This window comes from Camelus dromedarius, chromosome 12 (genome assembly GCF_036321535.1).
Source record: "Camelus dromedarius isolate mCamDro1 chromosome 12, mCamDro1.pat, whole genome shotgun sequence".
In the NCBI taxonomy this organism is placed as follows: domain Eukaryota; kingdom Metazoa; phylum Chordata; class Mammalia; order Artiodactyla; family Camelidae; genus Camelus; species Camelus dromedarius.
Window position 1 is genome coordinate 43,605,634 of NC_087447.1, and position 202,896 is coordinate 43,808,529.

General features: G+C 47.6%; 3 protein-coding genes, 1 long non-coding RNA gene, 2 other non-coding genes and 1 pseudogene across 13 annotated transcripts; 3 read left to right on the top strand and 4 right to left on the bottom strand.

Annotated features, from left to right (window-relative positions):
• Positions 1–2,299: 2,299 nt before the first annotated feature.
• LOC105094000 (ER membrane protein complex subunit 3-like) lies at positions 2,300–2,969 on the bottom strand (annotated as a pseudogene).
• Positions 2,970–17,449: 14,480 nt separating this feature from the next.
• On the top strand, positions 17,450–29,870 carry LOC105093970 (NADH-cytochrome b5 reductase 2). Its single transcript, XM_031460125.2, has 9 exons — positions 17,450–17,574; positions 22,915–23,058; positions 23,309–23,381; positions 25,627–25,733; positions 25,998–26,127; positions 26,730–26,813; positions 27,561–27,646; positions 28,721–28,820; positions 29,698–29,870. Exons 1-9 carry the CDS (start codon positions 17,554–17,556, stop codon positions 29,868–29,870), a joined length of 918 nt encoding a protein of 305 aa, XP_031315985.1. The 5' UTR covers positions 17,450–17,553.
• Positions 23,370–168,050, bottom strand: PPFIBP2 (PPFIA binding protein 2). 8 transcript variants are annotated; one of them, XM_064492609.1, is made up of 26 exons: positions 167,882–168,049; positions 134,495–134,593; positions 121,987–122,201; positions 92,581–92,673; positions 88,561–88,674; positions 78,403–78,534; positions 65,639–65,731; positions 61,371–61,482; positions 59,255–59,316; positions 58,038–58,113; positions 56,562–56,665; positions 54,647–54,714; positions 53,036–53,093; positions 51,957–51,998; positions 48,223–48,361; positions 46,449–46,590; positions 45,663–45,791; positions 38,476–38,626; positions 38,099–38,210; positions 37,788–37,876; positions 37,345–37,467; positions 36,030–36,155; positions 35,015–35,203; positions 33,746–33,922; positions 31,553–31,618; positions 23,370–24,286 (listed from the first exon to the last, which is right to left on the bottom strand). In XM_064492609.1, the coding sequence occupies exons 2-26, from the start codon at positions 134,556–134,558 to the stop codon at positions 24,266–24,268; spliced, it is 2,697 nt and encodes an 898-aa protein (XP_064348679.1). In that variant the 5' UTR covers positions 134,559–134,593; positions 167,882–168,049; the 3' UTR covers positions 23,370–24,265. The 8 variants fall into 8 exon arrangements, with proteins under 8 accessions (XP_064348679.1, XP_031315982.1, XP_064348676.1 ...); XM_031460122.2 differs by lacking the exon at positions 23,370–24,286 and adding an exon at positions 27,959–30,477; XM_064492606.1 differs by lacking the exon at positions 23,370–24,286 and having other exon boundaries at positions 27,959–31,618; positions 134,495–134,590; positions 167,882–168,050.
• Positions 96,584–96,657, bottom strand: TRNAT-GGU (transfer RNA threonine (anticodon GGU)). The gene has a single exon. It is a non-coding gene; the product is annotated as a tRNA-Thr (tRNA).
• Positions 147,037–147,108, top strand: TRNAT-GGU (transfer RNA threonine (anticodon GGU)). Its single transcript has one exon. It is a non-coding gene; the product is annotated as a tRNA-Thr (tRNA).
• A 1,488-nt stretch (positions 168,051–169,538) lies between the features above and the next one.
• OLFML1 (olfactomedin like 1) lies at positions 169,539–187,016 on the bottom strand. The gene is made up of 3 exons (XM_010985896.3): positions 186,389–187,016; positions 183,833–184,121; positions 169,539–173,075 (listed from the first exon to the last, which is right to left on the bottom strand). The coding sequence occupies exons 1-3, from the start codon at positions 186,512–186,514 to the stop codon at positions 172,285–172,287; spliced, it is 1,206 nt and encodes a 401-aa protein (XP_010984198.1). The 5' UTR covers positions 186,515–187,016; the 3' UTR covers positions 169,539–172,284.
• On the top strand, positions 186,510–194,960 carry LOC116155379 (uncharacterized). The gene is made up of 3 exons (XR_010383404.1): positions 186,510–186,650; positions 187,337–188,156; positions 188,251–194,960. It is a non-coding gene; the product is annotated as an uncharacterized LOC116155379 (long non-coding RNA).
• Positions 194,961–202,896: the final 7,936 nt, after the last annotated feature.

The window sequence follows — 202,896 nt, forward strand, 5'->3', positions numbered from 1 at the left end:
CATTTTATAGAGATTTTATTTTTATCTTAGAAAACAGTTAGGTTGTTGGAATGACCCTATTTCCTCTGACTGCACCCTGTCGAGTCTCTTCAGCTGACCTGGACAGACAGGCTGAACAGAGGCTGGGGACCGTGGCTCTGAGAAATTTCTTGCAGATGACAGACAGGCACGGCTATAGTCCATGCTGACGTTAGAATGAAGCTGCAAGGCTTGATTATGTTCCCATTAGAGCTCTTAACAACTTGAGTGACGTCGGACAGACTGCTTCATGCTTCTGAGCCCTAGGGTCTTCTGTGTACATAGAAGACAGAACGTTCCCTAGAGCCTTGCTGAGTCGCTGGCTGCTGCCTTCACTGCAATGGTCAAGATGGTGACCTTGCCTTCCTCTGATTCCTGGGCTCCTTAGAGAACTACTCCTAACCCCATATTTTTTAATGAGGCCATATCTGAGTTTCTTTTTCTTCTCACTTTTAGCTGCCTGGGTGATGAATGCAAGCATCCATGATTTGGCCAAAGGCTCCCCTTGGGTCAGAAGCATCAGAGCCTCCCTTCTCTCCAGCCAGCCTGGCCGCCAGCATCTCACTATGACGACCACAGCTCCACTAGTTGTGTGGTTCCCACGATGTTGGCCAATACAAGATTTAGACTGAATTTTTTTTCCCTTTATAAGGAGAGAGATAGGGAGGATCTAAATTCTAATTCGATGTTTGTAATTATGTCTAGCTTCACAATGACCTCGTCTTCTCCTGGCCAGATTTTCCTTCTTTCCAGCCCAACGAGACTGTAGAATGAATGAGTCATGTAAGAAACTCTCCCTAAGGCCCACGTCCACCCGGCCCCATGCAGTGTACTAACAACACAAGGGTGAGTCAGACACCATCCCTGGTGGTGACCAGGCAGCCGTCCTTCAAGTTGTTTCCTCTTTGGGGGGAATTCAAGTACCTAAGCTCCATGTGCCTCCTTTCTTCGGTGGGTCTGTTTAGCACTCCTTTTGTCTTACTGGTCCACATAAGCCACCCTGCCTCCTGTAGGTCCGCTATGGACCATGACTTGGCATCTTTGCAACTGGTGAACCCGCTTAACTTGAATAGGCACCTCCATCCAGCCTGTGGCCTAAGAGGGGCCCTGGGCAGCTGCTTCCAGACTGTGTGCAGTCACAGGATGGAGGTCCTTACCCAGGTCTGGGATCAGCCCTGGCATGAGGGTCCTGGGAACCTTCCATGTCTGCAGGACGTCAGACCCCTTAGTTACACACCTTCGCTCAGGCTTCTCACACTGCCTGTGTGCTGTGAAAAGGTGAAGACACTTGCCCAATGTTTACAGAAAGAAAAGAAACCGAGGCTCATAGAGCTGAGGGACAGCCACCCCACTGCGGAGGTGGAGCCTGCACTGGGCTCAGTTTAAGCACAGTCATCTTTCACTGCCCCGACATGGCGGCTAATTCCACACCCCTCTGGTGCTCTGCCACCCTTCCTGTCCTACCACGAGCACACAAGACTGACCCCCTGTTTCATTCATTCTTTCCCATGCTCATGTGCAAGGCTTCACTGAGCACCATCTTCTTGCCAGACCCTCAGTTAGGTTCTGGGGATGTAAAAGCAAATAAAACCCAATCCATGGTTTCTAGCGTAGGATTTAAGAACTGTGTGTAACTGTCCCAAAGCACACAGTGATCAACACTGTAACAGATGGGAGCGCTGTGTTCAGAGATAACACAGAGAAGGGAGTGACTTCCTCGGACTATCAGAGAAGGCGTAACTAATGATGAGACACTTACCCTGGGTCTTAAAAGAATCAGAAGTTTTCCAGGTCAATAGAGAAGGGAAAGCATTTCATTCAGAGCAGCTGGCATGAACTAAGGATCAGAAAGACTAAGCAGAGGAACATTAAGGGCAAAGAGGGCAGTTCTGTGTGCCTGGTGCTTTGATGGGGGGAGTTGAGGGGAGGTTATTTAAAATTACAGCCTGAGTCCCAGTTGTGAAGGGTCTTATTTTGGTGCTAAGAAGGTCAGACTCTATCTCATAGTCAAGTGATAGGAACTACTGCCGTTCAAGTGCAGAAGAGGGGAAAAAAAAAAGACCTGTACTAAAGAGAAATTAATCCGCAGAAGTCAAGAGGTTAGAGGGAAAGAGCAGAGGCAGGAAACAGTTGAGGAAATGCATGGGAAATGCATTTGTTTTTGTTTTTGTGTTTTGGCTGGTGCATCCTCCATTTTATTCCGAGAGGCTCCAGCTGAAACAAAAATTACAAGGTTAAGCGCTACTCTGAGTTCCTGACACAGCTAATCCCTACTTGGTCTTCAAAAAATAGAGGTCTGTAATTCTTTTCTGAAAGTGCCTTCAAAGTGGAGGTCTTTGGCCATGAGCTCCTCTTCGACATTATCTAGTGCCCACTGGTGATCCAGCTCCCAAGCTTCCCACTCTGTCTTAAAAGCTTTGTTGGTGTCTGTAGGCACGGCCATGGCTGCTCCAGTTATCTGCTCCTGCATCATCCATAACTGGTCAGCATCTTGGCCCCAAATCAGAATAAATGCTCTGAAGCCCAAAGACACTGAGGAAGTACCAGGATGCAGAATTCACCTAGGATGCATTTAAGGTGAATGGTTCTATTCCTTGCTGTAGCATAGGCTTAAAACAGAGGGTCCGTGGAAATGAGATGTTGGTTGTGACAAAGCCTGAGAATGTGATGTTGATCCATCCACCAATAAGAATCATAGGGAGGACACTGTTGCATTGCCTCCCATCGTGTCTGTGAGCAAAGGGGCTCAGTCGTAGGAGAAGGTGGCACAACCTTCCTTTTAGTTTTTTGAAAAATCCATCCTCTGGGTTGTTGAAGTAATATTTTTGTGTCATGTATTTTCCATTTCCCCTGAGGACTCTGCTTCAGATTAGGATTTGACTGTCAGAGGCTTGTTCCTGGGTGAGTTTCTTGTCACTCTGAAGCCAGATGGACACGTAGTGGTGGATCATGTCCACGGAGGAGGTGATGGTAACATGTCCTAGCTGTATTATGACTCTGCAGTGAAAACATTTAGCCCAGGTAAAATACAGTGAGGACTACAAGAGTGACAAGGAGGAAAAAGCAGTTTCAAGAAACATTGTTTTCACAGAATCAACAAGACTTGATGACCAATTATGTTTAGAATGGAGGAAAGAAAGTACCTAACTCAAGTGATTGCGTAGATAAAAGCTAACCACAATAATAGCTGGCATTTATTATTTTTTGATGGTGTAATATTTATTTTAAATACAACCAATAGGAACTGGGAGGGGGGCATCCCCATTAAAGGGACAGCTCTGCAAAGAGAACCCATTAAAATGAATGTAAATCACAGTAGCTTCAGGAACAGTTTAAAGCCAATCTGACTTTTAAAAAAAATAATACTTTGCATTTATTATTTACTCTGGGCCAAACCCTTTATGTGCATTATCTGATACTGTCCTTTCAGAAAACCTGGGAAATTGGTCCTGTTATTAACCCTAGTTTTATAGATGAAGAAATTGAAGCTCAGTGATCAAGTTCTTTGCCCAAATAAAGTGGCCTAACAGGGATTCAGACCCAAGACTGTCTGACGTCAGAACTCGATGCCCTTAACCGCTATGCTATACTGCCTCTGCCTTTCCTCTTGACCAAAAAAAAAGGAGTATCTTAGCAGGTGTAGGGAGGGTGTGAGACAGTGAAGATGAATTCAGTCTGTATCTAGTAATTTTGCAGGTACCAGTGGGATATCTAGCTACATGTGTCCAGGGATTAAGAATGCAGGCGGGGATAATGGGATTTGAGAGGTAGCAGGTACGGTGAGGGTGGCAGCCTGGAGGAAGGCTATCTTCAGAGGGAAAGGAGCAAAGGGAGAGAGGAGGACCTGAGCAAAGAGGCTGAAAGGAGCAAGCACAAGAGGAGGAGGAGAAGCAGGACAGAGCATGGGAGCTGGAGAGAGAGTTTGAGTTTTAAGAAGAATGTGGTCAATAGTGCAAAATGCTGGACAGAATCTAATCATATAAGAATGGGAAGAGAGGCCTTTTGATTTGGCCATTGGCAGATTGTGGGTAATCTCAGTAAGCCAGGATTCCGTGGTCTGACTGCTCGAGTAGGAGAATAAACAGGAAGTGACAGAGCGGCAGCAATAGAGACGGATTTCACTTTCAGAGACACCCCCCCCCCCCCCCCCCGCCAAGTACAGTTCTAGTCTCCGGGCTCTGTTGCAGATGCTCCTGGGCTTCAGGAGTCCTGGATGCCGGCACTGACACACCAGGATGATCTCAGTGACAATTTATTTCTTAGCCTTAGACTTCCAAGGAACTTTATTTTCTCACAATATGTAGTAGGCTCCTCTTTCTTATTCCCACAGCTGTCACTTCGTATAAATGTTTGGGGTAATATAATTTCCTTTGACAGCTTGCAGAGAAATATCACCTACCTTTTAATCCATGTGATAGAATCCTTTTTCCTTTTGTCTTTATGGATAACATTCCCAAATATCCCCTGAAAATACATTCTGCTTTTTTTTCTAGACCTTAACTGACTTTAACAAAAGAGATTACTTGCCTTCAAGATGGGGAGAAGGCCACCAAGCTCCTGCAGCTTACCATTCCCATCCCTGCCTCTGAAACCTGCCGGGTGTGTTCTGTGCCCCTCTCTCCACTGATGCTCTGGAGAACACTGGGTGCTGGCTTCCCTTCTGAGTGGGAGAAGGATTCCTGCTGGGTAAGCTCTCCACCCACTCCCCTTCTCCTCTCACAGTGCCCGTGGAGGATGGGGAAACTGTCAGCCTGTGGGGAAGATTCTGTTCGTCAGCTGGTGGCTTGACAGGAGAGAGCCCCTGGTGGAGCCGCTGTGACAGTGGCAGAGATTAGAATCTTCAGGATCCTCTGGGACCCACTGTAGAGAATTTTAAGAACCTTCTTTTAAGATGTGAATAGTCCTTTCTAAAAAAGCTTCCTTTGGATTTCCCAAACTGTTCTACTCCAGTTAGGAAGTACAGAAAAGGATCCTCCTTCTATATTTTCAGAGTTTGGGTTTCCTTTCTCTTTGCTTCCAGAACTGAATCACTCCGGCTTGCAGCAGGGGCTGGGGCAGGCAACTCTGGCTTCTAAAGATCTATTTCATCCTGTTTGGGAATGTTGACAGTAGTTAATAAATCATACATTCTTTATTCTTCCTCAGTTCTCATCAGACTGATTATTAACATGTGTTAAAGAAATTAAATTAGCAGACAAAATATATCACAAGGTGAAATCTACAGTTTGCATATCAAGACTGATGGCCCACTAACCCCTAACTCTGATCAGGGGTTGTTATCAGTTTACAGGGAGTAGGCTCTGCCATAATCAGCTGTTCTAAGAGCCCAGCACCCCTGGATCCCAGCAGGAATATCCTCCTGTCCTTTCTTTTCTGGATCGTCACCATCCAGTCCTGTTTTTTCTCCCTTCACCCTCAGTGGACTAGCCCAAACATCTGAGGAAAGCTTGTACATTTTACTGTGGTAAGAACTGACCCAGGCCTTTCATAGTCTTCTAGGATGGCTCCAGGAGCCCCATGCTCTGCCCTCTGGAAGATCTGGGCACGACTCCATCACTGGGACAGACAGCTGGGGCCTGGGCTGTGGACTGACTCACCTGGAGTGTTCATGACCGTCAGTGCTTTCATGTGCTTGATTGGCCTGCACTTCCATGACTGGGACTTTATAAGAGTAAGTTTTCTAAGCTGATGAAACTCCTTCCCCATAGCGTTATCTGCAAAGGCAGCGCTGGCCCGTCTTCCCAGACAGGTCTCAGAGGAAGCCTCGAAGACATCCTCCTCAAAGGACGCTGCACAGACCTTCTCTTTCTTTATGTTAGTAAGAATGTGCAGTACTTTGCAGACTGGGTTCATGTTCAGTGTGGACAAATTCATTTGTGGGAAAGAGAGTGGTGCTTTTCCTTTGCCATTTTGACCATTTTATTTATTTTTATTTATTTATTTTTTAAATTGACATACAGTCAGTTACAATGTCTCCGTTTCTGGTGTACAGTACAATGTCCCAGTCATGCATATACATACATTCATTTTCATATTCTTTTTCATTAAAGGTTATTACAAGATAATGCATATAGTTCCCTGTGCTATTGAGAAGAAACTTGTAATTTTTAAATCTATTTTTATATATAGTGGCTAACATTTGCAAATCTCAAACTCCCAAATTTATCTCTTCCCACCCCCTTTCCTCCAGTAACCGTAAGATTGTTTACTATGTCTGTGGGTCTGTTTCTGCTTTGTAGATGAGTTCATTAGTGTCCTCCTTTTTTCCTTCTTCTTTTTTTTAGATTCCACATATGAGTGATACCATATGGTATTTTTCTTTCTCTTTCTGGCTTACTTCACTTCGAATGACAATCTCTATGTCCATCCATGTTGCTGCAAATGGCATTATTTTAGTCTTTTTATGGCTGAGTAGTATTCCATTGTATAAATATACCACAACTTCTTTATCCAGTGTTTTGACCATTTTTAAAATCTATTTTGTTATTTGCTTGTTTATTGTGAGGGAATGGAAACTAACCTACATTAAGTGGCAGTAGTTCTTATGGGTACATTTTTGCATCAAAATTTCTGTAAGGATACTAACAGCTAATACTAATCTATAACTTATTATATGTTAGGCTCGATGGCTCTATTCTAAACATTTTACATAAACTATCTCATATAATCATCATATAATCCTGTGAGGTAAGCATCAGTACCACCATTACTGTCATCATCATCCCCATTTAAAGATGGAGAAACCAAGGTGTGGAAATAATTCAGAAATCACCCCAGTCAGATCATTTGTAAACTGGTAGAATGTGGATTTGAACCCCAGCAGTCTTATACTAGAGTCTGGCACAGTGTATGCTGCCTTTCAGGTGGGTGTATTTGCTGTAAGTATCCCCTATATATAGATGATGGATCTGAGTATCAGAATGGTTAGGCCACACAATGAGAATTCCTCTCAGCAAGCAGGTCCCACATTCAGTTCAGTTCAACAGAATTATTTTTTAAAATAGGATCTGGTCTTTGGGTCAAGCTCCTTCTCCAAGAACCTTGGAATCCACTGAGACATCTTAGAGTTTCCTTCTACCTCTACACTGAAGTATTATCAGAAAGCTAGTTCTAGAAAGTAAGAAAGCCACCAGCAAGCATTTCTAAACATCTGTGATGTGCCCAGCTAAGGGCCTCCAGTCTTGTTGGAGGCACGGTGTGAATGTACCCTGCAGTTATCAGAAGATAATACAAGATAGAGTATCGTCATGGGCACGAGCTGTGTCTGGACATCTGGTGGGAGCTGTTCTAAAGCAGGTGGAAGCAGTGGATTGGAGTTATCTGAGAGTGTGGCATGGAGAGGGAGGGACTGGGTCTGGTGGACAACCTAAGAAAATTTTTCTGAAAATGTTTGGTTCATGTACTTGTTAATATTTGAGAAACTTGTTATGCAAGGTGAAAACTTTTTGCAGGTGTAGAAGGTAACTTGAGTTCCTCCAGACCTCATCAGTCTATAAGTAGAAACAGAACCACCCTAATAACACTCCAAGTCCCACTTATTCCTGCTCCCATCTGTCATGAAGGATCTCAGCCCTTGCCAAATGCCCTTTAAAGCTCCTGCAGCACTAAACGGTGTGTCACATGGTTAGGAACAGGTCTGCTCCCATCAGGCAGTGTGGTTCTTCCACCTCCCACCCTACATCTACTAGGAATTGCATTTCCTTTCTCAGCTTCCAGCCTTCCTCAGGGCCACTGCCACCACACTCCTCTGGGTGTCCCCACTCTTCTCCCAGCTCCTCCACTGAGCTACTGGAACCCTAATGGTGTCAAAACTATCATATTCCTTGGTGAAATGAGGAAGAGTTTCTCTCTGCTTTGTGCTGCCCTCCATGAGTACTGCTTGAGTCCTGCTGTTTAATAGGGACTTCAGTGAAACACTTCTTTCAGTTTTGATTTAAGGAGTTCACTTTTGCTTTCTTTGGGCTCAGTCTAGCAAGGCAATAGTGGGAGACAATGAAGAGATATTTGTACACCCACATTCATAGCAGCATTGTTTTATAATAGCTAAAACATAAAAGGGATCCAGGTATCCATTGATAGGTGAATGGATAAGCAAGATGTGGTATATACATACAGTGGAATATTATTCATTCTTTAAAAGGAAAAAAATTCTGGCATATGCTACAATATGGTAGAAATTTTAGAACGTTATACCAAATGAAATAAGCCAGTCACAAAAAGATAATTATTGTATGATACCACTTACTATAGATATTTAGAATAGTCAAAATCATACAGGCAGAGCGTAGAATGGGGCTTGCTGGGGCTGAGAGGGAGGACAGAATGGAGAGGTATTGTTTAATAAGTATAGAGTTTCAGCTTTTCAAGATGACAAAAGTTATAGAGATGGATGGTGGTGATGGTTGCACAATATTACAAATGTATGTAATACCACTGAACTGTACTTTTAAAGTGGTTAGATGGTAAGTTTTATATTATGTGTATTTTGCTACTTTATTTAAACTGGGAAAAAAAAGACTGGAAGACACATGCAAGAGACAGACACCATATTGTTCTCCAGTTGGCCCCTTGAAATGAAGGTTTCATTATCTCACCACACTTTTGAACCTGGATCATTCTTCCCTCAATATAAATTTTTCCTCAGGAATCTCTTTAGCTCTAAGCAAACAGACTTTTGCTAATTCCATCCCACCAGTTCAGATATCACTGGAAAAGTCTGAAACCCACTTAGATGTAAGCTGAAGCCCACTCCTACAAAAGAAAATTAACTATGTTTTACAAATAGTCCATACCTAATGTTTGTTGAGATTAATCTCTGTGTAACACTTAACATTCTGGGCACAAAATCAAAAAGTAAGAAGCAAGAAATAAGCTCTTAAACAAAAATAATTTATTTTGCGGTGGGGAGAGGTGATTAGCTTTGTTTGTATGTTTGTTCGTTTAAATGAAGGTACTGGGGATTGAACCCAAGACCTCATGCATGCTAAGCATGCACTCTACCACTAAGCTATACCTTCCCCCTGAAATAAGTTCTTAATACAAGTTGAAGCTTGGTTTGAGAGCCAACAAAAATGTTTCTGTTTCAGGGAGGGAATCTGGCTCCTCAGGCAGAGTCCTGGAGATGACTTAAGAGTCCAGGTCCTCAGCTTTGTCAGCCCAGAAACTCAACTGTGTTGACATACTTGCCATGAAGAGGCTCAAGGAAATGAGTCCCAGACTCAAGAGGAGGATATATAAACACGAAGGTAGGTGTATTAATGCAGGACAGGGGCAATTCATTTCTAGCGAATGGAATATGTGACATGGGATATATACATCCACCCCTCCCAACTTCTGCTGCCAAGCTTTTCTGATGGGTAACAAAGTCCAGGCTCATCCTCAGGAGCATCTCATGCAGGTATGGGAGAGACTTTCCAAAGCATTCCCCCATCACCGTCCAGTAAGCAGGATGCTCATGACGCTGGGCAGGGTAGCAGACACCAGCATTGAGTCCTGCTTTCTGATTTCCCTTCTTTCAGGCTCCCTGAATACCTATCACATGTTAACACTGTCTATCTTCAGGATAGATTATAATGCAGTGGCTCAGACCATAGATTTCTTAACCACAGACACATATACCTACAAATTCAGGTGTTCTCTGATATCCTCAATCATCTATTTATAAAGAATATCCTGGGTTATAATAAGGCTAAGCTAGTGCCTGCACATGATAGACATTCAGTGGTTGTTAGCAAGGTGGTAACCTGTTACAGAAAGCTAGTCTCACTCATCATGCTTCCATTCTAGGTCATCCTGAGGCGTTGTAGGGCAACATGAATTTGCCCCTATATACAGTCAATACACATAGTAGGCATTCTAGTTTTCTTAATAATGTATTCATTTTGAACAAGATACATTAACAAAAGTAGAATAGAGAAAATTTGAACTATTGATATACAACTATATTGATCTCAGGTATTCTCACTCTGAAATCCATTCCAACAAGACTGCTTCCAAATTGATTTGACTGAAAACAGATTGACTTGAAATACAACTGTGAACATAACAATTTAGTGGAAATGATAAATTTGGTCAAACATGAGTATTTCCACCCATTGCCTTTTATTGATAATTTTAATACCTTCCAGAACATTTTACGTCTGTTTTTGCATCTTGAAAAGGTTTTGGTCTATTTTTCCTAATTTAAAGGGCAGGGGAGGCTGACTTCTTTTATGCCACTCATTTCTGTCCAACTCAGAATATAAATATCCAGAATAAGAACTCTAGAACGATGCATTCCAAGGGACTAGTAGAGATTTTCTTTGGATTGATGGGATATGGGTCTTCTTTAGGTTCTTAGACTTATTTCTTCATTTATTCAACAAGCATTTGTAAGTAGCTCTGTCTGCATCAGGTAATTAGGCACAAGGGATAATTCAGTGAGCAAAATGGACAAAAATCTATGGGGGTTAGGAAGGCAGATAATAAACAAAGTAAAAATACAGCAATTGGTAGTAAGTGATACTGAGCAAAATAAGTCAGGGATGAGGGATAGTAAATGCTATCCCAGAAGGGTATTTGTGATTTTAAAAATCTATGATCAGTGGCTGGGACGTTATGCTTTACACCAGAAACTGACACAATGTAACTGACTATACTTCAATTAAAAAAAAAATCTGTGGTCAGGGAGGAACTGATAAGGAGACATCTGAGAAAAGACCTGAGGGTGATGGGGGTGAAGGCCAGGCAGATAACTGGGGATTAGTGCATTCTAGGCACAGAGAATGGCGAGTGCCAAAGACGTGAGGTGGGAGCATGCCTGAGAAGTCCACAAACCAGCTGGAAGGTCAGAATGCTGGGCGAGATCAGAGAAGTTAGGTGGGGAGGGCAGCTTGTACAGGACCTTATGGGCTAATGTGAAGACATTGGTTTTACTCCAAGTGGAATAAGAGGACATCAAATGACATCACAGGACCTAAACCCATTTTAACAAGGTCACTCTTGCTACTGTGTTGAAACTACAATGCTGGGAGAGGGCTGGGGAGAAAGCAGGGAGATCAGCTGGGAGACTGCTGCAATAACCAGGGCAAGAAACTGACATCTGAATGGTAGCAGTGGACTTGGTAAGAAATACGGTCTGGATATACATTCAAGTAACAGCCAACAGGATTTCCAAATAGACTGGATCTGAGGTGTGAAAAATGACCCTAGTGGTTTTGGCATGAACAACTGGAAGTATGATGTTGCCATGTCCTGAAATGAAAAATTTAGAACAGTAGACAGTAACTAATGTGGCACAGGAACATTTTGAACTATTTATATATGACTTTATGTATTTATTTATTTAAATTGAAGTATAGTTGATTTACAATGTTGTGTCAGTTTCTGGTGTACAGTATAATGATTCAGTTATATATATATATATATATATATATATATATATATATATATATATATATATATATATATATATATATGTATAAAATGTTCTTTTTCATTATAGGTAATTAAAGGATACTGAATGTAGTTCCCTGTGCTATACATTATGATCTTGTTGTTTATCTATTTTATATAGAGTAGTTTGTATCTGCTGATCCCAACCTTCTAATTTACCCCTCCCCCTTCCCTTCCTCTCTGGTAACCATAGGTTTGTTTTCTGTCTGTGAGTCTACTTCTGTTTTGTAAATAAGTTCATTTGTATCATTTTTTTTAAGATTCCACATAGAAGTGATATCATATGATATTTGTCTTTCTCTGACTTACTTCACTTGGTATGATAATGTCTAGGTCCATCCATGTTGCTGCAGTTGGCATTATTTCATTCTTTTTTATGGCTGAGTAGTTTTCATACATGTATACATATACACACACACACACACACACACACACACACACACACACACACATAGAGACATATATACCACATCTTCTTTATCCATTCATCTGTCAATGGACACTTAGGTTACTTCCATGTTTTGGCTATTGTAAATAGTGCGGCTGTGAAAATTGGGGTGCACGTGTCTTTTTGAATTAGAGTTTTCTCTGGATGTATGCCCAGGAGTGAGATTGCTGGATCATATGGTAACTCTATTTTCAGTTTTTTAAGGAATCTCCATACTGCATCAGCATACTGTTGACATTTAAATTTGTGACATAGGACGAGATTACTAGTGAAGCTGAGATTTGAGTAGTGGGGCACTACAACATTTACAGATGGTGGAGTTGACTGAGAACTGACTATTACATTTAGCAATGTGAAGGTACTGAAATCTCAACAGGGGTAGATTTAAAAGAGTGCTGAGAGTGAAGCTTTTTTTGAAGTAGACTTGAGAGAATTTGATGGGAAGAATTCAAAATGGCAAGTCTAGGCAACTCTTCCAAGAAATTTTGTTGTAACCGGGAACACAGAAATGGAAAAGCACCTAAACATGGATATGTAACTCAAGAGAAGGTTTTATGACTTTTTTAATATGAGAAAAATTAGAGAACACATATACACTGCCAGGAATTATCAAGTAGAGAAGAGGAACTGATCATGAAAGAGAAAGATGGAAGAATTGCTGGGGCAATGTTCCTTAGCAGATAAGAGAGGAAGAGAACTTTGATGGGAACACAGCAGGTAATACACAGTAACAGGAGGAAAGACAGAGAAAAGAGGTGCCTTTTCTACATTTCTATACTTTCTGAAATCTCTTCCACCATGGAAGAAACTTACACTTGCTCTTAAATAAACTGCAAAAGGCTGAAATCTCAATACAAATGATCCAATCACAGCCCTTTCTCCAAAAGCATCATTTGACATCTCTGGGCCTTAGCTTTGGCAGCTGACAAATGGAGCATTTCTTGAAATTGGAAGTCAGGGATTGAGTTTAAGTTTGCATGGCACCACGAACATTATGCGTTGACTGTACCACAGGTTGCTGTGGTCTAGGGGAAGGACATCAGGCTGAACTCAGAAACATGGGCTTTTGTCCCAGCTTTGCTCTCTTCAGGCTATGTGATCTTGGACAAGGCTTGGAATCCTTCGGAGGTTCTTTCTCCAAACTAAAGTGGTCATAAAGGATCACAGTAATTTCAGAGGAGACATGTTCCACTATGGGAAATGCTTTGTAAACCCTATGGTTCAATGACAAAAGAAGGTTTTATAATGACTCTGAATGGAGGCCTTAGCCCAATTTGTTATATCTTCACTTATTCCTGCTTTTTTTAAAAAATAGAAATTGCCCCTACAAACAAAACTCTTTTCAGAAAATCTCCTGCTTTTGTCCCTGTAAGGGACAAGGAAGTAGAGACTGGGACAAATTAGTTAACAGCCAACGTCCTGGTTGTGTTCAAGTAGGAGATAGGAATGCCTTCTTTCATTTCTTTCTTTTGGACATTTTCCCCTTCCGCCTTCCTGGAGGCCAGCCTTTCTCTTAACACAGATCTGAGGCTTCCCGTCCCAGGTTGGCAGCCTCACCCATCTGTGCAGGTGGGACTCTCCCCCAGAAGCTGCATTGGCTGTCCTATTTACTCCCTGTTGTTTCCATAGCCCAAGCTGTGAACTCACAATTACATACTACCTTCTGGAGCTCTAACCCAGCCCCTGGCACAACAGATGCTGTTTGGGAAGAAATGAAGCAACTGCTGTAAACACTGGTGAGGGAACTTAGTTCGCATTGTTGGCATAGCTCTGCAGACAGAGATGCTCAGGGAGGATTCCTCTGGGTGTGGGAGGGATGGCGGGAATAGGACTCTGCAAGCTGTTCTTTTGAGTCCTCCCAAACACAATGTTTCTGGCAAATTCTGGCCATTCCTAGTGTCTCGAGCCTCTTGTCTACATAGTCTTATCCCGTCAGGCTTAAGTCAGCCCCAGATTGCCAAGAACATGCAAAGTTTTCCCTGCCACATTCCTGTTGTACAAGCCAAGTTTGAGATATTCCAAAAAGCAAAGTGTTACCTTTGCTTTATGTCCATCTGCAGTGCTCAGTGGGGAGTTCTGATCAGGTGGCATCAGGATACTACAGTTTAAAATCCTTAAAGAGGAAAATCTAGGAAACTTCAGTTCAAGTAATAGTCTGCCTAGGTCATGGTTGGTTGCTTGGAGTTCGATGCTCCATCTGCGTTCTCTCCTAAAATTCACCCCAGTCAACTAGATTTGTTTGCTGAGGTCCTTTGTTGAGGATGACATTTTTGCACAATGAACAGAGGACAGGCCGGAGCCAGGGTGCGGAGGAAGGGGTGGGGTGGGTGGACCTCTCAAGTGGCCTGGCAGACACAGCAAGCTCAAGATGTGGCCAGGCAGCAGGAGGTGTTGAGGGAGGTTATTCATGAAAGAAAAGAAACCCATCATTAGAGCAATGGGAGAGGGGAGGGTACCTCCTGCCTTCTCTGATCCAAATCACAGGGAATATATTTTTGGAATAAATCCAAATATTAATAAGCCCTAAGAATCAAAAACAAGAGTTCATTTAGCGTATTAGTTTCCCATTGCTTCTGTAACAAACTACCACAAATCAACTGGCACTAAACAGCACACATTTATTCTCTTACAGTTCTGGGAGCCAGAATTATAAAATCAATTTCACTGGGCTAAAGTCAAGGTGTCAGCAGGGCTGGTTCCTTCCAAAGGCTCTAAGGAAAAAATCTTTTCCCTTGCCCTTTTCAGCTTCTAGAGGCGCCTACATTCCTTGGTTTCTGGTCGCTTCCTCCATCTTCAGAGTTTGCCACTCCATTTGCTGCTTCTGTCATCACATCACCTTATTCTCTGTCCCCTGCCACAGTGTCCTTCTTATAAAGAATATTGTGATCATGTGGGACCCACGAGACAATCCAGGATAGTCTCCCCAACTCAAGATCTTTAATTTCATCACAGCCAAAAAGTCCCTTTTACCATATAAGACAGCATTCACAGGTTCAAGGATTTAGGATGTGGTATGTTTGGGGGGCTGTATTTGAGCCTACCATAACTGAAGCTTCAAATGGCCAGAGGTGCTTCTTTGGTCAGAGGAGAAAATCAAAACAAATCATCATCAAAGTTAAAAGCTAATGAAAGGCCCACAACAGCCTGGAAATGGAAGGAGCATACATTATGAGCATCACTGGTCAGGGCACCAGTTTCCTCCAGGGTGTCTCAGCAGTGACAGAGGTTCGATGCTGTCATATGTGCTCAAACAGTGACAACAAGCATCTGTTCTTTCTTTTTTCAGCAAACACTTGCCGGGGGACTGTTCTTTGCCAGGCTCTATTACTGAGCTGGGGATAAAGGGAGTAAGACATAGGCTCATGGTCTACTTAAGATTAGGAGATGAGCCAAAATCTGGGCAGCACTCGAGCACATGAGGGACACACATAAAGTGTGTGGGAGTGCTGGGGAAATAAGGAAATCATTGCCCCCTCAAAATTACGGGGAGCCCAGGGAAATGGCTGCCTTCGTCCTGCTCCAAGATTAACAAAGCACGATGTGCCATCTGCCCCTCTAACAACACAGAGGGACCGTACAGGGAACGTGAGAAGGATGGAGGCAAAGTACTAAGAAAGCCATAGAAAAACAGTGAGGCACCTTTAGATTCCAAAGCAAAACATACTTTGATTGAATTAAAGGAAGACCATGAAGTTTCTAAGTATTTACTAGGCATCTACCAGGTGCTAGGCACTGTTCCAGTCCTGGGATCCAGCAGGAGTTAAAACAGACAAAGCAATCCCTGTCCTCGTGGAGCTTATGTTCTGGTGGGAAGGGAAAGACAAGCAAGTAGGTAAGCGATGAAGTACTGCATCTGGTAATCTGTCCTACAGAGACAAATGAAGCAAGGAAGGTGCAGAGTACTGATGGAAAGGGTAGTTCCTTTCTTTAGTATTTATGGAGCATCGATGATGAATAGTATTTATGAGCACCTGCTCTTGCCAGGTAGTGTGCTAAATACTGCAGGGCTGAGATGAATTCAAACCAAAGAAACAGCTAAATTGGGGGATCAGAACAGTCATCTCTAAGAAAGTAACATTTGAATTGAGACCCAAATAAGAGGGAAAGATATAAACGGTTGTTATTAACTACTGTAATTAGAGAAGTATGGTATTGTCAGAGGGGCTGGGCAACTAGATCAATGTAAGGGAACAGGGAGGCCAGAACCAGACTCACACATATACGAAAACTGATACACAACTGGGGTGGCATTGCGGGTTAGTGACCAGGTATGAGCAATTCAATAAATGTCACCAAGACAACGCATTATCCATATAGAAAAAAGTAAACTGGATCCCTGCTTCACATCATACATAGAAATCAATTCCAGGTGGTTGAGAGACATAAAAGTAAATGGGAAAATACTTCGTCTTGTCAGAGAAAACACGGAGTATCTTGAACTTGGGTAGGAATAGACAAGTCACAAAAAGCACTAACTATAAAAGCGAAAGATTGAAGATTGATGCACTTGACTACATTACAATTACATACTTCTGTTCATCCTAAGACAGAGAGAAGGAAGGGAAGAGTAAACTGCTTACCAGGAGAAAACACTTGTATCTGATAAAATTAGCAAAGAATTGCTATAGAATATATATAAAAGAATCCTAAAAATCTGTAAGAAAAAAGCCAACTCAGTACACAAATGGGCAAAATTCATAAGCTGGCATTTTTTTTTCAAAGAAATTCCAAGGGGAAATAAACCCATGAAATGTGTTCAACCTCCTTAGCAATTAGGTAATGAAATTATTTCCCAAGCCTTCATTTTACACTTTTAGAGTGCCAGAAATGAAGGTATCTGGCAATAACATCCTGGCACCTGCAGGTGTTGGGGATGTTGGGGGGGGGGGGTGTCCATTATGCCTGTGCCTGTGGGTGGGTGTTCGATTCTTGGCTTCTCTGTCTCGCTTAGGCCTGGAGGCAGGGATTCACCTTTGCCACTGGCGGTGGGAGAAGTGATAGGGAAGGGAGTTACTAAGGTTCTGAAATGTGCTGTGAGGAACCCCCATAACCGTCTATGCCTCTCATTCTGCCTCTTCTTTGGACATGCGTTAGGTACCTGTTATCTCTCTCTCCCAGTAGAGAGCGAAAGAAGGAATGAGCGCTTTGAAAGAACGTCTCCTTTAACTGGGTCACACACCCATCTCCACAAACACCTGACCCGAGGACCAGGCTCAGTAGGAACTCATTAGTGTCGACTGCGTATATTTCTGTGCTCTTTGACTTGGCCTGAATTCCCATGTCTTTGACCAGCATCCCCTTCCTCCAGCCTTGCCACAACTTAAGCGGAGTTCTCCGGCTGCTCAGAGTGTGCGCCAGGAGGACCAGGATGGAGAGCGAGCCACGTAATAAACAAGGGATGCAAAACAAGGAGTGAGGAAGCCCGCAGCTCCCCGTGGGGCCTGGGTCCCGCAGTGGAAGGCTCTGGATTCGGCGGCCCCGGGGGCAGGGCCCGAGCAGAGCCCGAGTCCCGCGAGACTCTCCAGACCCCGGCCCTCGAGGTAGGTGCCGCCACGCGCGCCACGCGCCTGCGCCCGTGCTGGGCGCGGATTCCGGCCTAGCGCGTCCGCGGCGTCGGCCCAGCCCGGCCTAGCAGCCAGCGCCACTTCGACGACATGTTCGGCGTCTCGTTCCGGGTGAGTTCGCGGCGGCGGGACGACCCGGCGGGAAGAGCCCAGAGATGCGGGGACAGGCAGGAGCCGGGCGGAAGCTTCCCGGGCGCCAGGGCGGGATGGGACCGGGGAGAAGGCCCGGCGACGATGGCGGCCGCGCGGCGGGCCCGTGAGGGGCTGGGAGCGGGGCGGGCGCTGGGCCGCCGGGGCGGAGCCGGAGGAGGCGTGGTGCGGGGCGGGGTCGGCGCCCCGGCGTGAGAAGAGGGCGGGCGGACCCCACCTCTCCCAAATTCGGCCGGAGCGGGGCCGGCCGGGCTCGACTGCGGGGTGGAGGGGTTGGGGGTTGGATGGGGGAGGCCAGCCCAGCCGCTGGTAGGTGAGGGCCCAGGCCTTGTTCGTCAGCCTCGGAGAGTGTTGGTGTGTCCTGAGCGCTAAGGTAATGGAGTACCTCGGAGTCAGTGGTGTACGAATTAAGCCCTATGGACCCTGCAGAAGCTCTAGGCCAGCTCTCTGCCTGGACGGGGTGGGGGGTGGGTTGGGGAGGGAGGCGGGGGAGGGTCCTTTTTCTCTCTAGTTGGAGTAGGCTAGTAACCCAACTCCAGCTGAGATCAATACAGGATGAGCTTTATTCACTAGCCAAAGAATGGAGAAGCAGGAACTAAGTTCCCAGATCAACCTCTCACCCACCTGGCGAGAGGGATTTTATTTTACAGAGTAAAGACAAAGGGAGGAGTGAGGCTAATGATGGTGAGGCATGTGCATTTGTCTAGTGGGGACAGACAGGTTTTTTTAAGAGAGTGGGGTGCCAGCCCTTTATCCTTATTTGGTTTTTAATGTCTGGTCCTGGCTGATGGTAAGTATATCATTGAATACGTTAATGGAGTAAAGTTAATACATGAGACTGAAGGTCTGTTGGAGGGCCAGCTGGTTCCGTTTAGTTTTATCCTTTTTTTGTTTTTAGCTTCCTTTCTTATTTCCAGACCCTTTAACTTAAAGATTTATGTTCAGTCCTGCTAAAGGTGGGGGTGGAGTTTGGCAGATTTTGAGCAAGAACGCTCCTGCTACTGGTGGGGTTTGATGGGTTTTGAGCAAAGACGTGGAGCAGCTCTGGCAACAAAATCCCCCCTTTCCTTGTTACTGCTCCTCCTTCTTGAGAGGCGCTGAAGAGTGAAGGTCTCACCTCTGAAGCTGCTTCCTGCTGAACACAGGAAAGTTTTTCCCTGGATTAGAGGAGCAGAAGTCTTCCCTCATTACCCTAAAAGAAGTCTGATTGTTGCCAGGCTGCAGTCCCAATTGCTTGTACCCTTGTGTTAGTAACATCTGAGGTTTGATGGCTTCAAGCTGTTTACTAACAAAGTTAAGCAAGGCCCGAAGATAAGCAGGAGGATAATAGCAATTAGTGAGCTGAGAAATGGGGGGAGGGGAATATTAGGCATATTCCAGATGGAGCTTGGACTGTTGTGTTATGTCTGTGTAACCATTGAGCTTACTCACATATCTTTTTTATGTTTGCCTCAATCTGACCAGAGTTAGTGACATACGTGCCGCAGGTTTTATTAATAACTGTGCATACTCTGCCCCCCTTGCTCAGCCAGGGGATAGTCAAGGGCCAGCCTGTTGTCGGGAACATTTGCTAGTGGGTCCAGAGAAGTACGGAGGCCTTGTAAGGCATCCCCCATATATTTAGACAAGTCCTCAAGGACCCTTGTGAGATTTTTGTAAAGTGGGGCCTCTAGTCTGAAAGCAACCCCGACTTCTGCCAGAATGAGTCCTCTTGCGCTTTTATCTTGGGCTGGGTGACATTACGAATGGTATACCTAGGTTCCCAGAACTTAGCAGGCCTAGCGGCGTGCATTGTCAACCAACTCGGGCATTATCTAAACAAGGATAGGCTAGAGCCCATCCCAGAGAAGGGAAGGAGGAGCTTGGGTTGTTCTGATGGGGCAATTGGTTTATTCTGAGCCACAAAGGAACAGGTACCCAGGGAGCGTGCATGCCTGGTGCACTTCTGGGGAGGTAAACCTCCTCTGTAGGTGGCTGGCCCAAGAGGGGATGCCCTTGCAGTGTGGGGAGAGAGGCCCATCTGCATAGCAGAGGTCCCTGGGGGATTCTGGACTAGTGGCTATTTCCCTGGCCTTAGGAAGGCCATATACTAAACACCAGACGACCAGTGTTCTCTCTCCTCAGTGTGTACGTCTCCCCTCTAGTCCTTGTGTGTACTCATTGAATCGTTCCTGAGGGCACCAATGGGTGAGATATCCCTAGGAGTCAATCCCGAAGCACTGAAATTGTGGAGTAATAGAAGGAGCATTGATTGCAGTCCAGGGCAGCCCCAAGGTGTTATTGCAAGTTCTTCCCTTTGGTAAGGGCATTTGATAGGGGCAGTGGCAGCAAGATGGGTTAGAGTGATGGCACTGGTTTAAAGTGAGTGCTTTGTATTTGTTAGAAATGTTAATGCCAGGGTGAGGTCCAAGCAGGGAAGCTGCACTAGGGATGGGAAGGTAACTTTAAAAGGGATAGGTTTAGCAGAACCGTTAGCCAAGGTAAGAGTGAGGTTGTCCTTCTCAGGGATAAAATGTAATATCTTTCATCCATAGGTGTCACTTTGAGGGTAGAGGTGACAGATCCAGCACTGGGAAAGATTTTGTCCGTGGGCTGTAATTCTTTTTGGGGGGTGGACAGGGCTATGATTCTTGAGAGATTTACTACTGCATTGCATTCCCATTCTGCGTGGACAGTTTATAAGAGACAGGACAGAGTTAAGAAGAATAAACAACAGCTAGTCATCCTGCTTTCAATATTAATATCCCCTATAGACAGAAGAGATGTTTGCCTGAGAGAGGGGGGCCAGGCAAAATAGTAGAAGCCGAGTAAGGCAATACCAAAGCCAAGGCCAACTACGAAGACTGCCTGCCACATTACTTAATTATTGGTAAGTTTGTCCTCATGAAAAGTAACTTAAGAGCTGTGACAGGTTCACAGGTGTATTGAGTGAGTGGCTCAGTAACTTATTCCTCAGGTGTAGGTGCTGTCTTCACTCTGATGTGGTGTATGATACGATATTTTTGTCTCTGAGATAAATTGTAGTTCCCAATTTATATAGTAATTCTCTTCCTGTTAGAAGAATTGGGCATTCTGGAACATATGAGAGTGAGATACCATTTTCCCTTTGAAATCACACTCAAGGGGCTCTATGAAATTGCACTCCTGTGACTTCCCTTCCACTCGCACGGTCTTACCTTTATCTTGGTTATTTTGCTTTGTTGGGTGTTCAAACCAAGTACAAACCAAGGTGTTCAAACCCCTGTGTCAACGAAAAAGTCAACGTTTTTACCCACTATGGTCAGGGTCAGCCATGGCTCCTTGGGGGTGATTTCCAGGGTGCTCTGAGGAGCCCCTGGGCCCCTACAATCTTCTTTTTCTTCTTTTATGTGTGCAGCCAGTGAGACTAGGCCAGGATATGGTGGTCCACTTAGTTTCCTTCTAAGACATTTGGGGCATTCCCCTTCCAATGACCCTCCTCCATGCAGTGTGCACAATGATTGATTTTAAGACCTCTCCACTGTGGGCATGGTCTTTGAAACCCAAGGCAATCAGTTCATCCCTTTGCGGGTTGGGGGTTGGGGTCATTCCTGGGAGGTCGGGGTCGATTGACCCTGAATCGCTAAAGCCAGAATACTGGCAGTTCATTCCACTCCTTTATCTTCCTTTGCATCCACCTCTGTGTCTCTGTTGTTGAACACCCAAAATACTGATTCCACCAGCCGGGAAGTGGGCATGGTGGGTCCTATCTTCAACTTTTGTTAATTTCTCCTAATGTCTAGGGCACTCTGGGAAATAAAATGGCTCTTAAGAATGGCCTGCCCGTCCACTGACTCTGGGTTTACATATTTTGTAAACTTTTTTTTTTTTGGTAAACTTTTTGTTTTTGTGTTTTTGTGAACTCCGGGTTTGTTTTTTGCACCCGTGTCAAACATCCCCTGGACACTACCTCAAACAGCAACACGCGTCTTTGTTGTAGGTATGCTTGGGGGTGGGCGTTGTCTTTACTGGGGAGCAGTCCACTGGATCCTTGGCTGCTTTTCCATCTCAAGTGTAAGTTGGTAGCCCTCACTGGCCCAGAGGTTGAGAACTGGGGGCAGACTGCCCAGTTATTTAGCCAGCTTTGTCAGCTCTGGGTCAGTGAGTAAACTTTGAGTTACTGGAAAGAATGGGCCCCCGCTGGGCACCAAAATTTGTGACTGAATTAAGTCATATGGACCCTGCTCAGGCCCCACCCCGGCCGAGGCTCTCTGTCTTGGCTAGGAGGGTTCCTTTTCTGTTCAGGTTCCAATAGGCGAATACTGAAATTGAGGCTGAGATCAGTAAAGCACAAGCTTTATTCAGTGACCAAAGAATGGAGAAGTAGGGACTAAGTTCACAGGTCAACTTCTCACCCACCTGGTGAGAAGAATTTAAAGAGTAAAGACAAAGGGAGGAGGAGTGAGGCTAATGATGGAGCTAATGCATGTATTAGTCCCCTGGGGAGGGGGCAGGGCTTTTTCAGGGAGTCAAGTGCTACCCCCCCTTTTTTTTTTATCCTTTTTGTGTCCTTCATGTCTGATCCTGTCATTTATTATGCTAATATAGTAAAATGAGCATGTAATAAGACTCAGAATCTGTTGGAGGTCAGGTTTGTCCCATCTTGGTCCCAGCTGGTTGCATCTGTCTTTTTCTTTTTTGTGTGAGTAGCTTTGTGTCTTATCTCTGGACCGTTTAACTTCAAGATTTATGTTTACTCCTGCTAAAGGTGGCGAGGTGGGATTTGGCAGGTTTTGAGCAAGGACACTCCTGCTAAAGGTGGGGGGTGATGGGTTTTCAGCAAAGACCTGGAGCAGCTCTGGTAACAGATGTACTCACCCCACCCCTACACCTGCTCTAGCCAGACCTGGAAGGGGGAGTGGGGGAGGCGAGCCCCAGCCCTCTCAGCTCTCAGCAGCTCATCTCCGGTCACCTTCATTCCAAATCAGAAGCAGCATCCTCACCCGCTCCGCCTCAAGGAGGGAGCTCCCAGGGCTTGCACCTTGGCTGTAGCCGGGATGGAGGCAGATGGGCAGGAAAGGCCCGGTGACGTTAGGACTGCTGGGCCGTCTGCCTGGGGGTTTGAAACATCCTGCCTTGTCTGATCTGCAGCTGACCCCTCCCCACCCTCCACCACAGGTTCAGCCTGTCTTCTGTTGTAGTACCTTTACCTCTGCCTAGTTTCTTTCAGGCACAGCCCTGCTTCATACATGCCTTTGGTGGGGAGGGTGCCGCTGCCCCTGAGAGCAATCCTGCCCGGAACAAGCAGGACCTGAGGTGCCCTGCTCACATTGTGTCTGGTAGGACCCGTCCCTGCTCCTCGCCATTACTGTTATTGGGGTCACTGTGCTCCTGTTGGCCCTGAAGAACATGAACTTCAAGAGGAGACATCCCATCACCTTACAGGACCCTGAAACCAAGTACCCTCTGCCCTTGATTGAGAAAGAGGTGATGGTTCATCCCTCTGTTGTCGGGGGTGGGATGGGTGATGCTAGAGGAAGACGAGAGGAAGACGAAGTGGTGGGGAATGTGATGGCTGGGGAGGCAGGGCAGTTGGACACGCATTTCGTGGCCTCTAGTTTGCTCCCCACTGCCACTGCCTGTTGTGTGTATCTGCTGGGAGCTCTTTCCCATCTGAGCTGCCCAACAGGGCTTCCAGAAAGCTGACAGAGCTTGCCTCTGTTTTCTGTTTTATTAGCAAATCAGTCACAACACCCGGAGGTTCCGCTTTGGACTGCCATCACCAGACCATGCCTTAGGGCTTCCTGTAGGTGAGTGGGGTTTGGTGTCATCACTGGGACCTGGGCCTTGCAGGCACTCTGCTCCTGCCAGAAACTCAGCTGGGGTTTAAAGGTTGCCCTGCTACCTTTCCTGAGCCATATGAGCTCAGAGAGGTAGAGAGAGGGGGTTGGGGACAGTCCATTTGCTTTTTCATTGTTCCATTTGGGCTGACACAAAAGTGATACCTTAATGAGCATTGAAAAGAAGTGAGTCTAGAGTCAGAAGGTCTAAGATCTTGTTGCCTGCTCCTTGCTGGGCAACTTTAGGCAAGTCCCTCAACCTCTCTGAGCCTCAGTCTATGAAATGGGGTTTCCCAAGGCCTGTCTGCCACTTCTGTCGTGAGGATTAAGTGATTGATGGATGTGAAAAATCAGGAATTGTAAAGTGCTGTGCCCATGGGAGGGATGGGAAGAACTGACATTCTCACACAGTCAGGAGAAAGGCCCAGAATGTCTGGAGAGGCAGGAGGGAGTCAGATGTTCCCCACCACACACAGTATGTGGTTTCTCAGCAGGGGCCTCAGACCCACTCAAGGAGGGGTCCATTGTGGATACCAGCCCTAGCAGTCCTAGAGTTCTGAGTTACCTGGTTTCTAATCTCTCCTGCCACCAGATGGCTGTCAGTCTTAGTGCTCTGCTAGGCCTACTTCCTGGAACTTTGCACAGAATGCTAGTGCTGCTTGCCTGCCTGATGGATATCTTCCACAGCCTACTTGGCTTGTGTGCACGGGACAGAACCTTGATGTCACCTCTTAAGGCAATGAAATTACCCACGAAGCAGCCAGCCTGGCCCCCCAGCCTCCATGCTGCTGCTTCTCTCCGTCTTCAGCCATAAGAACTCAGCATCAGCCTGCCTTCCAGCTCGGCCTGTGCGGTCAGTCCTGTTGGCGAGAAGGCTAAAGAATGGAAACCTCTGAGAAATAGAATGTCTTAGAAACTGTCATGACCCACTCTGTCAGCACCGGCGCAGGCAGCGCACAGTTTAGGGGGACCAGGTAATTGAGAGGCATCTGGGAGAGCCTCTGGAGACTGCTCATGCTTCCCAGCTCCGCTGAAGCAAAGCTGGCTGGAGATGAGGCTGTTTTCTCTGGGGTGGCTGCCAGGCCAGGGTCAGGTTGGTGGAATCTGCAAGAGCCTTTCTAAGGTTTCCAGTATCAGATTAGTTCTCAGCAGGAAGCTGCCTCAGGTGATTATTCCTGGGTAGCCCAGGTGCCCAGCCGCGCCACAGCCAGGGTCTTGTTGAGCCTGTCCTTTCTGAGCCCAGAGTGTTTGAGCCTCAGGCTTCAGGGCCCCTCAAAGGCTCTGTCTCATTCCCCTCTTGTGTCCCCTCCCTCCTTGTCCCCCTTTCTTCCTCTTCTCTGTCTTTCCCTAGGTCTTGCTTCTGGCTGCACATCTGCTCCCTCTGTCTGGTGCAGGCACAGCCTCTCTTCCCTCAGATACTGACACAGAACTTTCCCTTGCCTCTGTCTCTCAGAATCTCTCGATTGCAGCTTCTGCTTCACCACTAATTGCTTTAGTCACTGGTCTCCCATGTTCCAACAGAAATGTGAGTGGCCCAGTTCATCGCGTCATGCTGGGATGTAGTCATGACTTGTAGGTCTCTGGCCACACCTGGTCCATTCATTTCCACCCTGGACGGGCAGAATTACATGGTTCAGAACTTCACCACTGCCCTTCAGCAGAACCATGGTGCCACAGTGGTCCTGCTGGAACACCTGGTCCATGGGTGTCTGAATCCTGGGGTCCTGCATGCCTGTGAGCCCAGGCTGCTCTGTGCCAGGCAGCGGGGTACAGATGAGGGGCTGTGACTCTTCCAGTGCTACATCCAGTTTAGGAAGAAATGACTTTGGGAAGGCAGCATATTTGGCTTTAAAAGGGAAACACCTTTCTGTAATTTTTAATATTCAGCCTCCAGCTTTAATTAGCTCTTCCTGCTCCACAGAGCACTTTGACACAGTGAGCACACCCTGATGGTAGGTTTCCTGTATGTGATGCCCACCACTACACTGTCATGGAACCAGGGCAGGTACATAGGGGTGAAGTGACTTACCCAGGGTTGCACATGGAGTGATGAGGGCAGGCCTAGGAACTGGGCATCCTGGACTTGGGCCCCTCCCTCATGCATCCTGCTGCGCTGTGCACCCTGCCCCTCTCCCAGGCTCAGTCCTTTAGAGCAATCCTGGGTCCTGTTTAGGCTGGCCCTGCTTGGTCGTAACATTTAGTGCTTTCTCTGTAGGTAACTATGTTCATCTCTTGGCCAAAATTGATGATGTTTTGGTGATCAGGGCTTATACGCCTGTGTCCAGTGATGATGATCTTGGCTTTGTGGACTTAATCATAAAGGTAAGTGATGCCTACCACGTCCAGCCGCATCACCCCCACAAGCCTGTTCAGGGTGGTGGGGGAAGGAACATGTGCCCAGGACAGGGCTTCCCAGCAGTGTCACATAACAGTGAAGCTGCTGACCTGCGGAAGTCTTCAGGGGCTGCTTAGAGCGAGTGCAGAGGATTTTCTCCGCGTGGTTTCTGGTGGCAGACAGATTTTTGAGTTGTGTGTGGCCATGGCCTCGGGTCTAAGGTATGAAAACTATGCTGCCTTATTTTTCAGATCTACTTCAAAAATGTACACCCTAATCATCCAGAAGGGGGGAAGATGACTCAGTACTTGGAGAACATGAAAATTGGGGACACCATCCTTTTTCGAGGGCCATCTGGGCGCCTTTTCTATCAGGGGTCAGGTACTGGGGGGTTCACAGTGGGCCTCTAGCTGGGAGGGGGAAGATCCCTAAGGCTGTTACATGGTTCTAGAAAACTACTCAGATTTGAGTCACGTGGACTTTTCCCTCAAGTCTTCCTACGTTCATTCACACTGGAGGAGATTATCAGCGTCATGAAGGTACAGGGGTGATTTGGTGTTTCCTCATCACTATATCTCCAGCACGATGCCTGAGACACGAAAGGCACTTGCTAATGCTGAAAGATGGATGGTGGGTGGGTGGAGTGCACTCATCCTTTTACACACACGCTCATCATTTACACTCATTCACACTGGGTAAGAGTACTGTGTGAGGCTCCATGTTAGCTTCAGCATGTCTCCCTCCTTCCTCAGAAGAAAAGGCCCAGTTATTCCCCGAGGATACCCCGGCTCTACTGCCACCTTGGGCAGCAGTGAACCTGGGCTGGCCAAAGAGGGCACCCTGGCTTGCTCCTCTGGCAAAAAATGGTGCATCCACTCCCTTGGGTGGACTTGCTTCCTGGGAATCCCAAGGAAAACGTCTGTGAGGTTCTGCAGGCTCTCAGTCAAGAGCTTCAGGCATCAGAAGTATCCTCTGTGTTTCAGGGAAGTTTGCCATCAAGCCGTACAAAATGAGTGAGCCTGAAAATAAACTGGTCCATCACCTGGGAATGATTGCTGGGGGCACAGGTAAGAGGCTACTGGGGGCCTGAACCACAGGGTCAGCTCTGACACCTTTCTGGCTTCGGAGTCATTTGGTCTTACAAGGGGTGATGGGAGAGATTCCTTCTGTTTTAGATGGGAGCGCAGCGACAATGACATATCTTGACACTGACCCTGTGCACCCCGCTCCCCTTAGTCAACATGGGGGCTTCCCCAGGAGCCCCTGGAACCTCTCAGGTCAGGCTGGGAACAGGGCAGAGGCTGGGGGCCAGCCTGGGCAAGTCCACACGTGGTCTGCCAAGGGCTCTTAGATCCTGTTCAAGGCTGCTGCTCCCCATCCCTTGAAAATGAATGCCTGGAAGATGAGAGCAAATGTGACAAGAACTACAACATGCCAGGCACCAAAACGGGCACTTATAAAACTATCACATTTACTCGCTATTAATTCTGTTTTAGAAATGGGGACACTAAAGAGCTCAGATGTGCCTGACTCACCTTAGTCGGACAGTTAGTGAGGGAGCTGGGTGTGAAATGCAGCCCGATTCCAAAGCCAGTGCTCCCTCCGTCTTGCTGTGTAAACATGATGGGCTTTTGCTTTATTGTTGCATCAGAAGGGAAAACCAAAATGAAGGGTGGGTACCCACCTGGAGTTCTGGGGACAGAAGTGAGAAAAGTAAAATCGGGGCCAGGGAAACTCACGAAGCTGCTGCCGCCTGGGGACTGTGGGCACCAGATGGGGAGGGACAGCCGGCCTGCCCACTGACTGTGTTCCAGGGATCACGCCCATGCTGCAGCTCATCCGCTGCATCACCAAGAAGCCCAGTGACAGGACCAGGATGTCCCTCATCTTTGCCAACCAGGTCAGTCTGCGGAGTCAGCCCTGAGTCAGCAGGGGTGGGATGCAGTGTTCATCTGTTCACTGGCCAGGCCTCTGCATCCGCTCTCCACGCTCATGGAGCTCATGCTGCTCAGGTGCCTGTGGTCACGGGAGGGCTCGCGGCCAGAGACGCTGAGTCCAGGCCTGTTTCCATTTGTTTGGGTTTTTTTTAACTCTCGTCTTCCCAACTGACCACAAGCACTAAACTTTCCTTCCTTATTTGGTACATAATTCTGTTTATAAAATCATAGATGCCTTTAGTGGAAATTTCAGAAAATACAGAAGCAAACAAATGTTTTACTTTTTTAAAATCTTTTCTGTATATGGTATATATTTACAATTACACATACAGTTTTTCATTTTTGGGGTTTTTTCACTCATCATTGCCACACAGGCCTTTTCCTCTCGTTAAAACTCTATAAATACTTTCATTTGAGTCTATACCAAGTTGTACCGTCCTTTACTAAATCTTCCACATTCAGGTTGTTTTCAGTTTTCACAGTTACAAACAATACAGCACTGAATAATTGTGTTGAGGCTTTATCACGCTTAGATGGTTTTCTTAAACAGAATCACATAAGTGGAATCACTGGGACAAGGATCGGGATGAGTTTTAAGATCCGGGTCTTGTGGGCAGCATCTCTGAGGCTTTGGCTCACTTTCCCCAGCAGAGGTTCCAGCCTCTGCCTCTCTCCTGTAGCTCTCCAGTGCTGCAGACTATGTACACTGTCATAGATCACTGCCCTGGCCCCTCGCAGTCCCTGCAGATCCCAGGACAGTACGGATTTGCCTTGCCTGGCGCTCAGAGTGGATGCTGGTGGTGGGGCTGGTACCCCTAGGGCTCAGCCACATCCTCTGGCTTGAGGGCCGTCACCCAGCGCCTCCCCCCTACAAGAGGGGGTTTGTGTGCAGCTGTGGCAGAATTTGCCACAGAGCTGGCAGTGAGTACCCAAGCTAGAGCTGGGTGACTGGGGCGGGTGTGCCCTGACCCGTGTGCTGGGTCTGGGAACAGGTGGGATACCCTGGAAGGATGTGGCTCATGTTGCTTCTCTTCTAGACAGAGGAGGATATCTTGATGAGAAAAGAGCTTGAAGAAGTTGCCAGAACCCATCCAAAGCAGTTCAAACTGTGGTACACCCTGGACAGGCCTCCTGTTGGTATGGCCCCCATTGTCCCTGCTGTGGGTCCCCTTGACTCAGTCAATGACTAGTCCCTGGGTGGGTTGGTTGGTTAGATCTGGGCTTGGTGGCTGAGGCCTTGGGCCATGTCGCCACAGGGGAAATTCAGGAAATTGAGGAAGAGAGGATTTGGGATGACCTGCTTGTAAGGGCAGCCTAGGGCAGGCGTCCAGTATCAGCAGCACGCTGCACACTACACTGAACATCGGGAACACAGAGGCCCCAGGCCACCCTGAACACCCCCTCCACACGGCATCCCACAGAGCCATCACTCACACTACATCTGATACGGCCACTGACCCTTCTGACTCTGCACCACTCACCTTGCTGAGGATAGCAGTCCTCACAAGCTGAGTCCCATACAGCTGCTGCAGCCCCAGTCAGCTCCCAGCCACAACACAACACCCCACAGGCCCTCACGGTCCAGAGCTGTGCCTGCCTTGTCATACAGCTCGCTGCCCAGCAGAGGGCACCACCCAACCGATTGAGCAGCCCCCAAATGCCACAGGGCACACTGCCCAGAACAGCTCTCCTCCACCAGACTGCTTTGAGTCACACCACACCTGGGTGCCTTTATCTCACTCTCACCAGTGCTTACAGCAGGCAGACACCAGCGCCAGGGCGTCAGAGTCCCAGCAGTGAGACTGAGATCTGAGATACTGAAGAGGGCTGCCTGGGTCCCCCATGTCCTCTACTCCCAGCTCTCTGCAGAGAACAGTAGTGCAGGTGTCTAGGCCTTGGCGAGCAGGCTTGTCTCCCTCTTTCTCGCTTGAGCGAGGGAGGGCAGGTGGTCGAGAGGCCAGGGGTCAGTGAAACTATCTGGCCTCCCCAACAGCTTTCTTCTGCTTGATCTCAGGCTGGAAGTACAGCTCAGGCTTCATTACCGAGGATATGATCAAAGAGCACCTCCCGCCTCCTGGGAGGTCCACATTCATCCTGGTATGTGGCCCACTAGCCCTGATCCAGACAGCTGCACACCCAAACCTGGAGAAACTGGGTTACACCAAGGATATGATTTTCACCTACTAACACCTCCCTTGCTCTGACCAAACTTGTCTGGTCGCCTTCATCTTTCTAAGTGAGCTCAGCTTCACCATGTTAAACAGGGAAGTGACTTGTAATGCACCTTGGGTACCTGGTGCTCCTCCGGTGTGGGGTGAACAACAATGGTTCCGGTTTCCTTGCTTGGGGGAGGCCTGAGGAATTTCATTTCAGTATCCCCCTCCCCATAGTTAGTTTATTGAAATAAAGTTAAGTGCAGGAGATATGGGATGAGTGTGGTTCTGTTTGGGAGGGGGAGAGGAGAGAATGGAGGGAGGAAAGGAAGGACAGACGGACAGACTGGACTCATTACACGCGTAACGTGGCCTGCCTCTTCAGGCATCTGACTTCTGTATTACCCAGTCCTGCCACTAGGGGCGTGGTGTAGTGAACATGCCCGACTTCGTCCTGTCGGCTGTCGGAGATGCCCTGCTGCCAGGCCTGGGCTCTGCAGGTGGCTGTGGGCCACCCCCCCCATTGCAGACTCGGGCCCTACACATGCCTGACCGGGCCCTCAGCCAGTAAGCGTCATCTCCAGTCAGTTGGGAGCGGCCAGGTGGGAGTCAGTCAGCAGCTGGTCTTGGGTCAGCATGGTCTGAAAGGACATGGCCACAGGTGGGGTTCAACAGCGTTCTGGTCAAGGCTGTCCTGTGGCCACTACAGGTGAAGCAGTGGGGCACTGGGTGTGCCCCATCTGACACCTGTGTCCTCTAAGCTCATGGGGGGGGGGTCTCAGGGACCCCACGTGTTGGGTTAGAATAGACAACACTATCAAGAATAAATTGCTTGTACCTTGGAGGTCAGGTTGCTATTTCAAGGCCGCCAGAGGCCTATCAGAGGTGATAAGGGCAAGGCTGGGTGGATTCATTTCAGTGTGAGAGCCAAGAAAACACAAGTTGAAAAAAAGTGAGTGCTGTTCAGATTCATGGAGATGCTCCCCAACCTCGTCTTCTTAACCTGCCTCAGTAAGTCAGGAAAACAGCAACAAGGACTCAGCAGGGACACTTTCTGTGGCCTGTGGGCTCGGTGCTGGGGCAGTCCTTCTGGGACCGGCCTTGCACCGCCAGCTCCAGTCTGCCTACCCGCCTTGCAAGGAGGCCATTATTCTGCTTTACAGATAAGGAAGGCAGGGCTCAGAGAGAGTGATTTGCCCAAGGTCTCAGACAGGGACCAGGTCAGCCTCCCTCCAGAGTGGCTCGTCTTCCCCGGGACTAAGCTGCTTCCCCACTGGATACACTGTGATACGCTCACAGGCCTGTGATGTCCGTGCAGTCAAAGGTGCAGTAGGAAATACGTGTGTCTCATGGACAGAGAGGGCAGAACGGTGTCCACCAGGCTGGGCATGAGGCCTGGGATTTGGGCTGACTAGGCAGGTGATCCAGAGCTGCTGAGCACCTTGGTTTCCTCACCGTCTCAGCCTGGTAAGAGGGTCTGAGACCTGGCACCTTTAAGAAGGCTGGTGGCAGGCTAACAGAGGCCTCTGGGCTGCCTTCTGCCTCAGGGCTGACTCCGGCACCCAGCCCCACCTGCTGCTCCTCCCCCAGCAGAGATGCTGATGACACAGGTTCAGATAGGCACGGGGGCTGCCCCAGGCCTTGTGCACCACCACACCAAACTCCCAGGGCCTCCCCGGTACCTGTCCTACTGTGGAGAGAGGGCCAGAGTCCTACCGTGAGGCGGTGAATGTCTTGGGAGAGGAGCCCTATCTGCGTCACGGTGCCTTCCGAAGGTGCCATCTGTAAAACGGGCAGCAGCCTGATCAGCACACTTGGGCCGAGCTTGTGAGTCGCAGAGGTGGCATGCATGCCCTAGCCTGCTCAGGCATGCTCCTGGGGCAAGAGGCAAGGAGTTGGCCAGGTCCTGGGGAGTGACAGATGGCTGGGGCACATGCTGCCTTTGTCCTTGGGAAAGGGAGAGCTTCCTGTGTCCCCCAGTCATGCACACACACTCCTGCATCCCCACCCTGGCACCAGAACTAAGGGTACACAGGAGCAGGGCACAGACAGGGCAGCTGGAGCAGCCCTGTCGCACATGCTCAGTGTTCCAGCTCTCTCCAGGGGCAGAGCAACAGGGATGAAGGCCTTCAGGGTGCTGAGCACATCATTTCTGGCACCAGCAGGACCCCAGACACTGACAGGTGTAGCCGGGCATCCTCACTCCCAGGAGCCTCCTTCCCCTCCTCAGGTAATGCTGGCCTGCCCCATCTTCTTTAAACCTATTTGGGCAGTTTAGATTTGGAAGCATCCTCTGAGGGCATTGAGTATAACCCCTCATTTTGCTGGTGGGAGAACTGAGGCCCACAAAGTCATACAGGCCTTGCTTAAGGCTGCACAGAGGATTAGTGGCATAACTATCCTATTCAGGGTTTGACAGCAGCACATGCAGAGATTCTCCCACCAGGACACAATAAAAGATAAGGGACAAAGCCTGCCCCTGACTGTGGCTCTAAACTGCAGTGCTCAGGTGTCAGACTCAGGGAGCACCTGTCCTTCAGTGGTCCCAGCCCTGGGATCAAACAGCAGTCGTGCCAGCTGGCGAGCCTGTACCCCAATCTCCTGCAGGCGAGACTGCACGGGGAGTCCGAGGCCATGGCCTGAGGCTGCCGGTAGTTTAAAAAGCAAATCTTCACATCACCCTCATCTGAGACAGAATCAGTGTTCAAACCGGGGTCACCAGGCCCCTCCCGGCCACCAGCCAGTTAAAATGCTTCTGTCATGCTTCTGCAGATGAGGCCCAGGGGACCCAGTGGAGCCAAGAGCTGCACTGGGGCAAACCGGAATCTCACAATCAGGAGCCCAGTCGGGCAGGTGTGTCCCTCCCCCAGTCCTCAGCCAGGCGGGGCCCGTCCAGAAGACAATTAGTTGGCCTCTGCATCAGGACAGGTCTGTTCCAGACCAACTCCCACAGGGTTCTGGGCCCAGCTAGGTCAGTAACTGCGGAGCAGACACAGCACGTGCAAGAACAGAGGGCTTTTCCAGCAAGGCCGCCCGGTCTCTCACGCCCCCTTCACCAGGTGACCCAGGCCACTGAAACGGAAACAACTTTGGGGTCTGCATGACAGACGTGCCCTCCAGTCACAATGTGTGTGAGATGCAAAGTGCCCCTGGGCTGCACGCGGGGCGGTGGAGCCTGAAGCAAGGCCAGAGACCTTTAAAGGATGGGGATCCCTCCTGGCTCCATCTCCCTCACCCAGGACACCCGCAGATCCTAACCCAGCTCAGGGGCAACGGCTCTCGAGCTGCGTGACAGACGAGCAGGACTCCGTGTCCAGAGGTGCGGAGCTTGCCTCCCGACAAGATGGAAGGTGTGCTGCGCACTTTGCATTCTACATAAATATGGTTATTATTACCAGAAAAAAGCGACCACCTCAGAAGGACGGCAGGGCAATTATATTGTCAATGTGGCAGAAGTCCCTGCTGCTGTCCCTTCGGTCTCAGCTGAGACTGGCCACAGGCCTAAGGCACTTGGGATTGCCCTCAAGTGGGGCACAGCCAAGGGGCCGAGAGCTGAGCCTCTCGGGACTGTCCATGGTCTCTGGACCATGTCTAGGCTTGTGTGTTGCCACTGGAGCTGAAGGTGGACAATCAGACTTAACTGAAAATGTACAAGCATCTTTAAGTGTCTTTCCTCCTGAGTCCCCAGAGCCTGGCCCCTTAGCAAAGTTGCAGCTTCGTACCCTGGCCACCCTCAGGGTTCAGACAGAGACTGGCCCAGGGGTACATAGTGGCTGGAATGTTCTCTGCTAGTCATGCACACACACAGGGGGTGAGGTGCAGTTACAGAAGGACACACCCGGTGTAACCGTGAGCTCGCAGGATGCACAGACAGTACAGGTGACAAAGGCATCAGCTAATCTGTCCCACCTGGTCCAGCCCGTCCATTTCAGGGCCATCGAGGGGGCTGAGGCCCCGGTAGCCACTGTAGGCCCTCTGACTGTCACCGACACTGTCACTGGGCTCCATCGGGCAAATGTAGTCTGTCGATTCATCAAACTTCTTTTTCCTTATGTTTCCAAAATGTGAAAATCCCAGTTTCCGTGGCTAAAACACAGCAGAGGCAAGATTATGAGAAAGTGATTATCAAACTGGTATGCAGCTACCCCTGGCAATACATTTCAGAGCAGGCCCGTGAGGAAAGGAGCAAGGCAAGCTGCTTCTAGAAAAACTCTTAACAAAACAGAGCTACTGCAAGCAACTTCTGTGCTGGGGAAAGGCCCACAGATAAATCTTCGCGAGCAAGGAGAGCTGCTCCTCCAGGACTCTGGGCCCAAAATTCTGGCCCGGCTGTCCCACTAGTGATGTTCATGTTCCCTGGGGGGACTGGGGATTCCCAGAGGATGCTGCTGTCTGCACAGAGGCTGAGCTTAGAGGAGGACTTGAAACCCCATGGGGAGCAGTCCCCTCCTTCTGCTCCCAGCACCTCAGGAAGTCACAGGGACGGCCCTAGCTTCCTCCCAGCTCCAGCTTCCCCCAGCACTGTTCTGCTTGTCTCCCCCAGACACGTTTCCTGTCCTGCTCCCTTGGGGAAGGAGGTCTGTGCATGGACTGCAGCTAGACCTAAGGCATCACCATGCTGCTGGGGACAGGGACTGCCTGGACTCCAGAAATCCAGGCGGTGGGCCTACGGTCCAGGGGGACAAGGTCTGAGGATGCTGTGGCTCAGGCAGGAGGAAAGGGGCTTTGTGAGATTCAGAGAGCCCCAGTGAGTGGCGCTGGCGCTTGATGACCTCGGGACCTCTGGACGGACGGCTGTGTGCTGGCCACCTGCACAGTACCAGGTGACGGGCCAGCTCCTCACACAGCACTCCGGGAGTGGCGTGCAGGTGGGCCTGACCAAAGGGAACCCACACTTGGGAATTTGTCTGCTTTTTGCAAAATGAGTGAAGGCAGCACTAGGAGGGAAGACCAGCTCCTATCCACCTGAGGCTAGATTCTTCCTGCAAGTCATTTCTGTATAAAGAGACCTGCACTCCCTTAGACTCAAAGGTGGCCTAACAAAGACTAGTGGACAAGGAAACCAAAACCGCAGGGCAGAAGCCAGGAGCGCCTCCTGGTCCAGGCAGCCCACCCTGGTTTGGCTCCAGGCACTAGTCAGCTGCTGCACAACACGGGCCAGAGGGCCGGGCTACTCACCCGGACTTTGGCTGTGGTGGTCAGTGGTGTGTAAGCCGGTGAGGTCATTTTCTCTCGCTTCTCCTGCTCAGCCTCAGGACCAATCAAGGCATTGAATTTGGTGGTCAAGTGGCGTCTGAGGAGCGTCTTCTGTGGGGGGATATTGAGAAGCATGGCCAGGGTGTCCCCAGTGAAGCGTGGCTCCAGGATCTAGGAAGAAACCACAGACAAGGCAGTGGTGACCACCAGTGGCGCCAGGTGACAACACTGAAAAACAGGCCCCCATGGGCCAGGCTTCCTCCAGGGCAGGAGCTGAAGCTCCTCCTCTTGTCCTGTGTCCCACTCCCCATGCTCTCCCCTGCCCAGGGCCCAGCTCTGTGACTGGCCAGCAGAGCGCTGTGGCCTCGTAGACGAGGCTGTTCCCCGGGGTCTGCTCTAGACAACACTGAGCCACCCCTTCCTGGTGTCCCTGCTGGCTCTGCCAATTGACAGATCTGAGCGATGGTACAGACTGTATAGTGACAAGCAGGACGTTACATTTTGGTGGCCTCCCCCTCACTCTTCAGCCCGTGTTCCTCCAGCAGCAAAGTGGAGCTGCCTGGTTAACGGTTGATGCTCATGCAACCCCCTTGTCCTGGGATCCTCCAGGTCTGTGGCTGGGGAGGTCTCTCCAGAAGCCACCTTGTTTCCATGAAATCTACTGCTGTCCTCTCCCCCACCACCCATGGTCAGTTCTTTTTTAATTTTTTTATTTGGGGGGGGTAATTAGGTTTATTTATTTATACATTTAATCGAGGCACTGGGGATTGAACCTACCACCTCATACATGCTAGGCATGTGCTCTACCGCTGAACTATGCCCTCCCCTCTCCATGACATCTATTAACAAATGATCCGATTATACCTTCTTCAGTTTACACAAAGGGTTCAGATCACGTATCATTTCTTACTTGGATATAGTCTAGCCCTTAAGAAAGCAGTTTCTGAATACCCCAGGTGGCACCAAGGCAGGTGGGCCAGCCCAAAAAGCCACTCACAATGAGACCTCCATGGACACCACTCCCACGAAGGTTGGGTGCATATTCCGCCAGGTCCACGGACCGCAACCACTCCATCACCCTGTGGTTGGACCACTGCACCACTTCTGAAGGAGAAAGGTTACTCTGTGAGAGGGAGAAGGAGAGTGAAGAAGTCAGGCTTAAAGTCTTCCATGCTTCTCTGTGGAGCCAGCCCTTGTGAGGAAGCCAGGCTCCGATGCCTTGCCAAAGACAACCCTCACACCCAGGGACCCAGGCCTCCCGGCCAGCTTCCCGGGAGCCTTCCCAGGTTCCAGGAAATAAAGCTCTCACTGAACCTGCAGGATCTTCTACACTGGGATGTCTGATTCTGGAATCCTGTTACTCCCCAAATCTCTGGTCATTCTGGGGCTAATCCATGAAGGCATACAGTCATTCATTCTGTAATTCAACAGAACTCTGCGGAGGTCTATGAATTATGAGCTGACTATTTCACAGACAGAAGAGCTCCCTGGCGTGGCCAAATGTTTCAGGAGAACACACCTTAAAATACTTACACCCAAGTGTCTGCAAGTGGCATCTGGGTCTTCAAAATGCCCAGCACTGTGCCTGACATACAGTAGGTGTTTAAAACATGTTCGTTGAATAAGGAGAAAAGAGGAGCGAGGGGTAAAGGCAGGAATTTTTAATCCCCTGGAAGCTGCGTGACTCTCACAGCAGGGTTAGACTGGAACTTAGGAGACGGGATGTAACTGACAACCCCGTAGCTTCAGGGCCCACCAAGAACCCCGGGGTTCATGGAAAATTATCAGAATTTTCCAGGATCTGAGTTGCTGTGTTTACCTACACTATTTTTTCTCTAGCAAAACCAGCTCACGGATCCCCTGCGCACCTGGGGCTGGAGGTCAGTTAATTTTTTATCTCGAGTAGGGAGATCTACTCTGGCATGTCTGGTTCCCTACTGGCTCCTCCGCCCCCACTCCTCTGCCTGCTTTGACACCCAACCTTCCACTTTGTCTTTTCCGTCCCTCATCTTTGCTCCATTTCCTCATCTCCTTTTGCCATTATGATGCTTTGAAAGACTACTCCTGCCCTCCAGCCCCTAGTATGTGTCTCCCCAGAGGAGGTGGGAGTTGGAGGGCTAGTGGCTGATGTGGGACATGGGTACAGGCCACAGGGGTGTTGGGGCACCAGGAAGCCCCAGCAAAGGAACGAATCCACAGCGCCGTGGTCTGAAATGCAGCCATTTTGCGGTGATTCGCTCTGGTCTCCTCACACCTGATCTGACAGATGTCCTGGCTCGGGGCTCCCTATGTAGGTGCTGGCCTGCCCTCACCTCATCAGCTGGCCGCCGGTGCAGGCAGTGGGGGTTGAACTTGTTGACGTGCAGCACGTGAATGGCACATTTGATGCTGAGATGATGTAGTTGGCTGGTGACTTTTAGGAAGAGTAGATCATTCTGGAAGAGAAAAGCTGTGGTTGATGAACCAGAGTTTCCAAAGTGACAAACGCGACCTCTGAGGCTCCTTCCCAGACTAAGCATAGACAGGTCGTCTACCACGTGTCGGGAAGGTGCACGTGGACACAGCAACAGCTCTCCTTGGCACGACGGTTCGTGCTCTGGTACTCGGGACCCCTTAGGCGACAAACAACACTGTTTTAAGACCTTAAGAATATGGGGGGATGGTGGACTCAAGTTTAAAATAACCACCATAGGGACACCAGAGTGGAGCTGGGTGCTCACAGGGAGAACTGAGACGCCGGAGGAGGGACCCTCACCACAGTCAGGTACTGCAGCATGCGCCCGTCCACTCTGGACTCATGAAACTGGTCTTTGTACTGCGGTAAGCCAATGTCATCGAGCCAACCTGCAGAAAGAGGGAGTTGAAATTCATGAAAATGGGAGAAATTTGATGCCAAAAAAAAAAAGCAACAAATGACCACTTTGGAGTTCCAGTTGTATCCCTCCCTAAAGTTCAGTCATTGTCTGCCTGTCCCACGGAGACAGCTGCCTTTGAGGCACACATTCTCCGGAGACTGTCGACTCTTAGGAGCTGCCAGAAACGTAGCACACACAGGCCTGCCCTTACGTGTCACCCAAATGTGGTCCAGCAGGGCCGACTTCTCCTCCTGCTTGGTGTTGATGGCCTTCACTGCTAAAACCAGCTTTTTCCTGTGAAGAGGGTGCTTAATTCCCAGCTCCTGAAATTGAGAGATGAAGACAGAGATGAGATCTTGGCGGACAGCCTGGCTCTCACCAGATGCTGCATCTGGGTGGAGATGCTCCCCACCAGGGGGAGTGGGGCAGCAGACCGCTGCCCAGCGCCCTGGAATCAACCCGCAGCAACAGAGAGCACCTCGGCGCCCTCTGTCCAGCCTCCTGTGGGGGGAGTGGGGGGGCCCTCACCTCCCCATGCATTGATTCGGGGAGAAATGGGAGCCTCCTCGCCCAGGGCTCAGCCCTTACCTTTTCCATGTCCTGAGGGGTAGCTGTCAGTAAAGTGTGGCCAGAAGTCACCCACTGCCTGGCAAAGATCACGTACTGAGCCAAGCCGAAGTCCTCCAGCCAGGCACACACACGCTCCGTGCTCCACTGGGCGAAGGGGGCGTTGGCATCACTGGGAAGCAGGAAACAGCAGGACCCTGTTAGTGGGAGAGCCTGGGGCGCATCTGAACATAACAGCACCTCGCAAAAAAGGGAAACTTTGTTTTAACAAACAACTCCCACCGTGGGGTCTAGTTGAACAGAACTCCACTACAACGCACTCATTTGAGGCGGACTCCAGAGTTTCCCAGGATAACACCTGGTCTGAATCTCAACCCTGCAGCTGCTGAGAGCTCGGGGCCACCGCACGCCCCCCGGAGGCTGTGTTCACGTGTGCCGTCAGTCCATGCACACGGGCACACGTGCCAAAGCCTAGAGTTGCGGTCCCCTTAGGATGAAGATTCACAACTGAATCATGTTTTAAACAGGGTTCAACACTGTTTCTTAGGAAAACACTTAGAAAACTAGGAAAAAGGGGTCAGTTCTCTAACATTACAAACAAAACAAAACAAAAGCCCTCCTCCAGTCAACAACAGGTAATGTCTTATTTACTATGGAACACTAGGGGCATTTGTAGTAAAGTCAATAAAAAGACAGTCTTTTTTTATCAGTACTGGTAACACTGGTCTCACTGTTGCAGCTAGAATAAGAACAGATAAAATTAAACGTATAGCTATTAGAAAGGCAGGAGTGAAAGAAAGCCATTCTTTTCAGGTGATATAACTGCCCACCCAGAAAGCCCAAGAGAACTCAGCAGGGTACGCTAGCTTAACGCTACACAGACGTACACTTGTATTTCTATGACATGCACAAATCAGTAATTTTCTATATACCATCAATGCACAGACACTAACATTTTTTGTTCTAATAATTTAAAAATCCCACATATAGCAACCAGTTATAAAATGGCTAGGAGTTGCCTGTACAAGGAACACATGGGTCCTGAGTAACTGTGTGTGGGGACAGGGGGAGGTGGTAACTACAACACTCAACTGAGCAACATGAAAAAACACATGAATAAATGAAGAGCTGGATCATGTTCCTAGACAAAGCCTGGGCATGACAAAGCCACCAGTTCTTAAAGACATCAATTTTTCATTTATAGTGTGCATGTAACGGCACCTTCAAAATCCCAGTTGAGTCTGGAGGGGGTGGGGAGATTGACAAAGCAACTCTATATTCATTTTTAAAAATAAAGGAGGATTCATGGAATACAGAAGACAAGCTATTCCAAAAGATTCCTTCCAAGAGAGTATTCCTAAAATGCCGGTTAAAAAAAATTTTTTTTTAATGCCTGGCTGAGCTGTTCTTCAAGTGAGGAAATTCCTTAAAGGGCCAGAATGACCTGAAAACACCATTTTATGGCCATAATCAAAAAGTCTACAAATATAAATTTGGAAAGGATGTGGAGAAAAGGGAACCATCCTAGACTGTTGTGGAAATGTAAATTGGTGCAGCCACTGTGGAGAACAGTATGGAGGTTCCTTAAAAAACTAGGGTTACCATAGAATCCAGCAATTCCACTCCTGGGCATATATCCAGAAAAGGCGAAAGCTCTAATTCAAAAAGATACATGCACCTCAACGTTCATAGCAGCACTATTTACAACAGCCAAAACATGGAAAAAACCTAAGTGTCCATCAACAGATGATTGGATAAAGAAGATGTGAGATATATACAAACATATGTATACACACACACAACAGAACTTCTTTACAAAACAGAAACAGACTCACAGACACAGAAAACACACTTACGGTTCCCAAAGGAGAAGGGGGGTGAGGGATAAATTGCAAGTATGGGATTAACAGATACAGACTACCAAACATAAAAACAAGGCTTTACTGTATAGCACAGAGAACTATAATCAATATCTTGTAACCAACTACAATGGAAAAGACTTTTTAAAAAGAATATAGATAAATACATATATTTGTATAACTGAATCACTTTGCTGTACACCTGAAACTAACACAATATTGTAAATCAACTATACTTCAACAAGAAAAACAGACTAAAAAAATGTTCAGTGTATTACCATTATTTTAAAAAATAAAAAGTATTTGCATATTAAAAAAAGCGCACCATTCTAGAAGTGAGGAAGATGATAGTTACTCAGCCTGGAGCCTGAATTTTAATAAATCATAAAGAGGTGCAGATCCAGGTTTAGTGAGTCCAGGAATTTGTAAAATTTGGGGTGACTTCTTTAAGAAAAGCACACGATTTGAATATGGCATTAGGAACAGAGTATCTAGAGTAAGAAAGAAAACCACAAAAAATTACAAATCTATTTCAACTGAAAAAACATGAAATCCAAATTAATATTTCTATTAATTAACTCCTGGGTATACCTCTATAGTACTTTATATTTAGGGTGCATATTTTTTGATTACTTCTTCGTATGTCCACAACTCTGTAACATAGCTATCCTTCTGTATCTGCCAGGGATTGCCAGGATCCCTGTAGATACCAAAATCCAGGGGTGCTCAGATCCCTTATATAAAATGGCATAGTTCACTCAGCCCTCCATATTCCCGGGTTCCGCATCCGCGGATTCAACCAATGGAAATTTGATCTGCGGTGGTTTGAATCCGTGGATGGGGCGAGGCTGTATTTTTATGAGAAGGCTGATCCCTCTTCTAGCATGATTACTCAATTTTTTATCTTTATAGTTTTTTTTTTTAAAGTTTCAGTTTCACAATTTGTAACTGGTATTGGCGAATGCATTTTTAGAATCGTCAAATTTAGGAAAACCTCTATCCTTTTAGATGCGAGCTGTAAAATTACACATTGTTCAAGTTTTCTAGTGCTCATCTTAAATATTCTTTGAATTGGCAACATTTATTTGATGTCTGTGTGGCTATTGCATATTATGAGTTTTATGTCCTCTCTGCCCATGTCAGTGTATCATGTAAAATCAGCAAGAAATTTTCATCTTTTGCTAATGTGTTCATATGATTCACCTTATATGAACAACAATCTAGGAACCAATTCACTATTTTTGTTTGGAGTTTATCTGTTGCTCTTAGTGAATTATTGCTTTTGGTTTGATCTGGGATTTTTTTGTTCATATATTTTTTCTTAATATCAGAATGCTTTCTCAATTTCAATGCTCGTTTTATCACTTTAATTTTATGTTCCATTAGTTTCTAATTTTGTTTATTTTCTGGTTTCTGGAAATTGGGAAGAAACAAATTTTCTATATATCTGAAGGATATTTCAGTTCCAAGGGGAAATAAGTGTTTTTGAGATTATAATTTGAAAGCCTCTGTCCTGTAGACCTTTTAAAAACATCTTGGAGCTCTGATGCTCCTCCGCCCTCGGTAGTCTTCCCATTTTCTGCTTTGTGAATGGTCTCTGCCCGCCTAAGCCTGTGCTGTTCCCACAGTAGCAGACCCTGCTTCCCCACCTCCTCGGGTCCTCTGAGCGCTGGGTCTCCCACACTCTGATCCAGGGCCATGGCTGAATATGCTAGTAAGTAATATAGAGATAATAGAGAAAGTGCCTTTCATATAGCGCCAAACCACTTGTTTTATTGACATGTTCCAAAACACCCTTCCAAACTGCAGTTAAAATTATGTAAGTGAGATTTATCCAAATCTGCCACTCGCATGGTAGAGAACACAAGGTGCATTTATAATTGTATATATTTCATTATTAAGTGCATTTCTGAAAAGAGAGAACTTCTGTTTTGAGTGAGCATCCAAGAGAATCAATTCTCTTGCTTAGGATTTTGCAAATCTGATGACTGGAAAGATTTTCCACAGACTAGCTTCTGGTTTTGTGTATTTCAAATGCTCTTTTTCCACTACCCCATACTTCTGAAACCAAATGCCAGAGGACAAATTTATTCTGGTACATGATCTCTGGCTCTGAATCTCTGTATCAGAGTGCTGGGCACACTGGAAAACTGGAAGCACTTTTATAGTAGGACAGTTGATTAACTAGATCTAACTAAACTAAACATGAAGTGACTGTAAACCATATACACATAATCCCACTAAACCCAAACTAAATGGATCTCCTGACTTCCCCATAGTCAGACCCCCCCACCAAAAAGCCCACGGCTACTCCAGCATCACATGACATTAGGCAAAGTGTAGACCAAGGGAAAATTGGAGTGGAGACAGCAGTCTTAAAACTATTTGTAGTTTTCTCTTGGAAAAAAAATCCCCTTCACCACAACCAAAATAAATCGCCAAATAGATGATTCTTAAGGTTTTTAAAAATCACTTTTTTTAAACTCACCATATAAAACCAGTTTCTAAAAAAAAAAAAATGAAAAAATTTAAAACAAACTAAAGAAATCACAAAGGGAAAGTTGCTGAACCTCATTATACATAAACTTAAAAATTTCATATATCAAGGTAAAATTAGGCAACAAACCTAAAAAAGTCAGAATTTTTAGACATAGTTTAATATCTTCATATATACAGAACAGAGAGGAATCTATGAGACATTAAGTAACTGATTAAAAGCTATTAGCAACTAAATAAAAATGGGCAAATATGCACACAGTTCACAAAAGAAGAAATCAAATGACAAACATATAAACTAAATTAACAATGAAAATCTAACTTTTTGGAGGTCTGTAAAGCTAGAGAACTTTAAAGAAACGCTGCAAACACTTCATGCTGACAAGGTTGCAGGTGTAGTAGGCACTCATTGCACAGCAGTGCCGACTGGAATGTCAATCAGCAAGACGGAAAAACGATCATAACATTTATTCTTCTGTAACCTGAGAGAGTTCTTATGAAGTGTCATTACCAAATATTATATTTAAAAAAACCAATTTCATTGGAAAAAGGGGATTGGGCCTGGAGACTTTCAGTGACAAAGAACTTTTCCTATAGGATTATTGGTGACAACATTTTTTGACAACATTTTTTAAGGCTATACCTAAATATCTATAAACTATCAATACCAGAGGACATTAGCATATAATTAGATTGCATTTCTGCTTAAGAGTAAGAAAGGCCTTTCTTTCCCACCAGCAAACTCACTTTTGTTACCACAAGCAGAGTCATGATCAATTACATGCTCATCGGGACTTTATCCCCGCTCTCCTTGTCATCCATGGTGAGGTGAGGCGTTAACAAAGCACAAAGACACCCAAACAAAGCACCCCTGTGGCTGGAACTGCCGCTCTGCCTCAGGCAGAGAAAGTTCCTGACCTTGGATGCCCCATACCAGTGACCGGCAGACTGTCAATGGGCTCCCTAACCCTGCAGTCCTCCTCTAAGGAAAAATGCCTAAGGGTCTCAGAAAAGATCTTACGCCCGAGCAGCAATCCCCCTTACAAAAAGGAATACACACATGTACCTGTATGACTGAAATATTATGCTGTACACGAGAAATTGACACCACATTGTAAACTAACAATACTTACATTAAAAAAAAATCAATCCTTAAGAAAAGCCGGAAGTGGAACAAAGATTAATCATTCTAGCTTATGGTGGCTTTATTTTTTCATCTCAGAACAATCCGAAACATTGGCGCCTAGGCTGGGACAGTTGCTAAGTAAATGACAGTACTCTGTGGCATAGGTAAGTCTCCTCTGGCTCACTTTCTAATGGCTCTGAATTGGTCTCTGCCTTCTCACCACATTCTTAGATTCTCTAGCCTCTAAAAGCTACTGTTTACTGAGCATTTACACTTGTGATTAGAAGGGCCACCACCACTCCGTGATTCTTGGGGAGCAGGTGCAGGGGCTACACATCCTTAGGTTTCTCTGCAAGGCGCCCTGAGGATGGGTCTGGGGATGCCCAGCAAAGGTCCTGAGTGTGTACATGGGCGTGCCAGGCAAAACCTAGAAACCCGAGCAGGGCAGGGCGGGGAAGTGGGGTGTGCTTCCCTTCCACGGGGGTGCAGGTCTATGAATAATGTGCCGCATCAGGGAAACATTCTTCTCTCTTCACTGGGATCTAGGCTGTACTATTTCTAGAACTAATCTGTGAGTTGTGCACATCTTCCTTGGAAATTACCTGCACATGGCACTGATGAACAGCAATCTCAGGGGGAGGAAATTTCAGAGTTAAACCTTACTTTTTGTCATTTGGTTAGATGTGCAATGTTACAGTCGAATCCTAAGGAAGGCCCCTGGAAGCCTCATCTTGGCTAAGTAACTCAGACTTCAGGAGCTATTCCGCTGGAGACAATCTATTGTAGGGATTGTATGATGGGAGCGGAGGATATGGAAAAGGGTTTCCCTAAGACACAGGAGTAAAGATTTGCCTGAGCAGGTCGGAAGGAAGACAGTCTTCTCAGAGCAGGAGATCTGAGAAAGGAGGGGTAAAGCTGGGGACCAGAGGGTGTCCACCAGGGTGGTCTCTGGAAAAGTTTCAGTTTTTAAAAGCTTTTTCATCAGGGCATGATGAATGTTTGATCCCTTTACAACCCCCTCCAGGTAACACTTTCAGGAAAGTTTGGCACAGTGCATTATGAGGGATAAGGGCAGATGCACCCCGCTCCACCAACATCCTTCTGCAGAGGTCTGTGTGGAAGGAGGAGGCTAACCCAGAGGCAGGTGAAGCCCTCTTTCCCAAATCTCCTGGGGGAAGGTGACCTTTCAATGGCGGACAGCTGACGCTAGGGTTAGATGTGCAGTAGCTTAGAGAGTCCTCGTAAGAACTTAAACCAACACTTCTCTTGACACCACTTCCCCCCCATCCCACTTCACAAATGAGGAAACTGAGCTATAGAGAAAGTTTAGGGCTCATCGCTAGGAAGTGGTTGAGCAGAGATTCCAACCCAGGTCTCTGATTCCAGAATCTGTGCTCCTAGTGGCTGTGGCAGAGCTTCTCAACCTAGCATGGCAAGGCCCTGCTGGGACTGGACTACAGACGCACAGAGCTGCTGAGGTCCTGGGGGAGGACAGGGTGCCCACTTCCCACCCCAGCACCTCTGGCTGTAGGGAGCCTCTTGCCTTTACCTGAGTGCACCTGTAAATAAGCACGAGCAAGCAAGGTCTACTCGTGACCAACGGGAAAGGCTGAGAAGCTCTGCCCCAGGGGCTCCTGCCTTCCATCTCTGCATCCAGCTCCAGTCCCCACTCTGCCCTGGCCAAGATTTTACACAGTTCTTTGTGGATGGACTCCAGGGAGCCTTACCTTTTCTGACCCTTGGGGTCTCTGGGCCTGGAGAGTCTTGGCCCTGCAGTTGCCCGGAGCCCGCCCCGTCGAAACTCGGCCACCCCTGGAGCATCAGTGTTGAAATTTCCTGATTGAGTTCTTCGGATTCTGTGTGGAGAGGAATCCACAGAGACCCTGAGAGGGTAGGCTGAAAGCATGTAGTCAGTGCATCCCTCCTCCAGGGGCACAGACGGCCCTCCTTCCCAGGGCCTCCCCGGAGGTCAAGGATCAGGACCTGGGACAGCTCCTCAACCAGCCACCCCACCTCCACTCTAATCCAGCCTCTGGGATTGGGCCACTCCCTGTGGGGGGTCAATGTGAAGGCTGCTACCCAGTAGGAGGCCCCTGTTGCTGCCTCAGTTTGCAGACTGTGTCAGATGAGCCAGCAAGTCCTCAGTTCTCAGTCTTTAAAAATTTCTTAAGACACAGACTGACTCCTGAGAAGGAAGAAATTGGACTCATCCATATGCTTCTCCAAAGCACACGTGGTGTGAGCTGCAGAGAATGTACTCAGGGTGTGTGGGATGGATCAATGCCTAAAATGAGTGACATGTAAGGCGGCTGGCTGTATTTTATGGATCCCTTTCACAGTGCTCCTCCTCTGGGCCCTGAAAAAGAACCCAAAGTCTTCTCTCTACACATGACCACCCTGTGTTTACTGCTGTTCCAACATCTAATGGAACAGAGGGTTATGCAGACGCTCTGCCCAGCCAAGAAGAATATTCATTCGAAGCAATACAGTTACGATCATCACCACCAACTTACTTCCCCCAGAATTTCTTGATGCCTTTGGGGCTCCGTTTACCATCTGGTGTCAGGGGAGACTGGGGGCTGGAGTCAGTGCCCGATGACGTGGATGAGAGGTCGTTGGCCGTGGCGGTGTCATCCCAACCACTTTCTGTGTCTCCTGAGATTGAAAGAATGAAACGACATGTGAATGAGAGGAAGGAACATGACTTTTGCAAATCACCTCCCCAAGCCAGGGCCGTCCTTTCAGTGGGATTGGGGAAGAGTCTGCCCAGCTCTGCCTGCAGGGCAGGACTTGACACCGAGATCTCAGAAGACCAGGAGGTGGCTCAGGCACACTCCAGGTTTTCTGAGTCAGTGAGCTTAAGGTTTCAAATCTGGGTGAGCCACTGTCTTCAAATTCTGAATTTAGGGTCCCAGTACTTGCAGGATAAATCCAACAAGGAGCCTCCTCTCTCTTCCCTAGGGGAGACGCGGGAATGCAGGCAGGAGGGGGACCTGGCTGGACGTTCGGGAATGGGAGTGTGTCAGGGGAGGGAAACAAAGGCACCTCACTCTCCACCTCACCTGGAAGGGTACAGTACCTAATGCGGGGGCACTGACACTCCGGCCACGATCTCCAGCCAACCAAGAAGCAGAGAAGCCACAGGGAGAAGCAAGAGAGGCCAAAGTCCAGCCCAACAGAGTTATAGGGAAGCAAAGAAATAAACAAGAGTCATCGAGCAAGAGGGAGAAACTCAAACAGAAAGAAAAACAATCCCATGAGGAAGGATGGGGGTGAATGGTGACCGAGCACAACCCACAGGGTCACTGCAGTGAGGGGCAGCCCCGTGTGAGGGGATCAAATGCTCCTGGTGTCACTTGCTGGCAGGTGAGGCATCCGGTCACAGAGCAGCGGGGCTGAACACGCCCAGCCATCCACAGCTCTAGTGCGGGGGCCAGGGCTCACTTAGATCAGACTAGAATGATCTGAAGCTGCAGCAAGTCCACAGTGTGAGTGTCACAAGAATGTTCTCATTCAAGGGCTTATGTGGCGTTCCTGCAGCCAATGGCAGAACTGGCCAAGGGCAGATGCCAACACACAGGCTGGCCTTGGGAAGAGCCAAGGATGAGGCGTCAGGGGTGGGGAGAGCTGTCAGGACCAGGATGTTCCCTTCTGGGCCGCACTGATATGCTGCTGCTCTTGGGGAAATACAGCCTATTGTGCATGAAAAGCAACAAAGACCTCTGTGGTTTCAGATCCTGAGCACCAAGAGGACACCTGTGGACTGACATCCTTGCCACTGGCCACTGATTCCATTTCTCTAAGGGAACGCTCTCCCTTGGAAGAGCGCACAACAGCATCCTACTGATAATGGGGAGGCTGCAGAGAGGAAGGCGGAGACAGGGAAGAGAAGGGCAGGAGGACAGAGGAGGAAGGGTGAGGTCCACGGAGGTGGAGTCAGGTGTCTAAGAGGGAGGGAAAGAGGACTGACGGGACAGTCAGGAAGGGGTCAAGAGAGGAGGAATAGAAGAGGGAAATGGGGGTGGGGTAATTGCAACTGGAAAGAAGGTGGGTACACACTGGTTTTCTGGGGGCTCTGTAGCGTTTCTGAAAGGAAACAGCGTGTCCAGACAGAGAGCCATCGTCTCTGCATATGGGACCACCCTGAGGTACGAGCGGTCCCATCCACCCATCCCCACTGTCCTCTAATTGTGGGCTGTGGTGGCAGGGAGCAGAGGACCTTGTATCACAATGGAAGTGCCAAGGCCACGGCTCCAGAGGCCGCCAGCCTGGGGCCTGGACACTCACTCAGCCTCAGGAGGCTGCTCCCTGCGGGGTCAGGCGAGGAGGCGGTGGGAGCAGCTTTGGCAGCCTCTCCGTTGGGCGTGGCTCCTGAAAGCTTCCCGGGTAACGTAGGGTATTTGTGATCTGCCAGGAAAGGGCCACCCTATTGGAAAGAGAGAGAGAGATGTTGAATCAGCCATCAGTCTCAGCCTCAAACACAATCAGGAAATCTTTGGATGCAGGAACCACTCCCTGTTCTCCAAGAGCCATTTGTCACTTAGGCTGACTCCAAGACCCCTCAAAGATCATTTAGTCCAAGACAGGAAATGGGACCAGCGTGCCAAGAAAGAAAGAAACTGGCCCAGAGCCACACACACAGTGAGATGAGAGACAGAGTCAAACCCAAATCCAGGGCTGACTTCAACTGAGTCCAAGCAGGAAGGGGAGCTTTTGCTATTTGGCTTCGTGCTCAGAGGCTCAAGCAATTAACAGCCATGAATTACTCTGACCACGATTCCAATAAAAGCTACACCTACTGCTTTACATATATAAGAAGCTACACCTAGTCTATGTACCTATGTGATACACATGATAAATACATAGATGGATATATTTATGGACTATAAATATAATGGAATCCTAATTACATTGATGCATTATGGTAATAGTTATTTTGAAAAATATCAGGTTAAAGCGAAGCAAGACAGTAAGCACACAGGCAGGGGAGGTGTCAACAGACAACGGGCCAGAGGGCCACACGCCTACACGGAGTTCCCTCGGATCCAAGTCCGGATGAGGTTCAGCCCCAGTGCCATGGGCCCTGTGTTCGGACCTGGCCATAGAAAGGGTCCTCAAGAAACAAGCTGATTTAAAGGGGAAGAAGAATTGTACTTATTTATTAGGAAGGATATAATGGGCCCTAAATCCACAAACCTGAGGGGGAAACAGTGGAATGCATTTCAGTGAAAATAAAAATGAAATGAAAGCAACATTACCAAGGGAATCAACTGTGAATCAGTTGGTTGGACCCAGAAGAAAAGTAGAAAAGAAGAAAGATAAAGTGGATTTCAAAACTGGCAAGGCAGGAAAGTAATGGGAGACTTCAGGGACTGAGACATTTTTTGAAGTTTCGTTTAGTTAAAAGCCACATGCCCAATACATTTCAGAATTCAGTCTGCTTATCAAGACATGTCCTAGAAATGGTTTGAAATCGAATTTGGTTACTGAACACTGAGTACTAATCCTCCATAAATCAGCTCAGGAAGGAGAGAGATGCGAATAGCAGGCTAAATTTTCAAAGGATTCAGAAAGAACTGGTTGATGAATCACTGGAACCTTCAGAGATGGACAGTACACGATTTTTAAGTTCAAGGTGACCCATGAAGTACAGATTGGACCTGATCAGACACGCAGTCATGACTAACAGTTTCCAAACGCTCACTCATGTACGGGCTTCAACACCACCTGGGACATCTGTAAACGTAAATCCCCAGGTCTCACCAGCTTGCATGAATCAGCCCGTCTGGGACAGCACCCCGGGAGTCTGTGTTTTTAACAAGCATCTCGGACTGCTCCAATGCAGGGTCAGACCCAAGAACCACTGACTCTGGGGAAGACAGCATTCAAAGCATGACAGCAACCTAAATGTCCATCAAGTGATGACTGGATAAAGATGATGTGGTACCTATATACAATGGAATACTACTCAGCCTTTAAAAAGAATAAAATAATGCCATTTGCAGCAACATTGGTGAACCTGGAGATTATCATTCTAAGTGAAGTAAGGCAGAAAGAGAAAGAAAAATACCATGTGATATCACTTATATGTAGAATCTAAAAAAAAAAAAAGGCATAAATGAACTTATTTACAAAACAGAGACTCACAGACAGAAAACAAACTTATGATTACTGGGCAGGGGAGAAGAAGGTAGAAAGGAATAAATTGGGATTTCGAGATTTGCAGATACTAACTACTACATATAAAATAGATAAACAGCAACTTTATTCCGTATAGCATAGGGAACCATATTCAGTATCTTGTAGTAACCTACAATGAAAAAGAATATGAAAAGGAATATATGTATGTGTATGTATGACCGAAGCATTGTGCTGTACAGCAGAAATTGATATAACATTGTAAACTGACTATACTCCAATAAAAAAGAAATAATAAAGTATATGAGAGGATGTATATATGCAAACACTGTGTCATTTTATATAAGGACTTAGCATCCACAGATTTTGGTATCTGCTGGGTGCTGGGGGAGATCCCTGCAAATGTTGAGGGATAATTATATATACATAAAAAAAAAAAACAAAACTGAGAACGGAAGGACATGACTCCAAGTTCCATATCACAGAGGAGACATGAGGGTGGGGAAGGGCTTGCAAAACAGATTTCCACTGGTGTCATCACACATGTCCCCCAAGACAGGGCAGAAGCAAACCCAGGCCTCGGATGAGGGCTGCCCTGGGAGCTCGCCGAGGAGCTGAGATGTAAAGAGGGCAGAATCCAACACAACGACGGGCATCAAGGGCGGCCCAGACCTGTGAGGAAGACAAGAGGAACCGAGTGCAACAGAAAAGGCTCTCAGCTCTGGTTCAGCCAAGAAGCGAAGCTGGGAGGGAAGGACCCGCGGCGGGAGAAGGTGGTGCCCCGTCAGGACCTGACACAGGAAACAGAAACACCGGCAGCCCGGCCTGCGTCTGCCGTCCCTGAGAAGGACACTCACGGCCACGGGGACGAGAGCCCGCAGGAGCCGCAGCCGTCCCGCGTGCGCGCACAGGCAGCCGTCCCGAGCGCAAAGAGCCCCGGCTCTGAATCGCACCGACTCAGGCAAAGCCCTTTCTCTTCAGCCCCTTGGAACCTCTGTTTTATTGTTTCTGAACAGACAACAGCGATCCTGGCTCAGGCCCGAGGACAGCACAGGAGGCACAGAAAGTACCACATGCCCAAGGCTGGAGCGATAGCAGGTGACCACCAGCTCAGGGCCGGGGTCGAGGAGGTGGGGGCAGACCCCACCTGGAGTATCACGCTCTAGGGAGGCCCAGGGCTTGGTGCAGAGGACACACCGAGGACCCGGTGCTCATCCTAAGGAGACTGGGAACTTGAAAGGTTTGGGGGCCTGTGCACACGAGAAGGGGGAGGGCCAGAGGGACGTAAGTTCTAGAGCCGTCAGGAGCGGGGGAGACTGAGTTACTCCACGGGCTCCACAGGGAGAGTGGGGATCAGCGGGTGCACTTTCTAGGGAAGCCCAGGGGTGCACCTCACAGAGCTGGGAAACAACGCAGGTGGTGTCGTACAGCGTCATGAGCTCTCAGTCACTGAAAGCAGGGCCAGACGCCGATGTCGGGGGATGCTGCAGAAAGATCCCTGCACCCGCCGCTGAGTTTTCTAACCATGACTTATCAGCACTGAAAAGATAAGACATCACACTCCTCTATGTGTGCGCTGGGATTACATCATACCCCTTGCCAGCGATCAGATCTGCACTGTCTTGTTAAAGATGAATTTCTCAGAGCCTACAGGATGGAGGAGATAGTAAGAAATCCTATCTCACAGCTACTGGAGATGAAAGCATAGGGTTCAGCTGGGCGCACATGAAGACAGCGGGAGAGAGGTTTGGTCTTTCCTCCCGTCCTCCTCCCCCTTATAGCTGACATACTTTAAGGTTACCAAAGCTGTAACCTGCACAATGGAAAGACTCCGGCACACAGTGTGACCTCACAGAGACAAGAGGGACATGCAGTTAATGTACCTTGGGTTCTACCACGGGGGAGAGTTGGTTCCCATCGACACACTACGGGATGGCAGGGAGGATTTCAGTTATGTGGAGAAAAAGAGACCTGTGTTAGTCACGACAACAACTCAGGACCACCTGCCTGCTTCAACCTGCAAGGCTCACCCCTCCCTACCCATCTTATTGTCATGTCATCACCCTCCATGGAGGAAACACAGGTCACTGTCCAACCCCAGGGGCACACATCCTTAGCAGCTGCAGCAGTATGGCTCTGGGGCACACGACCATGGGATCAAAGACGCCACCGGCTCCAGCCTCTCTGGTTTTCCACTGTGTCACCAGGGAGGCTGGCGCACTGCCGGACACCATGGGATCTATGCAGCAAGGTCAGTGAGGGTGCTGTGTCAGGACAGGACCCCAGAGTCCCCAGAGACCTCACCACTCAAGAGCCTGCCACCCTCCCCTCCAGCAGCACAGGGGTCACCCACCTGAGCAAGGACTACCTTCACACAAGAGGCCACAAGGCCCTTCCCATGTCCTCATGTCTTTCTAGACTCTTTCCTTTTTTTTAATAGAGGCACTGGGGATTGAACCCAGGACCTTGTACATGCTAAGCACGCACTCTACTACTGAGCTATTACCCACCCCCACCACCCAGGCCTCTAGATTCTTTAAAAAGTTTCCTCTCCGATCTACTTTATCTTATAACCCATCCCAGGGTCATCACCTTTATCCACATTACATCCTCATTCAAAATCTCTGCACACTCCCTGAAGAAACAGGGCCAGGATTCAAGATCTTCTCCGGCTCCATCCGACTCATGGCTCTGACCTTACCTCCTCCTGCTCCCCACCGTTTCCCAAAACCCACCTGTGCCCATCTCAACATCTTCCCTCATCAACTCTAGGCAGTGCGTCCTGACTCACCCTGCCTCTCACCTGACTGGTTTTCTCAAGATGTTCACGTAATTCTAAGCCTCCCAGCAACTTGATAAAAGCCTCCATGAGCTGGGACCAGCTCCTGCCTGTGTAGCCCAGCACGGTGCCGGGTGCAAAGAAGGAACTCAGTAAACATTACGGATAGACTGATGGGCTGACCTTATCCACAGATCCACTTCTCAAGTCTTCCAGACTACAGGAGAGTTTTTTCTGAGCCCTGGAATAATACAAAAGAACGTCAATGAGGAAACAGTTACTGGAAAAGAGGCACCTGGTACCATTCATGCAGAGGATGTTTCAAACGTTTAACTGATAGTCTGTCCTGGGCTTAGGGTCAAGGTCAGGGGAAAAAAAGACCCTCTCATCATAACCATTACACGTAAGATGAGACTGGCCCACCTTGGGGATGGCCTGGTCTGGCAACATGCTAATGAGGGTACAAGAGCATCACTTAAATCCAAATCAGAAGTCCTTGGTGTTCCTTGAAAAGCTAGAATACACTCAGTTCTCCTACATCAATGCAAACTAGCTATGGTATGGTCAGAAGACAGCCAGTGTCTGTGAGGACAATACTGCCTTGTCTGTGAGTCTGCGAGTAATCCATGGAGGGAGGTGGTGTCACTTTGGAGTGGGGACAAGCACCCCCTGCTGGGGCCCTCCAACCCTCTGCTCTGTACGCCCTGACCAGTCTGCTCAAAGGAATCTGCTTTCTCAGGGGCTATTTTGCAGAGAAGGGCACCAATTAGTTAGAGAAGAGGCAATACCACCAGTGGTCCTAAGGGTTACTCTGTGACAAGTCTCCCTGGCAGTGACATTTCTCAATTCATATGGATAAATCATCATCTGTGAGTACATTAGTCTCTTGTGAGTCTGGTCAGTGTGAGTCACTTGGTGTTGACCTCCTCCTGAGTGAACTCATAAACCAGCTTTCTTATTCTGCCAAATCAAGGGCTGGCCAATTGCCCTCCTCGACACTGCTGTTTTTCTCTGGGGCTGAAGGCTCAGGGAACAATGGCTTCTGGAAAATGGGGTTCTGAGAGCATAAGTTCCAGAACTCTGGAGATTCAGCACCTTCCGGGGCACTTCCATCCTGCTCGTGGCCATCTTCCCCAGACATCCTGGCCGAAAGACAGCCTGCTCTTGGCGGTGAAGCTCCAGATCCCCATTACTTGGAAGTATGTTCTAAAGAGCTGACGCACGGAACTAGAAATAGGTTCATATTCGACGGAACCAGTCAGATGGCCGCTGACCCCGCAGGCCAGCCCACTGCAAGCTCACTGCTATGTGAAGCTTCCTCAAAGCAGCTGGACCGATTTCCCTGTGTGGAGAAATGGCCCTACTGGGAGAACGTGGATTGTCACAGGGCTAGACTCCCTCTAGAAGGGCTGACAGAAAAGACAGGCACACATCACAGGATGCTCTCAGCTCCGTGGGGACACTGGAGGACACAGATGAGGTGCGGCCACCTCTTCTCTGAGGCCCCAACCCCTGGCCAGGGCTTTTCTCAGAGACAATGACCTAGACCCTCAGCCTGCAGGAAGGGAAGCCCCTCTGGGGCCCGGGCAGGTAGGCATGGCTCATGACTGCTCCACCACGTTGGCCCCACCGTGGCCACTGCTGGGGCCTGCAGTGCTGCCCGGACAGTGGCAGGCCAGGTGTGGCCAGGACACGGCGGCTGTGCTCCCCGTGCACGGCCAGCCACTGCCATGTCAGGAGCCCTGAGCGGGTCTGAGGGCAAAGCGGTTCCACAGAAATGCTTGGGTCCCCTACCTGGTTTCAAGTGATTTCTGTGGTAGTGGAGGTGGCCCCATGGCTGGAGAGCTACATCTTGGAGACATCTGCATGGGGAACAGGAGAGTCACTGAGGAGCACGGTTACTGTTCAGAGACCACCCACCATCCTTTCCCCCTCTTGGGACGAGTCCTCTTGGGGAGGTACATTTCCACCCCCAGGGTGCAGCCCTGGTAGCTCTGTCAATTTTGGTGCCTGGTGTTTTTAAGATGCCAAAGACGAAGATACATTGAACAACCTGGGCCAACCTGCCTCGCCTTCCAAGGCTTAGGTTCACCTCCTAGTATTAGAGTCCTGCCAAGTCAGTCCTGAGACCTGAATCCCTGGGGCTTTTGCCACCCCTGCCCTTTCTGAGCTGGCTCCTTCAGCTTTTCCTTTCAGTGAGCCACCATGTACCCTTTCAAAAAATCCCTTTTTGGTGTAAGTTAGCTGGAATTGATTTCTGTTGCTTACAGTGAGCAACGCTGCAATTCATACAGTTGTTCAACAAACATGAGCAACACATACTGGCTGCCAGGCCCTGTGCTGGGTGTGGGGCAAGCACTCCCCACATAAGGAAGGTAGATGAGTTAATTAAAGTAAAAGATCAATGCAATATTGTCCTTCTGGGACCAATACCTATAACATAACATGGGGATGGGGGGAGGGGATCCTTCTTGTTGGTGGACAGGTTAGGAAGGCTTCAGAGGGGAGAACACTTAAGCTGAATCTTAAGAAATGAGAATGAGCTAGCTGAGCGAGCAAGTAAGAGGCAAGAGTTTCACAGGTGGAACGAGTTAATGGTGGTGGATAAGGACGCGGTCTGATGTCTTCACTGACTACAAGGACTGCCTCTCTTCTCTAGAGCCCAGGATCTTTTTGGTTTATTATAGCCCGAAACCTGGCATTATAGTATGTATGGTTGTTAAAAACTTGGGCTCTTGAGTTCAAATCCAAGTTCCTCCATCTACTTGCTGTGTGACATAGAGCAGATTACTTACCCTCTCTGAGCCTCAGCTTCATCACAATAAAAGAAGAATCCCAATGGGGTGTCATGAGGAGTAAATGAGGTGAGTCACGTACAGTGCTCATCACAAAGACCACCCAGAGGTACTGAGCATTTATTATTTTATTATCTTATTTTTGCCAGCAATCTGGAATGCCTGCTGACCACATAACTGGGTCACTGGATGACACTTTTGCTCCTCTCTTAATTGAAAAGTTGAGCTGGACTGCTACGATCCTTTTTAGTGTGACTGTTCTGGAGTTTCCAGTGAGACTGTTTAAATCCTGGGCTGAAGCCCCTTCTACATCTGAAATCTATGTCTACAAGTTTATTTGCTTATTATTTATTGAGCCTAAATCCAGAGAGATTCACAGAACTGGACCAGATTTTAAAGAAGAGAAAAGGAAATCTGTATGCAAGTTAGAGGGGCAGGAGGTTGTCTATGAAATAGGAGTACATCATTTCAAAAGTTGTAGCCGTCCCTCTAAACGAGCAGGATGCATTCATTTATTGAACAAGTGTTTGTGGAATTCTACTGGGTATCATGCATTCTTGCAGATCCTAGAGAGACGGTGGTAAATAAAACAAAGGACACCTTTGGTCTATGCTTATATTCCCGAGAGGAAAGGCAAGAATAAATGAGGAACCAATTAAAAAAAAGCAAATTCCTATCCTTGGAAGTCCAGTAGCCACTATGCCATTCCTCCCAACCAGAACACAGCCCTGTGCCCTGGCCCCTTCCCTCCCTCAGGGCTCTCCCCCCATATCCTCTGGGGTTGCTCCACTGAGTTAACTTTTTTACCTGTCGAGATTTACACCTGGCAAGTTCCTGACTAGACCTTCCCTCAAGCCCAGGGTAAGCTGTTGGGGCCTGCTGACACCCCACATCATGGATGTAAACACACTTACCTCTGGTTTAAATAGTTCCTCGGGGCCCTTATTTGCAGTGTTCCACTTTCTGAAACTTCCCTCCAGTTCCTCCTCATTGATTGAGAGAGTTCTTTCTGAAGGGCCTGGAAACATTAATGCAGAAGAGATGATTACCATTATGTGATTTGTTCCGAAACCTCTAATTGTATCACAAAATCCCAACGTTATTTCTCCATTATTAAGAAGGATAAAGAGGGGGGAAGAGTACAGCTCAGTGGTAGAGCACGTGCTTAGCACGCACAAGATCCTGGGTTCAATGCCCAGTGCCTCCATTAAATCAATCGATCAAATTACCTCCCCCTATCAAAAAATATATATCCATTACAAAAAAGAACAAAAAAAAAAAACAAATAAAGGTATGCTAACAGTGTGGTTCAGAATATTCTTCAGGGCATCTGAGCCAAGGGTTGCCATGAGGGTCACCTCAATGTCAAAGCTCCTGCATGGAACAGAAAGAAGCACCCCCTCATCATTCCTCTCCAACCTTCTCAATTCCTTGGACACAGGCAATCAGGCCCTGACCTAACCCAGGATCTCAAAGGACTAGAGAAAACAGGGCTGTGACATGTGTGTGGGGGTGGCAGGGGCCCTGGGTGGCAACTAGTCAGCCACAACTTGGGCTTGGCTTCTTCCCAAGATGAGGCAGCAGCTCAGCCGGAACGAGGCCCCTGAACACCCTCCAGCAGCCCTCTCCCTGAATAGCTGTTTCCTTGGGTCTGTGATGGGAGCCCAGGCCCACGGCGAGAACAAGGCAGGCAGCCTGGCATACGCTCCACAGTGCCCAGAGAACAGTGATGCGGCCTGAGCGGTGCTTTCCGTCTAGGCAGCAGATATGAAACACAATCAGCTCTCACTCTCCCTGCCCTGTGACCTCCTGGGGGAACCCAGGGGCCCAGAAAATCAAAGAAGGCTCTCCAAGTGTCCCAGAGTCTGCTGGGGAAGCTTTTAGATTCTCTGGGAGGTGGAAAAGCTCTAATCCCCAGTGAGGGTACTAAACTGACTTCTGATCCAGGTTTGACCACACTCACTGCTGCTAAGAGAGATCCTAGGAAGATGCATAGATCTTCCACGAGTGAAGATTCCCAGTGGTTCAAGCTGAAGGCTTTCTTTTCTTGGTGACCTGGATAGTCCCCGGAAGTTCTGAACTGCCTGCCATTTAGCAAAATTTCTGCAAATCAACAGCTGCCAATTGCCCACTATCCAAGACCATCTAACCAGCTCTGTTCTTCAGCAGGGCATTTTCCCAAATAAAGATGAAAAATCTGGGGGAGGGTATAGCTCAGTGGTAGAGCACGTGCTTAGCATGCACAAGGTCCTGGGTTCACTTCTCAGTACTCCCATTAAAAAAAATAAATAAATAAAGATGAAGAATCTTCTGTCAGGATGGTCCCTGGATTTAACCCAGTGTAGACGGAATATCTCAGGGAGACAATGTAGGCTCCCCTTTGCCCTTACCTTGAGTTGCCATCACGATCTCCTTCACCCTTCGGTACTGGTTTAACAGCCCAGTAAGCTCCTCTATCCGGCGGTCCTGTCACAGGGTGAGATAGATATCTATATAAACAACACTGGTGGCACCGGTGGTGACTTCATTTGGGGCCCCAGGCTACGTTCTGGGCACACTAAGAAGAAATGCTATGTGGAACCCACAGGACATTCCAAAGGGAAACACAGTGTCCAGCCCCTTCCCAGAACCTGGGTTCTCACTGGTCTGCCTCCTAGGCCACTGCAAGCACTCCTGCCTATAGCTGAAGGCTGCGAGCCCGATCTCTAGTCATAAAGCAATCCCTGTTTGGCGTAGCCTTCGAGGAGCTTAAACATTTCCAGGAGCAGGAAACTCACTGTCTCCCTGCCCTCCTAAGGTAGCAACTGAAATCTGCCTCCTGATACCAATGGTGTCCTCTGGAGCCACATGCCACATGCCACATGCCACACACACACACACACACACACACACACACACACACGACTAAAATAAAGCCGTCATCTTTATCCCAATATTCTTACCCCCTCCTTAGGAGTCTGAGATTCCTTACACAAAAGAGGAAATTCCCAGAGGGATCATTTCTTTCAGCAAAGGCTAGGGACTCGGGAGGCCACACAGACTTAGAGTTAAGGTTGGGTATGACCCTCGCTCTGGCTATCTACTGTGACCTGAACTTGAGCAAAACCACTTAAGCACTTTGAGTCTCAGTTTCCTCATCTGTAAAATACAGAGTTGTGATCCTCTGGAGCTGATGTTTGTGCCAGGTAGGTGTTCCAACATTATAGAGGTGGCTGTCTTATAATTATGCAGGAATTCAATGTGAGGGACATAAGAAGACAGGGTCAGCTGACAGGTCTATCAGGAGTGTCATGGTGGGTCTGCCCGTGAGGGGTCTATCACCAGACTGTGCACACGGGAGACTGGCGGCCTGTTCTCAAGCTCTGCTAGCCATGAACAGGCATTGCCTTAATCTGTCTTTGGGGGATTCCATTTAGGCACAATTCCCAGGCATCAAAACAGGTGGCTGAGCTGAGTCTCCAGGAGGCAGAGGCGGTTCTCCTGACACTTCCCTGAGTCACTGGCCTGATGGGCACAGCCCCATCCAAAACAGCAGCAACCAGCAGGGACCAAACAGAACCAGAGATGTCAGCAGAGAAAGGACAGGGCCGTCCAATGGCCATCTTACCTTATCTTCGTTGGCAACAAGCAAAGTTTCCATCCCCATTTTCAGACGTTGAATTTCTTGGTCTAAAGAATTCAGGTGTAGGAAGAATTATTTATGTAAATGCAGGCAGCTCTTCCCACACATTAAGATGCTAAGACTTTCCGTGTGAACAAACTGCACGTGGGCTTCTTTATGTCCTTCAAGAGCCCACGATGGTACTGGCATAGAGTCAGTTTCATTAAATATTTGCTAGACTATTAAACAAGTGAACCCAGTATTTGTCTTCCTTATAGACACTTGTGGGGGCAAAAAAACCAAATGCCATTAACCCAAAGGTGACACAGAGGAACCTCAAATCTTTCACAAGCAACATCCCACAAGGAAACAGACATTTATCCTTTATAACTTGAGCAGGCATGTCCCTGGGCTGCTAATGAGTTTTACAGAGAATCATACAATCAGTCCCACGGATTGTAGCAAAGGAAAATTTAAAATAAGAAGAAACAACATCTACAGCTGAATGAACTGAATGCCATGGGAAAAGAAGTGACTATGTAAAAAGTTAATTGCAAAGGGAACAGTCAGAGGTGACTAACAACGTTTAGATGCATCTGTAACTACATTAAGATAAACCCTAAGGTTAAAGAAAACAATGCTACTTCATCACAAACCTACAGAATTGCCCTGTGGGCCAAGCCATCTGCCTCAGTCTATGATGGACAACACGGGGCCACCTCTCATTTTGGACCCAAGAGGGACTCTTAAATTCTTCCCCAATGTGTCTGGAGAGCCAGGTCAAAGGCCAAAGCCTAAAGGAGCTGGGGGGGGGGGTGGTATTCTGCCAAAGTACTGAGGGCTAGGAATTGGCACTGAGTTAAATTTTCCAAATAAGCCCTGCACCCATCCGCAAACTGGGAACTGCAAAGAGAATAGGGACGTCTGTGTAAGAACAGAACAGGAGACAAGGGCACAGAAGTACCTACAGGCACCCCATCTCCTTCCAACAAGAACCGGAAGAGTGGATTTACGGACTTGGTGTATATAGTCGTAGGGATTAATTCTCAGAGGAAAGTACAGAGTGCTGCTCATTATCTTGGGCTCTTGGCAGCTGAAGATTAACTTTGCAGCCCAGTTTGTGGTGGGAGAGGGCAGTAAGCTTGAGATGAAGATGGGCAAACCTTGATGCTGAGCAGCAAATGACCCAAGGACCAGCTCCAGGAGGTACCTGATGGTGGAACAGGGTAGGGCCTGGAAGGCTTGGGCTGCGGGGAAACATGGGGTGTGGGGGGAAGCCTGCCTGGCCTGGAAGTCATGGCCTGGGGAGCTCTCCATCCAAGTTTAGCATCACAGATAGTCTAGAGTATCTTAGAAGTAGCCTCATGTTAGGCCTTGGCAGACAGGTGACACACTCAATGGCTTGGGAAGACACTGAGAAAGGCTGGCGGAAGGATGAACATACTGGTTACTAATTTCCTTCTCCAGCCTAAGCCACTGTGTCCGGCTGCATGGCTTCCCCACCTCAGCCAGGGACCCAGGCTGAGCAGGGCTGGGGCCAAGATGAGGCTCGGTAGTAGGGCCAATCCACAGGGCTACGTGACCTCCTCCAGCATCATTTTGGAGAAGCTGGAAAGTGTGCGATCATTTTGTATACAAGGCAACAGTTGTAAATATTAAATACATATTAATAAGAATATTTGAAGATTTATCCTGTACCTTATTTCTTAATAAACTTTGTATTTTAGGGCAGCTTTACGTTTGCACTAAAATTGAGGGGACTTACAGAGAGTTCCCATACACCCGCTACCCCTACACAAGTGCCACCTCCCACACTATCAACATTTAGTACCTAATGGTATATTTGTTTCAAATGATGAACCAACATTAGGGTTCACTCTTGGTTTTGTACATTCCGTGGATTTGAACAAATGTATAATGATATGAATCCACTATTAAAGTGCCTTATCCCTTTGTGTGTGTTTCACCACAATTAAAATGTACCGCACACATCCATTCACACGGACTTGTTCGTACACGCATGCTGCACACAGCCGTACACACACTCACCCAGAGACACACATGCCCTCTTACAAGAGAGGGCCCAGGGGCAACTGCATTCGGTCGCAGTCGAGCCAGTTACCTTTCTCTGCATGGTCACTGTGGAGAGCTGTGGTCCGGGACAGCTGGCTGTGCAGACGCTCGATTTCTGCATCCTTCAATGCCACCTGCTCTTGCAGCTGGGCTACCTCAGCCTGGAAGAGCAACAGAGGCGCTGGATCAGCTCAGAGGGACAACCAGACCACGACAAAGTACCTCAAGTCGGAGCCCAGGGCCAGTGGGCCCCAGGACATGCTAGGAAGTTAGGAGCAAAGGTGCCAGAAGTGAGGTGAGCCGTTAGAGGTCTCACTGCCGTCCCCACAAAGCAGAGCTCTGTCCAATGAACGCACTCTTCCTGGCCATTCTGGCCATGCCCAAGGCTCTGGCCATCCACCTGCTCTCTCTCCTGCCTCCTCCTACTTGACCAGGTGCGTTCCGTCCTCTGCCTTCTGTAGCCCAAACACCACTGAAGCCTGAGGAAGTGGGATTATGTGCAATGGGAGGGCTGCCCTTGGTCCAAAGATGGATATTCACTTTCTGGACAGGCTCTTCCTTCCCCCAAAATAGTCCAGCAACAGCATGTCCATGCAGCACTGTCACAAGAACACACAGCTTTCATTTTTCCACCTCATCCAGGAAACACAGCAGAAGTCAAATCACTACTAGGAGACAAAGAGTGAGCCCAGAGTTCCCTCCCTCAAACTCTCCCACCCTGAATGCACAGCCACTGCCTCTGCCCAGCCTCAGACACCTATGCTCCTTTACCCCAATGTAATTACAGATGTGCATTCAGGTGTGCAGAGTGTACATACTTTAACAAATCAGGCACGTAAGCACAACACAGTTGCATAAACACATTCACAGGGGCAGCTGCGGTGTGTGGTTCCCAAGTCTCTACTAAGTCTAGCAGAATAAATCTTACACTTAACAGTAGCTGTGGCTGCCCATGCCTTCCCATACTCAGCACTGAGGACGTCACATCCCAAGAGGCACACTCACACTGGCTTTGGAGTCCAACAAACTTGGATTCTCTCATTTCCTAGTTAGGTGACTTTGAGGAGGTGAGTTAAATGGAGTCTTGGCTCATCTATAGAACCAGGAAAATAGCATTTACCCCATGGGGCTGGAGTGAGGATTAAACATGATAATGGTTACGGACAACTTAGCCTAATGCTCAGCAGATAGACAGTTCTCAATAAATTTTATTTACTATTTACTATTGTTGCTCTCCCCCTGTTCCCTCCCTACAGATAACTAGCCAGGTCTTTGAGCATCAAATCAGACTAAGCAAGGGAGGTGAGAATGGACTCCCAGCCAATCAACAGAACACACAGAAGCTTCTACTCTGGGCACCATCTCCCCATGTGGTAGCCCAATCACGTCCCACCTTTATTCCTCAAGGTTATGGTACGGGCTGGTCCTTTCCCAAGATAATCTTGGAACAGCTCGAGTAACCAAATGAGCACTGGTTCTGTTGTTGACTCTACCAGCAAACAGGCCTGTGTACAGTTTCAGGACACATGGACTGAGCACCTACTCTGAGGCCTGCCTCTGGGTGAGGTCATTTATTCAAAACTCTGCAGATCAAGTAACTGGGCCCAACTTCCTGAATGCAATTTCCACAGTGTAGGCCAGAAACGGCAGGTGCTCTGTTAGGCTTATAGAGGCATCTGCCCCAAGCCGGGAAGTCTAAGTCGACAATAGCCCAGAGGGAACCCAGGGCAAAGCATGCTATTGCCATGGCCACTGAAGCTCCAGCCACGTGGCAAGAGGTCTGGGACAAAGATGAGATAGGCACTCAGCCCCACTACAAGTGCTGGGCTTTCTTAAGCCCGGGAGCATGCCCTACTGCCGCTGCCCTGAAAGGTGAGTCACATTTAGGGACTGAGAAGCTTTACACAGGAAACTGAAGAACTTTCAAAACAGGGCAGGTTTTTACTGCAGGGAATTAGGACGAAGAGGGGAAAGAGCATGAGTTTTGGAATGACATAGATCCAGATCCGAACCTCACCTTGCCTACTCTGAGCCTCAGTTTCCTTACCAGTCAAATGAAGATAATCAACCGACAGGCCTCCCTGGGTTATTGTATGGACTGAATGAGAACCTTTGGGCAAAGGGCTTGATCCGTTCCGGCACACACGAGGGGCTCCAGACCTGGTCATTACTGCATAACCTGTCGAGTCTCAAAGGTCTACAAGCCAAGGCCAAGTACTTAGGTGATTTAAAAGAGTTGTTCGGTTTTGTAAGAGAAGGTGGTGTGAACAACTTCAAAGGAGTCGCTTGAGGGGATCACAGTGATGCAAGGTCCTGAGCTATTTGAGAGTCAGTCATCCTAGACCTGGGGACTGTGAAACAATCCACAAGGGCACCCTTATGCTAGAGCAGGCAGGTAGCTAGGTATGAGCAGAGAAAGGGGGACACAGGCCAAATGGCAGGAACTGGGCAAAAAAGGAGGGACACGGGCCAAATACAGGAAACCATACATGATATAAACAACAGGGGTCCTTGGGCAGATAGAAGAAAGCAGGAACTTTTGGACTGGTAAGAAATCACACATTTTGGGGTGATAAGTGACCTGGAGGCAGATGAAGAAAAGTGGAAAAAGGCAGAAATCCCCAGTGTCCAAATGTAACCTTTTGCTCATTATGCCCTCATTTCAACAGAATTAGCCTTGCAGATCAGAAGTACCCATCATGCACCGACGCCATGACCCTTCCGATCCAGACTAAATAAGGACAAAAATCCCTCCTCCCCTTGGGTAGGGGTGTTGGGATGAACATCAGGGAATATGACCCCAAACCCTTCCCTCCCCAGTGAATATTCCACCCATTCATTTTTACAGCCTATGTAAGCATCTTGCCAAAGAAACTCAGGGCAGCTGCTCACCTGAGCCTGTCTGCTCTCCCCTTGAGAGCGAACTATCACTTAATAAATCCTCCCTTTACTTTCTTGACCTTTGTGTCTTGTCTCTGAATTCTTTCTGGGAGGAGTCAAGTACCTAATTGCCAGCAACACTTAGATAAAAGCAGAGCTACAGATGAACAAGCAGATTGCCTAGGGCTGGTGCTGACTAGCTGTAAAATCTTGGGAAAGTTATCTAACTACTCTATGCCTCAGTTTCCTCATCTGTATAATGGTTAAGAAAATTATTTTACATTTATACAACACGTTCAGAGTTTCCTTTTACTAGCATGGTATAAAATTGTGTATAAATTATCAACACTAAAAATTAAGAGAGAGAGAGATAGACCCAAAGAGAGAAATGCCTGGAAGGTAATATTAATAGTGGTAGCTCCTGGGTAGTGTGTAAGTGATTTTTATTTCTTTAATTTTTTGTGGTTTAAAATGATCTATAATAAGTATTATTGTTTTTATCATTATTAAAAGTTACAGAGAAAATAAAACTGAAAGTACAAACTAGAGGTTGAGAAAACTGTAAGATGAAATGCCCACCGCTGAGGCCATCCAGTAACCCACGGGGGGCGCTGCAGAACCCTTAGTGGAAAGGCAGGTGTGCACCCATCCAAGGCAGCCCAGGCCAGCTCCTCAGGCAGGAAAGCTGCCTCAGGGTTTTAGAACTTCCCTTCCCCAACCCTAGCACACCCCACCCCCATCCCCAGAGAACTCTAATTCTGTATTTTAATGTGAAACTTCCTCATGCTTAAGTGACAGCTTATTTGACATTTTTTTAATACAATGTTCTGGCCAAAACAACAAATGTATAGGCTGAATCCATCCATCTCAACTACTACAGGAAATGAAGGAAGAAACAAAGGAGGGAAAGAAAAAATTTACTTCACAGAAGAATCTATCGTTGGTGTCCTTTAAATAGCAAGCTCCCCAGTTCGACAGAAACATGATTTGGTTTTTTTAAAACCAAAAGTATATATCATCTTTTTAGGAATTGCTAAAAATAATGCATGTCTCTTTTTAGAACTTGATGATTAGAGGGACTGCAGAATTTAAAATGATGCAGCCAAGATAATGTTGGCATTCAACTGCCCCAGGACTCATCACTCCCTCACAGAGCCCCTGCTCCGCCCAGCACCAGCCTGGGGCGCTTTGGGACACAGAGAGAGGAAGGAAACTCAAGTGATTTCAGCAGCTCACAACCTCATGGGCTTTCCCTGTGAGAAGAGCCCTGCTGGATCAAATCTGTCTGCTTGCACAACCTGGGCACTGTTGCGTGTGCCCACAGTGGGGTCAGCTCTCATTTCTCAAGCCTCGGCTACTGCAAAGCCCGAGCTTGGACACGGACCCTCCCCACTGGGCCCCCGTGCCTCTCCATTAAACATCAGAACCGCCTTTTACCTTGGTGGCTTTCAGTTTCCACTCATACTGATTCCGTTCATTTTCCAGCTCTTCCACCTTGACTTTGAGGTGCCGGAGCTCTTGCAGCAACTCCTAGAGGGGTGAGGAAGAAAGACAAAGCTCTGATGATTACAGAGCAGGCTGTTCCCTGGCTCTAACCCTGGTCAAGCTCATGCACAGAGGACGCCAAGGCAGGAGCAACTGCGTCATGCCCACACTGCAGCTCCCATCTTTAAACACGGTCTTTGTTTCAGGAAAAGCTGTATGGCCATTAAAAAACAAAGACCAGGGAGTTCCAGACAGAACACAGAGAAAACTTTCTTCTTCTCAGAACCCATTCTGCTCACCCCTTTCTGACATCAGCGTTCCCTGCAGGGTGTGCCCAAATCACCCCCGTGTGGGTGGGTAGGGGGCAGGGCAGGCAGGATTTGGGAGCAAGAGAAACAGATGCAGAAACGAGGCAGCTTCTTCCAAACAAGGTAGGGAGAAGCAGGCGAACTGGGGGCATCTCTCTTGCTGGGGGCGGAGGAACCCAGAGGAGGGGTTGGTGATCCTGAAAGGCTTCACAGAGGAAGTGACAGCCAGGAGGATTGATACAAAACACCAAAAGGACAAACGCTGAGTGTGAGATGTCAAGGCCGGTTGGGGTGTTCCAGTTCAGAGGAGGGGGCTGACTTGAAGAAAGGAGGGAGGGAGGAGGTGTCTAGGAACAAGGCAAAGACAGCAGGCACAAAGGGAGATAGCCTGCTGGGCAAGAGCAGATGATGGGCAGCATTTTGTGGGAAATGAGGCCTGGAGAGTAAGGAGGGACCCATGGTAAAGGCTTTGGGATAAGAATATGATGAGTTTTGATACCATTCTCTAGGCAGTAGGGAGCCACGTGAAGGTTGCTGAGTAAGGAAGGCACATTCCAACAACTTGCCCATGGGGGACCTGGAAAATCAGGCCTTATCTTCTGACCCCAGGACCCCTGCTTTTTAAAGTAACCCCTCAGTAAAGATGACACCACTCGGCACCTTTGTCCCAAATCTAGGTTCCCTTAATGGACAAACAGTCCTGCTGACTGGTTTCTAACAGAAAAATTAGTATAAATGTGATTACTTTCATAGGCTTTCTGAACTCCAGACTCACAGGACAAACTTCCCACTTAGCATCTCTACATGGACGGCACGTAGGCATCTTACAACTGTCATGGCCCAAGTGGAACTCTCAGCGCCTGCTCTGAGACACCCCTGTCTCACCGAAGGGCATCTCCACCCACGTAGGCAGCTGCGCCAGGAACCTGGGCTCCGGCCCATTCATCTCCTCCTCCTCTGCCACCCCTACATATGAAAGTTAACCCCAAGCCTTGTTCATTCCACCGCCAAGGAAATCACTTCAGTCTCTCATTTCTTTCCAACTCAACCAGCACTCGTCCGATCGAGCAGTTCGTGTTAACAGCCTGGACAGTCTTTCCACTGGTTGGTCCTCTGCTGTCTTGCTCTTCTTGAATCCACTGACCCCCATGGCATCCAGGGAAACAATACGACTAAAACACAAATCTGACGCTGGCCCCTCCCTTGCTCCTCAAAGCTCATAAACTTTAACCCATGACCAACACAGGCTGGCCTGGCCCAGCACCCTGCCTGCCTCTTTATGACTGTTTCTCCCCAGTTAGGCCCCAGCCAAACCACATACTTTTTGGTTCCTCTTTCTGACTTGGACTTTCACACACGCTGCTCGCTCTCTCTGGGATCCCTGCCCATCCTTCAGGCCTCCCGGAGCTGTTATCCCAACCCCCGCACCTCATCCCTGTCATCCTCTCTTGTGACATCCTGCATTATCTCCTACATCATTTGCAATTAAACATTTATTGGCATGACTGCTAAGGGCTACTTCTCCTCTACTGTGAACTCTGAGTCTTGCTAACCTCTGGCACATAGTAGGTATGCATTATCTCCTGCTAAATGAAAGCATGAAATTCAAGCCATCATTTCACTCGCCTGGAACTTTTTGCATTCTGAGACAATCCACAAGAAAGTTACATCGTTTACACTTGAATTTTGTAGGGATATTTACTAAGATTTTCTTAGAGCTAAAGTGAACATTTGTTGACGCCTTTTTTAAAAAAAAAAAAAAGTCTTCTGAGCTAAGATTATTGCCTCCGTGACCTGCAACATTAGACTTTAAGGCCTATCGTGACTTACAGCAGACCTAGGATCATTTTCTGAGAACACTTCTGGCCCTGCCTGAGGGGACACCGGGCCTGCTGATGGCAGAACCTAAAGTGTGCAGGTTACTGTGGAGAAGCTGCCACTGTGGGGACACAGACAGAGCACGATGATCTCCAGGCGCCTATAACCCCTTGGGCGTATCCTCTGCCTTCTGAACTATCTGCTGCCCACTGTGGGCTATAAACACAGGAGCACACTGTAACTTTTTACGAGTCTCTCTGGGGTGACCCACTCGCCGTGGGGCACGCCCAGCACCCTCTCAGAGCTTCCCTTTCCAAATCTACACCTACATCCTGACTCATGTTTCCCACCCATCGAGCCTCTCCCCTCATGCCCAAGTCTGGATAGAGATTTTCAGCATGCTCCCCAGTCCAGTATAGATCATGGCAACTTCCTATGGACATGAGTACTGTGACCTTGACCTTCCCTCAGGCTTCAATAGTGGGCCTTGGAGACACAGGCTCATCGCTGTGCAGCCGCCACCATGTAGGACCTGGTGACACCAGTGCGAGGGGCCCTGAGGTGTGAAATCCCTCACAATGGTGTCCCCAGGTCCTGCGTGATGGCAGCTATGTGACGATGTGGGAGAACTTTTCCGGGAAATCCAGATTATGACAATTGTCACAATATATGGAAACTTGTGTTCTATTTTCTCACTGGGGATAAATCTCTTTAAAAATGAGCTTGAAATGATTCTTTCATGTTGCTGTTCTTTTCCTTAATTAAAAAAATTTTTATGTATTTATTTATTCTTTAAAATCACATGGAATGAAACTTCATTTAATCTCCCAGCCCAGGAGAAAGAAAGGGTCTGGGTCGTACCTGGGAAGGGGAATCCTGAAGCTTCCTTTCGCCCCAGTGCCCCAACACTCAGGCACCTGACACACCTCATTCCCAGCCCTGAGGGAGGGGAGTGCTGCCACCCGCCAGAGGGTTGGCCTCACCGGCTCAGATCCTGCTCTGGTGAGGGTCACAGAGGTCAGCTCACATCTGGTGGAGAGTGAGTCCCGAGCTCTGCCCAGGGGGAACCACAGCCCCGTGTTAAGCCACCGCACACTGTCCTGGTTAGGAGAAAGCCCAGCCCCTCTGCCAGTGAATCGCCCCACACACGCATGCGCTGATATACTTAAGCGTGCTTCCTACAGGCGACCCCTCCCAACAGGCACAGTCCTGGCTGCGGGCCTGGGGCGGGGCTGCGGCCTCCTCCTCGGGGCGGTCCCTACTGAGGGAGAGGCGCTCTTGAATCTGCCTGTGGATGTCCAGCTGCAGCCTACACATCTGCTCCTGCAGCTCACTGATCACATTCAGAACCGACTGTAGGGAGGGAGAGAAAGGAGAAAAAAGCACTCAGGGTCAGTCAGCTCTCAGGCACAGCACTCCTCAGGAGGGCAGCACGGACAGAAGGACGGACGCGTGCAGAGGGGCAGCGGGCGAGGAGTGGGCAGCACCCAGCAGTTGCTGTCTGTGACCACCTGCTTTCTTCACAGGAACCAAAAGACGTGGCATCTTTCCCGAGTTCTGCCCCATCTGTGGGCCTGTCTTGCAGTTTGAACAGCCCCCTGGCTGCTCCTTCGTGCCATACTGGGGGCCATCCTTGCACATCAATATCTGAAGCTCAGAGTCTCTCAACAGCGGAGACAGGTTTAAACGGTTCACACGGACACTTCCCTTCTACCCAAGCCCATGCTACACTTGCCAACTCTGTCCCCAAACACGCCACTCTGCTGTGCACAGGGGACAGACGGCGCACAACACACTCATGCATGCTTATATGTCCCCAACCCTAAGCTCTTCCTCGTACCCGATGCCAAATCTTACTCCTTCGCTTCCCACTCCAAAACTGACTCCTTCGCAGCCTCAAGAACATTTTGGTCTTTCAGGGCAACTTTGGAAAATCCGCAACCCTTGGAATCCATACCTACTCGATTCTGACCCTTGCACTAGCAGCCCTATTGGGCTTTCCTTTAACTACTCTGCAGACATTGAGCGTCAATTCTGCAGGGACCCAAGGCCACAGGAAGCAATGGCGCTCACAGGTGAGTGGGGAGAGAGACACAAATAACAGTCACAAAGAGCTGTAAGTGCTCTGCTGAGAGGACCACAGGGCTTTCAGGGAGTAGCGAGTGAATGCTTCTGCCTAGGTCAAGAGGAAGGGATGAGACGCGCCTAAGCGATGTCAAGTAGGCATGTTCTAGCCCCTTTGCCTGGGTGTGGGAATAGAGGAGACGAGGAGTGACGGGCATGGGGAACAGGGTGGATGACGATGCCACTCATGGCAGCAACAAGCCCAAGAGGTGGGGAGGACTGTGAGCATCCTATGGGGAAGGTATACAGAGTTAAGGAGACAGTTGGCCATAGAGCCAAACAGAGCCCAGGGTGGGTGGGGTGGCAGCCAATTCAAGCGTTTAGCCCCTCCCTGCCCCCCTTTACTGGTATTCTGAACACCCGTATCTGGTACTGAGAACCATGCTAGAAAGAGGTTTTCCATCCACGAGAGAAACAGTGTTTCCTAAAAAAAGAAGAGCTCCTCCCCCATCATCTTGTTGTCCTGGGTGGCAGGCGGACCTGAGGGTCTGGGTGGCAGCTTGGGGCTGAGAGGGGCCTGGGCTGAGGCCCCGAGGCCAGCCTGCTCTACTCCCCAGGGATGCCACTTGAGAGCACAGTGAGTGCAGCCATCGCTGTCATAAGGGGGCCCGGCCCCTAGCCTCCCAGCAGCCCTCCCAGCTTAGCCTAGAGGCACTTCCTTACCAGGACTGCAGGATCGGGTTGGGAAATCAAGGTGACCCTTGCGGGCCTGAGTAAGTGCGCTGGACCCCAGGCCTCTACCCAGCTCCGCTGTTGCTGGTCCCTGAACCCTGGTGGGACACTTACCAATGGGCTGGGACCACACCCGCGCTCTGACTTCTCACCTGCAGACACTGGGCTGTCACTTGCCCTTTGCTTCATGTGCCCCGGGGCTGTGAACCCCTTGCTGCCTGAGCTCAGATGCCTAACAAGGGCAGAGGATTCCTGCCTGACTGGCCTCAGCCACTAGGAGTCACAGTCTCGCCCTGTCTCTGCTGCCCATGAACTTGGCCATGACGGGGAGACCGCCTACGTTCATTCTGTTCCTGATTTTTCTCCTAAGAAGTCTCAGTCTTTTGGTGCTTTGATCGTTCAGCAGGTAGAGCCACAGGATTACCTATGAGGACTGAGAAAGTGGAGAGGGAGGCATTAAAGAGGGAGGAGAGGAGCTGGAATTGGCAGTCCCAGGTGGAGGGATTAGCTAAGCACAAAGGGAAAGCAAGGTGGGGGTCCAGGTAGGTTTCCAGATAAGAAACAGGACATCGAGGGAGATCCTCCCCGATGGTCTTGTTCTTCTCTGTAAAGGAGGCAGCCAGGTTGCCTGCTAAAAAGGACACAGCAGTGAAGCAAAAGGGGGTCCAAATTTACAACAGTCTCTATGAGGCATGGGAAGAAAAAAGTTAGCTGTGGATAAAAGCAATGCTGGAAATTAACCAGCATTGAGGTGGTTTTTTTTTTAAACATCTAACCATCTAATCAAGAACACTGGGGCAGAAGGAAGAATGAAGGTTTATTAAGGATGGAGTCAAAAGCAATCCCTCAAGGTAACGATCAGCCTTCATCTTCTCAAAGAGGAAGACTCAGCCTCTGACCAGTGTCGAAGCTCTGACGAGTCACAGTGGGATGCGGTGAAACGTGAACAGGCTTCGAACCCCTGCAGACCTGGCTTTCATCCAGTCTGCCACTGTCTTCACTGAATTGACTGAGACTTAGTAAGTACCTGGCATGGGACCTGGCACACTGAGGCCCTTGATAAATGTGAGTTCACTTTCCCCTACTGCTTTGCCTGTCGCAACCAAGCATTTGATTCACAAGAAATGAACGAGAAACTGGGAGAGCAACAGAAAATACCTCAAGGTCATAGGGCACAGTTAAGGCCCACGTGACACTGATCGATGACAATGAAAGCCCAGTGACTCCACATCCCCCAGGGTGCTCACCTCACTGGCCGCTCTCCTCCAGAATCTTTGGTCTCTCCTGGCCCATGGCCCTTCCAGTCTTCAGACTTGCTCTTCTCTCTCTTATGTAAGTTTCAAGAACTCCACTGCCCTCTCCCTTGTCTTGGTCCCTGTCATTACATCTCTCAAATGAGGAGTCTAGACCCACTGACCCTGATTTTCACCACCTCATTCCCGCCCTCAGTCTCCAGGGAGCTCTAGCCCCCACCACACAAGGGGCACCACCTCTTCCTCAGCGGCCCCCTCCTGGTCACATCCACATGCGTGTTCTCTGCCCTCGAGCTGCGTGGCTCCCTTCTGACGTGTTTAGCTCCTCACCTTCAGCAATTCTGCACTACTGAGGTTCTTCTGGCCCCTCTTGGACTCTCTTTCTGCCACCTTATCTATCGCTCCAGTCTGCGTAGGTAGGTCTTTAAGAATCCCAACGTCAAGTGCTCCATTTAGTTTGTCCTTGGCTTCCTGTCATCACAACTTCAAGTCCTTCTATATCAGCCTCCAAATGGTGGACTGAAAATGCTCATCAGACAGGAGGGCTATGGGCAGATGATGTGACCCTCTACAAAATACCTTCCTAGAGGTAGTCTTAAGGTACTATTCATTATCATTTGGGTAGCATATGCCTATTTTAGCTCTCGCCCTATATTCCTCTGCCTTATCCACACAAGACTATCCCAAGCAGTGGTTTTGCAATGCCTTGCTGAAGTGCGAGTTTACCAGGTCGACCACCACAAGATGCATTCCCAGTTAAACCAATGAGGTCGATAGGATGTAACTCACTCTTAATGGACACAGACCTCTCTCTATTTTGTCTTCTAGCTCCTCATTAGCCATCGTTGGGTTGACCTCGAACTCAAAAGACCAAACTTTATAAAACCTTTTTAACTTTCTGTGTGAAGAGTAAGAGGAAGGAGGAGGAAGGGAAGGAGAAAGGAGAAGAGAAAGGGGAGGAGAACGAAGATGAAGAAGAAAACAGTTACTTCCAGTTTTTCAAACTTGCTTGATTCCCTGATTCCTTAAATTTCACTTACAGCGAGCAGTTTAGGGACGGCTGTCCTGAGTTCTATGCCCTTGTCAGAGGCATCAGTGGAACCAAGCCCATTCTTTCTTTGAGCTTCTTGAGAGCATAACTTTCCATTGTCCTCAGCATTGTCCTTCTGTGTGGGGCTTGCCCTTCCTGGTGCTGCCCATGAAGGTGCACTTTGATCTGTCCTTTCTATCTTGTACAAGCCCCTTCGAAAACTAGCTGGTGCCTCTAAGCTTTTCCTTTTTATTGGTATTACTTGTGAGATTACATGGCCAGAATTCTATTTGTAAGTAGTTCAGTATTCTTGAGGCATCTCTTCTATTCTACTTCTGACCTTTCAAAGTATGATTTACTGAAGTCTAGGGGGCATGTCTGACTATGCTGAGTTTTCCCCTCCCTTGCTGTCATAAGCTCTCAAAACAACAATGGCCACTCTCTCTCTGGGTACCCATCACTTTTTCTTCATCGACTAGTTACCCCCTTGCTTCAGCATCAGAGCTAGAGTAGCAGTTTTCCTGCTTTTCTTTCTCTACATTCAGGGCCAAAACTACCAACAAGGTGGGGAGAAACAGAAACCAACCTTTCTTAATACAATATTGGAAACTGACTAGACCTCATAAAAACTTTAAAAAATAAAAATAAAAAACCAACCTTCCCCATACTTAGGTGTTTAGCTGGAGGAAGTTTTTAGCAGCTATCCAAATTGCTGCTCCCTTCCCATTACTGGCCCTTGTCTGCCTCCATCAGTCTGGGGATCTGTATCAGAAGTGCATCTACCTTCCTCCTCTGCTCTGTGTGACCATGTGGGCCCCCACCCCCAGCACCTCTGCACATTCTCCTTGAATTCTCCCCATCCACGGGGAGGTGTCATTTTCCAACACAACTACCCTCAGGCTTGGCACTTCAACTTGCTTTCAGAACTTTTTACCTCCAGGGCCTCCACCTCCTCTCTTAACAGGTCTGTTTCTCTCCCATAAGGGCAGAGCCTTTTGGCACCTGTGTTCCACTGCTGGGACTCACATCATCAAGTCTGGGTGATATTTATGAAGTTCTTATCACTGTTCTGTAATCTCAGCTTCCTTTGTTTATTACTCCTGCTGCGCTAACCATCAAAGTGCTTTTTTTATGGTTCTTTCCTATGTGAAAACTACCGGGCACCTCCCATCATCCCAGGCTTTCCCAGCCCATCCTACGTGCTAAACTGGTTCACAATTTTACTTCGTGGCTTCCCTCACTCCTCCTTCATGCTCAGTTTAATAGTTTCTGGTGCTCTGACACATTGCTGGTGGACATACAACCTCTGTATCTGTCAGAATTTCCAGTGCATGTACCCTTTGACCCTTCAATTCCACTTCAATATCCTCACATGTCCAGGAGTATTCACAGTAGCATTATTTGCAATAGTAGACACTTCGGAACAACTTAAATGTCCACAAAGGAGAACTGGTTAAGAAAGAGACTCAAAGGACACAGAAAATAAACTGTGGTTACCAGGCGGGAAAGGTGAGAGGAAGGATACATTAGGAGTTTGGGATTACTAGATACACACTAATATAAAAAAAACAGATAAACAATAAGGACCTACTGTACAGCACAGGGAACTGTATTCAATTTCTTGTAATGGAAAAGAATCTAAATAATACATATGTATGTATATGTTTAAAAAAGAACTGATTAAATAAACGAGGGCATAGTCAGATGTGAAATAATATGCAAACATAAATATGAACAAGGAAGTTTCTTTCAATGTACTTGATCTGAAGTGAACTCTACTTGACTGCTAAATTTAAAAAAAAAAAAGGTCCAGAATAATGTGCACTTGTGCAAAAATGAGGGAAAGAATTTAACCACATAAATCCGCTTGTCCAGGCATACGATAACTCTGAAGGACGCTAAACAAACTGACAACATTGGTGCCTGACTGATGGCTGGGGGACAGGCATGGAAGGAGAGGTTCTGCTACACATACCTTTTCGAACTCTTAAATTTTTCATTGTCAGAGTAGGTTTCCTATACTAATATAAACGGATAAGTAAAATAAAAACAAGAATAATAAAACTCTCCTAGTTAGGCCAGCTGTTCTCTGAGCAAACACAATCTTCCCCACCTTTGTTCTGTACTCCACGTTCATCCTTCCAATTGCCCCGGTTCAGACATCAGAATCCCTCCCTTCCAGAGTCCCACTAGTAGGAAGAAAGTCTGACAATCCCATCTGTGCAATAAGACACTCCATTTTTTGCCAGCAAATCCTAAAGATTTTGTGCGGCTCTCTTCATGCTTGTGTGTATCATGCACCAACTGGGCTGACTCTGTTCCCCTGCTCCCCTCTGTAGAGGCTGCTCTAGTACTACACGCAGGACCCTTTGGATCTCCCTGCATCCCCAGTGCTTAGGAAAGCCAGATGCCCTTCTCCAAGGAAGATCCCTCCAAGGGACACGCCTTCTACAGATGTGCCACCCAGAGGTCTTCCTTTGCCTCTGGATCTCTTTCTTTCCTGTTCCATCCTCCTAATTGTCATATTTACTTTCCATGTCCGTCACTTTTCCTGCAGTCCTGCTTCTCAGGAGTAAACCTAACTGGTCCAATCTTGGGTCCCCTGAAACCACCCAGAACCACTGCAAGAGGCTCAGGAGAAAAGGTGAAGTAGACAGGAAGTCTAGTATTCACCCATATCGTATTAGAGCCACCACTGACTGACCCCCGAGCAAGGATGGCTGGCAGATTGTCTCCAATTAACAAGAAACCTGCACCTCAAAGTCCTCAGGGTTATAGACAAACATCTGTAATCACTTCCACAACTGACTACAGGGAAACAGGATACTGGTTTAGGATAAAACCTGAGCTACACGGAGAAAGTTTGTTTCAGATCTGGCTACCTTAAAAAAAAAAAAAAAGTCCTACTTTTTTTAAACCCGCAAGCAATCAGGCCTCAGGCTAAGCACATTCATTGGGAAAAACAGCAGCAGAGTAGGATGGGAAGCAACATTCCCTTTATTCATGCAACTCCAACCTCAGCTGACCTGAGCTAGCCAAATATCTCATTCAAAATAAACATCTCCATGCATATGACAATAGTGCAGCTTAAGTAGCCCTCGGTGGTTTTAAGCTTCGGGTGCCCCAAATAGACAGAAATAGTGGTGGAGGTTCTGAGCATACCAACCAAGATTATGTTCAATTACAAGCACAAGAAATTTGTTTCAGGTCATGTGGCTGTTTGCTGATTATCACAAGTTTGAACAGCCTGAAAAATTCCTCCACGTGGAAACCAAAATGTTTGTACTAGCAAGGAAGGGCTGTTATCTGGTAGGGCTGAGGCCAAGCAGCTCAGCGTCTATGCTGCCTCATGTATGAACAGCCTAATGGAAAACAAAAACAAAAATTCAGATTGAGAAAGAATCCGTCAGAAAAAAAAAAAAAAGAAAGAAAAGAAAGCCAGCAGGAAAATGACTGCCGAGTTGTACTCGGCTTAGAAATGGGATCTCCCCTTCCTTCCTGTCTTCCCTAGAAAGGATCTGAGCTGCCCCAGCTCGGGACTAACTCAGCACTCGTCCACAGATGGACTGGCTCTCACACTCACAAACATACACCCCAAACGTGGGTCCATGCTCCTTGAAGTAACTGGCTCAGAACCAGGCACATGACCCAAACTGACCCAATGAGATGCAATCCTGAGGCTTTTGCTGGACCGTTTGAGAAACAGAACCTCCCTCTCTGCAGGGGTTGCCAGGCTAGAAGGACCTAGAGCTGCTGATGGCCATCTCTGTCACCACAGGGGTAGACCCTTCCTGAGAATAAGGCTAAAACAGAACCAAATGCTCCACACTAAGCCTGATTTCTAATGACATGGTGACACCGTCTGGATCCAGTGAGAGCAGCTTTCTAAACCCTAGACTTTCAGTTGTATGACCTAATAACCCTCCCTCTCTTTCTTTTCCTTCTTTTTTTCTCTCTTTCCTTCTTTCCTTCCTTCAGTGGTTTTGAGCTGTCCCTACTTGAAGCCTTCTTACAAAGTTGTTGAATTCTGCCTGCAAGCCTGAATGTATATCCACACGTGATCACACATCTTGAAACATTGGTAAAATGACTCTAAACTTGGAGAAAATTCAAATGGCTCCTCCCTGGTTTCAGAAGCAGAGTCTATTCAACTAACACTTCACACAGATAACCTTTCAGTCCGCGTGAGCTTTGCAGTAAGCAAATAAGGTATCTAGGTCTCCATTTCCATTTCCAGCATGCTTAACAACAACACAACCAATGAGAAATTGAGCCTGTGCTCAAAAGCAATGTAAGGAATATGCCTCACACACTAGAAGCATCTCAATCACTAGTGTTTACCCAATAAACACAGAAATATGCCAGGTTTCAGTGCAGGATAACGCTGGCACGTAATAGAAAGGAATAACATTCATCTTTAGATTTTGGAGATGCCTAAATAGTAGAAGAGAATGAGGGTAAACCAAGTACCTACAAAATGCCAGATCCTATGATAGAGACTTTGGTGGGGTTTTTTGCTCAACTTTATCAGTTACCCATTTTACAGATGAAAAAAACTGAAGCTCAGAGAATTTAAGTAGTTAACTTGTTGACGTTCAAAGAGCTATTAAGCAGTTAGGTCAGTAATTAAGCCAAGGTGTTTCTAAACCCAAAGGCCATCTTCTTTCCACATCTCACAATCCCAGGTACAAATATATGGGCCTATAGGTAGAGGCACATAGAAGACAGTTATCTAAGGTTAAATAAAATACGCTGTTCTTTCTCAAATAAAGGACCTCTAAGCCTAAAATTTATCCAAAACATTTATCCAAAAAAAAGAGTCTGGCATGCTCTAGTCAATGGTGTATGGAGCCTGAAAAAACAAAAACAAAACACAGGCAGGGGGAGGGATACAGTTCAGTAGCAGAGTGCATGCTCAGCATGCACGAGGTTCTGGGTTCAATCCCAGTATCTCCATTAAAAAAAAACCCCAAAACATAGGTAAATATTCTCTAAGAGAAGGCCTGCACAGGCTCATCCATATGCACCATCAGGAGAAAAGAAACACATCACCTAAGGGTTCCATCCAGGTTGGTGAAATGCACATCAAAGAGTATCTCCAGACTCCGCGGATAGTGATGCTGGCCTGTTGGGCAGCTGACTTCGTCCCAGGACATGGACATTACCTTGGCTCTCACAGAAGACATCTTGTGTCCCTCTGCGTATTCTCTGATCCTTCCCCCACTACTGCTTCCCTTTCCATCCTTGTCAGCAGCTTGAAGGAGGATAAAGCCTTAGAGCCAAAACTGGGTGGTTTGGGCATTGCTGAAATCTGCAGCCACTGCAAAACCTGATAACTTGGTATTAACAGATCATTGTGTATCTAGTGCATAGATGTTTCTGGCGCCCAGCAGCTGCCAGGCTTGGGGTTGACCAGATGTTCTGAAGCCGCATTAGGATAGCTTCTCCTGATTTGTACTTAGGGCAGTGCCCCCATCCCCCACCCCCCAGAACGCGGTGTATCACACTCACCTCTGCTTTTCTCTGTTTCTCCTCCTGCTCTCTCTGCTCCTTCTCCATGCCCACCAGCTTGAGCTTCAGCTCAGAAACTTCAGTCAGCAAATCGAGCTTCTGACTCTCAAGAGATGTACGACTTAGCAGCTCCTGCAAGCAAAAACAGATCTCAAACCCATAAACCTCCATGGCAACAAGAATGACTCCAGCTCCATCCATAGCACATAAGGCAATCTCTACACTGTACGCTGAAACTGCTACACATGAGCCACACTCCCAGCAGGGACAGGCTGGGCTGACGACGGGCCACTCAGGGACAGCACAGCCCCTGACACCACCCACTGTGCTCCAAGAGGCAGTGTGAGCTACATTTCTCAAAAAACACATTTGCCCATAGAAACCATTATTCATTATTTCCCGGTAGAGAAAAATGGATGGGTCTGCTCAAAGAATAAAATTTCCCCGTATCTATTTTGAAGGCAAAGCAACAGCAGACCCTATCCACCAAAACAAAGTGCATTTTTTTTTTAGTTTTTTTTCTGGGGAGGTAATTAGGTTTATTTATTTATTCATTTTAATGGAGGTACTGAGGATTAAACCCAGAATCTTATGCATGCAAAGCATATACTCTACCACTGCTATACCCTCCCCACAGACAAGTTTATGTTAACAATGTATTTTTCGAAACCAAAGTTTCTATATCACTTCCCAGGCTCAGTCAATACTCAGCCCAGTCTGCAACACAACTCCCTAGGCCAAAGGCCGTCAGTACCTCAGAAAGCCAGGCGACAAACTGTCCATCTGCCAGCCTGAGGGAATGAGTATCTAGAAGCCAAAGAATTCAGCACAATGAGCCTACTACTGGGCTGAGGAACCCAGCTCTTCCTGGACCAGCCAGACCTGAAGCTGGCTTCTAGGGCAAAGGCGGCAGCACTGCCGGGCCAGAACTGTGGGCTACGTGGTCGTGAGGAGTTAGCCAGATAAGTGTGTCCAGTGTTGGGGGTGAGTGGGCATAGATTCACTGAGTGTCACCTCTGTGCCAGACACTGTCGTATATTTTACATACATCCCCTTATTAAACCCTCCCAGTGACTTGGCAGTAAATATTATTATCCTGATGTTACAGATGAAGAAACAGGCCCAGAGACTGGCCTGCCTTGGCCAAGGGCACAGGATGATCAACATGAGAGTTAGGTTTCAAACCAAAGTCTGTTTGGCTCCAAAACTCATTTTTGTCTAACGTGTCACATTGTTTCCCAAACAGAGGAAGAAGTCCAAGAATTTCAAGGGAAATAAAAAAATACTTGCTGAAAAAAGCCAATCAACAAATATTCACTGAGGCCAGGAACCAGCCACTCAACTGATCAAGATTTGGCTCAGGACCTACCATCCAGGGCTTGGTGCTAGGCCTCTGCAGGCCATAAAAGTCCCTGAAGGGTTCTTCCCTGGGAGAAGAAGATGGGATCTCTTGGTCTTGCGCATCTTAAGATGTAATCCTCCCCAACACTGCTGACTCACCCCCATCTCCTTCTCCCTCGTCCCCACCCTCCTCTCTGCCTCCACCACCCCATTCTTTGTCTCCCTCTCCATCCTTTCATCTACCTGCTTTGTTTCAAAAATGATTTCATGCAGTTTGCAAAACAGACAATTCAAATTTTAAAAATACACTGTAAAAATTAAAGCAGGTAAGAAAAGAAGTTGAAGCCAGAGTAATCGTTGGTATAAAATTCATATCCTCAAGTTCCATTCGTAGCTAGAGATGGATTTACAATGCATATGTGAGTTTCCCAGCCACCCCTTGATTCAAGCATTCAAGAAACTACCTTGGCGGGATTCAAAAAAAGTCTCAAAATGCATCTCTCTTGAAAGCTGAGAGTCTACTCTACTTCCGTTATCACCAAAATCCCTCTGGCTGTTTCGGCTGCCCGGTTGTAACTGGTCACACCACAGTTCCAGTTGATGAGGATAATATTCTAATTGGTTGTATTCCACTGATCACGCCAGGGTTCCAATTGGTCACACTAACATTCCAAGTGGACATTTCAACTGGACACACCCAAGCCTTAATTAGAAACCTGGGGCTGCTTTATTTCACACAGTCCACTGATAACAAAACTTGCACTTACTCTCCCCTCACCTGTATCTATCAGCATGTGCTTCCATCTTACACGATCATCACCCCTGCTCCTTGTCTCCCTGAACTCAAAGTCAGCCTTTGACAGCCTTACCCAGTCCAGCTCCCCTTCCCCATCTCCAGGCCCGGCATGGCCTCCAGCCACTGTGACATACAGTGACCTCTATCATAGCTGTTCTAAGACGATTTAAAATACTCTACATTCTCAACTGCTCTTTCTGCTTCCAGCTTGAACTGAATCCTGACTTTTGCATGAAATGACACGTTCTTCCCAGGCGTCACGAGAGATCATTCTGCTCCAATGACCCAACTTACAGAACACTTTTCTCCCTGTTACAAGACTGCTTCCAGATCACCTCCGTCTGCCCTCCCTCCTCTAAGGCAGCGCCATTCAGTTATGTCATATTCTCTCCAAATATACAACCTCGAGACAGTCTCCCATTTCCCTAGAGGCGTCTGACTTTTGATCAACAGTTTCTCTGCCTGCTTTGGGCATGTTCCACCTCCTCAGTAGCTTCAACATCCTTGTTAATCAGCCTTCCATTCAATACTCACTCTGGCTTCACATTTCTTGACCTTGACACCAACAGGCTTTGCTGCCACTTCATTTCAGCTCCTCAGCTGGATGGGCACAGCCTGGCCCTCATCTTGATCCAGAATGTATCTGCTCTGCTTCTCAAATCTTCAACTCCGGAATTCTCTCCTCTGGCCACAATCTTCTGACCTTTCAACCGGCCCATTTACTCACGCAAATAATCTTTCATTTCTTCTGTGGCTACTAGTTACTTAATAACTCCCTATGTTCCTATTTTATCAACTTCCTTTAAGCAATATTTGCTTCCTCATCTGTCTATACCTTGAGGTGCATCATTTCAATTGTATCATTTCTGCACCAGAAAAATTCTGCTAATCATCCCTGCTCCTAGCTCTGCAGTGTGTTTGCCTTACCAGAGCCCCATCCATGCCCCAAACTTCAAAGTCTTCTGTCTATGCTTCCACTCCCCATGGCCTTAAGAATTGCTGGTAAAAGTCACTCAATGATGCCAACGGGTTTCCAAACAAATTTACGCCATCTAATTACAGCTGATCTTCCAAACTTGTATTTATCTCTGGCTGGTTCCTTTCAGAGATTGTTCCAAACCTCTTCCATTCTCCTCAAGCCCTAAACCCCACCCTATCCCCCACTCTTCTCCTCAAATAACCTCTCCTCATGTTTACTGAAAAGATTTTAAAGATCATCTGGCCATTCACTGAACTTACATCCTTTCTATTACAAAGGTTCCCGGCATCGTCTCTCATTTCTCTCTTGAGCCCGTGTCTTAGAGAAAGCAAGCCCACACCTCCTTCCGAGGTTAGTCAGACACCACTGCGCACAGCCCACGTCTCTGCCAGGTTCCTCTACCTTTAAGACTGTCCCCTAGCCCAGTAAGTTTCCAGGTTACGTGCAAAAAGCACATGTTAAAGGACACAAAGATTCCAGACTTTGCTCCTGAAGTGCCCCATCTGACCCACCTTCCTGTCGCTGCCCAGTTCTCCAAGCCATCCTCACAGCGCTCGAACGGAGATTCAGGTGACCTCCCTGGTTAACCAGTCGTGTTTGGCTTTGTGCTCTGAGTTCTGCTGCTGTTTCTCCCTCTAGCTGGTGACGCAGGACGCCTACTCACAGGGACCTGGGCTCTCCCTCACCCCTGTCCCGCCTTTGAGGAAGTTCCCACCAAGGCTGCGGGGCTCTAGGGTAGGGCCATTAATCATCCACTCTGACAGGCATTTAATCTCGCCCTCACCATCAGCTGCTGCTCCTCGGGCTATAAACACGATCAGATTTCTGACTTTTGAAAGAACCTTCCCTCCTGACCTTCCTTCCCCTCGAGGGACCACCACCATCAGCTCTCACGGGCTGTACTAGGACAATGCACCCACGTGCAGCCTGCGTGGGAACGCTGTCTCTCTTCCCCTCCCCGTCACAGCCAAGCTTTGAAAGGAATAATCTACTCCTGCTGCCTCTTCTTTCTCATCTTCCCATCACTTCTCAAGAAAACACCTGCCACCCAGCTTCTGAATTCTCCAGGCAGAACACAGAAACAGTTCTGGTTCTGGGGACTGATGTCCAAACTTTTAGCTGCAACTGACACTTCTCAGCTCCCAACTAACTCACCCTTCATCTCTCATCAGGAGAAGCCACTCCTTACCACCTCCATCCTTTCTTTTCGATTTCCTGACCTTTCTTTTTAGTTTTCCATCTCCTTTGCTGGCTACTTTTATCCTGATTACCCCTTAAGAAAGACATTCTTGGCCCCTTAGCTCTGTTCCCCGAGACTGGCATCATCTCTGCATCCAGCCTAATTGTCTACAGCATGAAGGCAAGGAAGGCTTGGCGGCTGTGCAGACCCGCAAGGTGGCATCCTGCTGGGATCTCTTGGAATCACACAGCTACTATCCTGGGGGGTGGGTGTGAGGTGTGGGGAGGCACGGGGCTGGAGATTAGGGGCAAAGGTTTCATAAATTGCAGTAGCGTCTGCTCACCTGATTGTCTCAAGGTTGCCCGTGTAAATGAGAGAGGGCAGGGGACAAGGAGGGGGTGCTGTGGGAGGCAGGTTTGTTTTTCTTACTATGAAAGACCATGAAACTGGCTAAGGAGAGTTTAGGGGGAAAAAAACCCATGAACAAAATAATCGCTCACTTCACCACTACCCGTAATCTCTTCCAGAACGACAACCACATCTCCTTTCTTAGAGACTGAAAAAAAGCTTACATGTCAGAGCAAACCATCATTTCCTTTTTCTAAAGCTCAGTCTCTGGTGGGAGCTGATAAAAAGAGACTGACTTTTAACTGTGCTCTCCTTAAAGGACCACATCTTGAAGCAATTACCTCCATCTTTAAGTGTGGAACCTGACCCCGGGAGTTACTGACCAATGACGGAGGACTGGAGCTAGGCTGGCAACCTGAAACCAGAATGAACGAGCGGGCCACAGAAACACTTAAAAGGAAAAATGTGTCCCTTTGCCCTTTGAAGAAAGAAGCCTAGACCTCGCCGGGAAGCCTTTCATGAAGAGCACTGTGCAGAGAGAGGGGCTTGTAGTCAACCTGGGTTTGGGTCCAGACTCAGTCCCCACTAACTAAATCATCTCTCTGAACCTCCGTCCCCTTATCTGTGAAAAGGGGTAAGGCACCTACTTCACACTGTGGTCCGGAGGTTGAACATCAGGTGAGATGGACTGGCGGAAAGCAGTTCTCTCTGCTTCATAAAGCTCCCGGGGGAGTGTCAGGGAGTAACTGGCATAAATCAGTTTTTTCACTCATGACTCAAGCATCCTGTCCCCTCAGACAGATCTGTGCTTCCACAGGCTCACGTCTGTGCATAGTCCCGCTCAATATTCTTTTTGAGGTAGAAATGCCTCCTGACAAGTGCTCTTGGGGTATGTGGGAGCTGGGTGCCGACGACGCTTGGCTGAGGTCACACACCTGGACGCACCATTCCTCCACTCAACTCAAGGGCAGGAACTGGGCCCTGAACCGCCCTGGCCATTGTAAGGTTGTCCAGTTTTAACAGAACTGGAAGAGCGGAGCTACAACTCTAAGAGGTGGGCAATGCAGAGTCCACACTGTCATTCCTGTTCTCTGTAAATAAGAACACAGGTTCACTGACTTTCCCAGATCAACAGCACATGGCGAACCTGCAGAAAGTTGTGTCCACGGACTCCGAATCCTCTAGATCCGTCACTCTCCACACCTCACCTCAAAGGCAGTCAAAACAACGTGGCTGCCTGACACCTGGAGCTAGGGTCAGGTCGGAGGACTGAGGTGGAGCCCGGTGTTCCTCCTCAAGGTGCCCAAAGCCGGGCTGTGTCCTCACAAGGGGCTTTGAACCCTTTCTTCCTCTCACCTCGGCTTCCCCAGTCCATCTTCTTTTTGGCTCTCAACACTGTTTCTGTTCCTCACATTGACTGCATCTGTAAAAGGCCAGTCTCTGCGAAGAGCTCCTTGTGGCTGCCAGCTCTGTGTAAAACCTCTTATCCACTGAACAGCATCAGCTTCATCCCTGAAGTCATCACCCTCTGGAGAAGTGTCAGTGGTCGGAGGCAGAGCAGTTTGTGTGTAGGAACTTACCAGGCCCCAGAGAACCCACAGAGGCCACCTTAGGAAAAAGGCAGCAGGGACATCAAATGCATCAGCAGACCATGGGGAACCCCTCCATGAAAAAGATCTTGTCACCAAGATGGTCTGCACTGGCCACAGTGAGGAGGGCGCTGGTCCAGCCCTGTATTCCTGGGCTGCTCTTCTGGGCCCTGGGCTCGGACAGCCCACTGCGCAGCTTTCAAAGATGCAGCTGGTACACCAGAAATTGACATAACATTGTAAACTGACTATACTTCAACTAAAAATCAATTAATTATTTTAAAAAGATGAAGCCAGGGAATGCCTTGACCTGCTTAAGGATCAGGGGACAAGGCTAAGTAAGTCCTGTGAGCTCTATACCCAGACCAGTGGTTCAGACCACTCCAGACCAGTAAAAAATGGACTTGGGCTGTGGCCCGATAGGGAAGGTTCCCTGGGGAATCCAGACACACTCAGTGAGTCAGAGACCATATCTGAGTAGGTGTTTCCACAGGCAGTCCCAAGAGATGCTCGTAGCTGGCCCATTCCCACCCTGCGTCCTGCAAAGGGCTGCAGACGAGAAATATTTTGCCCTCAAATGTGTCCATAATCTGTCTGCGGCTCACGTGGCCCTGCCTCTGTGCTCATTCTGTTTGGTCCTGGTTTGCCTGTCTAACCACATGGGTCTTCACGCTCTCACTTTCTGGAGACCAGACAGGTTAATACGTAGAAGAAAACAGATGAGAGCCGAGACATCAGCACTTCGTGGGGGACCGGGCCACAGCAGGCCCAGGGGTCTGTGGCTCATGAGCCAGGTGGGGAGCTAACTCCCTCCCTCTTGTGCTTCTGGAGGTGTGCTCGGTGTGTAGGGCTGGCGGGGGCCGCTGCCCAAGGGAAGCAGTGTCAACAGGCAGGCAGTGAGTCTGTTTCTGTTTTGTAAATTAGTGTCATTTTTTTTAGATGATTTGTAAGTGATATCATATGATATTAGTCTTTCTCTGACTTAATTCACTTACTATGGTCATCTCTAGGTCCATCCATGTTGTTGCAAACGGCATTATTTCATTCTTTCAAGCTTATGGTTACCAAAGGGGAAAAGGGAGCGGGGCTGGGATAAATTAGGAGTTTGGGATTAGCAGATACAAACTACTCTGTACAACACAGATAAACAGCAAGGTCCCACTGTACAGCATAGGGAACTATAACTTAATTCAATAGCTTGTAATAACCTATAATGAAAAAGGATATGAAAAAGAATATATAAATGTGTAATTGAATTACTATGCTGTATACCCAAAACTAATACAAATCAACTATACTTCAATTAACAAAATAAAAAGGCAATCAGAAAGCCCCACGCTGTGACAGTGAAAGGATCTCCTTCAGAGCTCCTCAGGCTCAGGGCAGGAATGGTCTGGCAGAAAGAGGCAACTGTTTGCCTCCATTCTCTGCCTCAAGGCTGTGAGTCATGCCTGTTCCTACCACCAAAGCCAAGCGCCCCGGGGCCCAGGACATCACAGTCAAATCAGGCAAGTCTCTTCCTGCCCCTGCTTCAGAGGACACTTACATATGTACTCCAAGCTACAGATGGCATCCCACCAGCACTGTGGTGCAAGAACTAAGCATCTTTCCAAACAGCATCAAGCAGATTTCAGGAAAGCATTAGCACGTGACACAGAGCAGAACATCTGGCGTAGGATTCAGAGCTAGCCACCCAAAGAGTTCCAGCTCGGGGGTCCCCGAGCCCAGCAAACATATGAGTGGGAGAGGAGGCACAAATGCCTCCTGTGACTTGACCTAAAACCCCCCAAGAAAGGGGTACTGCACACTCCATAATTTTACCCTTGAAAGGCTGAGAGAACGCAGTAAGAGGTATGAGTATAAAAATAACTTGGTTAAGCTCGGGAAGATCTTTAAATCCCAGCGGTAGCAAGTAAGAGCTACTATATTCCAAAATCTACCAAGCCAAGACCACCATTCCAAGTGGTACCTGCAAATCGCATGACTGCTACCTCACTCACAGCATATGAGAAGGAAGATTTAGAATAAACAGGATATAAGGGGTAACTGAGCTTAAGACTTCTTTGAAAGTCTAAAAGCCAGTCTATGAGGTATTGCTTAGAAGGACAAGACAGTGTCCCCCAGGTGGGGCTGGGAACCGACATCAGACTTCTCCGTGCAGAGACTCTTGACAAGGGAGCAGAAACACTGCCACAGAGAGGGGCGTGGAGCAGTCCTAGAAGAGTAGCCAGGCGGCGGTCAGAGAACTCAGGCATCACAACGGGCCATTTTCTGACCTCCAATCATGTGGTAACTCACAGGCACTGCCTTCCTGAAACATCAACCTCTGATATTTTTTGACACATTCCCTTCCATGTGCAAATCTTCTTGGTCTCTGTCTAGGTTTTGTTTTTTGGGTTTTTTTTGTTTTTTCACACCGCACTCCATCATCTTCCTCCCTGGTCCCCACTCCTAAACCACACCTTATGCCATCCTGAAAAAACAGTCTCGTGGGTTGTCCTATGTACTCTTCATGAAAATGTTTTTCTGCTACTTGAGATTTTTTCCATCAGGCTATTTTCTTTACTGAGTCTTCAAAAGAAAGACAACTTTTAAGAGCAAATAATTAAAAAGACAGACTCAACTCCTATCACTACTCAGATTTCCAGGGAATACGACGAGCAGGAGAAATGGCACACAGTTTAAGTAGAAAACCAAACGGAGCTGAGAAGATGGTAACATTAATCAGCAATGAGAGGATAAACTAATAATAGCTTCCAAGCTGGCAGAAAGTTTTTACAAAGATATTTGCATAAAATATTGACTTCTTAACTAGATTCTTTTTTTTTCTTAAAGTATAGTTGATGTGCAATATTATGTAAGTTACAGGTGCACAATATGATTCACAATTTTTAAAGGCTATACTCCATTTGTAATTATTATAAAATACTGGCTCTATTCCCTGTGTTGTTCAATATATCCTTGTAGCTTATTTGATAGTTAGTCCTCCATCCCCATAATGCCCCTCCCCCTTCCCTCTCCCCACCAGTAACCACCAGCTTGTTCTCTATATCCGTGAGTCTGTTTCTTTTTCGTTGTATTCACTAGCTTGTTGTATTTTTTAGATTCCACTTGTGATACCAACACTGACTTTTTAAGTTCTTCAAATGCGCTCAAAAGAAACTATTTACAATAGGCTCAGACTGTTCAAGAGTGGAAGAGTTAATTATGATACTTTTACTCAAAGACAAAAATCTATAAATGATAGTAAAGACAGTGATACAGCAGAATTTAAAAGTGGAAAAAACTCACTCTGATGTTAAGCACACAAAATCGGAGGACTAAATTTATATCTCTAGTGAGAATAGTTTTGTAAACGACATGTACATGTAACAAAAAGGACCAAAGAGAAACAAAGATAAGACACTGAAGAGACTTTTTTGAATGGTAAAAGAGCAGCTAATTTTTTTTCACTTTGATATGTATTTAATTATATTAAAATATTACTTATGTAATATGTAATTAGTTTAATCAAAGAACGCTGCACAAAGTAACAGGTGGGAGAGTGAGAATGGGACAGAGGCACAAAATAAGCTAATTGACTTTCAAAAACCCCAAATGCCACCAGCAGGCAAACTGTGGTCCCTGTGATAAGGTGAGGGTGACACTGCCAGCAGAGCCCTCCTGCACCGAACCAGGCCTGGAGAAAGTGCCCTGGGAATCTGTCTAACCAGCCCAACAAGTTATTCCTCTTGGCCCAGCCCCTCCCCACCCTCCCTCCTCTGCCACTCTCAACGTTGAGGCTGGTTTCACCTGCTGTATAAACACTGCACCCTGAGCAGCCAACCCTCCCTGCAGGCAGGAGGGGAAAGTTAGCAGCTGTAACCTGGACCTCACCTGACAGGTGAGCAGTTGCAGACCCCAAGGGTCCCCCACCCGCCCTTACCTGTTGAAGCATCTCTTCGGCAGCATTGAGTTTCACCTGGTGTCCTTCCAGACACACTTCCAGGTCCCGAATCTTCTCTCCTTGGGCTTCCACCTGGTCTGTGAGGACGCTCACCTGTCCCAGGAAACAGAGCAGTGGTGAAGGAGCAGGGCTGGCTCCCAGCTGCAGCTGAGCCGTGAAGCCACACCACTGATTCTCTAGTGAGAGGAACGGCTTTCTTTCGGGCAGGTGGCAGGTGAGGGGATGCGTCCTGGATGAAGGAAAGCCTGGTTGTTTTCTTACCTGGCTGGGAAGTGTCAGCCACACCTGGAAAATGTTGGTCCCATTTCCTGCTCTCGATACTCAGGAGAAAAACACACAGCAACCATGGGAGCTGCCTCTGGGGGACTCCTGCCCCACTTCCTCTCACAGAGCTCCCTCGGGCAGCCCCGACCTCAGGGCAGCCCTCAGCTGGCTTGCCAGGGCTCCTGCCACCTCATGTGGAAGTGCGATCCCCACTTCTGCGGAAACCAACCAATGACCCTGCCCCTCTCATCGGGGTGTAAGGGCTGCTCACCTATCAGGCGAGGGTTCTGAAGCAACGAAGGAATGTGGGACAGAAAGGGCATGTATTAGCACTGACAAAACTTGGCTTCAGGAAGGTTTCTGTGCTTCACAGGTCAAAACATGACTCTCAGCCATAAACACGCACAAGCCACACTGCATAAACAGTGGCAGGAAAAAAGTTGTCTTTCTGAAGAACACTGAGGTTATCTGTTGGAATTGTTAATTCACAAAAACCCATGGACAGTAAGTCATTTCAATGATGCCCTCCATACAGGCTGGGAGGAGTCTCACTGCCTTCTCTACCGGCAGGCTGCCCCCAGCATCCTTTTCCTTACTCGTTATTGTAAGGTGCCTCGGAACAGGAAGATGAAGAAAGCATCTTGAGTGACTTCCCCCAAAAAGAAGGAAATCAAGGACTGGTAAACTGAGATCTTTTAAAGCCTTTTGGTTTTTAACCAATGGTTGACTCATCGCCATTTACGGACAGATTATTGTAAATTATCTCAGTCTGTAAAGGAATAATAGCTGGAGCGTGAAGGAGTTCATGTTTAGATTGTGCGTGTTTAAATCAACTTTATGAATTATAAAGCTCCCTTTTACAGAGGAGCTCACCTTAATTAATATGGCTGCTTTAACCATTCCACTTTTATGTTCCCAAGTGGCTAATGCATTAGTGAAATATATTCCTGGAGTTGATGCACAATGTGCTAACATTTCAATTATGATCCCAAAATGAGTGCCTTCCATCAAGTAGGACCATCGTCACCTTGCTGTCTCATATGATCAGTAGTCCTGGCCTTTTCAACTGCTAACTCTACTTTCAAAAGAGTAGGATTCCAAGGGTGGCCTTGGCTCCCTGGGTGCCAGAGTTTCTGTTTGGGAAGGATGTGCTATGGTTAATCTTAATTGTGAGGGTTAGCTCTTATAGTCTGCACTGCGCCTTCGGGCCATGTGCTGGCAGTACCCAGAGGAATATAACATGTGGTCTCTAGGTCTATAACTTGCAGCTCACCTGTAAGACTCAAGATACCCAGAAGATATATATGCATATGTTTAAACATACAAGATATATATAAGACCCAAAATACACAGGACTGGCGGGTCCTTACAAATTCTCCTCAAAATTATGAACAAAAACGTATAAAGGTTTTAAATGTGACCTTATTCAAGAAACACAAATATTTTTGAGCCCCTACTCCATGCTAGGCATAATTTTAGAAACTAAGGGGAACACAGAGGTTAAAAAAAAAAGAAGATGAAAATTCTTGCATTAAGAAGTTACATTCCAATGAAGATATAAAAGATTTTGCTTTCATTTGTTTTTCACTATGCCTGGAAACAAAGGATTTTGTTCTGTGTGATTTCCCCTGTTCTTCTACAAGTGAACACAGGAGAATATTCTGAACCAAGGGCTCCAACGAATTCAGTCTGGCTGAGCTGCCTCGTGAATGAAGGAGGAGGCTCTACCAGGCTGAGGGTCTGTCCAACCTGCTCCACAGGGCCTCTACAACACAGCAGTGAGCACGTAAGAGCAACTCTAAAAGTCTGGCCCCACCTCCTGGAGGACCAGAAACCATTAGGATCCACTTCTGACTTCTGATAAGCAGCTTCTTAATTGTGTCATACTTTTCAAACAAGGGTTATTTAAGAATTTGGAATTTTTAAAAACCGTGAATGCCAAAGAGATCATGACACAGAACTTCTTTATTCAATGGTAATCCTCTAAACAGGAATGTGTTATTTCAGCCACGAAGATCCCTGCTTCAACAGTTTGCAATTTCATACTGTTTGCTGCAAAATTCTAAACTGGACACTCTTTCATTAATCATGTCATTGGTACGAAGTTTCAGATTACACATCCCTCAAAACATCTGCGCTATAATGTGCATTATCACCTGGCCCTTGCTACCTCTCTGAAGGCAGTTCCCAGGCTTCTTTGGGGTCACCAACTCCAGCCACACGGCCCCTTCCTGTTCTTCCCACACACCAAGCACACTCCTACCTGCGGGTGTGTGCTGGACGGACCACCTCCTCTGGCTGGAATGTGCTTCTCCCAGTACCCGTGGGGTTCCCTCCCCAGCTTCCTCCTCCTCCCCCAGGTCTCCTATCAGGGAGGTCCTCCCTGACTACACAGTCCTTATCCTGCTTTATTTTCCTCCATAGCACTTATCACCTGAAACATTTTGTGAATTGGTTTGTTTCGTGTACACGCATACACACACACACGCACACGTGAACAGAAGCTTTAGAACAGGGGCTTCGTCTATTTTCTGTCTGCTACATCCCCAGCCCGTAAAACCAGCGTCTACCTAGTTGTGGGCATGCAAATATTTTTTGATGAACAAATCAATGAATTGAAGGACAGGAAAAAAAAAAACACTAGGATGCCAAATGGTGTAATTGTGTGTATTTGTCTGAGCTTAATTATTTGAAAGAGGGGCAGGACAGAGGGAAAAAGGCTGGAAGAAGAAGACAACATGTTAAACTCTTTTTGATCTTCCAAAGTTTCTTAAGTAATCACTTGATTACTTTTACATTCATTAAAAAAAAAAGTGAAATGAATAAAAGAAATAAGGTAAAATAGAGGGAAAAAAGCCAAATACACTGCAGCCCCTTAACTCGAACGCTAACTCTAAGTGCTCTAAGCTAAGGTCCAAGGTCTAGGGAGGGTTCCAGAACCCCAACTGCCCCCTCCCCTCCATCCCACTACCAGCCTTCACCACCACCCTTCCAAGCTTTCTAAGGAGCTAAGATTGGGATATTAGTCTTCTTATTCTCCAAAATGTCAATCACAGTGTCTGATGCATCCCAGATCTTGAGAATATTCATGCATTTGAGAACTAATCCAGCAAAGAGCTCCTACCTCAGCAAAAATCCCCCACTGAGAATACTCGACCTTACGTCCTACCAAGGAACACAAGTTTTCAGGACTGAAACCGTAGCTTTGACTCTTTCTCCCTGGAAAGTTTTGGAGTTCCTTTCTTCAAAGTCAGAGAGTCATCAAAGGCTTATTAGCCCATGTTACCAGCTCCCGGGGATTTGGCCACAAAGCAATCAGTCTAGATCCAGCTCTCCAAATGTTTTGGGCCTCATCCTGTTAGCATCCCCTGTTAGGCTTTTAAAGAGGCTTTGTTTTATTAGTGACATGAGGACACATCTTATCTCCTTTGAAAGAGTCCTGAGGACAAGGCCCCATTTAATCAGCCTGGCCACAGAGCTTCCAGTGTGCAGAGGCAGGTACTTGGCAGGCCGTGATAAATAATGCATCCATTCACAGTCCCCAAAGCCACGTCCAGAGTTAAGTTGTGCCCCCAGTTAGTTTTTGCTTTGTTTCAGGAAAAGCCTTTCAAAAAATATACACTTTGGGAGCAGGATACATCCGACAGAGAAAATCCTTTGTGCTTTCCTCCCACTTGAAGCAGCCACAGGGTTGGAGGTAACCGAATAAGCTGGTTCCCACCAAAAAGGACCCACCTGTAATATGAGGGATTCCTTGTCTCCTTCTAGACGTGCCAAGCGTTCCTGGTACGTTTCATTGCTAGCAGCACCGTGGTGATTTGCCTGGGACTAAAAGGAAGGGGAAAAACACACACACACACTTAAAAGGCTAGAAAAACATCATAGCAGCTTCTAAATGAAGTATGCAATTTATGAGGGCAGTTTTGTTGATCATCTGTGCGAAACCACCCACCTCAACAGGAAATCACAGGATTTCAAAACCACTACAAGGAGGACCAGAGCAGATGCCACTGATAGGCGTGCCATGAAAGCTGGCAACACCACCCGCTGGATGACCTCACCTTTGGCTGCAAAGGCCTCAGTGGAGCTCCAGACCCAGTGGTGCTTGACAGGGCTGGACGTGTCGGGTCTGGTTTATTGGAGGCACAACCTGCCAGAGGCACTGACAGCACTAAGGGTCTACTCTCTGAGGACACCAGGGAGGAGGTATCATTCACCAAGGAACTACGTGGGAACAACCCCTACACAGATCTTGTCTCCTGACTCTCACGCTGGAGTTCTCCAGAGCCAAGGCACACCTCACAGCGTGGAGGTCTGTCCTGAGCATCACAGAGCGCACGGAGGATAAGGGATGCCAACTGCCCGGCCCTACCCCTACTCACACGTCCCTTCTGGAAGTGGCCGATCCTACCTCTCAACAAAGGCCCTGGCAGCCAAGCCAGCACGTTGAGTTTCTGTAACACCGGAGCTGAGAGAAGCAAGCTAGGATGAAATATCTTGCGAAGAACCAAAACAACAGCCATAGGGATCTCAAGGGCCAAGCAGAGGGAAAAACCAGGGAAACGTAAAGTAGCCAGAAACCATGGAAAACAGAGGAAAGGGAGAAGATCTGATAAGGCAGATGAGAGGCAAATCTTATAAAATGCCCTGAGCTAGAGGCAGGAGCTGCAGCCACTCTCTGGGTGTGTCTGGCCTGGCTGTAGTCAGGGAGGAGGGAAGTGGCTGCTCATGGAACTGAGCCAGCCCAACGCCACCAATACTCCCTTCCTCCGTGATGAAGGTCAGGCTGAAACCAGAGGCCCGCCGTAGGCCATCCAGGGGCTCTGCAGTCTGCAAAGCAAGAGCTTACTGCTAAACAGGGAAATGACACTCACCATCATCTGGGCCGGTCCAGAGGAATTGATGTTCCCATGTTCACAAGGGAGGCACCCTACACCCCAAAGTCACGACTGTACAAAGGGGGCGGGGGGTCAGAGGAACCCAGGCACAGGGGCCAGAGGTGGCTCCCTACTCCTGTGCCCATTTCCCACATTCCAACCTTTGGAATGGGCTCTCCAGGCCCCCTTCATTAAGAAAGGACACCTCCTTCCTTCCCTTGCCCCACCCCTTTCCCAGTGCACTGCCTGGGTGAGAGCAGGCGGCAGAGCCAGCCCTGGTTCAAAAACAGAAGTGGGGAGCAAAGATTCTGCATTTGAGCACCAAAACGTCCCTCATGAAAGATGCACTGGCTGTATGTTAATGGCGCAGTGCGAGGGTGGGCCCAGGGGCCATTTCCCAGGGCAGCCGTGCCAGACACAGGCTAGAGAGACCAGCACCCCTGCCGTTACACTGCCCTTGACTCCAGCCCCTCTCCAGCCTGCACCTTGTTCATTGTTCTGGAAGCCCTTTCACACCATAAACAAAGGGCCTTAACAATCAATAATGGCATCTTTGTGTTGATGGCAGTTCATTATTGTTCCATTAATTAATACTCCAGTCATCGCATGGTCAAACACTGACTAGTATCCAAAGATATAACCCACATTTTCTTAGAACCTCACAAAAGAGAGGAATGTAATTCTTAACAGCAGGTCAAATTGCTTCTCTGTCCAAGAACTCACATGATGGTGACTTTCAGAGGAGAAGAGAGGGAGTAGGAAAGACCCAGGCACCCCAGTGGAGCTAGGCGTGTCCGACCCCAGGGCCAAAGTCATCATGCGCAGGGCCGCCCCGCACTGGCAGCTGCCGCTTCTCCAGCAGGAGATGAAGGAAGAAGACCAAAGGGGAAGCTCCTTCCGCAAGACTCTAGCAAGCCGCCACACCGACCGTGCGGAGTGCGGTGTGTTCGTACAATAAAAGACCTACCCACGCAGTCACCCAGAGGCAGCCATTTTCACTAGTTGACCAAAAAAATATATATATATATAACAAAGGAGGTGATGTTATAAGTTAATACACAAAATGCATGCCATAGAGTTTATAGCACATGCTAGATTTTTTTTTTTTAAAATCTGGATCCACTCCAGCAGTCAATGGAAAAAGGGAAGCAGTACTGAGTTACAAGAAACACAGATGGAGGAGAGGGTGTAGCTCAGTAGTAGAAAACATGCCTAGCATACACAAGGTCCTAGGTTCAATCCCCAGTACTTCCAAGATGCACCGATCAGTGTGGTAAAGTCAAACTGACTGCCTAGGAGAAGCACAACTGTTCCTAAGGAAGGGAGAAACTTCCCTGGTTTTCACAGAGAGACTTTGTGTAGTGGGATAAACAACACTCAATAACATCCTCACAGTAAACAGAGCTGAGGCGAGCTCACTGCTTTCCTTAAGAGGTCAAAGGTTAGTGGATAACATGGGCCAAAGCAACTCTATGGAGGCCAATACAATGTGATCCAAGTACCATGCTTGCAATGTGGGGCCCTCACCATGTGCCAGCATTGTTCAGAGCACTTTGCCTATATTAATTCATTTAATTTTGCCCACACTATTTTTATTCACCCATTTTACACATAAAGGAACTGAGGCACAAAGTGAACGGATGAGGCACAAATGGATAATTTGCCTAAGTTACTGTGTACTAAATTAGTGAGTTCTCCGTAATAGCTTAATTGAGGAGATCAACAAATTTTTGTTGTATATATTGGGACTGAATGAAAATTCATTTAAAATAAGGTTGAGGGGAGAGTACAGCAGTGGGAGAGCCGTGCTTGGCATGCCCTAGGTCCTGGGTTCAACCTCCAGTTCCTCTATTAACCGGAAGAAAAAAAAGGATTTTGAAAATGCTGTCTGAACCTGAAAGTCCATTAGCAGAGGAGTGGATAAATAAACTACGGTTCATCCATATTTCTGGACAATTTGTAGTATTTTAAAACATGAGGTAGATATTTACAGACCATTATAGAAATATAAGACATATTGGATAGTGAAAACAGCACAATTCAAAGAATCACACAGCGTGATGCTAGAAAACAGTACTACCCAGCTCCATAGGTAATGATGTGTGTCTGGGAGGTGACGTAACAATGCTTAACAGTGTTCTCTTATGAGTAAGTGTCTGGGCTATAAAAAGCTGGGAGGGGGAGGTATGCTCAAGTTCCCCTTTCCTTGGATTTTGTGAAAGTTTGCTTTATGGTCTAGCACATTATCAATTTTTATGTATGTTCTAAACATGTCATAAAATGATGTACATTCGCCAAAAAAAAAAAAAAAGACGGGCTTTTACTTTAACCACAATATTTGAGCTTCTTATAAAAATGTCTCTTTTCTTGGTAATTAAAATATATCTGAAAATCTAGCAGCACTGTTTGAGTAGCGGTAATAGTAGTTCCTGGTGCTTTTTTGCTCCCCTAACAGACTCCCGGCAGACAAGTCAGACCGTATTACAGTGCTGCTTATGGCAGAAAGTTCCCTCCCTCGACCCAAATCACTGTTCTAGATAACAGAACCTCTTCCACAGTACCAAAATCCCTGCTGTTCTCAAGCACTTTTTAAAGGTATTCAACAGCAGTGAGATGGAGATAATGTCCCAGACAGAAGTCTGCCACATTCCCACCCCTTGCTTTTGATGAAGTGCCAAGTCCTAAGTTCTCACAGTCTACATAAGACTGACAGCTCTCAAGAAAACTGCACTCAAGCCTTAGCAGGGCACAGACCAGGAAAAAAAGTCACCTCTACTTGGAGAAGAACCTGGAAAGCATCTAAGAACAGGGCCAAGAAGAAGATTACTTTATTAAGCCTTGGCTTTTTTTCCCTTTACTAACTGAGGCACTGGGGATTAAACCCAGGATCTCGTGCACACCAAGCACGCGCTCTACCATTGAGCTATATCCCTCACCCCTAGATTAGTTTAGAATCATCTTGTTGAATGCCAGCGTTCATCAGCCAAAGGTGAGGATTTGAGTTTAAGTGAATAAATGCATACTTCTTATTCCGGTAACTGGGCAACAGGCTCGATCACTTTTTGGCATCATTCTTGGATAACATGGCTCATCATGGTATCATCATGGCCTAATAGGCTAGATGGTTATGAAAATGTCATTCCGATGATTCAGAAACTTGTTTAAAAAGACAGAGCTGGAACACAGCTCTGTTTGCCCTATGTTAAGAAGAGATTGCTTTGTCAGAGGTTACATCTGCTCCCTTAATTCTAACAGTGGAACAGCAGTAGAAGGCTTGGACCCATACTGAGACCATATAGCTGGGTCCCTGAGTGATTCCAGGTTTGGGAGTCTCTGGAAAGTCTTGTCTGTGTTCTCTATTAGGTAAATCAGTGACAGAGCAGTTGTCCAGCTCTCCGAGCATGAAGTCAGATTGGCAGAATCATGCTGACATTCCACTGAGAAGAAAGTCATGTGGAATTCTGAAGGATGCTACATGCCAGCTTTCTAATCCTCCCCATTCTGGGGTGGCAAGACAATTTAAAGGAGAGCTCTATCCTGTTCAACACTATTAAGGATGCTCAACCCACTGATAAATATAAATAAGGGGCCATTTTTACTCAACTAATGATGTTAGCCACTAGGCCAGACCTGTACAATGGACTTGTGATGTACTAAGGTGTGAAACACATATATTTGATCAAATTTTCTCTTCTGTTTGATGGTTATTTCTACAAATGAGACAGAGGGAAAGTGAATTTTCTCATCCAAACTTTCCATGGTCAGAGCTGTTCCTCAATCTGTAATTCAAGTTAGCTACCTGATTGCAATATCGTGTGGGACCAACAGATATTGTGAAGGCGAAGGATGTGTGTACTCTCTGGAGGTGAAATGGCATCTACAGATTGACATTTCCTTGTCCTCTTGCATCTTTCACTGAAGAATGCCACAGTGAAACATACTCCCTTCTCTCATAACACAGAGCTGAATCAGGATGGGGAGTTCTTACGTGTATACTGTCAATAACTCAGAAACTTTAGCCAAGACTATCCAAGCTTTGCATCTATCAAACCTTCGCTCTCAAGAGGCTAGGAAAAGTCTTGGATAAAGGAATCCACCCTCTAAAACCCAGATCCCTAGGAAGCAAAAGTAAAACACAGCTCAGAAATGTCAGGCCTTAAGAGTGATGATGCTGAGAATTCACAGAACAGAGAAAACACAGCACCTTGACTCTTACAGGTTATGGTTCTGTTCCTAGAAGACCCAAAATGCTATTGCTGCTGGGGGCTGGGTGGGCCTAATATACAGCTCCAGTGGGCAATAGCTATTTTCTAAGCCATCTCTGAGTGGAAGAGTGAAGGGAGGGTATAGCTCAGTGGTAAAGTGTATGCCTAGCATGCACGAGGTGCTGGGTTCAATCCCCAGTACCTCCATTAGATAAATAAATGAATGAGTAAATCTAATTATCTCCCGCTGCCCCAGAAAAGGAAGAAAGGGACTTCAGGATGATGTAGCAGCCATATAGGATGTTCTATGGTTGGGAGGTCATGGAGTTGACCATGACAGGTAATCAGCCTCAGTGATTAGGAGAGAAGGGAGAGGCTAGAGAAAGGACTGTGTGGGTTCAGGAAGCATAGGACTGATCACCACGATTTCAGTATGGACAGAGTCTCTATACAAAGGGCAGTTTGGGCCACAAAGACACTACCCTAATCTAAACTGAATTTGCCCCTTCTCCTCCAAAGGTCAGTGGATAAAGAGTTTACTCTTAGTAAGTTCCTCTTGCACTTGAGCTGGATGCTAGCAGATTCAAGAAATAAAGCAAGTTTTCCCTACCTTGGAGGACACTGCATTTTAATTAGGGATGAGATTTTCAGGGGATATTTAAGGCTCCCCAAAGAAACCTTATCATTATTTGGAAAACCCCCAGACTAAATTTCCCCCTTGCTCTCTTGCTAGTGTTACCTTTACTGTAACCACATGGCACCAGTGAAGGCTGCCATCTTCTTAGAGATATTCTCACCCTTCCCAGCCTCCTGATGCAAAGCTTAGATGGTTGGAATCCTTCCTCTGAATTTTCAAACTTAGGAACAGAAAATGGTAGTGGTTGTGCTCGAAGGTTCTGAGGTTGTTAGTGGCCATGTCTTCTTCCATGTGGAGGAAGTGGGTTTGCAGCAGGAATGAGCTATGAAGCCAACATTTATGGAAATACAAATGAAAAGAGACTGGTGGCATTCTCACCCCAGTTCATGCTGTCCAAAGCCAACAATACAACCCTGCCCTTCTTGTGGATTCCCTTTGGCCTGCACTAGTTCAAACCAAGTTTCTGTTACTGGCAACCAAAGGTCCTGACTGATGAATTTGTCTCCAAGGATGATCAATCAATTGACCGAAATTTACTTTAGAAACAACTTACAAGGAAACACTTTTGTTATTTGGATATATGCTGAATTACCAAGGAATCCCACCTACTGTTGCTTGATCTGCTTGAACTGGCCGTTTTTAAGATGGAATTGCCAGTTGTGAGCCAACCGTAGTTAAAACCAGGATTATCATCTAGAGCTAATAAGGATCTACTTTGTGGCGCAGGGTGTGTCTATATGGGAAGTATGGGGATAAAAAAGGCACCCATTCTCCTTTGTGTGGGAGGATGACTTTCTATCTACCACCTGTTGGCCTCCATTCCTATTTCCCATGTAGAGCAAGAAGGTTAAAACGGAATGCTACAGGATGCAACATGCCTGTGGGCATCAACTGGGTACATTGGTGGGGGGGGCAGGTAGAGGACATAAAATAAGTTAAGACAGTAAGAAATAAATTGGAAGCTAACGTAGGGCTAAAAGATACAAGGGTGAATGGGAAATGAATAAATGAAGGGCAGTAAGAGCATAAAAACACACAATAAATGTATAAGAGGTTATGTTGAAAGAACGATGTCTTACACGGCTCTACAAAGGCCAAGTCTGGGAGCCGGGAGGCTGAGAGCAGCTTCCCTGTTCCCACCATTTGCCCAGCTGGACTTCAAGGCAGGGGATCCAGGGGTCTTCTGGAGAGGCTTCCATACTCACGTACAGAACACAGCCCCGCCCTCCGCAAGGCAGGACCTTCTCTGCAAAATAACAGCTGGGAACGATTAGGAGGAGGGGCTGCACTAACCATGCACAGTCTCAGGTAGGTTACCTCATCTCAACCTCCCCATCCTTTAAATATGAGACAATCAGACCTCACAGAGCGACACAGAGGGTGAGCTAGGTCATTAAACACAGAAACATGTGGGACTAAAAGTGCAGAATATTTTTTTAGAGCAGGATGCTCTACTATTTCCTCTGTGTACATAAACAGTTTTGGAATGATCGTGGAAATACGGAAGTCATTTAAATGCCTTTGTTTAAGCTAAAAGACCAAAGTACAGTTAGACACAGCACATCCCTTGTACTGACGGTTTTAATTAACTCATTCTTTTTGTGCAAGAGAATAAAAAGAGGCAACATTTCTGATCAGGACACCTGTGGAGTACCTGTAAAGGTCTGAGCAAATAACCCAAGGGAATAAAAACCAAAATACTCTTGGGATGGAAAGAAAAAATTGCCTACGGGACAACACAGAACCCACTGTTAGCTAAGAGCCTGGAATCATGCTTGTGGTGCAAACAGCTAAGAACCTGTCACTTTTCCATTGTCTCTGAAAAGACATTTCGAGTCGTATCTACACAGCCAGTTTTTTCCTTCTTACAAGCATTCTACTACATACATACTCTAAGTACTGTGTGCTACATACATGTTTATAATGAGCACAATGAGAATTTCAATAGCTAATAATAACCAGTCATAAATACTTGAGTTTTTATTTCTGTTCCAATCTGAGGGTCAGGTCAAATTTAGATCAAACATGTGCTTTCCAGCTGAATCACCCCCGGCAGCCTCCTCAGAGCCATCAGCCTCTGACTCTAGTGGCTGGTCAGATTCCACAATGCTTGCTCACTCTTGGCCTGGCCCCTCCATGGCAGCTTGGCCAAGAGATGGCCATGTTAGGTCTCTGCAGAGTTCTGTATCGTGTGAGTGCTTGATGCCACGGCTGGGGGCCATGCAGAATCCCCAGGGGTCTGCCTCCTTCACAGCCTGGCCGGCCTCTGCCAGGAGAACAAGCCTCCACATATGCCCTGAAACCTTCTCGGGGACGCTGGGTGAGGGCAACTCTGCAGCCTTCCCTGACTGATGTCCCAGGAGACCTCCCATCAGCAACGCACTTCGCTGCTCCCAGAACTGTCAAGTGGGGTGGAGGGGAGGTCGCGTGGCGGTGTCATCTGGTACGCCAGCAGGGAGTGTGGGAAAAGCCTAAGGTAGTGAGCTCTCCATGAGACAGCTCCAGCCATCATGTTGTTATTCAGGGCCAAAAGCTGCTTCTTAGAGCTCCTGGTACGGACTGCTCGAAAAATACATCTGCCCTCCTTTTTATTTTTTATTTTTTTGTCTTTCTGGGGCGGGGGGTGTTATTAGGTTTATTTATTTATTTAATGGAGGTACTGGGGATTGAACCCAGGACCTTGTGCATGCTAAGAATGTGCTCTACCACTAAGCTATACCCTCCCCCCGACCTCCTTTTTCTGATATCAAGGTCTGCAGTCCTCACCAGGTAAAGAATCACATTCATAAGCTATGGATTCCAGTTCCTTCAGGATCCTGGGCCATAGTACACACACTGCCCCAACTGGTCAGATCTCATTAAATTGTATCAGGGCTCCTTGCCTGTAAATACACTAAGATTCTGAACACAATACACTGGATAAGCCTTGGCCCTAGATAAGTCTTTAGTCGCTAAAATCATAGATGTCATGTGCTTTTAGTGGGATAACAAAAGAAAATATGTAGTGTTTCCATGCTGCCTAGTCAAGGGGATCTTATCAAATCCAGAAAGCCAATCTCACATGGATGGACCAAGAAATTATCATACTGAGTGAAGTACGTCAGAGAAAGACAAATATCACATGATATCACTTATACCTGGAATCTTTAAAAAAACAAAAAAAAGAGACAAATGAAGTTATTTACAAAATAGAGACTCACAAACATAGAAAATAAACGTATGGTTACCAAGAGGGGAAAGGGAGGGTTGGGTAGGGATAAATTAAGAGTTTGAGATATGCAGATACACACTACTATATACAAAAGAGATTAAAAAAAACTAAGACCTACTGAATATCATAGGGAACTATATTCAACATCTTGTAATAATCTATAATAAAAAAGAATATGAAAAGGAGTATATACGTGTATATACACACACATATATATAACTGAATCACTACACTGTACACCAGAAACTAGCACAACATTGTAAATCAACTATACTTCACTTAAAAAAAAAAAAAGGGAAGAAAATCAATCTCAAGAGAGCCATGGCTGCTGGGAACAGGGGAGATGTTAAAGTCACTAAGGCTGTACTTCAAGCTTAGGACCGCCACATGCACACCATACTTTTTCGAAACTTGGAAAATGCAGACCTTAAAAATAAGGGGACAAAAAAGAAACAAAAGATGGGGAAAATAAGTGGATCACAGAGGGTACAATTTCTGTTACATGGTTCAGGTTACCCATCACCCAAGGGAACCAAACAGATTTGAGTGTAGGCAGGTGCTTATAAATAGGAAAACCTCCCCCAGATTTTTTGGTTAAGGTGTTAAAGGGCTTTCTGGCAGTTATAAAATCAATTATTCCCAGGACCAGTTCTACTTTTTCTAGGTGAGGACTAGCCAAGCCAACCAACTATCTTTGGCACAGAGGTAGAGAAATTTCTTCAAAATGCAGCGTGAGTGGAGTACAGTCAGGTCCTAGCTACCGGAAGTCCAACGAGACAGATCTTATCCTGACTATGACCTTCTTATGCCCTCCACCTCTTGACTGCAATTACATATAAGGGGAGGCTACGTGTTGCTGGTGGGGTGGTCACTATCAAATGAAGAGCAAAGCAAAGTTCATGAATAGCAAATTAAATAGCTTGGTCAACCAAGGTTCATGGAATCCTGCTTCAGTGACTCGAATACTCCCCAACACCTAGTAGGTACCACTCTCTGCTAGGCAGTTCCTGCCTTAAACAGCTCTGTAATCTCCCCAGGAGATGTGATAGGTGCTGTCACAGAGGTGTATGTAAGCCAGCAGCAGTGGTACAGGGGAGGGATGAATCAATTATACCTTCAAGGGAGAGGAGAGGCTTTAGAGTGGAGTCCCCACTTGAACGATTGAGTCTTGAAAGCTATGAAGAAATTTCCCCAGGAGAAGAGAACAGCATCTTTGTGAAGTCTTCCCAATACATATAGGCTATCTGTGAAGACACGACAATCACGACCCTTCAGACATTCTGATTTCCCAGAACACAGAAAACAAAGAACACCTTGGAGACAGTCTGTCTATAAGCTCTCTAACTAAGGAATTGGTATGATGCCCGTGAACGCTCCTAACCAGTCATTCTGGGAAGCCAGATTTGGAGCAAGAGAAATGCATTTGCTTTACTAAGATCCTATTTCAAAATTATAGTCTTGCATAATAAACAGTCTCTGCCAAATTCTCCTAATCAGGTAGCAGGATGCCTAAGGGACCTACAGCCCTGGGCTAGAGGAGAAGTGGTATTTATAAGTGTGCTATCTTGTGATGGGATGATAGTAAAGCCAGGAGGAGAGTAAAACCAAGGGGAGGCTCTTTGTGTGGTGCTCCTTCTTCATCTTGCCAACTCCAAGAGACACACCGACTCATTATTATTAAAAACACCAGTCAGAGACAGAGAGGCAGCCTCAGGTGCTGGGGTTGGGGCCAGAGGGGGCGCTCTTTCAACTTATCTGGAGGCATTAGAAATAAACTGCCCAGTGCCTGTTGGATTGCCTGGATCTTCTATTGGAGGAGCCAACAATCAAATAGGCATGAGAGAAAGATCATAGGTGGAAAATGCGGGATCAGGCGAGGGCCAAAGTGAGGAGCTGGGCCTTTGGTCACAAGAATGCCATTAACCCAACAAGATGCTCAAATGGGAAGGAATCCTGGGGCAAATGGATAATAGCAAAGGTTGCTTGGGAACCAGAGGCATTAACAACATCATAGAAGGAACTTGAAAGCTTCCTTAGGGACAAAGCCAGTGTGAGGTGGGCTTGGGAGTGACCAGGAAGGAGTAGAGATGGTGATTTTTCAGCCCACTCCTGATTTCAAGATTCCTGACAGTGAAAGGAAGGGAAGTCATAAGGTTGCATAAAGAGGCAAGTACATGGTCAGAGATAACTGTGATTTGTTTTTCTCTAAGAATTAAGAGATGTTTTCTGCCAAGAACAAGGGACAAGGAGGCAGGGCAGAGAGTAAAGAAGAAACAACCAGGGAACAAGAGGACGTGGAAGAGGACTGGGTCAGGTGGAGAGGATACTGGGAGAGCCTTGGCCAAGAGAAGGGACTCTTGACACATGAAACCAAAGGGCTGAAAAATGATGGCTGCGAACACTGACATTTTGTGGTGAAGGGGAGGAAAGATGATGTTTTCAAGCTACATGTGGCTAATTTTTTTTTTTTTTTCAGTGAAGTAGGTGGTGACATCAGTTGAGAGGGGAGTATGCTGCTGGGGACAAAGGAAAAAGTGTGAAAGGGTTGATACAGAAGATGGGAGAGGGGAAAAAGGCAGGGATGAGTCAAAGGACCCCCAACTACTGTTGCCAGCTCATGGAACCACCAACTGCCGTGCTGCTCGGTGTATCCGCAAGCTATTCAGCAAATCACCTTGGTACGATGCCACTTTGTTAAACCTTGCTGGAAAAGAGGCCTGAAGGGTCTCTCCTAATAGCTGGCAGACAGGAGCCACAGGTGCTAGAGTCAGAGGCAGCAGAATTCTAGCTCAATTATGCCAGGGAAGATGATGTGGCAGCATTTTGGGAGGATATACCTACAGGGAACAGGGGGTGGCTAGAACCCTAGAGTAACCATACCCACTGTCATCCTCCTTGTGGTCTTGAAAAACCTCTCTGCCCAGAACCAAGGTTGGGCACATGGCTCTGGAGTAACCACAAGCTGTCTGCTGTGGTCAAGGTCACCATCACCATAATACTTAGGAAGCGTTTTCTAAGCACTTTACAAGTACTGAATTATCTATCCATCATTTACAGTCAAGGAAACTGAATCTCAGGGAGGTTAAATCCAATGTCCAAGGTCACACAGAGCTGAGATGTGAACTCAAGTAGCTGGATGCAGGATCCCTGCTCTGAGCCAATAGATCAGCTTTCACAGAAGCCACTGCCTACTTCTCCAGCCTTCACCAGTCTGACTCAAGTGGAGACAAGTCAATGTCTGGATGCCTGTGTGTCTTTTTGTAACAGAAAAGAACAAATCTGACTCCATATTAGACCTGTTTCTTTGGCTTTAACCCTACAACCTGCATTCTAGACTTAGTCTTGCTAGCTCTGTACCTTTTGTAAAAGAATGTTGCCTTGAGCCTGAAACATACAGGAGAGCCTATTCTCAAGACTCTGACCTTTAAGGATATTAACAGTTTTGCACTTAAATAAAGATGACAAGTTGCAGAATAGAAAATAACATTTGTTTTGTTAGAGGTTTTACAGGGGCACCATGACCTGACCCACGTGGACAGCTACAAGAACAAAGAATTCCTACGCCAAGAATTTTTCAACAACCAACCACACTCCCTCCCCTTTTTGGTATAAAAGCCTGAATTCTGACTTGAGGAAGAGGGTTCTCCAAGACATTAGTCTGCCATCTTCTCCGTCTGCCAGCTTTCCAAATAAAGTCGCTATTCCCTGACCCAACACCTCGTTTCCTGACTTATTGGCCTATCATGTGGTGAGCAAAACAAGCTTGGACTCAGTAACATTCTTATCTTTGCAGCTCTTCTGGCCCAAGTGGCCAGGCTACTGTATCAACCATTTGAGCCCCAGATGACACAGAATAAAGTCTCACATTAGCAGTTTGAGTTCAGTCCACATTCTACTGCAGAACCCAAGCCAATTGCTTGAGGGAACCCATGGTGATTCCAGATTTTTTTTTGGCTGGGAGAGGGGTTGGTCTGCAACTTTGGTTTGGAATTTGGTGTAAACACTCAGCATATTTGAAGCCTGCAGCAGTGTGAAGACGCTGACAGTGCTGGGATTCCTGTTCCTGGGAAAATAAACTGCTCGGAGGGCAGTCAGTGGACCCCACAGATCCTGCTTGTAGCTATTTTAAGAGGCTTTCATGACTATGTGGGTTGGCTTCGCTGATCTCAAAGCAGTGCAGGTGTGAGCTGCTTTTGAGTCAGTCAAGAACCAAACAGCTGAGGGGCGGAGGCCCTCTGGGTGCTTATGGCAGGAGGTTACCTCGTCCCAGGGCTCTAACTTTTGGGGAAGGGGCTGGAGGAGCAGCCCTGGTCAGCTTTCTCTCGGCAGCCACAGCCAAGCTGGTCAGAGCCAGCAGGGGGGCCTCTGGCCACCCACGGTAGGCCAGGTCCCAGCTGCCTCTTCACAGTCTTTGGTTTGGGAAAGGGGCCCAGAGCTAAAGAAATGATGGCCTGAGATTCATTCCTAGGAGAGAACCAAACTGGTCCCACCTGTCTCTCCTTCAGTCACCCCCTTCCTGGTAATGGCCAATAGCAGTTAACTTTTACTGAACGTTCCCTACCTGCATGATACTCTAAGCATTTTATATACATCATCTTGCTTGATCCTCATAAAGCCTGTATGTGGTAGGCACTATCATTTTCCTTATTTTAGAGATGAAGAAATCCAGGATTTGAGGTAATCTACGTCATCACATAGCTAGTAAGTGTGGCTAAGCCAAGAGCCCAATCTGGGCTTTATTTCAAACTGCATGTTCTTAATGGAAACAGGACACAGTCCCCCATCCCCCAAAGGCTGTGAAACAAGGTCTCTTTTCTGAGCAAATGCTTCCCCTCCAGCTCTGTGCCTTCTTGACCATCGGCATCCACCTCATTGCCCCAAAACACAAAGATTCAGTCTTGCTCCAATGCCCTCTTGGGCTGGTCCAAGGACAAGGTCTCCTAGCCCCCTACCAGGTCACACCTCATCCTCTTCTGCTGGAACCTCCCTCTCTGCATGGGAAAATAAAAGAGACAGAGTATTTCCACCTTCAAAAACCTGGGCTAAGAAAAACCTGCTCTCCAAGCCACCCCGGCTTAAGGAAGCACATAAGAAGGGGTGGGTGGGCCAGGCAGATGGGAAGTACTGGAGACTGGGGCGGGAGTCCACTACATCACCACAGGGACTGATGGAAAGGGAGGGCCTTGATGGAGTCAGAGGAAGTGCGTGGGAATCAGAAGAGGACATTGGGGTACCAGCTCAGAAAAGGCAAGGAGTATACCTGGGAGCTCATCAGAGTGGATACAAATGATGAAACTAAAAAGGCAAGTTGAGGTTGGGTTAAAAATGTCTTAAAGGCCAAACAGGCAGAAAAGCCTGGGTCTTCTTGTTCAGACTAAGCGCAAGTCCTTGGGCATGGGTTGGGTCAGGTTCACAGGATGAAAAGGGATTTTTCTTTAAAGAGCATTTTAAAAAGAAGAATCTGGCAGTTGTGTTTCAGGTAGACAACAGGAAGGTACTGATTATACTGCCTTTGATACATTCATTACTTCGTACTTTGTCTTTTGGTTTTTATTTTCTTTTTAATGCTCCTTAAACTTCTAAAAGTGGAAGAAAAATATGTTTTATTTGAGTCATCCTCGGGGGATCTGAAGTCTCCTTGCTTCGAGTCTCCCTCAGGAGACTTCAAACTGTCCACAGAGGCCAGAGCTCACAGCCTGGGTCTCAGGGACAGAAAGGGCTTTCTCACACTGCATTATGTGCAGAATTAGTTCCGCCACAGACAGAACTTCTGCACAAGGTGCAGAGGCACCACATCTATCCCAGCGGCTGGGACATGACACCTACGGTCCCAGGCACATCGTGGCTGGAAGCTCTCCTGGGTAAAAATCTTCATTTGGATACAGGCAAATAAAGAGTAAGCGGTGGGAAGTGCACTTCTCACCTGTTTCCTCCAGGAAGAGGTCCTTTTTCAATCCTTAAGACAATGGATGTAAACCTTTGTCAAAATGTCTGGTCACCTCACCGTGCTCTCAGGTGGCTGCAATGCCCTCATCCCGGAAACTGAGCAGGGGCTGAGCACACTCAGGATTTCTGCTGGGTTCTAAACTCATAATTTTCTAAATAGTTGGCTGGAGAGATAAGGAAAGAGAACTGGACTGGGAGACAGAAAACAGGGTTCAACATGAATAACCGTGAGGTCCTGAGCCTTCTCTTGGGCTTTTTTAAATGAGGGGTTTGTACGTGTTGATCCCAACAAGCCCTCAGGCTCTCTAATTTGGTTCATTTGCCTCACTTTTCACAACACAGCTCACCAGACGCCACATCACAGCTAGAGTAATTTTCTCAAAATATGAATTGGATCCCCCCCAACCATGTATCTCATGCCACTCCCCTGCTACGAGTCTCCCATCACACAAACCACATCACCCACAACCCTTACCGCAGCCTTCGCTGTCCTGTGTGATCTGGTGTCTGCCCGTGTCTCCCCTCCATTACTGAGCTCAGACACATGGTTTTCTCCCCATTTTTCACCTAACTCACTCCTACTTTTTCAGGTTTCAGTGAAGTGTTACTTCCTCAAAGAAGGCCTCCTGACCATTCCTTCTCAATCAGTAATAGCCCTGAATGATACAACTGACAGCTCCTCTTCCTGGCTGCACTTAGCAACTTGTAAATTTCAGGTTTTATTTACTGGGACTGTTGACCCTCCACCCTCCAAGCATTAGACGGAAAATCCACAAAAGCGGAGACTGGTTCTCCTTTGCTCACCCTTGGACACCCAGCACCTGGAACTTGATAAATATTTGCTCAACGAGCTGCAGAGGTCACACGCAAAAGCCAGCAGGCTCAATGTTTGGGCACTGGGGTCAGGGACCTTCCGAGCCGGCCACTTCCTGTCCCTCCTGTTCTTCTACAGTTACAATGTCAGATCTCTTATCTGTCAGCTGCTTTTGCCCTTCCTGCTTCTAAAAACATTCAGCCTCAGCATGAAAATACATGGAGACCCAGCTTCACCAGGTCAAAGCTAGTGACAATCGAGGAAAGAGCCTGAGTTCTTTGAGTGCAGATGCTACCGCAGCCCCCAAAATCATTCACTCTTGCTCACTCCACACACTCATGCTCATCCCCTAAAGAGTGGGCAGGAACAACTTGCAGCCTAAACCCACGGCCTCTGAGAAGCAGGCAGAAGAGGATTCCCGAGAGCCTTCCCCGGAAACGCGGCAGCTCCTTTGGCTGATAGCAGACTAATCTCCACAGCGGACAACTTCCGAGCAGAGGAGAAGCTGAACAACTTCTGAACCCAGGGCATCTGAAAGGCAGCAGCTTCCTTTCTGCAACCTCAAAACCAAAAACCGGTGGACACCTTTTTCTGGTCACGGTGTTTGGAGCCTCCAACTATTCAAATGCCCAAAGTTAAAACCATGAACTTTTTCCCCACTTCATTCTGAGCCTTTCTGCACAGAGGCTCATTCATCAGAATGTCAGAGGAGCAACAAAGACAGCTGACTGTCTTCTCCCCTCATGTCTATAATTAGATTCTCATGGAGAACTTGGCCACAACAGAGCTTTGCCGGACAAACACCTCCCCCAACAAAACACACGCGCGCCCGCACACACTCCCAAGTGTCTCTCCCCTCACTCATCTCCACGGAGACCCACACAAAGCAGCCAGTCACTTACCCTCTTCAGCCACGCGAAATGCTTGTAAACATCAATGTCTCCATCCATGCTGGGCACCCATGTCAGCAGTTAAGATTCCTTGGTTGAAAAAAAGCCCTTTTTCTGGCCAGAGACCAAATTCTCTCCTCTTCCTTGCCCCCGCCCCCTCCCTCTCAGAAACGTCAAGCTGTGTTCAAATTTCCCCACTTCCCTGGCCCGTGTCCTCCAGCCTTTCCCTAAACAGTTTCAGAGACAAGGCGGCTCAGACCAGACCGTGCGGCTCCTGTATCCACCCCCACCGCCCCCGGACACACACAGGCACCAACTCAGGGACGCAGAGCCTGCGGAGCCAGGGGACCTAGCAAAAGGGGGTGGGGGAGGGAGACAGACTTGGACAGGAGTTGTAAACACACACACACACACACACACACACACACACAGGGGAACATTCTTTTCGGTGATAATACCAGAGCCTGCCAGAGGGAAACGGTCCTGAAGAAAATTCCTCGTCTGGCTTTTCCCTTCTGGAGTGGCTGGAACTCATTACAGAGAGACCCCGGTTTCCTGTCTCTGCTCCACTCTGCATTTACCCACAGGCTCCCAGCTGCTCTCGGTTTATTTGGGACTGGGGAGAAGACTAAAAATAAGTGCTGGTCTTGGAGGAGCTGCTGGTTCCCACACACAGTCTGCCCCCCACCACCCAGCAGCCCACACCTACCCCCTTTTCCGGGCCAGCGTCAGGCTGTGCCCCGAGGGAAGCCTGTTGTTGCCAAAAAAGACCAGATCCCCAACCAGCTTCAGTCTGGGTTTTGGGCCCTCCTGGGCGGTGGCCGTCCTGGGTGCTGGTAGCACTGACCACTGCTGCCGCCTTGGAGACATCTGCAGCCAGCCACCGCCACAGGGCTCCCGGGGGCCATATTCTGCATAGGGACGGATGGGCACAGCTTCTGTCAAGTCTCAGGTCTGCCTCGCTGGCTGGCTGTCCCCACTCCAGACTAGCTGCTTCACAGGCCAGGCGAGGCCACCTTGCATGTGTGTCCGTGAGATTTAGGGAGTGTTCCAGGTAGGAGCCTTGGGAAGGCAGTAACCCGCAGAGACAGGGAGCTGTGTCTGTCTTCCTATTGGCAGGTCACCTGCTGGTTTTGCAGGGTGGCCTCCCCAGCACTCTCCATGTGTTGCCCCCCCCACCTCCTCTGAGAGTTCCCCTAAAAACAGCTTTTCTCCCTTTCTCAACCCTTAATGCGTGGCCCTCGGAGGTGACTGATTATGAAAGCGGTCTTTGATGTGGGTGAGGTGGGAATTGTGGTTACATGCAAAAGCTCTGAGCTCTGCTGCCCTAAATGACTTGCAGACGCACATCTTGTGACTATGTGGGTCTTCCCAGCACCCTCGGGGGCGGGGGGGTGGTCCCGGGGGGCTTCCTGGAACTCCCAGCCTGAGGAAAAAGCTCTGCTGGGTGTCAGCATGCCACTTAGCACGGCATCCACACTGTCCACTGCCCAGGAGCAAAGCCCAAGGACAAAGCAGACACGCACCGTCCCCAGCAGCCGGCCGTCCACAGGGATCACAGAGGCAGCTGGAGGAGTGCTCTGGGCAGCAGCTGGCATGAGAGGGGGAGTAAATTCCTGGAGACACACCCAGATCAGAGGCCAGAAAGGAAAAGCAGCCTCTGCTGCCCATGCCCTGAGCTCTAGAGCTGGCCTATGGCCTCTGGCCCAGTTCCAGACACTGTCTGGGGCCCCACCCGCCAGGGTTCCCTGCCCAGAACTAGGATAGGATGTGTCAGTAAAGATCACCTCTAAGGTTGCAGGGGTGGATAGGCCTCTTCTTTTTTTTTTTCCCTGTCTATAAAAACCTGGGAAAGTCAAACGAAGAATTCATTTGGTTAATACTCGTTTGCCCAGCCTCCAAGGCAACTGAAACTGACTTCCTGCCCTGAGCAAATAATTTCCACATGGTAGGCGGTAAAGGTGCTTCTGGGGCTCCGGGGAAGAAGAAGAAGAGAGAGAGGGGCTGATTTGGGGGCTGGACAGGGGGGAGGAAGGTATACCTTTGGAGGGGAGCTCGGCGCCCTTCAGTGGGCTCTGGTGTGAGAGGTGGTCAGAGGGCACCAGGCAGCAGCTCTGCTGACCCCCACCTGCCCGTGGGGAGCTGGCTCCTTGGCACCCACAGCCCTCCCCACTTCACCACCTGCCCTGTCGTACTGAGCCACACCTGTTTACATGTCTGCCCACTTCAGACTCTCCTCTGATTTCCGTATCTAGCACAATTCCTGGCTCACAGAAAGAACATCAACGTTCTTTGAATCAAAGAATGAGGCTCAAATAGACTGGCAAGAAAAACCAAAAATTCTATTTGGAGAAAACGAGTCTTAGAGGTCTGCTTCCCCTGGGTAAAGATGCTCAACACAGGGAGGAAAGACAGGGCCAACTTCATCTATTAGTTCAACTCATGTGTGTTGAGTGGGGTCCGGGGCAAAGGAAAGGGAGGAGAGGAGGGGGGAAAGGGAGGGGAGGAGGGAGGGAGGGAGGGAGGAACCCAGACAAGTTGCAGCTAAATTCCTGACATGTTTTTATGGTATCCTCAAGTAGCGATTCTGACCTCAGCCTTTTCGAAACCCCTAAGTAAATTTTATGTCTGTTGTCATTCATCTCAAAAATCTACCAAATAGCACTCCAGAGGACTAGGAGCAGGGCATGTGAGATGTGACAGATACAGGGACAACGGGCACCTTTTCACTCACTCAGCCCCAGGCGGCAGCTGGCCCGGGCTGGTGAGGTGAACCCCCAGCTGCACCCCTCGCTCAGAAGGCCATCCGGGCCAGGGGCTCCTCACGGTGGGCCAAGAGGGGCTTCGGGGATCAGACGGCTCTTGAATATGTTCATAAAATGTATACAAAGCACTACTGGTAGGTATACATCTCTTTTTCTCCAAAAGAGTTTTTATCTGATTATCAATATGATGCATGACTCACAAAAGATTAGAAAGCGGGGGTTTTATCTGGCCTAAGCAATTACTCCGAAAGGTTTAGGCTGCCCTTAGTAAAGTGGGTGGGGGTGGTCCTGCTTCTACTGTACTACTGCCCCCATGACGTCAAGTCTCAGGGACTCCCTGGATTCGACGCTAAAGAGAGAAGTTTTCAGGAACCGCACAGGGTACACCAATTGGGATGATCACAGTGACCCTACAGCCCTCAGAGCCTTCCCAAAAGCAACTCACATCGACCGGATTCAACTCATCACTGTCTGCAACATGCGGCAGCCACCTGAGGGGAAAGGGCAGGTAACTGAGCACTTGCAGAATAAAAGCACAGCTAAGAGGCCAGAGTGGTCACGTCTGGGCAGGGGAACTCGTGCAGCCCACCTTCCTCCCCATTCCAGGGCCCAGGAGGGAACCCTGTCAACTTGGCTGGAATCCCAAATGTGTGGGCATTACTGGGGATGGAGTTCCTGCAATTTTGCTCCTCCTGCTGGCAGGGCTGCCAGAAGTCAGCAGCATCGAATCAGGCAGAATGGTGAGCTGAGAGAGGTCTGGCAGGTCATGGATCATTCACGGAACTCTCGCCTGCATCCTGAGCTCCAGCTCAGTCTGGAGCACTGGCCTCTGGGCAGTGGTGGCAGGTGCCAGGACACCTCGAGTAAGTCAGAGACAGGCTTGGGTCCTTCAACAGGTATGCTACATGTGTAGTGGGCCTGCTGCTGAGGAGAGAGGGGAGGGAGGGAGAGGAGAGGGGGAGGAGGAGAGCAGAGGGGGAGAGCCAGCCTGAGGACACTGCTCCTCTGGACTGACAAGTCCAAGTCCTGCTTACAAAAAAGCATCCTGGCCACCACAGCCCAGGTCCCTATGGCACACAAGCACAAAGACCCCCTTCCACAACAGGTTAACAAAAGGGGCGGCACCCTTTGCCTGTAAAGGGCCAGATGGCAAATGTTGTAGGCACTGCAGGCCATATGGTCCTGTTAAGTCAACCCTGCCACTTGTGGTACAAAAGCAGCCCCAGCAGACGTGTAAACCAGCGAGGGTGGCTGGGTTCCAGCAACACTGAGTGAAGACGGAAATTCAAATTTTCTATCATTGTCACATCACAAAATAGTCTTCTTGTGATTTCTCAAAGCCCATAGGGTGTAAGAAATAGGCAGCAGGCAAAATGCAGTCCACAGACTGCTGACCTCTGGGTGAGGATGCCACTTCCCTGCCTATCATGACACCCCAGGGCTGGAGGGCGTCCTTGTAAAAATGCACATGCTGACCCTGCAGGTTGGGAATGGGCCAAGACTGTGCAGTCACTAATAAGCTCCCAAGCAGTGCTCACCCTGCTGGGCTCAGGACCATACCTGAGGAGTAAGAGGTTAGGAAACCACTTTGAGAAGTTCCTTGGAGCACAGGGTACGGAGGTATCTGCCTGGAAGTATGAAACCCCTGCAGCCTGCCTGCCTGCCTGCTGCAGGCAGGAGGCCCGGTGTGTGTTACGTGCTCAGACCTCAAGTCATGCTAACCTAGCAACATCGCCCACCAGGTCCCCTGGGCCTAAAGCAGTAAATTTGGTGGGGAAGGATTTATTTGCTCTTTGACCAGTGTTTGCACATTCTTGGTCTTTTATAAACACTGGTTCTTAGGGACTGAAATAGTCTCAAGTCAGGTCTGAAAGGAGCCAGATTTCTAGAATTTAGGAGGTTTACAGGTTACTCAGAGTGAGGAACGGCGGGGTGGGGGAGGGGACAAAATCCAGGAAAGTGAAAAGGTGCTAAGTTTACAGCGGCTGAATTCTATACCAGGGGATACTGTACCAGGAGAAAACATATTCAAGATTCCCCAAGGTACTCCTCTAGGGCAGGGCCTGGCAGATGCGGGGTCAGGAAACGCCCCCAGCATTGGAGAGAGCCATCCTGATTAATAGCACAGCAGCAGAAGGCACTGGAATGAAGGGTGTTTGGAGAGGTGGTCTCACCTTTGATAATGGAAGGTCAAGTTTATGCTCCCAGGAGTGGCCCTCAGCCCTCTGGTCTCCCCTGACCACCAACAATGTAGGCCTCCCAGGCCTGCCTTTGTTCGCTGGGTTCCAAGGGAAATGGGGAGGAACGCTCTTTGCCAGCCGACTCAGGTGCACTGTTCAGCAGCTTCATTAATGAGAGGTGCTTCTGTCATCTTTCTAAGGTGGGAGGGAGCTATTTTTCTTGTATAAAGCCCATATTTTCTTCCTTGGGGTTCAGACTTTCAGCATTTGTCCCTGACCCCCACCTAGTGGCTTCCTCCAGTACTGCAGGGACAAAGACCTTCACATGAACAGTGCACCAGCCCCACCCAGGGCAGGAGTCCCGTCAGGGAAACAAAGTGCTGACACCTATGACTTTCTGGGCTCTCTCTTAAGTTCACACCTATGGGGGGAGGGCAAGAAACACATGCTGGAAATTGACTCATATAGGCTCTGCTTTTTTCTTCCCCCTTGAAAAGTAATCACCAAAATGTCCCCTTTTCTCTTTTAAGATCCAGAAAGATTTTCCTATCAAACTCCTGCCTGTAAATTTTCAAAATGATCACGTTCGACACGCATATACCGGATTGGTCTCTTGTTCCAGTCCCTAGATGGAGAACAGGATACAGAGACGATCGCAGGGTGTGAGAAACTCAAGCTTGGGGTTTATAATTCATTAAACGGTTTCTTCTCCCCACTTTTTTTGATACCTCCTCTGGCTTTTCAATATGGTGAACAGATTTGCTTCTCTGGCTGGAATGAACGATTGCAGGTTGAACCTGGCGGGAATGCAGGGGCTTTGTTTAAGGAGTTGCAAGCTGAAGGAGCCACCATCTGTGACCAGGTAGCTGTGCACCCTCCTGGGCCCAGCCTATTTTAGCTGAGGGTGCCAGAACTGAGCTTACCTGTGACGGTCTATCTCCTAGATGGGGCCTCACTTCCCCGGACCAGCCAGGACCAACAGAGGCTGCCCATTCAGGGCATCCCGTGTCTCTGCTCCTGAGATGACGGCCTCGGCTGAGCCCTGACACTGACCGGGGCAGCTGCACCAAGAAAGAGGCTCCCTAACCTGTCTCCTAGGAAACCTAGAGGTTTAGACTGAGGAAGGCAAGGGCTGCTGCCTACCAGGGGGCCACTCTGTAGCCCCTACACCAACTGCAGGACTGAAACGTGTGGCCAGATCTCACAGATGGACAGACAGTCAACCCAGCTGTCATTTCCAGCAGTGAAACTGAGTCCCAGAGGATGGAAAAGAGGTTCATCCAGAGCCACCTGCAAAGGGCAGAGCCCTGGCTTTATACCTCATTCCGACCTCCCACACTGCCTCACTCTGGTTCGTTCCCTTCCATCCGCCCAAGCTTGCTGACTGGGACAACTGCAGCCTCACCGAGGGAAGCCTGGGTTCCTCTGGGAGGCCAGGTCTGCTCTGTGAACCCTGCTTCTGGAGAGAGGTGCAGGGTGCAGGGTACAGTCCCTCTGGAGGGTCTCTGCCAAGTTCTCCCCTCACCCTGGAGCCTGGGCTCTGCCCTGACTTGCCCGCACTCTGCTGTTCTGGCGGGATTTACCTGCCTTTTCTCACACTTCATCTTCAGCCCCTGAAGCCTCAGGACTCCACCCAAAATCCCCCTGACCTACATCTGAAGCCATCAGACAGCAGAACAGTCTGGCGCCTTATAGATGAGTGCATGTACAGAGAAGCCCCCAGAGCTGCTCCATCTGGAGACCCCACTGGCTCATATCTCTGGGGCATCGCCCACGGACCTGCGTCACTGGTCCACCCCCCAGCCCTGCAGGGCCCGGTGGAAGCTAGCTGACCAGCCCCTTATGGGCTCCAGTCTCCCTGAGGGCTTCACCCCCCATGTCACAACAGGCCTTAGAGGCAGCTACAGGGACGGGAAAGAGGCAGCCCCCTTCTGGGTCTCAGTTCTGTTCCCCTCACAGCAGATACCACAGCCTTCCAACACGGGCCCCCACTGCGTGCTCCGCAAGCCCTTACCCTGAGCTTGGCCCTGTCTGCCAAACATCACAGAAGGTCACACTGCTCTGCTGTGCCACACGATAGTCCCACTGATGCTTCTGTGAACCCTGCCCACCTTGTACTCCAGGAACCTTTCCTATAGAGGGGCCCCAGCTGGAGCTCCCTGGCACTCCGACCTTCTCAGGATAAGCCCCAAGTTCAGACACAACGCTGAAACTGTGCCCTACAGAGTGACAGAAGCTGATGACTAACAGAAATTCTCGAGTGTGCCTTACAGAACAGATGAGGGAACAGCTTGTGAAAACCCCTTTGCTAGTAAACTGCCTTCATCAATGAAGTTCGCTTTAGTTTTTTTCTTTTTCCCTCCCTTTAACTGCATACCTCCCAGCTTCATACAGCCCAAGTTTTTTACAGGAACCCAGAGCAGGCTCCTGCCCAGCACAAGCCAGCTATGAGTTGGTTGGGACCACCGATCTTAAAACTGGGCTGGCGCAGGTGTCCAGTGAATGGCCTTTGACACACCTGGGGAAAAACCAACCCCCTGAGGATGGTGGAGCAGAAAGATAAGAAAGGCCAGAGCCCTTGAGGCCATCCCAGAGCCACTGATTTAACCCTGGGATCTCTCATCCTCTGCACACCTTGTTAGTGACATAGAAACCTCCTTACAGTTTACACCATTTTACTGAGAAAAAATCTCAACAGAGGTGTCACAAGGCAGGGTTGGCCCACAGGCCAGCATACAACAAAGCAGTAACGGAGGTTTACGACCAAGGAGAACACACAGGGGATTAGGGTTCAGGTTAGGGTTAGAACACGCAAGGGACGCATAGAGACCATGAATGAAAAATGAGAAGGCTCTTGTCTGCCTGAGCCTTCAAGCTACCTTTTTAGTTCCAATTCTAAGTCACATGGGATTTTTTTTTTTTTTTTTTGGTAATGATTCAAGTGAGTCTCTGTGGTTTAAAGCAGCGCTTTGCCAACTTTAATGTGAATATGAATCACCTGGAAATGGTTCAGTGGGGGTGGGGGGTAGTCAAAAATTATTTTTCCTTAAAGGCAAGATATTAGTGGATGCCAAAGCTGCTAGCCCATAGACCACAGTTTGAATAGCAATGCCCTCTAACTACAAATACCAATGTAAGGCAATCTAAAATCAACCTAAAACAGTAGCAGTGGGTTTGTTCACTGCTTTGGATTCGATTTCCATACGGATGAGACCTGCTTTAGAATGTGTATGGACCCAGATTGTAAGATGACTTTAAGTCTGCGAGACCTAAAATACAGACAGGCTGCCTCTGTCCAGAATCAAAACCTTAACACCCAGCCCTGGTAACTTGGAATGTTTATATGAACTTTTGACCTGCCTAAAAGTACACCATTCATAGGCTGCTGATGGCCATAATTACTCCAGAAGATTTATGAATGCAACAACTTTTAGAAAAATCTCTCCAAGGTAAGCATTTCCCCAACCATTGTAAATAGCCCCAAGACAGACCTGTAAATCTGAATGCAAGCTGTTTTCTGCAATGCATCTTGCAAAAACCAACAACCACACTGACTGCCTTTGGATCAAAAATATTCAAGAATCATTTTAGGTAAATTATAAAAGTTAGATCCATATTTCAAACCACACAGTAGAAAGATTGCAGATGAATTCAAGTTAACCATAAGATACAAATCAAACTATAAATCTGCTGGGGAGAGCACACAGGTGAATATTATTTGATCTAAGGTCGGGAAGGACCTTTCTGGAAATAAAAGAAGAAATTCAAACTGGCAAGACTGAAAATTAATTACAATCCTCTTAAAGTCTTTGTCTCAAAAAAAAAAAAAAACACTATAAACAACATTTTAAAACACAGGAAAAGAAATGCCACAAAGCAAAAAGACTAGTCAAAAGTTACTTAAATATAAGAAAAGCACTAAATTCCTAACAGAGGTGGGGGAGGGGAAAGAGTATAGACTATTATTACCAGATCAGACTAAAGCAGGCACACCCAAAGGACTCAAGATGATCTCTGAAGTGTGTGGGGAGAAAATGTTAGAGCTATTTTTTTAACCTATTCTTTAAAAAAATCTCTATTTGGGGCTATATTTTATAATTTACATATATTAGAACAATTCTCCATATATGAGTATGTATATATGGAGAATGAACTTTTTTTTTTCCAGGTAGGGAATGCCATCAAGTTTGGAGACCATACAGAAGAATAGTAATCAACTAATGAAAAAAAAATGTTTTGTCTTCTTACTAAGCAAAGAAATGCAAAAATGATAAAATGAGAACATTTCTTCCTATGAAATTGGTACAAAGCTGTTTTTTTAATCTTAGTGTTTGTTGTTGATCAGGTTGTACCTCAAACCCTGCCAATTAAAATATAAATGGGTAAAATCTTTCTGAAAAGTGGTTTGGAAAAGTGGCTTAAAGAGACTAATACCTCTGATCAGAGTTGCCAGATTTAGCAAACTGCATGAAATATACTTATTAAAAAGTATTCATTATTTATCTAGACTTCAAACTGGACTCAGCATTCTGTATTTTGTCTGTGAACCCTACTCTAACTATTAGTCTGCTGTTAGGACTCTAACTGAAGGAAATATTTAGAGATAAGGACAAATACTTCTGGACAAGGACATTTCCTGCAGCAATGCCATATATTAAAGACTAAAAATAATCTAAATGGCCACATAAATTCAGGCACGTCTATACAAGGTAAAAATACATAGTTACTGTAAATTATATAGTGAAGAACAAGAACATCAGCTATTGCCTGTACTCTAGGCATGTTGGGCTTCTGTTCAGGAAGGCACTTCAGTGCATCCCTTCCTTATGTGATGAGAAGGTCCTGAGAAGTGAGAGGCGGCATTTAAAGTAAGAAGGTGCTAAACTGCTTTGCAGCCTAATGAAAGGCTGCAGGGAGCAGCGGGGAAGGCTGCCTGGGAGTTTCCAAGTGGCACCAGGCACATGGTGACAGGCCAGCCCAAGGTCAGAGACAGACAACATGTGACTGATGATGGGAGAGGGATTATGTCTGATGGACTTTGGAAGTGGTGACTTCTGATACTGAATATTTGGCTTTAAGTTTTTTGGGTTTTTTTGCACTGGAATAACCCTCATATAAGTTCACCATCCCTTGCCTGCAATTCTGAAACCCTAAAATGCTCTGAAAAAGAAACAAGAAAATCAAAGTTTGTTCTTTTTTTAAATAACATTGGTTCTAAACTTATTTGGCAGCAAAACCTGCCCTGAACTGGCAGGAGAATATGTATCTGTAACCCTTCTTTATCCCACTTCATGCGAATATTCACAAGTTTTGCTGAAGAAACGGGAATGTTTCCTGCCCTGTATCTGCAAGAAACGGTATATATTATATGATACACACAGCCTCACCTTTCTCAAGTTTAAGTCCTGAGTTCTAAAATGCACCTGGACCCAAGGGTTTCAGACTGAGGGGCTATGGACCTGTCACTTTCTTGAGGTGTCATAAAATGTTCTTTAAACACCGCAGCCTGAGTCAGCAGAGCTAACAGGAAGGGAGGGAGGGATCAGTATCCACGCCAGAGGTAAAGTGAGCCAGGGAGAGGCAGCTGCACACAGGTGGGCAGACAATGGCCAGACGGGACTGGAGAGAAGCCAGACAAGAACCGTAAAGCCACAAGGACAGTCACAGCCAGAGAGTTCCTCTCTAGGGAGGCAAAGGGGGATCCCTCTGCTGTGGGGAGAGAGAACCCCACCATCAAAGCCATCCCCCAGCAACTCCCGATCCGGTTAAAAGAGGGCACGGAGGAGCAGGTGGGGACTTCTGTTAACAGGGCGAGTCTGAGAGGACCACCAAGAACGGTCTTCAGACAGGGGAGGGACGAGGAGAGGTTTTCAAACCTGTACCGGTTCAGGCCCACCCGAAACCCATCCAGCAACCTTCGCCTTCCTCTCTGGGCAGTATTGTTGCTGCCATGATGCATTACCACAAACTTAGAGGCTGGCAACAACACAAATTCATTATCTTACAGGTCTGGGGGTCAAAAGTCTGAAATGGGTCTCACCGGGCTAAAATCAAGGAGTTGACAGGGCTGTTTTCCTTTCTGGAGGCTCCAGGGGAGAGCCGAGTTTTCCAGCTCCCAGCAACTGCCCGAATTCCTTGGCTCTTGGCCCTTCCATCTTCAAGGCCAGCAGCAGGCGGGTCGAGTCCTTCTCCCACCACTTCACTCCCGACACTGACTCTTCTGCCTCCTCCTTCCACTTATAAGGACTCCAGTGATTACCACTGGGCCCAGCTGGATAACCCACGCTACTCTCCCTATTTTAAACTCAGTTGATTAGCAACCTTAATTCCAGCTGCTACCTTCCCCTTTGCCGTGAAAGGTAACTTACTCACAGGTTCTGGCAATGAGGACGTAGACATCTCTGCAAGGCCATTAGTCTCCCTACCACACTGGTATGAGTATATTATTAAAGAACCCCAGGCAGACAGCCTACATAATGAAAATGTTGAACAACACATATAATGAACATAAGAAAGAATTCTTCACTGTTCAGAGGAAGACACAGGGATAAGACTGTATTGACAGATTCCCGAACAGGAGTAGCCACGACATCCGGGGTGTCATCATATCTGTCTCATCACAAATGACTTGACCTCCAGGAAGGAGTTGCTCAACCTCCTTGGTCTGCGGTTTCCAACATCAACCTCGCCCTTCCAATTTACTGGTCCTGTTCCTGTCTTCCTACCTCTGCGCATACTTTGCAATTCTGAATCAGATCTACAGGACTCTAGTTTGAGAAGACTGCAGGAGTGGGTGGTATAGCTCATTGGTAGAACGCCTGCTTAGCATGCACGAGGCCCTGGGTTCAATCCCCAGTACCTCCACTGAAAGAATGAAAAAGACTGCATCCCAGCTTTCACCCCTAAACTCAGCTTAGGTAATCACGTGCTCCCTCTGGCTCCCCAGCCCTAGAGTGGTTGCATTCCAGATCACTTCCTCATTGGATCAGATTCTCACCTTTCCCATTCCCAGACATTACTAGTCTCTTAAAGTTGACTGGCTTCTCACCACAGGGAAGGAGATGGGTCACCAAAGCCATATATTTACAGCTTTGGTGACTCATCTGTTTCCCTTAGAGACGAGCAGGGGTGCAGGACTGATCTAGAGAGAGCAGGAGAAGGAAAGTCAGGAAGCCTGAATTTCACTCAAGGGATGGGAAGGATTTCTAGGGCAAGGAGGTCAGAAGAGTAGAGGCAGCAATAAAGGCATAGATGAGATGACAAGGTTCCAGTTTCTCAGAAGAAACGAGGGGTTCAGCCGAAAATGGAGAGCCCAGCTAGGGATTATGGCACAGTCAACTGTACACATACTAACTGGGGAGGAAAAAATCTTCCACATTTGCTCCTCTCGGGGAGTGACTGGGGGTGCACAGGCAGGCTGAGGCTCTACAGCTTAAGCTGCGCACCTAGGCCCTTCCCTCTGCTGGGAAGGACCGCCACCCAGCGGCGGTTGGCTAAAGGCAGACAGGAAGCAAGAAAGGCTGGACGGGACACAGATGAAGTAACAGCCCTGGGCAGTGGGGGCATCCCGTGGGCTCCGTGATCATGTTCCCCACCCAGGCTAAGGGCCGACTCACCAAACTCTCCTCGAAGCACTCCTTTATGTAGGCAGCGGTGGGGCCTGGGATCTGGCTCAGGAGGGCTGCTCTCTCCTGAGGATGCTCTAGCATCTCCAAGGCCAGCCTCAGGTCCTCAACGAGATGGAGCACCGGGAAAGGATTCATGTAGGAGCCCGGGGAGGCCAGTCCAGGCTCACAGGTACCATCGCTTATATCCGCCCCTGTTTTAGTGCCTGGAACGAGAGAGAGGCAGGAACTGCGGTAAGAAGGGTAGACACCATGGGCAAGAAACGTAACGAGCAAATGTAGTGAAAGGGGAGGGGAAAGGGATGAATAAGGAGCCTAGAAGACCACTCCTGCCTCAGGAGAATCACTCGCAAAGTGAACTTTGCAGAAATCATCTGTCATCCTGGGCTGGGCATGATAGCAGAGACCTGTCAGAGGCGGATGACTGTGCCCAGTGGGACGGAAGCTCACACCCTTAGACAACTGGTAAAGCACAGCCCGACCTCACCAGGGACCAAAGACAAGCGCACTAAAACGATGCGATGCCATTCTTCGGCTTTGAGGTGTATCAGCTTGTCCTGTTTTAGTTAATGTGGTAGACTGCATAGATAGCCACCAAAAGTTCACCCCATCCTCGTGTGTGCACTCTACTCCCCTCATCCTGAGCTGGTTTCTGACCCGGGGAGGGAGTCAAGTGACTTGCTCTGATCAATAGGATGCAGAGGAAGTGATGTGTGCTGGTCCTGGTGAGGGCTGAGTGAACTGCAATCTTCCTGCATCTTCCCGGCTGGGAGATGTCTGCATCCTCTGACACACTCACACTATTGTCTTGTATTTATTACTGTGTGTATCCACATCTCATCTCCCCACTACAGGCTGTGAAGTCTCTGAGGGTAGAGCCCCTGTCAGTTAGCCCAGCTCCCAGCATCACGCCCACTGCCCAATAGATGGGGAAGGGGAATCTGACTGTTTCTATATATGCTTGCATGAATAGCTAAGGAGAAGAGGGCTTGGATTTCCACAGAGATCTGGGATATCGGGTCAGCTGTTTCTAAACTGACATGTTCTGAATAGGACTGTTTCTGCCTTTCTAAAACCTACCATTAAAGGGGGAAAAAAAAGTCTTCTTTGCGTAAGTACAGTGATAAAATTTTCAAACCAAAACTGGGGCAACACAGTCCAACAAAGGATTTCTATGCTTCTTCCATCAGTAAGAAACCCTTTAGAAAATATGGTTCATGGTAGAATTTCTAGGGCAATTGGATTGTTTATATAGCCAACAGAATCAAATATGTGAAATCAGGACTCTGCTGGAAATGCATGCTGTAGGGCTACCACATCCACGGTTACACTGCAGGGCCGACCTCTAATTCCAGGTTCCTTTACCCTTTGAAAAGCCAACTTCCCACTGCCATGGCAGTCTTTGGAATGTGAAATCCACACAGAAGGAAACAATTACTATTTGATTGCCGGTTTGCTTTCTGAAAGTGCAGGATAGAGAGAATCGTGGATCACAATCCACAAACAAGTCCGTGGCTCTGGGGAGCTAGGAAACGGCCCCATTACACACACTCTGATGTGTACTCAGCACTTTCTGGTTCCTACAAATCCAATTTAGAGTTGACCAGGAGGGGCCAGAGCCAAAAACTTCAGGAAAGAAAATGGACAAAAGCAGGGCAAGACCCTCGATCTCCAAACAATTGCTAAGTAATCCCTCTCCATCCTGGACACACTCCAATACACGCACACATACACACACACCCCTTTATAAATGTAGGCTAAGTCAGGCTAGGAGTAGATGGGAAGACTGAGATTTTCATTAACTTTATATCACATTATGGCCTTGGACAAGTCCCTTCCATTCTCTGGGCCCCTCCCTGCCCTATAGCTTTGAGATTCTTCCTTACTATTCAAACTGTGTGTTTGTGTGTATATGTGTATGAGTGCATGTGTATCTGGGCCTATTTTTGCATGTGGGCATACATCGAAGGCTAATTTCTATTTCTTTAACATCAACACACAGGCTCACGAAACGGGCCAGAATGGGGAAACTCCTAAGGCATAGTATTAGCAAGGGCAAAAATCACCCAGAGGACTCAATTCCACACTCCACACACACTCCCTACAGATGATTAGCTCTGATGGAAAACCCACAATCACAGAGGGAAATACATCAAAATAGGACTATCACATGCAACAAATAAGAAAACGCATAGCCTTATACCTGGGTTTAACAAAACAATACGAAAGAGACAATGACATAAGGCAACATGTTGATCCCTAAATTACTTCTCAAAAAAGAGGCGCTCACCTCATATTCAAGCCCTAATAAAGTTTCTCTTTGGGGGCAATCTCTCAACTACTTTATCTCGAACAACAAAGCATTCTTTAGAGAAGATAGATTAGCACAAAGGTTTTCAATTATAGATGCACATTGAAATCACCAGGAGAGTTTTACAAACTACAGGTGCCTAAATCCCACCTCCTGAGGTCCTAATTTGATTAACCTGAGGCTAACCTGAGAGAACAAATATGCATAGTTTACTGCACAGGAACCATACTATAATAAAGGTGTTTTAAAAAAGAAACAACAACATAAAATGGAGAAATAAGCACGCACACACACACCTACACACTAGTAATTATAATTATTATAAATGCATTAAACTCATCTATTTAAACTCAAAAATACGAATAGTAAAACAAAGAAATTCAGTTATTTGATTATTAAGAGAGAATACAAAGTTATGACACAGAATGAGTAAAAGGTAAAGTGTTCAAAAAGATAAAATGAAGGATTTCATACACTAGAGTAGGTACTTTGATCAAAATATTAAAACCAGTCACATATACACAATCACTGAATAAAATGATGAAAAGCAAACAAAAAATCTGTATAGTCCTATTAAAAACTGAACCATAATTTAATATTTATTTCACAGATATAATGCCAGGCCAAATGCTTTTACAAGTTAGCTCCAGCAAACGTTCAGGAAGTGAATAATTCTAATCGAACACCTGTGTTCAGTGTAGAAAAGGAAGGCCTGCTCCCAGCTCTCTCAATAAGGAGAGATATACCTACCAATATAACTTACAGATCAGCGTGTGAATGGTGCCCCCTGGAACTGAACAATTGGGCAGTGCTGAGTACCACAAAGGGAAATTATAAGCCTTCTCACTGATGAACTTATCAAACTCTAAACAGAAATTTACAAAACCAAATCACCCAGTGTTTATAAAAAAGATAACACATCATGACCCTCTCCCTTGGGAAATGACAGATCAAGCAGACCCAAAAAGAAAAAACAAAGTGATGATGTATCAGAACAATAAAAGAAACATAAAGAACTATGCCCTGAACAACCAGAGATGGCCCATTCTATTCAAGCACATATAAAGCATTTTTCAAAACTGACCTCAGACTAGGCCACGCAGGAAGTTGCAACAGAAATCAAGAGTCACTATGATGGGTCCAATTCCAGCCTCCATATTTCTGTGGGAGGGGAGAGTGGTTTCCACCTGCCTCCCCTCACTCAGTTTGTCCTCAACGGAGGAAGACCTCCTCTGATGACAGAGCTGGAAGATGGAATTCTCTCTGGAGCTGCCCGTCCCTGTGAACAAGCACTGCCCTCTGAGGAAGATGTCTGAGACCAGCTCTGCCCCAGCAAGGTGGACGCCTAATAGTGTGGAATTAAGTTCCATTTGGGGTATGTGCCTTACTTTCCTAATCACTAGTTTCCTAAAAGCTAATGTTGAAGCTGATATTTTGATCTTCTGTCTGACTTGTCTGTTCCTTAATTAAAACCAAACTAAGGAAGGGAATAAAGGAATGTTATTTATCGATCTTTGTGATAGACAGAATAAAGATCCTCCCAAAGAGGTCCACATCCCAATCCATGGAAATTATGACAGTGTTTTTTACCTAATGTGGCAAAAGGGACTTTACAGATGTGACTGAGAATCACGAGCCCCAGAAGGCTGTGGAGGAAGTTAAACTACACACTGAGAGACAGAGGCTGGGATTAGGGTAACTTCCACAGCAGGCAGACCCTAAGGCACTCCTGGGATTCGACCCCAGATGGTTATGCCCTATGTAGTCTCCTCTCTGAGAGTGGCATTATCTTGGATTTTTAATCACATGAGCTCATAAATCAGAAAAGGAAGGCAGAAGAATGAGTCAGAGAGATGTGACACTGGCTTTGAAGATGGAGGGCGGGACTGCGACCCAAGGAAGGGGACAGCATTATAACTGCAATAGGGCAAGTGATGACAGACTAAGTGCACTGAGAAAAACCCCAAAGAACATGCCCAAAATTCAAAAACACACATACATACACTTTCTAAAGCAACTGAACTGAAGGAAATTGTCAAAGCTCAGTACTTCAGAAGAAAGGGAGCATCTGAGCTAATGTCTGATCTGTAGATCAATTGCCTGATGATCTGACACCTGAGCTTGAATGGGCCGTTTGAGGACAGGAGACAAAGCGCAGGGCCTGAGCAAAAGAAGAGGTCAGATGGGAGACCACTGCATAGAGCTAGGACGCAAAAGGGCAATAAATACCCTCAGTCAATCAGCTAGAAAAAAATCTCCCCATAGAAGGAAACTTGGCCTTGATTCTGGACTAAGAACTCAAACAGTTCAATGTTTTCAAACATTAAAAGAGGGGTGAGGGTAGCACAGAAAGAGAGGCACAAGTAAAATCTAAAAATAAAATTGGTGAACAATGGTCAGATGGACTAGTCATCCAAATGTATACAGACTAAACTGGCCAGTTAAAATTAGACAGATTTTGTCAAGTTGGTTAAAAAGTAAAAAGGCATCTAGATTCCATGGGCAAAAGATACACCCAAAACAAAAGCACATCGAGAGCTTGGAAGAAAAAGGATGGAAGACAACAATGCCAAAAATAATAAATAAACAACCAAAAGAAAGTTGGGACAGATAGATTAACATTAGGCAAAATATTCTTCAAGGCAGAAAGCATTGCTAGAGATGAAGTGTTACTATATGATGACAAAAAGCATTTGCCACAAAGATGTAATTCTACAAGTGTATTCATATAATAAAAACACAAATTCATAATATAAGGCAAAATATCCAGACGTATACAGAGACAAAATACACCATCTGGTAGAATAATTTTAATACGCATTTCTCAGAAACTGATCAGATTAAGAGGACAGAAAAGATCAGTAATGACAGAAAAGGTTCAGACAAGCTGGATTTAATGGGCAAATGCTGAACACGCACCTAACTGGAAAAATGCACACACCTTGCAAGTACACATGGAACATTCATGAAAACCAACCCTGTTCTAGTCAAGGCCACAAAGCAAGCATCAACAAATTCCAAAATGTAAGTATCAGAGACCACTTTAACCACAACACAATTAAGTTAGCAATCAATTTAAAAAATATATTATCAGAAGAGGGTATATAGCTCAGTGGTAGAACAGTGGCTTAGCATGCACGAGGTCCTGGGTTCAATCCCCAGTATCTGCATTAAATAAATTAAAAAATTAAATAAAAACCTAATTACCTAAAATATATATTATTATATATTATCAGTTCATTTGTTACTTGAATTTATTTGTTCTCTTTCAAAACCTAAGTAGAGAAGAAAATGATAAAGAACAAATATTCAAAGAAGTTAAACATGAATATACATTAAGCATAGATACATACTGCAATGGTAATTTTATCTGTCAACTTGGCTAGGCCATGGCACTCAGATATTTGGTCAAACATTATTCTAGATGTTTCTGCAAAGGTATTTTTTAGATAAGAGTCACATTTAAATCAGGAGACTTTAACTAAAGCAGATTTCTCTCCATAATGTGAGTGGGTCTCACCCAATCAGTGGAAGACCTTTAATGAAAAAAGACTGACCTTCTGAAGAGGGGATCTGCCAGCAGATGGCCTTAGGGTTTGAACTGCAACAGTGGCTCTTCCCTGGGTCTCCAGGCTGCTGGCTGACCCTACAGACTTTGGACTTGCCATTCCACAATCATGAGAGCCAGTTCTTTAAAATAAATCTCTCTTTCCCTCTGTCTCTGTCTCTTTCCCTCTCTATACATACATACACATACGTGTGCGCACGCGCGCGCACACATACACACACACACACACATATTATTGGCTCAATTTCTCTGAAGAACCTGGACTAATACACATTTATCTATTTGCAGAATAAATAATATACACATATTCTATGGTGACTGATCAGCCAAAACAAAAGTCAATTCTTTGAAAACAGTAATAACAAAGATGGTCTCCAGTAAGACTGATCAAAAAGTAGAAAGCAGACACAAATAAGCAGTATTAGGAATAAATACAGATATAATGTATAGCAGATCTCAAAAAGGTAAAGTGCGAAAGCCACATGTAACAAAATGGAAAACACTGGTAAAATACACAGATATCTAGAAAATTTTAACTTGCCAAAATTCAATCGAGAAGACATTAAAACCTGACTGTCCATAACCATTAAAAAAAGACAATCTTCCAATAAGAAAATACTAGGTCCACACAGTTTTGTAGGTCAGTTCCTATAATTACAACTATAGAGAGCATTTTAGGAACAAACGATAATTCCAATTTTACTCACACTTTCAGAGAAAAGAAAGTGAGGCTACGGAGCCACAAAGGAGTGAGGGGCGGGCTCCGCTGGCCAGGGAATTCCCAACACCAGAAGGATGGCTGCTGGACAGGGCTCACCACCCCACTGTGGGGCCTTCTGATGCAAAGGGCAGTCTTTGACATCTCAGCCCGCTAGACACCTCCAAAACTCTGCCCTGACTCTCCTGGGGTCAAGGTCAGAGCAGAGCAGTCTCAGCCTGAGTCCTGACTGGGAACCAGGAGGCCGGGTTACTGATGATTGCTCTGGGCTGATTCCCCCGGGAGAGGGCGGGGCCAAGACCAATGAATTGTTCAGAGCCCCAACTCAAAGGCAGCCTTTAACGTCACAGCTGAAATCAATCATGGGCCAAAGTGAGTAACCTTAGTCTTGATCTGAACTTTCTCTGCCCCCACACAATCTTTAAAAATAAAAAAAACCTCAAAACAAAAAACAGATACTAATCAGAGTTGGCAGAATCGCCCAGACAGAGCAACCTCTTTGTTTAACTGTCATCAAACAGACTCCTTCTAACTATTCCTCAACAACAGGTAAAGCTTGCAGGAAACCATATGACTAACCTCCGGCCACGAGGAAGAAGAATAAGGAGGTTCTCTGGTCCTATGAAACATGTGGCCTCACAAAGCAGCCACTGACCCTGTTAACCCACACATTAAGCCCTACGCAAAATTAGCATTTGTGGCCGTTGCTCTGGGCCATCCAGAGGGATGTAATTAAGCAATCTAGAGTTCAATTGCAATCGTCAACAGTGTAATTCAATTATGGTGTTATTTGCAGGCCAAAGCACAGTGACTACTTAGGAGGGAGGGAGACTAGTTCAAAGGTTAACATCATACTGGAAGTTGATAATGGTCTTTTGTATTAGAAACAAATCATTTTGACAAAAGTCCTGGGTCTTTTAACAGTCACCTCTCCCCAGCTTTCTGCATAAAATTCTCAGGTTCTAATTAAGTGCAGTCCCATTCAGGATACACCCATTTAAGGTCTCAAGAATTCAACTTTGCAAGGAGTTTCACTCACCACTTCTGCTTCATTTCCTACTTCTGCTTACAAGGCATTTCCTTTTCTCACACCTCCAGAGACGATGAGTGACTGGAGATGAGGGTCACCCTGCGTAGCTCTGAGAGGGAGTATTTGGCACTTATGTATCAGGACATCCTCTGAGCATCCCTGGCCTGGTTGCTTCTACAAGTGAGAATCTCCTGCACTGTTTGCACTGTTGACATTGATTGGAAGAGGGGGGCACCTTTTTTGCATTCAAGGCTTAATTACATAAACATTGATATCACGTGCCCTAGGTAAACTTTTTGGAAAGTTTTGCAAAGTGTAGAGTAGCCTATCATACTAGACAGTAATTAATAAAGGGAAATTCCTTGTTATCGTGTGTTATGATTAATAATCAACACTGAAGGATTTGTGTCCATTTTCATAGGAATCCACATTGTTTCTTGCATAAAAGCCTGCTATTTGAGGCATAATATAGGAATCCCATAAAAATTTCTTCCACTGAAATAAGTGTCATTGTGTTTTCATAAAGTGAGAGAATACAGTCCTTGGGCACTCGTTTGAGTATTTTAACAGATGCAAAAGCAATTGCGTGTGGGAGGGAAGTGTTGGCAGCACTACTACTTGACATCCTTCAACTTCACATTAATGAAAGAACAGAAATAAAGAATGATTTAAATGTTCACACAAAAAAAGTCACTTCTGCAGGATCTGTGTATCATGCTGGGGTGCCCACAGTCTTCAAACTTTCCTTCAGCTGCTCCGCCCTTAAACAAAGGAAGCTGCTCTTGGAAGTCGAAGGTGTAAGAAAAGAGACCAAAGCCACTGTGGCCAAGGGACCAGGAGCAGGACTGGACCCTCCTGGTTAACTCTGCTCCTGCAGATGGCCCACAGACCCCCGGCGCTCAACCACACATCACCATGAAACCAACCCCCGGAATGGAAGGAGCCCAGAAGAGACTCACAAGGTCCTGGACACAAATCTTAGCTCTGCTGTTTATCAGCATGAGAGCTGGGGTGGCAAAAATAAAGTCAATCTGAATATCAACCAACCAAAGACTAACTTAGACCAACCAAGCACTGTTCTAAGCACCTTCTTTCCCTTAATTTAATCTTCCCAACAATAGAAGATGGGTACTATTATTACCACTGCTTTATATATGAGGAAACTGAGGCTCAGAGCAATTTGCCCAAAGATCCCACAGCTGGTAGTCAGTAGCTAAGCAGGGATTCAAACCCCAACAGTCCAACTCTGCAGTCCACACTAATAACCACAAAAACCCCTCAGATCTTTGGCCCCATTTGGGCCAGCCAATTTGAAAATGAGGATGTTATTAATAATCTGAAGTAAAAGTATCCCATACATAATTCAATAATTATCATTCTTTTCATCGCAAACAGCAGAGAACATATGCCCTCCAGACACACACTAATAACCTCAGTGTTGAATTATCTGCCAAATAGCTCCTGTCAAACGTCTGTGTGAGCCAATTACTGCTTAAGAGATGGTTCACAGGATGCGCCAACCCCCAGAGCCTTCAGAAAAATTAGCGAGTTGTTATTCCAAAAGAATCAGCCAAACAAAGGCATGAGTGGAGAAAATAATCCACAAGGTTCAGTCCACAGCCAGATAGAGGACAGGTACAGAGACCAACAGCCACCTCCTCATCGATGTAAAGGGGAGCTTACTCACAAAAGTAAATAAAATCCAAAGCGACAAATACCTGATGCACCTATTCTGTGCTGAAGACCAAGAGGCGCTAGAGATGGAGCTGCAAAGCCTTTGCTGTCAGAGCTGCCATTCTGGTGCAGGAGGCAGATCATAAACAAAGAGACGAATATGCACATCATAGGTCAGCTGGTGGGAAGTGCTATGAAGAAATAAAACCAGGACACAAGGATGGGGTTTGTGAAGCAGGGATGCTGTATTAGAGGGCGTCAGGGAAGGCCTCTACCATGGTGACATTTCAGCAGAGATCTGACCTGAGTGTACTTGGAGGAGAACATCTCAACAGAGAGGACAGCAGGCACAAAGGCCCTGAGACACCAGTGCTTCAGTGAATGAGCCAGGGGATGTGGTGGGAGGTGCAGTCCCAAAGGCAGCCCGAGGCCAAATCACATATGGCACTACTGGTCATGATGGGGACTTTGGTTTTTTTCTTTGTTTGTTTTTAAGTTTTTAAAAATACCTTTATTATAGTATGATTCCTGTACAGAAAACTACACATATTTCAGATATATAATTTGATGAATTTTAATAGATGTAGACACCAATGAAACCACCACCACAATCAAGATAGCTAACATTTCCATCACTCCCCAAGAGGTGCAATTTTCCAACTCCCAACTTATCCCTTCTCACCTCCTTTACCCCTTGGTAACCATAAGTTTGTTCTCTCTGTCTATGAGTCTGTTTCTGTTTTGTAGGTAAGTTCATTTGTGTCCCTTTTTTAGATTCTACCTATAAGTGATCTCATATGGTATTTTTCTCTCTCTTTCTACCTTACTTCACTTAGAATGACAACCCCCAGGTCCATCCATGTTGCTGCAAATGGCATTATTTTATTCCTTTTTATGGCTGAGTAGTATTCCATTGTATATCTATACCACATCTTCTTTACCCAGTAAGACAGGGGACTTTGGATTTTCATCCTGAGATGAGAAGCCACTGAAGAGTTTTGGAGGGGAAAGAGTGATGTGATTTGATTTATGTTTTTGGGATTACTCTGCTGCTTTGTGGAAGATGGTGAGAAGGGGGCAAGCGCAGAGCAGAGACCACTCAGAAGACTATGTGTTCATCTTGGAGACCGGGCTGAGTCTAGGAGGCAAACACAAGCCTTAGACAATGAAAACCACAAAACCCAAATGGACGAAGGGCCTGAATACATGAGAACTCGGCTGCAGCCCTAGAGAAGACTTAGTGTGGTATAAAGACTTTTTTGTTCCTCAGTGATTTATCAAGAGCTAACATGTTATAGCGCTTGCTACGTGTCAGGCTCTTTTCTAAGCACCTTACGTGCATAAGCACAGCAACCCTCTTAGATGAGCACTAGCATCATCCCCACTTTAAATATGGAGAAACTGAGGCATGGATCATGCAGGTGGCTTGTTGTAGATCTGGGATTTTAACCGAGCAGGCTGGCTACAGGTGTTCCTCCTACCAACCCACAAAGAACACCTGGGAATGTCTTAGACTGACTCTCTGCAAAACTCTCAGGCCTGTTTCAGAGAAGCCTGGGAAGCCTTTCCAGAAGGAACCCCCCAGCGTGGAGGCCTAAGGAAATGAAGGAGGAGAAAGCATGTCATGCTGGAAGGGAAGAAGGATGGTGCCCCAGGTCCTACACAACCCACACCAGGGCCCCGCCCTCCACAACCATCACAGATCCCAGACCATGGCAAGTACCCTCCACCTCCACCCTCGAGCTACCAGACGAGCAGTCCTTTCTCACAGACAGAGGGGATTTTGCCAGAGGCTTTGTCATTTCAGGAAGGCTTGTGTGGGGAAATTAGGAGGTAGGAAGAGAAACTAACCCCACACAAGGCTGCCCATTCACCCATCACAGCCATCCAAGAGCCCTGCACACCTCCAGGGGCTCCTCTTTGCTCCCTGGCTGGGGGCTCAGCAGTGCTGACAACATTTGCTGGTCTGAGAGTCTAACCCTATCACTCTGATCTCAGTGCACCTGAGGCCCTGGAAGTTTCCAGATGAGATTCTGAACAAGAATTGCTAGGAAACCCACACTCTTGACTGTTTCCTCTCAATTGGGCTTCAGGGACTCTAACCTACAGGAGAGCATCCCAAAATACGGCACCTCTGAAAAGTGGGGTGTTAGTCACCACCTCTCAAGGGCCCTTCTCTCCACTGAGAAATTACGAGCCTGAGAGATGACAGCTGGAACATGTGACAGGGCCACCAAAACATGAAGAAGCTTTAAGACACAGCACATCTCCTCCGCCCTACGCACAAAGCCCCAGAACCCTCAGTGCACAGGAGGTATCTTTGCAGAACGGAAGGTAAGGCAAAGGGGCAACATCAGATGCCCCATGCACATCCTGGGTCTCACCACACTCAGCCCAAACTTCTCCCCTCCAGCCTTCGCTCCACACAACGAGGAGCAAAGCCCCAAAGAAGCACGTTCAGGCAGCAAACAAGGCCTCTGACCTACATCAGGTAGGGCAGAGAGAACACCTGGGACCTCTGGGGAAAAGATTTCCAACAATAGGCTTGTTCTAACTAATACGGGCTTCAGTGGCCCCCTTCAGGGAGCTCATCAGCCTGAACAGCCTGCTGGCAGCCTTTTCCCTTAACAGTTTTCTGGACCTTTTCTCGAGAATGTTCCTCACTGGCTAACGCAAACATAAAGCCAAACAGCTGCAATGGATTGAAAAAACAATACGGCAGAAAGAGCATTCTTCAGGTGATTAGGTGAATCGATGCAAACCTGCCTCCTGACTCCCTAATGTACTGGAGTCCGGCTGGGAAAGGGAGCTGCCACCTGCAGTAGGTGGCAGAGTCTGCAAGATTTCAAGTTTCAGCTCGACTGCAATGAGCCATGATGTGCTCTGAACATTTTACAACAAAATCAATCTGACTGAACCCAAACTGCCTTGCAGCCAGGATCCAAACTGCGACACAGTCATACACATGCTAATATCTGGTGCATCCCTAGTCTCAACAGAGACCTAGACTCATGCCAGATATCAGAATCCAAGTTTGTACCATTCAAAAAGAGGTGGCACACACAGTAAACTAAAAGAAACCCAACGGGGGGCTTCTCTCTGCACTGAAAAAAAAAAAAAAGAAATAAATGTCCAGTGAGAGGAAGCCGTTTCTCAGGGCGGAGGACCAGCCATCAGTCATCAGGACCCTGACCGTACCTGCAATGATCCCATCCATCTGCTCCAGGGCAGCTTCCAGCGCGTGACTTGCATCAGAAGCCATGACTCCTGCTTCCTGCTCAGGCTCCTCCTCTCCTACTGAAAATTCAAATATAGAACAAAGGAAAAATTACTGAGAGTTCCATGTTACATGCCCACCAAATCCTCTTGCTCCACCACCGCACAGCACGCTCACGGGCATCCTAGATTTCTGACATGCAGTTTCTACCATCTCGATGGCCTCTACCTCTTGGCACCAGTGCTGTTCCTCCGTGAATCTTCAGCATGTGGTCCCATTTGCTTCTGTCATGAAAAGCCACTAAGGCTCTCCAGAGTCCCCTGCAGCAGTGAAACAGTGATCGCCTCTCCTACCATCACTGTGGTCCCAGGCTCCAGAAGCTCCAGCCGCCCTGGAGAAGGCTCAAGGCTCCCCCCATATCAGGGAGAGCACACAGCTGGCGGGGACTCCATCAGGACGTGTCCTGCAGCCGTGAGTCACAGCAGGTATTAGCCGTCTTATATCTGCATTTGTCCGCATCTGGGATGCTCTCCTTGGGAGGCTGTGATCCAGACTTCAACTGCCATTTTCACTTTTCAAGTGAGCCAATGTGCCCTGTCTAGGAAGGCTACGGGCACACTGTCGTGGGAGGAGTACCATGCCAGGAGCCTGGGGCACTGTCTCTTACCATTTTAGTTCTGTTCTACCCAGCACCATTCAAGGTGCAGAAGGCCATCTTCTCAGGGCTGGAGAATTTCTCCAAAAATACAGCCTAGCCACCGCTCCCCTAAGGCTGAGTCTCCTCTCTAGTGGGAAGGATGGCAATTGGTTCCATCTCTAGATAACTCTGCCTCTTAGAAAGGTCTTTACACTAAACTGTGTCTTTGCAGCCTCTTCTTATTTTTCTTGCTTCCCACCCCCTCCCTGGTAGCAGGGAGAGACTTACAACAGCATCAGTAATCCTAAGAGACTTAGGTCACACCTGTGAATGGGAGGCAGGCGCTATTGTTTGCTCATTCAGCAAAGCCCATGTCTGTGCACAATGGGCCTAAGTGCTGCAGAGAACAGAGACAGGGCTCCCACATTCCAAGGGGGCACAGCTCAGGGAACAGGACATTCTGTTGCTCATTTTCCCCATGAAGTTAGATCTCTGGCAAGAAGAGAGGAAAGTGAGCCACCACAGGAAAGTGGAGAAGAATGTTAGGACCCCAAAGAATCACACTGGACAGTACCAGGCAGGAGCAGTTCAACACCCTGGGTTCAAAGCCAGCTCTGCCATTTACTGTATGATCTCTGAACCTCAGTGTTCTCATCTGAAAAATGGGGATGATAACAGCACCTAACCCACAAGGTTGACATCTTGATTAAATGAGTAATCAATATTTCACAGAAAATTTCATATTGTATGTCTTAAGTGCTCGGTATACATTAGCTTTTTTTTTTTTTTTTTTTTGCAGGGTGGGTGGGTGGTGGTAATTAGGTTTAATTATTTATTTTAACAGAGTTACCAGGGATTGAACCCAGAACCTACAGTGCTAAGCATGCACTCTGCCACTGAGCTATACCCTCCCCAGCTACGTTAGCTTTTTTTTTTTAAAGTGAGGAGATAATCTCAGGACACATCTGTGCCAGGACAGCTCACTGGATTAGGGACTTTAACCGAAAATGGGGTAGGCTCAGGGAGGGAGAACCCAGGTAGATCCAAGAGTCTGGTCCTTTGGAAGAGGTAGGCACGGCAAAGAAAGATAAGCCACTATGCATGTGGCGAGGGAGGGCAGTGACTCATTGGTACAAAGGCCAAGGGGTCAGAAAGGAACACTGAGCATTCGCAGTCGGAGAACCACCACATAGTCAGCTCAGGGGAGTGTGGACAGGAGCTTGCAGAGGGGGCTGGAGCCCCACTGGCACCTCGAGGCTATGGCAGGAGCCAGACAGGGCTGCAGCAAGGACAGAGCACATGCCAGAGCAAATCTGGGTGCAGATCTCAGGGTGTGAATGGGAGCAATGCTGGGGGCAGGGCGGGGGGGGGGTAGAGGCAGCAGAAACAGGGCAAGATTCGGCACACTCACACCTATTCGGCCATAAGGGATAGTAAAAGTTTAAAGACCTACTTCCCTCTGAGGAAGTTCCCAACTGCTCCCAGGGAAAAAAAAAAATTCAAAATCTGTACTGTGACGGAAGGAAGCAGCCGGCAGGATCCAGCTCTGCCGACCTGACGTGGCCCTCCCATGGCTCCCCATGCTCCGGCAGCCATGGTCCCTGCACAACTCCCAGCACTCTAAGTCAACTGAAAAAAGTTGAGTTATATTTTATTCGGAGGACTTTCTGAGGACTCAAGCCCAGGATACAGCCTCTCAGATCACTCTAAGAGATTGTTCTGCCCAGGCAAGAGTGGGACCAGGATATATAGGAGTTTTTGCAACAAAGATGAGGGTCAGAACATCAGATTACAGTTAATTAAAGAAAACCAGATATCTCAAGTTGAGGAATTTAGCGCTTCTCTATGTATGGGAAGGTGCAAAGGTCTGAGCTCACTGAAGTCATTCCTTTGATGTGCACCTTAGCTATCTAAGGCCAGTATCCTGAGCTCGCACATCCTGAGTTCCCTCAGGGTGCACTGTTGGGGGCAGTCGCAGAGGCTGGACTGCCTGCTTGTCTGCATCCTGAGTTCCCTTCATTCACTGTCAGGGGGTGGAGGTAACAGCTGATGACTTGACTGTCACAGCATCCTTTGTTTACTGATATGGGTGGTAATGTTTTTCATTCACACCCTTTGCCGACCCTCTGCCCTGAGCTCACTTCCCCAGCTCCCTGCACAGCTGATCCTCATCCTTCAGCCAGCAGCAACCAAGTCTCTTCTCAGAGACGCCTTCCTTGCATGCCCCTAATTCAACCCCTTTGTAGCACAGTGCCTCCAAATCCTAGTCCATCTGTTTCCTTGCTAACTGGCCTTGCTCACCCTCACTGTGGAGGCAGGTGGGCCCCATCCGCCTCACTCACCCCTAAGTGCCCCGTGCCAGCAGAGTGGCACAAGGAAGTTTATGAGTAAATACTGTGAATCAATGGATGGATCTATGTGGCCAGCATTGCCTGAACTGCTGTGCACTGGGGGGATACTGACAAATCAGACCTAGTCCCTGCCCCACGGACCATGCAGTCTGGTGGAGAAGACAGAAGTATGACCAAATAATTATGACCCAGTGTGAGGCATGCTGAGAGAGGCAGGGAGGCAGTTTCCCTGGGTCTTGAAGGATGGGTAGGCACTTTCTCAGAAGATAAGGGTGATTCCAGGCCAAGGGGGCAGTGCGTGAAAGGCAAGGGAGCATGTCAGGACAGGACGTCGTTGGCAAACGTCAAAATGGTTGATGAGATTATACAGGAGCACCCAGCTGCTCCCCGTGAGTCAGAACCCTCCACGGAATTCACAACACCTCCACAAGGGCAATTAAGGAGGGGCGCTTGGGAATCACACCCACATCAGGGATCTGGATGTCCGTGCACCACCACTCAAGTGGCCTCAGATGTCAACACGATCGAGATTTTTAAAAGGAAGATCTCATATGTCAGCCTAGCTGGGGCCTTAGTACTGGGGTGAAAGGTGAGAGGGCAGTTAGCAGGTGCTGAGCCCAGGGGGCCCAGTGATGTCCCCCTGCCACAAAAGGGCCCTAACAGTGAACCGTGGGCCCTCTGCCCAGGGATGAGTTGGTACTTGGCAAAGAGCAAGCTGGGTGGACCCGTGGGAGCTGGCGAGAAGTGAAATGTGAGTCAAGGGTGTAGTATATTCACAGCCCAGGACCTGGGCCGTCAAGACTGGGAGACCTTGGGAGCCAGAACCTGCTAGGGGCAGCTGATGAGCTCAGTGCTGGGTCTGCGGTGACGGCAGGATGCAGTGAGAAAGGGCTCTGCCGGCCTCTGGTGCCAGGCGGTTGTGAGGGGTCACTGGTGTCGGGGACAGAGGGGACCGCTGAAGGGCCAAACATACCATAGAAGCGACGCCTCCAGCCCCATCAATGAACACGGACACTCTGATGGAACAGGGAAGCCACGAGGTCACCAACCACTGCTATCTTGGCAGCTACAATCATTTTCTTCCCTCCCCAGGTGGGAGCTCCCCGTAAGGAAGGCACCCTGGGACAATCCCTGCTCTCGAGGACCTTGGGGTCTCAGAGGCCAAGGTGTCACCCAGTTGCATTTAGTGCTCTGCGTCTTCCATGTCTGTTCACCCCCACAGAGTCACGCACCACTCTCAGGAGCGTGGGTTCATCGGGGATGTGAGGAGAAACAAGGTGACGAGGCCAGAGGGCACATGTGGAAGAGGCAGTAACCCAAAGGGCTGGGAGAGAGGAGAATCCGGGTCAAACTCCAAAGGGGCCCCATGAAAGGCAGGACGACCTCTAGGCAGGTGGTGGGGAGTGGAAGTGAAATCATCTTCTCCACCCGTGAGAGGGGAGCTCCAGTGACCACCCAGGGGCCTGTCAGCAGAGGAACTGACATTGTGCCCTGGGAGCTCTAAGGAGGGGTGCCCCACCAGCCCAGGAAGGAGAAGAGCAGGCAAAGGAGGACATGGTATCCTTAATGTGTTCAGTCCAGTGACAGCTGCCATATCGGCCAAAAGCAGTTTCCCTGCTCTGGACACTTGGACCATTAACAGAGCCCTACATTTGACACGGACGGGCAAGCAGCCTTCTCATACCAAGGAACTGGCTCATCCTGAGCTACAGAGATAAGGAAGGGAATGTTGTGTAAGAAAAGAAAATGTGCGGTCCACCCGTCATGCAACCCTCCCCTCCCCAACAGGCCTCTTGAGATGCTGTCATCTTCCTCCCCGTGATGGTGCCTGATGCTGGGCTCCCCTAGAACAAGACTTGACCCTCCTCTTTGCTACCAGCCAGGAAGAAAACAACCCTGCAGCTGAGAGACCAGCCAATGAGGAAGGAACTGCCATGTGTGAAAATAACAGTGTCTGGTGACAGCTATCAGAGCCACGTGATCTGCGCCACACAAAGGCCAGTTTGGCACCTCCAAGTTAAATAGGGTGCAGGGTTAGGTGAAGTTTAGAGGGTGAGCCACAATTAGCTGCCCACCACCTGGGGCACTCCAAGGCAGTGATTTAGATACGGTATTAACTACTTCTGTGCTCAGCAAAGGAGAATCAGCAGTAGGCAGGAACTGCTGACTAAGACAAGTCTTGGGTAAGTAAATCTTAACTTGCCTCACCCATCCTGAAATGCAAGCTTCTATTCCATTTTATAAACTAGCTTTCTCTTCATAAAAGTGGCAACAGGATGCAAGTGTTTTGGGGAGGCTTGGACTGTCCTGGATGGAGGAAGGAATCAGGAACAGATCTATAGTCCCTGGTACCCTCCAGGGTCTCCTGGGCCAGGGCTGGGCCCTGACACCTCACAGCTGCAGCCAGATAGGGTCCAGCATCACTGGGTAGAAGGAAATGCCTCGGGCCAGAACCCTCAACCAAGGACTCACCACCCCCAAACTTGGACTCATCTCAGACCTCTTCCAGCCCCAAAGAGCCAACAGGTGGTAAGGAAGTATCACAACATCTCAACGAGCTGAAGACTTTTCCCCACAGTTTACTGGTCGCCCATAAACCACAGATGCTCACTCTTCAAATGGTTAAAGAAATACCTCTTGTTATCCTTGAGCTGGGGAGATGGCCTCTGAAAAGGATACAGAAAACTTATCTCTTTGGGATAGTAGGGCAAGAAGCCATTTTCAGCACTTAAAAAATAATAATAAAGATGGAGGAAGACATACAAAGAAAACTGATGGCAGTGCCTACATTCTCAATTTCATCCCAAGCCGACCAATATTAACTTTCTTTCTAAAGGACAAATAGGAAAGAACATAGAGTTTATAGCGAGACAATGCTGAGTAAAAACCTGGGCTCTGCTATGTAATGGTTGTGGGTCTTTAAACAAGTTACCTAACCTTTCAGAGCCTCAATGGTCTCATCTACAAACTCAGTATAAAATGAATCTCATTGTTTTGGACAAAAATAAACAAGAAAGAGACCTCCAATAAATACAGCAGATTGAAGTCAAACATCTAATTTAGCTACCCATTGAAACAACAGGAGGGAAACTTATTGGGAAAGACACAAACCCACAAGGACTTGGGGAACGTGATCAGAGACATAAGGGAGATGGCCGGGCAACAGCTATGCAGCAAGCCTAAAAGGGCAGTTGGTCCATGTTGGAGGGCTTCCCAAAGCTCTGGGAGAGAGTTCTTCAGTACCATGAAATTAACAGCACATCTGCTGCATCTGACCATCTTAAGAGATTTATATAATTGCTGAAGAATTTGTTCAACTCAATAAGAAAATAGCAAACTAAGTAAATGACAAAAGAACTCTGAGGAAACTAAAAAGTAAAAATAATCATAGTCCTTACAATGAAACACCATGCACATACGGATTTAACAGAAATTGCACTGGCAGGATGGAGGGGATGGAGAAGTGCTTGTGAGTGATGGGAGCAAGACTGGAGAGAGAGCTCCCATCTCTCTCACCTTCTAGGGTGGGAATTTGGATGTCACAAGACAATGACAACTGAAAAAAAATAGTAAAGTGGCAGAACAAGCATTTTTTCAGTGATCTGGGTAAAAATACTGAAAGAGTTTGAAGTGGCAGCATCTGAGGAAGAACAATGGGGTGGGTAGATGGGGAGACGGCTGTTTTAACAAATCGTATACAATTATTTGACCCTTTAAATTGTGTAGATATCTAGTAGTGATAAAAAACAAAAATAATCACAAAGATTTAAAGAGATGATATGGGTGGGCTGCCTGGCACAGCGTCGAGATTCGATTCATGTGGGTTCCTTTCTCCTCTTAGCTTCCCTGTATCGGGCAGGTGCCTGTGAGCTACTTGCTAAGAGTTTATCCAGCATTATCTCACTTAATCCCCACGTGCCACTGAGGAACTACTCTCCCCCTTACAGACCTGCCTGAGGATGCCCACTGCTCTTCCTCCCTTTCTTCCACGTGGTTTTGAGCACAGGAGGACCTAACTTACCTTTTAAAAAGATCCTTTCGGCTGCAACTTGGACTGAGGATGGGGGTGGGGTGGGGTGGCAGTGCAGCAGTGAACACAAGAAAGCCAGGCAAGAGATAAAGGTAGCTTGGACCAGAATGATCGTGGTAGATGTTCTAATCCTTAATGTATGTTGACGGCAAAACCAGTCAGCTCAGCTGATAGACTGGACGTGGGCTGATAAGAAAGAACGTAGGGTTTATAGCCAGTCTTGAGTTAAAACCTGGCCTCTGCTGGATAATGGCTGTGGATAATGTGCATAATGAGAGGAGGGAAACAGGACTTCAAGTCTTTGCCTGGGAGCCTCTGGGAGGGTGGGGAGAACCACAGGAGCAACAACACGGGTGGTGGGGTTGGGGGATGAAATCAAGAGATTGGGTTTGGAAACACTCAGTTTAAGATGCCTACGGACACCAAGCAAGATATGCTGAGTAGGTATTTGGAAATACGAGTCTGAGAGTCAGAAAGAAATCTGCCCGGAGACAATCCGGGAGCTGTCTGCATGAAGGTGGGACTTAAAACAACCACGTGAAGCAACTGTAGTAGCATAAGACAAAAAAAAAAAAAAAAGGAAAAGGGAGAGGCCTCAAGACTCTGTAGAACACTCCAACATGCAGCGTGCAGCTGTCAGGGAGGAGAACCAAGGCAGGAGACTGAGAAGGAAGAGGCAGGAAAACTGAGAAAGGGGTGTCCCAGAAACCGTACGAAGGGTTCAGGGTGGAGGACGCAGTCAAGGGTGCCAAGCGCTGCTGAGTCAGACCAGAGACCATCTTCTCTCCAAACACTCACTGGGGGTGATCTCACCTGCTGCGCCGTTCACCTGGCCCTGCACTACCTCACCCTAGGCTGCAGTAGCCTGACTGGTTGTCCTGCAACTGGTTCCAGGCAGCCTCTCCATTGGCCCTGCACTGAAGACTCACCAACTCAATGCTCCTCCAACCTGGGTGTCTGTCCGGATCACCCGGAGAGCTAACAGAGCAAGAGGTCCAGGCTCATCTCAAGGGAAGAGGGCCTGGCCTTTGCATGCTGACCTAGCTGCTCAGGTGCTCCTGAGACTCACAGAAGTTGAACCACCAGTGGAACACAAACACGGCTCCCACCCAGGCCCTCTTCTGTTCAGAAAGTCTCCGGGTTCACCGCCAGCCAGTGCAGAATCATGCTTCTCACCACATCGGCTCAACCTGCACTCAGCGGCAGCTTTAACTTCCATCGTACTCCCTGGCAAACCTCTGCCCCATCCCAACCAAATGTCTTATCATCAGTGGACAGATTTCTAGGTGGTAGTTAATTGCCTGAACCAGTTACTTCCCTGCTTTTATGCCCATGCCAGCAGCCTTCTCTGCTAACTTCCCACCTTCTCTTCAAGCCAATTCTTCCCTGAAACTCTCTGGACCTCACTCACCTAAATGTGATCTCCCAGTCTCCTTGATCTTGCAGGAAAGGGATGAGAGCAGCTGTGCACACCCATCTCCCCTGCAAGCCTTTTACACGTCTGGGCCCCTGAGAGCATCGCCCCTTCTGTAAGCCCTGTAGAAACTTTTAAAGATTTACTAATAAAATAAAATTACTCATCAGTCCCCACTACCTCCATTAAAAAAGAAATAAATAAACCTAATTATCGTCCCCCCACCAAACAAAACAAAATTATTCATTGTCATTGGGAAACTAAAGCCTGGGGGATTGTGAGGGCTGGCAGCAGGAGGCCCCATCGCCTTCCCACACCTGACACCCACCTCCCTCTCCAAATCCTCACATTCAGTGGGCCCCCATAGATGATCTTTCCCAAACTGCTCCCTGCCCACCTCAGTGATGCTGCCACAGTCGCCAAGCCAGAAACCTGGAAGCCATCCCCAGCTTTCCCCTCTCTCACATCCAGTTGGTCACCATGTCCAGTAAAGTATCCTTCCTCACCCCCCTCAGGTCTGTCCCCTCATCCTCACCTGCCCGGCTTCGGGCTACATCATCTCCCATCAGAATGACTGCAGTGGCTTCCTGGCTGGTTTTCCTGCCTGCAGCCTCACGCCCACACCCTACTCACTCTCACCACTGCTACCAGCAGCACGGGTGTGTGGGTCCATTTCTCAAATCTAACCATAGCACCCTAGCACTTGTACAATTTTTCACCTGCTGCCTGTCACCCAGGAAACGACCCAAAGAGGAAGCTAAGGACCCTGGGGACAGTCCAGAGCATGCGCCCTGTAGCCAGGCTTCTGTTCGGATCCCGGTTCTTCATCTACTCTTGGACAAGTTCCTCAACATTGCTGAGTTTCATTTCCCTGTTCATAAAATGCAGGTGAAAATATGCATTGTGGGATTGTCGGGATTCAATGAGACGATGTATGTGGAGGTCCTCTGCACGTAACTGGCTGAGAGTTCGCAACCACAGCAGTAACAGTTCCACACCTGGCTCCCACCAACCGTTAGACTGCTTTTACTCTAAGCCTCCCTCAGATGCAATGTTTTAGGCCAAGAACCCAATCCAGACTGCTCCATCCCGACTCCCTCTTTTGAGGCCCAATTCCAGCATCATGATTCCGAGGATCCTCTCCTTCCCCCAGCTGGAAATGACTCCCCAGACTTGGGCCCCCTCTCCACGCTCATGACAGATTCCCTCAGCACCCGGAACTCTCTAGAGCACTGGCCACTTTATGTGTGAGACTCCTTTGACTGAGTCGTCGCTCCTCGTGGGCAGGGCTGTGTCTCTGAGCCCAGAGCTCGGCCCAGTACTGGCACAAAGCACGTGGTCAGCTCATGTATGTTGAGTGGATGAACACAACAACATGTCTGCCCACGGGAGGCAGCTGGAGGCTGACGGAGGGCAAAATTCCACCGCATCTGTGGGTTAGTGAAACAAGTAATCTGCTTCCTAAATACAACAGGACTGAGACAGGAGAGACATTCCCAATCCAGAAGAAATAAAGAAGTCACTGATCTTAACTGGAAGCTGAGAGGCTCCCAGGGATGGCAGGCAAGTCTGTACCTGGGGGCCTGAGGCATGACTGAGGTCTTGTCCAGCCCTGAGGTCCTTGTCTCCATGGGGATGGGACTGATGGTGCAGAAAAGCAGCACACCTGGCCTCAGAGCCAGGGCAGGGCCCAAGGACACCCACGCTGTAGCAGGACTGAAGGACAAGGCCACAGGCATCAACTTTCCATCAGGACAGAACAGCCAGACACAGAAAGACATCCTGTCACAATGAAGGGGAGTCAGAGCAGGGCAGAGGGACCAGGATGCTGAGAAAGCTGCTGTCAGAACTGGTAACCGCTGTTAGTGAAAATCTGCGTCTAAGCAAAGTGACGAGGTGGGGTCTCCTTTGTCAATTTCTTTTGTCAACGAATAGAAGTTTAAGTAGCTGACGAAAGACTGCACAGGAGAAGATCAAAGAATGCCACTTAAGGTGAACAAGCGAGCTTAACTTGTCTCTGTCTAATCACGGTACCAGTAACTCCTAATAACAAGTGTTTGTTTAAAGCTTTTGGCTTCAGGAAGGTTTTTCCCCACACAAGGCTTCTCATTCCCACCTCAACATCCCAGGTCAGGCTGTTCTGATCAGTCAGCCAGTGAAGCTGAGACCGGTGGGGGCCGAGATCCATCAGAATCGCTGAAGGGCTCTAAGCCTAGGTGCAGGCTGGAGGTGCCAGCTGGTGGCCGGGGACAAATGCAATATTTCTTGCTGAGCATCTTTTTCCCGCTTTACCAGGTGAGTGAGCTGTGCGCACTGGGCATGCCCAACCACTCCCTCTTGGGCGAGTTCCAAATGAGCCCGAAGAACATTTGTGCGGGAGCCTGGCTCTGCAGAACCCACTGAAAGGAGTCCCTCTGCTTTCTGGCCCTTCCACTAAAGCCCAGTCCGGATCCTGCCCCATGTCACTGCTCCTCCAGCAGCCCTCTTTGGCATGTTCAAACCCAGAGGCTTCCATTTAAGCACTTACCCAAAAAGCACTTACCCTTCTCACCAAACCACAGCCTTTTAAACTGGGCTCTGTGATCCCAAACAGCTCCTCCATCAACAGGAAATAACAGCAGGGGGCTCAGACCCAGAACTGAACACCCTTCTCTAAAGACTGCTAAGAACAGCACCAGGTACTGACACCTCACCTCCAGGCACCTCCCGGCTTAGCCGTCCCCCAGACGCAGGGCAGCATACTCCTCCTCCTTGAAATGGCAGGCTTCTGCAGAGAAACACCACCCAGAGACCTGAGCGTGAGACACCTGAGACACCGTGAGCCCGGCCCACGAGGAGGAGCACGGGGTCTGGCTGAGAAACGGGTGTGAGAGCGTGAGGCTGTCATGCTCACACCCAAATGGCACACCTGACCCTCGAGGCTGAAGGAATGCTGGGGAGCTGGTATCTGAGTTTGCCTTTGCTTAATATTTTTAAACACTGGTTTCACCTTCCTGACTGTTCTCACCTCCCACTCTCTGCACCCCACCCCAAGCTGGTCCTTTGCCCCAGTTCAAGGATTTATTATTGTGGTAAAGAGGCTACAACACTCTCAGTGACCAAGGCCACAGGGCTGCTGAGGAATGGTTTGGGTAGATCTCAAAAGAAAAAGGATGCAGGTACTCCAACAGGGAGAGGGATTTGGGGGTGAGGCAGAAATCTGTGCCTCTGGAAACAGTGAGACAGGGAGCCAGACTGTGTCTAGGGGCAGAGCATCACCAAGACCCCATCAGTTTGCCCTTCAACGCTGTGCTCCAGACAAGTACATCTGTGTCCTCACCGTGGTGGGGCTCACTGCAGCCACTCAGAGAACTTGGGATGGAAGGTTCTTTTCCTTCCTTCTGGAGTCTCAGAGTAGCAAATGTAAATGAGACTTCAAGGCTGGGATATGAAGGACCAGGTGAAACAACAAACACTTCACCTGCTCGAAGATCTAGCTGAGATCTGGGGGCCGGCTCCCAGCCCCACGGCCAGCGGGTGGTTCACAGTCCATCCAGTGATGGCCAATCACTTCGCGCCCCTGCAGGTTCCTCCTGTCTGTCAAAGCCGCCTGCTCTGCAAGTTCACAGACGGTTTCCTTCCTCCCTCCTGCAGAGGCAGCAGCCCCTGTGAAAAGGCTTTGTCCTCATTATCCCATTTAACCTTCCTGGTGATCCTGTGAGGGACATAGCCTCATTATCAGCCCCACTTCTGAAAGAGGCAACGGAGACACAAAGATATTAAGAGAGTGCCTGAGGTCTCTGGTTTCCCCACAGAGTCCCGCCTGTCAGTCACCTAAGTCCCCACCTGCTCGCCCCACCACTCTGCCTCGTCCTGCCGATTTGCTCAGCTCTGTGAAGAGCTGGGAGACGTGGAAGCTGGTTTCCATGTCCAAACCAAAAGACCTCAAAACACCTGGAGCCAAGAGACTTTCTGCTAACTCACACTCCCTGCACATCTTCATGGGGACACTGCCTGCTGCCCCCATTCAACTCTGTTACAAGATAGTATTTTACCCAAAAAAGATACACAGAACAGAAAACAACTGTCTCAGAAATGCATGACTGGGGATAGGGGGTATAGCTCAGTGGTAGAGCACACGCTTGGTGTGCACAAGGTCCTGGGTTCAACCCCCAGTGCCTCCGTTAAGGAGAAAAATTGTTTAATAGTAATAATAAATAAAATAAAACTAAATATATGTAAAAAAAAAAAACCAGGAAAAAAATTTTTTAAATATATGACCCATAAAAATCATATTTCTTTTAGATTGGTTTAATCTATTTAAACCATGCTCCTCTATCATCTGTAAAACCATGCAGTTGACGCTATGAGGGAAAAAAATGAATTTAACACTACGTTATTTATCTGCTAAGGGCCAAAAGTCCTTCATCTGTCATCCACGTCAATTGGAATGGAAAGGTTGCATGCAGAATTGGGCCTCTATCCAGGATCCGTGAGCTAAAGCCAACTAAACTTTGGCTTTTGCCCACTTAGACTTCAGAATTTCATAAATTAAAGGTCTAATTTTAAAGCAGCCATGGTGTTCCTTTGTGAGAAGAAAAACATCATTTCCCTGAAATTCCCAACATCTCAAAAATTAAGTTCAGATGGCGATTAACTGTGAATGTCAATTCTCCACCATTGCTGGCTCAACGCACAAGGAGCATGGAAAACATCACGTGGAAGTTAGTTTCCAAGATAAGCTGAGTTTCAAAAATCATTTCCTGAGCGTCTTATGGACGATGAGGTTCACCTCGTCATCCATTAGTTCAAGTCGGTGAACAACCAAGGCGCCTGACACCACGGAGGCCCTGGGGAGGGAAAAAGGCACACGCACGGCAACAACACAGCAGGAGGGGCATTCCCAGGAGAGGGGAGCTCAGGGCGCGGCAGAAGGAGAGACCAGTGCAGTCTGGGCAATCCTAGAAGGCTTCTTGGAGTAAGTGAGATTTCTCCAAATAGCAGGTAGAAATGCCAATGCACTGTAAGAGGAGTAAAGCCCCAGGTGTGGGGAGGGGTGGGGTGTGCAAAAGCTTTGTGTGGCCAGAGAGCAACAGGGGAAGAGTGGGAGCAAATGAGGCTGGGCCTCTCACAGCATCTCACCCCTAAAACTTGGCCTTTATCCATCAGGCAATGGGAACCACAGAAGGGAGCTGCCTGGAAGCTGCCCATTCGTCTCCAGCAATGATGCAGAAGCAAGCAAGGACCTGAGAGAAGAACCCTTCTCAGAGGAGCTCCCAGGACTCTCTGGATTCCCCCACCCCACAACCAAGCTACAGTAGCCTATCCCCTCCACTCGCCCACCTCAGGAGCCCTCCAATATCCTCCCACACTTCCCTGACTCAGTTTCCCCTTTCAGCACCCTTTACTCCGGACAGAGAGGATGGAGGCCTCTCTACTCCAGGCCCCATCAACAGTCAGCATACAGGAGCATCACCTGAAACTCCACCTACATCTCTCCAGTCACCTCCCCAGCTGGCACTGAACCTGCTTCCACCCCCTCACCCCTCCACCCAGCCTCTCAGCTCACTCTCTCTCTCCGCCTCTGGCAACTTGCCTCCCAGGCAGGGGGAGAGTGAGAGAGGTAGAGTGAGCTGGGGAGCAGGTGTCTCCTCTTCCCTCTGCTCACAGATGCTAAACAACACACACAGCTCCATCAGGCAGTCAGGCACCCAGATCTTTAACCTCGCGCATCCTTCCTCCCCGACTCCTCCTCAGCGAACTGCCCTGTATCTTTCTTTGATGAGAAACGGAATCCCTCAATTCCCTTTCTCTCCACCACAACCTCCCCTCCACCCTGAGATCCCCTAATCTAACATCACTGAGGTCCAACCTCTCAATTATTCCTGCAGGAGGCTGAATCTGAATCTCTCCCCCTTTTCTGCTCTTCCCTCTCAAACCACACAAACATCAAAGCCTCTGTGATGCTAAAACGCTTCCTTTGGCCCCACATACCCCAGCTACCATTTCTCCTCTGCTTCGTTGCCAAAGGGCTCGCCTCCCAGGCTCTCTGCCGCCCACCCGGGTGAGATTCCCACTTTTGTGCCTGATGCTGCTCCCTCATCCATCCAGTGATTTCAGGTCTTACTTCCTTGAGAGGCAGCACGTGGGGTTACAGCACAAACGGGAGAGCCAGGCTGCAGGGCTCAGACCCCCATTTCTGACCCTCACTCACTGTGTGTCCTAGGGCAGGATGCTTACCCTCAGTGCCTCAGCTTCCTCGTCTACAAGATGAGGCTAATAAAAGCACTTCCTCAGAGGTGGCTGTGCAGGTTAAATGAGTTAATACGAGGAAAGTGCTGAGACCAGCGATCCGTGTTGGCCAGGGCTGCTCTTCTCTGCAAACCCCCGAGACGTTCCTCCAGCACTGGGGACGAGTGCTCCCTGGGTTCCTCCTTCACTGAATGTCCTACATCTCAGCTTCACTCACTGCCTCATTTCCTTCTACAGGCTCTCCCCGGACAATTCAAACGTCATCTCCATGGTCACGACTCTAGACTGCTCTTGGAAGCTCAGACCAAAATTCCCAAATACGCATCAGCGTTCTGGCTGTCTCAGCAGATGCTGAGATTCAGCATGATCTGAAACTCTCAATGTGGTCCTGCCCTCACTTGGTATCTCAGAGCCTCTGGGGATTGTAGACCCTGCGTTCGCCTGGGACTCTTCCCTGACCCCCTCATCGCCTTCAATCAGCAGCCAGGTCCCTGTGCATCGCTCTGTGCAGGGACCCGCTTCTCCATCTCAACTCATTCCAACTGCCCCAGCCTGGGTTCAGGGATTCAGAATTAGGCATTGGAGGGCCTCCTCTCATCCGAGCAGTGCCTGGCCTCTCCCAGAGCAACCCACACGCAGGAGCCTGACATCCAAGGCATCTCTTAGCTGACCTCAAATTGTCCTGGACACAAGATGGTGATAACAATGGCTGCCAGTTATTAAGCACTCACTCTGCCCTGAGCTAAGCATTTAGATATATCTCATTACCTCAATATTCATAACTGTTATTATCCAAATTGTACAGACAAGGAAACTGAAGCTTGGAGAGGTGAAACAACTTGGTCAAATCACACATCCAGGAAGCAGCAGAGATGGGACTGGATCCCAGGTAGTCTGACTCCCAGGTCACGCCATTAACCATTTTGCGGCACTTCCTCACCAGGCCTGGCCACTTCAACCACGTCCTTCCGAATCCTTGATCCTCCAGCCACCAGGGAGCATTCTCATTTTGCTGTGCCTTTTTCATGTTGTCCCCGCAAACTAAAGCTCCCTTCTCTAGTCTCTGTCCATCAGAACTAATTCTTCAGAGCCCAGGTGATTCTCCTTCCTCTGTGGCAGCATTCCCACCCCTACCTGTGCCGGAGAACCTCTGCTGAGACCTACAGCACGTGCTAAGCCTCCATTCAGCTTCTGTTTCATGTTGCCATGGGGATATCCACTGGGAGGACACTGCCTGTCTCTTTCCTGGACCTCCTCACTGGGGGGCAGCTGCCTATCTGATTGGTGGGAATGAGAGGGAACTGAGCGGTGTGGCCCAGCCCCGTCCTTCCCTCTGTTTCCAGGGCCTCCCTCCATCTGGGTCCCTAGTAGAGGTGGGTGTACTAACTCAGCAAAGGGATGTACTGAGAACCCTATTCTCTAAACACCTTTATTAGCCCTGGACCTGGTATCTTGGTCTCCATTTGTCTGATTCCTGGTCTTATTTTTCAATTGATACCAAACTCAGAGGACATTTAAATGGTACAATTACCACACACACCCCACCTCTGACCACTCACTGTCAGTAAAGACTAGAGCAACAGTGCCCAAGCAGGGCTCGTCAAAGTTGGTCTGCGTGGCACACTGAGCACTGAGACCCCATATGGAAGTCTGAGTAGTGATCACTAGCAAGGAGTCCCCATAGCAGCCTGGGGTGACCCCCCACTGTCCACCTGGCACCCTCTGTCCGGGAGCCTGCCTCCCCCACCACCTGCAGAGGACGCTATAGTTCACTCTCCCAGGAAGGGTAAGGCCAGGAAGGAGGGCAGGGGGGCAGGGATTTGCTGTGGCCTCTGGATAACACCAGCCAAAGCAAATTAATCTGCTGGTGTCTGGTTTATAGCCCAGCCTTGTTAGTCTGGTCGGCATGAGTCAGACCGCAGGCCACAAGCACCTTTCAATAAACAGATAAACAAGTGTCTGAGCCAGCAAACCGCCCTCCCACACAGGCAGTCCTTACCTCTATCCTCTCCCCCGTCCACAGCCATCTGCTCCCGTAGCAGGCAGAACCCTAGCCCCCTGACAGGAGCCTCCGGTAGTGTGTCTCCTCAGCCCCAGAACACACCCTTCAAAGAAAGCGACCTTCACTGTCCTCTTGAAGCAGAGAACGTGGGTGCACGTGCACCCAAACACCCCCAGGGAGGAACAAATGGACATCAAGCCATTTCACCGCCTCTACCTGATGGTGGACAGATTCACACAAATGCTTCAAATGCAGCTTCAGCTTGAACACTGCCTGAAGCTTCATCTCAAAAACCACCCCCTAAAAACATAATCAGTGAGGAGTTATTGCTGAAGCCGGGTGATGGCTTATACTATTCCTTCTACTTCAGTAGAAGGAATCTTTTTTTTTAATAACAAAAGCTTTAATCCACCACTTAGGAATCTGGGTTTTTCCAGAGGGCAGCACCAGATTCTACCTTCCTTTGCTGGGGACAAACAGAACAGAGATTTGAACCTAAATTCCTGATGCCTCAGTGGGTGCTCTTCCTGCAGGGCCACTGAGACTCCCTGAAGGTCCTGACATCTGACCAAACTTTCATCCCACCACCATTCAGACCCTCGTCGTCTCTCACCTGGATTTCCAAAGCTGCCTCCCCTAGACTTCCTACTTCCTGCTGACTCTTCTTCAACCTACCTTTCCCAGAGCAGGCAGGGTAAGTCTCAAAAAGCTCATGGCATTACTCCTCTGCTCTCAAACCCTCCACAGCTCCCCACTGCTTCGGGAACAAAGCTGCATTCTGTCACTCAGCCATCAAAAGGCTTCCAAAAAGATCCACCTTCCCAGCCACACTTCTCCCCATGCTCTCCAGCGAGCCACTTCCTACACCCTAAAAACAGACAGCTTTCCCTGTTTTCTCTATTTCCTCTGGGATGTTTTTCTTTCATCTATACTCTTCATCTATACTTTTTCTATACTTCAAATCTCACCCATTCGAAGACCTTACCCACATGCACCAACACCAACACCAACAAGCCTTTCCTGACCCCACTGCTCCCAGCACCTGAAGGTGCTGCATGCCCGCACTCTGCTCCTGCCACGCTTGGTACCACGTTTATCATCTCCCAGCTCTGTTTATGTGACTCCTCCATATGTCTGTCTTCCCTTCCAAGTTAAGATGCTTGAGAGCAAGGAGTCTGTGCTATTCACCTGTCTCTCCTCCGAGTCCAGCAACCAGCATCCACTTTCTCACTGTTTCCTTCCCTAAGGCCCCTCTCTTTGTGGTCTGATACTCCAAGGTGAAGGCAGCTCTGCCATCAGGGGAACATGGCCATGCCTGGCCCTGGCATGAGCTAACTGATGAATGCAATTAAATTGCCCAAGCACTGATGGGAGAAGAAGATGGAACTTCCCCTAATGGATGATAAAACCAGGCATTTCTCCTCCTTCTATTATTTTACAATGCTAAGCAACAAGGGAAAAAAAACAGATCTGAATTGGCAAGTTTTCTCTATCAGCTAGAGTATTTGAGGGCCTCATGCAGCACTTTAGGCTGCAGCCAGCTACCTCCTACCAGCCTCCCAAGCTGCCTGGTGGGTAGCACGGGGCCCCAGAATTTTGGCAGGCTCTAGGTAAATACTAATTGAATTAATCAACATTTATTCTGTGTTCTGAACTTTCATTTCAATGTGTTAAACAGTTTAATTTTGAATCAATGCAGTAGCTTTCCTTTTGCATATTAAAAAAAATGTTTAAACTAGTAGGAGACCAAAGAACTTCCTTAAAGACAGGCTGTGTGCACTGGCAACAGCAGCTCAGCTCCTGCTTCCAACAGTGAAGGGGGTTCCCTCTGCAGGCCTGGCTGGAGGCTATTACTGGGGGATGAGCAATTCTTTCTTCACTGGAGAACTGAGAGCTGCGTGGAAGCCAGGTGAAGACACCATGTAGAGCCCACTGCTGCCAGAGAGCCTAGACTACAGGGAACAGCTCGGTCTGGGCTTTTCTGCGTTGAGCCTTGGGACGAGGCCAATAGAGCTTCCTCCACTGACTGAGCTGAGTCTACCTTCCTCTACTGGTCCCTTGGCAGGACCAGCAGTGAGGGCCTCTCCATCCTTCCGCATGACACCAAGCCTTGTTCAATGAGGATTCTGAGAACATCCTGTTGTGGGCTGAATTGGGGCCCCCTGTCTCAAATTCCAATATTGAAGTCCTAACCCCCAGTACCTCAAATGTGACTATATTTAGAAATAAGACCTTTAAAGAGGTAATTAACTTAAAATGAGGTCATCAGGATGAGCCCTAATCCAGTATGACTGGTGTCCTTATATGGACACAGAGGGGAGACCATGTGAACACACAGGGATAGAGACCACCTACAAGCCAAAGAGAGAGAGGCCTCAGAAGAAACCAACCTTGCTGACACCTTGCACTTGGACTTCTAGCCTCCAGAATTGTAAGAAGATAAATTTCTATTGCTTAATCCATCCAGTCTCTGGTCTTTTGTTATGGCACCCCTAGCAAACTGACACATGCCCCATCTGATCTTGGACACACGCTGGGCAAACTGATCTGAAGAAGGCAGCCTCCTCCCCAGAGATGGGGGTCTCTGTTCTCATCCACAGGTGTTCCTCTTCCCTCTGAGGGAGACAGCCTTGCATCTCCAGGCCTAAAACAACATCCAGATAAAGACAGTTCCTAATAGTCCTCTATTTATCTTTGTAAGTCAGCTCTGAGTCAAGTGATGCCTGGGGACCAAGACCATTTAGTGAGGTCAGACTTTGGCATGCTGTCAGGAGGAAACCCTAAGACCCTGTAGCCCTGACCAGCTGTCAGGCTGCATTCAAGGAGCACAAGCCCTGGGCCCAGCCCTCTTCTCTTCAAAGCAGTTCAACAACTCCAGCATATGATGGGGGGAGGGGCAAAGTGGGTCCCCTAGCCTCAGCTCACCTGTCACAAGACACTTGCCACTCAGGTCTCTTCCCTCCCCCAAGAGCACTTAGGCCAGAGAGTGGTTCAGGGAATTTCCTAAGAAAAGTGATCCAGGAATCCCCCATCTGCACAGACTCACAGACCACAGCTAGAGGACTGCATTGCACAAGGTCTCCCCTCCCTGGAAGCCCACGAGGTCTTGTGTCCGGAAGTCTGTCCATCTGACCGCGGGGGAGTAGGAGCATCTGCATCAGCTCCTGGGGGCCTCTATCCCTCATCCTTACCTCTTTTCCACAAGGCAGGGCCATTACCCTCCCGTGGGAGATACCCAACAGTTCCTCAGACTCAAAGTGGAAGGTGGAGAGGCCTGTGTGATTCAACACGGGCACAGAAGGGGAAGGCAGCACCGACACCAGCGGCCCCAGCCCAGCCCAATCTGGACCTTGAGCTTTTGTGGCTTCTTCTTGTTTGTCCTGAAGAAGTTGAGGAGCAAGACGCAACAGAGAGAGTCCAGGCTTTGGAGTCACATGGACTTGGGTTTAAATCCCGGTTCCACTGCTTAGAGCTGGGTTCATTTCTGACCTTGGGTAACACAGATTAACCTCTCAGGTTACTGTGTAATAGACATATTACCACCTACTCCACACAGGGCAGGTCACAAGGTTATGAGAGGGGGCAGAACAAACCACCCAGCTCAGTGCCTGGCCCCTCTCTGAGAACATGTCCCTGCCACACTATTCCAGAAGATGGGGCTAGCCAAGACCTAGGCCTAATGTTAGGATCAGGAAAAAAAAAAATATGACACTGACTCCCTTTAAGAAGTTGCTGGTGGGGAGGGGAATAGCTCAGTGGTAGAGCGCATGCTTAGCATACACAAGCGGGTTCAATCCCTAGTACCTCCATTACGCAAAAAAAAAAAAAGAAAAAGTTGCCAAACCTCTTGCGGCCAGCCCGCACTGAGGGGACTCAGGAGGACAAACACAGTGCCTGTGCTCTGAGCTTTCCGTGTCTCCAGGAAGGCAGGGGCCACCGGGCCTTCGAGAGTGGAGAGTTTCCCGCTCACTCACATGCTCACTCATACAGACCCTTGGCACCTTCCTGAGCCATTCCACCAGTCCCACCAGACACCCAGCTTAAGGACAGTGAGCAGGTAAGTTTATGATGCTCGTGCGCCAGTGAGGAGCAGGCATCTGGCAGAGAAGTCACAGCTGGGGAGATGGAATTGGGAGACCCCAAAGATGGAGGCTAAGGCTGAGGCTAGGCTCCAGGGGTTGGGGAGAGTAAGGCCAAATCCCAACTACATCCATGGAGCAGGAGGTCCTCGGCCAAGGCACTGGCATGAGAGCCCTTAACTTAGCAGCAGCCTTGAAAGGAGACGGCCGAGTTGTCCTAGTGTCTCAAAGAGGCCCACAATGGCTCCCAGTGGACGTCACACTCTTACTGAACACCTAGAGCCAAACAGGCAAGCACTCCTTAGTCACTCGGGGAAGATTTTCATATGCGATGTGTGGCAATGATGCGACAAGATCATGTAGCCTGTAGGATCTGTCTCGTGAACACCATTCCTCACTCAACTGCCACCAGGTTTACTTAAAATTCTCTTTTTTGGTGGAGGGGTACAGCTCAGTGGTAGAGTGCATGCTTAGCATGCACGAGGACTTGGGTTCAATCCCCAGTACCTCCATTAAATAAATAAATAAATAAATAAATAAATAAATAAATAAATAAATAAATAAATAAGCAAGCCTAATTACCTCCACCCCTCCGAAAAAACAAAATAAAAAAATTTTTTTAATTGTTTCAAATGTAAGTAGTCACGACACGTGAGGGCTGGACCTGTGACCCTAGAGCAGCCTTTAACAGTTTTCAAAGTACTCACGATTAGTACGCAGGACATGGAAGAAGAGCTTTGTCCCACGTGAACTCCCCTATTCACACGAGATTCCCAAGACACTGGAGCCCAGATGTACCCTCCGTTGCACCCCAGCCTCCCTACAGGGTCTTCTTGGGCCTTCTCTCTGGGCTGAGGGAAACCTCATTAGGAAGCCTGAAGGACCCCATGCCCATCCTTAAGCCAGAAGCAAGGTGTAGCTGCCAGGGCTAGACTGGGTCCCAAGCACCAGGAAGGAGGCCGAGCTAGACAGAGGAGCTTCCCTGCCCAGACCTGAGGAGCAGTGAGGACTGACTGGCTGGACAGGACACAGGATAAGCAAGAACCCCAGCTTCGGCAGGCAGCCACCACCCGCGCGCACCAGCTCAGACCCTGAACGTGACACTATGGACACCACAGTGACACCCAGGGCCCACTCCATGCCCCGGCACGGGCAGGCTCCCAGCAAACGCTTATAGGACTGTGTCAGCCCCTCCTCTTCCCACCCACAGCCCCACTTGGGTTACTGCCCAGGTTTCTCTCACATCCCTCACCCTACCCTTCCAAACCACCATCTTGCTTAACATCCCTTACAGCTGACACCCTGGGGTCCCCAACAGGTGAGGTGGGTTGTAAGGAACTTGTTACCAATGATAAAGTAGTGAAGTGGGAAGCCCCATAAAAAGACCAGCAGGACCCCTGGGCAGAGCCGCTGCTCTGCTCTTAGCACCTACCGGTTCCCTGGCTCAGAGCCTCTCTCTCACTCTTTGCCTCTAAAGCGGCTAACTTACAGCTAGAATTCTATTGGTTCCCTGAGCTAACTTCTGATTGGTTATTTCCTTCACTCCTGATTGGTTATTACTCTCACTTCTGATTGGTTATTACTCTCACTTCTGATTGGTCCACTTCCCTAACTTCTGATTGTTCCATTTGTAGTACTTTATTTGCATGGAGCTCACTTCTGATTGGCCCATTTCTACAAAGTTTGTTCTGGTTGGTCAACTTCTGTTGTACCTTATTTGCATATGATGTTGCAAAATGTAAAACTGGCAGCCTATAAAAGGCCTGTGTAAAGCTACAGAGTCCAGAGCTTGAAGTGTTAACTCCTCTGGGACTGCTGGCATAATAAACCTGAGTTCTCCAACTCTCCAAGTGCTGCTTGGTCTCTTGCGCAGGTCCAGGTCGGTGTCACAACTAAGCTGTAACACGTTTTTCCCCAACAGTAGCTAAGACCAAAAATCAAAATTCTGTATAACTCAGAGAAGATTCTGCTTATCTTGTTCCACTCTAATATACTTCACTGAGTGGGAAAGAAAACAGAGTAATTTAGCCAGGAAATCAGCAATTGCCTATAGCACTCAGGAAACAACAGTTTCTATGACACCATGGACAACTGGGCAACTTCCTACTATTTTAGAGATTTACTTCCTAAATATGTATGTGTGTATGTCTGTGTATGTATTTATTGCGGCTGGGAGTGCATCACAGTAACCTGGCCACATTCACCAGGTGCTTTTCATGGGCTAACATTGTCTGGCACGTGCAGACTGACCATCTTCTGACCTCAACACAGAAAGCTGATCTTCGTGGTAAACAAGCTCTGAACTATAATAGAAAAGAACAAATCTGACTCCATATTAGATCTGTTTCTTTGGCTTTAACCCTGCAACCTGCATTCTAGGCTTGTCTTGCTAGCTCTTCACCTTTTGCAAAAGAATGTTGCCTTTAGTCTGAAATATACAAGACAGCCTATTTTCAAGGCTCTGACCTTCAAGCATATTAATACTTTTGCACTTACATAAAGATAACAAGTCACAGAATGGAAAATAACATTTGTTTTGCTGGAGGATTACAGGGACACCATGATCTGACCCACCTGGACAGCTACAAGAACACAGAATTCCTACACCAATAAGTTTGCAACAACAAACCACACCCCCTCCACTTTTTTAGTATAAAATGAGCCTGAATTTTGACTTTAATAGGATAGTTCTGAAGACATTAGTCTGCCATCCTCTTGGTCTTCCAGCTTTCCGAATAGAGTCACTATTTCTTGCCTCAACACCTTGTCTCCCGATTTACTGGCCTGTCGTGCGGTGAGGAGAACGAGTTTGGACTCGGTAACAGAACCACCTGGATGTGAATCATCTCAACGTGGCAGCAAGATGGAGTGGAAAGAACATGGGTTTGAGGATCAGGAAAATTGGGCATAAATCTTAGTTCAGTCACTCACCAGCTAGGGAACCTTGGGAAAGTCACTTTCCTGAGTCACTCTCCTCAGCTAAAGCCCCAGAAGGCCCCTGTGAGATGTGAGTGAGCAGTCGACTCTGAGCTCAGTGCCTGGTGCATGGCATGTGTTTAATAAGTGATGATTTCTAATCCCTGGTTCCCCATCTAACCCCACTCATTCCTCCAGTTCTGGCCAAACCAAACCACTGGCTGTTTGCCACACGTGCCCCTTAACTTACCGTCGCCACCTTGCTTTGTGCATTGCTGGTCCCTGTGCTAGAAGTGTCCTCCTTCACCCCCATGGAAAGGGGTGTTTCTGGCCCAACAGTCCTTCAAGACTCACCTCAAATGCCCCCTCTTCAGCAAGCCAGGTGCCCCAACCTCTTCTTTCTCGGAACGTTTACTGAGTTTTCTCTGCCTATTTTGAGTAAGGGGTACATTCCTTAAATTCTATCCAGGCAGCGGACTTGTCTTACTCATTCTGTGTTCCTACCATAACAGTTCTCAGCACAGAGGATGGTAAAAAATCATATGGTGACTGACATAACAAATGAGACCACAAGTCTGTTGACTTCAGGACACTTAGGAACTATGCTCTCTCTCTGCTGCTAAGAGTTTTCCTAGGTCCAGTGGGCCAGTTCTGATTTGGCGGCTTCCCCTACCTCCCAGAGAGCCAGGCCTCTCTTCCTACCAGCCTTGCCAGGCTCCCCTCCCTGCCACCCTAGCAAGGACTTGCACACCCGTCAGGCATCCACGTTGCTTAACCACAGCACTCTCCATCCCTCCCCCCATCCACACACCCCACCCAAAACCTCAGCCTACTTGAATAAGGTTCTGCTGCCCACAGCCTTTCCCTGCCTCCTCTTGGGGCTGGAAGCTTGCTCTGCGGCCCAGGCTGCAGACAAACAGTCAGAATTCCTAGTGTCGTGCCCAGTGCCCTCCTGGATCACTCCCTCCTATACCCACTCCTTCCTGGATGGTGTGAGCTCAATGTTTCAGACCACATGGCCCTGGTCCTCTGGGTACCAGGACTCCATGTTCTCGAAATCTTCCAGGAATGGCCCATGAGTCTGTAAGAGCCTTCATCCCCCAGTCAGGGGGTTAGGCCAAGACAGGCATCAGCAGAGAACACACACAGTACAATCCCTCCTTTGGGATTCTAACCACTTCTTCAGAGCCCTTCCTCTCTCCCACTGCCTGTCCTGGGTGGAATTTCAGCCTATGACTTGCAATCGAGAAGCTTCTGCACAGCTTTGTGGCTGTCCTTCCCTAGCCTTCCACCCTCATCCCATCCTACATTTGCTGCAAGTCACCTCTCTGCTCAGAAGCCACCAATTGTTCCCCCAAATCCTATAGCACTTTTCATGAGACCTACAACCTTTCAGCAAAGCCTGCCTCCCCTGTGATTTCACCAACTCCTCTCCAGTCAGCACTGCCTGGATAATACCCTTTGTAGGTAGACTCCAACACATGCTCTAAAACAGTCGCCTGGCTCGAGTTATTTGGAATTTCTTACATCGTGTCACACTGAAATCTGCCCCTTCTTTAATCCTCGTGACCGTCACCACCGTGGCCCCTCAACCCTGCCCTCTGAGCAACGCAGAACATGCTCAATCCCTTGCCCACTTGAAAATCAGAATCACAGCCCTGGGTCTTCCATCTGTCCCGGGACCTTCCAAAGCTTACAGGGCAGGGACTCCAGCTGTGCAGCAGTAGGGGGCCGTACTCCACCTGCTCCCAAAGTGTTATGCCCAGAGTCTCACCTCCAGGGTGGGCCAGTCATGGCCACTGCAGAGAAAAGTGGGATGCCTACCTCCCACCGACCGGCCCAGGCCACGCCCCCTGCAAGCAGCGTCTAAAACCGGGATTTCTATTCATGCAGCCAGGCTACACCAAGTTCTGTGGGCTTTTCTACGTGGTTGGGTAGGAAACACACCAATTGATTTTTGGAGCCTCGGGTCAGGACTTTGGCCTCACCCCGCCACGTCCCATCAGGCTGGTTTAGGCTCTGAGCTCTCTGTTACCCTTGTCCTGTACACTGGTGACTGGCCACTTGAAATCAGCCTGTCCCCTCACCCTGCTGTGGACTTCTGCCTCTTGGACTTCGTGCTCCCCTCCACCATGGGGGTCCCAACTGGAGGCCCAGAGAATACTACCTGCCCCCTGAAATTTCAGAATAAGCCCTCTGGATGATGTAAATCACCCCTCTTGACAAAGTATATTTGCGAGGCTTCCTGAGAAGAAGATGATGATGATAATACCACTTACTATTTACGATGCGCCGGGCACTGTCACCAACATGTTATATACATCTTTGCATCTTTACAACAACCAAAGGAAATAGGCCTCTTACTGTTCCCATTTGACAGGCGAGGAACTTCAAGCCCAGAGAGGGAAAGATTTACTCAAAGGAGCAACAGCAAGCCTGAGTAGAGCCAGGATTTAAACGAAGGGTTGTCTGAGCTGGCAGGGCCCTCAGAGACGAGGGAGGCCAAGTCCTCACGGTGGAGGAGCCCGTGCCTGCCATGCTGGAGTTGGGAGGGGCGGTGAGGAGTCAGTTTCCTTGTCTTAGAGGCAGGGCAACACCCCTGCAAGGGGTTTTGTGCAGCTCCACTGAGCTGCACAGCGAAAACCTAGATGGACATGCAGGGCGGTGGCTGTTGTTACCGGGAGAGCAGCGTTGCATGGAAGAACCAGATGTCTTGGCCGGTCACAGGAAGAGCTTATGTAATAAAGCTTTTTCATGACATGTAGTCGAGGTCAGGTGTTTAAGCCAAGAACTATTCCTTTGCTTTGGTAAAATGTCGAATTAGAAGAATCCTCTTTTCCCACTCAAATTCAAGTTCTAACTTCTCCCCTCGCCCTCCTCCAATCCCATCTCCCCAGCCCCCGCTCCCCTTACCTGCCCCAGTGGCTTACTGAATCTGGAGTTTGAGACCCCACATCCCAGTACGCCAGGGACAGTCCTGTCCTCCCAGGATCCCATCCAATTCAGCATTGGTCCACCTCCTCTCACTTTCAGAAGTGTCCCAGTTTGGACAATAAATTAAATCGAATACTTTAGAACCTTAAAAAAACAAAACAAAAAAAAAAAAACCCACTTTTCTTCTCTGGCACCTGTTTCCCTCCCATGAATGGAAATAACACTACCCGCCTCCTGAGACAAGCCCTTTGTAAAACCCACCAAAGCTGGAAGTTCCGCTCTCCCTCTGGAGGCAGCGTTCAGGGGCCAGTCTACACACCCCTCTGTTTCATCCATGAAGCAGCCCAGCTTCAAGCAAGCTATTCATGAGAAAACCTCTTTGATTCAGGGGAAACACAGCTTTGTGTTGTGGGAAGGAAACAGTTGCCCGTGAAGACAGAGGAGCTGTCACGTGTGTATGCAAGGAACAAAGGTAACCCAATTTTACTCTTCCTAAGCTTAGCTCTGGCTCTGCCCGTCTGTTCCCTTAGTCCCTACAGCAGATCTCCTGGCTCCTACACAACTAACACTTTTTCTTTCTCTCTCTCTCTCTCACTCACACACACACACAGTGTCAGCCCAAGGAGTTCCTTCTGGCCAGGCTCTCTGGGCCTTCCTGCCAGAAGCAGGTTGGAGAGGTTTGCTAAGAAGACCTCTTGGGACACCCCAGTGCAGTCACAGCAGTGGCCCTCCTGGTCAGAGTGGTCCCTGCCCAGGCAAGAGGCCCCGCAACATCTGAGTGAGCCATTCCAACCATGCACACAAGTCACTGTGGATTTATGTCTTTGCCTGGGAGTCAGGGCAGGGATTCTGACTATGCCCACTAAACACGCCCCTGAGCAGGCAGAGCAACCCTGGGATTTGGGTTAACTCCTTCCCGGCGGGAAACAGATGTACCCAGAGCACAGCCTCTGGGAACGTCACAGCACCTGTAGTCGAGGGGTAGGTGGGGGCCATGACAGGCTCTATTCCCCACAGCCTCACCTGGGTGAACAACCTCTTCCCGGAGGTTTGCTAGTAGGCCTGCTAACCGTTTACCTCTGCGTAAGTTGTTCCTGAGACATGGACAACTCAGATCTCCAGTCTGCAATCTACAGCTGTCCCTGCTACTTTACCCCTGGGGGGCAAGCTCGAGCACATTTTGGTCTCAGTAAACACACATACACACACACTCAAAACAAGATGAGGTAGAAACCTGCCAGACCTAACTACATAGCTCATAAGAACCAAGAAGCTTGACAAGTTTTGACTCAAAGTTGAATCCCAGCATTTTTTGTGTCTTTGTCTTCGTCTTTGTCAATTACCACGTGCAGGCAATAATCAAAAGGTTTCACATTCTTTAATCCAGCTCTGCCTTAGCAAACCGAGGTAACCACTGCACCATGGCAAAGACAGGACTCATCCTGGGGGGCTGGAGGCTGAGGAGCTTGGCCAGGCAGAGAGGTGTGGAAGGGAAGGGTAAGGAGGGCAGGAGACCCAGCCTCAGGGCCACTGAGTCTCTTGGCAGATTCTGGACAAGGTCGCCCCTCCTCATCAGACAGCTGTGGCCCTCACTCAACCATGTAAATCTCTGACACTGGCCCTATGCACAGACCCCTGCTCAGAAAAGTTTCTCAGGGCTGACTGCCTTCCCCAGATAGGCATCTCCCACTACCCCAACTCCAATACTACACAGCCAACTTCTCATTACTGGTTGGATGTGTCCCGGAAGTTTGTCAGGGCGTGTTTGGGTCCTTGGAATACGTATTTCCATGGAACTGACAGATTGGTAATTGCAGTCTCAGAAAAAAAAAAAAAAAAAAAAAACATGTAATACACACGTACCCACACTAAGCACAAACAAGTGTAAGAGCGCTGAGACCATACGGGCACCCCTACTTCCCATCAGCCCACATCCCCAGAGGCCACAGGCCAGAAAGAAGGTCTCATGAGCCCTCACAGCCCCATTGGCTTTGGCTGCCAGCAGACACTTCCCCCTGAGTCTTTGACCTATAAGACTCCAGCCTTAGCTATTCTGCAGATGGAATTTGCCCCAAACCTTGTCTCTTTCTCATTTTTCACTGCCTAATGGAATCTCCATCTGGACCTTCCAGAAGTTCTTGTCTGGCCAAACCCACTGAGCTACAAAGAACAGAACCCAAGGCCAGAGGGCCAGAAGGCCTGGGTTCTGCCACCAGCAGCTGGGTGACCCTGGGTGGGTTTCTTTAGGCCTTGCCATCCTCATGGGTAAAAACAGAATGGGCCTGCAAGAAGCTACCCAAGGCTTGCTCCTGATTCCAAAAGGAATCAACACCCCCTCATTTCCCTTCCCCCTTCCAAGAGGTTTCTCCACACCCTCATGCTGCTAACAATTGCTTCATTCTTCTCCCAGCAAACCAGCACAAAATGTCAGTGTCTAATTTGACTCTTTTCTCTCTCCCTCACGTCCCGTCAGTCACCAAATCCTGCAGGATTTCTTGGCAAGCTCATTCACCTCCCTTTCCTCCGTCCATCCCTATAGCCATTGCCTTGATTTAGGTCCTAATCTATCTCAATGGGTTAGTCCAACAGCACATTCCTGTAAGAAGTTCCTCCCTGTCCCTCCAACCAGCCCTTCTCAGTCTTGAATCCTCCTGAAAGCACAGCTTTCACCTTGTCTCTTCTAGACTCCAAGACCTTCAAAGGCATCTGAATTACACGTACATTCTTTAACTTCAACTTTCAAGACCTTCCAGGAACTCTCCCCAGCCAGAGGCTCGAGTCTCACTCCTCCCAGGATCCCCCTCCCCACTCCACCCTATGACTCTAGCCACCTGTGGACCACTCATCAGGCTTGTCCTAGTCTTTCAGGTTCTGCTCTTGTTCCTTTCCTCATCTCCCCCCACCCCTCCAACTCCCTCCGTCCCACACCACCCCTGCCACATAAAACCACCCGCCCCTTTTCCCCTTTTACTGAGGCCGACACTGCAAAACCAGCTAGCTCAAGGCCATGTCTGCCACAGACTCTTCCTGGACATCTGTTAAGTATAGGGCTGAACATAGGGCTGATGCCGCCCCAGGGCAGCTCAGAGTCTGAAGGGGGTGTGGCCAGAGACATGCAAATAAAGCCTCTAAGTACCATAGCAGAGATCGATATTGGATGCTAGACAATTTAGAGAAGAGGAAAAATGACTTGGGGGTGAGGGGAGGAGAGGTGTTTCAAGACTTTGATCTGCATCCTGAAGGATTAATAAGAATTCATTCATCTTGCGGAGCAGACACAAAAGGGCTTCCCAGGAAGAGGAAATAGTGTATGCAAAGGCAGAGATGCACAAAGGATAGAAACTTGTAAGCTACTCCATTTGGGGAACAGTGGAGATGCAGCTGGTGAGTCAAATTATTGCCAGCCTCTGTGGAGCCTTGAATGCCAAACAAGGATACCATACATTATCCCTTCAGAGAGGCAAAGCCTATCCCATCTTGTCTACACCTTCCATCCACAGATGTGTTACAGAAGCCAAGATTACAATTCAGCATGGAACTCAGTGATTAAAAGCATCATGCACAGTGAACGCTCAGTTCTCAGTGTGCCTGAATGTGTACGTGACAGAGAGAGGAAATGAAAGTAAGAATTATCAAGGAGCACCAAATAGAAATCATACATTTCCCAAGAGAAAGCTCAGAGTTAGCAGCTCCCTGGAACTCACAAAGCCTTGAGGAATCTGGGTCTAAAAGTAAACAGACTGCTAGAAGACAGCATCTCCGAGAAGGTTGTTTACTGAGGGTGGGAGAGATAAGAATGTGAAGACGCCAAGACCTGGCTTTCAGAGTCTATAAGCCTACCTTCCTGAGACGAGCTGTAGATTCTGCAAAAACTGAGACACACAGGTGTCATCAAGTGTTGAAATCAAAGAATGATGCCAGGAAACATAAAGTGGAACTGCTCTGAGGAAGGAGGAAGCAGGAAAGATAGTGACTCAGGAGAACACAAAGCTGCCAAGAGTTTCAGCCTAGTTGTGCCCACACCAAGCGGTGACGGTGTCACATTTTTTTTTCCCTCGAGTGTCACCTCTTGAATAAAGGTGTGCAGTCTGGGAACTTCATAAATGTTTAAATGCCTGAACGGTGGTATTCTTATTAGCTCTTCGTTCTCATATTTTACAAAAGGAGATCCACCAGAGGATTTTAAGCAGGAAAGGGTCACGAACAGATCTATATATCAGGAAGAAAATTTCTTGATGGCCGACTAAAAAACAACTTCCAAATATTACCGCAAATGTGACAGTCTCAAGGGCATGACATTCCTTGTCCAAAGCTCAATTCTTTCAGGATCGTTTCTTCCTCCTCACTTTTCAGCCTGGCACCCCAGTCCATGGATTCTCTCTAGTCTCATCCACCTGTCCCACTCTCTAGGGTCCAATACCCGCCCTCACCACTTCTATCTTAATTGATCGTGCAGGTCCTAATGAGCCTCTACACCCCCAGTGTCTTTTCCAGCTGGTCACTGCTTCCCGTAGCCCGGCCAGAGTCCACCCCACCAGTTCCCACCTGATTTTCATCAGAACCCAGGGGAAATTGGTTAAAAACATGCTAGACCTACTTAATTGGAGTAGTTTAAAAGCTCCCCAGGCGATTCTGAGGCACAGACAGATTTGCAAACTACTTTTCTTAATCCTCAAAGGGACTGTACCACTGAGGACTTGTAAGAAATGCAGAAGGTCAGGTCCCACACTTGACCTGGGAATCAGAATCTGCATTTGAACAAGATGCCCCAGGTGATTCTTAAGTTTGTTAAAGGTTGAGAAGCACCGCTCTACACTGTTGCCAGACCACTCATTCTACAAATATTTACTGGATTTTCTCCATCGGGCTAGGGGTTGAGAGGTTGGGAGGGTCAAGGGCCAAGGTTCCTGACTTTAAATTCACAGAACCATCAATCAATCTTCTGCTTAAAAACCATTACTGGTTCCCATGCTTTCAAAGTCCAGACTTCTCCCACCTGGCCTTCTTGGCCCGCTGGAGCCAGGTTTCTTCTCACCAGCTTTACTGTCTACCACTCGCCACAGGAGCCAAGCTGGGCCACTTGCCACTTCTCACAGCTACCCAGTGCTTGCCTGCCTACAAAGCTCTCATAGCCCAGGTCACGCTCTGCCCACCTCTGCCTGGAGAAACCCAGGAGAAGTCCTTTGAGGTCCATCACACACCCATCCGCTTCTTGAAGTTAACCCAGATTTTCCCTGCTCAGATGAAAGACAAATTCCCACAACTCTTTGCTCTTACCTCCTTTATAGCATTTATCTCATTCCACTTAGTCTTATTAAAGTCAGTGCACCTGCCGTAGCTACCCCAGTAGAGACCATATTTGTCTCTGCAATAGCAGTAAGCTAATAACTGGCACACCATCAAATCTCAAAGTAATAATAACAATAATGTATTAAATAAAATTATGGATGGGGGAGGGTATAGCTCAGTGGTAGGGTGTGTGCTTAGCATGCTCGAGGTCCTGAGTTCAATTGCCTGTACCTCCATTTAAAAAAAAATAAAATAAATAAATAAACCTAATTAGCTCCCTCCAGAAAAGCAAACAAAACAACAACCAAATGCAATCAGTAAAATCCCTTAAAAAAAGATGTTTAAAAAAAATTATGAAGGCACTAAGTGAAAAGTTTACCAAACTCCCCCATCTACCACTTCAAAGTCACTTAAATATTAATTTAAGCAGATTACATAAAATGGGCTGCCTCTCAAGCCCCAAAGAGAAATAATCTCCAAATCAAATCATATTTTGTGTTTTTCATATAGTACAAATAATAGACTGAATGTGCTGAAGATGAATTTTGTGTACAGCCAACTACCTTTCTGTAGTTGGGCATTTAACTTAACAGAATGCAACAAAAAATTTGGGAATACTTTAGATAATTAAGGAACTGGGAGAGGGAGGAGAGATGAAAAAGACAGGAAGTAAACCAAAACATGGAAAAAAGAGACTGAGCTATACCAAATATCCAGCTGCTCTAAAAGTAAAAATATAATACTCTGGATTTGTTTTTTAAGAGGATTAAATGCTGGCTAGAATGCCTGTTTTGATCTTAAAGTTTGGAAGTTCTGGTCTTTAAACATATCTTATTTGCATCTGAAAAACAACTGCAGGTCTGGAGTAGGGGGTATCAGGAGGGAGAGGGGCCCACGTTCAAATAGGACTATCCCCACCTTGCAGTCTACTGGGACGCAGTGACTTGAGATTTGGAAAGGCATGTTGCACTTCTGCAATTACGGTATTGAGCTGGTCTCAGCCAAGGCGTTGCAGCTGGACACGCGCTCTACCGAACACCGATTTGCTTGGGCAAATCGACCGTAAGCTTCCCGACCACCTTGGGCTCTCTGTCTCTTTAGACTACGCCGCTGCTCAAGCTGACTGAGCAGAGTTCTGACATACCACACATAACTGAGGTGAACGGCCACCATGCGCATCTCCAGAGCCATCCTGACACCTGTAGGAGCGCGGACTGTCCGTAGACCCCGGGCAGAACTGGGTGGAGACTTGGAGCAAATTTACAAGAGTTATACCCTCCTCCCAGTTTTCTGGCCAGAGAAGGGGAGGAGGTTCCGTCCCCGCGCCTGCGACACGCTCTGGGGCTGATATAGGAACTGTGCCCCTCCCCACGCCCCAAGCGGTTCTTGGAGCTGGGGGCTCTCGGTTCCCCAGGCAATGCCCCTGCGGGAGCTCCTAGTCCCGACCGCGCCGCGGACCTGGGGGCGTGGGGACCGCCCACTGACCTGGGTGCGGGGCTTCTCTCCGGGCAGCTCAGGTGTGCGGGCCTTTCCCGTGTCGCTCCCACCTCAGAACATGAGAGCCAAGAACCAAGCTGCAGGCCACTGACCCACCGACCAACTGACCGACCAACCAGCGAACCGACCGGCAGCGGCCGGGCCTGGAGCCCACGTGACGGGGGCGGGGACCCGCGGGAGACTCGTCCCGGAGCGCCGGTTCCCTCACCGCCCCACCTTCTTCCCGGGCCCGCCCCTCTGCCACGCCCCCTCCCTCTCAGGTTCAGTTGCGGCCCTCAGGGACCAGGCCGCGCAGGGTTCCAGTTCCCCAGGGACCCGCCTCGTCAACCCCGCCCCTTCGAACCTGCTAATCCCCGCCCCGTAGGCCGAGCTCGGCGTCCCCAAGCCCCGCCTATCTCGGGAAGCCCCGCCCTCCCAGAGCCCCGCCCCTCCCCTGTCACCACCCACTCCAGCACCCTTCTCGCCCCGGGGGAGACGCCGGGGGCTGTTCCCAGCTTCTCAGCCCCTAGGCTTCTCCGGCCCTTCAGCACCGCTCCCTGGCCGTAGGGAATGAGAGCAAGCCGACCGGGAACTTGTGTGTAGAATTGCAGAGAGAAGCTGTAGAAAAAACGTTTTAGAGCCCCCCAACACACAGACACACAGACACAGACACACACAGACACAGACACACACAGACACACACACACGCGCGCGCAGAGCGCAGCAACCGTTTGGATGTGCGGACTTCCCGGGCCCCTGCGATCCTGTCCAAATGAGGTTGGCCTGAGCGCCCCCAGTTTGGGAGTCACCCTACGGTCTGGGCGCGCTTGAACCCGGCGACCTGGGGTGGAGGGCCCTCTAGTGGTCGGCTCCAATTAGAGGCAAGTGGAGTCCGTTCTTGTGAACAGATGAGGACAAGCAGCACTACCCTGTGCCCAGCACCGAGGCGGAGTTCAACAGGCCCAAGAAAAGCTTTGGCGAAGTCTGACCACATGGATTCTAGAACAGTCGCAAGACTGGGCCCGGGGACCTAGTCCAATGCCTTCCCCCAGCAAACGGCCTGAATCCCCTTTGGTTGTACTGCTAGGTTGTTACCCTGCCTAGGCCTCCAATAACTGGTTGCTCAGTTCAGCTGATTAAAATCCCTGTGGGCCTCAGATGGCATCAGCACCACGGACTCTGGCATAGTCCCCAGCTCTAGCAGGAGCCGCTACCACCCTAGCCTCAGTTTTTTCCTATGTTTCTTATAGGCTGGACTCTTGACAAACTCCACAAGACACATCTTTTTTCATATTACCCTGGTGGCCCGAAATTACCAGTGTGCCCAGAAGACTTGTACATGAGAACAAAACTTAAGCCACTTTAGCAAATATGAGACTGGTCACTGCAGGAACCCGGCCAGAGGCAGACCAAGGGCAAAGCCAGCAGAGGAAGGCTGGGGCCCACAAGAGTTGTGTTACAACAGGACACTCTAGTCCTCTTTCACTTCCTTAAAATAGCAGCACAGAGGCTTTTGAAGAGGAGGCTGCCACAGTTCACACGAGTTCATGGGTGTTTCCAAATCCCACGTTAACCCCCTAGAGGACCCACAGCCACCCCCCTATGCTAGTCTGTTCTTTAGAACTATACAATTACTTTTTTAAAAATCACTTTAACAGAAACGATATAAATGACACCTACTGCAAACAAATTTATGGTTACCAAAGGGAAAGGAGGGGAGGGATAAATTAGGAGTTTGGGATTAGCAGATACAAACTACTATATATAAAATAGATAAACAACAAGGTTCTACTGTATAGCACAGGGGACTAGATTCTATAACTTGTAATAACCTATAATGGAAAAGAATCTGAAAAAGTATATATGTGTAACTGAATCATTTTACTATACACCTGAAACTAACACAATACTATAAATCAGCTATACTTCACTTTTTTTTTAAATGGTGTATGTAAGTCACTGACTTTCCGGCTTACTCACACGTTGGAACCACTTTGGGAGAGGGGGCTTAAGGAATACAGTACTGTCTGGGCCCACCTCCAGAGGCTCTAATTTAATAGTCTGGGAGTACGACCTGGCATTAGGATTTTTAAAAGCTCCTCAAGTGGTTCTTAGGTGCAGTCAAGTTTAAAAACCACTGGCCTAGGTCTTAGGAACTTCATTCCTCACTAAAATCCAACAAGAGACCCACCATTGAAAAATTTATCTAACAGAAACCCAAGAAGTATTCATGGGCCTGCATGTCCAGCCCTGGCTCCCAGGAAACAAAATGGTCCATCAACAGAAGCTTCCTGGAGAAAATATCTCGACTTAAAAAAGTGATTCTAGCTGCAGGAATTTAAGACACTAGAGTGGGTTGTTAGTGGTAGTGGCAGGTGTGCCCTGCAGAACTGTCAAATCAAAGCCTATCACAGATGAAAGGCAGACAGCACGTTACCGGCTAGCTCTCTGCACCTCTAACGGTACTGTGTGCAGGACCTTCGCATAGTTCCACTCACTGAGAATTCCCCCACTACTTTCCTCTGTGAGGCAGCCCAGTCCTTTTCTCTGTGAAACAGATAATGTTATGTTACCCATGCGGCAGCTGATGTCCCCAAACCCATGGAGTCCCCATGTTTATTTATTCATACCTGCCTCATTCCTGAATGGATTGGGGCTCTCAGTGAGAATGTTACTGCTGATTTTCTTCTCTAAAGTATAAAATATTCTTTGATTTATAGAGTGCATTTCTGACCCAGATGATGGTTCTTTTACAGACCAATAAAATGCTTGAACATTTTTACAACTAAAGTGTAACTGAATCTGGATTTCTGATATCTTGTCATTTGGGGGATTTTATTTGCCTCTGTTGCTTTAAAATTCAAGGCAGAGAAGTTGTTGACTGTAGGAGAAATAAAGCGAATTCAAATTTTGTGTTAAAAAAAATCACTTTGGTAGAACGGTGGGTAACTGCACTTTCTCCATGGGGGTGAGTAATTCCATTCTGCCAAGGACCTCCTCAAATGCTATGGGAAAAAAAAAAAGAACAAAAATCCTCTCTTCCTGCCTATGGTCCCAGCCGGGGCTTGAAAGAATCAAGAAAGCAGCTGCAAACACACAGAGCAAACCCTCTCATGTGACCAACCTGGAAAGAAAGAGGCCTCCGCACATGACACAGACTGGCATCCCCAGGCTGCAGTAGATGAACGCATGGGAAAGTTTGAAGAAGTCCCTCTGGATGGGCACAGCTGCCCTCTGTCCCCTGGCCACATGGCATGCCTGCTGCGGCGGGGTGTCCTGTGCGGGCTATCCACTGGCTTTCATCCAGATTCCAGAATATTTAACGAGGGCCTCAGGGTGTTGGGGCTTGTTCACATTAAACCCAAGCACATGCAGCGCTCCCTGAAACGTCTATGCTGCGGGTATTTAGGCAAATATAATATGAGGAGGTTTATTTGCTTAGTGTCAGTTTTATTGTATTTCAAGCAAGAAGGAAGAAGCAGGGGACAGTAAGGCAAGATGAGGCTAGAAGTGGGGACCTCACTCTTCAGCTGGTTTTCTGGAGGAAGTAGCTGTTGAAAGGTCTATAGGAAGGTCTTGTGCAGACATGAAACTTGCTAAAGGGATAGACCATTGTTTTTAGGCTGAAATGATGAATGTATTGCTTATAAAGGGTTGGGTGAACAAACATATACATCTGCTGCTTCCTTGGACAATGGAAAAGCTATGGGATTTGCAGCACTTTCTAGCTCTGTCTTTCATTTTTTGTAGTTTTTTTACTTTGAATGGCTCACCTGAACCCTCCTCATCTGTAAAGACTTGTCCTGCATCTCATAAGGGTGCAAGGAGATGTAACATAGGGGCGGACACTTTGTAACTGGAAAGTTGTCTTTAAAGGTACTGTTTTCACTTTACTATTACACCCACCTAGCTTGTTGGAGGGGCAGAACCAGGGGAAATGGAGATTAGACATCAATAAGAAATAGTATTTTAGTTGGGCAGTGAAGAACAAAAAGACTATCAACAAGCATTTGTGAAAGAGGAAAAAGCTTGAACAAAGGCCAGAGGAGAGAAAAGCCAGGAGTATTAGGAGGTGCTCTACCTTTCTAGTGGGAGGGTGGGGATGGGGAGGGTTAGAGAAAATGTTAGTCAAGAAAAGGCTGGAAGTAAGCTGGATCAGAGCGTGGAAGGCTTTGAGTGCCAGGAGGTTTGGATGGGTAATGGAAGTTGTTGAAAATTCCTGAGTGACAGACTGTTATCTAAGCTCTTGCAAGACACCCATAACAGTACCATCTGGGAAAGGATGTATCTGTATTCCCACTTCCAGACCGCACCCCTGGATGTGATTAGAGGGATATATTTTGCAAAGGGGCTGTGGTCTCAGTGTCCTGGAGGGCAGCACGCACGGCGCCCTCCCTCCCGGCCATAGTGCATCACTCCAGAGGCTCCTTTCTCTTGGTCTGGAGTTTGTAAATGATCTGGTTTCCATCATTCCAGGCATAGAGCTGCTTATCTCGGGGGTTGTAATGGATCATGGAGTGACTTCTCGGCCGCCGGGGGAAGAACAAGTTGGGCAGATTCTCCTCACTGACCGTGCCCAGTGTATCATAGACACAGGTGATGCGATGTGGGCCTTGGCCACCCAAACTGTAGACCACATAGAGGACCCCACACAAGAGGAACGCAGCTTCAGCATCCTGGCTTCTGCACGGAGTGTCCCATGAGTGCTCCATTCCCAGCGTGTCGGGCTCAATTTTTGTGAGAACCAAATGGCTCTGGATGCCTGGCCCTGAGTGGATGGCCCAGAGCCCGTGCTCGTCCACAGCCAGGTCGATGAAAGTCGATGGGGAGTGCTGGTAGACCAGGGCTCTCCCCGCCCCTCCTGAAAGCAGCATTCGATCTTCCACGGTTCTCTTTTGCAGGTTATATTTGATGATCTCATTGCGAGTCCCTTGGCTGTGAAAAAATAGGAAACCTTTGTAGACCACTTGGCCTGTTCCCTGCCAGGAATGTGTTAGGAGCAGCTTCCGGGGGCCTGGCTTGGTGCTGTCCTCCATGAATGCCCGTATGTTGGCAAATTCCCAAACAGTGTTGTTTCTGGATCCAATTAAGAAATAAACCTTTGGAGAGTCGCTGACAGCATCTTTCATCCAAGAGCCATCTGTGTCCATCGTCTTCTTCACTATTTTCAGAGACTTTATGCCCATCAGCATGTTGTCACAGCCTGGCAAAAAAAGGAGAATAAGGGGAGGTGACTTTATAAACACATGAGATGTCTGCTTTTCACACAGATTGCTTTTTTTCTCCCCTTCAGGGTCTAGAATAAAATTATTGCACAGAGATCAATCATAATCGATTGCAGGAGTCAATGAATCAAAGAATGTAATGAATAATTGGATCTCTGTCAAAGGAATTGCTGTCCAGTCATAAGAGTCAGCCTTAATCAAGTCAGTCAAGTCAGAATATGAACAACTATTTGCTGTGTCAGAGGCCCTGCTGACTCTCTAGAGCACTTGAGGTTGACACAGTGAGAAGACTTAGGTGTGGAACCACCTAATTCAATTCCATTGGCCAAGATTTTATTGGGTAATTCAATTCTGCCTGCCAAGATTTTCCTGGGTACCTGCTGTGGACTTAGCTTTTAGTACTCTCCCAGAACAGTGCTAAGTAGTGAGGACAAAAATTATAATTTCAACCCTACACCTTGAGGAGATGACCTTCTAGAGAAGGATTCTGGTCCTTGACCCTACTAGAACATTATAAAAGTTCTACTCCTCCCTCTATTCATTTATTCATGAATACATGCATGCATGTAGCCAGCCAACTTTGGATACCTACAAAGGTACCACTCCATGAACCCTCACCTTTTGCCTAGACCACTGCATAGTCATCAGTTTGTCTCCCTGATTTTACTTTTGCTAATCTACAGTATGTTCTCCACAAAGCAGTAGGAGTGATCTGTTTAAAAATATGAATAATGTGACTGAACTGTTAAACCGTTTTCCCCACCAAACTTGGAATAAAATCCTAACCCCTTCCCTGGTCTAAAGCACCTACATGATTTGGCCTCTCCCTGTCTCTGGGCCTTGATTCTCCACTCTCCATCCCCTGGCACATAGCATGGTGATTACACTGGCTTTCCCTCTGTTCCAGCACATGAGATGGTTTCTGCCTTAGGGCTGTAGTGCCTACAATTCTTTCTGCCCAGAGTCTTCTTTTCCTTTATCTTCCCATGTCTGCTCCTATCCTTCACATCTCAGTTCCAGTCTCATCTCCTTAAGAGACTTCCCTGACCACTGTATCTAAATTTAAAATGATCTACAACAGCATCTCTCTTACTTCCTTGAGCTCCCTTATCGCGTTCTATAATGATGTTATTTGTTTAAATTACTGGTGTGCTGTCCTCCCCACCAGACTCTAAGCTCCACAGAAGCAGGGCCTTTGCCCTCATGTTTTCTGTTATACTCTACTGCCTTCCTGAGAGCTTCTGGGGTTCAGCAGCTATCTATGGAATTAATGAGGAAGACAGGTTCATTCAAGCAGGTGTTTTTCTAGGGTTTAAACGGTGCTGCACATCCAGAGTTGACTTTAGGTCTGTCTGAAGTAATAATAATTTGTGTGTAGAATAGATAAACAAGATTGTACTGTGTAGCACAGGGAAATATATACAGGATCCTGTGGTGGCTCACAGAGAAAAAGAATGTGACGATGAATGTATGTATGTTCATGTATAACTGAAAAATCGTGCTCTACACTGGAATTTGACACAACATTGTAAAATGACTATAACTCAATTAAAAAAAGTTTTAAAAAATAAAGTAAACGATTAACTTCAGGTATAAATAAATAAATAAATAAATAAATAAACGTAAAATTAAATAATAACTTGTGAAGCACTTGAAAGCTTTTATGATATTTTCAAATGCATCATTTCATTTAAAAATATGACACAACATTGTCATCAAGGGACCATACGGCAGGAATGGGGTTGGGGAGGAAGCTTAGCCTGGAAGAGCCGAGGGTCAGGAAGGTCATGCCCTTTCAGTGGTCAGGTCATCAGTGGCTGCTCCCAGAGGCCTTGCCAGGCCCAGACTTTGGGGCAAGCAGTGGAAGTCTCTCAGCCATCAGTTGCCACCATGTCCCCCTACTGACATGGATTGTGTCCCTGTGGCCTCTGGGTCAACTTTGTCCAGGTTGGCTTGGGTTATAGAAGCTACACCCCTGGGGAAGGCAGAGAAGTCTGGGCCTGCTGGGAACCTTAGAATAAGTTTCAAATATCTCAGCATGTGCAACATGGATAGGCCTGGAGATCGTCATTCTAAGTGAGGTAAGCCAGAAAGAGAAAGAAAAATATCATGTGATATCACTCATATGTAGAATCTAAAAAAATATATCATATATCACTTATATGTAGACTCTTAAAAAAAGATAAATGAACTTATATACAAAATAGAAACAGACTCACAGACAGAAATCAAACTTACGGTTATCATAGGGGAAAGGAGGGGTGGAGAGATAAATTGGGGGTTTGAGATTTGCAGATACTAACTACTATATATAAAATAGATATACAACAAGTTTCTTCCGTATAGCACAGGGAACTATATTCCATATCTTATTGTAACCGATAATGGAAAAGAATATGAAAATGAATATACGTATGTATATGTGTGACTGAAACTCAGCTAAGGGTGCCCTGAGCTGAGTCTGAGCTGGAAGGCAGGACCTGCCAGGAGACCTCCAGCGAGCCCCAGGGACGTGGCGAATGGTGTGTGTGAGGTGGGATGGGCACATCTCTGGATGTGCTAGGAGAGGGACAGAGGAGGGTAATGGACGCTCTGAGGCCTATTCACAGGGTGATGGGATAATCTGCCTTGACTGGGAAGCCCCTAGCCTGCCCATCCCTCTGAGAGGAAAGCCAGCAGGCTTCCAGCCCAGCCATGAGGGACTACATCTAAGAATAAGGCACATTCAATGTCCCACTAGTGAGAAAATGTTCATTTAAAATACAGCAGAAGGTGGGGATGGGTATAGCTCAGTGGTGGAGCACATGCTTACCATGCATGAGGTCCCATTAAAAATAAATAAATAAATAAATAAATAAACCTAATTACCAACTCCCCAAAAAAGGCCTGGGAAAAAAAGAAACACAGCAGAAACTATTAACAGGCATTTGTCTTTCTCCTCCTACTCCTCCTTTCTAATGCAGAATCCTTGAAGAAATAGCAAACCAAAAGAGTGTTAAATGGTTTTGATCTGGGAAACATAGTTCCCGTTGGGAGGTGCGTGGGACCACAGAATGTCCCCGTGTGCTCCCTTTGGCTTCTCCTATCCCTTTGTAGAACCTGGACTGGGAGTCAGAGACCTGAGTGTCTGAACTCCAGCTCTGGTTCTCCTTGTGTCTCCTTAAAAGTCCCTTGGTCTATCCAGCCTTAGCTTTCCCAGCTGTAAAACGAGGGGTTTAGCCTAGATGCTCTATAGTTTCTTCAGGTGGATATTCCATAATTCTTATAAATTCCTCTTCTTTTGGAATTTGGGGAGAATATGCTTTCAGTGTTTGAGTAAAAGAATAAGTTAACAACTCTCGGCTGTGCTGCTCTTGAGAAGAGATAATTAGCAGGAGTAAAAGGTTGAGGAAGGATAGGAAATAAAAATGGAAAACCTTTGAGTCCAGCCAAGATGCGAATTATTTAAGTGAGACACTGACATTTTGCAAACCAGAGAAAGAAAATCTGCGGTTTACCCCTCAGGCAGTATTGCAGACAAGCAATTAGGATAGAATTTGGCTCAAGGCCTCAGAGTCAATTCATATATAAATATCACTTATTTGAATCTTTTTAATATTTTTCCTCTTATTTAACAGCAATACTCTCCAGACTTGATGAGACTTGTCCTTCCATTGGAGAATGACTCAATGGGAGTTATGTTTCAAAAACAGTGGTCTGTCACAGACACAGAAAACAAACTATGGTTACCAAAGGGGACAGGGTGGAGGAGGGATAAATTAGGAGTTTGGGATTAACAGACACCAGTAGTATATATAAAATTGATAAATAAGAAGGACCTACTGTATAGCACAGGGAACTATATTCAATTTCTTATAATAACATATAATGGAAAAGAATCTGAAAAAAAATGTATGTATAGGGATAACTGAATCGCTTTGAAACTTATCTGAAACTACCCTTCAATAAAAACAAAACAAAACAAAACATGGTCTGGATATTAGTAGAGAATGAACTGGTGGATAGAGGTGAGGGAGAGGGGATGCAGGGAGATAGGTGAGAATCTGTAAGTATAATCCAGACGAGAAACATCCAAATAGTGATGGGCGTGAAAAAAATGGGCACGGATTCAAGAACAGAAAAAGAGAGGTCAGGTCACTGATTAGGATGAGGATGCCAGGTGACAGACCAGACTTAAGGCTGCAGGGGATAGAAGGCATGAGACAGCAGCAGGGAAGAGCTGATATGCTGGGGGAGAAGAATGCTGAATTCACTAAAAAGAAGAGAATTCCAGTAAAACCATGAATATTTTGACTGCTTCTGGAAATTCTCTGTTGTTGAGCTTGACTTCTTCAGCCCCTGGAATTGTAGTCATGCTAATAAACATCTGTCAGTACTTATCAAGTGACAGGTATGACGTTCTAGACACAGGGATGACAAAAAGGACATCTTTCAGATGAGTCATCAGTGATAAAGCTTCAAGCTCTCACAATAAAATTGTCAATGTGGACTTCACTGTCCTAGAAATTAGGGCCAATTCATGCTTTTGGCCCACAGAATAAATTTCTGATGTCTCAGCATGGTACCCAAGGTCCTTCATCTGACCTCCTCTTTGTCACTTCACTGGACTAGTCACCAGTCACCAGACTTGCCACTGAATGGGAAGGTTCACTCCACCCTGGAGCCAAAAGCCATCCGCTTAAACAACTTTGGGACCTTCTGTTGGTATCTGTAGTGATGGTACTGGAGGCATCCTCATCGACCATGGGCTTTCCAGCTGGATACACAGAAGTGCTGTGTGCATAGATGTTTGTGAACCCAGCGCAGTGACCTATGGGACTGTCCAGGAGGCAGCATAGGATAAGCTGTACCCATAGCTTTGGCGACACTGGCTCCATCAATGCAGCAACTTCTTTGTGTGTGTGTGTGTGTGTGTACACGTAGGTGTGCACACACACACACACACACACACACAAGTATTTTTATACTCTCCTGCACTTACACCTGTGTGTAATAGATACATTACACACAAAACATGGTCTGGATATTAGCAGAGAATGAACTAGATAATAGATATTTGTAGTAGATACATCTGTTGCAATTTAGAGTCCTACATCTCTGAATGTTTTGTTCCACTCATCACAAACTAATGGACCTTGGGCATTGTCACAAATATGTTTTGTTTGGCTTCCAGTAGGTATTTTGCCTGCTTATTTTTTTGTTTGTTTTGTTTTGTTTTTAATGACTTTGACTATGAGGCATGCACATTTATACTACCTGAATGGATCCCAGAGGCATGCGAATTTGCAGCAACAGCCTTTCTTCCCTGAAACATGATCTAACAAAAGATGTGAGTTATTTAATTCAGCAGGGAGAGGGTTACTTGAGGCAGTGTGCATGCACCCTTCCCAAAATAGGAAATAAATCAAATCTGCTATAATGCCTTGTTTTGACTGCCTTGAGAATTTTTCTTCACAAGGTATTTACAAGTTAAAGAGAGGTTAATACTCTTCTGATCCATACAAGAATGCAGCCTGTGGAATCTGCCAAAAACTGTTAGTTGAATAAATTCTCAATCTGGGTATCTGAGGCAATGGTGCTTTGCCATGAGTTGCCAAGTACAATGCGAAATTTCCCTTTACTTATAACAGTTATAGTACCAAAGACTTGGAGTGACTTTAAAGTATCAGTTAGATTGTACTCAAGTAACTTTCACTCACTGTGTCCTAAATTGTGTGAGAGAGAGAGAAAGAAAGAAAAGAGAAGGAAAGAGAGAGAACAAAAAGTAAGACAGAGTATGTATATGTTAGAATTAAGATTCTAAAAAATTTACCTTACCCCAGACATCCCTGGGATTGTGGCCTTCACGTGACCACCATCTGGGGATCATCTCTAAATAAAGGCTGAAGACTTGGAATAGCTCTACAGGAAATGGCTTAATTACAAAGCAATCTGCCTTATTCATTATCCCCGCAATCTGGCCCTTTGTAGTTGCCCAATAAATATTCCTATAATAAATGAGAACCACTCAGACAGATGTTAGAATTTTCTGGAAATCTCCTAAGACACAATGTTGACTTTTCCAAGGAAGTTATGTTACCCTCTCTCTCTAGGTTTTCTGAAGAAACTCTCTAAGATAGCACATAGGTAGGAATGAAGCTCCTGGTGTGAACTCTGGCAACCCTCCTGAGCCCATAATCCCATATTTGCCCACACAGGATGCTGACTTGAGTCTGAAGGATTTCTGGAAGTTCCCCAGCTGGCACAGCTGGCACAGTCCCAGCAGGCCACAGTTAGAAGATAAGAAGCCCTGTGGGAAGAAGATGGGTACTGGAAATTAACAGCACCAGCTCGGCTGGCCAGAATTCTAAGATTCCCACTCCATGGATATGCCCTACATAATCCCCTCCCCTTAAGTCAGGGCAGCACCTGCGACTGTGATGGTGCCCCTTGACTAGGTTATCAGGCAAAGATAAAGAGATTTTATAGATATGATTAAGGTGCCAAATCAGTTTGAGTTTATCAAAAGGAAGATGGTTATGGGTAGGCTTGACCTAAATCAGATAAAACTCTTTTAAAAAAAAAAGGGACTGAGCACTTTTCAAAAAGAGGCACTCTCCTTCTGGCTTTGAAGGAACAATAGACACATTGTAAGCTGTCTGTGGAGAGGTGCAGCTGCTTGAAGCTGAGGGCCTCAGTCCTACAACCACAGGAAAGTGAATTCTGCCAACAACGTCCATGAGCTTGGAAGAGGACCCCAAGCTCCAGGTGAGAATGTGGCCCAGCCAACATCCTGATGCTGTGAGACTTTGAACAAAGCATCCAGAAACCTGACATAATAAATGTATGTTGTTTTAAACTGCTAAATCTGTGGGGATTTGTTACACAGCATTAGAATAACTAATACAGCAGGGTGGGTAAATCTCAGTGGTATAGCTCAGTGGTATAGCATATGCTTAGCATGCTCAAGGTCCTGGGTTTAGTTCCCAGGACCTCCATTAAAAAGTAAGTAAATAAATAAAAACCTAATTATTTCTCCTTCCCCCCACCCTCCAATTTTTTTTTTTTTAAAGAATGACTAATATAGGCGTAGTTACTAGGAAATGCCCAACAGTGAAGGAGGGGTACAGTATATAAATACAAAAGAGTGCATGAAAGGGGAATACACTGGCATTCCAGAGTCCATCCTTGGGCACAGAACCTCTGGAACAACAAGTCAGAAAGCACTAGTCACATGATTGTGACTGCTCACAGGTTTGTCTTTTCCTGATCCAAGCCCTGAGGGCCCTCTGCTCACAGTGTCTCTCCTATAGAAAATTTTTACAGACTCCTCCTTGAGAGGCCCTGACCCCGGCTCTGTGAGTACAGAAGTGAAGACATCAGTATGTTCATGGTCTGGGTAAGGAGTCAAACACACAGATATGTGAGGCTGAGTGTTAGTGCTGCCTTGGAAGATTGAATGAGGACTCTAGAAGCACGATGGGCCCATCGATCTGGTGGGGTGGGCTCCCGGAAATGTTTACAGAGAATCCATGGCATTTTTGAGTCATAAAGGGTGGGTCGAAAATATATATATATTTAATAGCTATTGCATGTGGGTAAGTTATGGGAGAAGAATAAACTGGAGACCAGCTTGGACCACTTTGGGAAGGGCCTTCCTCATATAAAAGGCTGAGAGATTTGAATGGATTTTTTGTTGTTGATAATTGATGGCAAACAACAAAAACAGTCTACACCAAGGAACGACAGGATCCACTTGTGCTGTGGGAAGGCCTACATGACAGCAGACAGCAGCAGGAGGCAGACCAGGGGCAAGGGGAGCAGTAAGACAGCTAGTGCAGGATGCGGACACGTTCCACTCCCTCCTCCATCCCTGCGGTAAGCACAGGGCCCACCCGAGAGTGGGGGGCAAAAAGCACTTGTTGAATCATCAGATAAGGGCTCCAGAGGCAACAGGCCTGGAAGCAGCGAAGTTGAAAGAGAAGTTTTCAGTCACTGTGGAGCTGGGAGAGGGAGTATTTTAGGTCTCCAGGGTCTGAGGGAGGAAGAAGGCTGAAAAGGCAGAAAGTCCAGCCTCAGGACCTCTGCTGAGCTGTAGCTAGAGTGGAAAGGGGCAACCCCATGGCCCGAGGGGCCCAGGCATCACATCCAATCCAGTACCACTTTCTAGGCTTGGGGTCCTCCCTGACCCCTGGCACGAAAGTTCAGGCACATTCTAGTTCACGCTACATTAACACCCAGTCCTCCCCATCAGCATTTTAGGGAGCTGTTCTTTTTCTGCTGGCTCATCCTTGACCTTTTCCCCAGCCCCTGGCCCGATGCTTACCCCGAGTGGCTCCTTCTCAGAGGGAGGAAGGTCATTTCAAGACAGGGCCAAAAAGGATCTCTCACTTGATCAGCATGACCACGTGCTTCCTATTATAGATCAGGCACCCTCTCTGTCTTCTGACTCAGAGATAAGATGTTCCCTTTTCTACCAATATCTAATAACCCCTCTGTCTGTGCTAACAATTCCTCCTCCCATTCATTCATTTGCTCTCTTAGTTAGTCACCAACAAGTATTTACTGAACATAGACACTATTCTAGGCACTGGGATATAGCACTGAGCATGAAACGTGGAATCCAGACTCTCACAGAGCTGACATTCTAGATGGGGAGGCGGAAATAAGCAGTGAGCAAATAAATGAACTAGATTTCGGAGAAGTAAGTGCTCAGAAAAAAACCCAGTAAAGTAGTCAGTGCTCCAAATCTCCTCTTGAGTTTACTCTCTCAGCATATTTCAGACCAACCACCAATGGCCTAAACCGAAAACCCAGGAGGCATCCTAGACTCAGTCCTTCTCACTCATTTTTCACATTCAATTATCAGTCCCCACGCCGTGTGTATTCCAACTCTCAGTGACTCTCAAGTCATCATCTGTCCTCTGTCTCACTGACACTTAATGCAGACACAATCAGTTGTTGCCCAATTTATTGCAGTATTTCCCTGATTAGTGTCCTCTCTCTGGTCTTGCCATCTTCCTGCTTGTCACACCCCTGCTTAAAATTGTTCAGTGGTTCTCTATAGTTCCTCCAGTCAAGTTCAACCCCCTTAGCTTAGCAAGCAAGTCTTTCATAAACTGGGTGCTACTGAACCCTTCAGCCTTGCCTCCCTACACTCACCTGCCCCACACAGCTGCCATTCAGCCCTCTGTGCAGGTCTGCACATGGAAGTGCTACCTGCCTTTGATCAGTTGCATGCTCACTGGACATGCCCTCTGCTCATTCTTCTCTAACTTTTTTGTTCAAAACTCAGGTCAAACATCATCTCATTTTGGAAGACACTTCTCATGATGACCCATGGAGTTTTTTACAAGGATTACATTCAGAAGGTACATGAAACCCTTAGCCCAGGGATGGCATCCGGCTTACATCTTGTTTACCTGATGGAATTGCTCATATTTGGGGCAGATGTAATTGGCAAACACATAATATTTTCCTATTTGCAATGAATCTGTCTCAGAATACGGCCTCTGAGGTGGGGGACTTGTCTCCCTCACGGTTTTAATTAAGTGGACTCATGCACAGGAAATTTTCCTTCTCATTTATGTCTTTGTTGCTTGATCCTTGTTATTATAATTTGAGCTCGTAACCACGATTCTTAATGGTCTGGAAGCAATTCTGATGGGTCACAAGATTGGAGCCAAATCACCTTCAATATATCATCATCCCAACAGCACACACAATAATCATTCACTGTAGTCCCTGCCTGAGGGTCCGCTGTTGCCATTTCCAATTTCATATTGTTTCTTGCACATCTGCAGCCTCTCCCTACTCCTAGGGCACTGGGAGAATTCACCAACCTGCCACTCTCTTTGGAAGGATCTGGGACCACACACCTCTTCCAAACCAAAGTCTGTCTGGAGATGCCCTTCCTGGGTTGACCTCTGACACTGTAGCCCTGACCTTCTATGGGGCCTTAGGAACCCTCTGGAAAAGGGAAAGCTGCTTTCTGAAAATGGATTTTCCTTTGGACACGTGCTCTCTGATGAGGTTTCTCTCCCAGCACACGCCCACAGGAGCCCATGTCTGGCTCTCACTCTCAGACTCATGAAAGAGCAGCAAACTAACTAACAAAGCGGCTGCCCTGATGCTAACGCTGTTGCTGATTCATTCTGACTTAAAATTCTTGCGACTTGTTTTTCTCCTTTCTCTAACAAACCCCCATCTCTGCTTCACTTGCTCAACAGCTTTTGTGCTAAACAGCCCCTAACCTTTCTATTGCACTCGCCACTCCCTATACATTCTTTACCCAGAATAGCTTGTGCTTTAACCCAGAAGCTGTATTCTAGAAAGGTGGTCATGGGCTGATCGCCTCAGAAGAATAAACAGACCCTCCAGATTTTCTCTGTGACACCAGGTGGATTCATCAAGATTAAAAAAAAAAATACAGCACCCCAGAAAACGCCCTGATTGTTGTCACCTGTCTGTTCCATCCAGTTTTTCTATAAAACTTCAGGACACACAGTCTCTAAGGCATGGGTGGATTCACAGTCTCTGAGGCATGAGCCTGCTGTGACTCCCCTTTGACTGGTAAAGCAGTAAAGCTGTCCTCTTCTAATTCTCCCAAAACTCTGCCTCTGCCTCTCAGTTTGGCTATTCGGGATTCAGAGGCTGGTTTTTCAGCAACACTCAGTCAGACCATCTACCTGTGGGAATCCGTGTGTCTGAGAGTGAATTCCCCTAGAAGAGGCAGTAACAGATGCAGTTCTCTTACTTGCATTCAACAGCGTCCGGATCCTTTTCTCTTCTTCGGCTTCCTGGACTAGCTTTTCTGCCAGCGTCTCCTCCTCCGATTCTACGCAAGCATCAGCTTCCCGCAGGTACTCCAGGTAGTCAATCTCCCGCTGGGCACGTTCCACTCTCAGCGCCAGGCTGTCTACCGCGCTCTTATACTCACTTGTGTAGGTCTGACATCTTCCCAGCATAACGGATATGTTTTTCGAGAACTCTTGGAAATCTTGAATGTATTCCCTTGTTGCTTGGGTACATTTTTGCAGTCCTTGCTTCAGTCAGAAAATAAATTCTCAAATTACTGCTGGTTATTTAAACTGTCCAAGTCATATCAATAGCTATCATTCATAGAAAAAGATTTTTCAATACAAATAATCAAAAGAGGGGGAAATAAAAATCACCCATAATTCCTTAATTCAAAGTACTATTGACACTTTAGTGTATCAATCTTTAAAAGTCTTTCCATTCATTTAGTTGTGCATATATAAATATATATTTTAAAATGTGACTTCACTGTATGTACATTTTGTAACTTTTTAAATATTCCTTTTTAAAAAAATGGGGGGCGGTAATTAGGTTTATAGACTTATTTATTTTTAATGGAGGAACTAGGGATTGAACCCAGGACTTTGTGCTTGCTAATAAGCATGCGCTCTACCACTGAGCTATACCCTCCCCACCTTGTAACATATTTTTAACTTGCTGATATATTGTGAACATATTTCAAACCAATTCATATACATCTATACCATAATTTTAATGACACATTTCTATTGAATTGATATCCTATTATTTATTCTATTTGATTCTTTTTAATGGACATTTATGTAGTTTTCAATTCTTTGCCTTTCAAACAGTGCTGGAAAAAAAAATCTTCGTTTTTACCTATCTGTGTACTTATCTGGTTCTTTTCTGAGGATGCATTTCCAGATGTAAGCTCCATCCCCAGCCCCTGGCATGGGGCCTGGCACAGAGTAGTATTCAATACGTACTCACTGAATGAAAGAATAAAGGAAAGAAGGACGGAAATGGGATTTTTGGGTCAAAGAGTATGTGTCCTTAAAGAGTATTTACAGTTTATTATAAAAATATATACTCCAAACAGCAGGGTGTAAGGCTGTTCATTGAAGAATGAAAGAGAGAGAAAGAGGTTGAGACAGAGAGAAAGGTGGGGGACGAGGCGCTGGGAGGGGAGTGTGTGTGAGAGGGAGGGAGAGAAGGAGGAGAGAGAAATACAAATAAAGAAACAGAGAGAATGAGAGGGACAGAGAGTTCTCTAAACCTACCCTCCTTTTTCTTACCCTTCTGACACAAATCCCCCAGTGCAGAGATGGCATCACCTTGTTGCTAAGTGCCTGCATTGGCCAGAAGTGGTGCCACTTGGGACTTGTCTTCCCACCCCGGCCACCATGATCAGAGTGGGAAGACCTATATAAATCATACCCCTATCTTGTTAAATCCACACTTATAGCTATGAGGGTATCAGTCTACACCTGATACCCTTGTCCGAAGACAGACTCCAGTATCTGGGAAACTTGCAGAGACGTGGCTGGCGCGAATCCTCAAGGCATAGCCACGGCCAATGAAGAGGGACCTAGCCTCCAGGCATCCGGCTGTATTCGGAATCGCCTTCAGCCTGCTCTGAGGAATTTTTTTACCCTGACTGTAACCAAATAGCTTGGACTTGAAGATGTGTCAGGAAAATACAGAAAATAAGTATTGGAGATCAGCATGTCTCTGAAAGAAGAAAAATAATTGACCAAAATTTAACTTGTACCAAAGCCAGGCGTGAAGTAGGAAATAGAAAATGTCAAGGCCAGGGTGTGTCAGAGGCGAGGGCGGAGGGGTACATTTGCCACTGGGAGCCTGTCCCTGCTGCAAAAATGTTGGGTTTTGCAAATTTTAAGGAAGTGGCAGCTGCAACACGTGGAGAAAAAGGTCCCAACAGTTTCCCTCTGTTTAACATTGTTGACATCTGTTCATTTCTAAAATGAAGTCCAGTTCAGCAAAAGAAGCTCAGAGCCTCCCAGGACACCGATAGCATGACTTTTTACAGTGACCTAATGGCTTATCATAAAAAGAGAAAAAGAAAACTAAAATCTGCTGTCATCCCGATACAGTAAGACATGAAGAAAAAGTGACCAAAATGTTTAATTTTCCTATTTTAATAACTGAACAATTGAATAATAACATTTTAGACATTTACCACCATGACAGGCAATGTTCTAAGTATGGATTAATTTATTAAATCTTCAGAATAGTCATAGAGAGGTAAATTCTGTTATCGTCTCCATTTTACAGATGAGAAACAATGCCAAATTAGAGGACAGAGGAAAGCTCTGCTCAGGGTCTGAGGGTGGTGCCAACTGGAGGTGGGGCTCTAAACCACTAGACTGTGAAAAACAGGAAGTGTACCTTTAGCAATGTATTCATCACTCACTGTCTGTTAAAATGCATCCCAGTAGGTAGGGAAGCCAGGGTAAGATAAAATGACTTCCGGGAGGCGTGTTCCCGGATCAGGTGCACGGATGCCACGTACCTCCAGAACTCGAAAACGCTGGTAGATGTAGTGCACCATGGCCGGGTCCTGGGCCCACTGCAGCGGGGGCAGGAAGGCCGTGAGCAACAGAACCCTGAACGCAGAAGCTTGCCTAAGAGCCAGCATCGTCCTGCAAACCACCCAGGGCGGGAATCTCTTACGCTGTTGCTTCTTGAAGAAGGCTCAAGGCTCCAGGTGGTGGTCTCCTGCTTTCCAGCCCCTGCTGAGAAAATCCTCCAAGAATGGTCGGAGAGCAAAGTCTGTGAGTTACTCCCTCAGATGCATGATCTCACTTTGCAAGCTGGTGATCAAGTCCAGCTGTTGGCAAGCAGGCTGGCTTGGGGTAGAGAGCTCCCTGGGTCCAGCAACTGTTGCCGTCACCTTTGACACACCCTGCCCCTCCCTAGGCTAGTGGCTGCACCCTTCCCCAGGCCTGGGTGCCTGTGCGTGGGGGCAGGGTGGGGGCGGGGAGGGCTTCTCCCCTGTCCCCAGCTCTTCCCTTTGTACTTGTGCTTTCCTCCTCCCTGGAGAGCTCTGCAGTCCAATCACAGGCCTGAGCTCACACACACCACCCCCAACTTCTCAGAGTTGGAATCTCAGTTCAGTTTCTGGCAAAAATTCCGGAGATCCTTTTCCCAGAAGTCCTGTTGGAAGACCCCACCCCTCCTCCAGACTCTCTGTGCATTCCTGCAGCTCTTAAAGGCGCAGCAAGGAAAAAGAGAGCTCTGGTCTCTGAGCAGCCAGTGCACAGGGCTGAGGGTCCCTTGGGGAGAGAAGTCCAATGGGCCACAGGCCTGGCCACCCAGGGAGACAGTTGAAAAATCTGAGTTTCAAGCTCAGAAGAGTTTTATTCAGCGGCACATTTATTGACACAGTGACGCTTCCAGAGCCAAGCCATCAGGAAATGGAACTTGGTGAGAAAGACCCTGAGTTTTCTGTCTCTTGCAGCAGAATTCCCTTCACCTGTAGCTGCAGGCCAGCAACGCCTAGGACTCAACTCCTGCGGGCCATGTCCAGTTGAAGATAAATCATGTCCCTAGGACAAAGTGGTAAAATCTTCCAATTTTTTGCCTTTGCTGTCCAGACCTTTATTTATCTCAACCTCTCCTTCCATGGATGGGTCCAGAATATTCATGGTTCTTTCTCAACCACCAACCAAAGTGGAGAAGGTTGGGGGCATCTATGAGAAGTGGGAAGAACTCTGACCAGGAGTCAGAAGACCTGCAAGAGGCACTAAAAGAATTTTCCATTGTGGCCCTTGCATGTCCTTGTCCCCATCAGCTGTTCTCTACCTCTCTTTCAAGTGACTTTAGCCTCTAACTGCTCCTCCCCACCCTCTTGATCAAATCACAGACATGGGCTCCTCATCCTTAACAACAATTCCTCCTATTTCCAAAAACTATCTTTGATGACAGTCAGCCCTCTGTACCTGCAGATATGGAGAGCTAAGTGGACTAAGCCATTTTGTATAAGAGATGTGAGCATCTGCGGGGCGTGGGGAGGGGGTGGGGGTGTTCCCCGAACGACCTCCCTCTGGATATCCAGGGGCAACTGTATTTCCCCAAACTAGGTGAACTTCTGGTGACCCCTCCTCTTAAATCCTCATAAAAAATACTGCCCCACTCAGCCCCCTTCTTCAAGTGAGAGGGCTCTTTTGGAGACTTCTCATGCCTAGCATTTTGGAATAAAGTCTTACGCTAAAGGTGCTCGGTTTGATATTCTCAGTGAACGTCTCAAGTCCTACCTTGGATTCGGTGAACTAAGATGGGTAAGATCCAGGGGAAGGGAAACTCCAACTACATCACAGTTAACTTTTCAGAGATGGTGTTTTGGATAACCTTTTCCTTACATTATTTTTGCAGTGAAATGTGCATTCCATACTAATGGTGTCCAGAGAATTACTGGAGACTCAGCGGGAACACAGTGCGCGGCCTGGTTGTAACGTGTTCTTGGGCTACCTCCAGGGCTGCTGTTGTCCCAGTGTCTCTGGTTGGGGCTCCAAAGAGCTTGGCCTCAGAGCCCTTCAGTTCAGTCCCGGCAGACGCTTCTCTCTGCCCGCCGTTGGTTCAGCCCCCACACCGCTCTCTGCAGTCACCTGCTTCATGGGGACAAACCCGGCCTCTCCGCTCTAACTGCCCACACCTGGCCTTGGTTGGCGAGCATTACTCTTGTGATTCCAGAAGCAGCAAAACCTGCAGCTGGCTCCCCTAACCCGTTAGGATTGACAAGCCACAGGGCAGAACCAGAGTGGAAACCCTCATGTTCTTGTGACCAGAAGTTTCATTAAGGAAAATTAAACTCCCTTTGGAGATCATCACCACTTTGACTAACATACGGTGGCCAACTGCAGCCATCTTTATTCAGAGCAGGTCTTCCTCAGTAAAAGAGATGGCTTGGTGCCCCTGAGCTTGCTGTTGGGATAAAATAATTTGCTTGGCTCTTTTGACTTCCTTACATTTATTTATTTATTTATTTATTTATTTAGTTAGTTAGTTAGTTAGTTAGTTAGTTAGTTAGTTTTTTGTAGAGTGGGAAGTAATTAGGGTTATTATCATTTTTTTAATGGTAAGCATGCGCCCTGCCGCTGAGCTATACCCTCCCCACTGCCTTCCTTACATTTAACCTCTGGCCTTGACCACTCCTGTAAGCCCATTAGGGAGGACAGTGAGCAAGCAAGGTGACCCCCGCTTTTCTCCTCTGCGAGGGCTTGATTCTCCCACTTTTCCTGCTGCGGTATCCTGAGAGAGGAAACTTAAATCTTTGGACAGCCACCACTGTGTCCTCAGTGTGGCTGGCTCTAAGTCACTAGTCCTTGCTCTGTTAGCCCAGTCCTGAGTTGATGTTTGTCCCTAAATGACCAGTCAAAACTGGACATACCAGTGCCCAACCTAATCAGCCCACCGAGGCTGAGCTCATCCAGCTTTCCAGGTCCTCTTGGAGTGCTCTGCCGTCTTCATCACTGCTCTGCCTCCATATTGACTGACGCCCTGAATTCTAGAGCCCCGTGTGCTCCCTGCACTCTCCACTTTTCTTAGAGATGCTGGCCAGCTCTGGGAGAGTCTGAGGAGGAGACTCTGCCTTCCTGAGGAGGCCCAGGCCAACTCAACAGGATTCCATCCGGGACACTAGAATTCATCCCTGGGATCTGAACCAAGATGTCTCCTCTTTTTTTCCCCCTCCTTTCCTCCAGATTTTTCCCTTTGTGTTATATTCACCACACCTGCCCCCAACGCCCGCCCCCAATAGCTCTTGCCTTAAAGTCATCCTCCAATCTTTCAGCCTTTTACAAGTAATTGCATTGTTTCCTGCCTGAGTGATTAAAGCAGGCTCTAATTCCCTGTGTCTCTCTAGATAAAACACTGGCGGCTTTTATGCCAAAAGGAAAGCACTTTAAAATGTGACCTCAGCCAACCCCTTGTCGAGGAGGAAGAAATTTTTCTCTACCCTTCTAGATTCTTCTGGATAGTCTGAGAATTAAATTGACATGAGACAGATTAACGGGAGAAAATCAAAGTTTAAAAGCACATACATGTGGAGGGTGGGGAACAGCTCAGTGGCAGAGCGTGTGCTTAGCATGGAAGAAGTCCTGGGTTCAGGCCCCAGTACATTCATTAAAAAAAGAAAAAAAGCATACATGAAAGAGACCCAGGAAAACAGAGTAACTCACCAAAGGCTGAAGCCCTCACCTTAATACCATCTTCAGCTAAAGACAGAAGAGGATGTTGGGGATAGTGGTTTGGGACTTCGAAGGGGAAGAAGGCAATTTACATGTAGATAGAAAAGCAAGTGTCTGGTAAACAAATGTTTGCTGGGCCTGGCAGAGACACTGCGACCCAGAGAGGAATTTTAACAGACTGTGCTAGGTTCCTCCCTGTTTACACGCTTAGTTCATGCTGTAGTTGTCTATGGCAATAGCTCCCTTCCTGGAGGAGGTCCCCATCTACATTCTTTCAGGCAGTTAGAAGAAGGTCAGATTTTCTTCCAGAGTCTTTTTGAGTCTTATAACAATCAGCCTAAATTAATCCTCATGCCAAAGGGACAGAATCGGGGGGGGGGGGGTGGGTTCTGCTCCCCTATACCCTCTTGCTTTAGCTCTTATCACACCCCCACATTCAAGCACCACAAGAGCCACATCAAATTTTCCCCCACGCTCCCAATGAAATTTAAGACTTCAAGTCTTCCTAGCACCTCCTTACCCCTCTCCCAGGCAGAATAACCCCCTCATTTATCTGTTTCCAGGGCATGTTGAAGTCTCAGTCTTAGAAGTTGGAGGGGACAGCTCATCTAGATGTTGGTGCTCCGGTGGAGAATTATGGGCAGGGGCAGAGGTGTGGAAGGAAGACGAGAAGAAATGTAGACCTGCTATTGAGACAGAAGGGAAGGGGGCAGGACACAGCTGTTAAAGGAATGACACAGCAGTTAGCACTAAGAGGGTGGAAAAACCAACTCCCAATAGACCTAGAGACCCAGGATGGCGGGAGGTCCAACCTCCAGTGGACCTGGAGCTTCATTGTACACGTTGTAATGTCCTAGCCTGGTGAATAACATACCCACAGGCGCCATGATGGTTCTCAAGCTAACCATGAAAGGTCAAAGAGGGGATTCCCAGGAATTGGTGGCCCAGTTCCTGGGAATTCCTTCCCCTTCCTCAAAGTAGTAGGAATAATCCTCTCATTTGTTAGCACATAAAAACTAGCAATACCACGCCTGGCCAGCGCACCCTTTCTCTCTTGCCTTCTGAGGTGGCCCACACTCTGTCTATGGAGTGTGTTTCTACCTTTAATAACCCCCCGCCCCTCACAGCCATACATCTCTCTAAATAAATCTACTTTTACTCAACTATGACTTGCTCTTGAATTCTTCCCTGTGGTCAGCCAAAGACCCTCATTTGGTGGTGTGTCCCCCAGGGATTTGCCTGAGTCCTGGGACGTGACCATCCTCTCATGCCCCATTTTTCCTGTACAGGAGGCAAGGGGACAATGCCTTGGCACTCCTGCATTGAGCACTCATTGGTGGGAGCTGTTTCTAGGGAAGGAGTGTATATAACCTTGAGTGGGCAGCTTCCTTTGGCTGAGAACAATGCCTAGAGAGGGACTCATCTGTGAGCTGTTCGTGGCAACACTTGCACAACTAGGGGAATGAGTGTCCTGATCCTAAAGGGTAGATCTGGGCAACCCTCTGCAGCATCCTTTTCAGTAGGATAAACACAGGTCAGACCTTCCCAAGTTTGTAGAACATGCCAAACACTTCGGGTGTTATAGTAAGAAGAGTGAGAGGACAATTAAGATTTCAAGGAAGGGAGTTACGTAAGTAGATTTGTGTTTCAGAGACCTCTCTGGAAGCCAGGTGAAGGATGGGCTGAAGGGCAACAAGACTGAATTCAAGGTGGGAGATTAGGCGGCTGTTACGGTGATCTGTGGGGGAGATCATAAAGGCCAGAACTGACATGGTGTCAGTGGAGAGAGAGATAAATGGATGTTGTGATATTGTGATTTACAAGAAATAGATATTTGGTTTTCAACTGCTGTTTCTAGCCCAGAGCTCCTAAAACCCTTGAAGTTTTCTTTGATGAGAGCCATAAAATTGTCTTTTGTTATGTTAATAAGATGGCTTTCAGAAAGCACCTAAGGATGGAGTCTGTTTGCCTTTGGAGCCAACTCTGTGATGATAGGGTTGAAACTTTTCTTTCCACCAGGTGACTTTGGGGGAGGAAAGAGGGGCTGGAGGTTGTGTTTAATCACCAACAGCCAATGATGTAATCAATCGTGCCTCTGTAATGAAGCCTCCAGAAAAACCCCAAAGGAGAGAATTCAGAGGTTCCGGCTGGGTGAACACATGGAGATTCAGGAGAGGGTGCACTCCGAGAGCCTGGAAGCCCCATGCCCTTTCCCCACACCTTGCCCTATGCATCTTTTCCATCTGACTGCTCCTGAGTTATAGCCTTTTATAATACACCAGTACTCTAGTAAGTAAAATGTTTCTCTGAGTGCTGTGAGCTGCTCCAGCAAATTAATCAAACTCAAGGTGGGGGGTGGGGAACTGTGGAACCTCTGATTTATAGCCAGATGGTCAGAAGCACAGTTGACAACCTAGACTTGTGATTAGTGTCTGAAGTGCAGGGCAGTCTTGTGGGACTGAGCCCTTACCCTGCGGAATCTGACCATCTCCAGGTAGACAGTGTCAGAATTGAGTGAAATTGTAGGATACCCGGCTGGTATCAGAGAATTGGTGGTGTGTGTGGGAGGGTGAAATACATACATTGTAATTGATGATCAGGACTGCAGATGTCTTTGAGAAATATTTAGAATGCAGAATTGACAACTTGGTTACTGACTACGTAAGGGGTAGAGAGAGGAAGGAGTCAAGGTTGATGGGGGATTCTGCACTGTTGATGACAGTCTCTGTTCTGACCCCTGCTAGTCTATCATCCAGACTGCATGCAGCCAGGGTGATGCAGCCAGTTAGCAAGCCTCATTATGTAATTCTCGTGTTTTGGAGCCTTGACTGCCTGCCGATTCCTCCCCAATAAATTCCTCAGGCTCAGGGAAGGCTTTGCAAGTGAGTTACATCTAAGTGAAGATCTACAGCAGGAGTAACAGGTAGACCAGGAGTAAGGATTGAGGAGGTACCTTCCTGATGGAAAAGTATCATGGACAGGCCACCTCTCAGAATTGCACATGACTCTTGGGGACCCAGTTTCTGCTACTCCACTTATCTTTGGTATTTGTCACCCACTCGGCTCTTAGAGCCTTGTTTAGACATACGCCCTTGCCTAGACTAACTCCTGATAGAAAAGCACCTTTCCTCTTATCATATCTGCCTCCAGAAGTGGTCCCCTGTCTAAATCCTGCTCACTTCCACCTTACTTCCAGGACAGACCACCTGACGGCCTCTCTGAAAGACACTTAGAAATTCACGAGGATGATGTCCAGATCTCAGCTCCATTATGGAAGCCCACTTAATGAGGTTTTTTAGCATTGACCTCAAATCTTACATTATTTTGAAGGGTTCAGTGCCTTCCATCCTTTAGAAAGCTAGGCAGATGTGAGATAATTTCACTGTGGTTCAACATAACCCACACACCTATGAAGACCAAGTTCTCAGACACGTCAGTTTTCCAAGCCATGTAGTGCTGAGGGCATGACCCCCTCATTTCTCTATCCTTGCTGAGCAATGAGACACATTCTTTATAAATCAATTTTCAGAAAGCATAGATTTTTCTTTTCCCTTGGAAAATGTCAACACAGTTTTTAACCTTACATAGTTTCATGGAAATCTTCCCAACTAGCTTTCAAATCTACTTATTCTTTAAAAGCCATTTATTTTCTTAATGACATCAGATGACATTAGGAAGATGCACTATTGCATTGCATACAGGGATCTCTCAGAGATTATTAAGGTATGTTGAAGGGTTTGCCTTGGTACTTACTGGGTAAGGACAACGAGGAATTTTTAGTTCCTGAATCTACTTTTTATATTTTCTCTCTTTCCTTTCCCCTCTCAGTCTCCCTCAATCTTTTTTTTAAAAATGGGTTCATTCTCACACTGGTCCTCTTAAAGCATGTGAAATAGTTGGGATTATTTAAACTCAGGCTCCAGAAATCATTTGAGGTTGCCTCCTAATCGTACTGCTCATCAGCACTGTGTCTCCCCGTCTCCGGGGATAGTAACCTGTTTTGGTTCTGCCCTGTAGTAGCATCTAGAGCTGGACTGGGGCTCATTATTCTCATCTCAGCCTTCAGAACCCTTGCAGACCTTGGCCACTGAAACTATCCTCCATGCTCATGGGCCTCAGCAGTGGGTAAAAGGCACCCTACTCCAGTGACCCCAATAGAGGGCTCCTTTGGGACCTGCTTAGTCAGGCTAATCTTGGAAATTTCACTCTGTTCTGTCCATCTCTGAGTGCTGCCCAATATCACCTGCACCCCCACCAGTCTCTGCCACAAAGTTGCCCCGAGGACACTGCCAGTTTTGACAGGTAGAGAAGGTCAAGAAGGACTTTTCCAGGTCTGATGCTTATCTTGTTTCCTCTTCAGCTGTAAAGAATTCCCTGAATAGTGAGCATAAGATCCCAGAGGCTCTTCCACATTGCAAGGAGGAAACCATCTTCTTTTCCACCTCTGCTCCACTCCAGAGAGACAGCAAAGATAAATCTGAACCCTCCAGCCTCCATGGTGGCTGTCCAAGGAGGACGTTGCCAAGATGGGTCAAACCTTGACATTTCCAACCATGTGGGGTTGGGGAGGGCACTGAATGAAGAAAGAGGGGCCTGAAATACCAAATTCACTGTTAAAAAAATTCAGGGTTAGTACCTAGTACATAGAAAGACCAGAGCTAGAATCCTTAGGAGACTGGCTTTAGTGGGGAAAAAAAAACCGTTTATAATAAATATGACAAGTGATGGCTACGTATCTTTTTAATTGTTTTGTTTTTGTTTTGGTGGGGGGAGGTAACTAAGTTTATTTCTTAACTTATTTTTTTTTAAATGGAGGTACTGGGGATTGAACCTAGGACCTCACGCATGCTAAGCAAGTGCTCTACCACTGAGCTCTACCCTCCCCGGTCACACATCTTTATTGAAGCCAATGTGCTGTGAAAATAAGCGGAGGAGTGCTAGAGGAGCTTAATTCACTAGCGTGCGCGCACACACACACACACACACACACGCAGTTAGAGAGCAATATAAGAGAATTCAGTTGTGAGTATGGGGGTTGTTCGTGTGTAAACATGAGGAACTTAGGTGAACTAAAACAGCCTCTTCCTTTCTTAAGTTCTTTCATTTCCCTCTCACCCCCTGTATTAATTCTCATTAATTTACTACTCCTATTTTTTCAAAAGTTTGGATTATGTGGAAAGGAAGGAGGTGGGAGTGAAGCACTAGGAAGGGGTCTGTGGAATCTCACAGGGACACACTGTTATTTCAGGGTGTAATAAAAATAGAAGAGCCATATCCTAGAAGGGATTTAAACGAGACATTAAGAATATTCTGACTGAGAATTTTGGGGTGTGAGGTTATTGAAGCAAGTTGATATTTTTCCAGCAGTTAATGAGATATTTGGGGGGTCATTTCAAAACCTTTAGAGACTTGTGTGAGAATATGGGGAGTCAGGAGAGAACCCCCAAGAAGTCCCCATAAAGGTGACAAAAGATGACAGTCATCTGTAAACGCTTGTGATATCTCCAACCATTGTCAATTACACCTTTATTACCTTCTGAGCCCACATTCCCTCTGCTGCGTCACCAACCTCTCCACTTATCAGTAACACCACAGTTTGGCAGGAGTGAGAAGCTCCCAAGATGCTCCCTTGACCCCACTCACCTCTTCCTACCTCCCCTTTCACTCCTGACCTGAGTCCACTCAGAGCACAGACTTCTCAGTTCTGGGCATTCTCCCCACACTCTCCCAGCTTCACTAGGAATGCCTTTTGGCCAGAATCCTCCCCAGTGCCTGGCAGCAGTGCTGTTCCCTGCCTGTAGCCAAGAGCCTGGCCCTGTCTCCCCACAGGTCCCAGGGAGGACAGCTGCCTGCCCAGCGTCACTTGTGGACCGTCACAGCCTCACTCTGCTTTTTGGAAAAAAAAAAGCCATATGCACCAGAGTCCCTGGAACGCTCAACTCCTCTTACTGTGATTATTCTGGCTTGGCTTTTGAAACCCACCTGGCAATTTTCCATGAACTGACTTTCCTTGGAGACCAGGGTCCGTCCCTAACTGGTACAAGTTCAAATGCTGGACGTGGCAGGTGTGGCGTCTCTATTCCTACAGCACCTGGTAACTTCATTTCTGCCCAAAGTTTCTGAAGTCTTGCCGATGTTTGCGCAGCTCAGGGAGGTTTGGGAGTAGAGGGTGGACAGCTGTGGGGAGGGGACTGATTGGGCGCCACGGATAGGCTGAGATGAGATGAGTGATTTCAGGTGGAGTGACAGAGGCACAGGTGCAACAAAGAAGGCGTGCTGGCCGGGAGATGACGTCACGTTGCCTGACGGTCACCCGGCCAGGGCTCCCTCCTGAGTAGACCCCAGGGCCAGGGCTGTCAGTGTGTGCGGGAAAGCTGGATCTCACCCAGGCTCTGTGCCTTCCCCCACATAGGACCTATTCTTGGTCTCTCTCTGCTGCGCAGGTTCCCAAGTAAGTGAGGCCTCTGGGGCCCTGTGAACGTCTAACCCACTGGGAACAAGCCCTAGGACTTAAAGCTGAGGGGTTACCTGCTGTCCCTAGAGTGCCTGCTTGAGTGGTACCAGTTCAGTGCTCCTGGCCCAAATACAAAATCACTGTTGTGCAAAATAGTTGTTTGAGCCTTTCGCCACTAGAGGGCAGAGTCCTTTCTGACTCTGGCTGGGGTCCTAATCCTTAACCTTTTTCCGTGTGAAGGGGAAGGAACTCCATCTACAAAAAGTGTCCACACACCTTCCCACTTTTCTCCCTCCTGCCCCAATAAACTGATTTTCTCAACCAGACTGACGAAGTGGAGAGAATGGACTGAGTGGTTTTATTCTAAAAAGCGTTCCTGCAGTCAATAGGGTACCAGGCCCAAGAAATCCACGTCTCAAACCAGGGCGCCCAAGGGCCTGGTCGGTGGGCTGCGCTGGCTTGTGTGAGCTAGAGGTTTGGAGAAGGAAGACACATGCTCCAGACACCTGTGTTTGGATGAAATCAGAGCGCAGGGCTGAGCTGTGGGCAAATTCATGAGCTTCCTGGGATAAAGATTGCTATCAGAGCCAGAGGCAAGGGATTATAGGCTGTCGCTGAAAGAAGTAAACCAGGGAGGGAGCCTGCTCAGCCTCCTCCTTTCCTGCCCTTGACTGTGAACCAAGCACAGACTGTCTTTCCCTCTTTTCTTCATCTAACACCTACTTCATCCAGAAGCCTGTCTTGCAGGGAGCTCTCTCTGCCGCTGCCCTCTTCCCTCCCTCCCGCTAAGCTGCAGGACTAGGATGAGCCCTTTGGGGGATATACTGAGTCTGTACTGGTATTTAATTCAAAATGGAATGTCCTCTGCTTCAAGGGAGCCAGTTCTGCTTTTATGACGCACATGAGACATCCCTGATCATGAAAAGTTTTCAGGAAATTCTCAAAATCAAATTCCTTTCAGATCAGTTGTTTGAAAACCCATGGTAAAAGGAGTGCAGAAATGATGAAAGGGGTAGAGAAAAAGACGATGTCCTCTGGGAATCATAAAAAACCCTCCTCCCCTTGGACTTCTCCTTGGCAATGGGAGTCTGGGACTGCAGGGGCCCCATCCCGGCCACAATTGTCCCAGTGATGGGCACAGGCAGTTCCTCTGACTCAGACACACACAGACACCAGAGGTGGGAGAGCACAGAGCGCACGGGCCAGAACAGCTGGGAGCCACAGGGGTGGTGGCCCCAGCTTCAGAGGCAAGAGCGGGGTCCCAGGCCTCAGCCCCTTGGCTCTCTCCATGGGAACCTGCTGCATCTTGTCTTTGCTCGGTGGTCCTCAGGCTGGCGATCTAGTTAAAAATACTACATGCGAAAGGCAACCTTCCACCAGAAATGGAAGCCCTGACAAACCCTACATATGATGCTATAGTCTCTGACTTGATTCTTCCTTGAACTTAACCTCTCATGGCCCTGGAGAGGTGGAGTCACCCCTGGGGACACCTTTCCCGGCTGCAGACCGGGTTATGGATGTAGAATCTTGCATAAAATGAGAGGGGAGAGCTGCCATGACCGGGGGTCACAGGAAGACCCAGAGAGCTCCCAGAAGACGCAGAGATGCACAAGCTCAGGGCTTCCGGCTCAGAATGGGGCCCTGCTCTCCTCAGTCGCTTCCCTCTGCCTGCAAGGGACATGAAGCCCTGCACCAGCCTCTTCTGAGCTGCTCCAGTATGATAACTTCTGTGCTTGTGTGTGTCTGTGTACAGTGGCCTGAGGATACCAAGCACCATGAAGTAACAATCAGCGGGAGGCTGGGGCAAGGCAGGAAGTTGAAGGCAGAGGCTTCCCGGGACCATATTTCTGTTGTGAGCTGGAGCCCTTTCGGGACTGCCTCTTTGGGGAAGTCCTCTGAAGCCCAGAAGAGTGGGAGCCAAGTACAGCCACGTGTGCACTGCTATACTCAGTCGGGTATGTCTGCCATCTGGTTGCACCAGGGACTGCCAGGAGTCTGGGCAGGGACCCCTGAGTGCTGGAAGAAGAACAGGGAGATGAAGGCTGGAGGGTACAAGGTTGGTCAGTGGCAGAGCAGACCCTCAGCCCCACTGCAGGCAGGACTGTCTCCAACCAGTGCTCTGCTTGCTGCACTGGTCTGTGTTCCTTCTGCATCTTCTAGGACCAGCTGGTCTCTGGTCCCGCTTCTCGAACGAGGCAAAGGTTTTATGATTAGAACCCAAAGCAATGAGATCACACACTAGAATAGTTTGATGTGGTGGGTAAAAGCTTGGTTAATCTCCCTTCCCAGTCCTTAACCCCTGTATAATTACAGCTTCAAGCTTGAAATCTGCCTTTTCCAAACTAGTGATTTTACCTTGTCTTCTGGAGTCAAAGGTCATGCGTTCTTCCCTCATTTCCATAAATGCCTTTCTCCACAAGGACCTGATTTCTGTAGGGAAGCATCAGAAGACTTGAAGACTGTCCTGGGGTTTCCTGAGTCTGCTCTTCTCGTCCAAGCCAGAAAGGGCCCCCCGATGGGTAGTGGATCCCAGTGAGGCTTCACGCATAGGAACATGCGTGAAGGTACCTGCCAACAGCTACCTTTATTTGGGCTGGGGAAATTGACATACGGGCACTATTCCATCGCATGTCAATAGTTGGTCTACCAGAGAGCATAAGTGTTTGAATAACTTACTAAACTTTTCTGGTTTTATGGGACTCTTAAAGTCACAGACATTCCCCTTGGAGTTCCTTTGAGTCCATTGTTTATGTTTTTTGAAATTCCATCTTTATTTTCCCTAAAAATTCAAGATCAACAAACTCTGAAACAGAAAAAAATTGAGAATACTGTGTTTGGGCTGGCTTTAGACGTCTTCCCGCACTCCCCTGCCCGCACACAGTGGTTGTCCTGGTTCTTACTCTGGTGACATGGATTCATTCTCCCTTGCTTTGAATTTTTGGGGACAAAAAGAACCACTTTTCAGAGTGGGAAGAATCAAAACCAAGTGGCAGTGGCTGCCACATTGGCATTCTCTTGACCCAGAAGTGCCAGAGGGTTTGCCAGAGTTGCTAAGTGGACTGCCACGGGGAGGACCACGTCTCATCAGGTCTAGGGGTCACTGTGAGAGGGTCAGCAGGTATTAACCTCACTAGTTAGGGCCGGGATCTGGCAGGGAGCTGCAGGTGAATTTCAAGTGTGGAAAACACTGAAAAGCAACATTTAAATGTCCTCTTGTTAATTTTACTCAAATACAATTTTTTTTTCAAAACCTCTTATTGCTGTTCAAGATAGTGTGACACTTAACTTTGCAGAGAACAAAACAAAATTGATACATATTTTAGAAAAATATTTACTTTAGTTGAAATACTTTCAACCCCAGGAGTCCTAGTTTGGAAAATAGCATTTGGTGTTCTTTCATTTTTTATGGTAGGGGAGACACCTTATTTCTCTCCAGGGGGCTTTGCCCAGGACTCTGGGGGCGTCTTATTCTCCATAGAACATTTATATATTCACTCTTTCCAAGTAGAAAACAAAATTTTAAAATACTGACCATAATGTTGGGACATAATGCAAATTTGCTGTTTGTCTAAGAAAGTCTGTGAGCCTTTCTGGATCCAATTTTAGACTTAAGCAATCTTCACTGATTACAAAACTCCTTGAGGGAAAATAAATACTTTAAAAAAATCATTACTTTTCTGAGATGAAGGTAAAATTTGTTTCTGGAAGATTTATTTACCAGTTTAGATAGTCCATAAGCTCATCTCTGAGGTCCTGAATGCAAATATCTTCAGGTATTTGAAGAAATGATTTTATTATTACTCGAAAGCTTTGAGTTTGGTGAATTTGAGAAAGTCTTTCTTTGAAATTTCAAATCTAGCTACTGTTGCCATGCAAGAAGTTTATGTTTATCTGAATTGTGAAAAAGTCAGTGTCTTGGAGACAATGTTTACTTGAAAAGAAAAGCCATCCCTATTACTATGTCAAATACTGGTCTGGAAATAGCTTTAATACAATGGATAATTAATTGGAATAATAACTACAATAAATTTAGTATGGAGCAAAGAAGTTACTTTTTTTTTTTTTAAAACTACCTTACTGTTTGGAATCACAAGTTGAATTTTCAAAAAATAAAAAGAAGGGATAAAAATGATACCATGCATTGTAAACTGTAAGATGTGGTGTTATCATCAATAATCTTTATATTGATAAATATACTTTTTAAAAACTGTCTGGCAATGCCCACCCAGCCTTCACAGAGAAAGCTACCTTATGGTGGAGTCTGGGGAGGCAGTAGCAATGAGTTCAGGTCCCTCTGGCCTGTTCTCCTCTTACCTACCAGGAGATGGTCCATGAGGGTCATCAGCTGCCTGTGGATGAGAGGGGGGACACTGATGCCACTGAGACTTAGCCAAAGCATTGGACTTCCGGGCGGCTCTTGATCCTGAGGTCATCTTCAATCTTGATCCTTAGTCCTCCCCATGCCCAGAGCACCGGGACACAGTGAAAAGACACCAGGGAGCGAGGGGACAGAAGCGATTATCCTGCTGGTTTACTTTTGTAGCCCCTTTGCCCCAGGAGTCTAGCAAATGACAAGTAAGCCTTCCGAGTGGAAGAAGGAAGAAGTGTGTTCTGCCACTGTCCTTAGAGAGCTGTGACCTGTTCTCCTGGGAGACTGCGCCTCTGACATCAGCAGCACTGGACGCAGGTCCCTGGCACTGATCAGAGCTTCTCTGCCTTACACGTGGGCTTCGAAGTGAGGGCCAGGGCTCATCTTCTGCAGCTCCCACAACAGCCAATCCTCTCTTTCCCCTATTTTCCTTGCAGTTGTCCTACAGGTCTTCTCTGGGATATTTCCTCAACTGGTGGGGCAATTTTTTTCTGATGATTATCTTTTCCTGAGCTTTACTATTTTACTTCTTCCACGAAGGTCAGCCTATTTGCCCTGAAGTTGGAGGAAGGCAGAACAGCATATGCTACAATGGAAGGGCCCCGCTCATATGCATCTCTTCTTTGGAAAGGGCATCTCAGACACACACTAGAATTCTCTGGACCCTGTCTGTGACTTACCTCTGACTTAGAAGTTAAGGTGCCAGGCAGCACCTCTGGCAGGGATCACGGGGTCTGCAGTTAGGGCGGTGCCCACGGGTGATTGTTAAAGGATATTGAGGGGTTATCACCTCTCTTTGGCTCTGAGAAAGGACTGGAGGGGAAAGAGTCAGAAGGTCCCATCACTGAGAAAACCTGAGTCTCAGAGAGGGCTCACTGGCCACTCTTTGCCTCTGGTTGTGCTCCGAGCAGCATGGAAATCCTATGAGAGAGAGACATTCTTCACAGGGATCTAGAATGTGACAGTAAAGCAACAGGTGAGGCCGTCCTCTCTGGCCTGAGTGCGCGTGACCGTTCTGGGGCGCTCCCAGGCTGGACGCTCTCCGTGGCCATTGGGGAAGGGGGTAGCCATGGGCAGCGGAATGGTCTGCAGAACTGAGGCTCCACACCCAGGCTGCGGACACTGTTTTTGGTCACAGGCACAGCCATGTTGATGTCCTTTTCTCAGTTCATGACATCACCTTCTATAAATTTGCTTTGAAAGTTCTAGCGAGGGGGCTGAGCTAGGAGGCCAGGGTGGAGGGAAGGGTAGCAGAGCGACCCTGACTATGCCACACGGCAGGGGAACGACTGCAGCGAGAGGGAGGGGCGGACTGGAGAAGGCACCATGGCAACACTAGCCACATGGGGACCTCACGCGGGGACAACCGGCAGAGTTTCGCTCATTCAGACTAGACGTGATAAAATCCCTCGCTTAACTAGCAGCAATAATTCTGAAGTGCAGTCTTCAGAAGGACAAACAACTTCTACTTACATACTTAGCATTTTCCTAAGTATGTTCCCAAGCATGGGGGTGTCTTGTCTGCACCTTTACTCTGAGGAGGGAACAAAGGATTCAGCTGAAGCTTTTGAGCAGTCAGTAGAAAGACAATAATCAGGTTTTTCCTCCAGGGTTTCTGGTGACATCCTAAGCTCTGCAGCAATCGCAGCGATTTGCCTTTCTTTAGCTTAGCTCTGTCCACGGGTAGCCCCTCCCCGCCTCCTCTGGCCCTCCTACCTCCCCACTCCACCCTCCTGCGTGTTAAGTAGTGCATGTGCTTTTAAAGTGACAGCTATCCCGGAAGCCCGCAGATTCAGTGACACCTCCCCCTCCACTCCCATCCCTACTATCCCCAAAGCCGCCCCCTGAGCCACACCTTCTGGTATTCCATTCTTGTGTAATCCTTTCCCCTTGAATCTAGGCTGCCCCTGTGACTTGCTCTTGACCAAGAGTCTATGGTGGGAATGACCCTGTGTTACTTCTGAGGTTATTGAGAATAACCTTGTAGAAACTACTGGGACCTCTTGCAA

Coding starts and splice junctions, on each gene's coding strand:
- LOC105093970 (XM_031460125.2), top strand. CDS start 17,554: ATGTTCGGCGTCTCGTTCCGG. Junction 23,382..25,626: donor TGCCTTAGGGCTTCCTGTAG/GTGAGTGGGGTT, acceptor CTTTCTCTGTAG/GTAACTATGTTCATCTCTTG. Junction 27,647..28,720: donor CCCTCATCTTTGCCAACCAG/GTCAGTCTGCGG, acceptor CTTCTCTTCTAG/ACAGAGGAGGATATCTTGAT.
- PPFIBP2 (XM_064492606.1), bottom strand. CDS start 134,558: ATGGCTTCTGATGCAAGTCACGCGCTGGAAGCTGCCCTGGAGCAGATG. Junction 59,317..61,370: donor CAGTGACCATGCAGAGAAAG/GTAACTGGCTCG, acceptor TGAATTCTTTAG/ACCAAGAAATTCAACGTCTG. Junction 37,468..37,787: donor TGCTGCAGTACCTGACTGTG/GTGAGGGTCCCT, acceptor TTTCTCTTCCAG/AATGATCTACTCTTCCTAAA.
- OLFML1 (XM_010985896.3), bottom strand. CDS start 186,514: ATGCTGGCTCTTAGGCAAGCTTCTGCGTTCAGGGTTCTGTTGCTCACG. Junction 184,122..186,388: donor AGCGTTTTCGAGTTCTGGAG/GTACGTGGCATC, acceptor TTCTGACTGAAG/CAAGGACTGCAAAAATGTAC. Junction 173,076..183,832: donor CCGGACGCTGTTGAATGCAA/GTAAGAGAACTG, acceptor TTTTTTTGCCAG/GCTGTGACAACATGCTGATG.